This window comes from Moschus berezovskii, chromosome 10 (genome assembly GCF_049115385.1).
Source record: "Moschus berezovskii isolate FMDL1 chromosome 10, NW_MosBer_1.0, whole genome shotgun sequence".
NCBI classification, from domain to species: Eukaryota; Metazoa; Chordata; class Mammalia; order Artiodactyla; family Moschidae; genus Moschus; species Moschus berezovskii.
Genome location: NC_142469.1, coordinates 98,432,333 through 98,720,690, shown reverse-complemented (window position 1 = coordinate 98,720,690; position 288,358 = coordinate 98,432,333). Strand labels below are relative to the sequence as shown.

The following is a 288,358-nucleotide window of genomic DNA, read 5'->3' as shown; positions in this document are numbered from 1 at the left end:
CAGGGAAGGACATGCACTCATCTTCTCCTGCGAGAACACCAAAATCGCAACTAGCTGCTGAAAACCCATCAACAGGAGGATGCTAGAACCCTCCAAGAAAAAGATGCCCCACATCCAAGGACAGAGCAGAAGCCACAGTGAGGCGGTAGGAGGGGCAAGGTCACATTAAAATCAAAACACATACCCGCCGGGTGGGCGACCCTCAAACCAGAGAACAAGAATATCAAAGAAGTTCTCACACTGCTACAAACGTTCCAGGCCCCACATCAGACTTCTGAACCTGGGGATTCGGCAAAGGGACTGGGAATCCCAAGGGAATCTGACTCTGAAGGACAGCAGGATTGGATTACAGAACTTCCACAAGACTGGGGGAAACAGTCTCTCTCAGTCTGTCTATACTGTAAAAAGTGAGGACACTGAGGGAAGGTCAAGTCACCCTTTGATAAAGAGACTCTAGTATCGACCCTATCAAGACAGTGGAAGCACAACCTCAAAGACAATTCAGAGATCACCAGGACCTGTGACCAGCACAGCAGGGGCCCCAGGGGGGAGAGGAAAACATGGTCTCCTCCACCTATGGGGGCTTCCCAGGTGAAGCAATGGTAAAGAATTCACCTGCCAATGCAGGAGATGCAAAAGACATGAGTTCAATCCCTGTGTCGGGAAGATCCCCTGGAGGAGGAAATGGCAGCCAACTCCAGTATTCTTGCCTGGGAAATCCCATGGACAGAGGAGCCTGGTGGGATACAGACTGTGGGGTCACAGAGAGTCGGACACGACTGAGCACACATGCACCATATACGCCTGCACGGGTCTTCCCTGGTGGCTCAGACCGTAAAGCGTCTGCCTACAATGCCTACCATGTGGGAGACCCGGGTTCAATCCCTGGGTCGGGAAGATCTCCTGGAAAAGGAAATGGCAACCCACCCCAAGAGAACCTGCATTTTCTCTTGCCTGGAAAATCCCATGGATGGTGAAACCTGGTAGGCTAGTCCATGGGGTCACAAAGAGTCAGACACGACTGAGCGACTTCACTTTATATATCAAGGGACAGGGCTGACTGGAGCCATGGGGTAGCTAGCTCAGCCCAGGAGAGCTGTGGGCATGAGACTCCAGCCCAGGAGAGCCTTAGGGCCCCAGCAAAGAGCCACCTCAGAGGCAGAGAATCACCACAAGAGAGGGGCCCCAACAGACAGCCACTGCAGAGCCAACTTGCCAAACCAGAAATGGAAGGCAGAGCATCAAGTCAAAGAGGACTACTCCCCAGCCTTAAGGTTGAAAAGTTCTTATGACATGATGACATGGGACTTGTGACCCTTTTCTTCTTTCCTATTTCTTCTTTAGAACGGGAATGTCTACCCTTTGCCTGTGCCACCATTATGTCTGAAAAACACATAATTCATTTGGTTTCACAGGCTCACAGCTGAAGAGGAATTTGCCTCTGCATAAAATGGTACCTGAGTCTCACTCGTATCTGATTTACATGCTGTTTAGATGCGATTTTGAACTCGACTTTAAAGCTGATGCTGGAAAGACTGAAAACTTCAGGAAATGTTGGGATGAATGAGCATATTATGCAGACAAGAAGGACATGACTTTGGGGGAAGGAGCGAGGGCAAATTTATGAATGTTTGAGGGCCCCCCAACTCATATGTTGAAATCTTAACCCCAAGATGATGGTATTAGAAAGCGGGGCCTTTGACATGTGGATAGGCGATGAGGATGAAGCCCTTACAAATGGAATTAGTACACTTATAAAAGTCCAGAGAACTCTCACCCTCACGTGAGGACAGTGAGGAGACAGCTGTCCATGGACCAGGAAGCAGGCTCTCACCAGACTCGGAATCTGCTGGTGCTTTGATCTTCAACTTCCAGGCCTTTGGAGCTTTATGAAATAAATGTTTAGGTCACCTAGTTATGGCATCTTGGTCACAGCCCAAACTAAGACATCACCTACTATAGCTGCCTACAGCTCTTCATCTCATTCTTCCCAAGCCTTTCTCTAATGAACTGCACTGTCCTAAGCTCCATGCCCAGCCTGGACAACTTCCACCTGGGCTCACAGACAGTTGGAAAAGCCAAGAATGACCATTAGACCCACTTAGAAGCAGCATCATGAAGGGTTTTCCAGAAAACAGAAGGGAAATTTTAATAAAGCAAGACAGCTCAGGTATCAAAATCAAGGTTTTTTCATCAAAGCAAAGTAACTACACAACCTACAGAAATAGCAGTAACGGTGCTCTGTTCCAATCTCATCACAGTCCAGGGACAGAGGCACTTCTAATGAAGAGCAGGCCACACACAGCCCAGCAGGAAGTCCTCACCTTCAGGACCAGCCCAGGAGAGAACTGTAGCAGGAGGTGATAAAACAGACAACCTTCTCGTCACCTTATGCCCACTTCATGCTCTCCACCCCTTCTACGTGGGTCAGGGGGGTTCAGGAGAAGCAAATGTGAGCAGTGCCCCTGAGTCGTAGATGGGGTGACCTGGGGTGCACAGTGGCCTGGCTGCCTTTGGGCAGCCCAGGAGAACCTGCATCTAATTTCCCCCAGTCACCTATAGCCGAGAAACAGTGCTCACCCCCAAATCAACTGCAATCAAACTTCTAAGTATTTGCTGAGATAAAAAACTTACTGTTCTGGGTGCTACAGGGTATGAGAGTGATTTATGACATCTGCTTCCCATGAGTTTATATTTCAGATAGGAATATTATACATATATTGATATTATCTGCAGTAGATTATACATAATAGATTTTATATCACATATAATAGACCACACATCATATATAGGAGAACTAGATAATAGATTATATATTTAGATAATTGTAGAAAATTATATATGTAAAATGGGGTTTCCTCAGTGGTTCAACAGAAAAGGCAATGGCACCCCACTCCAGTACTCTTGCCTAGAAAATCCCATGGACGGAGGAGCCTGGTGGGCTGCAGTCCATGGGGTCGCTAAGAGTTGGACATGACTGAGTGACTTCACTTTTACTTTTCACTTTCATGCATTGGAGAAGGCAGTGGCAACCCACTCCAGTGTTCTTGCCTGGAGAATCCCAGGGACGGTGGAGCTTGGTGGGCTGCCGTCTATGGGGTCGCACAGAGTTGGACACGACTGAGCGACTTTACTTTCACTTTTCACGCATTGGAGAAGGAAATGGCAACCCACTCCAGTGTTCTTGCCTGGAGAATCCCAGGGATGGGGGAGCCTGGTGGGCTGTCGTCTATGGGGTCACATAGGGTCGGACACAACTGAAGCAACTTAGCAGCAGTAGCAGCAGTGGTTCAAACCATAAAGAATCTGCCTGCAATGCAGGAGACCAAAGTTCAGTCCCTGGGTTGAGAAGATGCCCTGGAGAAGGGACTAGAACCCACTCTGGTATGCTTGTCCTCCATGGACAGAGGAGCCTGGCAGGCTATAGTCCATGGGGTCACAAAGAGTTGGACATGAGGGAACAACTAACTGTACTTCTACTGCATATATGTAATATGTAACAAGATTATATGTAGTCTATACATAATTAAAGCTCTACATACTATAATAGATTATGGTATGGATTTATAGGGTTACATAACCCTATAAATACACATCCTTGTAAGTAGAACCTGTAAATGTTCACATACTACGACAGTATGTGAAACTGAAGTTTAAGGAGGGAGAAACAGCCTGGTCCTGCATGAGTGTCACCTTCTTTCCAGAGGAGCACAGTTTGAGAATCCATGCTCCAAATTCTACCTATCAAAATGAGTCAATTTTTTCAAAACTTGTTAAATACATGACAAATACAAAATACTTAGGAACCAAGACCCTCTATTCAGGTGAAGAACACTATGGTATAATAAAGACTGGAATTACATGAGAGTAAGCAGTTGGGAGCAGTTTTTTCTTCTCATTGGCTTCAGTAAGATCAGAATTAGAATCATATTCTTTTATACCCATACACTTCAAATCCGAGTGGTTCTGTGGTAAAGAATCCCACCTGCCAAGCAGGAGACAGGGGTTCGATCCCTGGGTCAGGAAGACTCCTTGGAGAAGGAAATGGCAACTCACTCTAGTATTCTTGCCTGGCCTGGAAAATTCTTGGAAATAGAAGCATGCCAGTCTATAGTCCATAGGTTTGCAAAAGAGGTGGACACAACTTAGCGACTCAACAACAACAAAGTATACCTCAATAAAATCGTGTGTGTGTTTTCTTTTAAAGTACAGCCATCTCTGAGCAAGTTCCAATATCAAACTGCAGATTTACACAAAGTAAGTCTCCACTTCATATCAAGATTTCTAAATAGAGACAGATTTCCTACATCATATGATTGTATGATTCTAATTGCCATCAACCATGCAAGTATACTTGGAAATGGGTCCTCTCCCAGCTGAACTCTGGCCAACAGACTTGAGCAAAAGCCTCCCAGAGACCCTGGGCTACAATGCCAGACTCACAGAAACTGTGAGAGTAACTAGCAATTTTCTACACAGCAATAGGAAACAATCAAAGAAAAAGAAAGAATTATTCCAGGAAAACATGTACTTCATTGACTACCCTATAGCCTTTGTGTGAATTAAAACAAAACGGAAAATTCTTTAAGAGACGGGAATACCAGACCACCTGACCTGCCTCTTGAGAAACCTGGATGGAGGTCAGGAAGCAACAGTTAGAACCAGGCATGGAACCAGACTGGTTCCAAATTGGGAAAGGAGTATGTCAAGACTGTACATTATCACTCTGCTTATTTAAGTTATATGCAAAGTACATCATGTGAAATGCCAGGCTGGATGAATCACAGGCTGGAATCAAGATTGCCAGGAGAAATATCAACAACCTCAGATATGCAGATATAGTACCACCCTAATGGTAGGAAGTGAAGAGGAACTAAACAGTCTCCTGATGAAAGTTAAAGAGTAGAGTGAAAAAACTGGCTTAAAACTCAACATTCAAAAAATGAAGATCACAGCATCTGGTCCCATCATTTCATGGCAAATAGATGGGAAAGCAATAGAAACAGTGACAGACTTTATTTTGTTGGGCTCCAAAACCACTGAAGATGGTGACTGCAGCCATGAAATTAAAAGATGCTTGCTCCTTGGAAGAAAAACTATGACAAATGTAGTGTATTAAAAAGCAGAGACATCATTTTGCCGATAAAGGTCTGAATAGTCTCAGGGCTATGGTTTTTCCAGTAGTCATGAATGGATGTGAGAACTGGACCATAAAGAAGGCTGACCACCAAAGAACTGGAAGCTTTTGAATCACGGTGTTGGAGGAGACTCTTGAGAGTCCCTGGGACTGCAAGGAGATCAAACTAGTCCATCCCAAAGGAAATCATTCCTGAATATTCATTGGAAGTCCTGAATATTCACTGATGCTGAACTCCAATACTTTGGCCACACCTGATGCAAGAAGTCAGCTCATTAGAAGAGATCCTGATGCTGGGAAAGATTGAAGTAAGGAGAAGGGGACAACAGAGGATGAGGTGGTTGGATGGTAACACTGATTCAATGAACATGAGTTTGAGCAAACTCTGGGAGATAGTAAAGGACAGGGAAGCCCGGCATGGGAAGTCCATGGGATTGCAAATAGTGGGACAGGACTTGGTGACTGAACAACAACAATAATAGTTGTCCTTTTAAAAAATTATCAAAATACAAGGCTCAGATTTCTTTCAGTGTGCAAATTTACATTTCTGACTTTGAAATACTCTTTATCTTGTGGAACTGAATAGCTAACTTATGTTGTGCGAATGTTGCAGACAAAGAACTGAATTTAATAAAATTTGATTCAAAGGGAAAAAAAGAGAGAAACGAGATCAGGATACCCAGACACACACCAGGCTGCGCCCATACAGAGGGAGGACCATGTGAGGCTGGAGCAAACCAGGGAGAGCCTCAGATGAAGCCGGCCCCGCCAGCTCCTTGATCTTAGAATTTCAGCCTCCAAAACAGAGAAAACATATTTATGTTGTCAACACCAACAACGAAAACAAAACTGACTTCCAACAGGCCACACTTTAGGATACAAAATGCGATAAGGTCCCTGAAAACAGATCTGATCATCTAGCCACGGCAGAAGCAGCTTGTTTTGGCTTTGAGACCAAGATCACAACCTAGGCGGCCCGGGGACAAACCGCGGGAGGAGGCCCGGCAGCACCAGGGTCAGGCCTCCTGAAGGTGGACGGAGGCGGGCACCGAGACCCACGCCACCGCTCCCAACTCACAGCAGCAAGTGAGGCGGGGTCACTGGAGCCGCAGTTTGCCATCCGGTTCCTGAGTCAGTGCCCTGGCGGCAGAGACGAGCATGCACCTTGCTCACCGTTTGTAAGGGGGTCAGGGTGGTGTTTGGTGCAGAAGTAGCACAGCACTCAGCATGACCCACTACCCTCCACCAGGGCAGTTGGAGAATCCATGTTTTTTCCCTAAATGCAACATACAAACTTAATTTAACAAAAGTAATGAGTCAAATCAAAAAGGCTTACATTTCTTCTAGTTACTTACATTAAGAGAAAAACAGACCAAATTTTTATCTTCAACACCTTCCAGGAAGCTACTTACAACTGCCTTTCCCTAAGCTCTGCTGCTGTGAAAATGCAGCTCACACAGAGGGATGGATGGATGGAAGAACCATTGGTACATTTCTAAGTAGTCACAGAACACGATGTACACATATTAACTTTGAAACAGATTTTATTGATGCACCCCACACCTACCCGATCCTGGCAGCCTGTTTACGTTTCCCAGCTTTGTTTTCCACCTCTAGCTGCCTTCTCTAAATCTTTACTTTCTCAAAACCGACTTTACTTCCAATAATGCAAAACCTCCCCATACCTCCCTACCTTTACTACCTTCGGGAAGGGTGGGTGGTGGTGGGAGCTCTGAAAACTAGAACAAACAGAATATAAACAAGATCCTTCTCCTCCAGTGCCCCAAGCAACACTAGAGACAAGGAGGTCTGGAAGTCAAAGAGAAGGCAGAGAAGATGCGAGGTCAACGCTCACATGGAAATTCTCCCAGAAGTCTAAGAGCCCACTCTAGCAAACAGCACTGTGCAATTTATAAAGTCCTTCATAAATAACATCTCAAGTAGTCTCAACAATCCTCTTTTTGAAGTCCTGCAACTGCGAAGTAGGGAAACTAGGATGTAAACTCATACTTTAGTCTGAAAATATTTAGCACATCACTTTTGAAAGATCTGCAATCCATACCAGAATGCCCGAATAATCCATTTCTTCTTATTAAATGAATGGCAGTTAAAAAAAAAAGTACTGGTATCTGTAATCATATTTAGAAAACCACCTAAAAATCAAAGAATGAAAATTAGAAGGTCAACTCCAACCTTTGCTGGTGGCTACTATGGACACACACCCCCATCCATCCAGGAGAGAGCTAAAAAAAAATCTGTGACTCTTCATTCCAGTATCTCAGAGCCCCTCTCAGGCAGCTCCTCATAATATAACCTAGATCCCTCTGCCCTTAGTCCATTTCCTTCTGACCTCTGCACACAGAGACCAGATGACCCTACTCCCTCCATTCACAACACTTCCATTTACTCTACATTTCTGAAGTCTTAAGTTTAGGCTTTTTTAATCTTACTCATGAAAAGCATGTTGTTGCTTTTTTTTCTTCACACTAGCTTCTTACTTTCACACTGCCATGTTACTCATCTTCAATGCTGTATTGAACAGAGAAGAAAGCAAAGGAAACAGGCAGTCAGCCAGGGTTTCACTCAGCATTGTCTCTGCCTTGTGCATCGCATCTCCAGTTGGCTACAAGGGAAGACTGTTTAAGGCAAAGTGGAAGCGCAGCGTTCTGTCTCTCCCTTTCTGCCATCTACTCAAAGGCAGGCGGCAGTAAGAACAAAGAGCCTGTCTCTTAAACGCCAAACTTCTCATCTTCGGGACAAAGGAGAGAGGGCAGGGCAGGCAAAACCCGGTCCACACAGAACCAGCTGGCAGATGCGTGTCAGAGGGCATCAGGGGGCCGAAATGCTTCTCACAACAGGTGGGTAGTCTGAAGGATGAGGAGGGGAAGAAGGCTTAATGTAGCTCAGAACAGTTTGAGACTTCTCTGAAACTTACCAGGATCCCTATTACACAGCCATGTTCACTTCAGGAAAATGCACCAAGCTCCCCACTACGATGTGTGCCCTTTACATTTGAAGAGAAAGTTTTCCCTGTGCCCTTTCCTTAGTCATTCAGCAAGAGAGAACATTCTCCAAACCAAGCTTCTCTTTTCTCCTATGACTGGAGAAAAAGACTGCCTCTTTTGTTCCTAAAAGTAAAAATGGAGAAATCAAGAATTCCTTTGGGCCGGCTAGGCATCATAAAAAACAGGATAGATGATAAAGACCCAGCCAACCACAGCTTCAGATAAAGATGCAGAACCCTAATGGATACAGAAGGACTCGGAAACAAATCCTGAAGAACACAAAGAAAACTATTCCTTCGTGCCAACCTACCACATCAGGGGAAAAGAATATTTAGCTGAGGGTAACAAGAGTGAGCTGAAATTTTTTTTAGGACAATAGAGACCCAGAGAAGTTAAAGTTTTAATCACTGGAAAAACATAATTGCAGTTATTTGACTAAGGGGAAAGCAAAGATGGTTAATATTCAATTTACTTAGGACCCAATATATGCCACGTATAGTGCCACGCTCATCATTTAAGGCTCATGATATTTGAGGTATGTGTTTTATTGCCCCTGTTTTAGACATGAGAAAAGTGAGCGATATTTACAATAAACAGTGAATGGAGAAAAACTATAGATAACAATTAGATCAAGTAGGAATGGAAAGGGTTATAGCAAAGTCTTGCTTAAGGATGAAAACAAATCTCTTGGAATAAAGCCCTGAACAACTAATAATTTCTTATTTCAGAACTCAAAGAATTTTAGGGCTAAGAGGGACCAACTCATTTTTGGTGGGAACAAAAAAGGATAGAATTATATATTTCAACACAAGTCATTCCCTCCCCACCCGCCAACACATTTTTTTCATTCAGCATTGTGTGAACAAAAGTTTGCTGAGTATACTCTAGAGCATCTTTAAAATTCTAATTAATCATCTCCCTTAACTTTCCACCTAAAAGACCTAAATAATGCACACTCTGTAGACAGTTATTCTTTCACCTGCCCAGACAAATTTACAAGAACAAATAATAATAAAAATCAACAATTTAAGAAACACTGAACATAAGCTCCAAGTTCTAGGAAAACTACAATTCTAACTACAAAAATGTTCTTATTTTTACAAAGTACATTCTTGTTACCATCATAGACTTCCAAAGGTCACCTACACCAGTCAAGCACGGTCTGTGTATATGACCTTGTCCCAGAATTAACCACGGTCCACTGAATGGTCGTTTGTATTAACAAGATTCATGTTTTAACATATGATTCTGATAAGGACAAGAACTTTCAGGCTGTTCTAGAGGCCTCTTTTGGGACTAAATCCTATTTAATTTTCCTAATAATGCAAAAAGGGAGCTGAATTAAACTCCATAATTCTCAGATATTACAATTCCAGCGATGCTCTTTATACATGCACACAGGAATAACACAGTATTTGCAACATTCCAAAATTATTCTGTCTCTCCTGATTTATTTAAATTATGAGCAGAAAGATTTAATGCCAAGAATAAAATGTTAGCCAAATTAAATTTGCATCATTTGCACACCCATTCAGCAAACGAAGGATTAGCACCTACAATTACAGGCTTATTTCTTCCAAACCACATTTTATCTTTTTTCCTTCATTGGTGACAGTTTCTTTGACCCCTGCCAGTTTCACTGAAACATAATTTTAAACTTCCTTAAATTTCCTTCCAGTGGATTTTGGCTTTGTTCTTGTCAGTGGAGATTCTCTAAATATTAAAAATATTGATTTATAATTAGCTAATAAAAATGTTTTTAAATTTATTTTTTAAAAGTCTTTATAATGAAGAGCATATACAAAACCATTTACAGATAACATCACACTTAATGGTGAAAACTGAATGCTTTCTACCCAAGAACAGGAACAAGGCAACATTATCTTCTTGGAGGTGCTAGCCAATATGATAAGGGAGGAAAAATTGGTTAACTAACTTAGCCAAAATTCACACTTGGGACTTTCAGACTCCATTACGCTCTGAAGCAGAAGCTCCATGAAAAGAAAGAACTCTGAGAGAAAAAAAGGCTTTTTTTTTTGACACACTGAGTTGTAGGAGTGTAAAAGAAAGTGAAAAGTGAACGTGTTAGTTGCTCCATCATGTCTGACTCTTTGCGACCCCATGGACTATAGCCTCTATCCATGGAATTCTCCAGACAAGAATACTAGAGTGGGTTGTCATTCCCTTCTCCAAGGGATCTTCCTGACCCAGGGATCGAACCCCGGTCTCCCACATTGCAGGCAGATTGTTTACTGTCTGAGCCGCCAGGGAAGCGTAGGAATGTAGCAAACATTCAAATAATGATATCCAGCTGGAAACTAAAATCACTGAACCCAGAAGAGAAGTCTTAACTAGAGGTGCATTAACCCGGCAGTAATGATCTGCATAAATGGTGGTTGAAGTTTGGCAAAAACATGAATATTCACTGAAGAGGATCCGGGATGGTTCCCGACGGAGAACATCAATTTGACAGTAGGAACTGGAAGGAGAAACTGAAGGCAGCAGGAAAGGACTGAAGAGCAAAAACAGAAGAAAGCCAGGAGAAAGGCCCTGAAGCCAAAGGCAGAAGATGCTTCAAGGAGAAGAAAAGAGGTGGCGGCCCTGGTGGTTTAGTGGTAAAGAATCTGCCTGCCAATGCAGGAGACACGGGTTCAATCCCTCATCTGGGAAGACCCAGCATGCCACACAGCATCTAAGCCCGCGCGCCACAACCATTGAGCCAGTGCTCTAGAACCCGGGAGCTGCAACTAGTGAAACCTTGCCCATGCTCTGCAACAAGAGGAGCCACCGCAATGAGAAGCCCTCCTGGAGAGCAGCCCCCGCTCACTGCAACTAGAGAAAAACCTGCATGCAATGAAGACCCAGCACGCTCAAAAGTAAATAAAGTTAAAAACAAAAAAGGAGCAGAAAAGAGATGAGTATTCAAAGAAGCAGACAGAGCTGCTCTGAGAAAGGTGCATGGGAACAAACTTCTGCATAAAATGTCTTGTTCTAACTCATATCTGGCACAGTTTTGAATAAAAAGCTAAGGCTTTCTAGCTTTAACTTGTTATCTTTAAACTTGAAGCACTTGCTGGGCTTCTATTTTGGATTTCAGAACCAAGGGGCTAAGGAAATTACAGGATTAGGGAGTCTCCCACAATAAAATGGATATTTTAAGCCGCAGATACTAGAGGCCCCAGATAAGGTTGTTCAGAAACACAAGGCTACATTTTATCTTTTTAACTATTGCTTGGAAGAGAGAAGCCAGTTGCCCTGAGGGAATTAGTAGTATTAGAAAGTGAAGTGAAGTCGCTCAGTCTTGTCTGACCCTTTGCAACCCCGTGGACTGTAGCCTACCAGGCTCCTCTGTCCATGGGATTCTCCAGGCAAGAATACTGAAGTGGGTTACCGTTTCCTTCTCCAGGGGATCTTCCCGACCCAGGGATCGAACCCGGGTCTCCCGCATTGGAGGCAGACGCTTTAACCTCTGAGCCACCAGGGAAGCCCAGTATTAGAAAACTTAGCCACAATTCCTGAAAGATCACAGAAGTGGTACAGTGGTAACAACACAATATTTGGTCTCTTGGGGCTGCATTCAAGTAGGGCTCAGGCAGTGCCAGATGCCCTGAGGCCACCAATGTGGCAGTGAATGCACGTGTACTCAAAAGGGCACCCAGTTGCACTAGCCCATTCCCAGTAAGGGAACCAAAAGACCTGGGAACAACGAAAATCAAAACTGGCTTGACCAAATGTGTGTTTAAGACACAATGAAACAGCCACAGGGGGAAGACGCCAACATGACCAACACAAAGAGGGAAGGCAAATAAACCACAGTCCTGGAGTCGCAAACGACAACAACTTAGCACACAGCTTTCTTAAATGCAAAGACAGAAAATGTCAGGGGAAATGATTCTCTTATATGGCAAAAATTTCTTCAGTCCATATATAACACAGATTAAAAAATAAAATCTCCTGCACCCCAAAGAGATAAAGAAATGCAGAGATGAAGGAAAAAAAATTTTCATACTCAAAGAATTCTCCCTAAATTATTTTGGCCAATGCCCCAAAATACTCCATTTTATCTCACTTCTGTGTAAACAAAGATTTAGTGACTAACACCACTCATGACATAGATTACTGTCAGCATCTGCGTTTTTCTGATGGCAACGCACGGAGTGGTCCATTTGATGGACCACATACATGGTGAGGGGGTGGTGAAGAAAGGCTCACAGTGTAATCTTTCCAAGCTTTAATTCCTATCCACAGAAAAGCAGGTTCACACAGGTTTAAGACACACGTGTACAAGGAGAAAACACCCAGGAACTGGAAAACATTTTGGCAAAATGGCTTAGATTGTTCTACCTGAACGTAACTTCCTTTCTCACATTAGCAAAACTTCACTGATTCACACATTTCCCCCCACCCCATGGATCATCTATGGCTATAAAGTATATTTCATATTCTATAAAATATATTCTATGTTTTGAGAGATACTTCTCTCTTCTCCAGGATTTACAAGAGCAGTGAACTTTCCATCTGCATTAATATAGCCCCTGATCTCCCCCATATACTTTTAAAATATGAATTAAAATAAATTTTCATAGATCACTAACATTATTAATAAATATGTATTGATATTTACTCGTAGGAACTTTCCTTCTCTCAGCTCCACCAAAAGAAAAGTGAATTTGAGAGAATTCAAATTAATATTGTTTTGTAATTTTTAAGTCTATGACACAGAAATCTGAAACATTTAGTTTTTATTTAAATATATGCTATGCAGTTTCTTACTTTTAAAAGGCTAGAGTCACAATCATATCCAGATGAACCATCTCTTTATCTTCAAAAACAAAAACTCTTTTGTAACTTGAGACAATGAATTAAAAATTGGAGATAAATTGTAAGAAAAAATGATTCAACATATCAGCAGCAATGATTAGATTATTTACAAGGATGCAGTTGGATTTGACTTGACTAATTCTAATATATACCTAACACACGCAGATGTACATATGCATTTAAAAACAAAGAAATCTACAGAGCAATCAAGTACCACCTTTAGTCAGCTAACTTAGTTAACAACAGGAAGTATTTATGAATGTGCAGTTTCACACTAGAATTTCCAGCACACTGCCAAAGGGTTAAATATGTAAGAAGAAGGTGTCCTGTGAATACAATTGTTTGGCATTTCATGAAAACTCTAGCATAGGAGGGACAGTTTAAGAGGGCGGGGACATTTGTATACCTATGGCTTATTCACATTGTCCAGGCAGAAACCAACACAACATTGTAAAGCAATTATCCTCCAATTAAAAAAAAAAACAAACAGGGCCTTAGAAGTAGCAAAGAAAAAAGTAAATAAAACTCTTAGTCACATATGAGAAGGAAATATCGGGGAGGGCAAAATCCTCATGGGAACTCACTTTACCAAAACCATGAATGCATTCTCAAATTTTAAATCTTATGGCAGTCCACTGCACATCATTACCAGGCCAGAGATGACTTATTTCCTGGGTCTTTTAACAAGAGACAGCACGGATCTCGATCCAAACACTGAAATGAGAGGTTTGATCTCATTATTTGGAAGTTTGGACTCTCCCCTGGTTGAGCCCTCAACTCAAAGCCACACTTAACAAAAACACTCATTGTGAATAGCGGAATCCAAAATCTAACGTTCCCCCCTTATAGAAACAGAGCTTTCTTCCAAGACTTACAAATGAGCATTATTCCACAGAAGTGAGGGCAAGTTAGCTAACAGATTTTTCCACAAGCGCATGATGAATCTGATGAAATCATGGTGAGCATGCCCAGCAGCGCCCAGCGCCCCCACAGACAGTCTCAGCAGTAGATCGACAGCACCCAGAGACCTGGGACTTGCAGGCAGGACGAAAGCAGAGATCATCAACTAAATCCTTCTCACAGCTGGCCAGGGTTACAGCCTTAGTTAGCACTCCTGCTCCAACTGAACTTCCAGGGGTCAGAGTAACAAAATCTGAGCCGTCATTGCAAGGCTTTTGAAAAATCAAGTTCTTACCTACAGAAGAAGGTTCAGTTCTAACTTTCACACCCTCGTGCTCTTTCTTGTTGTCTAGGAAAAACACCCTAAGATTCATCGCAAGTTGGCTGTGAGCAACTGAGGAATAAAGCAGATGTTATGTATTTCCTCCTCTATGTGGAATGACATTCAAAGAAGTTCGAGGGCCAGAAGGAGCTTGGATAGACAGGGGGGTGGGGGGTGAGGAGTGGGAACTGCGGGAGAGAGTGATGGTATGGTGAGGGGCGGGTCTTATGCCTGGACCATCTCTCTACTTGCATATTACAACCAGTCTCCCAAAGGATCCTTAGAAACAATTTTATCAGCTTCTCCCTCTGGATCAGAACCAGTCTCACATCCCGTCCCCAATCTTTCATCATCCCTCTCCAGCTACCAGCCCATCGCTTTCCTTTTCTCAAGCTCTAACTTTACAAAGTTATTATCAGTTCAGTTCAGTTGCTCAGTCATGACCGACTCTGCGACCCTATGAATCACAGCACGCCAGGCCTCCCTGTCCATCACCAACTCCCGGAGTTCACTCAAACTCATGTCCACAGAGTCAGTGATGCCATCCAGCCATCTCATTCTCTGTTGTCCCCTTCTCCTCCTGCCCCCAATCCTTCCCAGCATCAGAGTTTTTTCCAGTGAGTCAACTCGTCACATGAGGGGGGCCAAAGTATTGGAGTTTCATCTTCAGCATCAGTCCTTCCAATGAACACCCAGGATTGACCTCCTTTAGAATGGACTGGTTGGATCTCCTGGCAGTACAAGGGACTTTCAAGAGTCTTCTCCAACACCACAGTTCAAAAGCATCAATTCTTCGGTGCTCAGCTTTCTTCACAGTCCAACTCTCACATCCATACATGACCATGGGAAAAACCATAGCCTTGACTAGACGGACCTTGTTGGCAAAGTAATGTCTCTGCTTTTTAATATGCTACCTAGGTTGGTCATAACTTTCCTTCCAAGGAGTAAGTGTCTTTTAATTTCATGGCTTCACTCAGCATCCGCAGTGATTTTGGAGCCCCAAAAAATAAAGTCTGACACTATTTCCACTGTTTCCCCATCTATTTCCCATAAAGTGATGGGACCAGATGCCATGATCTTTGTTTTGTGAATGTTGAGCTTCAAGCCAGACGCGAGAGACGCCAGCGCCAGCAGCGCAACCGACCACACGCAGAAGTGTGGCAGAGAGGAGCTACCCCATGCCGGAGGTCAGGGGCGGCGGCCACGAGGAGCTACCCCACGTCCAAGAGGCAGTGGCTGTGTGGGCTCAGGACGGCCGAGAGGAGCTACTCCTTGTTCAAGGTCAGGAGGGGTGGCCTTGAGGAGATACCCCTCGTCCAAGGTAAGGTGTAGCGGCTGCGCTCTGCTGGAGCAGCCGTGAAGAGATACCCGACGACCAAGGTAAGAGAAACCCAAATAAGACAGTAGGTATTGCGAGGGGGCATCAAAGGACAGACACACTGAAATCATAATCACAGAAAACTGGTCGATCTGATCACATGGACCACAGCCCTGTCTAACTCAATGAAACTAAGCCATGCCGTGTGGGGCTACCCAAGACGGGCGGGTCATGGTGGAAAGGTCTGACAGAATGTGGTCCACTGGAGAAGGGAATGGCAAACTACTTCAGTATACTTGCCTTGAGAACCCCATGAACAGTATCAAAAGGCAAAATGATAGGATAATGAGTGAGGAATTCCCCAGATCAGTAGGTGCCCAGTATGCTGCTGGAGATCAGTGGAGAAATAACTCCAGAAAGAATCAAGGGATGGAGCCAAAGCAAAACCAATACCCAGCTGTGGATGTGACCGGTGATAGAAGCAAGGTCCGGTGCTGTAAAGAGCAATATTGCATAGGAACCTGGAATGTTAGGTCCATGAATCAAGGCAAATTGGAAGTGGTCAAACAGGAGATGACAAGAGTGAATGTAGACATTCTAGGAATCAGTGAACTAAAATGGACTGGAATGGGTGAATTTAACTCAGATGACCATTTTATCTACTACTGTGGGCAGGAATCCCTTAGAAGAAATGGAGTAGCCATCATGGTCAACAAAAGAAAGTTATTCTAAAGTAATACAAAAATCACTTCGACCCCATTTGCTTCTAATGGGCCATAAGGATGAAACTCTCAAAGAGCAGTTATGCTACATCCAGTTCCTGAGTATAGAAAAAGACAGAAAGGCTACCAATTCCTTTCATGAACCCACCAAGTTCCTCCATCCATGTGATTTTTCCAGGCAAGAATACTGGAGCGGGTTACTATTTCCTCCTCCAGGGGATCTGCCCATCCCAGGGATCAAACCCAGGTCTTCTGCATTGGAGGCACTCTTTACCGCCTGAGCCACCAGGGAAATGAGGAATGATTACTATTCCTACTTGAATGGATGATATGATAGTGTGGAAAATCAAAGATAGTCAGATGAAAATGTGTTGCAATTATTAACCAAGTTCAGTAAGAGGACTATACCGTGAACAGACAAATGAGTAGGCTTCTACATATGAGTAATAACCACTTAAAAGCCAAGAGGATCCCAAACTCCAGGCCCTTGTTATTAACCAAGGCCCAAGAAGTTTCTGTGTCTTGCTATTTACCTTCTTGGAATTTAAAGTTGAAGAGATTTAGAAATCACTGTGGCTCAGCTGGTGAAGAATCCACCCGCAATGCAGGAGACCTGGGTTCAATCCCTGGGTTGGAAACATCCCCTGGAGAAGGGAAAGGCTCTCGCTCCAGTATTCTGGGCTGGAGAATTCCATGAACTATATAGTCCATGGGGTCACAAAGAGTCAGACATGACTGAATGACTTTTACTCTCACTCATTTAAAACAATAATACCTAATAATAAAGTCATTAGGTGTTAAAAAAAAATGTGAGGGGAAAAATCCTTTTTCCATCACCAACAAAAATTACTGAATAATTGGAAATTAGTGACAATGCATAATATCTATAATAAAAACCTATTACATTTTTACTAAAGGGCACAAAGAAGACCTGAAAAATTCTGACAGTCTTGGTAGGAAGATTCAAATCACAAGAGCTCAAACTCTGAAATTATGATATATTCAGGGCAATCACAAATAGATTTTTAAAAGTTCATCCTAAAGTTCACCTGGATGACTAATTTTGTAAGGAACAGCCCAGAAAAATATTTTGAGAAAAAAAAAAACATGAGCGTATTGGCCCTATGAGACAGCACAATATTCTATTGATATAAATTTACCGTAATCTTAATAGCTTGCTACCAAACAGAAACATCCAAAGTCCAGAAATAGATACAAACTTGTATTGGGACTTAGAAACACGAGGTGGCATTTCAAGGCAACAGAGGAAAGATGGGCGCTAAAACAACCGACATTTAAACAACCAAGTTGTTTTCTTCCCAACTCTCTACTGAATTATATAGTTTCACTCGTGAAAACCCAGCAGCACACTGGTCTCTCCCAAAATACAAATGGAACCAAAGGTGCGTGTAAGCTTATTAGAAAGTGAAAAAGTGAAGTCGCTCCAACTCTCTGCGACCCCATGGACTGTAGCCTACCAAGCTCCTCTGTCCATGGGATTTTCCAGGCAAGAGTACTGGAGTGGGGTGCCATTTCCTTCTCCAGGGGGATCTTCCCGACCCAGGGATCGAACCCAGGTCTCCCATATTGTAGGCAGACACTTTTACCATCTAAGCCACCAGGGAAGTCCAAGAGCTTCTTACCAAGTCCCTAAGGTGAGATAAGCCCACACTTAAACCAAGCCAGCAGCACAGTCGTCCATTTTAACCTTTAGGTTCTCACGGGAGCAGCCAAGATACTGCCTCTCCACTGGCAGAGACTGGCACCGGGGCCAAGGGGCCACACAGGCTGCCATCTGAGTCACAGCTGAGTCAGGCCTGTGCAGCCTACCAGCTCTTCCTGGACGCCTCCACCTCCAGCAGGCAGCCTCTTTGATACAAAAACGCTTCAGGACTCTTTCAGCACTCATCTGCTCCCTTTCGAGTGTGATAGTTAACCACAGTGAATTCTGCAAGGAAAAGTCATATTCCACTCCGGGGGGGGGGGGGGGGGCGGGAATGGTGAGAAATACTCAATTCCCATCACAAAAGAATGATGGTCCTTAATGGGAACCTTGGGAAGAGCCTGGGGAAAGCAGGTCAGAGAGGGTGCCAAGATCATCTGCATTTGGAATAAATAAAGGTTTTTATTATCTGAAATGTGGAACATGTCCCCAAGGGAAAGACTTTTGTGATGTGACGGCTTCCCCCGGTCTTAAGTATTCCCCTCGTTAGAGGCTCTTTTTGATCTAGTACTGAGCCAAGGCCACGCAGCACCGTCAGAGGACAAAGCAAAATGCTGGCTATGAGCTATTTTATGTTCCCAGGTGGAAATCCAACCTACTGTTACCAGAGCTCTAACAGGGCTGCAAGGCACCTCTGTGGAGGAAAGTCCTATAAAAGAAGCCGGTTACATTCTCAGACGGGACCACTGAGAATGTACAGACCAGTTAATGCTCAATGTCCTTCGTTCTCACAACTGCCAAAGAGGCTGCCTTCCAAACCACCCAACAGCGAAAGGTCCAAGTACTTTTCAGAAGGCTCCCCAAGTCTTCCTTTTCCCTCCCTTTTGTTCTTTGGGATGCAAGGGGCCACATGCATTGCATACCTGCACTGAAAATAGATTTTTAAATGTGGTTGGTAAAATGCGCTGGGACCAGTCTAGCTCCAGTGGCTCAAGATGCACACCGTCCAAGAAATTAATTTTAATTTGATGAAAAAGTGTTACAATGTGTTTGAGACACATTAAATAAAAAATAGCCTTTTTAAAGAAAAAATAGTTTCTATGGGTGCTCGATAACTAAAATGACATTTAACAAAGTACAAGCCGAGTATCTGAGCCCTTCACCTTGCCCGATCCATCTCAATCTGTGGGGTGAGGGCCCACAAGGAAGCCCTCCAAAGTTCGACCACCTATAAAGGTCTAAGATCCTAATTCCGAAACATTTGTATTCTCTGCTCTGTCCCCACAGGACTCAGAGGGAAAAGAAAGGCAGGGCCACTGGCTTTAGTAAAATGAAATCCTGTCTTGGCTCTCCTATGATTTCACTTACTTTTTATAGCTTGGCTTTCCAACGTAGTAATTGCTTTCTTTTTTTAAAGGCATGGATTTACACCACATTTAATTTGAATGTCCCTATATATAGATTTCGGTCTACTATAATAGCAAATTTGTAAGATCCCACCCCTGAAGACCTAAATGTAACAGCAATTTAGGGATAGGATTTTTTCCTATAAAGCAAAAATATTAAAGTGATCAAACATAACATGTCCATCTGCAACCTAAAGACAATTCCTAAACCCAGCTTTTATGATACTCTAAAAAAAAAAAAAAATGTACAGTCTCTTCCAGGAAATTTGTGGTCTGAAAAATCTGAGATTAAAAAATTATATCATGTTGTTTTATGTCTGTGAGCTCTTATATTCTCTGGTTCAGATATTGGTACTTAAATCTGACAGTTAGAAAAGCAGTTATTCTAGATGTCTATCAATTCTCAGAAAACAGATATAGAATTCACTTTTCGTTCTTGACTTACTTACCTCGTAGTAAAGGAAAATAGTAATAACTTCTCTCCCGAGAACCGTGTAGTTGAAGGTCACAAAAGCCCATGTGCATGCTAAGTCACTTCAGTCACATCTGGAGTGTGTTGCCATGCCCTCCTCCAGGGGATCTTCCCAACCCAGGGATCGAACCCAGGTCTCCCACATTGTAGACAGTCGCTTTACCATCTGAGCCACCAGGGAAGCCCAAGAATACTGGAGTGGGTATCCTATCCCTTCTCCAGGGGAACTTTCCAACCCAGGAATCAAACTAGGGTGTCCTGCATTGCAGGCGGATTCTTTACCAGCTGAGCTACCCAGGAAACAAAAGCCTGGCGTGGTACAAAAAACACGTGCTCTGGAATTAGCCTGGGTCAAACCCCAGCTCCACTGCTGAATTCCTCACCCTCTCCAAGCTCATGTCCCCCTGGCAGGACTGAGGTGATAGCATCGCAGACTCCTACGAGTCAACAAGACGAGGATGTTGCTGATGATGAAGAGTCATGGAAATACCTTCTCCTATCATTTCACTTCTCAGATGAAGATAAGTGAGGACCAGAGAAATTACCACACAATCTAACAGTCTGCATCTCAGGAAGTGGTTTATGGAGGACAGTCTCAGGCTTCACTTAGGACTTTTAGATGTGATGAACAAAAGCACAAAACTATTCACGTTCATTAGGAGCTCTGCCTCCCAGGAAGGCTGGCCGAATCTCACTACTGCCAAGTGTATAGCAAAACAAGAACTTTCCCCGCAAAAAAGGCCTCCAAAGACTGATGGGTAACAGCTTCCTTTGTGCTGTGTGCTTAGTCGCTTAGTCGTGTCCGACTCTTTGCGACCCCGTGGACTGTAGCCCACCAGGCTCCTCTGTCCGTGGGATTCTCCAGGCAAGAATACCAGAGTGGGTTGCCATTTCCCTCTCCAACACCTGCCTTTATTGACTTCAAATATCTCTTCATCTTTGCTTGGCTGCTTATGACCATTCACTTCTAGTTGCTTTCAGGCTGGGAGGTCGCCCAACACATCGCACAGCAAGAGCAACAGAGGACACACAGACACGGTACCATTTCCACCTGCACGCGATCCCATGCACCGAGCAGGCAGTCTTGGATGGAAGCAGTTGAAAAGAACACAGGTTCATGATGGAAAAATAACTCTCAGTTACTCAAATGCAAATTTTCCTAAGAATTCTTTCACTTCTAAATCATAAAGGTCCCTCACATCGACCCCTCAACACTCTGCATCTTGGCAGAGTATGGCACCTCGGATCTCATTCCAGGCTAAGATTTGTCTTAAGGAGTGCCAGGTGCCAAGTACAGACAGCATCTCTATCTGAGACCCACCCCCAGGGCTCAGATTTTCCTCCAAAGTCCATTTCCTGCAGTAGCTGCAAGTAAATCCAAATCAAATTCAGACATCTTGAACAAAGAGGAAAAGAATGCAGATCTCAAAATAAATTTATATGGGGGGGGGGGGGAGGGGGGGCGAGGAGCAAAAACCGGATTCCTTTTTCTCTCTCAATCCCTTTGTTTGCAAAACCACTCCTTCAAAACAGAAGCCAGAAGTGAAGAAACCTAAGATGGATATGGAAATGAATTCACTTTATACATATCCACAGCTGTAGAGCCAAAACCAAACCCAGAACATGACACAAGTAAGCCCAGTAAGGCCTGAAAAAACCAGCTCAGTTCCAAGGTCACCGAGAGGAGCTTATACTTAAGCAGTAACCATACTCTACCATCAGAGTAAGCTTTAACTTCTCATAACTCAAGGAATTTGACAACAGAAAACATTGTATTGCTTCTGCAAGACAGCCCCAGGCGGTTTTCCCTGCACTAACTCAGTTCAGGCTTTGTGACTGTTTATGTCTGTCCTCAGCATTAAAGACTCCAGAGACGAGGTCAATGAGCTCTTCAAGAACTGGCCAGGCACACGCATCACACAGCATGCCTAACTGTTTAATCTTTTTTTTTTTTTTTGGTAGAAATTGTTTAAATATATTCTTAGACGATAAACACAACTAGAAAATAAAAAGTACAGGTTAATAACCTATGGGCTTCCCTGGTGGCTCAAATGGTAAAGCTTCTGCCTGCAAAGCGGTAGACCAGGGTTCATTCCCTGGGTTGGAAAGATCCCCTGGAGAAGGAAATGGGAACCCACTCCAGTACCCTTACCTGGAAAATCCCATGGACAGAGAAGCCCAAGAGGCTACAGTCCACGGGGTCACAAAGAGTCGGACATGACTGAGCAACTTCACTTTCTTTTTCTTTCTTAACACCTATGTTTATCCTGCTTTCTTTGCTTTTTTTTGGAAACATTTTATATTGGACTAGAAAGAAAAGTGTTAGTCGCTCAGTCATGTCCAACTCTTTGTGACCCCTTGGACTTACGGCCCACCAGGTTCCTCTGTCCATGGAATTCTCCAGGTAAGAATATTGGAGTGGGTTGCCATTCCCTCCTCCAGGGGATCTTCCCAACGTCTCCTATACTGCAGGCAGATTCTTTACCATCTGAACCCCCAGAGCCAGCTAATAATGTTGAGAGATATACACATGGATCTTATTTTCCTCAAGTCAGCAAATGCTTACCAATCAACCAGTGATCTGCAGTTGACCTCCATGGGCTTCTTCAGGCAGGAACAGGAAGTGAAGAAGTGAGTTGAGGGACTGGGGCAAGGCTGCTCAGCTGGGAGGTGGTACAGCCAATAAGGAAGACCCAGGCTGACTCCCGGCCATGTCTGCCCATCCACTTTGCTGTCTTTTCTAATCTGCCTGCCCTGCTCTGCAATCGAGGAAGCAGGGGCTCAGAATGGTTAAGTCAATTCCCCAAAATTCCACAGCTGGCCAGGGGGCTCAAGGCAAGAAGTCAGGCCAACCAGGTATCAGTCTAATGTTCTTTCCAATATATCAGAGAAAGCCATATTTGGGGAGAAAAAGTACCTCTGGAGCCCCAGAGCATATCCAAGGCAGTCCACCTCCATCATTTTCAACCTTCTCTCCAGGAAGGACTTTCATTTCATCATTTTCCATTTACTTTTGCTTACTTCATTTTCAACTTTATTTAAATCACTTGCTTACTCATTTTCTCATTCATTCAGTCTTCCCTGGTGGCTCAGAGGATAAAGCGTCTGCCTGCAATGTGGGAGACCCATGTTCGATCCCTGGGTCGGGAAGATCCCTGGAGAAGGAAATGGCAACCTACTCCAGTACTCTTGCCTGGAAAATCCCATGGACAGAGAAGCCTGGTAGGCTACAGTCCATGGGGTCACAAAGAGTTGGATATGACTGAGTGACTTCACTTTTCACTTTCATTCATTCAACAAATCATTTATAAGGACTTAATTTTTCTTTAAAACAATCACCTGGACACACATTCTCCCTTAAAGCAATCCATTCATTACTCTCAGTCATCTGCTAATTTGGATGCTATTAACATGTGTTTCCAGCAGAGAGAGAGGGATCCTCAACCATTGCCACTATTCAGAATTATCACAAAGCAGTCAAACAAAAACACCATCAGAACACAGATGATGCATGGCACCATAGGTAAGTTTTACCAGCTCAAGAGGAGAAAGTCCATGTAAATTCACCAGCAGCTTTCACCCGCAATTTCAACATTCCAAACAAGCTTTCCCAGTAACAGGGACTGTTACCACTGTCACCACTGAGCATTTACACAGCACAGCATTTGGACTTTTCTCAAAGCAACTCTATGAGATAAGTATCAGTGCCTCAATTACAAAGGATGCAAAGGTACAAAGAATTCAATAACTTGCGATGGTCAGAGAGCAAGAATGACCATTCTAGATTCAATCACAGGTCTATCTGAAAGTCAGTGGTGACTAAGAAATGGAAAACAGATGGCTGACTCATCTGGATTTAACAAGTCCATTTTGTTAAGACTGGTGGAAATAAAGATATGTTATTTACTCATTCAACAAAACGTTGAGCTCCTTACAGGGACAGAGCCCAAAAATAGAAACACAGGCAGAAGCAAGAAAAAACTACTCATATTTTAAAACCATGCTTATTTTATCAGTCCTGCTTGCAAGGGGATTACCGTCCAGTAAAGGCAATATCAATCTTATCTTCTAGATAAGAGATGCTTGCAAGCAGATTTCAAATAAAGATACAAAACTGGAAACCTGGGACATTCCCAACCTAAGCTAGAAATAACTGATAAGAGGTAAGACATTAAGTGTCACAGATGAGAAAGGAGGCTGAAGTTGCCCTTGAGACATGAAGATATGGAGAAGTGGATGACAACCAGGAAAGCCTCAACCTAGGGTAACCCTAGGACTTCTCTGGTGGCTCAGACGGTAAAGCGTCTGCCTACACTGCAGGAGACCCAGGTTCAATCCCTGGGTCAGTGAAGATCTCCTGGAGAAGGAAATGGCAACCCACTCCACTATTCTTGCCTGGAAAATCCCATGGATGGAGGAGGTGGTAGGCTACAGTCCATGGGGTCGCAAAGAGTCGGACATGACCAAGCGACTTCACTTTCACTTTTCAGGGTAACCCCACCCACCCATGTCTAGACCGGGTGACTCATGGAAATAAAATGTCATCTATGCATGTAAGTCAGCTATGCAGATGTCATCTATGCAAGTACATCATGAGGAACGCTGGGCTGGAAGAAGCACAAGCTGGAATCAAGATTGCCAGGAGAAATGGTAACCCACTCCAGTATTCTTGCCTGGAGAATCCCATGGACATAGAAGCCTGGTAGGCTACAGTCCACGGGGTCGCAAAGAGTCGGACACGACTGAGCGACGGAACGAAACGAAACGATAGCTCAGATATGCAGATGACACCACCCTTATGGCAGAAAGTGAAGAAGAACTAAAGAGCCTCTTGATGAAAGTGAAACAGGAGAGTGAAAAAGTTGGCTTAAAACTCAATATTCAGAAAACTAAAATCATGGCACCCGGTCTCATCACTTTATGGCAAATAGATGGGGAAACAATGGAAACAGTGAGAGACTTTATTTTGGGGGCTCCAAAATCACTGCAAATGGTGACTGCGGCCATGAAATTAAAAGACAGTTGCTCCTTGGAAGAAAAGTTATGACCAACCTAGACAGCATATTAAAAAGCAGAGACATTACTTTGCCAACAATGGTCTGTCTAGTCAGGCTGTGGTTTTCCCAGTAGTCATGTATGTATGTGAGAGCTGGACCATAAAGAAAGCTAAGCATCAAAGAATTGATGCTTTTGAACTGTGGTGTTGAAGAAGACTCTTGAGAGTCCCTTGGACTGCAAGGAGATCCAACCAGTCCATTCTAAAGGAATATTCAGTCCTGAATATTCATTGGAAGGACTGATGCTGAAGCTGAAACTTCAATGCTTTGGCCACCTGATGCAAAGAGCTGTCTCATTTGAAAAGACCCTGATGGTAGGAAAGATTAAAGGCGGGAGGAGAAGGGGATGACAGAGGATGAGATGGTTGGATGGCATCACCAACTCAATGGACATGAGTTTGAATAGGCTCCAGGAGTTGGTGATGAACAGGGAAGTCTGGCGTGCTGCAGTCCAGGGGGTCGCAAAGAGTTGGACACGACTGACCGACTGGACTGAACTGATGTGTGTAAGTAACTCTTCCAGTGACTACTTTGGGAAAGCAAGATACAGATGAGATTAATTTAAATAATGTATTGGAATCCAGCATACCCACATTATTGTCACAGTAACATGAAAATAACATAAAAGTTATCAATGAGCTTTTATTTGGGTTTGTTTGTGCAAAGGTCTCAAAACTCAGTGGGTGTGAATTTTGCACTTAACAGCATAGCTTAGCTGCACTGGCCACATATCCAGGGCTCAACAGCCAAGCAAGAAGACACACAAGCCTAGAGGCAAATCACCCAGGAGTGGGTTTGGGGGGGGTTTTTTGTTGTTTTTGGAAGGCAGTGACTAGACCAATGACGTCAAAGCAAGAACTTCAGGAGAAATCCTAAAGAGAGGGCTTAAACAGTCAGGCTGGGTTTGAATTCTATCTGTCCAGGAGTGAAAGGAAGATGGTGATGTTCTAGAACAGAGGACATGAAGTCTTGTACCAAACACTGAAGCTACCGCCCCACACCCAAGACCTCAGACTCTCGGGATCCACCCCCAACCTTCCTCACAAGGTCTCTCTCGCTCAGCCCCTTACTGAGGGCCCTGCTGACCACCTCTTCTCTATCACTTGGACACTATTCATTCCCAGTCATTTCCACGATGATGTCATTACAAACCGCAAGTCCTTTGGCCCCTTAATTTTCTTTGTTGTTGTTTTGCTGTTCAGTCGCTAACTTGACTGTGTACGACTCTTCATGACCCCACAGACTGTAGCATGCCAGGCTCCTCTGTCCTCCACTGTCTCCAGAGTTTGTTCAACAAATCCCAATGAGTCAGTGATGCCATCCAACCATCTCATCCTCTGCCACCCCCTTCTCCTCTTGCCCTCAATCTTTCCCAGCATCAAGGTCTTTTCCAGTGAGTTGGCTCTTCCCATCAGGTAGCCAAAGTAGTGGAGCTTCAGCATCCAATGAATAGTTAGGGTTGATTTCCTTCCATAGTGACCGGTTTGATCTCCTTGCAGTCCCAGGGACTCAACAAGAGTCTTCAGCATCACAATTCGAAAGCACCAATTCTTCGGTACTTAGCCTTTTTTATGGTCCAACTTACATCCATACACGACGACTGGAGAATCATAGCTTTGACTATATGGACTTTTGCTAGCAAAGTGATGTCTCTGCTTTTTAAAACGCTTTTCACCCCTGCTCCTGGTGGAGCCCCTGCAGACTGCCTTAAGTGTTACTGCATTGGAGGTTGGGGAGGGTCTACCTAGGAGTCCAGTTCTCTAACTTTACTACAGACCCCCTGTAGTTTTTCCCTCTTTGTACTGACATGTTATGAATTTTCTAGCATCTCCTACAGAGGCTGTTTCAAACTTCTGCATCTATCAAAGTATCCAAAACCGCCCTAAAAAGTTCTGATGCTAGCCAATAACCCTGCCTCCTGTATTTTAAAAACCCTTTCCCTCAACTTCCTTCCTCCAAAGCTCTCTCTTCACCCAGGCCTGCCTGCCAGTCAGCCCCAGAAGCCACGTCTTCACTGCCCCCCAGCCACCTGCTGGATCCTGGCCCGGATGAACCACAGTCCACGCCCGAGGGCATCTTCAGCTCAGCCCCTCCATTTCCACTGCACCTGCTTCCAAACTCACCTGCATTTCCCCTGCACTGGACTAGCCTCTCTCAGCACTGTCACCCTCTCAAGCTGCCATTTTTCTTTTTTGCCACCAAAAATTTTTTCCCCTTCAAAATTTCTTTAAAAAAAAAAAACACACCCATACTATCCCTACTTTGTCACTCCTCTTCACAGCAAGAAATGGGGCTTCCACTCTCAATTACTCTCAGAAAAGTTTCCAGCGATTTCTAAACTCTAAATTCCATGGCCTTTTCTCATTGATTTGCAACTAACATGAAGAAGTTATAAGGAAAAAAAGTAAAACAAAAAAAAAATCTCCACACCCTGAGATACTCACCTATAACATTCTGGTGACCATCCTTCCCCTGTCTATACATACACACAAGTGATGTTTCATGACGTTTCATCTTAGATATTTTGTAAGTAGTCCTGTTCTTTATTTTCTTCCCACCCACCTCCAAGTGGCATGGATTCTGGTCCCATCACTTTATGGCAAAGTGACAAGGAAAAAATGGGAACAGTGACAGACTTAATCTTCTTGGGCTCCAAAATCACTGCAGATGACAACTGCAGCCATGAAATTAAAAGACACTTGCTCCTCGAAAGAAAAGCTATGACAAACCTAGACAGCATATTAGAAAGCAGAGACATTATTTTGCCAACAAAGGTCCGTCTAGTCAAAGCTATGGTTTTTCCCGTGGTCATGTATGGATGTGAGAGCTGGACCATAAAGATGGCTGAGCACCAAAGAATTGATGCTTTTGAACTGTGCTGGAGAAGACTCTTGTGAGTCCCTTGGACAGCAAAGAAATCAAACCAGTCCATCCTAATGGAAATCAATCCTGAACATTCATTGGAAGGACTGATGCTGAAGCTGAAGCTTCAATACTTTGGCCGCCTGATGCAAAGGACTGACTCATTGACCCTGATGCTGGGAAAGATTGACAGCAGGAGGAGAAGGGGACGACAGAGGTTGGGTGGCATCACCGACTCAATGGACATGAGTTTGAGTAAACTGTGAGAGATAGTGAAGGACAGAGAAGCCTGGCGTCCTGCAGTCCATGGGGTTGCAAAGTGTTGGACACGAGTGAGCAACTGAACACCACCAGCGCCACCCACCTCCTCCCATAGTATCAACTTCTCTCTTCCCAAGCAGCGTTAACCTATATACAAGATTTTTAAAATCATTTTATAACCAACACAACCAGGATCCTATTATACATGGTGCTTTGCCTCTTCTTTTCTCATGGGAATCCTTCCAAGTAGTACAGAAACCCAAGGCATGGATGCGCCACATTTTATCCAACCACCCCTTGCTGAAAGCACCCACTTAGTTTCCAGTTCTTTGCCACTACAAACAATGCTGTAATAAATATTCTTGTACAAACAAATTACATACAGCTGCTTTTACTTCTATGGGAGGGAGTCCCAGGGGAAGCATTGCTGGGTCAAAGGCTGTGTGCATTTTACATTTTAAGAAACTCTGCCAGACTCTTTCCATAGTGGCTATTCCCACCAGCCATGCTGGAACACTGCCTTTCCCCAGCATGTCTGCCAGCAAGAGATAGTGTCACTTTAAAACTCTTTGCCAGTCTGACGATCTACTATACATAAAGTTGAGAAACTCTCCCTCACCACCCATCCTGCTCCATGGCATTCAGGAAATTAACTCCCCTCTCTGACAGCGTTTCTGAGCTACCTCTGTCTCCTAATCTTTTTCCCTCCGAAAATTAAACCCAAACAAGGCTGCATCCCTGTCATGTTCTCCTCTTTTCACGTGCGCTTGCCTGACAACCTCACTCTTGCACAGGGTTTAGCCATTATTTCTAGAAGCTGAATCCAGATCGACAAACCCACCCAAGACATCTCGCTAGAGCTCCAGATTTCTAACTCTTCGGAGGATATTTCTAACTGTTCACGGGACACAGTGCCTACTGACACTTCAAAACTCAAAAGTTTCAAAAATCAGGAAGACCATCTCCAAACTCTCCTTGACTTGCTCCCAACTTTCCCCCCATCCCTGCTGCTCTTAGCAGCACCATCTTCATCACAGGTACCTAGACCTGGACATCACAATTTACTCTGACACTGTGCCCGCATGTCCAGGCAGGTGCCCAGTTTGGGCAGTTCTCTGTTCTCTTATTCAGTGGGTACAGACTCTCCTCAGATCATCAGGACCCCAGTTCCAGCAGGGGTCCCTGACCCTGCCAACACCTCCCCAGCTGTTCACTACGTTGAGCTCAACCTTACCACACTCTCACGATCTTCTAAGCTCTGTTCCAATCTACTGTCCAGCCTTTCTGCTGGCAACCCTTTATACTACTCAACAGGAGCAAAGTCTGGTAGCCTTGAGGGACATCTTTTTCTGATAGGAGAAGAATTTGTGAGGAAGGGACAGGAACAGTCAACAGATGCTTACTGGAATTCCCTCTGCTGCCCTGGCACTGCCAAGGAAATGTCTCTCTCTCTCAGCTTTAAAGAGGAAAAATATTAGGAAAAGAAACTAAGTAAATGAAACATAATATAAACTGACAGAAACTAAAATAAGATGTATGTGTACACTCCAAAATGCCCAAAACTAAAGACAGAAGAGGCCTTCTCTGGCAGCTCAAACACTAAAGAATCCGCCTGCAAAGTGGAAGACCTGGGTTCAATCCCTGGGTTAGAAAGATCCCCTGGAGAAGGAAATGGCAACCCACTCCAGGATTCTTGCCTGGAGAATCCCATGGACAGAGAAGCCTGGCACGCTACAGTCCATGGGGTCACAAAGAGTTGGACACGACTGAGCGACTTTCACTTCAAAGACAGAACAGAAAAACCATCCACCATGTCAAGAGCATCCTACATTTATCCTAATACCATAGAATCGTTTTACAATCACATCTGTCTCATGATAGAATTTCGTGAATCTGATATTCATAAATGGCTGGCAATAAAACTCAGCAAGGGAGTAGAGTTCTATTATATTACACTACAGAAGAAAAAAACTCACTAGGGTGAACTAAATAAAACTTACTAAATGAAACTTGAAGAGACAAAACTCAAAGTATTTGGCATAATAATTCACGTTAAACTAGTCATTTGAAAAACAATGAAAATGACTACTTAATAAACCTTCAGCTGATGCTGATGAGTTACTTTGTCCTGAATAATTGAGGAAAGATTTTAAAAAACAGAGAGATAAGCTCAGTGACCTCAGAGAGTACAAACACTAAGGAGAGATGAAACATATTAATACATCTAGGAAATGAGATAAGAGATGAAGAAACAAATTTTCAAGGGCAAAAAAGTCAATACAAATGGAATATGAATATGAATAGCACGAGATTAGTGAAAAATGGATTTCCTGAACTCTGACACATGAAAAAAGATCCCCACATTCTTTGTGTCAAAGCGAACAGAATAATGATCTGCTCCACCTAAGTTGTTGAAAAAGTCTGCCTAACAGTATCTTCAGTGTTTTCCAGCCCAGCGAAAATGACTAGAATCCAAGTTTCAATAATACTTTTAGCACTTTGGAAAGATTCCGTGAGCACTGCTCCAGCAACCAGGACTCCAGCCTCTTCTGATGGGAACTGTCAACAATCAATCATACATGCTAATGTTGGATGCAGTGTCCCAGATAATTTAAACAGCTGTCAGAGCCGAGCGGCGCTTCAGAATTCCATATGGCTTGTAAAACGCACATGTGCGCTCGCCCTGCCCCCTTCCTAAGAGGGAACCAGGAGGAAAGGTATGAAGTCAGGCAGGCTGGGACCCACTCCCAGCTCTATGCCTTCTTCACCTCTACAACATGGATTTCCAATAGCCTTTCCACATAGTCGTGGGGAGCATGAATTTTTAAAAGCCCAAGCACAGTGCTCAACACAAGATTTGCAGGAAATGTTAGCAACCAGGGCTTTCTTCTCTTCCCTTAGCTCCTCCCACCTCTCATGGCATGCCATGTGCAGAACACAGAGCTCTCTCGGGCACACATTCTAAAGCAAAAGAGAGAAAACTCTGTGCCAATGGGGAATTTGTAGAGGTTTTTTAGGACCTGCTTTGTGGCTTACCTATGGCACGCACACACCTTTGGCGGCGCAGAACAAAGGGACAAAGTAGGTGATTAAATAGCTAATCCCACTAGGGGATCCTAAGTAAAAAAAAAAGTATGGGAGACCCCTGTGGATTAATGGTCACTCAAGAAAGCAGGCTTTCTTAATCACAAAATCATGCAACAGAAAGAAGTATGAGACATGCCCCCCAACAAGAAAACCATGATGGCACGAAACCCACATCCTGCTCAGCGAGCAGTGAATGAATGGTTTCTAGGACACGCTCCTCTGCATACACTAAAAGCAAAAATATAAGGAAAGGTGACATTATACTAAAACCTGAGATGACTTACCATTTTTAGCATATGTTACCCCCTTTTGGCTCATTTTTATTGCACTATGACAATCCCAGCTTGACCACGTAGGGACAAAATCTCCCCGGCCCCACATGGAGGAGGAACGATGATGGAAGCGTGATGTCTATTCAAGGATGAGCAAGATGGTGGTCTCTTCCCCCCTCTCCACTTTTCCTTTGATTAGAAAACCTTTTTTTCCCTAACTGAATCACCTTGCTGTGTCCCTGAAACTCTGTAAGTCAAGTATGCTGTGTTGAGTCGCTCAGTGGTGTCCAACTCTTTACGACCCCACAGACTGCAGCTCGCCTGGCTCCTCCGTTCCTGGGGATTCTCCAGGCAAGAATACTGGCGTGGGTTGCCTATTCCTTCGCCAGGGGAACTTTCCGACTCCAGGGATCAAACCAGGGTCTCCTGCATTGCAGGTGGATTCTATACCAGCTGAGCTACCAGGGAAGCCCATAAGTCAACTACACGTCAATAAAATATATATATTAAGGAAAAAATAATCCAAAGACACTGTCCTTTCCGATCGATGGTAGTTTCAAAATATCTATGATTCTGCCATGCATGCGTGTGTGCTAAGTCACTTCAGTGGTGTCCAACTCTTGTAACCCTATGGACCATAGTCCACCAGGCTCCTCCGTCCACAGGATTCTCCAGGCAAGAATTCTGGAGTGGGTTGCCATGCCTTCCTCCAGGGGATCTTCCCAACCAAGGATCAGATCCAAATCTCTTATGTCTCCTGGATGGATGTTTAATTTGTCTTAAAAAGATAAAACTGTAGCCTAAGTTCTCAGAGAGCAGCACTCTCACGCATGTCCACTAATAAGCCTCACAAGTGTCCTATGCTATAAGTCACTTTTTACCTCTCATTTTGCCTCTTGCCGAATTTTTTCTGCACAGAAACAAAGAACTGAAGCTCCTCAGTCTCTCTAGAATGCCAGCCACCTAGCCATTTCAAAACCATCTTAACTGTCTGCCGATCTGCAAACCCCAGCTGCACTAGGGGAATGGGAGAGGTATCTTATGCACAGAGAAAGCCTAGGGCCACCAGCACAAAACGGGGAGTACCAAGGCTGAGTGCAACTCAGAAGCCCTGGAGGGCTGTCCACACTCACCTGGTGGGAGAAGCTGGGCAGGGAGCTTACCTCTCTCCTCTCCATCTACCTGATTCGGAACTCATTCAAAGATCTCTCCTGTTATTTTAAGATTTGAATAGATCAGCGACTCCAGTGCTGTCGTGTGAGATTTTAAGGTGGGGTGTGTGTGTGTTAGTTGCTCAGTCATGTCCAACTCAGCAAACCCATGGACTGTAGGCTCCTCTGTCCATGAGATTCTCCAGGCAAGAATACTGGAATGGGTTCCCATGCCCGTTTCCAGGGGATCTTCCCGATCCAGGGATCGAATCTGGGTCTCCTGCATTGCATGCAGATTCTTGACTATCTGAGCCACCAGGGAAGCTCTTTAGCGTTGGGGGCGGGGGGGTTGTATATATTTTTATGACAGCTTTGCAAACTGACCTGTGGTGAATTCTGTGAAATATCACTGTGTGTATCATATATTAATATCATAGAAGCACAATTTAGAAGGTTTTGGTTGATGAGTATGCTTTTGTTTTTAACATCCCCCACTAACCTAACATGGGCTTCCCTGGTGACTCAGATGGTAAAGAATCCGCCTGCAAGTGGGGAGACCTGAGTTAGATTCCTGGGTTGGGAAGATCCCCTGGAAAAAGGGAACAGCTACCCACTCCAGTATTGTTGCCTGGAGAATTCCATGGACAGAGGAGCCTGGCAGGCTACAGTCCATGGGGTCACAAAGAGTCGGACACGACTGAGAGACTTTCATATCACTTCATACTCACCTAACAAAAGGGCAGAAAAAATGTGTGTGTGTGAGTGTTAGGGGGGAAAAATCAAAATAGAATTATCCTTTTCTTCCTGTTCTATGAACTTCCCCTTCGTCAGTGAACTCTCATAATAAAGAGCAGGGTAAGAAGTGAGGGATGTGGGGAGGAAGAAACAGGACTTGAACATAAACGTTTGCAATAAACTGGCCGGAAGAAAAGATGATCTCTGAATTTGCAGGCTCTATTCAAGCACTATATATTATTTATTAACCACTCCTTTTTTTTTTTCTTTGTATAAAGAAATTCAGTACAGTATCAGCTTTGATAAATTTACAATATCCCTCTTGGAGAAAGTCCAGAGTCTACATTTGGTTTTAAAAGAAGGTTCTTCCTGCATAGAAGCTATCTCAAAAAGCCAAAACACACATTCAGAAAAGCTGAGCCTCTTGTTAACATTTCCCAAGCACACGGTAGCTATGCACCATTTGGTACCCACCAGAACGTCTCCGAAAATATCACAAGGCTGCCAGTTTCTCCATGAATTTATGAGACTAATCTTGAAGAAGTGTCTGTTTGCAGAAGAATTCCATTTTTACTGGTATGCCCATCAAAAATTTACTGTCTCCCCAAGGGGAGTTCACTAGTTTTAGCGATTTGGCCAAATATCAAAATAGCTTGTAATTAAATGGATTTCTGAGAGCCAGATAAGGTATTAAAAACTGAGGGTGACCCCAAAGGAACGAAGCTTATGCATAGCACATGTTTAAATAATATACTCATCATAAGGCAAACCACTGTCAGACACACCTCTGAGGAGATAGATCAAGTGACCGAACGAAGTTTGCTCTGAAGATAGGCCATTTCAGTCCAGTCCTGGGAGTGACTGACGATCATCCACGCTTTTTCAAAATAAACATTTCATACCCAGTCATTTTACTATAAGAACATCTGAAAAGTCATACGATCTCTATTCTGTTCCTCCGAATTTCAGGTTGACACTCAGAATGCATCCGTCTTATCTATGATCAAGGCAGAGAGCACAGACTAAACGATCACCTGTCCAAAAGGTTTTCTAACAAACGTCAGTTCCACAAGGACACTCTCACCCCTTAACGACAGCCGTGTCTTACAGATCGAGTGGTTCCTGCAGTATCTAAGGATGTCATGAAGTGCGGTCCCAACAGAAACATGACCTGAAAAGAACTGCTCCCAAATTAATTTTTTTAACCTCCTTCCCAGACTTAAGAAAATGAAAAACCTGTCGATTTATGTCTATTACCATCTCTCCCAGACCCCATCTTTAGGGAAACTCCATCTAGAACAAAGCCGGTCACCTGTGTGTGATTCAAAGGGTACGTCTATAGCATTTCACAAGATTTGTTACAGTAACACAATAGTAAAATTTTAAGGGGAGTGACAGGCTTACAGAAACCTTAGGCATTACCATCACATACACAGTTGAGCCTTGGACAGCGCAGGGGTGAAGGGTACCAAACCCAACACAGTCACACTTCCCGTGTAACTTTACAGTCAGCCCTCTGCCTGTGGTTCTGCATCCAGTCAGCCAACCATGGAGAGTGTAGTACCGCAGTACACGTCGATTGAAAAACAATCTGCAGAGACGTGGACCTGTGCAGTTCAAATCCATGCTATTCAAGGGTCAACTGTATTGTCTGTCACTTAGTAGAAACATTACCGGGGAGGTAAAGTGTGGAGGGTAGGTAAAGCGGCCCGTGTTTCTATACGGTGAAGAGCAAAGCAAACATCAGCAGGAGCATCAGGTACCCTGGCTGGCTACACAAGCTCCTGAGATCTCAGGGACCTCAGTCCAGAGCCCCCAAGAGCTCATCGCCTCCCAGCTGACTGCTGACGCCGAGAAATCCACTTTCAGAGCACCAGTCTTTTCTTTGCCTTCAGTCCAGACTTTTTCAAAAACAGGTTGTTGTTTCCCATCTTCCCTCCCCTCCACCATTTTAGAATTTATTCTTAAAGGAGAAGCAGGGCGAGGTAGCAGCACAAACATACTCGTTATAGAAAAACTCCCCAGATGGTGAAAAAGACTCCTTCCCTGACTCAAAACCTCTGCTTCAGAGATATTCTAGGGGTATCTAGCTATTCATCCATCTCTATCTATCTACCTAATTTATCTACCAACCTTTCTAGGAATATCAAGAGACAGGAAGAGAGAGATCCCTAGAATGGATACACTTGAATGCACACACACACATGCACACCTGTACGGGGTGTGTGTACATGTGTTTATAGAGACCTATACACACACACGTGTGTGTTTAACTTTGATAAGTAAGACATTTTGCCTTGTGACTTAGTTATATCTACGTGATGGTTAATTTTGCCAACTTGGAAGGTGTTTGGGAATGAGACTAACATTTAAATCAGTGAACTGTGAATAAAACAAATCGCTCGCCATAATATGGGTGGGCCTCATCCAATCAGTTGAGGACTTGACTAGAACAGAAAGACCAGTCAGAGCAAGAGGGAATTCTCCAGGAGACTGCTTTCAGACTCTGAACCATCACTCCTCCTCAGGCTCCAGGCTGTCTGCCCACATGAAGCTTTTGGATTTGCTGGCCTCCATAATCACATGAGCCACTTCATTCCTACAAAACTCTTTCTGCATATATACACCTCCTATTGATTTTGTGTTTCTGAAGAAGTTTAACTAATACTATATGTATAATATATACCATATATATTCCTATCTTTCTACCTGTCTATATCACACGATATTGCTACATATCCTGCTGCTGCTGCTGCTGCTGAGTCACTTCAGTCGTGTCCGACTCTGTGTGACCCCATAGACGGCAGCCCATCAGGCTCCCCCGTCCCTGGGATTCTCCAGGCAAGAACACTGGAGTGGGTTGCCATTTCCTTCTCCAATGTGTGAAAGTGACAAGTGAAAGTGAAGTCGCTCAGTCATGTCTGACTCGTAGTGACCGCATGGACTGCAGCCCACCAGGCTCCTCCGTCCATGGGATTTTCTAGGCAAGAGTACTGGAGTGGCTTGCCATTGCCTTCTCCGCTACATATCCTACATACATCTAAAGTGTGTATGTATATACAGGCCTATATTAAACTCAAAAGTTTCAAGAAACAGAATCCTTACTACATGCAGTATATTGAGATACTTTCTATTCCGTGTTACGCTATGTCATTCCATGTCATGTGTGTCTGAATATGGGCCTTAGTAAAGAAAAGAAAAAGTCAGAAAGCTATTGGAATCTTTTAAAAAGTCTATCACTAGAATTGAAAACAAATCAACCACTAAATGGAGGTCACCACCTGTGAGTCATCGTCTGAAAAACACTTTCCTTCAAAAGGCCGAGCACTTCTACAGTGTCTGCACCTGGATTTCTCACTTAATAAACCACAGAGATTGTTCCATACTTATGGACATTTTGCTTCTTTTTATGAATATTTAGATCTTTTCTTATAAGGAGGATGAGCCAAAGAAGAAGAGAGCAAATAAAGGTTTGAAGAAACCCAGAACAGGGACTCATTGAGTACCAAAGTCAAGTTTAAACTAATTCATAATTTCGCTTAAGGCGGGTTTCAGGGCTTCCATAAAGTGGCTGACAAAACGAACCAAGAGCAATAGGCAGACATCTTCTCTGGACATTTGTGATGTCTGAGATGTTTCATTCTTTTATAAAAAGTTGGTACTGCTGTTCTCCTTTTTATCTATTTTCCAGGAAAGATTCCAGTAAAGATTCAGTTCAGTTCAGTTGCTCAGTCGTGTCCGACTCTCCGCGACCCCATGAATCACAGCACGCCAGGCCTCCCTGTCCATCACCAACTCCCGGAGCTCACTCAAACTCATGTCCACAGAGTCGGTGATGCCATCCAGCCATCTCATTCTCTGTCGTCCCCTTCTCCTCCCGCCCCGGAAATCCAATTTTAGGCTTGACCACCAGGCTTACAAGAACAGCCTTTCAACTCAGTTACACACACCTGCTGAAACCAAAGGCAGGAAGACATGTCCCCGACCCTCCACCCCTTTCCTTTCCCATTAGAATTTCCCCATTTCTTGCCTGAAATGAATTGTTCATTTTTTTTATATTACCATGAGAATTGAGTGGTAATATAAATTCCTATTTATATAGACTAAACACAGTCTCTTACAGGCACAATCTTACAGTAAGTCTCTGGATCAGATCTGTTCAACTATTTAATTAATATTCTCCACAGTTTCAAGCGCATGCAGAATCAAAGGGAAAATGACAAATGCCAGAAGCCTTAGAAATCACCTCTTCCATCGGATTTATCACTGTTTTAGGTTCTTCAGAGAGACCCAAGGGCTGTCCCCCTCTCCACTCCAGAGGAATAAGACAAAAAGATACACAGAATACACAAATCCTTTTATTCTCTACCTCTGCTGTCATTAACATAATTCCAGTTTCTCTCTCTTGCATTTTGGAGTTTCACACAATATGTAGTTTGGAACAAAAGACTCCTCTGGTTTCAAATACTTGAAAACCACAAGTATTGTACCATTTCTCAGATTTAGGAAAACAGAGCCCCTGAGAAGCTGACTGGTATCCACAGAGCTACATCCCCATTCACTGAACCTCCAGGGCAGCTGTTCTCCAAATGTGGTCCAGGATCAACAGAAGCATCATCCCCTGGGAACTTCTTAGAAATGAAAATTCTCTGGCTGATCCCAGATCTACTGAACCAGCAACCACAAGGGGGTACTGAGCAATCTGTGTTTTAACAAGCCCTCCAGGTTATATTCATGCCCTGAGTTTGAGAACCCTGGAGCGGTCCCAATATTTTCCCATTATTCTCTTCCTCTTCTAGTCCAACATCCTTACTGCAGTAAACATTCAGCCACTGCCCCAGAAACACTGAATCAACTGGAGAGTCGCCCAGTGAAAAAGTCACGATACTATGAGAAAGTATTTACTCACTGCTGGTGTAGTCTATACCTTTTCTTTTCCCACTGTAAGAAGACACACATCCAGAGTCAAATAAAAGTCTTAATGTTTTCAAAGAATAATTCAAGAAGGCAGAATTTACCAGTATTTCAGAAATTAAACCTCAAAAGGACGGAGCAGCGCCAAGAAACTTATTTCCAGAAAACCAGGATCATGGTGCCCTGGGCTGTCAGTGACCAATATCCACTGAAAAGAGGACTGAAGAGACAGAGTGACCAAACCTGGGAAGATTATTCAACTACGAGGCAGCTCTTTCCAGGAAAACCTGGTCTGGATCCCTTCAAACAAGCAGGAATAAGACTATTGCTCAGAGGACTTCCGCGATGGTCCAGTGATTAAGATGAGCTCCCAGTGCAGGGGCCCCAGCCTTTGACAATTGGTTTCACCTCGTTCTCTGTATGGTTCATGGCCCAGGTCAGCCAACTCCACGGGTGAACTCGCTGACCTTCGACAAAGCAACCAGGGAAGGGGTGCCATGCTGGCTAGCTGTCAGTTATAAGCCACATCTCAATTTAATGCTGTTTTAACAATTTTCAAGGATCCCAAATAAGAAACTACATGAAGCTTCAGTATCAAAAACTGAGACACTGTGAGAATTAGCCTATTGAACCCGCTACTTGGATTTCCTTTAGGACCTAAAATCGTTTCAAATAGTTCCTACTAAGCACTCACTAGATGAACCTTCATCTTGAAAAGTAAGGATACACTAACGTGAAGAGGCTTGCAGGGTGGGGACGGGGGTGGTCCATGAGGGAGAAGGGGTTTTTGGCTAATTTCTTGAATAATATGAACAGTGTGATTGGCTAAAAAAGAACATAGACAGTGCCACATCCTCTCTTTATTTGGATTAACAGGATATCTTGCAATAATGAGGGACTTTCCTGTAGTTCAAATGGTAAAGAATCTACCTGCAGTGCAGGCAACTGTTTGATCCTTGGGTCAGGAAGATCCTCTGGAGAAGGGAATGGCAATCCACTCCAGTATTCTTGCTTGGAGAATCCCACAGACAGAGAAGCCTGGCGGGCTACAGTTCATGGGGTTGCAAAGAGTCGGACACAACTGAGCGACTAACACACACACACACTTGCAATAAAGACGCTGTAATATGTAGAATCTTCTGCATCTCTTAGCAGCATCTCCCTACTCCCACTCCACCCAAGGTCCTACCTGTTCACATAAATCTATCTATACTTGCCAAAGCTTACATACAAATTCAGTAAAGACACAGACTTGAAAACCAGACTTCAGACCACAATTTAACCATGCTTTCTATCTGACCAAACAGTGAGTTTTGGACTTCCCTGGTGGTCCAGAGGTGAAGAATCTGATGCCCGCCAATATATGGCGTGGTCTAGGAAGATTCCACATGTCGCTGGGCAACTAAGCCCATACTCATAGAGTCCATGCTCTGCAACAAGAAAAGGCACCACTGGAAGAAGCCTGCACACCGCAACTAGAGAAAACCAGCCTGAAGCAACGAAGACCCAGCAAGGTCAAAAGTAAATGATTAAACTGATCAAAAACGGACAATGCTTACACTGGAAGATAAATTTATTAAAAAAGAAACAGTAAGTTTTCTTTTCTTGGGTTTACCTGGTGGCTCAGCTGGTAAAGAATCTGCCTGCAATGCAGGAGACCTGGATTCGATCCCTGGGTTGGGAAGATCCCCTGGAGAAGGGAAAGGCTACCCACTCCAGTATTGCAGCCTGGAGAATTCCATGGACTGTATATAGTCCGTAGGGTTGCAAAGACTGAGCAAGTTTCACTTTCACTTTTTCTTTTCTTGGATGCTGTCATCGCAAGGCTGCCCTTGCAATTGAGGGTGTGTCCGGGAGCATGGCCCACTGTCTCCCAACAGATAATCAGTCAGAGGCCCCAAACTACCATCTTTATAGACGCATTACTAACCTCTTCCATTAGTCTGGGTATAATCAAAACCAAAAAGTACTTTGAATTTCACGGACATGTGCTTTATAATTATTTGGCTTACAATACAAGTTCATAGATTTGAAAGATGTTATTTCATTTTAAAACAATTATTAACAAAAATATCATAGTCATTCATAACATGGGCTTCCCTGGTGGTTCAGCTGATAAAGAATCCACCTGCAATGCGGGAGACCTGGTTTTGATCCCTGGCTTGGGAACATCACCTAGGAGAAGGGAACAGCTACCCACTCCAGTATTCTAGCCTGGAAAATTCCATAATCCATGGGGTTGTAAAGAGTCAGACATTTCACTATTTATAACAGAGAGGCAGGACATAAAGGAGTAAGCTAAAATTCCTTTGAACTCAAATAATGTATACAGTACTACCCTCAAATCTCCCACTCATTAGGAAAAGCCCTATTTATCTTTGTGCAGATGACACAATCTGCTGTAACCCACAAAATAAGCCTGAGTTGTAGGCTGTCCTCTCCATGTACAATGTAAAGTTGTACATTCCTTTCAGTAGGCTCTAGATTGTCAGGAGAAATATCAACAACCTCAGATATGCAGATGATACCACTCCAATGGCAAAAAGTGAAGAGGAACTGAAGAGTCTCATGATGAGGGTGAAAGAGGAGAATGAAAATGCTGGCTTAAAACGCAACATTCAAAAACTAATATCATGGCATTCAGTCCCATCATATAATGGCAACTAAATGGGGGAAAAATAGAAGCAGTGCCAAATTTTCTTTTCTTAGGCTCCAAAATCACCATGGATGGTGACTGCAACCATGAAATTAAAAGACGCTTGCTCCTTGGGAGGAAAGCTATGACCAACCTAGACAGTGTAATAAAAAGCAGAGACATCATTTTGCCAGCAAAGGTCCATGTGGTCAAAGCTCTGGTTCTTCCAGTGGTCATCATATGGATGTGAGTTGGACCATAAAAAAGATTGGGCACCAACGAATAGATGCTTTCAAACAGTGGCACTGGAGAAGACTCTTGGGAGTCTCTTGGACTGCAAGGAGATCAAACCAGTCAATGCTAAAGGAAAATCAACCCTGAATGTTCACTGGAAGGACCGGTGCTGAAACGGAAGCTCCAGTACTCTGGCCACGGGATGTGAAGAACCAACTCTTTGAAGACGACCCTGATGCAGGCAAAGACTGAAGGCAAAGGGAGAAGAGGGTGAGGTGGTTCGATAGGATCACTGCCTCAATGGACAAGAACTTGAGCAAACTGCGAGCAACAGTGCAGGACAGGGAAGCCTGGCGTGCTGCAGCCCATGAGGTCGCAGAGTGGGGACAGAAGTTAGCGACTCAACAACTGCAACAAAACACACAGGCTCAGAAGCCGTCACTGCCTTTGCCGATTCCAACAATTCAGAGGTTTAGTTTCCTTTCTCACGGAAAATCTAAAACATTTCCTGACTTTTTGATGCAGTCTTCCTAGCAGGCCCATCTAATTTTTAAGCACAGAGAAAAAGGTCTAAAGAATCTGGGAGGTAAACCTTGCTCTGCCTGCCATTAATTCCTATGATGGGGAATTAAAGCAGGTCATTTACCTTTCCCAAAACATCAAGCTTCTCTTCTGAAACATGGGTTGAACTAGATTTCTAAAGGTTATTCTGTTCTAGAATGCTTACTGATATACAACAACTATTAAAGGAACGAAGCACAATTTGTGATACGGGACCACAACATTCTGAACGTGCATATGTAACTATAATCCTCACGTCTGTATCACTACTATTTACATAGTCTTTTAAAGTTCGTCATCTCTTCTATTCCACACAAACATAAACGTACTTTTACATTTTGAAATTATTCAAGAAATTTTAATGCACTCTATAAATGTTTAATGGAGAAGGAAATGGCAACCCACTCCAGTACTCTTGCCTGAAGAATCCCAAGGACCAAGAAGCCTGGTGGGCTACAGTCCAAGAGATCGCAAAAATTCAGACATGACTGAAGCAACTTAGCACATAAATGTTTAAAGGTTTTTCTTTAGATAACAGGAAAATTGTATGGGTTGTTATTTAATGTTGACAATAAAATACAAATGTGCCCATCTATTTTCAGAATTACTCATTAATTGATTTGCTGAAAATTCCAAGTGCTGGCTGCCAGCTATGTATATATCATTCAAGTTTTAGTGAATTTTCTAACTAATGAGATTTATCAAGCCATCAAAATTTAGCTTCTGTGACAGACAATTTTTCAGAAAATGCCATATTGCAATGACATTCTCCTCTCAACACACACCAATACTCCAGTAATACTGACATCCTTCTGGACTCAATTTCCTCACATATTTAGACTAACGGCCAAGGTAGAACTTATTACAGTTGGATTTAGTGACATTTTGAAATTTCTAAAGACAGGTCATCTGAAAATTCCAATTACATAGAAAACCGAAATGGAATTAAGCAAAACACTGCCTAGTAGTATTTCTTGGAAAATGGCTTACTGAAAATGTAAAAATGCTTCCTTGTTCATAGTTACTACAAAATATTCAGATGGGTCTATGTAGACTGAAATTTTCCCTACTGCCTTTCATTATTAATATCTTATAATTAACACACTATTAATATGCTTATAATTAATATATTAACAATTTTTTTCTTTAGAGCCCTTGAGTTCCTTTCTAAAAATTTGTTTCCCTTGTTTAGTCATATCATGTCCAACTCTTTTGCAACCCTATGGACTGTAGCCCACCAGACTCCTCCTTTACATGGGATTTTCCAGGCAAGAATACTGGAGTAGGTTGCCATTTCCTCCTCCAGGGGATCCATCTTCCTGACCCAGGGATCGAACCTGCAACTCCTGCACTGGCAGACGGGTCCTTAACCACTGAGCCACCAGCATGCCTGGCAAACCACACATCATGGATCAATCTGAAATAAGTAAAACTGTACTGCGTTTCTCTGTGAATAACCTCCAAATCTCTTGCCCAACCTTGGCAAACATTAACCAACATGGTTAGGTATGCACAGCCTTATACAAGTCGTGTTGTATGAGAATCCCGCAGCAGAAAGATGTAGGGAAGGAAGACCTGGGTTCAGCTCTCCATGCTCACTTTCCAAGTCAACTGTCCTAAGAGTCCAAGTCTCCCCTGAAGGGCAGAGTTTGTCAAGGTACAAAGAGCCACCAGCCCCAACTTGATGTGCTTCAATAACTGCACCTTCAATGTCCAGAAACATCATCTCAGAGTGACTTTCAGGAACCTGCACTCCCGAAGGGATATTTATACAGATTCAAGCTTGCGAACTCCTGCCACTGTCTTTCTCCATCTGGAAGAGACAGAAACAAGACTTGACTGTCCTCTCTCAAGTCTCTTCTGGCTTCTCTCCACAGTCTGTCCTATTAGACTCAGCAGTGCCATCATTTATCAACATTCTCATATAGCTTTACCTTGACCCCACGTGTGAACCTTCTAGGCACATTCTACCTGGGGCCTTTGTGCTGCATCCATTCCGCATGGCGACTGTTTATATATATTCTGGATGGTGACTCTGTTTATATATATGCTGGATGGCGACTCTGTTTATATACATGCTGGATGGCGACTCTGTGCTACATATATTCTGTATGGGTACTTGGTTCACCTATAATCTATGTGGCTACTCTGTTTATTCTATGCAGCTATTTTGCACCACATATATTCCATGTGGCTACTTTGCTCTGCCTCTGTTCTACAAGGCTACTCTGTTTATATACATTCTGCATGGCTGTCCTGTGCTGCCTGTATTCTCCATGGCGGTTGTGCTCACACACATTCCATGCCTGCCCTGCTCTCCGCGTCTTTGTCCTCAATGCCTCCCTCACAGCACTGATCTCCATTTTGCATTCATTCTGCAACACTGAATCCCCCTCCATCCAATTCCAGAGGCTTTGAAATCCATATTATCCACAGCCCCCAGATCACAGGCAATTACCTCCTCAGTCAGCCAGTTCAGTCGCTCAGTCGTGACCGACTCTTTGCGACCCCATGAATCACAGCACACCAGGCCTCCCTGTCCATCACCAACTCCCAGAGTTCACTCAAACTCATGTCCATCGAGTCGGTGATGCCATCCAGCCATCTCATTCTCTGTCGTCGCCTTCTCCTCCCGCCCCCAATCCTTCCCAGCATCACAGCCTTTTCCAGTGAGTCAACTCTTCCCATGAGGTGGCCAAAGGATTGGCGTTTCAGCTTCACCATCAAGTCCTTCCAATGAACACCCAGGACTGATCTCCTTTAGGATGGACTAGTTGGATCTACTTGCAGTCCAAGGGACTCTCAAGAGTCTTCTCCAGCACCACAGTTCAAACGCATCAATTCTTCGGCGATCAGCTTTCTTCACAGTCCAACTCTCACATCCATACATGACTACTGGAAAAACCAAAGACTTGACTAGATGGACCTTTGTTGGCAAAGTAATGTCTCTGCTTTTTCATATACTATCTAGGTTGGTCATAACTTTCCTTCCAAGGAGTAAGCGTCTTTTAATTTCATGGCTGCAATCAGCATCCGCAGTAACAGTGTCTAATTACACATTCTGATATACCAAGACCCAACAAGTTCTCAGATCCTGCCTTCCTTGCCAGTGCTGGGTGATGGTTACCTGTCATCTACAAAGGCTCAAATGCTAGTGAGCATAATAGCATAACATAAGTACTATTTTAAAATTTTTATACATTTTGCTTCTGCTTTCTTATATCCTATCGCAGCACAGAATCATTGAGTTTTGTAGCTGAAAGGATCTCAAAAAGTCATTTAATCCAATGTGACTTCCCTGGCCATCAAAGTTGCAAATTAGGAAACAGAAACCCAGAGAGAATGTCCTGTTTTGTTCAAGATCACACAGCTATTTTTGGCAAAACTACCCAAAATGCAGAGCTCTTAAATCTATCCAAAACCCAGAACTCCAGTTTTTTTTTTCAATATAGCATGATTATTACCTCTGACTCGACAATATAAGAATCATTCAAATAAACACATACAAGTATCTTTCAAACAGTTAATTCCTTGTTGCTTATCAGAATGGAGAAAAGAGAAGGCACTGATAAAAGTCATGTATGTTGCAGAACACTTCAAAAAGTAAACCTTATGGATTGATCACTTTTACATTATTAATAAGGATTCCAACTGAGAAGGGATTAAAGATGCAGATACACATACAACCACTGTTTGGCAACACAGCCATTCGGAAGATGAATTCCAAAAATGGTGAGGACGGAGTGGTAATGCTTCAGGAAAAGATGAGGTATTAGGAAAAGACCAGGGAGAGCCTCAGAAGGATAACATGTGAGGTGAGCCTGGGGCCTGGAGGAAACTGGTGCTGCCTAGTTATAACAACAAAATTCTGATACAGAAGACACTTCTTTTTTTAAGTGAGCTGCTCTCGGGGGCTGGGCGTATATATAATGAATGGATCCATTCGGTGGCATTCCTCATCCTCCACATATTATGTACAGTGAAGTTATTTCCCCACATGACATGCAGTGTACTTCCCGACGAGAAGTTCAACAGACAGTCATGAAGGGAGAATTACAACCGATGACTATAGTTCCATAGAACGATTAGGATCTTCTAGAGGGAAAGTTCAAAATGGACCCATTTAATGAGTAAATATTTCGGTTTCTGGTTTGGCTAACATTCATCAAGGTTTCATGCCTTCATGTGGTAGGTACTGATACCACAAGTTCAAGGGCCACCAACACACTTGACAACTTAATTCATTTCAGTGTATTCCAGATACGGTCCTCCTTGGTTTCTGTTTATATGTATAAATGCTCTCTTCTGAGACCATCAGTTCAGTTCAGTCACTCAGTCGTGTCTGACTTTTTGCGACCGCATGAATCACAGCACACCAGGCCTCCCTGTCCATCACCAACTGCCGGAGTTCACTCAAATTCACCTCCATCGAGTCGGTGATGCCATCCAGCCATCTAAAATCCATTTTAAACCAGTCTCAAGGCCATCCAGAGTGGTAAGGGTAAATATGACTATTATTCTATCAACCATCATCCTAGCACTTCCTCCTTAAAAGTTCATGAGAGGAATTTGACACCTCAGCTGATAGAAGTCACTGGCAATCATTAGAGAAAAATTTTATTTTCTCCTTGAAGAATCTAAGACCCTCCAATATTTAGCCAAGTTGCAAAATGAGTAAAAAGTGTATTCCAGACCAGAGTCTAGATTAATACACAGTATAATAATGTTGTTACTATTCCACACTTAAGATGGAGAAAACTACTATTTTTTAGCACTTTATTATTGATAAAGTCCACTTAAAGAGTCAAATACTTGGCAAAGGATCACTCAACTTCATAATCATGGAACAATCTCAAACATGAAGAGATATGAAAACAATTTTAATGGACACTTCATGCATTCTATCAACCACCATTTAAGAATGGCCTTTAAGGCACCACGTTGCCCTGGAAGAGGTACAAAAAGAAAGCAAGCCCTCCCCATGTGATGGAGAAGTCACCCACAACTAAATATCCCACAATGAACGCCTCAACTGATACAGACCATATACAGACAAAGTGCCTGAAAGCACAAGACAGAGTACATCATGCTCCGAGAAAAGGCTTTGCTGAGTCTCAATGAATGATGAGGAATAGTTGGCCAAACAGGGAAGAACCATCAGAGGGAAGGGCAGAGAGAGGAAAACCAGTGGAAACGAGTGGACTGTGAGCTCCACTTTGCAGCCCAACTCACAGCTCCATGCTCACCATCCTTGTTTTACATCATTTGATAAAGCTGATCCCATCCACAGGGAAGGAAGAACTAACGCTTCCTGAACTCGCGTCCTGGAAGGCAGGGTTCTAAGCACCCTATGTTAATTTCTTCATTAATTTCTCAATTCTCCAAATAATCTTCTATGAAGAAAGCACTGCTGTCACCTTCCTTGTAGATGAAAACCCTAACACAGAGAACACTTCTCACAAGACAAAAAGCTATCTTGAATTTAAAAAACAACAAAATGTTGCACAAAAATTCATCCCTATAAAGACCCTTTAAAGGATTTTGGAAATCCTTAACTTTTACCACTTTGAGAAGCTTTCCAAGCTTATTTACTATGCCATTGCCCAAACTATGGATGCCAGAATCCAAAATTCTAGTTTCTCACCCTATCCCCAATGCAAAAAGTCACTTAGTAGAGGGAACTCTTGAAGAGCCATGTCCAAGAGACACGCTCAGAAATGTAACCAGTGGATTTAAAAGAAACCTTGTAACCCAACACCAGTGACAACACAATGAACGCTGCAGCCCAGATTCTGTTCCTCAATCTGCAAACCTAACTGGAAACAAAGCAGACCCATTTCCAGCTGGACAGGACTCCCGGAGAGGAGTGGGCTGGATCCCAGACCAGACCAAGTCCAAGATAGGAAATGCATTAGACGCTCCTGGCAAGGAAACTTCTCGGGCACCAGCCTGTTGGGAGGGCTTCAGATAGGGCACTTTTTGTTCTTTCTTAAAATTCTGAACTCATAAAAGCTTTCGGATTCTACACTGTTTTTATGAAAAATCATCGATTCCTTTCCAATTTCAGGCACGTGAACAGTTGAGAGAGGATGGAACACATCAGTCAGTTCAGTCACTCAGTCGTGTCCGACTCTCCGCGACCCCATGAATCACAGCACGCCAGGCCTCCCTGTCCATCACCAACAAGGACAGGCTCAAATCTCAGTGGGGTGACTTCCTGTGCGAACCTGGGTGAGGGGTCCCCCGCAGGCCCCCAACCTCTTCCTCCTGCATTGCTGAGGTTGTGATGTGAGGTCTGTAATCGCTCTTAGCTGAATCCACTGCCCCCTGCGCTCTTACCTACCAAGTCCACCCCACCCCCCTTCAAATCTCAGGACTCTGTCCCCTTGTGTGTTTCCACCACCTTATTCACACTGCCTGTAACCATTCGCCCAATTAGGACTGATCATTTTTCTGCCGGTCTGGTTTTCTTAAATCCACTCTCCACGCTTGCTTTGACATCACCTGCCTTTCTATGTGCAGTTCTCCTACTCACCTTCCGAGACTAAAATACGCAATACATGTTGTGCTTGTGTTAGCTGCTCAGTCATGTTCAACTCTTCGCGACCCCCACGAACTCTAGCCTGCCAGGCTCCTCTGTCCAGGGAATTTTCCAGGCAAGAATACTGGGGTGGGTGGCCATTCCCTTCTCCAGGAGGTCTTCCTGACCCAGGGATTGAACCCAGGTCTTCTGCGTGGCAGGCAGATTCTTGACTGTCTGAGCCACCAGGGAATCCTACACCCAAAGGAACCATTACTGTGTGCATCAGGGCTAAGTCGTTTCTGACTCTCTGCAACCCCACTGACTGTAGCCCACCAGGCTCCTCTTTCCGTGGGGCTCTGGGCCAGAATACTGGGCGGGGTTGCCATGCCCTCCTCCAAGGGATCTTCCCAACTCAGGGATTGGACTCACATCTCTTATATCTCCCACATGGACAGCCTGGTTCTTTACCACTAGCGCCACCTGGGAAGCATTTCAGTTCAGTTCAGTCGCTCAGTCGTGTCCGACTCTTTGCAACCCCATGAATCACAGCTCGCCAGGCCTCCCTGTCCATCACCATTTCAGGGGTCACCAAATACTTATCCCATGTGGAAGGGTAGTAGGATAGCTGTTTAGGCTTCGGTTTCCTCCTCATTCCACAAGAGCCCTGCTGTTCTACTCGGAGGAATAAACTGGCTGCTGAACACAGAGAGCTCAGCACAGTGCCTGGGAAGCACTTCATGCCACAGATTCCAACTCTTCTTACTCCTCCGTGTTCTAAAGTTTGCAAAGTGCTTTCATACGTGTGAGCTCACTTGCCCCTGCTACCAACTCTGAGACTCAGGAGGTTCCAGAAAGAAACTGAGGTTGGTGATGTCCAAGGTTATCAGAAAGAAGGCTAGTTGGTGGACAGACCTACTGACTCCAAACCCTTAATTCTTCTACTGATGCCTCTTGGGTCAGGAGTTCTGGCTTCTTTTATAGAAAGCAATTCCTACCCATCTCCTCCATCAAGTTTATCCAACACTGTTACTGAATTTAAGAAACACAAAAACATGGGCCAAATTCCACTATAATGGACTGCAAAGGACTTCGGTCTGTGCTATATCAAATAATGACTTTAAATAAGTAAGCTTTCAACTAGCTGGTCCATTCATCATCCAGCAAACATTTATCACCTGCCTACTTCAACAAGGCATTGTGTTTGGGGATGGGAATCCTCCCTTTCCCTGAGATATTATAATTAGTCCATGCCTTTAAGATTTCCCAACTGAAGCCAATACTGGAAGATACAGAAGCTCGAATACAAAGAGCACTTGAATCAATAAAGCAATGAACTACGAGCCAGAAAATCTGAGCTCCTGTCTTGGCTGTGCCCCCGAGCTGAGCTCTGTGACCTGGGCCAGGTTCCTAGTACTAACTTTCCTAACCTATAAAATGGGGAAATTGATCCATATTATCTTTAAAGTTCTATGTGATGAATTCTAGAGATTCCAGGATTCTATATGATTATCAAGTTATTTTGATATGTAATGGTATATGATTTTATACAATTTTATAAATGTTGGTGAGATGATCCACATATTGACTTTAGCTTGAAAAACATCTCCAGATTGCCCACAAATGGTTAGAAGTTTTTAACAACATACAAATTTGGAGCATTTTTAAGACTCTTACAACCGAGTTTGCAGATTGCCCCACATAAAAACTGGATTTTTTCACATGTAAATTGCAATCCTAAATGCTAATCTCATTTGAAGAATCTAAATCTGATTCAAAGCCTTTTTTCTTCCTTCTTTCAATTCTGTGATATGTCACTTTAAGATGACTTTAGTGCTTATGTGCAACATGGCACTTCATCCAATGTACTAACACATGTTCGTGTGAGCAAAACTCTTAATGGCCCTACCCTTAAGAGTCCTGTACTCTCTCTCAGCACGTCATGATTAGATGTGCCTTGGCGTGCCTGGAAAGGCAGTCAGCTGAGGAGGCCCACCATGTGTTGGCACACATCTTTGATGCCCACCTGTGAATTCATACCCCCAGATTCTCCCCTGTAATCAAGAAGACATCTAAGAATCACTTGAACAGCCAGACATAAGAGCAAACCAAAGCCCATTCCTATATCCTGACTTATAGGACAAATCTGCCCCCTAACTCCCGCTTCCTAGATGTCTGTGGAGATGCTTTCTTTTCTCTCATTTAAGGACACTTAACTGAGCTCCTGGCCAGTCAGTCTCCATGGTGGGTGCTGAGTCTAGTAGCGGGGAGAGGGTGAAGCAGGGCCACAACTAGCCCACACTTGACCTTCAGGTAAATTAGAGAAGGTGGCTCCTTCCAGTGGAGAGGCAGGCACCAGAGGCTTGGGAAGTGGAGTGCAAATTGGATTTCAGCCTCCACTTGCCCATTGGACAGGATGACCTTGTACAGTGAACAACTCACACAATTTCACAAGGTCGCTTCCCTGTTGGCTCAGATGGCAAAGAATCTGCCTGCAATGCAAAACTGGATTCGATCCCTGGGTCAGGAAGATCCGCTAAAATGGCAACCCACTCCAGTACTCTTACCTGGAGAATTCCATGGACAGAGGAGCCTGGGAGGCTACAGTTAATGAGGCCGCAAAGAGTCAGATATAACTGAGCAACTAACATGCATGCACACATGCATGGCCAGAGGTGTTACAAAAAACAAACTGTTCTAATAGAGATACTGACTACTAGAGAAGAAAGAGCTTAACTGCCCAGCAATGAGGAGGAGGACAGCCTGCTTGAGAAGGGATGTGACTGACACATGACGGACGTGTGGGTAATCAACAGATGGATGAATGGAGCAAGAACAGTATAAACAGAGTGTTCATTCATTCCAGACAGTGGTCTGGAAATGACAACTTGGAAGGCGTCTGATGAGTCTGTGTGTGGGTGTAAGGGGAGAGGGAGGGAGAGACGTGTGTGTGTAAGCGGGTAGGGAGAGACTTGGGGGAGAGTCAGGACAGGAAGCTGGAAAGGCAGGCAGGGGCAGGTGATGAAGCATCTTATACATAGGCAAATTAGGGTGCTGAAATTGATTCTGACACCATTAGGGGCTCCTTTTGCACTGTACATAATAAACTCTTCAATTATACCTTGCCCTGTTTTTAACATTTACCAATCACAAGGTAATAAGGGACTCTGATTCTAAAGCAAGAAGTTTCATCCTATAAACTGAACAGGTAAAAGTCAATGGAAAAGAAGTTTGCTTTTTAGAACTGCACCAATCTTAATACTACATTTTTAGAACATAAAAAACCTCAAAGAACACCAATGTTTTGTAAGTGTGTATGTACACAACATCTATTAGTTATGCTCAAATGATAAGACCAGAAATTTGAAACTTTATTTAGAGCCTAAGGCTGAAATATCTATAGCATATGGTCTGCACCTGTAAGACCAGAAAGACTTGAGGACTTATTAGCCACCCTCCAGCTTAAATCTATCTGAGAGGGATTGGAGACAACCAGGTGCTGTCGGTTAAAACAATTTTGTCAGCGGCCTTTGAGGAAGGGGAGGTAGAACGGATGAATAAGCAGGAGACGAGAACCCCAAGACCTTGGCCACGTGGTGAATAAAGGTCTTATCGCGACCCAAGGCTGCGCAGATTACAACTGTCACCAGGCAGCCTCTCCGGGGCCTCCGCAGAGGCAACGCGGAGGGAATGATCTTCAGGACCAAGCCGACTCCCCTCCCCCCAGTTAAGTAAAGTTACCCCATTTTGCTATTTTAAAAAGTTAGGAGGCACAGGGAAGCTCAACATATTAAGTTTCACCGCGTCTTAAAGAGAAACTACCCCAGTGCAATCGTACCCCCCTCACCTTTGCGGCGGCGGCCCGGCCGTCAATTGTTGGAAGAATGGCCTCTTTTCTTTCCAAACTGTTTTGGTAAATATGATCCGTTTGCGACACGACGTGTCGGTTTTCCCAGAAACTTGGCACCTGGGCCCCTAGTAGCAGAGCCGGGCTGGGGCGCGGCGCCGGGACTCCAGCCTTTCCGCCCGGCGGCGCCGGGGCTCGGGGGACCCTGAGTTCGGAGATCCGAGCCGCGGGCGCGGGGCCGCTCTGCCAGGACCTTCCCGGCGCTGGGCCGCCCTACCGCGGGGTCGGGAAAGCGTCTCCTCCGCGCCGCCAGCCTGCGCGGGGTCCCGGGCGCGCCAGGGCGCCCCTCCGGCGCTCCGGGCACCCCGGCTGGGCGACCGCAGCCGCCACCCTGGGCTCCCTGCCCGGGGCAGGCGGAGGAGAGCGCGGGGAACAAAGCCGAGGCGGTGGGCCGGCCGCCCGAGCCCCGGGCCGGGTGGTCTGGACTGGCCCCCAGCCCACCCCTCCCCATCGCCCCCCTTACCTGGGTGGAGAGCCCGACACCCGCCCGGCAACACGGCCGTCCCCCCGGGGTCCCGGGAGCGCGCCGGGCGGCGCCTGCCGAGTTGGAGAAGTTGCCGGGGTCACTTCGTCCACGCGCGGGCGCTCAGCCTCCGGCGGCCGCGACCGCCCCTCGCCCCGCGCGCAGCGCCTTTGGCGGCGAGAGGAGCCGCACCTTCCCCGCGGCCGCTGGGCCCGCCTCCTCCCCGCCCCCGCCGCCCAGCCCAGCGCAGCCCAGCGCAGCCCACCCGCCGCCAGCTCCCAGCCTCCACTCCCCCCACCACCAAAGGCCCCCACCTCCGCCCCAGGCCGGCGCGCGTCCGCAGCCGCGCCCACCGAACCAGCCCCCCGACCCTCCCTCACCGGCTCCCACCCCGGTACCCCGCGATCGCCCACTGCCCTTTCCTTCTAGGACGTCCCCAACTACCAACAGCGAGAACTCCGCGAGCCTTCCTGTGAACTCGGTGCTCTGCCTGCCATCCAGGATGCGAAGCGTTGAGATCCAGTCCCTTCCCCATAGAGCCAAGAGAGGGAAGACGCTAACCTGGGTACCACGGAGGGCAGAAGCAGGCGGTATCTGAAGCCCCGTGCAGACAGGAGAGACTGCTGGTCTCCTAACCTTCCCAGAAGAGCGAGAGGGAGGAGACGGGGGTAGGGGTGGGGGGGTTGGTGGGGTGTTTCGGGAGAATTCGGACCTTCCAGGTGAGAGCTGTAGCGTTTATTAGAGAAACCTGAGGAATCCAGAGGGGTCTGAATGATGGCGAGGGAGTAGGATGCTCGGGAGAACCAGGAATGAAGGCTGCGTTGCCATGATCGGTGCCTCTGCCTTTACAAAGGCTCCCCGGGAGAGAAAAGGAAGGGGGAAGATATAGTCCTCGTCCTAGTGTGGGTCCTTCAAAAAGCAGGCACCAAGGCAGGAGTAGATACGGAAGGATTTTCTTAGGGGAGATGGCGGTGGGATGAAATGTGAAGGGATCCCAGAGAGGCAGGCGTCCTGCAAGTCTGACTCCAATTAAAGGGACGGAAGCAACCGTCCTGACCTCCTGGCAGCCTCAGGAAGATCGTGGGAGAGTCCTACGTCCAAAGTGACCCATCCCAGGGGGCCCAGTTCTCCTTGGCACCCACCTGCCTTAGCACCCGTGTCTCTACCAGTCGTTAGCTGGGAGCAGGCAGACAAGAAGTGTGGCCGTGGGCACAAACCCAGACATGAATTTCAGGGCACACCAGCCAGTTAAACTCCAGAAAGCTAGAGAGGGTCCGAGATCTTCCAGGAAGCTTCTGCCAGCTGGCGCCAGGCTAAAAGACACATGGACACAACCTTCCCACACACAGCTACAACTTTTAAATGAGGTCCCAAGGATTTGCTGCTCTCAGACACACCTCGCTGTCCATTTTCAACTGCCATAGGCTCTGCTCACACTGCCCCTCTTCCCTGCATAGACCCTCCCTGGTCCTGTCTCCACTGGGGCTCACGTGACTCTGCCTGGGGAAACATTTCCCACCCCACTCACTCTCCAGTTCCCGACTCAATCACCTTAGCACAGACCTACCACCCTGGGATCTTTACATGCTTTTCACCCTGTCTTCTTTTGTCATGTTTTTTCACACTTTTTCCAAAAAAATTTTTTTTCTGATTATTGCAGACTTGGGAAAGTACATGTAACCGAAATGTCTCCAACTCCCCCACCAACCCTCCTTCAACAGACACCTTCCCAGGATAATCAGAGTCTGACCCCCAACCTATGTGTTCCAACCTGGGTCTAATCAGGAAAGAACAATCACACAGTAATTAAGCAGTAAAAGGTTAAAGAATTAATGGGACTTCCATGGTGGTCCGGTGGCTAAGACTCTGTATTCTCAGTGAAGGGGGCCCAGGTTCGATCCCCCATCAGGAAACTAGATCCCACATGCCACAACGAAACATTCACATGTCACAACTAAAGGTCCCGTGCCAGCAAATAAATAATAGGAAAAGCAAATTATTAAGTATATGACAGGATTTGGAGCAATGAAGAGTTGACTAGTTAGAAGTAAAGAGAACTCAGAAGAGAATAGGGACAGCAGATATAAATATTTTCTTAGGCAGCCACAACCCATGGGACTGTGATAGAGCCTTCTTCTATCCCAGCCTGAGACCAGACCCTGTTGGAGAGAAGGTGGCTCTGGCTCACCAAGTGCAGGGAAATCACTGTGGTCTTATGCCAGTGGAACTTGCTGGAAATCCACCCTCTAAAACTTACTGAATATCAACCCCCTTGGGTGTGGGGAAGCTGTTCAAAAGGAAGTGTCTTATGGAAAAGCACTTCCCTGCAAAAACTACCCAAAAGAGGTCCCAGAAGGAGCCGGTGGTCACTGGATGCCACCTGGCAAAGCAGAACCCTGGTATTGAAGAAACAGTGCAGGAACCAGTCAAGAGAGGTCACAGCAAACAGCAGGCAGAGTTGTGCCCTCTCACAAGTTCTCCCGGATGCCCTGCGCCGATAACGCTAAACCACAAACCAGCTGGCAAAGAAAACTACACAAAAGGCCCAGACTCCTTTTTACAAAGAAGGCAAATAGGGTGAATGTCTGGTTTCCCCTCCCCAAACATGCCTGCACGTTCCAGGTGACCACTGTTATCTCTCCGAATCTCACCCTACTACCCTTTCTCCCCTCCACCTGCTGTTTTGTTCCTGACTCCCACTCCCTCCGCTGCAAGTTGTCTCAGCATTTTCTCCTATGGCTTTCCAAGGGGGAGGCCAGCTTCCTCATCCAGCTTCTCACACCACAGCTGTGACCCTGCTGAGACGATCAACAACATTGAACAGACATCTTGGGGCAACAGAAAGGGAATTACAGAAGGGGAAAATAAAAGAGCTGAAACCAACTAATGATCCCAAAGATGTGAAACCATCCAGAGCATCTCTCTCCTGAGCCCAAACCCCGCAACAGGACCCCAGCAGAATCCAGGCTGCAATGCTATCAGGATCTAGTGAAGAGGCCTCAATCTTAGTCCCACTCCATTCAGTCAAAAAAATATTCAATCTGCAGAGATGAAGCTCTGTCTGTAGTAAAGGTGAGCATTCACATCGTTAGGGAGAGAAATTCACCCTCCAGGACTAAAAGTTGCCCAGTTATTACTCCATTTATGGAGACTTTTAATCCATTTATGGACACTTTACTCAGCACTTGGCCCTGTAGCCGGTCGTGGGTATATAATCAATGTCATCCTTACAATGTGAGGGAGATGCATAGTAAATAAATCTACTAACACTGCTTTTTGTGTCTCTGCTAAAATGCAGAGCATATAATAATGAGTTAATCCAGCTCTAAGGGATGAGAGTTGGCTCCATCAATCCAGGTGAAGGGAGCAGTTAATTTGAAGCTCTGTGGTGGGACAGAGCTGAGCCCGTCTGAAAGGAAGGGAGTAAGGACAGAACCAGGGAGGAGGCCAAAGAAGAGCCAGTCACGCATGCTCTTGTAGGCATGTTAGGAATTTTGGATTTTATCCTTAGAACAATGAGAACCTTCTGAAGGTTTTAAGCACCAGTGTAGCTGGAAGGTGGAGGGCAGGGCGGGGGGTGGAGAAGAAATTGGAGGAAGGGCATGTGGAGACTATATGAGACTAGTGTTCAGAACAGTTTGGACCTGGAGACAAAGACAGAGAAATAACTGGCCGCGAGAAAGAAGGTCTAACCCAGGGCCTGGCTGAGATTCCGCTGGGAAAGCCTGGGCAGAGACAGGACTGTCATGAGATAAAGTACAATCAGCAAAGAATGCTGCGGGGAAAGAGCCAGGGGCCCGGGAGAAGTTATCATCTTCAATAAGAAGCAAGATCACTTCCCTTTAGAAATACCAAAGTGAAAGTCAAGTTGCTCAGTCGTGTCCGACTCTTTGCAACCCCATGGACTGTAGCCTACCAGGCTCCTCAGTCCATGGAATTTTCCAGACAAGAGTACTGGAGTGGGTTGCCGTTGCCTTCTCCTAAAGCAAGTCTACCTATTCCCAAAGCGAAAGAAAGTGAAAGTGAAGTCACTCAGTCATGTCCGACTCTTTGCGGCCCCATAGACTGTAGCCCACCAGGCTCCTCCATCCATGAGATTCTCCAGGCAAGAGTACTGGAGTGGGTTGCCATTTCCTTCTCCAGGGGATCTTCCCAACCCAGGGACTGAACTCGGGTCTCCCATGTTGTAGGTAGATGCCACCAGGGAACTCCCAAAGATATATTCAGACTGAATCCCTGCAAAGACTGGAACAGCCTGTTTTTTAAAAAAAGGCAAGCCCCACTGTTCTCACTGTCCACTCACATCATCGCCACCAAGATGCTCCAGTTATAGCATCCTAGTATTTACTAGAAAGTTAAAAATAGTATTAGCTATAACCCCACTCCCTAGGAAAAAATGAAAAAACTGTTGTCATATTCTTTTGCAGACTTTTCATACTTAAATTACTCAAATCTAATTTTCTTGAAGGTATCAACCCAATTCATCTTTTTACCCCCAGTGATTTTGTATGTTTTCTAGCACCTAAAAGGTGTCTAGCAATGTTCGCAGAATTGAAATTTGTTGCCAGAATCTTGCATTGGACTTTCTGGTAGCAGGACAGAGTCGACGGCTCCAACAAACAAGTCGTCCTTCCTGTTCTATGTCAGAAAGAGTTTTCTTAAATCACCTTTCTAGTTTTTTGGAACTTTTCTGTGTGTTTTGGAAGTTGCGGGTTTTTGTTCTCTTTTCTCTTTCCCAGAACCTAAGGGAAGAGAGTCTTCTTTGCCAAGTAAACTCTCTGCCTCAGCCTGGGCCCCGCTGGTTACAGAAATGACATTAGACACACACGCAATGGTAACACCACTCAAGAACGGCTGCATTTAATACCCATCTCCACTGAGCTCAAATTCACTTTTATGGCCTGTTTGTGGGCGAGGAGGAGGATTCAAGCGATGGTTACTTCCTCTAAGAGCTTTTCTATTATTTCATGCCCCCAACAGGCTCCATGCAGCCTCCCTCCCAGCGCCCCAGGATCCAGGAAACAGACACAGACCACACTGACTCCAGCCCAGCGTCTCCCGGCACTGCAGGCAGTGTTGCCAGCAGGTCAGGCTAAGTTTAGAAAAGTCGAGATTTCCCGGGGCTGGGGCGCGGGGGCGGGGGTCGGGTAGCCTCTTCAAGGGAGGCTGCAGCCTTGCTTTCTGAAGATCACTGGCCCAATGCAGATAGTTTCTTGCAGCTGTTCCAGGAGCTTGCACGAGCCACTTCACAGCACTTTTCCAACTGCTGAAAGAAAGAAGGCATCAGGCGTGATTACAATCCCCAAAAGCTGTGTATACCCTGATACTCTGGTTCCACCCTGCACTACCTGCAAACCAGCTGCAGGTGTGTCTGATGTGGAGTGGGGTGGGGCGGCACACCTGCTCACACAGGTGATGGACTTTTCTTTCTCTTGGATTCATCTGATCCATTTTTTCCTTCCCACTGACAAGTAACTATAGACTGGAACTAATTTATTCTTGAAAGAAAAAAATGGTAATATTAATTTGTTAAAAAACAAAAGGTAAGATTACTGCCCTATAATAAAAGGTCTATGCTTGTTTAGAAGGTTGCTCAAGATTCCAGGTCTAAAAAAACACATTTAATCCTGCAGAGAATCTGTCCTGGCCAGGGCTGACGCTGTCTCTGCTCCAGCCCTGAGATGGAAAGCATCTCCCCGCATCTCCAAAGAGGAAACAGATGTCCTCAATGCTCCCTGAAAAGCATGCTACTCCTACATTTGTGAGTGAGCTTTGAGCGAATCAGCCCAAGTTACCAAGGCCCTGGTCTGGCTTCTGTGTAACTCACATGCGGATAACCTCCAAGAGCAGTGAAAGACTTTTAATCTCGGGCTTCACCCTCAAAAGACATACCCTTGAAAAAAACAATGCCTGTGATATTGACTGTTTTTGTTGATGTTGTTGTTTTGGGTTTTGTTTTGTTCTCTTGGTCCAGTGGTTCAGCATGCAGGATCTTAGTTCCCTGACCAGGGATCAAACCCATGCCATCTGCAGTGGAAGGATGGAACTGCAACCACCGGACCACCAGGGAATTCCCTGATTGTTCTACGTTCATAAAACTCTTGTTATTGTAAGTTTGTTTCATTTTCCATAACTTATGAAATCTGATAAGCATACCTGAAAATGTAGAAGTCTTTTCTCAATCAACATAAAATATCAATTTTAATGCTTATATACCTTAAAGATGTCCAGTCAATTCTTATTTGACAGCTGGTTATGTAGCCAGCCTTTATTTTCACTGGAGCCCTCAGCCAAGGAAATGTGTTTGCTGAACCCATAAACTTTCCATGAAATGCTGCTGCTGCTGCTGCTGCTAAGTCACTTCAGTCGTGTCCGACTCTGTGTGACCCCATAGACGGCCTCCCCCATCCCTGGGATTCTCCAGGCAAGAACACTGTGCAAGACGCACAAAACAGCACGCCTTTTGTCTCAAGTTCCCCTTTGTGGCCCTGAGTTCCATGTTTTCAATTCCCTCGTCCCATTAAACTTGTTCTTGGACTTCGTTGCAGGATCTCTAGTTGGACTCTTCCTGAATTCCTTGTACTTCCTCCCAGCCCTATTCGTCATGTTGGGTCATTTCCATTTGCCCCTCAACAGCACAGTCTTTCTAACTTTCTGTTATATAAGTGCTGCTTATTATTATTATTATTGAAAGTATTAGGGGTTTGGAGTTTGGATGTCACAGTTCTAAGTGAGTCGGAAGGGAGAAAAAACAGATCAACTTCGTTCATGGATTAAGACAATTTAAGCCACATCTGAAGTTGAGGGTTGTTGGCATCGAGTCATCTGGTATATGGACAAGATCTTCACATGGGAAGTGAGTTATGAACTTAAACTACGTAGAGAATGGATTTCCACCATTATATCAGAACTAGCAGCTTTCTCCTCATAAGTGGAGCTATGAAATCCATTTAGGTATACAGGTGTGGTGGTGGTATTTGTTGTTTAGTTACTAAGTCATATCTGACACTTTTGCAACCCCATGGACTGTAGCCCACCAGGCTCCTCTGTCCATGAGATTTCCCAGGCAAGAATACTGGAGTGGATTGCCATTCCCTTCTCCAGGGGATCTTCCTGACTCAGGGATCAAACCCAGGTCTCCTGCACTGACAGATAGGTTCTTTACCACTTGAGCCTGGGAAGCCCATACCTGTGAATAGTGAGAATAAATCACATTAACTGTTACCTTACTAAAAGTTACTATTTGATGATGATATATAATTTGTTACTAAAAGTTACTATTTGATGATGATATATAATTTGTGGGTTTCAGTTTCAAAGCTAGGGTATTAAATGAGCTAAAATCTGACCTTGAGCTCAGATTTACATGTTTGCCAACTTCTCCTTGGTCCAATATATCTCAAAAGGAAGAAAATGTAAGTCTTAGGGTATCCTATAACAACTATAGTAAATGTTTATCAAATGCACCCTATACATTGCATATTTACATATATATGAAATAAACATATGTGCATGTCAATACATATAGACAACTTGATTCTTTTAAACAGCTTCATTCCAATGCATTTTTTAAAAGAAATTTACAAACTTTAGTAATGGAATGAGGAAATCATGTCACACAGGAAAAAAATCTGCCTTTTAAACTTTGTGTCTAGCACTTTACATAAAATTAAAGTGTATTAAATTAACAGATACATAAATTAATAAATATTTATTATTTAATTGGGACAATAATACCCTGACTTCATGGCTACTGTTTGGTTTTTCACCCAAACTTTCTCATTAGAAAGGTTAAATAAGCCATAAGCTTTAAAATCCACACACCAGGCTTTTAAATCAGATATAGCTTTTGATAGCACTATGTGTAAACCTTTCTATACGAAGTTAGGTCTGTATCTTTATACTTAGCAGCAACTGTAAAGAATACATCTCCATAAAAATAATTTTTTAAAATCATTTTGGCATTGCAGTGTTCTCTTCTAGATTTTATTTATTTATTTTTTAAATCTATTTCAGAAGGTTTTTTGCAAGTTGCTTTATTTACAATGCTAATTTTAAAAGTCACTGAACTAAAATTAACTGGACAATACACTAGGCAGAAATTGCTTTACAAAAAGGAAAAGCCCAAAATGCCACTTTCTATAGGGAACCCACAGTTCAATTTTATTCAGAGCAAAGAAAAGAAACTTTCAATCATACTAGAAGAAACTGGGCCTTAAGTTTGGGAACTGTACTGAAACTACACATGCAATGAGGACAACATTCTGCTAATACTGTTGACTTGCTGCTGCGTTTGTTGACTGCTTTTCTAATATTAACAATTATAAACAAAGCAGTGCAACTAGTATTTGGAATAATCCTTACAGTGTTACAGCGTCAGACACGAAATTTCACTTCTCCTTACACCACTGGTTCTCTTTGCGTACCTGGGCTTCCTCTTCTTCAGTAAAATCATTTCTGATATAAAACTACCACCACCATCTGTGGTGGTTCCCCAAAGTGACAGGATTAATGAAGTCTTTTCCCTGCTATTGGGTTAAGAGTTTTAAAAACATTCCTATTTTACCTTTTTTTTTTATAAAAGAAGAAAGAAGATAAAGAATTTTGTTGTTGTCTGCTCTTCATGCTTCTTGAATACCCTGCTCACTCACACCTTCCTTCCCCCTCTCCCAAGAAGGGATGGGAACTCTGTTTGCATATTTTATTATTATTTCACGTCATTGGAATGAGAGTCTCAGCAAACACACTTTCTTCTGTGGAATTCCCTAATAAAAACAGACAGCTTGTTTTGAACAAGCAGCCTCTGGAACAGGAGAAGCAGCAAAAGCTAGTGCAGGAGCTGATTGGGTTTTTCCTCTTGCCTCACAGCCGTCTTTATCATCTGAATATACATTCCTAGCCCCCAGGGCCATGAGAGGACTTATAAAGCAAGTGTTCAAAACAATTTATTTTTTATTTATTTGGCTACGCTGGGTCTTAGTTGTGGCATGTGGGATCTAGTTCCCTGACCAGGGGTCGAACCCTAGTCTCCTGCATTGGGAGCATGGAGTCTTAGCCACAGGACCACTAGGGAAGTCCCTATAAAGTAATTTAGGATACTTTGAAATAGAGGGACTTAATTTGTCACATGGTTTTGACAATTTCTTGCTTCAAGTACCATTTCCTACAACAGGATAGAATCAATTTGTGCAGAGTCCTACATGGGCCTGAAATTTAACTGACAAAGGCACCCAGTCCTGACAACTCTTGTTAACCAGCAGTGTTCTCACGGCTACCAGCTCACACAGAGACCCAAGGACATGCCAGATTTACCTCCTGCAGGAGGAAGTGGTTGAGAAATCCATCTTCTTTTCACTATGATGAGGTAATGAGAAACACTCCTGAAGAAGTACTAGAGGGACTTTTGTGTCTCCCCAGCATCATCCCAAGGGCAAGGTGAACACAGCAGAGATTGACGGGCAGTGGTAGAGACCTGCTGTTAGCTTATCTGTCTACCAGCTCCTGTGAAAACAAGCCAAAGAACAAGCCATAAGTCTATGAGTCATTCATGAACTCCTTTCTACTTTGAAAATGTAGTTCATGCTTTCTAATTGTCATTATTATGACATGGATGAGGCTTCCTTCAGAGCTCAGTCGGTAAAGAATCTGCCCGCAGTGCAGAGACCCGGGTTCGATTCCTGGGTCGGGAAGATCCCCTGGAGAAGGAAATGGCAGCCCACTCCAGTATTCTTGCCTGGAGAATCCCATAGACAGAGGAGTCTGGCAGGCTACAGTCCATGGGGTCACAGAGTCGGACACGACTTAGCGACTAAACCACCAACCATGACATGAATGCTCATTGAATATTGGCTCTTGATGATTACAATGACCTTGTCCTTGGGCAAATTGGAAGCTGGACATGGCCTTCCTCGTTCCATCCTCATCTCTTCCCAATCCCAGGACAGAAATCATACAATGAACAATGGTCATCTGTTGCTAAGAACTTAAGCTGTGAACTTCCTCGGGAGATATTTGTACTTTAACTGTAAACCTAATGATGCCTTCGAGAAGCAGAGGAATGATGCTACCTGACGGATCTCAGACACTCATAGAAGCAAGGAGGCAATCTGACTGAGGAGACCTCCCTGGAGCTCTTCAATGCCCCCAACAGGTCCACCCTGATGGAACACACTGATGTGAGGAAACACTGTTCAGTTCAGTTCAGTTGCTCAGTCGTGTACGACTCTTTGCGACCCCATGAATCACAGCACGCCAGGCCTCCCTGTCCATCACCAACTCATGTCCACCCAAACTCATGTCCATTGAGTCGGTGATGCCATCCAACCATCTTATCCTCTATTGTCCCCTTCTCCTCCTGCCCCCAATCCCTCCCAGCATCAGACTCTTTTCCAGTGAGTCAACTTGTCGCATGAGGTGGCCAAAGTATTGGAGCTTCAGCTTCAGCATCAGTCCTTCCAATGAACACCCAGGACTGACCTCCTTTAGGATGGACTGATTAAGAGGAAACGCTGCTACTGTCACTAATTCCTTTCCTGGTGAGACTTTGACCGGAGCTGTTTTTTGTTTTTAACTGCAAAGTACACTTGGTGGTAAACTGTATCTATTTCCTCAGTTGCTGTAAATTCTGACTCAAGCCAGTTCAGGCTAGCTTAATGAAACAAGACCCAGGAAAGCAAAAGCTTTCCGGCAGTTGCCTTCTGTACTGATGTACAGAGCCAGGGCCTCCCTTGTGGCTCAGCTGGTAAAGAATCCACCTGCAATGCAGGAGACCCGGGTTTGATCCCTGGGTTGGGAAGATCCCCTGGAGAAGGGAAAGGCTACCAACTCCAGTATTCTGGCCTGGAGAATTCAGTCCATGGGGTCCCAAAGAGACACCCACGACTGAGCGACTTTCACTTTCAGAGAAGGCAACTGATGCAATATGAACTCAGGGAATTCCCACATGGAGAGAAGCAGATGAGGGCCACCCAGATGCAAAGGGAACATGAAAGGTAACCTTGAAAGGAATATAATATGAGCTCAATGCCTGAGTTCCATAAAAATGCGTAGACATGTACAGAAATCTAACGTCTTTCCTTTTCCATACTGGACTCAACTTGGTTTACCAGCCCCCATTTCCAGTTTGCAGTTGTATTCGTTCCCGAGGGGAAAATGTCCACACACTGGGTGGCTTTAAAAAAAATAGAAATTTATCGTCCCATAGTTCTAGAGGCCAGAAGCCTGAAATGAGTGTCCACAGGGCCAGGCCTCTGTGAAGGCTCAAGGAGAGAGTCTCTTTCACACTGGTAGCTTCTGGTGTTTCCAGAAATCCCCAGTTGCTTGGCCCATCTCTGCCTCTGTCGTCACATGGCATCTCTTATTGAGTCTCTGTCTCTGTTCTCCTGTATTTTTTTTTTTTTTTGCCCCACTGTATTCAGGCTTCCCAGGTGGCTGAGTGAGTGGTAAAGAGTCTGCCTTCTAATGCAGGAGACAAGTGTTCGATTCCTGGGTCAGGAAGATCCCCTGGAGTAGGAAATGGCAACCCACTCCAGTGTTCTTGCCTGGAAAATTTCATGGACAGAGGAGCCTGGCGGGCTACAATCCATGGGGCTGCAGAGAGTGAGTGGCTAAGCACAGCATGCAGGGATGGAAGCTGTGTCCTCTGCAGTGGGAACACCGAGTCCCAACCCCCGGACCACCAGAGAATCCCCCTCTTCTCCTCTTCTCAAGGAGACACCAGTCATATTGGATTAGGGCCGCCTCTAATGACCTCATCTCGGCTTGACTACCTCTGCAAAGACTCTCTTTCCAATAAGGGCACATTCATAGGTACCAGCCCTTCAACATATCTTTTGAGGAGACGTGATTCAATCCAGAACAGTCATGGAAAAGGAAATCTCACCCCTCCCAAGAAATGTAGGCCCTTCCAGTTTAAAAAACCTTCACATATTTTGTCTGTTTCAGGGTTTTCCCCAGTTCCCCGATCCCTTTTTTCTTCTCTCTGGAGGAGGCTGGGCATGGGTCGGGCCAGGTGAGAAGCAGGTCAGAGCCCGCCTGGGTAGGGCACACTGGCCCCAGTCTTCCTCAGGTCCCTCTTGCCTGGACCTAGGCGGGGACCTTGGTCTTTGTTGCAAATGCTGCCATCCCCTGTCCCACCCTGGGCCCGCGTTGTTAGGACTCCACAGGCTGTGTCCTCCGTCTCTCAACTGGGAAACCTCCTCCTGTCTCTGGGGCTGTTTTCAGCCTGGCTCTAAGCCTTGTAGATACAAGAGGAACAGACAGGTTTGGGAAGGTTCCCCCCTCACCCCCCACTGCGCTTGGAGCCTCTGGGGCGCATGGGACTGAAGAGCTGACCTCTGACTGTCAGTCTAGCACTGGCCTTCATTTATTTTTGGTTCACTGTTCCACTCACTGGCAGGGGGCTTCCAAAAGTTTCTGTGGGCTGAACTGGAGGGACACACTTTGAGATCCCCAAGCTCTTATCCCTGTCTCCAGGGACATGGCCCAAGGGTCTGAGGGCAGAACCCCACCCAGCACTGCTCATCCTCCCTTCATCCCAGCTCACCCCACCTCAGCCCAGGAAAGGCTGTCTCTGCTCAGTGCTTGGGGCCAGCCCTCAGGACACCAGACATGCTTCTCATTCTACAGTTTCCCTCGGAACTGCCCCCAAATCAACAGTCTCATCCTTGACTTAGGCTTCTGAATATAAAGGAACGGCTTATACTAGACCAGCACTTCTGATGCAAAAAAAAAAAAAAGCTAGCAGGAAATCCAAATGAAACTTCATGCACACACACTCATATGCTTGGGAGTCATCAAAGAGCTGCTCAGACCCTGAATTCTTAAACCAAAATCCCTGAGAAAAGGGGATTCTGGAGAGAGGAGCCCAGCGTTTGAAATCCTCTTCCCTTTGAGGTGTTTCCCAACCATCATTTTGACTGCCAAAACAGTCAAAGAGAAGGTATCTGTGATAATGGACCCCATAAAGGTCTGGTACCCAGAAAAAATCTGAGGAATCAATTCAAAAAAACCCTCATTGCAATTTAAAAATAGGCAAAAGACTGAAGTGTTACTATATGAAAGAAGATGTTCCAAAAGCTAATAAACATTTAGAAAAGCCGTTACACCTCAGTCATCAGGGAAATAATAATAATAATAAAATAATATATAAGACCACAAACAGACCCCACCATGTACCCTCCAAATGGCTAAAACAAAAAAGACGACAACATCATGTTAACAAGGATATGTATGAATCTCATAAATTGCCTGTGGGAGCGTAAATTCATATAGACATTTTGGAAAAACTTTTTGACAGTAACCACAAAAACTGAACAGATGCCGTGACCCAAGAATTCTCCCCCAGGGTACACACTCAATGGAAGTGCACTTGAATGTGAGCACCACTGGTGTACAAACGTTTCTGGAATCATTATTTGAAACAGCCCAAAGGACAAACAACTCAAACGTCCCTCAACAGAAGAAAGGCTACATCAAGTTTAGCATATTCATATTATAGGATTACTATAATTATGACTATACAGCACAGTAAGGGAATCAATTTCTACAAGAATCTTACAAGCACACCATTATGAGAAAGACAGCAGAAATAAATGATTAGGTACTATGTGGTTCCATTTATATAAAGTTCACAAATGTGTGTGTATGGCTCAGTCACTCAGCCATGTCCGACTCTGTGTAACCCCATGAACTGTAGTCCACCAGATTCTCCAGGCAAGAATGCTAGAGTGAGCTGCCATTTCCTCCTCGAAGGGATCTTCCTGACCCAGGGATTGAACCTGTGTCTCCCGCACTGGCTGGCTAGCGGTCACTTGTGGCGACTATGTCGGGGGTGGGGAGGTGGGGGGAGGGCAGCAGGGAGGGAAATTATAGTTATGTTCTGTTTCTTAAAGAGGTGTGTTTACACAGGTGTGTTTATTTGAGTAAACCCACAAAACTGTCACATATGTTCGGTGCATTTTTCTGTATTTATGCAATTGTAATAAAAATATCATTAAAACAAACATTTCTCAGACTCCTGACACTGAAATTTAGAGCTATCACTCCTAGTACATTTCATCTTTGTGTTAAATGGGATATTCAGTTCAGTTCAGTCGCTCAGTCGTGTCCGACTCTTTGCAACCCCATGAATCACAGCACGCCAGGCCTCCCTGTCCATCACCAAATCCCGGAGTTCACTCAAACTCATGTCCACAGAGTCGGTGATGCCATCCAGCCATCTCATTCTCTGTTGTCCCCTTCTCCTCCTGCCCCCAATCCTTCCCAGCATCAGACTCTTTTCCAGTGAGTCAGCTTGTAGCATGAAATGGGATATAAACTTTATTAAAATCGGAATTGCTTTTTAGGTCTAATAATTTGACTAGGTAATATTTGCCTTCAGGCAAGGTCTGCTCAAGTTGATCACTCAAATCACGCCACCTAGTTGAGCTCAGCTCCAGACTTTGCTTGTTTTAATTAGGTCAGTCAGTTCAGTCGCTCAGTCGTGTCCAACTCTTTGCGACCCCATGGACTGCAACACACCAGGCTTCCCTGGCCATCACCAATTCCCGGAGTTTACTCAAACTCATGTCCATCATATCGGTGATGCCATCCAACCATCTCATCCTCTGTCATCCCCTTCTCCTCCCACCTTCAATCTTTCCCAGCATCAGGGTCTTTTCCAATGAGTTGGTTCTTCGCATCAGGTGCCCAAAGTATTGGAGTTTCAGCTTCAGCATCAGTCCTTCCAATGAATAATTGATTTCCTTTAGGATCTCCTTGCAGTCCAAGGGACTCTCAAGAGTCTTCTCCAACACCACAGTTCAAAAGCATCGATTCTTCAGGGCTCAGCTTTCTTTATGGCTAACTCTCACATCCATACATGACTACTGGAAAAACCATAGCTTTAACTAGATGGACCTTTGTTGGTAAAATAACATCTCTGTTTTTTAATATGCTGTCTAGGTTGGGCATAGCTTTTCTTCCAAGGAGCAAGAATTTCATGGCTGCAGTCACCATCTGCACTGATTTTGGAGCCCAAGAAAATAGAGTCTCTCACTGTTTCCATTGTTTCCCCATCTATTTCACATGAAGTGATGGGACTGGATGCCATGACCTTAGTTTTCTGAATGTTGAGTTTTAAGTCAAGTTTTTCACTCTCCTCTTTCACTTTCATCAAGAGGCTCTTTAGTTCTTCTTCACTTTCTGCCATAAGGGTGGTGTCACCTGCATATCTGAGGTTACTGATACTTCTCCTGGCAATCTTGATTCCAGCTTGTGCTTCATCCAGCCCAGCATTTCTCATGATGTACTCTGCATATAAGTTAAATAAGCAGGGTGACAACATGCAGCCTTGATGTGCTCCTTTCCCAATTTGGGACTGGTCTGTTGTTCCATGTCCAGTTCTAATTGTTGCTTCTTGACCTGCATGCAGATTTCTCAGGAAGAAAGTAAGGTGGTCTGGTATTCCCATCTCTTTAAGAATTTTTCACAATTTCTAGGTTAGCTGAATATAAGAACTTGTTACACTCCATGGAAATAACCTAAGTGTCCATCAACAGAAGAATGGATAAAGAAGTTGTGATATACATACACAATAGAATACTACTCAGCTATTTAAAAAAAGAATGAAATAATGCCATTTGCAGCAACATGAATGGACCTAGAGATTATCATACTAGGTGGAGTACGTCAGAGAGAGAAAGACAAATATCATATAAAATTACTTAATTGTGAAATCTTTGAAAAGGATACAGGGATTTCCCTAGGGGTCCAGTGGCTCCGACTCTGAGCTCTCAATGCAGGGGACCAGGATTTGGTCCCTGACCAGGGAACTAGATTCCACATGCCACAGCTAAAAATCCCACATGCAGCAACCAAGACCAGATGTAGCCAAATACATAAATAAAAACATATTTTTTTAAATGACACAAATAAACTTATTTACAACCCAGAAACAGACTCACAGATAGAGAAAAGAAACTGATGGTTACCGAACAGGAAGAAGAGGAAGGATAGATTAGGTGTAGGGATTAATAAATGCACATAAAATAGATAAACAACAAGGATTTATTGTCTACCACAGGGGATTATATTTTCTATCTTGTAATAAACTATAATGGGCTTCCCTGATGGCTCAGATAGTAAAGACTCTTCCTGCAGTGCCGGAGACCTGGGTTCAATCCCTGGGTTGGGAAGATCCCCTGGAGAAGGAAATGGCAACCCACTCCAGTATTCTTGTCTGGAGAATCCCATGGACAGAGAAGCCTGGTGGTCTACAGTCCATGGGGTCACAAAGAGTCAGGCACGACTGAGCGACTAACAATAAACTATAATGGAAAAGCATAGAGAAACTACAGGTTCATACACATGTAAATGGATAGCTGAATCATGGTGCTGGACACCTGAAACTAACACAGGATTGTGAATCAACAATACTTCAGTATAAATAAATGCACAAAATTTTAAAAAGAAAAGAACTTGTCACAATCAAGAGACTGAAGGCTTCCAGACACAAACCTGTTGGCACAACACACTGACTCCCTGACAAGGAAATGTGGCAGAGCTGGGTGACGCTGCGGTGGGGCTGCAGTCCCGGGGCAGGTGGGGTGCCAGAAGGGTACTGGCACCCGCAGCGATGCTTGTTGTGGAGCTTGTCTAGGGAGTCCAGGCTCAGGAGTTGGGGTGCACGGGCTTAGCTGCTCTGTGGCATGGGGGGGCTGGATCTTCCCAGACCAGAGATCGAACTTGTGTCCCCTGCACTGTACTATCACCTGTGCTACGGGGGAAGACCAGGAGGTGACTTTTCAATGTAGAAAGAAGTTGGCCCACCCCAGGTTTTGAGAGGGCAGGGAGCTGGGGGCCCTGAGCTTCTCTGTGTCTTCCAGAACCTGAGTGCTCACCTGTCTGCCGCACACGCGTGTTGGTCCTCTCTCCAGCAGTCCAGTTTTAGTCCCTTTGGGAAAAGCTCCCTCAAGTCCATGAAATGAGCTCTTTACCACAAAGGAAGAAAGCATCAGAAAAGACCACTCAGGATTCCCATTTCACAGAAAGCTTTCTGAAAGGCCTGAAGTCAGGGACAGGGAACAGCTGTGATGTTGGGCACCGGGAGCACCGTGGGCCCGGGTGCCGCCCACCCAGCATCTTGGGGCCCAGAGAGGCTGAAAGCTGTGCCATTTCGTCCTCCAAGACACATCAGCTTGTCTCCTAAAGCTGCCATGAGTTCAGGTTTCTGCCGACCTTCTGGGGAAAATGCTACAGGAGACTTGCCCCTCCGTCTCGCAGTCACACGGGCGGTTGCAGTTCAGTTCAGTTCAGTCGTGTCCGACTCTTTGCGACCCCATGAACCGCAGCACCCCAGGCCTCCCTGTCCATCACCAACTCCTGGAGTCTACCCAAACCCATGTCCATTAAGTCGGTGATGCCATCCAACCATCTCATCCTCTGTCGTCCCCTTCTCCTCCTGCCCTCAATCTTTCCCAGCAACAGGGTCTTTTCAAATGAGTCAGCTGTTCGAATCAGGCGGCAAAAGTACTGGAGTTTCAGCTTCAACATCAGTCCTTCCAGTGAACACCCAGGACTGATCTCCTTTAGGACGTGCAGTTTAGCACACCTCAAACTCTCCCTGCAAGGTCTTGGGGTGCGACTTGATGCAAAGAAGCCAAAACGATTGTTCCGGTTATTTTCATTTAGTCCTCAGGACAGATGAGAACAGGGCGCTTCTCTGATGGCTCAGTGGTAAAGGATCCACTTGCCAATGCAGGAGACACGGGTTTAATCCCTGATCCGGGAAGATCCCACATGCGGTGGGGCAGTTAAGCCGTGTGTATCACAACGGTGTGATGAGCCTGTGTTCTAGAGCCCGTGAGCTGCAACCACTAAGCCCACTGAAGCCTGTGTGCCCTGGAGCCCGCGCTCCCCAACAAGGGAAGTCACCACAATGAGAAGCCCACACGCTGCAACTAGAGAAAAAGCCCACACAGCAACAAAGGCCCAGGACAACCAAAAATGAAAGAAAGTAATACATAAAATTATATATTAAAAAAAAGCCAGATGAGACCAGTCCTACTGGGCTTCATCTGCTCTCATGTCTCGAGGATGGGCTGCAGGCTGGTTGCTTAATAAATCTTGCCTGCTTTAAAAAGAACAATAAAGACAGGTGAGCATCTCAGTGATGGGGAAGTCAAGAAGGATCTTTCCAAACTGAGGATGAGGAACGGCAGAGAAGGCCCCTCTCAGACCTGAGGTCAGGGGAGAGGGCCTTACGACACTCGTGGCCTCTTCACACAAGACAAGGGAAGCATCCTTCGATGGCTTCTCCAGGGGCAGGAGCCGGGGGAGAAAATTTGCATCATTTTTATGGTGACTCACCTATAAACCTTAATTAAAAATCTGTTCATAATACAATACTGTCAACCAACTCTACTTGAATAAGATACATTTTTTTGAAATCTCTTCAAATTGCGTGAAATAGCCAACAGTTGAGGAAAGCAACCTCATGACAGAGTCCTCTCCTGAATATAAAATAGATCACAAAGATAAATGCAAATACTGTTTTTCCCCTTAAATCCAAGATGTAGGTAGAAGCTCATAAATCCAGGTACCCTCTTAGTTGAAGGGCTTCCCTAGGGGCTCAGATGATAAAGAATCCACCTGTAATACAGATGACACAGGTCTGATCCCTGGGTTCAGAAGATCTTCTGGAGAAGGAAAGGACTACCCACTCCAGTATTCCTGCCTGGAAAATCCCATGGATGGAGGAGCCTGGTGGGCTACAGTCCATGGGGTTGCAAAGAGTCAGATATAACTAAGTGACTAACTCTTAATTTAAACATTTAAATCATACCTATGGAGTGAGGAGAATTTCTGAAATCCAATGACCCACTCCCGAATTCTTGCCTGTAGAATTGCATGGACAGAGGAGCCTGGCAGGCTACAGACCATGGGGTTGAAAAGAGTCGGACATGACTGAGTGACTTTCACTTCAGTGACCCTTTCATGAATTTTATCATTAAAAGCCTTCCAATAAAATTAGGCGGAAATTAGTTGGAAATATTCTTTTGAAAGGAAGGTTCTTCATCTATCATCCTTAAAGATTTATTGCCATTCTCTGAAAGTTAACAAATATAGAAAACAAATCAGCATACAGTTATTATCTGGTATATAGGAGGTGTTATTAATATAAAATGAACATGAGCACCTCTGTCATGAAAGATTCAAAAACCTTCAAGAACCCATCTGTCTCCCCTTCTTCCCAGGGAACATCATTACAGATGATGGGACAGCACATACAATGACACAACCATGGGTTTTGTTTGTTTACTCACATGGACAGTAGTAATATATGACTGCAGAGGGTTGGTCTTTCAAAAATTTAGGTTTCAAATGTAAGCAGTTAGATATAGCTCAAAAAAAAAAAAAAACCCTTGCCTTTTTTTGTTTGGGGGCCATTTTTAACAATTTTTCTACATTATCCTTTCAGGAGAAGGAACTTAGGATTGAAAAGGTGTCAATGAACTATTTGGGTTCAAGTGTACCGATTTTAGTAGAGGGAAAACCATATGAGGTCAGACTGTTCATGTCCACATGCTCAACATACAGCCTTGTCCTGGAATATACTGGATGCTCCTTAAGTGTTACATAAGGGGATGAATGACTTAAAGATGATGAATTCAATCACCATATAACAGAAGAAAAAAGAATATTATTCAGTAGAAGAAGGAAGACAAGAGAAAACAATTAAAATTAGAGTCTGAACATATAATTTACTTGACCTGTTTCTGCTGTGCTAATCTTTTTCTTCTTTGTCTCCGCCTTTAATCTCCTGGTGACCAGTGTTTGCATCATACATGGGAGGGCTGCATGGACAGGAAAGGGTAAAAGTACTAGCCGCCACTGCAGGTACCTATTTTGTTGTTCAGTCACTCAGTCATGTCCGACTCTTTGTGACCCCATGGACTGCAGCACACCAGGCCTTCTTGTCCATCATCAACTACCAGAGTTCACTCAAACTCATGTCCATTGAGTCAGTGATGCCATCCAGCCATCTCATCCTCTGTCGTCCCCTTCTCCTCCTGCCTGCAATCTTTCCCAGCATCAGTTTTTTCCAATGAATCATTTCTTTACATCAGGTGGCCAAAGTATTGGAGTTTCAGCTTCAGGTACCTACTTAGTTTGTTGATATTAATAAAAAGGAAGAACAAAAATGTGCTTAAAGATCATGAAGACCAGCTTCTCATTTTGCAGATGAGGAAAGTAAGACATCAAATGACTTGACTACAGTCATAGGCATAGCCAGCTAAATGTAAGGAGTATCATTTTATTATTTATTGCTTTGGGGGAAGGGGCTATATGATGCTAAATAAACTTATCATAGACCTGCCTAATATCAGCTCCCCACCCCCAAATATTGGCTCGAGTTTCTTTGGTTTGACCAATCTACTGATTGTTTTTACGTTGATTTTGACAAGAATGTTAGGAAAATAATGTTCTTAAATTTTAACTTTGCACAAAAACGACTGGGGAGTGCCTGTTAGAAATGATCTTTCTAAAACTCACAGACTTAGAGAACGAACTTAATGGTTGCCAGGGGGAAGGCATAGATAGGGAGTTTGGGAAGGTCATGTACACACTGATATATTTAAAATGGATAACCAACAAAGACCTATTGTATAGCACATGGAACTCTGCTCAATGTTATGTGCCACCTGGATGGGAGCAGAGGTTTATGGGAAAATGGATACATGTATATGTATGGCTGAGTCCCTTCCCTGTTCACTTGAAACTATAACATTGTTAATTAGCTATGCTGCTACTGCTGCTGCTGCTAAGTCACTTTAGTTGTGTCCGACTCTGTGCGACCCCATAGACGGCAGCCCACCAGGCTCCCCCGTCCCCGGGATTCTCCAGGCAAGAATACTGGAGTGGGTTGCCACTGCTTTCTCCGTAATTAGCTATACCCCAATGCAAAATGTTTTTGGTGTTAAAAAAAAAACTAAAATTAAAAAAGAAAGAAAGAAACGCATCTTTCTGATCCTGAACTCCTGGGAGTCTAATTCTATGGATCTGGAGTGAGGCTAAAGAATCTGAATTTTAACAAACACATCCACGTGACTTGGATACAAAAAATTACTTTGAGAAACACTGTTCTCAAGAGTCTGAGGTCAGTGAAGACCTGCCTCTCAGCAACAGCCATGGAAAGCCCCTCTGATGGATTTACAGAGCTGCTGAAATGAAGTTTGACATGCGGGAGAAACGTGTATAAATCGTGCTTTGAAGAATACTGCTACGTCATCACTATTAGAGACATATATTCAGTTATATACAACTGTATGTTGGTGACAAGGTCTGTATTCAAAGTCATTTCTTTTTCTTAACTACTTGACACTTTGTGAATGTCAAGTGCACTTCTCAAGACCAAGCTAAATGCTATGCTCTTAACATAGGAAGACCAAGAGGCACCAAAAGCTTTAAGGAGCTCCATGAGGAAAGAGGCCAGGCTGGCCCAGCGTTGCTCAGAATTGTACCCCTTCCACCTCTTCTCTTGCTCTGCACATGATAGGTACATGATAAATATATATTTATAAATCAATCCAACAGAAGGGGAATGTGAAATAGTATGAATATTTGGATAATTCTTCTGCATAAGTGATTACTTGTGATAATACAATTGGTTAGTCTCTTGCTAGAAGAATAATTCATCGAGAGGAAGGGGATACACTGTATTCGTATGGCTGATTCACACTGTTGAACAGCAGAAACAAGCACAACATTGTAAAGCAATTATGGGGCCTCCCAGTTGGAGTTAGTGGTGAAGAACCCACCCGCCAATGCAGGAGACATGAAACTCGGGTTCCATCCCTGGGCTGGAAAGATCCCTGGAGGAGGGCGTGGCGACCACTCCAGTATTCTTGCCTGGAGAATCCCATGGACAGAGGAGCCCGCTGGGCTATGGTCCATAGGGTCGCAAAAGTCAGACATGACTAAAGTGACTTAGCACGCACACAAGTAAAGCAATTATACTCCAATTTAAAAATAAATTAAAAAAAAACTATTCACATGTTTTTTTTTTTAAAAAAAAAAAGAAAGAAAAATAATTCATATGTTTAAGAAGGCGTCAACTACAAGTCTGGGAGGAAATGGATGGCAAGAAACCCAAGGCTTGGGGAGAAAATCAGACCTTTCTTCCATGGATCAGTCTCTGTTTCTGATTCCCTAAAGTTTCCATTACTCCAAACCACAAGTTTTTTCAAGGCTCAGTGTATTTTAATTAAACCCCAGCGATGAACACAGACTTTCCAAACTCCGTCCTGGTTTGCACCGTCCGGCTTCAAAGTCGTGTTGAAAGAAAGCAGTGAGGGGACCTGATGCTCAACAAGATGTTAGAAGTGTGCGTTGCCCTTGCCCAGAACAGAGCCACAGAAGAACGGCAGGGACAATTCCCCCGAGTGTGCATAATGGCACTTAATGAGCATTTCCTTGCCTCCTGGGATTGGCGTTTGGTTCTTTATTCGCCTGGTCTGTGTTCACAGACTGAAACTCTCATCTGCGTGACTCAGGCCATGAAAATGCTTGCCTTGGCAACCCACGTGGGTATTCCCCACACGGGCCTCAGCCCAGGGCCCGGGGTAGGGAGAAAGCCGGCCCTCGCATCCCTCCCCAGTGCCATCTATGATGTCCCCGCAGCCCCTGCCAGCAGCCACAGTGGAGGGAGGCTGCGAGGGGAGGCTGTGTCCCGAGTTAAACTCTGCTCAGAGAGGCGGGTTCCCAAAACCACACGGGACCCACGGGGAGACTGCTTTCTCTCTCCCTTCTTTTCCTTTCTTCTTTTCTTGATCTTTCCCTTCCTCTCTCCCTTCCCGTGCCCTTCTTCTTTCTCTGCAGGTCTCTCTTTTTATTTTTAACTTTTTATTTGAAAGAAAAAAAATGTTTTTGGCCTCACCGCACAGTATGCAGGATCTTAGTTCCCCAACCTAGGATTGAACCCGGAGCTCTCAGTCACGGAAGAGCAAAGTCCTAACAACTGGATCGTCAGGGAAATCCCTCTCTGTGGGTCTCTTGTGAAAAGGAAAGGCTCAAAAATCTCAAAGAAATATTCATGTAGCAGGCATTTCTGTGGCCAGCACTGGCCTCTCCCAGGTCCGTCTCTCTCTCCAACTCAGACCTTTGCTTTCCACATCAGAGACACAGGTAGCTCTTATGCAAAAGGAAAAAGAAACCAAGAGGAAAATCCAACAATGAACCGTTAGAGGATAGCCACAACTACACTTTAATCTGAGCAACGTGGTCTGAAGGTTACCTGCATGCTCTCTGCAGATTAACTGGGTGTCACCCACAGCGCCAGTTAGTATCCTTGGCAACCAACTATCACTCAAAGAGGCTGGAGAGATAATCCTGGTTCAGGACCCTGAACAACCTCACACTTGAAACACATACAGTGCAATGACTTGTGGACTCTGAACACAATTATGACACACACTGAGTCTGCCAAGTTCATCTTGCAGATGAGGGGGGAAAAAATGCATAGTTTAAACCTTAAACAATTCAATTTGCACAGCAATCATACCCAAAAGGGGATCAGGAAACCAGTTTGCAGCCCAGCACATATTCATGGCACAGAGAAGAGTGAGTTTCAGCTAACAGGTCTCCAAGGCTGTTCATCCTAGTAATGGCATGGTCCCCAAATACATGTCTGAAAACTGGATTGCAGCCACGGGGCCATAAAGATAAAGTTCAGGAAGTGAGTTGGTATCTTCACTTTAGTGCACTGGTTTGAAATTCTCAGGTCAGCATGAGCTGGTGAGTTTTAAAGGGGAATTCGAGATCTGGAAATAGCTCCAGGCTTGCTGCCTTTTCAGAGTTCAAAGCCATTCTTTTCTTGAGTATTCATTGCCAGCATCCCAGCTCTGCCATCTGTGAATAGGTGCACTATTTATAGGTGACTTGTGGTAGGCGAATGCCAAGTGCTCAACCCAGGAAAATTGTTATCTGAATGATTTACACGCACGTCCTGAACCCCACTGGGCACTAAACAGAGGGATGCTTTCGTAATAAATCTTGCATTCGTCAACATTAATTTAAGGTAATCTGAGTCGGCAGTCAGGAGTCTGCTTTTCAATAAGCAGCCAACTTTTCTTCTATTAAATTTTTAGGAGACTATATTACCAAGTTCTGGGAAATACCATTGGCAAGAAGCTGAGCTGGAGTAGGTTTAGGAACTCAATCGTGTTAAGCTGTCTGCCCCAAACACATCTGGGCCACAAGCACACCCGCAATCACTAAGTCAGATGGTGTCACTGCTTCCAAGGCCTCCACGGTGGTCTCTGCCCAACCACCACCCCTGGAAGGGGGACAGAGAAGCACTGCAGCGACAGAGGATGAGCTCAGAGGCTGTGCTCAGTGGAGGACATAAAATGAAGCAGCAGCCTGCAAGAAGAAGCCTCCAAGAGCTCTTGGAGCCTGTAATCCATTCGAGGAGGAAAGATGGCGCCCGTGAATGGGGAAGTAACACTGCTGAGCCGCAGGGGCCCCTGAACCAGAGGATGGGATGGAGCTTCAGGGAGGGAGAGACGAACAGGTGGGAGTGAACGGAGAGCATGGCGAGGATGTGAGCCGGAGGTCCTGGGCCTGCAGAGGAGGAGGAAACGCGTTCCAAGGGAGGCGCTGAGAGGAACCACGGCTTGAAGCAGATGACGTGATGGGACGGGGAGGACCCTGAGGTTCAAGCTGGCAGTGGCCTGGCCTCTCCTGGGCAACCCAGGGCACCAGTGCTCTCAGAGGGAGGGGGGAAGAAGGAACCAGTGTTTCACAAAGGCTGATGCAGAGGCTGAGCCCAATGGGAAGACGGTGTGAAAGCCTGGCGTGGACTGAGCCATCAGGACACTGCAGGCATTGCCCAGGTCCGCGGTTTTGAACAGGGGGAGTGTACCCCAGGTACACTGAGGTGATGCCCTGGGATATGGGGAGAAAACAGCAGAGTCTGTATTTGTACTTGCTTTTTAAATTCTCATCTTGTTTTGAGTGTATTTTATATATTTTAAATGAACATACCAGTTTAACAGAAAATATATACACTACAGACTGACTTGTGCATCACCCCCAAATTTGTATGGTGAGGTCCTAAGCTCCAATGTGACTTGTAGTTGGAGATGGGGCCTTAAGGAGGTAATAAAGATTAATAGGGTCATAAGTGTTCACCCTGATTTTGATAGAAGAAAGAAGAGACACCAGGCCCTTCTCTCTCCTCTCTGCCCTCTCTCTCCTCTCTCTGTCATTCTTGGCTTCTCTGTCTCTCTCCGCAAACACAGAGGCCACGTGAGGACACAGGGAAGTGGCCGTCTACAAGACAGAAGAGTTTCATCAGAAACCAACCCTGATGGCACCTTAATCTTGGACTTCTGGCCTCAAGAACTGTGAGAAGATAAAATTATACTCTTTACGCTACCCAATCCAGCACATAATATGGAAACCATCAAAAACTGGAATTGTACAAACATATCTTGTTAATGCACAGGATCAAAAGAGTCTGGGCGACCGTGGTCCGGGTGCTGGGGCCCAACCAAGAAGGCAGTGAGTGCTAAGAGCTACTTCAGAGGAAAAGTAGGACCTCCGGGAGCCACTGGATATAGAAAACCAGAGGAAGAGAGGAAAGAACATGGTCTCTGGGTTTTCCAGTCTGGGAAACTATCTCTATCCCATGGGAGATAAGGGTTATTCTACAGGAGGTTCAGAGATGCTCAGGGACCACAGGAATGACAGATATCCTCCGAACAGGAAAGAGAAATGGCCAGAGAGGGGAAAGTAAAGTGGGGATCCCAGGGCCACAGAGGTCAAGAGAAAAGAGACTTCAGAGGAGGGCAGGGTGGGTAGCATTACCAGGGAGGTCAAGTGGAACGACCCCCAGAAATGCCTTGTGGAATTCCACGAGGAGGTCATTGAAGACTTTTAAAAAAGTGACTTCAGAGGATGGGAGAGGATGCAAGCTAGACTGTAGGGGGTTAAGAAGGGACAGATGGAGAGGAAATGAAGGCATCAGGTTTTCTTTAGCTTTTAACTGTTAAAATGTGTCAAAGTCAGAACCACAGGGGGTGGGAGGTAAGCTTTTCCCTTCATCTCCAACCCCAGAGGAATTCCCTGTTACTAGTTAAATGGTGTTAAGTGTTAACCGGAGCTGGAATGGTGGGCCATGGAGTGGGGGGCGGGGTGGATGGTAAGCCAACAGTAAAGTGGTCAATCTTGTCAAGTAAAATGGTCAATCTTGTCCCAGAACCTTCCAGACAGCTCTGCCTTTGTGTGTGAGTTTGTATAGGGGGACAGAACACAAGACAAAGCCAGACAGGAGACACCATTCTCAAACTCATATGCTGATTAGAAGTCGAGAAATTTCTTGCAGATTTCGTACCTTATTTGATAGTTGAATGTCAGAAGATCGGACATCAATGGCGGGAGGAGGTTGGAGTTCATTCGGGTATCTCAGCCGCCAGCAACAACTGGACCCCCAGGAGACGCCATCACAGTGGTCTGGCTTTGCCTGGGTTGTAACACTGTTTACAACCACTTCACAAGTGTGCAGGTGAATTCAGAGTTATGTGTGAGAACTAATGAATGCTTACAAAAGTCTTTGGGATCCACAGATGAAAGGGGCTGTTTGAGTGCAGGGCATTATCACTAACGATGGCGCACACTTGACGAATCAGATCATCCCAGAGAGTAAGCCACGTCCTGGGAATAAATTCACTAACTTTAAAAGCTGCTTTCAACATTTTAGGTGAAAAGCAATAATTATTGATAACTCTTCAGCAGGCTGTCTTTCCAGCTCTAGAATTATCTTACTAGCTCACGTCCTGGGATGTGTGTGGACCTCATGCAGAATTTCAACATCTGTTTTTATAGAATCAATGACCTGTTTTATAGAATCAACTTCTCAGGGCTGGAGAGGTCCAGCCCCTTTTGCTCTTTAAAATGCCCCCTGTGATATCTACAAAAATAGTGGCCTGCTGATGCTCAGTTTCTCCAGCCTGACACTTGTTAGCCCCTATTCTCTCTTCTTTTGGCTAGAGATAGTTTTAAAAGTCTTTCCTATTAATACCAGCTTCTGCATCTTTGCAAGTCAAAGCTCATTCAAGGCTTCTGCTGTCCTAAATCTCTCTTCACGTTCACCTTTGGTTACTCATCTTTCTATGCTTTTGTACATCTTTCAGAAATCTGATCTCGCTGGAGAGTCCCTGAATTTTCAGCAATGATGACTTAAAATTCTCTCCCTCCAGCAGGAGAGACAGAAAAGTAAAACTGTTAAATGGACATGAAGTGGTGAGTGTAGGTACGGAGGTGTGTGTGCAGGGGCCACGGGATAATGGAGAGGCCTGCCGCCCACTATGGGGGTAGGGGTCCTGGAAGGCTGCCCAGAGGGGCTGATCCCTGAGTTCGTCCTGCAATGCAGTCAGGGGAGGAGGAGGCTGGAGATAATGTCAGAGAGAACAGCCAAGAGCAAAGACACGGACCCAACAGGTCTAGAAGTGAGGGAGGGGCATCGCGAGATGAGGATGGGGATGGGTATCAGGCCACAGAATCTCGGAAGCCAGGCAGGGGGGCTAGGTTTAATCAGATAGGGGGCTGCTCAAAGCAGTGACAGGGTTGGACATGCATCTAATTTTAGGTGGAAAGTGGCAAAATTAGATAGGGCGTGGAGACTGAGCAGAAGGTTAACATAATCAGCCAAACAGGAGCAAAAAATGGAGAGCAAATGAGTCAGAAAAAGACTGCTTCTGACACCAACTCCTTTTTTTCTTCATATAAGAACTAATGTGCCACCACTCTGGTGCCCTGTGGAAGCTGACTCTGTTCATTTTGAAAACAACAAAGGTAACGGAGTCCTTTTTGACATTTTTGGTGAGGAGCTTAACTTTTCAAGCCGAGTCACTTATTATCTGATTTTCTTTTGCATCAGAGCCTTGGTTGGGGGGTACCTGGGAGGGCAGTACTGCGAAGAAACAAAAGAGAAGCTCTATATTAGGGAGCTGGTGGCATAGAACTGCGCTGCTAACTTCTCCACACTAAGCATTTCACTTCTAGACATCTGAAAAAATCTTGACTTCCATACTGATGCAGCGAAGGCGTTCCTAACCGCCCTGCTAACTTCAGGACAGCCTGCTCGTTAGGAACCGGGGAAGATGGGGAAGTACCAGCTGGTAGCAAAAGAAACTCACTACTGACCTTCTTCAATTTAAACCAGAAGAGGAAAGACTTCACATTCTGCGAGACTTCGAAGCTCCATTATCTTCAGAGTCATTCTGTCCTAGAAGAAAACAGCGAGCAGGCTCATTACATTACTCAAATGTGAATGATCAATTCACAATACATTAAATGAAGAGGTTACACTTCATGGACCAAGTAACGTACAATTTAATAATGAGCTCGTCCCACTCTTTATGGAGAAATGAGTCCCACTAGGGTATGGCAAAGGATTCCCAGGTGGCATTAGTGTTAAAGAACCCACCTGTCAATGCAGGAGACATAAGAGATGCGGGTTTGATCCCTGGGTTGGGAAAATCCCCTGAAGGAGGGAATAGCAACCCACTGCAATATTCTTGCCTGGAGAATTCAATGGACAGAGGAGCCTGGGGGGCTACAGTCCATGGGGTCACAAAGAGTCAGACACAACTGAAGCGACTGAGCACACACGCACAGGGTGTGGCAAAACCAACTCACCCCTGTGACCGTTCCTGTTTCCAGCCAAAGCCTGGCCTGTGCTAAACCCCAGAAGAAACTGCGTTCCCTGAAGGCTATCTGTCCCTGGCTTCATGGCATCTTGGAAAATCTCAGCATGCCCGAGTGGCTGAAGGCCTTAGGCTAACGGAATTCAAACATCTCATTATACTTAAAGTGCAGCACAGTTCTGATGGTCAGTTAAAGGGAGAGCCAGTTCTAGAAAGTCAGAGAGAAGCAAGTGTTAACTGAGCATCTGTTGGTACTAGGCCCTGTGTTCTATGCTTTAAATATATGATCTCATTCTGCTCTCACAACTGACCTCCAGGTATGCCTGGGCACCTGTTTCACAGATTTTACAAACAAGGCTGAGTCCTTTGGTGCAACTAATATTAACCTGAGCATCTGCTACCTGCCAGGCACCAAGGTGGATGCTCAGTATGTAAAGGAGAAATGGACAAGCTTCGCCTTCTGCCCACAGGGAGGTGAGAGTCTAGCAGGGATGGGGCCGGGGGTGTCAGGCACTTTAACCAGACCTGTGTGGTTCCAACAGCAACGTGTGACCCAAATAGACAGAATCATGAAATCAGTTTAATGGGTCTTGATCAGCACTCAGAATAAATAGATAGGGGCTTCCCTGGTGGTCCAGTGGTTAAGAATCTGCTGACCAATGCAGGGGACCCAGATTCGATCCCTGGTCTGGGAAGATCCCATGTGCAGAGGAGCAATGAAGTCTGTACCCCACACCTGCAGAGCCCACACTCTAGAGCCTGTGCTCTGCAACAGGCGAAGCCACCACAGTGAGAAGCCTGTATACTGTGATGAAGAGTAGCCCCCACTGGTTACAACCAGAGAAAGCCCACACACAGCAATGAAGACCCAGAGCAAACAAAAATAAACAAACAAAGAAAGAAGAACAGAATAACACAGAGTGGAAAATATCAGAGAGCGTGCAGTCAAGGTAAGGCAACTCACATGGATATATGTCTATATCTCCGTATTAATCATATATATATACACACACACATGTGTGTGTGCTGGTTTGCAATGGAAAATACATTTTCTTTTGTAGGTGATGGTGAGAAGAAATGTGAAAGCTCTCAAGTTATATGGCAAAGTGACAAGGGCTCTACTAGAAGGCTATACAGAACAGTAAGTGTGACAAGAGGGAGCGTCTGCCTGCAGGTTAATTTTCACTTAGTTCCAGAGTATGCTGGGGACAATTCTGGTTCCTCACGAGAGACACATCTCTTAAGGCTGGAATGCTCACATATAATGTTCAGAGGTAGGAAGAGCTTGAGAAGGGCTGGTGTGAATTTTCCAGGACTAGCCTGGAAAATCCCATGGACAGAGGAGCCTGGTAGGCTGAGGTCCACGGGGTCACTAAGAGTCGGACACGACTGAGCGACTTCACTTTCACTTTTCACTTTCATGCATTGGAGAAGGAAATGGCAACCCATCCAGTGTTCTTGCCTGGAGAATCCCAGGGACGGGGGAGCCTGGTGGGCTGCTGTCTATGGGGTCGCACAGAGTCGGACACGACTGAAGCGCCTTAGCAGCAGCAGCAGCAGCGAGGAAAACAGAGTGGGGTCCCCCTCTTTCATAGTCTGGGGAAGAAGATGGCACCCATGAAGACACAAAAGACCCAGTAACACCAACGGAGACAGAAGAGCGGATTAAACCTCAAGGAGATGGAACCCAAATCTAACCTGAATTGCTAGAACTGTGGGAACTGCCGGAAGGTCTCTTAACCCCCACCATCCCACTGTAAAGCGTACAGGAGAATTTCTGGAGTTTGGATGGTGAAAGCCAGGGAGCCAGACCTGGTTTCCTTTAAATGATCTTAATCTTCTCGAGAATAGTGTCTCCTTTGGGAGGACAGGCTACAGTGACCTTTCTGATCAGGATAGAACAGTGACTCAATTTTCTTTCTTTTTAATACAATTTCCTTCAGACATATCCTAGATACCATGCTTATAGATACAGGATTTGTGGCAATCCATCAGATGGCCTTGAGTATGGACTCAAGGCAAGAGAAAAATCATCTTCCTGTAGAGGAACCTGAGTGACTCATATTGTAAACCTCTCTCGTGTGGGTTTAAGTGACTATGCAATAAGACAGCTCAGGACGGCAGTTAAATTCTCGGTGTCATCCTGGTGACTTGGTTTTTACATATGTATTTGTTTTATGAAGCAATGCCATGAGATTATGTCAAGATTAATTATCCATTATCTAACTCATATTTTTCACAGTACAGACTTATGTGACGATTTTAAGAATTGGCTACTATACAAAATAAACAGCTCCAGAAATGTACAAAAAAATAATGACTAGATGTTTATAATTCATGTTTTTTCACTGAACACCTATGACTTTAATAAGTTCCTCTTCACTACCAGCTGAGGAGGAGAACACTAGCAAATGATGAAAGCAGAAGAGATGCTTTGTGTGGGATGGTTTTATTCTATAGAAACACAGATAGTTCATGAGTAAGAGCATCTCATGAACTAAAAGTTAGTCTGCAAGTCTTTGCCATTTCAGTTATTACTACCAACGCTAATAAACTATTATCAGGTAAAAATGCAAAATACTAGTATCCACAAGTAAATGAAATTATATTTGATGAACCCTGGGAGTATGTGTTTTTTCCACACCTTTTTATTTTTTACACCAAAGACTCAGATTTAACTAACATTTTCCAGAATGGAGATTAATAATAAGGTAGAGAGTTTAATAAATAATCATTTTTCATAACAAAAGTGTGGATGGACTGTGAGAATCAGGCACAGAGAGACGGTTGCCGTGCCCAGCATTCCACGGTGGCAGAACCAGAAGCGAAAGGCAGACCCCATCACTCTAACTTCTAAGCTTGCTCGTGATTTGGGTTTGGGGCTTTTCTTACAAAGCCATAGCTGCCTTTCTATTCTTTGCCTAGAATAGAGATGATCGTCTGTGACGTAGGGCTTCCCTGGTGGCTCAACTGGTAAAGAATCCGCCTGCAATGTGGGAGACCTGGGTTCGATCCCTGGGTTGGGGAGATCCCCTGGAGAAGGGAAAGGCTACCCACTCCAGTATTCTGGCCTGGAGAACTCCATGGACAGTCCATGGAGTCGCAAAGAGTCGGACACGACTGAGCAACTTTCACTTTCGCTATGTGACATAATGATTATATAAGCACATGCATGCATGCTAAGTCGCTTCAGTTGTGTCTGACTCTTTGAGACCCTCTGGACTGCAGCCCACCAGGTTCCTCTGTCCATGTGATTCTCCAGGCAAAAATACTGGAGTGGGTTGCCATGCTGTCCTCCAGGGGATCTTCCTGACCCAGGGATCAAACCTGCTTTTCTTATGTCTCCTGCATTGGCAGGTGGGTTCTTTACCACTAGCACCACCTGGAACCCTGTATATAAGCACATATCACAAGATCAATGGTAGCAGAGAATGAAAAGCTCCCCTTTAGCCAGATAACCTCAACCTTTCAACCACTAGTATAGATTCAAATGCAACTTTCTGGCTTCTTAGCATTTTAAATTATGTCTGTTTTTAGGTTTTACCACATTTCAATTAAAATTAGGTATTACCACTGTGTTTTCAAAAAAAAAGAAATCTCAAAATCATAGCTACACAAGGTAATTGAATGTGTTGCTAGTAGAATTTGGCTTAAATACTTAAAGGTCATTCAGTAGATAAATGTTAAGGAGTTAAAGGAAGCATCTGTAGTTTTTAAAAGAATTAAAAGTTACTTTAAATATTTCTAAACAGGCAAGATCAAGTTTTTGGATTTAGAAAAGGCAAAGGAACCAGAGATCAAATTGCCAACATCCACTGGATCATTGAAAAAGCCAGAGAGTTCCAGAAAAACATCTAGTTTTGCTTTATTGACTACACCAAAGCCTTTGTGTGGATCACAACAAACTGTGGAAAATTCTGAAAGAGATAGGAATACCAGACTATCTGACCTGCCTCCTGAGAAATCTGTATGCACGTCAAGAAGCAACAGTTAGAACTGGACTTGGAACAACAGACTGGTTCCAAATCGGGAAAGGAGTACGTCAAGGCTGTATATTGTTACCCTGCTTATTTAACTCATATGCAGAGTACATCATGAGAAATGCCAGGCTGGATGAAGCACAAGCTGGAATCAAGATTGCTGGGAGAAATATCAATAACCTTAGATATGCAGATGACACCACCCTTATGGCAAAAAGCGAAGAAGAACTAAAAAGCCTCTTTATGAAAGTGAAAGAGGAGAGTGAAAAAGTTGGCCTAAAACTCAACAATCAAAAAACTAAGATCATGGCATCCAGTTCCATCACTTCATGGCAAATAAATGGGGAAACAATGGAACAGTAAGAGACTTTATTTTTTTTGGCTCCAAAATCACTGCAGATGGTGACTGCAGCCATGAAATTAAAAGCTTACTCCTTGGAAGAAAAGCTATGACCAACCTAGATAGCATATTAAAAAGCAGAGACATTACTTTACCAAAAAAGGTCCATCTAGTCAAAGGTATGGTTTTTCCAGTAGTCATATATGGATGTGAGAGTTGGACCATAAAGAAAGCTGAGTGCCAAAGAACTGATGCTTTTGAACTGTGGTGTGGAGAAGACTCTTGAGAGTCCTTTGGACTGCAAGGATATCCAAACCGTCAATCCTAAAGGAAATCAGTCCTGAATATTCATTGAAAGGACTGATGCTGAAGCTCCAATATTTTGGCCACCTGATGCAAACAGCTGACTCACTGGAAAAGACTCTGATTATGGGAAAGATGAAGGCAGGAGGAGAAGGGGACGACAGAGGATGAGATGGTTGGATGGCATCACTGTCGCGATGGACATGAGTTTGAGTGGGCTCTGGCAGTTGGTGATGGACAGGGAAGCCTGGCGTGTTGCAGTTCATGGGGTCGCAAAGAGTCGGACATGACTGAGCAACTGAACTGAACTGAAACAGGCAAGATGAAATTTTTGAATCTAGAGATGATGCACAACTGAGTGATAATATTAAAAGTTAAACACAGGGACTTCCCTGGTGGTCCAGGGGTTAAGAATCTGCCTGCCAATGTAGGGCACATGGGTTCAATCCCTGGTTTGGGAACATCCCACATGCTATGGAGCAACTAAGCCCATGTGCCACAACTTACCGAAGCCTGCACTCTAGAGCTTGTGCTCCTAAATGAGAGAAGCCACCACAGTGATAAGCCCAAACACTGCAACTAGAGAGTAGCCCCTTCTTGCTCCAACCAGAGGATGCTCGTGTGCAGCAAGAAGACCCAATGAATAAAAATAAAATGTATGTATATAAAATAATTTTAATATAAAAATTTTATATAAAGTAATTTTTAAAAGTTAAACACACAGTCTGCTCCCAGGGGGCGGGCCAGGGCCACGTTCCTGAAACTCACATTTGCAGTGTGCACCATGGCTGGAGGAACTGGCAGGGGAGACCTGGGATCCGGTCTAGAGCAACATGTGGCCTTCGTAGCACACAGAGCACCCTTGGTGGAGGTGGTCAGGGTTGGAAAGTGCCCAGCAGATGGAGCCAGCTGCTTTCAAGGCTTTATACTCCTCTGAGAAGCCAAAGCCGGAAGACAATTTACTTCTGTCGGATGGGCAGGCGGGGCTTACAGGCCATGCGATTGGCCCGGAACCTTGGATACAAAGGGGCTCGGAACTATGAAGGGGCCTATAGAGAATGGTTCCAGAAAGGTTGGGTAGAAGATGGCTTACCGAATGCTGCCTCTCCCCGGCCCATGGCTGCCTTAACTAAGAGTGATGAAGGGGCTGACTTGTTGGGTTGGGGAGCTTCATATAGCGTTGGGTACCAAAAGCAACAAAGAAAGAGCATTTAATTAAAGAAATAAAGTTAGACACAGGAAAGCCATCACCATAGAAGTTCAGAAGAGAGGTTATTCCTGGGGGAGAAGAGGGTCTGAGATGGGGACTGCAGGGGGCAGGAGTAAAGTTTTATTTTTTGACCTCAGGAATTCATTAAACCATCCACTTGACTTGTGCTGGCTCTCTGTATTTGTGGAAGTCTTTTTCTTTTTAAAGTGATTTTCCTGAAGCGTGCACTGGCTTGAAATAGGGAACTACCTAACTAACAATAAACAGTCTTTTCCAGGTCTAGTAGGACAAGAAGAATGAAAATTTAAGCCTACGGTCCCTCAGACACAAAAGGCCGAGTTTTGAGGGGCTCTCATGCAGTGCGTGCTGTGTTAGTCACTGAGTGGTCTTAGGTTGTATGTGGCTCCTTCTAAGAATGTGTCCAGGGACTTCCTGGTGGTCCAGTGGTTAAGAATCTGCCTGCCAATGCAGGGGACATGCGTTCAATCCCTGGTCCGGGAAGATTCCACATGCCAAGGGGCAGCTACTGAAGCCCGTGCACCCTAGAGCTTGAACTCAGCAACACAAGAAGCCACTGCAGTGAGAGGTCCACTCACCGCAGCTAGGGAGTAGTCCCCATTCTCCGGAACTAGAGAAACCCTGCATGCAGGAACAAGTGCTGCCAAAAATAAATGAATAAAATGTTTTAAAAGATATATATATAAAAGGAATGTGTTCAAATGATTTTGATGGCAAATAAGTCTCATCAGTTGTACCAACAGCTGGAGGTTTTATGAGCTTTGGAATGAAATTTTAAAATATACGTGATCCAAAACTGCACAAATTCTTCAGCTTTATTTCTTGCGTTCAGGTTTTAATCAAGTTGAGAGCAGCTCCAAATTTCCTACCCCGCAACAGGAACAGTCAAGATAAGTCACAACAACCTTGGGCCGGCAGTCCGGTTTCCTGCCGAACACCTGGGTCTGGGCTCCCCGCCAGCGCCGGCCAGGGCCTCTACCATGCCTGCCGGCCTGGCTCCGTGGGCGAGGAAAACGCTCACTGCTGAGGACCCGAGCCTGCGGACCTCCCCTCCCACTTCGCCAGGCTCTCACTTCGCTCCTCTTTCTGTCGCTGAATAAAATACCTCGCCCTTTTCTGTTTATTTGCACAGAGGGCTGTTTAACCTAGGAGCACAAAGAGTGGGGTGAAAGCCACAACCACGTGGCCGAGAATGATTTCCAATCACAATAAACACGCCCAAAGAGGGAGGAAGATGGGAAGCGATCTGCTTCCTTTCTAACGTTCTTTAAAATAAATGCCGGGCCCTGGAGGAGGCAGCCTGACATGTTTCCATTAGATGAATAAGTGCAGGGAAGCAGGCACCGCTGTACACCCTACCTGCACTTGCCCAGGCCCTGGTCCAGAACTCAGTTTGACAACTGGGTCCCAAGGGCCAGAGCATCTGGAGATTGCGTACAATGCAGTCGTCTGGGCTGCTTTCCGGGAGCCCTAGGCGGTCTGACCTGTAAGAGGATGCTTTTCTCTGACATGTTCTACAGAGCCTCCTGCTGCTGCTGCTGCTAAGTCACTTCTGTCGTGTCCGACTCTGTGCGACCCCATAGACGGCAGCCTACCAGGCTCCCCCGTCCCTGGGATTCTCCAGGCAAGAACACTGGAGTGGGTTGCCATTTCCTTCTCCAATGTGTGAAAGTGAAAAGTGAAAGTGAAGTTGCTCAGTCATGTCCGACTCATAGCGATCCCATGGACTGCAGCCTACCAGGCTCCTCCATCCATGGGATTTTCTAGGCAAGAGTACTGGAGTGGCTTGCCATTGCCTTCTCCAACAGAGCCTCCTACTTCCCCCAAACTGAGTCTAGGCTGCTGAGAACCACTGTGATGGTTTAGAAACCCCAACCACAGCAGGCCAGGTCACAGCAGAGACAAGCCTAACCTACAGTCTGGTCTGTCACTGTTGGAAGCTATTTCCCCTGAAGCATGTGAGCAAAATCCACACCAATTTCAAAGCAACATTGGATTGTTGTGAAAGAATATGAAGGACTGTACTTCATCTGCTTCCATGAGTTTATCCCTTCTAAACGCTGAATCCACGTGTCACTTTGCACCATTCATTACGAACAAGATTCAGAAACACTTAGCACCATGGAGTGGGACGCATCACATACTATGAGGCTTTAAAACATCACCACATTCGAAAAGCTGGATTTTCCCACTGCTGTCAGAAGGCAAAATAAGAACACAGCTTAAGTCCTTTAAAAGGAGAAAAACTTCTCTCATTTAACACACATCTAACTAACTAATGACTCAGCTCTAGAAGGGCCTTCATCAGATGATTAAACCTTGCAAGTCTATCAAATTCCCACCTTAAACTTCTTCTTTTGTGGCTAAAAACACAGTCCCTGAATCTGTTGAGTTGAAGGCCAAGAAGGACATGACAGTAGCTTTGCAGGGTGACCGATTGCTATTATTGGTGCTGCTTCCTTGATTTGTGCAGTACACAACCTGTGAGACCACACATGGCAGTCCTGATTATATTTATGACATCAGAACACGCTCTTTACTTGTGTACTTGCACCTTATGTATGTTAAAAAACCAATACGTATATTACATATGCTATATAAATTGGTTCCTTCTCTACAATGTCTATGTAAATCTTATTGGTTAGTCAACTCTTAATTTCATTATTCTAAACCAATATCAATAAGCTAATTACATTTAGTGCCCAAGTATTAGGATATTCTTTTCCTTTTCATGTTTGAGTATAAATCGACTTGAAAGTCAGATTTAGTTTCTCCTGAGTCACAGCGATCTTCAGTGTTTCCCCCTCCCATTCCATTGGTCACCAAAAATTGGGGTTAGCTGTCAATGCTACCTTATAAATATCTCTCAAGTTTCCACCCTCCCAAACCTTCTAATATTTCCTCCAGATCATTACAGCAGTTTTATAACTGGCCTTCCAACATCCAGTCTCTCTCAATGAATCTGTCACATTATAGTCAGAATTACTTCATCAAACACAGATAGATTTAGATCATTCTTGTTTAATGGCTCTATATTCCCCAAGAGGTAAAGTCTAAACAAATTACTGTGATATATGACCAGCTCCTCAGCCTAGGCTAAAATAACTTCCAATATTACCCAGTATTCATTCAATGAAAATTCATGGGGCCCTTTTAAAAACACTGTCAGATTCAGGAAGACAGAAGAAAGTTAGTAAACCTACAATCATGTCACCATGAAAGTGCCCAACCTTGTCTGAAGAAAGTCAGTAAAACTTAATCCCTGATCTCAGGGCGCAGACACCTGAGCAGGAGTTACAGATATATATACAATTATAATCAACCATTTTGATGGCAATTTGATCCCAATCTGGTGCAACAGTCTCATATCCAGTGAATTCCCACTCACCCATTTTTCCTGTATTTTGACCACGTTGAACTTTTTGCTGTTTAGAAATGTGCCACGTTTTTGATACCTGCATATCTTTACTTTATCTGCAGAGCTTGGAATGCCCTCACTGAGACTCTACCAAGTGAACCCCTATTCATCCTTCAAGACCCTGTCCAACATGCCCTCCATAAAGCCTTCCCTGATACTCCCAGGCATAACTGTTAGGTTTTGTTTTTAGGGCTGTATCTTCTTAGTTTATAACTCAACTCTAGCAAAGTATTACAATGTACAAGCTGCAACCATCATTTAAACGTCTGTGCTTCCTACTACGTTGATGGCAGCCCCTATATTTCAAGGAGTTGTGGCTTTTCTAGCTCCTCCTCTACCACTGGGCACACAAGTGGATTAGGAACTAAATGCAGAGTGGCAAAGAGTCAGCCAGAGAATATCAGCCCCCATAGTGAAGGGCCTGAGCCAGACCCTAAAGAGGTCACGCCCTCTGTGCTGCCCAAGCCCCTGGCTCGCTCCTATAAGCTTGTCCACTTCCTAGTGGCGGGGAGGGGATGGTTTCTTTGTGGTTGAGCTCATCCAAGCACCAAGGGCTGTGGTCTCAACAGAGGATGGAGCGGGGCAGCAACGGGGAAAGGACTACATCACTCCAGGAACAAGATAGATTCTTTGGGCTGCCGAGCGCAGTAAAGATCCCCTGCAGCTAACCCTAGTATTTATGCTTCCTCTGATTTTGGTAACTAAGAATGGAAGTGACTTCAAGAAGCAGTAAACTTTATCTGGGGAGCCAACATTTTAAGGCCACTGAAGTAAACATCAAAGAAGAAATGAGGAATCAGTATTTGAAATTAAGTACAAATGACCTTCCTTCTTTTTTCTCCCCTTTCTTCCTTCCTAATCATGGAGAAACTAACTTATATGACTCTACATGTACTACAGATATCGTTTCTGTGTATCTGAACGCATTTAAATGGTCCATTAACAAAATCCATTTCAACGAAGTGAAATTAATTAATTTTAGAGTCATTCACTTGATCTTCATTTATCCCACAAAAGAGGGTAAGATGTGAAAGGTGCCCTCAAGAAATTCACAGTCTAGAGGTCAAGTCTAGTTCACTGGTAGCCCTGCCTTTTCTCCCCAGAGTGAGACATTTCAATCCGTAGATAGTTATTACCAAAGAACTTTAATTAGCTAATTAATTAATTAGCTCACAACTCCCTCTAGGCTAAAATCAGTGACTTTCCCAAGAAAAGTTACTGAACCAAAGCCCAAACAGTAGAAAACCAGAACTCAAGTGTGTATGTCTACAGATTAGTGTCTGTATACAAATATTCATAGATACAAAGAGAAGGGCCTGAAACATGACACGATCTTTTCCCATGGCTGCCGTGGCCACCATTCTGATCAGCCAAGGGGCTGGGAACACATGGAAATCACTGCTGCTCACAAGGCCAAAAGCAGTGCTAGGGGGGTGTGGTTTTGTCTCGAATAATAGGGATCCTGAAGTCCATCCCCCTCTCCCCATGACCTGGGGGTTCCCTTCATTCTGTCTCCTTCTTCATGGATATTAGGAGAGAAGACCTGTTCATGCCTGATTCAGGCCTCACCCTGCTCCTATAATAGGTTCGTTAGGGAACCACTGACCAAAACCGCTTGCCTTGGCCAGGCACAATGATAACCCCACGCACGAGTTGTCTCACAACAGGAGGTCCCCATAAGGAAAAAGGTGCTGCCACCAAAGACTGCTGCTAAGTCACTTCAGTCGTGTCCGACTCTGTGTGACCCCATAGACGGAAGCCCACCAGGCTCCCCCGTCCCTGGGATTCTCCAGGCAAGAACACTGGAGTGGGTTGCCATTTCCTTCTCCAATGTGTGAAAATAAAAAGTGAAAGTGAAGTCGCTCAGTCGTGTCCGACCCTTAGCGACCCCATGGACTACAGCCTACCAGGCTCCTCCATCCATGGGATTTTCTAGGCAATAGTACTGGAGTGGCTTGCCATTGCCTTCCAAAGACTAACCAGGAGAATTCAGGAGGAGCCAAGAGGAGGGAGGAGATGTCAGCCCATAGTACTGTCCTTCCAACGTCCCAGCATCCTTTGCGCTGGAATCCATCTTGGCTGAACAAGGTCTGCACTACCAGGAAGGACCCGAAGACCAAACAGATCAAGCAGGATGACTGGCCAGAGACAACCTGGAAACTAACCCCGTTACCATAAAACCTGAGCGTGCAAGCCACGTGGCAGAGCAGTTCCCCTGGGTTCCCTGACCCCGCTTCTCTCCGCCCGGCTGCCCCTTCCCAATCAAGCCTTTTGCTCTGTCAGCACATGTGTCTCCTCAGACAATCCACTTCCGAGTGTTAGACAAAAGCCCACTCTTGGGCCCTGGAAGGGGGCCCCCCGTCTTGCGATAGGTTCAATTCCTGGTACTCCCATCTCACCATCAAAGACACAGAAAACGGGTTTGCCCGTTCTTGGAATGGTCTGATATCATCCAAGAGGCTCCCAAAGAGTCAGGTGTCATTTTTAGCCCTTATTACACTAACTCCATCTTCTCTCTTCAGGGATGTCCAGCAGCCCTGTGGACAGGGTCTATGAGGGGCCAGGTTTTGGGTCCTGAAACCTCAGTAAGTTGGCTTTTGCAGGGTAGGGTGGGGCGGGGGGTGCACAGGGTGTATCTTCAATTCACAAAAGAGTAGCTGGAATTCAGAGCGGCTTACCCAAAAGATATTCAGTAAGTCCAAGCTCTTCTGGTAAGTTCTGAGGAAAACCAAAGCTAGGCTGTTCAAGTTTGAGGAAAGCACATTCCAAAGCCCGCGGTTTTCTCCTCTGCACAGCCAAGGCCTGGCTCGAGCAAAACTTGCCCCGTTTCTTTTCTTGAATGAGGTAAACAGCACCGCTTTTGAATTTGCTATGTCAAATTGACTTCAGAGAAACAAAGAACACAGCCCACGAAAGTACCATTAGGAAAGAAGGAAAAAAAAAAGTTTCAAAACTACTGATCTCTGCTGTATCCAACCCCAGAGTCTTTCAAGTTGAAGGTGATGTTTGCCCAGACAGTAATTTCTTTCTGCAGAGACAAACCCTGTCCCGGGGCAGGAAGACTGTGAGTAACAAGGAGCAAGCATTAGCGTTAAGTCCCGACTTCAAAAGGAGTATAATCACTGTTCTGTAAATTCTCTCCTTGCAGAAGAACCGGGTCCCCAGCTTGAAGACAAGTCATGTCCTGTCCCCAGAGACTGTCCCAGACCACACACTCCTCCTACCGTCCCCGGCGGTCATTTGCATACATTCTAACCTAAACCTGGGCCATTTATAAAAGGGCTTGTGTTTAACTTTATTCAATTCCAGTGCTTTCTTCCAGCTACCCAATCTGTATGTAATTAAAATCATATTGCGGTAAACGCTGAATGGTATGAAAAGTTTTACCATATGTATACAATTGACTAGCTGTAGCATTTGGCATGTCTGCAGTGATCCCATTAAGAGGGGCGAGCCTGGCTTATTTTGGAGTATACGTTATATGTTTTGGATCGGTCCTGTTTTCTGCTTCTACGGAGACTGTCTGTGATGCTTAACCCTTTGTCGACGCTCACCACAATGTGCTCCTGAATTTCAACAGGAGGACCACTGCACCATGGCTCAAAAACTGTTTGGCTCCTGGAGGTAGGCTCGTTTGAAACTGTTGTGTTTTCTGAACCCAAATTAGTTTTCTCTGTCTTGACAACAAAGGCTCAGCAGATACCATCAAAGCCTCCAGGATCGGGTGGAACTGAAGGGAGAAAATGCAGATGGAATCATCGCTTCCCAATCCTAAAGGCAGAGGGCACTCCTTAAAGCTTGAAAGAGGTAATTTTAGGACAAAAAGAGGAAGTACTGTGCTACTGTAGATAATAAAAATATGAAACTTGTGTCCCGAGAGATAGTAGATAAAATATAAAGGGATTCAAGAAGGAGCCAGCAAAGGTCATGCTGACAGATCCACCTTTGAAGAACATTCCAGACATTCTGAGACTGAGACCAGAGAAGGAAAACATATCTTTCCACCTTATCACATGGCCTACTCCAACTACCCTCCTGTACAACAATGAAAAGCTTGAGGCCTTTGTCAAAGAAGAATTCTAGTTGGCTTTGACTCTCTGGATCACTATACTCAGACTCCATGTAATTTGTAGTTAACATAGCTGTAAAGTTGCAATTTTGCTTTAAGACAGTCTTCAATATAGATTTCAGAATGAATTAAAGTCTCTCTTAACATGTGACATGAAGAAACACATGTTCTTAATCTGTGGGTTTAAAATTGTTTTAGAATTACATCAATGAGCCACGGCCTCAAAAGAAGAATCAGGCCACCACCCCTCAAACACTAGAGTGTAAGAGCAGTGTAGGATGAGACTGGTTTCCAGAATGTCTTACAACAAATCAGGTGCTAACATCCTTTGAAAAGAGACCTTCATCTGGAGCTAGAAAAAAAAAGGAGCTTTGGAATCCAGAGAGTATTAGTTTGTTGCTGGAGGCAGAAGTCCCGCTAAAGTAGGAAGAAGTCACAGGTACCCAGCGCCCCCAGGAAAAGGAGGGGGTAAGAAATGTCCTTAAGTCATTAGTTAGTCAAGTTCCCAAAGGAAAGTATACTGAAGTCGACTGCTCAGTCGTGTCTGACTCTGTGATCCCATGAACTGTAGCCCACTAGGCTTCTCCATCCATGGGATTCTCCAGGCAAGAATACTGGAGTGGGTTGCCGTTTCCTTCTCCAGGGGATCCTCCCAACCCACGGATCGAACCCGGGTATCCCACATTGCAGGCAGATGTTTTACCATCTGAGTCACCAGGGAAGCCCTAGTTCAGTTCAGTTCAGTTCAATCGCTCAGTCATGTCCACCCTAACCAGAGACCAAATCCTGGGTTCTCAGTACCAAACGCAAATCCACAGAATGTTAAGATTAGAAAACTGCAGAATAAATGTGGAGAATATATCCTTTTGCCGGTGGGGTAGGGGGCTGCTCTACGTGGCTTGCAGAATCTTAGTTCCCATACCAGGGATTGAACCCAGACCCCGGTCGTGGAAGCATGGAGTCCCAATTACTGGACAGCCAGGGAAGTCCCAAGAATTCATCCCTTAAAACAGGAAGGTGATTGGGAGGCTATTGTGAAATGTTTAAAGATAGTTTTGGAGACAAAAATTTCATATTTAAAGCTTGGTGACACTAAGACATTAACTTAAAAGATATATGCACCCCTCACTGTTCACAGCAGCATTGTTTACAGTGGCCAAGATACAGAAGCAACCTAAGAGTCCATCAGCAGATGACTCAATAAAGAAGATGCGGTGTACACACACACACACACACACAATGGGATATTAGTCACAAAAAAGGATGGCACTTTACCATTTGCAACAACACGGATGGATTTGGAGCACACTGTATGAAGTAAAATCAGACAGAGACAGACAAATAAGAAATAATATCCCTTATATGCAGAATCTGAAAGGTAAAACAAGCTAATGAATATAACAAAGTAGACTCATAGATATAAAGAACAAGCCAGTGGTTATTAGTAGCGAGAGGGAAGGGGAGGGGACAGCTAAGGACAGGGGATTAGGAGGTACAAACTACTTTGTATAAAATAAATAAGCTACAAGGATGTATTATAGAGCATAGGGAATACAGCCAATATTTTATAGTAACTATAAACGGAATATAACCTTTAAAAATTGTGAATCACTATGTTTTGGGCCTGAAACTTATATAGTATTGCAAATCAACTACCTATACTTCAATTTCTTAAATGATGATAAAATCAAATGAAGCTTGGTTAGTGATAAATAGTGAAAAACACAATAACTGATCTGCCAAAGTAAATAAAAGAAAGCAAAGTAGGAAGTAGCCATAGTAAGAATGATGGCCTGAAATTAGGCCAAAGAAAAATTAGCCAGGAGAAGGGATAACTAAGTGGATAGATTATAATGAAAACTCGTAAATCAGGCTTGTCTGACCATCCATGAGGCCTCTCATTGTATCAGCCTCTACCATGTGCATCCCACGCCCTCCCATCCAGAGACAAGGAGACAGACTCAGAAGGGAATTGCATGCCCAAGGGCACAGAATTAAATTAATAACTGGTGACGTACTTGACTCAAGTCCTATGCTCTTTTTCCATTAAAGTGCTCAAAGGAAAAAGTAAAAGGAGTTTGTCACCTTTTTCCCCTTTCCTACATCTATTACATAAAAATAAATGGACTCCAAATGTCTTGCTCCTCTTTGGAAGATGCAATTAAACCATTAGAAGAAAAGTAACTAGTTTAGACGGAGAAGGCAATGGCAAGCCACTCCAGTGCTATTGCCTAGAAAATCCCATGGATCGAGGAGCCTGGTAGGCTGCAGTCCGTGGGGTCGCTAAGGGTCGGACACGACTGAACGACTTCACTTTCACTTTTCACTTTCACACATTGGAGAAGGAAATGGCAACCCACTCCAGTGTTCTTGCCTGGAGAATCCCAGGGACGGGGGAGCCTGGTGGGCTTCCGTCTATGGGGTCACACAGAGTCGGACACGACAGAAGTGACTTAGCAGCAGCAGCAGCAGCAACTAGTTTAGATGATTTGTCAGAATATTTCTAAAACAATACCATTAACTACCCCATCCTACCCCCTTATTATCCAAACGACAATAAAAGTTTGGAGGAAATGGTAGGGCCTTTTAAGAGACTGGAGTGAAAAGCCTTTCTTTCATGTCCTGTTTCTTTCACTAAAGACAAAATGGAAAAAAATGCCATTTTCTATTTGGGGACCCACCACCCGGACCAACCAGGACTGAAGGAGCACTCAAAGGCTTTCTTTGGCATCAGGTAGAGTTACTAAGCCATCTGAGGAAACCAGATAGAAGGAACAATGCATGCAAAATGTACTGTACAAAAGAAACACATATTGCATTGACCACAATCTTGATTCTAAAAATAAAAGAATTGACTTGGGAACCCAAGCGTCTCAGGGCAAAGGGATTGAATGATTCATAGACTAGGCTGAATACTCAGTCTTATCTCTTTTCCATGGATTAATCCCTAATGTCTTTCTGACTTTTTCCTGCTCTGGGTGAGACTGTATGTAATGTATGTTATTGGTCTACAGATGAAAACCCATTGGAAACCAGTTCCCTATTTATTAAACACATTTTAGGACGACTTTCCTTTGCCTGACAAAATTGTTTTTTATTGACTGGACTCTAACTGCTTTACAGTGTTTGTTGGTCTCTGCTGTACAATGAAGGGAATCAGCTCCATGTATACACATACCTCCCCTTCCTCTTGGGCCTCCCTTCCAACGCCACCCCCATCCCGCCCCCCTAGGTCATCCCAGGGCACTGAGCTGAGGTCCATGCCCTCTACAGCAGCTTTCCACTAGCTGCCTGTCTTGCACATGGCAATAATGTATACATGTCCCTAGGTCCGGAGAAGGCAATGGCAAGCCACTCCAGTACTCTTGCCTAAAAAATCCCATGGATGGAGGAGCCTGGTAGGCTGCAGTCCATGGGGTCACTATGGGTCGGACACGACTGAGCGATTTCACTTTCACTTTTCACTTTCACACATTGGAGAAGGAAATGGCAACCCACTCCAGTGTTCTTGCCTGGAGAATCCCAGGGACGGGGCAGCCTGGTGGGCTTCCGTCTATGGGGTCACACAGAGTCGGACACGACTGAAGTGACTTAGCAGTAGCAGCAGCAGTCCCTAGGTCATCCCAGGGCACTGAGCTGAGGTCCATGCCCTCTACAGCAGCTTCCCACTAGCTGTCTATCTTACGCACGGTAATAATGTATGCATGTCAATGCTACTCTCCCAGTTCGTCCCACCCTCCCCTTCCCGCTCAGTGTCCATATATTCATTCTCTATGTCTGAGTCTCTATTCTTGCCCTGTAAACAGGTTCATCTGAACCATTTTTCCTGACAAAATTCTGATCTAGGATATTTTCTGCCTACCACCAAACATGTATACTTTCATTTGGCTTCTTAGTTCAACTTAAGGTTGAACGCACTTATTACCACCATAGAGCTGGATGACAGATCTAGTCACTGTGTTAGTTGCTTAGTCGTGTCCGACTCTTTGTGACCCTGTGGACTGTTACCCGCCAGGCTCCTCTGTCCATTGGATTTTCCAGGCAAGAATACTGGAGTGGGTTGCCCTGCCCTTCTCCAGGGGATCTTCCTGACCCAGGAATCGACCCCTGGTCTCCTGTATTGGCAGGCAGATTCTTTACTGTCTGAGCCATCAAGGAAGCTGCTGTTGCTGCTGCTGTGTCACTTCAGTCGTGTCCAACTCTGTGCAACCCATATAAGACAGCCCAGCAGGCTCCGCCGTCCCTGGGATGCTCCAGGCAAGAACACTGGAGTGGGTTGCCATTCCCTTCTCCAATGCATGAAAGTGAAAAGTGAAAATGAAGTCGCTCAGTCGTGTCCGGCTCTTAGTGACCCCATGGACTGCAGCCCACCAGGCTCCTCGGTCCATGGGATTTTCCAGGCAAGAGTACTGGAGTGGGGTGCCACTGCCTTCTCCAATCAAGGAAGCTAACTCCCCTTAATTTAGAAAATAAGGAAAGAAAGCTTAAGTTGAACTCAGAAAACTTAAGTTCGAAATAAGAATTACTTTCAGACCAGTCCAGGTAACCTAGTACTTACAACCACAGATATCTTAAGTGGTCCAGGAATACAAGATGCTTTAACCTAAATAACTCCTCTGTATTATCCTGATTGCATGTCCACAGCTTTCAATCCATTTAGTTCGATCACTGCAGGAAATTGAAAATTTCTGTTCTTAAGAGACAGCTAGGCTGAGAACTGCTAAGTGATAGGGTGAGACAGGGATCGGCCTGGAGCCCTGACAGCACGACTGCTCCTTGTCCTGCAATAATCCTATTAAGCAGCTCCCAGCACAACACAGTCTGGGCTTGAAGTGGCTGTAAGATAATGAATGAGTCTTAAAGTGTCACTTAGCTGTCGAGGTAAAACTCCAATCCCAAACTCATCAGCATAATCAAACATGGAACACGAGGACCCTTGATGGCGCCCGCTTCCCTGATAGCCTGGTATTGGAGCAGTTACAAAATGCTCCTTAGAGAAAAGGGGCCTCACCTTATTTGGGCAGAAGTAATTTGCTCTGTTCACGAGAAATGCATCCTGTCTAGACTACAGGGTTGCTTTCCAGTGTATAAGTGACGAGGGAATCCTCGGGAGTCCACTTGCCAAGGGGAAGACCTCTGGTTCACACTCACAGCAATTGCAATCCATCTCGAGACGTCCTCTGGGCAGCAGAGGATGCAGAAACAGCTGCTTCTTCATTAGCCGAGGAAATTAAATAAGAACCTATCGTGAGAAGAGCACCCATTAGCTGACACCAGCTCAGTCCCTGTTGGATGGCCAATCTAGATGAATGGAAATGCTTTTTTTTGTTGAATTCTTCTATCAATTACTGACAGAGATGCTAAAGCTGTGATTATAGTTGTGTCTATTACTCCCTTAAATTCTGTCAATATTTGTTTCATATATCTTAAGCTCTATTACTAGATGTTCACAGAAGTATGATTGTTATGTGTTCCTGGAGAATCTACCCGTTTATCTCAGGCAATATACATCATCCTTAAATCTATTCTATCTTATATTAATATGGCCGCTCCAGTTTTCTAAAGCATACTGCTTGTAAGACATACTAACTCCATCTTTTCACGTTTGATCTACTTATATTTATACTTAAAGACAGCACATCCTTGGGTCTTTCTTTTCTCCAGTTTAATAAGCTCTGCCTTTAAATTAGGGCATTTAGTCCAGTCACATTTACTATTGATAACTGATGTGACTAGATTAAAGTCTGCTAGTCTGATTTATTTTCTGTTGGTCCCATCTGGGTGTTTGTTTTTTTTTTTTTAATTCCGCAACCCCTCTTTATTTTTTTTCTGGAATAATTAAATTTTTTTTTTTTAGATTTCCATTCTCATTTACTTTGTCTTTTAATTATGCCTCACTATATTTCCTTTGGAAGTGCTAATACAACTTTATAGAGAATAAAACCAAATCCTCTGATGGGATTTACCCTGTGGTACAGTGGCTAAGAATCTATGCTCCCAATCCAGGGAGCTCTAGTTCGATTCCTAGTTAGGGAAGCAGATCCCGCATGCCACAACTAAGACCCAGGAGAGCCAAATAAATAAATATACTTTTTAAAAACGCCTTGATGCCCTCTGACTCAGGATATTATATCAGTACATGAAACTACATTATTGGTTACTGATGAGAGTTGAGAATCTTGCCCCCCACCATCCCCTCACCCCCAAGTCCTTTTCAACAGGGAAAGACAATTCTCCCTGTCTTCTTAGATCCCTTCTAGTGCTATGATTCTACATTCTGAAAGACTGTAGAAGTTTTTAATTTCTCTTGATATAATTTTTATAAAATTTAAATCTCTGGATCTTCATTGCTACCTACCTAGAAATTCCAGTTCCTGAACTTCTGTTTTGTGTTTTTTTTTTTTTAGTCTCTTCCATAAATTTTCTCTCTATTTATACAGGATTGCAATTCATTCTCTGAAAATATGTTTTAAAATCAAGCTTCAGGCCTGAGAGAACTGAATAAATCAAAGGCTTGCTAGGAGCGCCCTCTGGAGATCGCCTTGATAAAGATGTTGAAAACTTTGCCTTTGCATTAATTGGTGGCGGTTTCAGCTTCAGGAGTTAATAAAATTAATCCAGAAGATATGTCAGCTAAATTATGGAAGCAAATATCTTATTGTAAGTAATTCTATCTCCTAAAACACCATATAACCTCCAGCAGAAAAATAAACACCATGCCTCACTAAATGCATGCCCTAAATATAAAGTACACTAGCAATCAGAAAGATAAACATGGTTCCCGGGTTCTGGTGTTAGTTGTTGGTTTTAGATATTATTCCTTGTCTTGTGGAAAGGAAAGCTTTCTCCAGAGAGAGGGGTGCTGGGTGTGGGTTTGGGTGCGTCTGCTGAGTCAGAGAGACCAGGGTACAGAGCAGCTACTCAGACTCGGCTACTCAGCAGCTGTGTGAGTCTGGGGGAAGTTTTTAAAGCCATCTGTGTGGCATTGGAGAAGACTCTTGAGAGTCCCCTGGACAGCAAGGAGATCAAACCAGTCAGTCCTAAAGGAAATCAACCCTGAATTGGAAGGATTGATGCTGAAACTGAAGCTCCAATACTTTGGCCATCTGATGCGAAGAGCAGACTCATTAGAAAAGACCCTGATGCTGGGAAAGATCGAGGGCAAAAGGAGAAGGGGGCGACAGAGGATGAGATGGTTGGACGGCATCACTGACTCAACGGACATGAGTTTGAGTAAACTCTGGGAGATAGTGAAGGATCGGGAACTGCTGCAGTTCACAGGATCACAAAGAGTCGGACAGGACTTGTTGACTGAACAACAAGCCATCTGCAAAATGAGAGTGATAAAAGAATCTACCCCAGGAGGTGTGAAGGGAGTGAAGCAGGGGGCAGCAGGAGGGCCCTTAGCACAGGAAAGGCGTGGGTGCTGAGCATCCCTGTTATCTACGTTTATAAGACCCTCAGATGAAGGGCAGGATACCATTTAAAACTCACCAGGATGCTTCTTGCATTCCTGATTATCATGCCTTTCCTATTTTAGCTAAGAAAAACAGTTTTTTTCCCTAGGTTTTTTATCATTTGGGGCATGATCTCCTGACTTCAAACAATAATGACTAAACTTCTTTAAGGTGGTGTACATAGGATTCTTGGACAGTCAGTTCAATGGAAGTTAAGTCACTTGCCTGATTTTCACGGTTCAACTAAACCTATTGATTGACAAGGGCATTGTACTGTATCTCCTCCTGAAGCTGCAATGAACTTCCTGACATGATGCTGGAGACGGAGAAGGAACAGACTCTATCTGCAGTCTCTGAAGCTCCTCAAACTCCCTCCGCCTCCCAACCTGGCATCAGAACAGAGATCATGCATGCTGCTGCTGCTGCTAAGTCACTTCAGTCATGTCCGACTCTGTGTGACCCCACAGACGGAAGCCTACCAGGCTCCCCCGTCCCTGGGATTCTCCAGGCAAGAACACTGGAGTGGGTTGCCATTTCCTTCTCCAACGTGTGAAAGTGAAAAGTGAAAGTGAAGTCGCTCAGTCGTGTCCGACCCTTGGCGACCCCATGGGCTGCAGCCTACCAGGCTCCTCCATCCATGGGATTTTCTAGGCCAGAGTACTGGAGTGGCTTGCCATTGCATACTCTTCTGCAAATGTAGCAGGCAATGAAATACTCTTGGGAACTTACTTATTGGTCTCCTACTTATTTTTGTTTATTTTTTTCTGTTTTTGGTCTCCCCCTCTGCCCATATATATTCCAAAAGTAAACAAAGCTAGGAAGCTGGCAAGAAAGTCCATAAGATCTGAACAGGCTCAGGAAAATAAGAAAGAAAAGGACCTGGAGGAGACCTCCATTTCCAACAGAGTAAACGGAGAGTGTGGGGGAATGTCATTGCTGGAGAAAGATTGAGGGAGAAAACAAGATCCTGGAGTTAGGAATCAGGGAGGTCCAGGGGACGGTATAGACACAACTCTGTAAGCAGCCCGGCCTCCTTGTCCCCACAGGACAGACCCCCCACTGGGGGGCTGGGGGCCACAGCTCAGCAGTGCAAACAGGGGCAGTCAGGGCACCCTGAGCCCTAGGACAAGTAGGAACACTCAAGTAGAACCTTAATTTTATTTCAAGACCAAGGGGAGGGGCAGTTGGAGAGTCAGGTGGTTTGACACAGTACAAACCATGACTTGTCTATTTAATCAAACTTACATGTCAGAATACAGTACAGAATCAGCACGTTTTTATGGTCACCCAGGAGTTTTGTGATAAAACAAGCTGTTTCAATGCCTGTGACAATCACTGCTGTGTCCTTGGCCCCCGGGGGATGCGGATTTGCTTTTTCCCCTTTGCCATTAACTGGATGAGAAAGAACATGACGTACTATCCAAAGAACATCTGGAAAAGGCCTGCATCGCCGGTTGAGTTTTGTGAAACCTCTTTTTAAGCCGCCTGGCTGGCCGTGCAAAGTGCCTCCAAGTGGCAGTCTTCACTTAGGGACCAGGTGTACAAGGAAGATGCTCAGAACCTTCCAGCGGCACCAGATGGGGCCCACGTGGGACACCCTGACTGCCCTGATGCCCTCCCTACAGAGCAGGCACCAACTCCTCTACCCAACCCGGCTCCAGGGGTCTTGGGGAGCAGGGCCCAGGGGCAGACCGGGCTTCCTGCCTGGTGAAGGATGGGCTGGGACTGGGGGCAGGCTGTGCACTTTCCCACCTGCCTCCTGACCCAGGAAGGCTGGGAAGTTCCCCCAAAGTGACAACAGAAGCCACGCATCGCATTTCCTAATTTCCCCACTGTGACATCTTTTCAGGTCTTAATTTGTCCTCGGGGGAAAACTGAGAAAGGAAGGTGATAAGCGGGCAGCTTGTAAAATCAGGAACACACACCTAAAAGCTGGCGGCTCCGGCCTTTGTTTCTGTGAGTTCATAGCCGCTTTGCGCCATTTTCATTAGGATGGTTAGTGAACCTTGTGGAGATGTGCGTGGTCTCATGAGAAGGGGTGAGAGTGTGTGGTCACATGAAAGTGAAGGTGCTCAGTTGTGTCTGACTCTTTGCGACCCCAGGAACCCGCCAGGTTCCTCCGGCCACGGGGTTTTTCCGGGCAAGACTACCTGAGTGGGTTGCCATTTCCTCCTCCAGGAGATCTTCCCAACCCAGGGATCGAACCCAGGTCTCCCGCACTGCAGGCAGACCCTTTACCATCTGAGCTGACACACTCAGCTGAGTTTAAAAGCATCTGTCAGGAAGCTTCAAGTTCTGTTTTTTAAAACATTAGCTTTCCATGATTGCAGCTCAGCTCCCGTGAAACAAGTAAACAGAATTACCCTCAATTTCTGATTAAGAAGACAGGCACTGCTGAGCCCTAATACCAACCCTTGGCACACAGGACCCTGCCGCCTCGCCCTTGTCCTCTCTTGGCTTCTACAAGGGACCTGGCCTGTTCCTAGTGAAATAATAGCTCCTGAGTCATCATGATGCTCCCAGCGCTATGCTGATGGCTTTATCTAACTTACCGCATTTGAATAACCCTCCCACGAACTCCAATCCCTGCTTTTCAAGCACATCACCCCTGACTAGTGGCCCCTCAGTGCTCCCCAGCTTCTCATCCCCCTGGCTCTCCAAGACTCCATACAGCCACCCCAGGGCCCCTTTGCTTAGATGGCTACTTTTCCCATCTAGAAAAATGGCACCACGTCTATGCAGACCTTTTGCCCCCCTATCCCCACCACGCGCTCTCATCCCCAGCCCACTAGGAAGTACTACTGTGGCTGTCTCCAAAAATACAGACCTCCTTCTCTCATTTCTCCTTTTCTCATCTTCCTGCAGTCTCCCTGACCTCAGGGAGAGCCTTGGGACTGGTCTCTAAGCCAACACACTGGGTCCTCTTCCACCTTTTCCTCAAAGGGCAGCTGAAGTGATTGTCAGCACTTTATATTCCCTCTCACCCTGCCCCCTAAACTCTCTCCCTCAGACTCTGACTTTCAACATTGCACGTGTTGCAACTGAAACGATCTCAGCCACTTCTTTGTGGCTTTCTGTCTTAGAACATGCAGACCATGCACATAGCTCATGCATCAGAATCTACATCCTACGTGAGAAGGGTGCTTGTTTGTTCACAACTGTATCCCAGGGCCTTGATAAGTATTTGTTAAAGGTTGAATGCAGTTCCCTGATGGTTCAGAGGGTAAAGAAAGAATCTACCTGCCAATACAGGAGACCAGGGATCGATTCCTGGATCCGGAAAATCCCCTGGAAGAGGAAATGACAATTCACTCCAGTGTTCTTGCCTGGAGAATTCCATGGACCCTGGTGGGCTACACTCCATGGGGTCACAAAGAGTCAGACAAGACTGAGCGACTAACACACACGCACGCGCGCGCGCGCACACGCACACACACACACACACACACACACAAAGACTGAATAATCAACCTGCTGGGTACTTGAATTTTGTCCTGCCCCTTCCCTGCCCCCCCCCCAGTAACTCGTTTAACTCTCCACTTTTCAGCTGGTTTGGTGTTAGTGAAACATTCCCCCAGTAGCCTTCCTGCCAGAGGAAGGAGATCAGACGTCCCACTGGAGACCTTTACTTCCTGTTCCCACTTCCCTGAGCACCGCCCTCAAGAACTGCTGTGTCTAAAGCTGGAGGTGGAATTCCTGGGTTACGTTTCTGTCTGCCCAAGGCAGCTTCAAGAGACGAGTTACCAGCAATCCTGAAATAGGAGGCCCCAGAATGATAAAGAGCTTCCTATGATTCATGGGGCTTGAACTTTTTTTTTTAAACCAATAGCACATTCTTCATTTTCTTTACCAGGTTGCTGAAATATATGGCTGAAGAATCTCAGAAGAGGAAGCAGGTTAATCCTGGCTGGGAACTCACCCGAGTGCATGAAAGCCCTGTTCCTCTCCACCCGACTCCTGGTCTACTGGGGCGTTGAGCAGGGAAATGACACCTCCACTTATTTTTCTCGGTCTGTCTGGGCGATCCTGGTGGGTGAGGGGCGCAGGTAGATAGGTAGGGAGGCAGACACGGTGAGTTACCTTATCTTTCTAAATGCTGTCACACACAGAGAGAATATTTGCTAGATGAGCTGTGAGAATTAAGGGAGAAAACGTATCTAAAGGGCTTGGGGTGGGGCCTGGCACACAGAAGTTACTCTACAAACAAGAGCTGTTCCTTGTGTGTGTCATTAGCCAGGTATGTGTGAGGGGTGGGAGGGGAGATGGATGCATTCTTTCACTGGAAGACCCCGACCCTGGGGACCTCCACCCTGAGCCTACAACTGCAGGAGGCTGATCTCTATCAGGGTCAGCCACCCCAAGAGGCCCCACAGTCCCCTCTGGCTGGCCACTTGCCTGTCCTTTCCTTCAGGGGGGAGAGGGAGGGGAATGATTTCAATGTGACCAACCACCTGGCATTTATCCTATGGAATTTCATTCTGGGTGAGCATTTCATAAACTAGTAGAGGTCATCTGGATTTTTAGTGAGGTCTCCTGAAGGGTCTCGCTGAGTCAAGGTCCTCGGGAATTTGACGAGCGTGCCTGACTCAGTGTCCCCAGAACACTGGGGATGATTTTCGTTGGTAACCTCTCCAGCGCTTTGGCTTCATAGAAGACTAACACTGAATCGCTATGCGTCTTTATTTACATTCTGTTACTGGAACGTAACATGCTGATTCTCTAAAGACGGTGGAACTCCCTAAATCAAAGTTGACAGGAGGCCAATGCACGACAGTCCAGTGACTGTGAAAAGAAAACGTCACCCAGCCTGGCTGTGGCTCACACGGCCAACCCTGATTGCTCCAAGATTCTGAGCAAGGGCCGCTTATATCCATCCCCCTTGGTCCGCCAACCTCCTACTTCCTAAACATTTCTCTATGTACTGGGATGAGTAGATGAAAATGTGAAATCTAAAAAAAGTTAAAAAAAATTTTTTTTTGATGTTGACTCAAAGCAAGGTTTTCAACCTCCCCTTAAGATGGCTCAGACTATAGAGAATCTGCCTGCAATGCAGGCCACCCGGGTTCAATCCCTGGGTCAGAAAGATTCCCTGGGAGAAGGGAATGGCAACCCACTCTGGTATTCTTGCTTGGAGAATCCCATGGACAGAGGAGCCTGGCGGGCTACAGTGCAAGTCCATAGGGTCTCAAAGAGTCGGATACGACTAAGAGATGACCACTTTCGATCAGAGACACCCGTGTTCTCCCACAGTCCCTACCTACCCACAGGCTTTGTTCAGTCCAAGGAGCGGAATGATCGTGGCTTTTCTGACAAAGAGGAGCTGCTGACACCTCAAATACATACTTCGTGTGCACTCGCTTCTGAACAGTTGTGCTGAGACAGGGAAACACGCTGCAGGCATGGTGAGAGGAAGAAAAAGAGCTGCCTTCACCTGACATTTCATCTAAGCACTCTGGTGGCTGGTTCACAAACAAGCGCTGTTTCTCCCACCGCATGTCAGAGTCTTGTCACAGCCCTGGTAACACATGGCTGAGAGTGACCCGGCTTGCATGAGGTCTCGACTCCTCTTGACTGGCCTGATCCTAAGTCACCCCCACAAGGGCAGGAAACAGTCGGTCTGCCCACAGGAGGCACTCTCAAGGCCTGGCCTGTCTGTGCCATCAGGTCCCCCTCCCTGCCCTGCTTTCAGGCCAGGGGTCCGGGTAACCGTAGGCAGCATGTCTCCCCTGATGCCCAATGCCAGAGTTGGGCCCAGAGGCTCTAAAAGTTATCATCATAACACAGGTGGAGCTCCCAAGCCACCCTCATCTAAGGATCTCAAAGGAAAGGGCCCTTTACGTGGAAGTTTAAAAACTCTTAGTGGTTGTTCAAAAATTCTAAGGTTAGTGCTTCTGCCTCAAACACTCCCAGCCAGACCAGTGGCAAAGGCGGGGGACCGAGGCCGTGAACTGGACAGAGGCAGCGTGTCTCTTGCCTCCTTCTTCTGCCACACGGTGTATTTTGTAATATGCTCGGCATGTTTTACCACTAAAATCCAGAGCTCAGCTCAGTTCAGTTCAGCTGCTCAGTCGTGTCCGACTCTTTGCGACCCCATGGACCGCAGCACGCCAGGCCTCCCTGTCCTTCACCATCTCCTGCAGTTTACTCAAACTCATGTCCATCAAGTTGGTGGCGCCATCCAACCATCTCATCCTCTGTCGTCCCATTCTCCTCCCACCTTCAATCCTTCCCAGCAAAAAACTGATTATCCTTAATTCTTATTTCTTTTTAATGCTACTTTCATTGCATTAAGGAGAGTAACATTTAAAAATGCTACTCATTTGAAAGCAATGATGAAAAATCATTTGAAAGCAATGGTGAAAAATTTAGGGAAACAGAGTTGATAAAAAAAGAAATTCATTTCCCCTGCTGGATAACGTTCTCCACTATGGTCCTTTCTTGGTTAAATTATAGCCAATAATTCACTTCTCCTTCAAATAGTTATTTAGCTTTGACTGTGTGTCAAGAGCATTATTGGAATACAAAGTTCAGGCTCATATTTTGTCCTCATCAGGACCCCCGGTTGCTCAAGGAAAAGGGGCCATAGATCAACCACGGGGATATAAGTAACTTCTGGACACAAACACAACAGGGGCGACCCCTGCTTTGGGCACTACCCTCAGTGGACAGATGCTGCCGTGGTTACTGACCAACATTTATTGGAAACGGCTTTTATCACAGCTGAGTGCTCTGTATGTATGGATCTTATTTATCTCCATTTTAGAGAAACAGGTTCATGAAGGTTAAATCACATGTCCCTGGTCGCAGAGCTAGTCGGTGGCCGAGATGGAATTGAGACCATGTCTGCATGCATGCAAGCTAACTTCCTTCAGGCATGTCTGACTCTTTGCAACCCTATGGACTGTGGCCCTCCAGGCTCCTCTGTCCATGGGACTCTCCAGGCAAGAATACTGGAGTGGGTTGCTATTTCCTCCTCCAAGGGGTCTGGGTGACTCCAAAGCTAGAACTCTTACAACTTACAGTCAAACACTCAGGACAGCAACAGACTTCCCAGAAATGCACATAACTCATAACTGCTCCCCTTCTTCCAAAGCTGAACTCTCAGTGAGGTATTTAAGATATTCTTGGGGCAACGGGAAAAGAAACCCATCATCCATGGAAACTGACTCAACTGTGTCAAATATCTGACTTAACCCATTTTCTCATTAATTTTTTTCAGTGAGTCAACCATAGCTTGCTTCCTACATCCTTCTGACCACTGCACGTAAAGTGTTAGCCATGCCCCCCTTTCTATTCTACCCCCCTTACCCCAATTCGTCTCCGCGCAACAACCCAAGACATTATATTAATGTCGCCCATCTCTTTTTACTAGATTAAAAGAGCTATGAAATCAGGGACTTTGTTCTGGACATTTATTTCTGGTTCTAGACAGCGCCTGGTCCATATCAGATGTGACTTATTAAACAAGTGAATACATTTGTTGAAACCTAAAGATGAACAAAATATGCCCTACAGGCGAAGACAGCAGATGTGGGGTTGCTTGGTGCAGCGTTCCCGACCCTCCAGGCCCAGACCATCAGCTCCCATTACACACATCCATGCACAGACTCCACCCTCCACCAGAGAGCTAATCACTGCCTTTACTCTTGGGTTTCCTTACCTCGGAACCCCACTCCACCTCCACCTGCAAGCCAAAGCTCAGCTTAGAGGCCAGCTCGTCCCTAAACCCCTCTCCACCCGTCCTCTGCCTTCAGGATAATCACTCTCTGCAGCACAGTACTTCTTGCTCCTCTGTCCAATCACTGAATATTCACTGGAAGGACTGGTGCTGAAACCCCTATACTTTGGCCACCTGATGCAAAGAACTGACTCATCGGAAAAGACCCTGATGCTGGGGAAGATTGAAGGCGGGAGGAGAAGGGGACAACAGAGGATGAGATGGCTGGATGGCGTCACCGACTCAATGGACATGAATTTGAGTAAACTCTGGGAGTTGGTGATGGACAGGGAGGCCTGCCGTGCTGCGGTCCATGGGGTCGCAAAGAGTTGGATGCGACTGAGGGACTGACTGAACAACATTCAATCACTGACCTCATCTTGCTGTCAGAAGCTCTCTGCTGCTCTTCCCAACATCCCCAGAACAAGATCACTCTCACCAGGGGAACATGTGGAGAGATTTTTGTTTGTTTTTACATTTATATAGTTCCCACTGCTTGACCTGTAACTAACACTTGGGCCATGGTTTTAAAGACTATTTACATAGCCCCACCATAATACAGAGCCTTTTTAATATTGAAAAATAAAAAAGAACTTTCCATGACCAGGCTATATAAATTTGACCATCTAAACTTACAAACCCTGATTAAATTACAAGCAATCATTGGCTTCTTTCAGTGTTTTATTCTCTTTCATGGCAAGTGGAGCTCTTAACTTAGTTTACTTAGTAGGAACTGGGTAAATGAGACGCAGAGAACACGTGGAGGCAGTTTCTATAAGGGGAGGACCAGCGTGCCGGGCCCAGAAGGACCCCAGGAAGATGCTCTCAGTGGAACTCTCAACGTTCAATGAGATGAAATGGTTACATAGCATCACTTACAGAACCTGGCTTTTTTTCTAGAAACAGTCAAAATGAGCAGTCAGTTTGGCTGATGATTGACCATGTTTCACAGGGTTAGAATCCAGATTACAAATGGGAAGTTCTACTGGCTTTCTAAGGCCCTTGGCATGTATTTGGGCCACACAGAGGCCAAGGTACCAAGTGATGTCAGTGTGTTTGGGACTAAGTATCAGGCACCCCCTGACTAAACCGACATTCACGCACTCTCAGTATGAACTGCCCAAGAGCACCGACAGCCGCAAAGGTCTATAGGCTCGCCATGCTCCAGGTCCAGAGAAGTCCTCCCCAGATAGCACACGGCTCGTGCCTCACAAGTCACTATGTAGAGGGCACGTCCCTTCCACACCCTGCCTCTCGGGATGACTCACAGGAGACGACTGATGGGGATGAAGGAGAATTCTGTAATATAGCCAGTCCCAGGCTTGGGATACAGGCTGACGGTAACGAATCTGCCATGACCAGGGACCTGTGCTATCTTTGCAGAAGTGTCCATGTTCAGACAGTTGAGACTGAATAAATCTCTAGATCACACATCTCCCTGGTTGGAACTTTCAAGCTGCGTGACCTTAGGGGCTTCCCAGGTGGCGCTAGGGGTGAAGAACCTGCTTGCCAGTGTGGATTCGATCCCTCGTTAAGAGACGCAGGAAGATCCCCTGGAGGAGGGCATGGCAACCCGCTCCAGTATTCTTGCCTGGAGAATCCCAAGGACAGAGGAGCCTGGGGGGCTACAGTCCATGGGGCCACAGAGTCAACTGAGCAACTGAGCACACACACAGGATCATTTTAAGTCACTCCAGAGGATAACGAATAACGTCAGATTCTCTTCTAATGTAACACAAGGGCAAGAGGGATGTTCAGATTGTGGTCAGTAAGGAGAAGAATGCTAACAATTTTTTTGAGTCGCCACCATTCGAGGTAGGTGCTGGGTGGGATGGGGACAGGCCAGCCATGACCTTTGACCTGTGGCACTCACTGTCTGTCTACTAGAAAGACACTCTGAAGAGCAGGTCACACAGATAGTCCTGAAATTAAAGTGTGAGGTGTGCTCTGCAGGAACGTGACTCTATGCTATGAGATGATGCGACAGGGGAGAACTGACCCAGAAGGAGGGTCAGGACGGCTCCCTGCAGGCAAGTAACATTTACAGCGAGATCTGAAGATGGAGCAGAAGTTCGCCAGGCCAGGGTTAGAGAAAGGGGTGAGGCCTGAAATAATATACTGTCCCCCCAAATATGTGAGGAAAACTACAAAGTTGACGTTTCTGTTTAATAAAATGCAAATGAAACAAAGCACTCTGTCAACTGCCTTAGGGCCTAGTGTGTGTATTTGGAAAACAATGTGCAGGTTTAGATGCTCTTGCTTGATCAGATTCCCCAAGCAGGTGGAAGATGACTGAGAAATTCGACGCACCCAAAGGAGTCATTCAGAATCCAATCATTTCAAGATTACTTGAAATATGAAAACCTTTAAAATATTTTTTGCACCCCAAAATATTCAATGTGGTACGTGGGTGCATTTCAATGTTTGATAGGATATAAGCTGGGCGCCTTCAAAATAAAAATGCGAGCCTCCAAGCCTCAACACAGTGCCTGGCGTACAGCATCTTCGCGGGCCAGGGAACATCAGTGCAGCTTAAGCTCGGGGTTGGGGTTGGGGGTGGAAGGAGGCCAGTGCAGGGCAGGGCAGGGATCTGGGCTTTATTCTTAAGAGTAATGGGAACAGGCATGCGGGTTGTCTCCATGTGTGATGTGTGTGTGTTTGCACAGTCAGACTGACATTTTGGAAGGATCACTACTTTGACAGTGGTGTAGAGGGAAATTGAAGGAGGCGAACCTGGAGGCAGGAAGCCTGTTAGGAAGGTACTGTAGCAACTCAGGTAACAGACGGAGGTCGTCTGGATTAGGAACCAGGATGGAAAACAACAGATTGAAGGTTTTCCTTAAACCAGCTTCTTGGGCCTGAGCTTAGACCCTCCCCTTCTATGGAATTCTATTCCACAGTCAATGTGTCCTGGCACTGCTCAAGCGATATTCTAGAATATTTCATATTCTACCCAGTGCAGGGGTCAAGGCAGTGGCCGACCTAAGGAAAATACAAGAAATACTTTAGGACAGGCTTGGGATCATGGTTGCTGTGGGTTGAATGGTAGCTCCCAAAAGACACATCCAAGTCCTAACCTCTGAAACCCTTCAATGGGACCTTAAGCATTTTTGCAGCTGTGGGAAGCTAAGGGTCTCTAGATAGGATCATCCTGGATTATCTGGGTGGACTTTAAATCTAAAGACGAGTGTCCTCATAAGAGACAGAGGGGAGACGACACAGAGAGAAGAGGAGGGGGCACTGAAGACAGAGGCAGCCTGGGAGGCTGGCAGCTGGTGTACCCCGAACAAGATGCTGAGAAGGCTGCTCTGGGCGGGGCAGGGACCCAAACTCTGCTCCTTGTCTTCACTTACTCGTCACATCCCAGAGGGCCGCCAGCACGAGGCTGGGCATCAGGAAGCTGAGACCAGTGTTCCCCTCTGCTGGGCTCCAGACAAGCCTCTCCCGCCCCCACCCGTGGAAGGGGTGGCCGTTCGCAGCCAAGGTCAAGATCCCAGGGCGCAGGGACTTCGAATGAGGAGGGGAGGAGGGCCTGGACGCACGAAGAAAGTGCAAGTGCAGCTGGGAAGGCGGGGACAGAGGCTGTGAATGTCCACAGAGCCCTGGAGAAGCTCTCTGGATTCTGGACAGGAAGATCCACAACCTCTCCATCTTTCCAGCACCTTCTCGGAAATGACTGAACTCTTGCCTCTCTCCTGGGGCTGCTGAGCACAGTTGCTCACGCTGCACACTGCACAAGAGCACCTGTGCCGGGGTGAGCAAGGACTGAAACCCAGCTCCGTCCCCTGTCACTGTGCTGTGCATCCTCAGGGCAATGGGGCTCACTTCTGTATCTGCACAAGGCTCAGGTCATGCTAGGAGCAGCCCAGCCCTCTCTGGGGGCAGCCTGGCCTTGGTCCGCACCACCACACTGCCAGTCGGCTCCTACTGTCTCCAGCGACCTGACACCAAACTCTCTGCCTCCATGAGGATGCTCCATGCCCCAGAGCTTTCTGCATCTCCCCGCTCCTTCCTTCCACATCCCGACTGGGGCACGGGTCTTCCTTTCCCGTCAAAGTCCGCTTCCTGTGCTCAACACAGCTGGAGCAGCTATGACACTTTCTAAAGCAGGAAGTAATCCTGTCGATATACTACTTCCTGGAGTGCAAAACTCCTCAAACGTGTCACAAGGAAACCATGATATGAGGCTAGGTTGGGAGGCAAGCGTAAAAACGATGCACATCAAAGATATTTTCTAGGCTTTTCCACACGGAGGGCTGGGCTGGACCAGTCTACCTAGAAAGTTTATGAGTAGCTGTTTTAGAAAAATATGGACTAGTCATCTTTGTCTCTATAAAGTTCTGCACTGGTTAGAATCATTTTTAACGAGAATATATTCTTTCCTGACTTGGGAAAATAAGAAACAAATTAGGAAAAGTTTGAGAGCCTTCTCTGGTGGTCCAGTGGCTAACACTCCATGTTCCCACTGTAGGGGCCTTGGGTTTGATCCCTGATCGGGGAACTAGATCCCACATGCCGCATCTAAGAACCAGTGTAGCCAAATAGATAAATATATTAAAAAGAAAGAAAAATAAGTTTGAGGTTAATCATATGACACAGCAGCTGATATAAGAGGTAAATAGGAGGCGGTCATTCAAGATTCTCCTATTTTCATCATCAACTTGGAACTTGAATGATCAGACCTGATTCCTTCCCAGTGCAGTTAGAAACGTTCATTTTTAAGATAATTTGAAAGTGACAATATAATCTCACAATGCAGAATACATTCAACAAAATAAACAGACGGGATCTGTCAGGCCCAGAATCCACTTTCAATCATTTTCCCATTTCATCCTCAAGATAGCCCCGTTAAGCAGGCACAGTTGTCCCCATTTGACAGACGGGCAAAGGCCCACAGGAAGATGAGGTTAAATGTGTGCATGTTGGAGCTGGGATTTATAACCTGCGCAAAATCGACTTCGGAGCCTGCGTCCTAACCACTAGGCTGTACTCTCTCCTGGCGGGCACAGGGTCTCCTCAAAGCCTTTCCCACAAGGCACTCTGGGTCCCATGAAATCCTCCCACCTACAGCTCAGACCACAAGAAGGGAACACTGACTGTGTGCTCACATTTTCTAACTACAGTCTTACTATAACCTGGTTTTCCTGCTGGTATCTGGTCTAACAGAACCCCACAGAGAGCTGTCAGACTGCTCCACCCTGAAACCTGTGCGACTAAGGAGCACTTGTGAAAACAAAACTACACAAAAAAAGAAAAAAGAAACACAAAACACCCTTTTCTTGTAGGCCTTTGCCTACTGCGATTGACCACATGTTTGGAACCCCTCCCAAATTCATAAATTAAAGACCTAAGCCCCTCTGATGCTGGGAAAGATTGGGGGCAGGAGGAGACGGGGACGACAGAGAATGAGATGGCTGGATGGCATCACCGACTCGATGGACATGAGTTTGAGTGAACTCCGGGAGTTGGTGATGGACAGGGAGGCCTGGCGTGCTGTGATTCATGGGGTCGCGGAGTCGGACACGACTGAGCGACTGAACTGAACTGAACTGAGGGGAAGGAGAGGGTGGACGAATTGAGAGAGTAGCATTGAAACATACACACTACCATATGTAAAACAGATATTATTATATATATTTTACATTACATCAATTATGTGTTAGTATATTATATTAATAGCTGGTGGGAATTTGCTGTATGACGCAGGGAGCTCAAACCCGGTGCTCTGTGACAACCTGGAGGGGTGGGATGGGGTGGGATGCGGTAGGGAGATTCAAGATGGAGGAGACACATGAGACATAAGAGGGGTTGGGGGGAATGTTTCAGCCACAGGTTCTGCTTGTTCTCCATTTCGTACAGCCCGAGCCAGCACCAACATGCTACACAATGAAGTTCCCCCTTTCCTGTAACTAGGGACATTGTGTCCCAAACGCACTTATGGTTGAGCCATGTTGATGTATGGCAGAAACCAACATAATACTATAAAGCAATGACCTTCCAACTGGGGCTACTCTGGTGGCTCAGGCGGTAAAGAATCCACCTGCAATGCAGGAGACGCAGGTTTGGTCCCTGGGTCAGAAAGATCCCCTGGAGAAGAGAATGACAACCCCCTCCAGTATTCTTGCCTGAGGAATTCCATGGACAGGAGAGCTAGACAGACTATAGTCCATGGGGTTGCAAAGAGTTGGACATGACTGAGTGACTAACACACACACACATCTTCCAAAATAATTAAAAAATAAGTTCACCTTTATGTCTATTAAAATGATACTGGCATTTTAAAAAACAAACCTAATCCCCATTGTGATGGAGGCCCTTTGGGAGGTGATGAGGTTGTGAGCAGGGAGCCCTTACAAATGAACAAGAAACCCCAGAGAGCTGCCTTTTCCCTTTTCCCACATGAGGGCTCAGCGAGAAGATGACCCTGATCAAACGCCAAACCTGCCACCACCTTGATCTTGGACTCCCCAGCCTCCTGAACGGTTAGAAATACATTTCTGCTGTTGAGAATTCTCTAGTCGATGGTATTATTTTACCCACAGGAGCCGGACAGACTAAGACACCTACTTCCCCCAATTTGTGGGCTGAATTCCTTTAGGCCTGATTCCTGCTAAAATTCTGAGCCAGACCGAATCTTTCCTGCAGGTTAAAACGATAGGGATCTTCAGCAGCTCCAACAGCTCTGACTTCTTCCTTCAGTGCGTTTGGGACACAATGTCCCTAGTTATAGGAAAGGGGGAACTTCATTGTGTATCATGTTGGTGCTGGCTCGGGATGTATTAAATGGGGAAAAAGCAGAACCTGTGGCTGAAACATTCTCCCCAACCCCTCACACACACACACACACACACCCGATGATGCTTAAAACCTGCTGTGAAACCTAGGAGCGGAGCTGGGGGAGAAGCGTGGCCACCTGCGTCCTCTGCCCACTGTGATGGCCTGGGAGCTTTGAACAGCTTCCTTTGAAAATTGGTTCACACTGGAGGGTTACCAAGCTCTTTGCAAATCTGCTGAAAAGCCATGGCCCCCATCAAAGACACATTTCCATCTGCCTATGATGCCGGGTATACTTTCAGAGTGCTCCCAGTTAGGGACCCCTGGGGTTCGGGTGATTGTTCAGGCTCCTTTGGGCTCTGACATTCGATCTTCCTCTGATTTTTATCTTGGGGGAATGCACACCACTCACCTCCCTTCCCTCCACAAAGACCACCTCCCCAGGGCACCCGATGCAAAATAAGACAGACTTTCTCTCCCAGCTCCCGTCCCGGCCTCTGGGGTCTGCGCGCAGGAACCTCGTTCATCTCAATAGGCATTGTGTTTGTGGTTCTTTTTTTTTTTGTAAATTAAGAAGTGAATAAAGATTGGAGGAGTGGAAGAGCGAGTTCTTAGATTAAAAATTACAATCAGGGGTGAGAATCTAACTCGCTGAGGACCGAGGAGCTGACAGGCACGGTGTGGGGACATAATGACAGACCCACCCCCTTACTTCCCCGACGTCGGGGCCAGCTCTAATCAGTGAATGTGCCCACCCAACGCAGGGAGTCCAGCTGGCCTTTCCAAAAACATTCACTTCCCAGTTTCTCTCGGACTGATCTGCTGGGCAGATCCCAGTCACAAAACTCTAGGGACACTCACCCCATCCTGGGAAAACAGACGAACACAATGGCCTTATCTCTGAGTATACGGTTGTATCATTCTTTCCAACAAGCTAGCAACAGATGAACAATTCAATTGTGGGGGGTGGGGGGGTGTTAAAAAAAAAAAAAGGCAAGTGTGAGGGCAGCGAGCCTGTCACCCTACCTATTTTCACTTTCATTAAGCCAACCTCACTTAATCATCCACAGGGCGTTTCATTGTCTTTCAAATGAACTAAAGGTTATTTTACCCTCGGGAGAGATGACGCCAGCTCCTATTTCCTATGCCAAACACAGCACGCACATTGTCACTGATCGTGTAATGTACATATTTTCACTACACAGATGAGAAAATCACCAGCATGATTATCTCCACTCTGCAGACGAGGAAGTCAGGGCTGGGCAAGGTTAGGTAACTCACCCAACTCGCACAACAGACAGGAGTCAGGGCTCGGATTCAGGCTCCAGCTCATCAATCGTTTCCTTCCTTCCCTGTAGCGCAGCAGTTCCCAAACGTGTCTGTATAGTAGGAACCTCTGGGGATCTTTTTTAAAACTCCCAGTGCCCAGGGTACACCCTACAAATCAGATCTCGGGAATGGCTGCGGGCCTCAGCTAATTTTTTTAAGCTCCCCAGGTGATTGTAAAGTGCAGATACGTTTCGGAACTGCCGTGTTAGCACCTGGAGGGCACCTTCAGCTACGTGAAAATCAAGCAACGACTGAGATGGAGCAAACTGAAGACTGAACTGAGGGTAGCTGAGGAGACACAAAATAAGGACACACACAATCTTCTCTGCAGGCAAAGGAAGAGATTCGATAAGAGGATTAACTTCCTTAATGCAAGCACGGCTAACTCCAATGGGATGCTGGTGTTTAGTGACTCCATGTTTAAGGGCTGAACAAAAATGCACTAAGTAAAACTCTCCTTTTAAGGGGGGGTCCTCTTTGCTTTTAGGAGAGTGACTGTTTTGTTATTTTCTATTTATGTTAGAAGCTGTATACCAGGCCGTATACCAGGCTCTGTGGCTGGCAGCACTGGTAAGGTGAGCCCTCTGCTGGCCATTTGCAACAGCAAAGACAGTAGAGTTATAGCCGGTAGGGCATTTGTGTGAAGGAGTCCTGAATTCCATCCCTGAGTCAGTAAGATCCCCTGGAGGAGGGCATGGCAACCCACTCCAGTATTCTTGGATGGAGAATGCCCAAGGACACAGAAGCCCGGCAGGCTATAGTCTATGGGGTCACAAAGAGTTGGACATGACTGAGCAACTAAGCACAGCCCATTTAAGAAATATTCAAATTCCTTAAAAACAGGAGGTTCATTGGAAAAGCCTCAATCCCCTACTGTGCTAGGAAATGAGAGCTTACTGTGATACCATCTTGCAGAACCTCAGTTTGAAAATTTTGACGGCCCAGTTAAGCATCCTGAGGAATTTTAGTCGGACTGTAAGAAGGGGGCGGCAGAGGGCGCCTGGTGGGCTTCAGTCCCTGGGGTCGCAAAGCGGCGGAGGTGACTGCGTGACTAACACTTGCACTTTTCTGCCTCAGATAGACATGAGCTAATGATGGATGGCATCCAGAATTCACCGATTTTCTATCAGCTTTGTTTTTCTCTTTGGCATTTAATAATGATATCTTCTTAAGCACGCCATCACTAGACTGAGAACTTTGAGTCAACTTACTCCCATGTGTCTGCTGACTGTGACAAGGACCCGGGAAAACCAGGCATGTTGTTTGTGTACCGCTCAGATGGCCCAGGAAAACCAAACCCCCTGCAGGGAAAATGTGGGTGAAGAATAACGCCACGATTCCACCCACCCTCTCATCATCGTCTGTCCTCCTTTCATTAAATGTATATATATTTGGGGAAATAGAGATCTCTCAAGAAACTCTGAACTTGAATGTAGAAGTAGTAGAAATAGCTTCTCGTGTTCTATTTATAGTTTCTCAAGGTCAGTGTTGTCACTTTGTAAAGCCAAAGTCACTGAGAGTAGTTTGAGTTTTTCGCTCCGTCTACTGACAGCTGAAACCTGCCACTTCTTGGGTCAAATTTAGTGACCACATTCGTGGATGGTGGCACTTTTCTTTGCTAAAGTTTAAGGATTTTTGAAAAAGAATGATTGTGTTTGCAGGATCTGTTGTGAGGAGTGTCCAGCTGGAGAACCTATTTGTGAAATCTCAATCTCAAACCAAAATCTCAACCTTTGCTGGCAGACCACAGAAATCAGGTAAGTCCTTAGAAACACTATATTTCTGACTAGGCATGGCTCACTGTAATAAGCAAATATAAACCCAAGATTCTCAAAACCAAATAATAAGCTTATCACTGGCTAGAAAACAGCAAAAGATAAATTGGAAGAACTGTTTTCTTTCTTCTTCAGTGCCAAGACGAGCTAACAAAAAAAGTGGTCATTTTTAGGGAAAGTCTTGGCTGAAACCCACCCACGTGGGCCTCCTTTTCATTCAGCTTCTGTTTAACAGACAATGCACACCTGCTTTCCTTCCTAACTGGCAGATCTGAGTGATGGGCGGCAGCATCATTTTCAGTCATCCCTCCACCTCTGATCACTAACCAGTTCTGTGAGCACTGAATAAATACACGTTGGATCACAAAGGAGTATTCGTATTTGGAGACAAGTGTATAACATTCTGGGCTTCCCAGGTGGCTCGGTGGTAAAGAATCTGCCTGCCAATGCAGGAGATGCAGGTTCGATCTCTGGGTCAGGAAGATCCCCTGGAGAAGGAAATGGCAACCCGCTCCAGTATTCTTGCCTGGGAAATCCCATGGACAGAGGAACGTGGTGGGCTACCGTTCATGGGGTTGCAAAAGAGTTGGGCGTGACTGAGCAACTGAGCACGCACACACGTATAACATTCTAGTAAAAAGCCAACTTAGCTGGAGTCAGCGTGAAGGAGGTACAGCTTCAGCTGCAGTTTGGCTGAAGCACACAAGTGAGGGCCTCCATCTCTGGAGCTGCTGGTCACTTTCTAGGGAGACATCTCCCCATCAGCTCTCGTGGCAGGACCCTAGCTTGTCTCCTCATTGCCCGGGGCCTCCTGAACTTGCCCTGCCAGGCCTCCTCTTGGCAAGTTTAGCTTCTCTGTGGCCTCGGTGAATCCAGTTCTCTCTGCCCTGCCCTCCAGGCCCATGAAGTGTGTACACATGCTTACGTCCACACAGGCACAGCAAAACTCTTGGTAACATGGACATTTTCTGGCAAAAACGACTTCCTCTTCCTTCTGAGCTTGTTTTTTTTTTTTCCTGTCTGTAATGGAAGGACAGGAATGATGTGGTGGGAAGGAGGGAGGTGCCACCACTGACTGTCTTATTTGCTGTGGCTTTTCATTTGCTTGATGTTTTGGGGGGACTTTTAAATATTAATGCAACTCTTCAGGAAGGATCCTTTAAGATGACATAAAATAAGAATTTGGCTCAGTCTTCATATAATTTTTTAGAAAATCTTTGGAATGGCAATTGCTTCTACTCAGTAATAATCTTCCCACCCATGATTATCCAAGCAAAATTCTAAAAGGCATTATCAGTTTCTTTCCCAGACACACAAGCTGTTAGACTCAGCCACATTTACCTCTAGATTGTGGATCATACAATGGATCTAAAAATTTGTATTCATATTATCTTTTTAAAAAGTATAACTATTATACTTAGGCCTGTATATAAAGAGTTTAGATAATTAAATGTATATGTGTATATATATATTCTAGTTTACAATTTTCTTTCCTAAACTGTTTATATTTGATTTGTATATGTTTGGATTAAAAAATACATAATTTATTTCTGCAATACCACCAGAATGTGAAAATGAGCTTCATTTTTTTTTTTTTTTTTTTACTGCACTGTACAGTTTGTAGGGTCTTAGTTCTCTAACCAGAGATTGAACCTGCGCCCTCGCAGTGAAAGGTCAGAGTCCTAATCACTGGACCTTTAGGGAAGTCCCTCATTTTATTTCCTGATAGCCCACGGGTAGAGCCTTTTGCTATCGTATTTTAAAAACTGTTTGAAAGAGATGTAGACCTCAGAAGAAATTAAAGAAGTAAACATAACATTTCTAGATACTAGAAGGTGCAGTGAGAACCCAGAAAACAATGAGTATGCCCAGTCTAAACACTGCACCAGGCTCTCTTCCTGGTCATAGAGAAGCGGTCCCCCGAGGGAAACTCCAGCCGTAAAAATGATGTGATTTGATGCCATCCACAGTAGTGTGGCATATTCCCCAATTTTAACAAATGGATGCAGAAATAGATTTAGGAAAATCACTAAAATGACCAGAAAGAGGCTTTCTTCTAAAGCATCAAACTCAACTGCTTTTTCTTAACTACTTGTGTTCTAATTTAAAACACAGATTGCTTTGAAAATAAGTAATCATCTACGTGTTATTCCTATGCAGGGAACCATTCTGAAACAGACGCTTGGATTTTTTTTTCCCCTCTCTGAAGAACTTATTAACCACAAAGACATTGCTTAAGACCACCCGTCTCATTTGAACGAGATCTCAGTATTAGAATTCATGAGAAGCCAGCATCTACTGATAAAACTAAACAACCCACATCAAGGATTCTAATTGTGTAAACACAGAATAGCTTCAGTTTGTCAAAGTCACCTAACACTGTCTTTAAAACCAGCTCAAAATGTCTTAGGTCCCTAGAGAATAGTGACTTTTGAAATCTTCCCTTTGCCGCTGACTGAAGGCAGGGATGCAGTGTGGACTGGTAAATATTCACGCTGATTCACAAAGAGAGATGCAGGTCCAGAAGCTCAGAAGAGAGAGGGCAGTAGAGGCTTCGGAAAAGGGAATTCATCCATAGGACAAAAGCATCAACCTCTGAGCTCATTATGGTGCCTTGGGACTTTAGAAAAGATGACTCTTCTAACAGCTGGGTCCTGGATGGACGCCTGATCACAGAAATGCTCCTCCAGCTAAGTGCGAACGCTGCACACAACTCAGTCTAAAGGAATGACCCTATTTTTAAGTTGGTTCACTATTCCACTCTTTCTCTTGCCACCCACCCACTGAAAAGAACCCAGAACCTCCTGTTAGGTTTCCCTTCCCCTAACTGAAGAGTTCCAACACCATTCGCTCAAATACGCACTAGAACGTCCACGTTTATCTCCCAATCCATGCTTTTCCTTTTTGGGGGAATGATGGTAGGTCGGAGACAGATGAATGGCATATGTGCCAATTGCAGGTTTAGTTACAAAAGAAGGAAAGGGATCTTTTCTCCTTATTTCCACATCAAAAGGCGTAAAAGTGCCAAGCGGGGTCTAAGTCTTCTACACAGGCTCACGTGTTTGGGTTTCATTGGAGCTTCTTAATTTCTTACTATAATATTATCGAATACATAAAAATATACTCTAACACACAACACATGGGGCAGAACCAAACCAAAAAGATGTGACTGAAAAGCCCACAGCTGGACTGCCCACAGCCTTCTCCAATTATCTACTTATTTAACAGAAAATAGAAAAATATATTATAATGCATTTAATAGAAAATGCGGTATAATCAGAAACTGAAGAAAGCTAAGAGTCCTAAAGAATTATCTTTAATCTGTGTTGTAGAATGCATAATCTAAAAGCCCTTAGCATTCAAAAATAGACCAGCCTTTCAACAAAGAGAGAGTGATTGTTAAAATACAGAAAACAACAGTGATTTGATGGAGACTGAAAGGCCTTAACTATGTATGCACATCTGTCAAGGTATACGGCCACACAAAGTGCTAGGATGATAGGCAGAGACGAACCACGAAAGATGCGCTAAGCTACAAAGCAAATAAACGACTACCAACGAAAATCCGTTTCAATTTTTATTATGAATGTCCAAAGTGACAGCATACTGTGACAGTGTCAGGTTCTCATTGATTAAACGTCAAGAGACCACAGATACAGCATTCCAAGCACTTTAATTTGTGACAGAGCCAAAACAAATAAAAGAATGATAAAAATATTCTTTTAAGTGTAAAGAGTGCTCATATTCGAGTTTTTGGGTTTTTTTCACCCCCACCCCCACCCATTGCAGGTATTGTGAACACTGATAATTTCCAAAACCCAGCACCTGGTCTGAATACTTGCAACAAACTTTTATAATCTCTGCCTGAATAAGAAGTGATTAAAAATTGTACTTATAAAGTATGTTTAAGATACAATGGGATGACACCCGTCCTTCCTCTCTCCCTAGGCTTCTCCCCTGCCACCAGGTACCTGCTCTTCGTAAGATCAGGCCACGCAAGCTGGGGTGAGATGCCTGGAAGACTACATTGAACCCGGATTTTCTCAAAGCTGCATCTCTTTTCCTTTTTAATAAAAATTGAAGACGTTCAACGTTTGCGTGTCCAAGGAGATGACTAATAACGATGGATGAAAGCCACCAGTCAAGAACCACAGTTTTTGCACGTTGTGTTTAAGCAAAAAAGCCTTAGTTTACTACAGCTATGGTTCCAGAAATCTGTAGTTCCAACACAACACGACATTTTCTCCCTGAACAGTTTCCTTGCAATCTGTCCTTCTCATTACTGGTAAGGGATGATGCTACAGCTGGAGCATCATTTGTTGCCATTTATATTCCAAAAACAAAAAAATTCTGGTCCTGTGGAAGTGCATATCTCTTACAGATGCAATACTGTTCATCTGAGTGGATCCTCAAAAAGAACAATTACGGACTAGAAACTCATAGAGTTTGTGTTTAAAATTTATAAAATTAAACCTGCTCCAACAGGTAATACAGGGAGGCATGCTTGCAACCTCTGGATTCAATCAGAAACAATGTCTGAGAGCACAGAGCCTTCAATAGGTAACGGCGGGTTCCTTTTAACGCTTCCTTAAACAAGATCCGATGTGGTGCACATTGGAACTTTGAAGCACGTCTCACTTATGTCTACAAGGCCTGGGACACTGGAAGCTGCCAGAACTTCATTCATCATCTTGCCTGTTGACAAAAGGAACAATAACTGGTCATCACTGGTCAATGGAATAACTTTTTCTATTTTTTTTTCCCCAAGATAATTCCTAAAGAAGAGATGGAGTGAATAAAACAGCAAATGTTTCAATGTTTGATGAATTTCTGTGCTCCAAAATGCCATGTCTTTCTCCAGTGGCGCAGGAAGAACCAGGGTGTTCAGCTCTCCCCTTGTGGGGTATGGTTTAGGAGAGACCCCTGTGTCGGAGGTCAGTATTCCCAAAGCTCCAGACGGGATTCTGCCAGTAACTAACAACGTCACCTAACCTTGCTGGGCCTTAGTTTCGTCACATGTAGACTAAGAGGACGTCAATGGATGAAGTCCAAGAAGAAAGCCACCAACTAGCTTTTAGTGGCCACGTGGTCTTGACCTCATAGGTCCTTGAACAGCAGAACCAGGTAGAACTATTTCAGTCTGTGGGCAATGGGTAGGCTCCAAAATATCTATACCTGGGGTGCCTACCATCCTGGTTTAGATTAGTGATGAGAACCTGATGAACTACCAGGGAATTTTTCCAGCATATATGTTACCATCTGCAGTCAGCTAAAATCTTCCTAAATGGTGATGTGATGGGTATAAACTTCTGGAAATATACATTTCCACATCTTTTACTGTCTTAAAATCTAACAAGTGTCTTTTTTTTTTTTTTTGGTACCTATTGGTTTTCTTAAATTAAGAAATAGCTATGTAAAAGTTGAAAAGTACATTAATAAATATAACAACATGGGTGCATTCTGTAAGAGCACAGCTGTCACTGTTGCAGTTGTTCAGTCATGTCTGACTCTTGGCGGCCCCATGGACTGTAACCTGCCAGGCTCCTCTGTCCATGGGACTTCCCAGGCAAGAATACTGGAGTGGGACTCCCTTGGCGGACCAGTGGTGGGGAATCCTCCTTGCACTACAGGTGACACAGGTTCGATCCCTGTGCTAGGAAGATTCCACATGCTGCAGGGCAATTAAGCCCGAGTGCCATCACTAAGACTTGAAGCAGCTAAATAAATAAATATTAAAAAAAAAAAAAAAGAAGACAAGAATACTGGACTGGGATCTTTCCAACGTGTCTCCTGTGTCTCCTACATTGGCAGGCAGGTTCTTTACCACTGAGCCACCAGGGAAGCTCAGAAGCATAGTCAGTCAGTCAGTCAGTTCAGTCGCTCAGCCGTGTCCGACCCTTTGCGACCCCATGAATCACAGCACGCCAGGCCTCCCTGTCCATCACTAACTCCCGGAGTTCACTCAAACTCATGTCCAGCAAGTCGGTGATGCCATCCAGCCATCTCATTCTCTGTCGTCCCCTTCTCCTCCCGCCCCCAATCCTTCCCAGCATCAGAGTCTTTTCCAGTGAGTCAACTCGTGGAAAAAAATCCAACTAGTTGGGCTAGTTAAGTAAATATGTCAAATAAGTTTACTGGTGAGCAGACATGGGACCCAGACACAGAAAGTCGGACCCTACAACTGATGCTTTTAACCACCATGCAAATCACCTTACTGTGCCTTGTTAAAACAATAGTGAATTGGGGCTGGAGAGTTTACTGTGACTTTCACAGCTGTCCTAAGTTCAACCAAAAATTAGCTTCAGTATTTGGAAATTTAAGGCTATTAGTAACAGAACAAAAAGCTTCAATAACTGAAAAACTGTATTCAGCAATTTTGATTTGATCTTTGTGTCTCTGTGTCTGGCAAAACTTAGATGATGCTGAAACAACTGTTTATATCATTTCATACTATTATTGTACTAGTATGCTGCTACTGCTACTGCTGCTAAGTCACTTCAGTCGTGTCCGACTCTGTGTGACCCCATAGACGGAAGCCCACCAGGCTCCCCCGTCCCTGGGATTCTCCAGGCAAGAACACTGGAGTGGGTTGCCATTTCCTTCTCCAATGTGTGAAAATGAAAAGTGAAAGTGAAGTCGCTCAGTCGTGTCCGACCCTTAGCGACCCCACAGACTGCAGCCTACCAGGCTCCTCCATCCATGGTCTTCTTCTTCTCTATTATTACCTATAATAGTACTATTATAGTCATTATTACATTATAAATATATATGTGTTAATATATATATTAATATATATAAATATAAAATATATGTAGCTCAATTTTTTTTCATCTTTCTGCTGTGGCTTTGGCATAAGAGGAGATACAATTTTGTGAAATGTGTGAATGATTCACACAAAACTGGCATCGAGATAACATCTATCGGATTATTCCAAGTATTTTGCTAATGAGTTTATCCTTCAAACGCTGACTTAAAAGCTACTCAAGAAAGAAAAACGACAATGAAAATAAGCTACAGTGCTAAAGGGACAGAGCCGCTTTCTTAAATCTGGGTAAGATTTGCCAGATTGTAACACAACAGGGTTGTTGTCCGGAGCAAATCAGCATTTGGAGAATAAAAGGCAGAGAGACCCACAATGGGAAGCAAAAGGGAAAAAGACACAAAGTTACTCCAATCGTCCAGCAGGGACCCATGAGAATGATCTAGTAACACACACACACACATCTACACAGACTACATTTCTGGGTTTCTTCGTTGCCAAGTAAGAGAAATAAATATTTCTGTCTTAACAAACAAACTTGAAGTAAACAAACAGTGAGTGAAATTTATTATGGTGTTCTGGCTAGTATTTTCACAACCGTGGATTTCTGGGATGTGTTAGCATAGATCCTAAGCGTCTGATAGAAGCGCTGAAAGAGCCTGTAACCGGATCCATCCACTGGTGAAGGTGGAGATGAAAAGGGAAACATGAAGGAACGGTACAGAGAGACCAGACGATGGCCACAGAGCTCATGTTTGGAGAGCGCTTTAGTTTTCAAAGCCCCTCCACGTGGTGGGGAGCCCTGCTGACACGAGAGGTGGCGACGCTTTGACGGTTAGGAGCCGGCTTGGCGTGACACGGGTACGTGAGCCACCAAGTCACGGGGAGGAGGCCCAGCCCTTTCTCCTCCACATGCTGCCTCTGGCTGGTAACGCTGACATGGATGAACGCACTACTATTGTTCATCTCTTCTGCTCCTACAGTTACGCCTCATAGACTGTCTCATAAAGAATGCCCTACAAACTAGATCTAAGCACCTCTACAAAGCAGCTGGGTTGGGAGAAATGGGTTGCCCAGTGTCATTTACAAAGCAGCCAGCAAACAGCAGAGCCAGAATTCAGAGCCTTGGCATCTGCGGTTCCCCAGTTTCCTGCTCATTTTCCGGCCACACCGCTGCGGTACCTGCTGGACCACCGGGCAGAAGTGTCTATGTATGCGATGCAGCCCCATCTTTACAGGTAGAATCCAAAATGAGCTCCTGCATCTAAAACCTAGTCACATAGATAGACACCAGCCACTCCAGAGACCTGACACAAAGAGACACTGAGGGCAGGTGGGCTTACTCTGAATTCCTTAAATAGGGAGTTTTTGTGAAGAGCATTTTTGCTCGTTCAGGGATCACTCTTTACAGTTACCAGTGGGCTGCATGATCGCCCTCAACACTGGCTATAATTTCATAGAGTAGGAGGCCAAGCACTGTAGTTTTCAATGAGAATATGGTACAAAGATTTTTTTAAGTAAACTGAGAGACAGCAGTGCCTGGAGGTGTAAGTTATACCTGGAAGGTCACTATAAAATTCCTAGTAGTGTTAGCCACTTAGTCATGTCTGACTCTTTGTGACCCCACGGACTGTAGCCTGCCAGGGTCCTCTGTCCATGGGATTCTCCAGGCAAGAGAACTGGAGTGGGTTTCCTCCTCCAGGGGATCTTCCCAACCCAGGGACCGAACCCGGGTCTCCTACATTGCAGGCAGATTCTTTACCGTCTGAGCTTCTGTAGCTCAAGCTGCCATAAATGATGCATTCGCTGCAACTGTCCTTAATTTTGAAATTTTATAAACTGGGCACAATGAAGGTGAGCTGACCGGGAGGCGACCCTCACCCAGCAGGAACTCACTGGGGGTCCACGGGTTCCAGGTCACTCACATAGGCAAGTGAGGTCTTGCGTATGTGAGTCCAGGTCTTGGATATGTGAGTCCAAGTCCAGGTCTCAATCTGTGCAAACAGCCTGGCAAACTCACTAATGCCACACTGCATACGAGCAAATGAAGTTCAAGGAGGTGAAATAACCTCGCAAAGACGACACAGCTACATAGTGGCCAAGACTGACTCAAATTACGTGTGCCTTGCCCCCAAATTACCTGCCTTTCCTCTCATACCTTATACAGGCTGTTTCCCTCACATACCTGAGCTCCACACAGTGAATGGCCACCCCGTATCAGGGCCCGTGGGTCATGAGGCTGCCGAGGGACCAGCCCTGCAGGGAGGCCCAGGGCTCCCAAAGCAGCTACGCCCTTTCTTACTCATGGAAACCTGGCTCTGGAACTAGGGGCCAAGCTTCCAGGAATGTAGGGCCGCAGAATGAGGCGGGGACGGCACGGAGAAACAGGAATTAGGTCAACTTCAATGTCGAGGCGGCATCTGTTCTATTTCCCATGTTTTCCTCCTTAAGTAAATGTGATCTGTGCTCCTAGTGGTAAAGAACCCACCTGCCAACGCGGGAGACTTTAAGAGATGCCAGTTCGATCCCTGGGTCGGGAAGATCCCCTGGAGAAGGAAATGGCAACCCAATCCGGTGTTCTTGCCTACAGAATCCCGTGGACAGAGAATCCTGGAGGGCTGCAGCCCATAGGATTGCAAAAGAGTTGGACACGACTGAAGTGACTTAGCACACAGGATTCCAAATGACCTATTAACAGCAGCAAGCTGAAACCTGCCTACAGCCCGAAGAATCACTTCTCTATAAATTACCGTCGAGAAAGAGCGTCTATAACAGAGGCTCTGAGCCCTTCATTTCTTCCCCCAGTAAAGCTCTCATCAGAGCAGCTCAGTGATGAGCCAAGCTGGCGCACTGGAATCCACTGTCCTGTCTGCTGTTCCCCGCAAAAGGAGGAGGCACGTGACTGTGAAACCACGGGACAGAAAACCTACCCAGGAAGTGCTCTGTCCTGGCACTGATGCTCATGGATTAACCACCAGTGGGCTAAATTAGGAGGCGATGGAGCAATACCAAGAAAACCAGGCCCTTTGAAAAGACTCTCAGATCCAGGCCTCAGCCAGCCTGCCCTGCCACGCTGAAGGGAAGGTGCCAGAGTTATTCAGGGATGCCAGGCCCCCATCTGCCTCGTCCAGCTGATCCACTTGGTCAGCCCATATGGGAGCAGGATGGCTGGCACAGATCTAAAAGGAGTAGTGTGTGCAGACATGTTCTAACATAATTTGCTAAATGTTTTATTGTTCTGTAGTTAAAAACCTACTAAAAATGTGTGGAGCCGCACACGTCCTACTAGGTTAGAACAGTATGAAGTCAGGTCTTCCCAAAAACCAAGCATAAGAATAATTAAAGTAAAAAATAAAAAGACTTCCTCCTATTTGGGAAGTTCATTCCTACGATGGGGGATATGCAGGGCTCCTCTCTTAAACTGAGATCACATTTTGTTTCATGTGTCATGCCCACACATGTGCCATGCATACACATTTTTTGGATTCCCCAAAGAAGCTTCTTAATTCCAATGTGATGGAAAGAAGGATCATATGTATCAAATTAGCGCTAAAACAGACCCTGGGAAAGGCAGGGCACAAGATTCTTGAACATTAGAAATCTGAAGCGCAGGGGTTTCACACTGGCCCATGGGCACACAAAGGCTGGGAATCTAGACAGTGCTCAGATTTCCTGTCCTTCCATACCCTGTATACCACACAATGTCTCTCATTCATGTAAATCAAGTCTCTCAGATACTAAATCCTGAAAAATATAACACAGACTTTTGAATGATCCAAATATAACAGAGACTTCTGCACCATCACAGACAGACTGAACGGTTGCAAACAGTGCTGAAATCCAACTTCCTGGGAGCTGGCGGGTGGGAGGCACAGGGTCCCCGGGCCCAGGGTCTGGCAGAACCCTCCAGCGAGCTCATTTATGGCAAGGCGGTTCAGAATTCTGGTTTAAAGTGTGCCCTTTGGAACCCGACACTTGGCCTGGAAGCTCTGAAGCCGCTCCCCACTGAATATGCAATCCCTGGGCAAGTTCCTTAGCTACTGCGAGTTTCAACTGTAAAACGGAGATTCCTGCCCACCAGCCAGGCTGACCATGGGGAGGACGTGCGGGAGTGCGTTGGAAGTGCCCATTGCAGAGGGGGCAGGAAGGGCATGGAGTCTCCCTTCTGCCAGCTGCGTTCTCAGGGAAGCCCAGGGACATAAACGGAGAGCAGAGATGTGTGCTGATGCTCAGGCGTTGGGAACCAGGCTGCCGTCTGCCATCCCCTCTGTGTGGAATGCTCTTCACTCTTCTCCACCTGACGGTGCTTAGGCAGCCAATGAAAACACTCCACTTGACGGCTGCCTCCCTGGAAGGTTCTCCATTGGCTGAGGCCCCCCGGGTCCACAACCCTTGCAGAGCCTTGGTTTAATCGTCTTCTCCCTCCTTGTCTGGACTATGAGCACCTCTGTGATTGACTGAAAACGTGAATGAAGAAGGCCTTACTACCTTTCGCCTTGCTTGTGGAGGCAGCAGTGATTCTCCCACGCGCTCCGCGCTACTCTGGCCACTACAGAGTCAGGACCCTTTCCTTCTCCACCTGCTCCCAACAGCCAAACTATTAATTAACCTCCTTTTTCCTCCACCTCCCAACGTTCTCCCCATCACACCTTTCTCTCTCCCTGGGCCACTCCTCAAACAGAGAATCACCACAAGCCAACAAGGAATCGATATGTATTCTGCTTCACTTTGCTGTCCAGCAGAAACGAACACATTATAAAGCTACTATACTCCAGTAAAAATTAATTAAAAACAACAAGGAACCAGTTCTTCTATATATTTAAAGTCAAAGCTGATGCCCTTGCTGAGCTACAAGAAAAACAAAAACAAATTCTGTTAACAACTCACATGTGACAAGTCTGCACTCTGACCCCCTGAGCTTTGGGACAGTGGGTAGGAAAGACAGCAAGCAGAGGAAGGGGAAAGAGGAAAAGAAAGGGCTGTCAACGGTGCCAGGTGCGCTGCCAGGTGTACGGGCTCCAGGCGAGCAGGGCCAAGGCCTGTCTTTGCTGCTGTGAAATCTCGACTCCTAGGCTCGGGGCTTCTCAAGGGACGTTCAACGTTGAATGAAGGACTGCATGAACACAAGGGAAAGAACTCCACACAGTCATCCTGGAAGTACACTGTCTACCAGCTAAACCTTTAATCATTCCAGACAGCTTATATAAAACTGTCCTATGACACTCATTCCATTGGCAGTGGAATCAGCTTAACTGCCTGGAAGCCCTTAGGCTGGGGGCTGATGCTAAATGCTTATGAATTTTACACAACAGCTTGCTCAACACGTCGCTCCTGCTAGCTTAAAGGTTAAAAGGTTTTGACATTTTTTTCCCCAAGAACAGATACTGTGAGATTAATAAGCAGCAGGTCCCATGATGCAACTGCCCTCACTGTTAACTTTTTCATCTTCAAACTAGTATGATGTATTCTTCCCCTCCCCCAGTCCAGAGCACAAACTATTGACATGTATATATCTACTACCAAAACTGAACCCATCAGATAAAAAATTTTACTAATTGAAAAAGTTAATTTTAAAAGACTTTCAACATTTTTTACCAGCATGCCAGCTTTATGTATAACATATGCTCCAGAAAGATGGGACCTTAATTACAACTTATTTTCAGAGTACTGGAAGAAGCTGCTGTTCAAAGAAATCCTCCTGTTCATCTTTTATAGGGCAAAGGAACTTTTGAAAAGTGAACAATCATTCATTTTAGAAATTTTCAAGTTTCACATATCCAGTTTGCTTGAAGCAAATTCAATCTGGTGCCCTCAGCTGTCTGACAATTGGACAGAGTAGATGGCCACCCAGTTGAGCAGATGCTTTTCTTCATTTTAATTTGCAAACTGGATTAGTGGAAGCGAATTGACGTGACTTAGTCAACGACATGATGAGCCCCTCGCTTTCCTTGGATGATGGAACATACGAACCCAGGAAAGGTGACCATGGAGATTCTCAGGACAGGAATACCCAACTCCCAGCCCCAAGGATGGAGGGGAGAGACAGCTGGAAAGAACACGCCCAGGACCCTGCCTGGCCTCCTACATAGGCTGCCCCTCTGAGTGGGCTCAGCTGCCCTCCCTGAGGTCTTTACTTTGCATGCATGCATATGCTTTATCTGGAGAAGGCAATGGCTACCCACTCCAGTACTCTTGCCTGGAAAATCCCATGGATGGAGGAGCCTGGTAGACTAGAGTCCATGGGGTTGCAAAGAGTCAGACATGACTGAGTGACTTCACTTCACTTTCTATATGCTTTATCTCCTTACCCAGAATTAACATTTAAAATAAGGAATTGGCTGTTTCAAAGCATCACCAGGAAAAGTGAAATAAAATTAAAGAAAGAAGAAAAGACTTTTACTCCTCATGTGCATTTGGAGGGGCATAACTAGAAACTCGCCTGCAGGAGGGCATGCAACCCACTCCAGTATTCTTGCCTGGAGAATCCCATGGACAGAGGAGCCGGGTGGCTACAGTCCATAGGGTCTCAATGAATCAGACATGACTGAAGCGACTTAGCATGCGTGCATGCAACTAGAAACTAGGGCTTCCCTGGTGGCTCAGCAGTGAAGAATTCACCTGCCAATGCAGGAGACACGGGTTCAATCCTTGGGCTGGGAAATCCTCCTGGAGAAGAAAATAGCTATCCACTCCAGTATTCTTGCCTGGAGAATCCCATGGACAGAGGAGCTTGGTGGGCTACAGTCCTTGGGGTCATAAAGAGTCGGACACAACTTAGCAACTAGACAACAACTAGAAACTGCTTTCATGCCTATTTTGATAGGTTACCTCAGTTACATCCATCTGTCTTCATTTCAATCTCTCTCTTACGAGCTCTTAAAATAAGATTAAGACAGGAAGTGGGGCTCCACAGCCATAGAGGAGGCAGGAAAGGCAACAACTCGGGTTACACTTCAACCCCCAGAGCAGCGAGGACCCACTGAGACCCCCACCAAGTCGTCCACACCCAATCCACACCAACCTGGGCCTGGGGTCCCCTCAGCGCCTCAACTAACGACTGAGGTCAGGGAGAAACACGACACTTGAATTGCATGTCGGTTCTTTCGGTTTGTTTGTAACAGAATAGCAGTTTTCAGGAAGGCACAGTGTCTTATTTTAACAAGCTCACAGAGATTTTCAAACAGGACCCAAGATAATGAGCCACTAATAGACATTCTTTGTCTACAAACACAGCACGGTCTCAGGAACGTTTGTCTTGGCCTGGGCAGATCTGAAAGCAAAGAAGAGAAAGGGAGGTGATTGTTTTTTATAAAAGTTGCATGGCTTTCCGTAATCATACACCTCAGAAGTCCCCAGAATCTGGGATAAGAACATCCCTTGACCTGCAGTGCTTGAGAGCTGACGTGTACCCCACCAGAGACCCCGCGTGTGCTCACCAGGGGGTGTGACATGGACCCTCTCAGGACATGTCTCACAGTATGCAACCCATGGCATCCACATTCCATCCAGTTGTCCAGAGTCCTGGGCCTTTTCACAGAAGACCTCAGACATTGGTGACGGCACATTTCAGCAAACCCCCAAATTACAAGTCTCATGATCGTATGTAATTTTACCCCTAAGGCAGGTACACAGTGATGAGTAGAAATAGGCTGAATGGGGAAACGGTGACTGCAATCCCCAGAGCCCACTCACCACACGGCCACCCACCTGCCTTGCGGTCAAGGCTGTTCACACCCGTGTCTTAGCAAAACAACATATTATAACATGCTATAAGTCGGCCTGGAACAGCCAAAATCAGACATGGTAGAGCCAAGGAACCCCGGAGTTAGCTTGTAACTCATCTCCTATTTTTCAAGCTGTGAGAGTCCATCGAGTGAGATGGACTAGTAGAAACCAGTACTAGTAGAAAATCGAATAGAAGTCAGGTTTCGCCATCCCCGAGGGGACCCTGCAGACCTCTGCCCCATGGACAGTCTGAAAAGACACAGACCTAATGTATACAGCTTTTGTTTGGAAAGCCTTGTGCTGAAATGATTTTAAGCACTACCAATGAGTCAGGCTAAATGAGGGGCGCTCCAGATACCACCTGCTCTGGATCCACACGAGAACTCCCTGGAAAGAAACTCCCTAAAGTGAACCGCACTGCCTGTCAACTCAGGGGCCATCTTCCTGATTGACGTCTAAGGCCCTTCGAGATTTCTTAAGACCTTTGAAGAGCCAGATTCTTGTCAACATCAAGCATCACATTCTGGGAAACTGAAATGTTGCCCTGGGAACGGATCCCTCCCTGAAATTACAATGGGTGTTGAATGAAAGCTTGATCTGCACTACAAATAATAATTCAAGATGAAATAACCTCTTCCATCCAGTGTTAGCCATGATACAAGTATCAGGGTTTACACAAGCTGATCCTAAATCACCTCTTTAAGTATCTCCCTCCTTTCCCCCAGTCACACTTACACTGAGAAAGAGGTCCCTGAAAACTTCCAAGTTGTAGGTACATTTATCATTTGTATACAATGGGTAAAGGAACTACGAAAGTAAATGAACTCTTGTGGCCCCTGAGGAACAATGGCACTTGGCCAGCCCTGTTGACAATGATGGATACAAAGCAGGGTAAACCTGATTCAAAGTTAGGACAGGGCTCAGTGTTCTTCGCCTAAGTGGCCTGGCTGGGAGACAGAAGAACTAAAAACCAAACTCTAACAGGTCCCAGGACAATCTGAGCAGAGTCCTGACTATCGACTATTTATAAGGAAGTATTTACACAACAAGAAAATGATGTCCGTTTTGAGATGGCCAATTTTATGAGTTTGCTATTCAGTTGTCTCTTTACATCTTCAAAAGAAATTACTACTTACTTTTCAAACCACTCGCCATGAAACACATCCAAACACCTGCATCTTCTCTGGCAATTTCCGAGAAAATATTCCTGCCTCTTTGGAACAACCTTGCCCTAATTATTCTTTTCTTTCAATGACTGCTTGAACTTGGAGAGCCTTTGTAAACCCTGGCAAGGGAGCCAACATGGGTTTGTAAACCCTTCTCATGGCAGCAAGGAGGGGAGGAAATGTGGGTCTGTGTCACCTGTGCCCAAGGCCAGGGCGTCCCAGGTGGCTCGGTGGTAAAGAACCCACCTGCCAACGCAGGAGGAGCAAGAGACACAGGTTCGATCCCCAGGTCGGGAGGATGCCCTGGAGAAGGAAATGGCAACTGGCTTTGCCTGGGAAATCCCATGGACAGAGGAGCCTCAAGGGCTACAGTTCACGGGGTCGCAAGAGTCAGACACGACTGAGCATGCACGCACATGCCAGGTGCCAGGTGTGAGGTGGGGGGCTGGACCTTGGTCCTTCTCTTGATCTTCCAGCAGCTGTCATGGACCTAACGATCAGCTCCTAGAGACCATCAGCTCCTCAGCTAGTGTTGCTACTGTGAGGTGGAGCCCACCCTTAATAAGTCCAGTCTCTTCCCTGGGATGTTTCGTCCACAGAGGACTGCATTTCAGCCCAACAAGGGACTGTGTGGTGGCTGATGCTTTAAGTACAGGTCAAGTGCCGGGAACTTCTGCCGGGCTGTCAGATGAACCCAGCCTGACAAAGCCTTTCTTTGCACTGATGACCCACGGTTGGGTTTGTGATGCCAGTGAGGCACATGTGAGCCAATCATCTGAAGAAGATCTGCTTGCCAAAAATTTTGTCAAAATTTCTGGCTTTCCTTCTTTCTGGAGCTAGGACAAATTTTGATTTTTTTTTAATTTCTATAATCCACTCCTTGGAATGTCTCCGAGGATGCTTAACAGAATATTACTCTAGAGAAGTGGTCCAAGGTTTACAGAGTAGTAGCTGGACTTAAACCAACACATCACAACAGGGTCACGACACAGGGGACAAGGACGTAAAATCAGGACGTCCCAGGTAACACGACGGGCGTTCACACGCCACTGTTTCGTTTGTCTTAGTCAGAGTAACCATGCTTCGGGGATCTCAGCGTTGCTAACAACAGGGCCTTCCCTGGTGGCTCAGGGGTGAAGAATTCGCTTGCCAGGGCAGGAGGCACAGGTTTGATTCCGCATCTGGGAAGATCCCACATGCCTTGGAGCAACTGAGCCCACGCACCGCAACTACGGAAGCCAGTGAGACCTAGAGTCTGTGCTCTGCAACAAGAGAAGTCTCCGCAACAAAAAGTAACCCCTGCTTGAGGCAACTAGAGAAAAGCCCATGCAGCAATGAAGACCCAGCACAGCCAAAGATAAATAAATTACATAAAGAGTGCTAATGACAGATACGTGACTGTAACCAAAGGACCCAAATAAATGTCTATTCACTTATCTCCTTAGAATTAGAAATGAAGCTGAGCAACATCTTGATAGTTTGTAAAAAAAAAAAAAAATAAGTATATCAGAGGTTTTACTTTTTTTTTTAAATTCACATCAATAGTCGATTACATTCTGAAAAACTACTTTAAATTACATTTAAAAACTATCCCAAGGGCACTAAAGCATATTCTCTGTTTTTGGTTTATTTCAACTGTGCCTCGGGCCGCGGATAAATCTCTGCTGTTTCTTAAATTACTCAAGCAATTTTTAGAGTTAAGTAACAAGTGAACATTTGCTGGTGACTATAAACTGAGAAAAGATATTATCATTTCTCATTTATGTGGCCCTCTGTGTTTTCAAAAAGCTTTTCATTCAGCTAATTCTGTGGCCCTGCCAGTGGGCTTAGATGGAGTCCTATTTTGTCTTGTTAGATGTAAAAAGGAAGCTGTCGACTCAGTATCAAGGACATCCATCCTAGCAGTTAGGTGGGCTTTTACTGAGCCATCTCTCGCTCTTCAGAAAGGTCCTCTTTGAGTCCAAGGTTTTTTTTTTTCCTTTCAAAGAAAATAAACTCAATCCTCTTTTTTAACACGAAATTCTAGCCCACTCATCCTTAACCCCACAGTAAATCTGCAGTCAGCTAAGAGAGGTACCTACGTCATTTCTTAGGTGGAGTTACAATAATTAAGTTCAAATCTGCAAGTTACTTGTCTTAATAAATCAGAAAGGACTCAAAGTTATCCCCACTAACAGTCCGTATCATTTATATTCAGTAAGATTTTTAGAGTGGGGGGGAAGAGGAGAAGTTGGTGGGGGTGGGTTGCATACATGAGTATCACTCTTCATGCGTATTTCAGTCAAAGATTCTGAATGAACCAGGGCCCCATCACTGGCACTCCATCCCCAGGGGCAAGCTGACACTAGAGACGATTTCTTTTAGGAAAACTGTAAAGAATATGGAAACAGCCTGACTTACGGCAAATCAATGCATATCAGGGAATGAGGGGGTCGGGTTGTCAAACGAGCAAATGAAAATACACAAGAAGTAATGTTCAGTATACATACGTTCCAAATATTTCACAGAATGTATTTATACTAAAATTTCGTGTGTACCCAAAATTCAGTTTAATGGGGCATCCTGCTTCTTATCTAGCATCCTACCAGGGAGTGGAGTGAGGGTGGGGACCTCAGAGACGCTGAGCTGACATAACAGGTTGTTTCAGCTCCACAGCAAGGTGGGCACCCTAGCACTGCATGTCTGTCAGGATGGTGAGAATATTCCCCTTACAAGTTCTCTCCTTTGTCTCCCTCAGAGAATTACTGTGAGCTTCCCATGTGCCTTGGATGCTCTAGGAACTGGAGATGAGGCGGTGAATAAAGCACAGCCTCCCTCTTCAGGGAGCCTGCATATCCAGAGAGGGAGATTAAAAAAAAAAAAAACACTTATATTTGGCTACACCAGGTCTTAGCTGCAGCACTCTGGATCTTTAGTTGCAGAGTGTAGGATCCAGTTCCCTGACCAGGGATCGAACCCAGGCCCCCTGCATTGGGAGCGGGGAGTCTTAGCCACTGGACCACCAGGGAAGTCCCCAAGAAGAACTGAATGACAAGTGAACAGACGTGTGCTGTTAAAGCAAGCGGGGTAGGAAGAAAGAGAGTCGCGGGGCCTAGGGATGGGCAGTTTCAGACAGGATGCTCTTCTGGCCATCTCTACATCAGGACAGAGAGAAATGTGTGTTTTAGAGAAGATGTGGAGTGTGGACAAGTGAGAGAGAGGGTGTGTGGCAGGGGAGAAAAACAGAGACGTGATCATCTGACATTCCCAGAGCAAAGCACTCCGCAGCCACTCAGTGCAGAAAAGCAAGTGCCTTCGGGGCAAACCTACGTTATGGAGGAGACAGCGCCTCCTCTGTTTAAGGAACTCCAGGAGTTGGTGATGGACAGGGAGGCCTGGCGTGCTGTGATTCATGGGGTCGCAAAGAGTTGGACACGACTGAGCGACTGAACTGAACTGAGCATCTACAGTGTATTTGGGGGAAGTCAACAGCTAACCTTGATGACAGACTGTGCTAAGAAAGCGCATCTGTTATCAGTGTGTAAAACTAGCAAGGCGATACTTTAACGCCCTGCTGGTTTATGCCTTCTTATGCTTTGGGTTTTTATGTTTTATTATACTTTGTTAACGGAGAAGGCAATGGCACGCCACTCCAGTACTCTTGCCTGGAGAATCGCATGGACGGGGGAGCCTGGTGGGCTGCAGTCCATGGGGTCGCTACTAGTCGGACACGACTGAGCGACTTCACTTTCACACATTGGAGAAGGAAATGGCAACCCACTCCAGTGTTCTTGCCTGGAGAATCCCAGGGATGGGGGAGCCTGGTGGGCTTCCGTCTATGGGGTCGCACAGATTCGGACACGACTGAAGTGAATTAGCAGCAGCAGCATACTTTGTTAAAAAGAAAAACTTGCCTGGTTTTAGAATGTTTTTATGAGTAAATCTAATGTACTGAAAATAAAAAATATTTAAAAATGCATCTGTGACCAGGAAAACAACTCCCTCGTTTTCGAAGGGCATGTCCATTTTGGGTGGGGAGGAATGTATAAACAGGAAGAAGGTCGCTAATGGGACCAACACTCCGCATCGGAGCAACTGGCGGATTGTTGTCTCTACCTGGGAACACGCTGGAGACAAGGTCCCCATGGCTTTGGAATCCCTTCCCCTGTTCAAAAGGACAGGGACACATAGCACAGTCCAGAATTAGGAACCTGGCCATCAGAGTTAATGACACTGGGCTTCTGGCTTGTACCCAAAGTTCTAAGGAAGGCCTTCCTTTTACATTTATAATAAATCATTTTTTTTAAAAAATTCAAAATACATGAACATATATCTTCTTAACAACTTGCTTAAAAATGAAGGGAAAAACTGCAGCCCCCTTCACCCTGTAAGCGCCGCTCCGCTCTCTGGCACTGAAAAGCACAGATATGAGGCCCTGCAGTGTCACTGCGCCTCCGACTTTCGATCGAGTTCCCCCGCCCTGAAGGTGACAGTGGGTCTCGTGAAATGGACCAGATTGAAACTGATGCCCTTTCCATACAAGACAACCCAGACTTCTCAGCTTTGAGCCATACTCCTAAAAAGGAGGAGGCAATCTAGAAGAGCACAGGTTTGACAGCAACCATTCGAAACAGGCACACACAACTCTGGGTGACCACAACTACAAGGAAGGTACAAAAAAACCAGAAGCACAGACTCTCAGGCCTGAGGGTCTTCCATGTCATCAGATGGATGTCCACTGGGACCCTTGAACTAACGTCTCTGAAAGTGGCCTGTGTCCAGCAGCCTCCTCAGTGGCTGGGCCTCTCTCCTGACGTTTCTGCTTCTTCTTGGACATCTCCAAGGGCAGGAAGCCCAGGTTTGTGCCAAGGGATAGTTAATCCTCCAACTGCGCTTCGCTTAAGCCAGTGGCCATACAACCAACGAAATGTTCTCCAGGACAAGCCCATTAACTCTCATCTGACATATACCCCGCCCCTCGAATCTGGGTCACTCTCCAAGAGACACGTTCAAAATGTGTCCCTCAATGCGTGGAAACCAGAACTGAATTTAAAACTTCAGACGCGGTGAGATTTGTGTTGGGCAGAAGGACTCCGCCCAGGGTGATCACATATCTCAGCCCGAACCACATTCTCCTGCTGCAGACGCCGAGGCTTCGCTCTCCACCTCCCCTGGTCCAGCGAGGCTCTGTTGCTGGCTTCCTTGGAGCTCCCATTCTGAGGTCACTGGCTGTGTGTTGAGAAGTGGAGTCTAACTCCCAAAAGCCTTCTGTTTACTTCCCCCACACTTTTCAACGTCTGCACGGGGGCAAGCAGGACTCACCCAGATGGGTAGAGAGTGGACCTGAGCTCCTACGCCCTAGTAACTTCATTAACTAACTAATGCAAATCCTTGGGAGTTTTCCTAAATATAGCCCAACAACATATATCGATTATAGGCGCATTATACGGATCACAAGTACACAAACCAGAAGCGAGGACTTAAAGGAATCTGGAAATTTTGTAGACGTGCTGAGAAATCTACACAAGGTTAAATACACAGTTACTGTCAGAGTCAAGGACTAGAACCTCAGCTCTAATTTTTAAAACCTGAATTTAATCTAAGTTATTTTTAGATAAACTTCTGAGTTAATTTCAACAGCTTAATCCTAGTGAAGGCGAGGCAGTTTGGGAATCAGATGTTTACAGTTTAAAGAGGAAGCCTTTTTCTCAGTTGAACAGTTATGGAGATTTAGACGCATATTTCATAGCTTAAGAAAGCTATATAGATCAATGGTTTGGCAGCTGGCTGAAATAATTCCATATTTTAAAAATCTGTAGGGTGCATCTGTTCGCAGTTTTGAGTTTCTACCGCAGACTAACAATTTGGTGATAGCAAGCTGTCTTCCAATTAATGTTCCAGAAAACATTTTTATTTCAAGATTTTTAGAACCAGAGCCAAGATTTGTCTGGGATTTGGTTATACGAAGCATCACTGTAGTTTTTGCCTTTTATAAATCTTTCACATCTAAAAGGTTAATAAGCAGAATGTCTTGAAAAACGTTTCGTCTGCATTTCTAAAAAAGCTTAACTGAGACTCTATAATAGGTGACCTGCCTTTAATCTTTCCTAACCTATTGGATAAAGTCATATAAACACTTAAAACCACATCACATATTTACATCATTCCCTTTTTCAGAATTACGCAATTTCCCTTGTGTTCTGCTCCTGGCAAACTTGGAATCAGACTTCACAAACACCCTCCTAAAGCGGTTCACGTGGTTTTCAGAGGCTGGCTTCCTTGTCCCCAGCCACCCATCTATCTGTAAAATTGCAGCCCCTGCCCGTGTCAAAACTCCTGAGGTGACCGGTCCTTACGACCCCTTTCAGATAAACCCCTCTTAGCCATCAGACCTGGATCCCGTTTAGTCACATGAGACACACAGGTTACATATTTGGTTTCTGTCCTTTCCTGCCTCCTGTTACGTCTACACTCAGAGCCTCTAAAAGGACGACAGGGCCTGGCCTCCCAGTTATCTGTTGGGTGAATAAAAAAGTAAACAAAACCTAGAGCCAAACTGATGACTAATACGTACTCATTCTTCATAGTTAACTCTCCTTTTCCTGTACTAGTTTGAACAATAACATAGACCATCTGAAAGTTTTTTCTTTTTGAAAACTGAAAATATGATGGAAAAAAGTCTCACACTCTGGCACTGGCTTTCTACCTTGCCCTAGAGATTTTGGCTTAGAAATCATCAGCTCTATGGGGCTATCCATTTTGTGGATATGGGACTAAGGTCTTATTCAACCTTGTATCAACTTTAAGGCCAGTATATTGCCATGCATGAGGTCTCAGTAATTATTTGGGGGAATGCCTAGAAGGCTGGGCAGGATGTTCTTGGCTTTTCTTGGATGGGAAAGAGAGCACAGAGAAGAAAACAAAGGGAATATGTGTATACACAAGAGACTACGACACAATTAGCACAAGTACAAGCAGTGAAAGACGAGGGAATGGGAAGCACGGTGTGTGTGTTAACCTCTTGGAAAGAAAAACCAGGAAGTGAGGAGTATCTCTTTTACACGCTGATCCAGGCCACTGTGGACAGCACAGTGGCTTTAGAGAGGGGTGGGATGGGCAGATTTTGTAGGTCACTGGTCAGGTGGTCTTCGGGACAATCGACAGTCACATGCCTATAGCTCTCAGCATGACACAGCTACTGTAGGAGCCCAGATATACACAGGCAGCTGAAAGCCGTAATCATTTTGGTCAGTTTTGCTGCAGCTGAAGTTGCTCTCTAACACCATCCGCAGCAGCACAGAACAGATGTGAGGTCTCCTTCACTGTTTCTGAACTCCAAGATGGGATGTGCCTTTGCACCATTACAGGAGCACGCATGTCTGCTGAAACGCTGCAGTGTGAGGCGGGGACTCAGTGTCGAGGTGCTGAGTGATGGTTTCGTGCCAAGTCCTTAACCCTGAGGATGCTCTCTGCCCGCTTCAGCTGGCCATGATGGAAGCCTCCCTAAGCTCTACAGCCGCAGACACTCGCCCTGTCCTTGTGACACCAATCAGACAAAGCACAGGGTTAATGCTGACACGCTGGCCACACGGAAGATTACCTGGGTGATGATGGTCTCATCACAGGCGGCATCACTGAGGGAACACTAGCAGAGCGCAGGCCAGGCCCGTCTCCAGCACAAGGCCTCCTGTGAGCCTCACGGATTTCCAGGGCAGGTGTGAAGGCGGCCTCGTGGAGGAGAACAGTCTCGGGTGTAGTAACAGCGTAAGGCGGGTTCTCAGAGCCAGGATTCAAACCCTGACCTTCCGACACTCCTTCCCCTCTATCCCAGTTACCTGTTCATCTGCCCACCTCTGCCTGGCAGGAAACTACTAATTAAAATTACACACTGACTCCTTCACCCAAACTAGAGGCATATGGCTAAAAAGTACTATCACTTGAAAAGCAGGCAGAGTAACGAGAATTCTGTCACTTCATCACCAACCTCCCGCTGAAAGGCTCCTTCCCGCTAGAACAGAAAGCCAACACTGCCGCATCTAAGTCTCCTGGCTGATGCTGAACACATCCATAGCCTATGCGCCCTTCACTCTTCCAGCCCTGCCCCCAAGGCTTACTGTCCTGCGGGCTCCCAATGACCCCCTGATGGCCACCTGTATCCACTTCCGGCGACCGGTCCCACCTCTGCTGTGAGGGGGACCGCGGGTCCGGGCCACCTTCCAGCGGCAGTCCTCCCCATACTCTCCCGGCTCCACCTACATCACCTGCCCTGGGTTCCTACCCCCAGGGGGACCTGCTCCCTGCTCCACTGGGCCCGTGTTTGCATTCCACATGGGAGGTGCAACATCACATGAGCAGGGGAGACAGACATTCCCACCCCAAACTCGAACGTGCACAGTGCCACCAGCTTCCCTCCCATAGTCGAGTGGAAGGGCGGAGTCTGCATAAATACAGTCAAGGCTAAGTTTTAACGCACATAAATATTCAACCTAATTGAGCACTTAGGATGATAGGTGATAAATATTTTCAGCTAAGTATAACGAAGAGTGGCCATTCTGAACAGAATTTCCTTGGGGAATATAAGCAACGTTCAGGGCTTTCCAAAAATGTGTCTTTAATAAACTGCTTTCTGCCCAGGGCTCTCCCTGCTAAGGGTGGGTGGTGCTGATCCCTAAGAGCCTGCTGGGGCGAGGGGGGGCGTCGGCAGGACCAGAGCTATGTAGACTTTGGAAACAAGCCAGCATGCAACCCACACCCATTTCCCGTTTAGATTCTTGAAGGACCATCAGATCCAATAAATACAAGATGCCTTCTGTTGGCGCCTCAGACAGAAATACATACAACGTACGTATACACACTCTAAAGCTGCCATAAAATGAAAAATGAAATATCCACCCAAATAACTGTTAGTCAGAGAGCTATATAAGACCTAAGAGTGTGTATGGCGGGGGTGGGAGTCAGCGTGGGGGGCGGGGAACGATTGCTTCCAGATAGAATTACTGAAGGTCAGAAGTGATTTTTCTAGGGAAAACTCAAGTTTGCTTCAGTGTTTTTCATCCTTCAGAGGAAAAAACCAAGCTCTTCCTTGACTAGGTAATCAAATGCACATTTTCCCTGTCACCCACTGAACTCTCCCGAATATCCCACAGCTTTCCCTGTGGCCCAGATCCCCACGTCCAAAGGCATCACAGTGATGCTCTACTTCCTGCCCTTCCTCAAGTCAGGGTCAGTCGTGACTTGGCAACAGCGGTATTCCTGCAGGCACACACTGCCTGCTATCTAAAGGGATTTTTTAAGTCTATATTTGAATTTGAGCAAACTCTAAGAGATAGTGGAGGACTGAGAAGCCTGGCGTGCTGCAGTCCACAGGGCAGTCCAAGAGTCAGTCACGGGCTTAGCTAGTGAACAACAAAGCATACAGGAGCCTTCGAAAGAAACATCTAAATATAAGAATAAGTCATGAGTACTGAGTGGCTTACTCAGTACTTAGCACAGTGCTAAGACTTGACATATATTATGTCCTACAATTCCCAAAGGGCTCCCCAAGGAGGGCACCATCACTAGCACACCTGTTCCGCACACGGGAAGCGGGGCTTGGAGAAGCCACGTGTCTTCCCCGCCGTCTCAGCGCCGTTCCTGCAAGATACTGGCTTCGAGTCAGATCAACACTCAAAAGCAGCCTTGCTTTTAAAATGACATAATCCTGCAGGTTTTACACAGGACAACCTTTGCACTTAGATTCAAGTAAAAGCAGGCTTGCTACTGTTTTTATTCAACAATTAAAACTTTCTTCATTACACTGGAAGAACTTCAATGTGTTTTTAAATGAAAACGACAAAGCAGCGTACATTCAGAAAGCCATTTGGGGCTGAGAGGAAAAAGAATGATCCTCAGTGTTCTACATATGCAAGAAAAATTCAAGGCCATAGCTGCACCCTTCATATGCCTAAAATTAAAAAAAAAAAAAAAACGAAAGCTGGTCCCTTGAAAATCAACCAGAAAAAAAAAAAAAAAACCAAAAACAATACCCGCCACCCCAGACTTCAGATTAAATGTGAATTTATGGATGTGCAGACATAAGAACTTGGAGGGAAAACAGATGATGTGCCTACAATAAACACTAAATCTCAGTTATCTACAGTGTTGAGATATTCTACACAAGGTATTTTTCCAGAACTATAATTGCACATGAAACATAAATTCGCAGACTCAGTCTGCGGTGGCATATTTGGATACAGGGCATGACCTTTGGCTGGTTTTTGCTCTTCATTAAATGTTCTCTGCCTTATCTCACAATGTAAGAGCTACCAGCTGCCACTGCCTGCTGCTGTCAGCTCTACACCAGAGGCTGGTCTCGTTGCTGGACTAGGGCGGAATTTCTTCATCTACCAGGACACCTGTCAGCCTCACCTCTGTAATCACTGTGGAGCAGAGAACCAGAGGATGGAGATTCTTATAGCTGTGAATTAGATATGAACCTGAATTCACTCCAAGACGCCACACAAGGGCTTCACAGGCACGTTGTCTGCACTCAAGCAGACCACAGCTGGTCTGGACCCGCAGGCCCTGCCCTTCAACCTGCCTACAAACATACACCCGATTTGCAGGAGGCCTGATGCCCCCTAAATGAAGACTTGGCTGACCACACTCACCTTGACTGCCTGCCCAAGTCACACATGCCAGCCGACCCCTTCCAGATCTACGTAATCCTCCAAAACAGACCTTGTCTCAAGAGCCTGGGCCACTCAGGGGCCCCTACGCCTCACTTCCTGGTTTTTAGTGGCTGGGTTTAGGAACAGTGGAAGGTACTGCATAAGAGACTTATAAAAGTCAGGATTTTTAAAGAAGTACTTGATTTGAATGGTTCTGGAAGTAAAATCATCAGTTAGTTTCGTTCTCAGGGTTTCTCACCATGGACGTTCCGACCGTCTCTCTGAAGGAACTGTTATGATACTAGCACCCCAAGCATCAGGCACTGAAGGTACAGAAGTGACCCAGAGATCCCGAGTTCCTACAGGGGTTTCTCCACACAGAAGCGCCACACTGCATGTCTGAGCCAATAAAAGAGCATGGTGAGGCCGCAAGGCTGGAATATCATGAAGTCTGCAGACTATACACACACAGCCTACGTCTGTGGTTTACAAAGTGAAAGCGGAGTTCTGTGGTGACCTGTTTACGTGGGCTGGACAGGACCTAAAAGGGCAATTCCTGGCAGCCCCTTGAGGATAAGCCAGGTCTCTCATATTCCCAAGGATCCCTGTGGCACCGGGCACACAGCAGGGACTCAATCAACGTTTGGTGACACCAACATTTAACTCAAGATTAGAAGCCAGTCTGGGGCCTCAGCCATCCAGCATCAATCCTCCTCAAACACATCTGAAAGTGGCTATTCCTTCCATTTCAGACATGGGAGATTAACGGGCCAAACTCTGACAAGTCCCACTCTGCCTTGTAAATCTTTCAGAATTCATGTGCTGCTGTGTGACTTGTGACGAACGCATTGTATTCACTCGAGATCTCAGTTAAAAAGCATTTACTAGTGTTACTTTTCACTTTTCCATGGAAGATAAATTCTAAATTCATCATGGAGAACCTCAATGCAGGAGACCGGGGTTCAGTTCCTGGGTTGGGAAGACCTCCTGGAGAAGGAAAGGGCAACCCACTCCAGTACTCTTGCCTAGAAAATTACATGGACGGAGGAGCTTGGTAGACTACAGTCCATGGGGTCGCAAAGAGTCGGACACGACTGAGCGACTTCACTTTCAATTCCGTTTTACAGGCATAACTCTTAGGAGAAAAAAAATTCTAGCAAAAACTCATTATGCCTCAAATTTTTATTTTTTACTCATTTATTTAAATTTTTCAAAAATGGGATTTCTCCTATTTAAAAAATACAATGAAACAAGTGGAATACAGTGGACAAGTCTGCAAGATGACTTTTAGCTAATATTTGGATGAACAAAGCTGTATTGTTAGTCATAAAGTTTTACTGTTATGTGTGACTTAGGTGCCCAGTCATAGAATAGAAATGTTAACTGTTACGGGGTCCAAAAATACCACCTGAAGGAATTTTCAAATATGAAGCTAATGCTATTGTATGATTCCTGCTTTTAAGAGCAAGTTTTTAAAATCTGAGATATAGTTTATATACAAGAGCAAACTTTTAACCACAGGAAGTTTTGCCTTCTGAGCAGAATATTTACCATTATACTATATAAAGCTACCTAGAGCACTCTATCCTACGTGTTTTGGGAAACCAGAAAAAAAAATGGGTAAACAATGCAAAAGATATTGATGAAAATAAACATATATATATATATATATGGAGAGGGGCTTCCCTAGTGGCTCACTGGTAAAGAATCCATCTGTCATTTCCTCCTCCAGAGGATCAAAGCCCAAAGACAACAGAGGAACACTGAACACTGTGAAATTTACTTTAACATCCACACGCAGCTCCCTGCCCCCCGCTGTAACTGATTACCATTTAAGTTTAACTCCAGTCAGTCTGGTGTTCCCTTTTTCAGAGTTCTCAGGTAGCTAGTTACTTTTCTGTATTAGTCTGTAGGGTTTACTTATGACAGTTGGTTACTCTGTTTTGACTAACTCCTGTGTACTATTTTAACTTAAACTTTCTGTTTTGTACTGGAGTATAGCCAATTGACAGTATTGTGATAGTTTCAGGTGAACAGTGGAGGGACTCAGCCATACATACGCATGTACCCACGCTCCCCCAAACTCCCCTCCCATCCAGGCTGCCACAGAACATTGAGCAAAGTTCCGTGTACTATATGGTAGGTCCTTGTTGGTTATCCATTTTAAACACAGCAGTGTATATATATGTCCGTTGGGCTTCCCTGGTGGCTCAGTGGTAAAGAATCCACCTGTCAATGGAGACCTGGGTTCGATCCCTGGGTCAGGAAGATCCCCTGGAGGAGGAAATGGCAACCCACTCCAGTATTCTTGCCCAGAAAATCCCATAGACATAGAATCCTAGTAGGTTACAATCAGTGGGGTCACAAAAGAATTGGACGTGACTTAGCAACTAAGCAACAACACATACAAAGAGGTGAGTATATTTAAAAGCTTTTTGAGAGAAATAAAATAATATTTTATTTTAAAAATACAAATAATTTTGTTATTTATAATATTTCGAAAAATGTTACCTGTCTTGGTTGTTCACTAAAACATTTTAGAACCTCAAATTTTCTGTTTCCATATTCCTTAACAATAAGGGGAATATGTAAAGTGAAATAAATAAAGGAATTTTTCTATTTCCCTGTTAAAAGTAATAAATATGAACACCCCAGCCAGGCAATTTAATTTCAACTCAACAAATATTTACCAAGAGCTAGGCATGGCCTGGCATTTTGCTAAGTACCAGAGATAAAAAGCTGCATACCAGTAGTATCATATGTTTAAATAAAATCAGCTCAAGGATATCAATAACACCAAACTCAAAAAAGCTGGCTCCATAATTTCCCAGATTGATAATATAGTAATCAGTGGAAATTACCTAACAAATAATCAGTAGACAGATATTATCCAGCAAAGTGATTACAGGCAAATACCTCTGCTTGTGACAAACACTGTGACTAACAATTACCAACATACTCCTGTGATGGGATTCCTACACTTGTTCCACTGTCAACGTTTTGCAAAATCTCTCTCCTGATCATTTCTGTCACATGAATGATTACTATTTAACATAATTCTACTTAACAATCCACATATAAACGGGTTCTGCTAGCCTGTTGTGTGTTCCCCCTTTGCCTGGCAAAGAAATCAAGCCACTCCTTCCTTCTCTCCATTTAAAAAAAAAAGGGTTCTGCAAAAGTGATATCAAACATACATCCTAACTTAAAATGTTTTAACTAGATTTCAAAATTAAACGAATTCCAATTTACAGCTATTAATGGTTACATTTTGAGTTTCTACTGGAGTACTGTATGAATTCAGTGAATCTGAATATTTTTCATGTCCCTTAGCCTAAAATGTTACTGAAATATACTTAACAAAATTGGATCCTTTTTATTACTGTTTATTCACTCCATTTCTTATTTTAAAAATTTTGAACGCAAATGCCTTCAACTTAAAATATAACATGTGGTTCAGTTCAGTTCAGTCGCTCAGTCGTGTCTGACTCTTTGCGACCCCATGAATCACAGCACGCCAGGCCTCCCTGTCCATCACCAACTCCCGGAGTTCACTCAAACTCATGCCCATTGAGTCGGTGATGCCATCCAGCCATCTCATTCTTTGTCGTCCCCTTCTTCTCCCGCCCCTAATCCTTCCCAGCATCAGAGTCTTTTCCAGTGAGTCAACTCGTCGCATGATAAAACTCAAAAGCAATTACGAAAGCAATTCCCCAAACGTCACACACAGCGGTCAAAGGTGGGTTAAAAAGTGCGAATGATGACAAGAGACAAGTCTTTCCAGGACACAGCACACAGGTAAGAGTCAAGCTATCCAGGGAACAGTAGGCCCACAGGTGAAAGCCGGTCAGGCTGCAAGTGAGATTTATTCCTGTAACTAAAATCTCCTGACATTCACTTAGGTCAAAACTTAATCTTTATTCACTAGAAAAATGGAAACTTTGCTAGATTAGAAGAACTCACTGGGCAGGTACTAATCATGAAAATGAACGGAACATTAGTTTGTCATACTTAAATCAATGATTGTGAATACAAATAGATTCTACATTTCATAGTCAACCAACTGCCGTGTTTCTAAAATCTCTGTCGCCGAGAACACGGCAGAAGTGAAATCAGATGGAGAAGAGGGCTGTGTGAGAGCTGAAGGAAAATAAAAATACCTTAAAACATAATTTGATTGATAAAATATTTTTCAACAGTGGATTTCCATTCTTTAACAGGATGGAACTCATTTAGAAGCTGTGTAGGGCGAATCGATAAAATGCTGACCACAGACCCACGTGCCGCTGTAGGCCCCTGCATGCCTTTCTCCAGGTTGTCACGTGTGATGCCTGCCATGAATTCATTTATCTCATGCTGATCTCTACAGATGTGAGGACAGAACCCAAACATTCCTGCGGGGATCAAAGTGTGCTCATTTAATTAGCAAGATAAAACACTATTTTAGGCAAACAGAGTGAACAAAGTCTAAACGTAAAAAGACAAATGACAGAGCATGGACTCTGAGCACACAGGACACGGTTCTGAAGAGAAATTCACACCAGAGACAGTGGAGGAAAACAAAAAGAGCTCTTGGTAAATTTCTGGCCGAGATTTGGCCATGAATCATTCTGACCCAAAGGACACAGAGAGGATGTGAAGAACACAGGATTTATCATCACATGCCGCTGGGTTTAGCACCCAACTTCTGCCCAAGTTAGCTGCATAACTTGGGCTGAATTGCTTGTTTAATCTGCGAAGTGAAATAATATTCTCGCAGAATAAATCATTTATGTAAAAGGTCTAAAACACCAGGGTTTCACTATAGGAAAATCATTATTATTAGTGACTGAACTGAACTGAACCTGCCTACCAACACAGGAGACATAAGAGATGCAGGTTCAATCCCTGGGTGGGGAAGATGCCCTGGAGGAGGGCATGGCAACCCACTCCAGCATTCTTCCTGGGGAATCCCATGGACAGAGGGGCCTGGAGGGCTACAGTCCATGGGGTCACCAACAGTTGGACACAATGAAGTGACTGAGCACACAGCACATTCTATTCTAACACTGACAAGCACACGTTGCTCAATAATGCGGTCAAGGTGTTCCTCTGAACACTCCCCATCTGGGGACGAGGAGGAAGCTGGAAGAAGCAAGGAAGTGAGACATTCTTTCCAGGAATCTAGAAAAATCCAAGGAGACTAAGACCACCAGTGAAATCCCCACACATCCCAGGACATCAAGCTTGCAGCCAGGGTCTTGGCTCTGCTGTGATTTTAAATATCTAATTAATTAGGGATGCAACAAAGAATACAGGATGCCCAGTTAAGTTTGAATTTCAGACACACTGCACCTATCCTAAAATAAAAAAAAAAAAATCATTCACTGTTTACCTGAAATTCAAATTCAACTGGGTTTCCTGTATTTTTATTTGCAAAACCTGGCAATTCTATTTCTACTGCCTCTTTTACTTAAGGGGAGGCTTTATCTTCAATTCCCAGAGACTTGAGAAGATGGTTTCTAGCAGGGCAACAGACAGCATCGTTCATATACAAAAGTTTTTCTAAGTTTCCCCAAGCTTCCGAGGAATTCTGACTGGGATGTCACTGGATGCTCATTCTAAACACCTGGTGCCTGCACTCTGCTTTGTGGATGAAAAACCACATTAAGAGTCAGGGCTGTCACCCCAGGCCCACCCTAACCCTTGGCGCATCATCAGACTCTACGGATCTTCCCTCGGTTGAGAGTATTTGAAAACGTTTGCATTAGGAAACAAGGCAGGTGAAACATGCTTTCCCAGCTCCCTCCTGTTCTCCCCAATTTGACACACCCAAATGCTCACTCACGGACTAGCTCATCTCTAATTTTCTCTGATCTATGACCCGTGAAATTGCCAGGTCCCAAGGTCCGTTTAAGAATCTCAAACGGAATTTGTACCTCCACACGCTGCATCATCACAGCCCGCAAGACAAGCTCCACTGCACTGAAGGAAAGCCAGGTTCCCATGGAGCCTGCCAGAACCTTTCACTGCAGCCGAGCGGCATGTCACCTGCAGTCAGCTTCAGACTCCAGGTTCCCTGCAGGGGCAGGTGAAGCTCTGGCTCATCATTTCCTTCCCCATCACCTGTCTCCCTAGAGCCAGTTCTCTGAAGACCATGTGGCTTCCCTCTGCACACAGCACCCTCCCTTCCCTCTGCAGACACGGGTCTCCACCTTGGCCTTTGCAGGCAGAGTAAAAAAAGAGTGCACGAACTTCAAGAGTAATACTCTCAAAGAGTATTCTTAACCACTATGCCCATTGAGGTCTGGTTGCTGGGTTATTTCTTAAATGGCCGCCTTTTACCTCCCTTCTTTCCTACATCTTATGAACAATCATGCTATCCATTTTTGAATAAATAAGACAAGATGGCAGAGGCTAGAGCTTTCATTGGCCTTATCTCATGTCCAGCACATTATCACACACGTCCTGTTAAAAGGTATGCTTTTCTGAAAGCGACGTGCTGCTTAAACATACCCTTGCCCCATTTCACTTCCATATATTTTACAGGAAACTTTCTCTTAAGAATGAATATGAGCGAAGAGGGCCTGGTACTCCCACTGTCTGTAGTCTTAAAATCTTTTTCTCAAAAAAAAAGAAAAGAAAAAAACCCTTTTCTCTAGAATCTGGCTAACAATGAAAATAAGAGCTGCACGGATGCCCCAGGTGCCGGTCCCACTCTAAACGCCATGTGCGCTGTGAAGTGCCGTCATAAACCCTCTGACACAGGTGAGAAAGGGGAGCAATTGCGTAACCTGCTCAGTGTCACATAACTTAGGGAAAAAGAGAAGCTGGCTCCAAAGTTACGTTCTTCACCCATGCATCGTCCTGATGCCCTAATTTAAAATTCCTGAGCTGAACTTTTACATGGATGATAGGTCTGGATAGAAGCAAAAGAGTATGGTGAGGAGAAAAATAATGATGATGAAAAGTGACCCAAATAGTATTCTTGGCTATTTCTTGAGTTTCCACAAAAGAATAGTTGACGAAACAAACGTTGATACCATGTCATTCTGGAATTCCTAACAGAAATTAGGAAACTGAAATTTTATCTATAATAGTCTTATGGATTAAACTCACGCATGAAAAGGTTAAAAAAGGAATGATTACTTTTACTTAAAAAAAAAAAAAAAAGGCTTGTAACTGAACAAAATAGAGCATATTATCTTCAGGTAAAGGTTCCCTCTGTCTCCTACCATTAAATTAATTCAACATGCTGAGTTCATCACACACAACAGATGCTAATATCACTGGGAGAAACATAAGGAAAGAAGGCTGCCTCCTCCTCCAGTGGCTGACTGTGTGTTTGTGTACTCTGTGGTGTCCAAGTCGTTGCAACCCCATGGACTATAACGCTCTAGCCCCTCTGTCCATAGAATTCTCCAGGCAGGAATACTGGAGTGGGTTGCCATTTCTTTCTCCAGGGGATCTTCCCCATCTAGGGACTGAATCCGTGTCTCCTGCGTGTCCTGCACTGACAGGAGGATTCTTGACCGCTAAGCCACCTGGAAAGCTCAAAAACACAGACGGTTCCTGGGTTAATGGAGAAAGTCTAGTTACGGCCTTCTATCTACTCGAGGGAATTCCTTCCACTCCTCCCCTACAGTAACGCCAGGTTTACTGGTCTCACCTTTTAAGATCAAAAATCTATACCTGTAAAAATCTATTTATTTATGTGCCAGATACTGGTTTCCTCACTCAGAACTGATATGTGGGTAGATATAAGAATTTGAAAGTTAATAGAGATTTATCTGAACAGATAAATGGTCAGATCACAGTTCTAAAAGTTTTAATATATTGATTGAATACAAATGCCTCATAAACAACATAATGGATTTTGACAAAAACATTCTGTAAACATTTGAATGTTACAAAGAAATCCTGTTTAAAGGAAACATGTCTTATGATTTTCAGGAAATTAGGACATTTAAATATTTAAAAAGTCAAGCTCTGAATCATTAAAACAGCAACTGAAATGTGACTATATATACCAAAAGAAAAATTCCAGAGCAAAATACTGGATCAAAAGAAGGAAACTTCATTGAATTAATATGAGAAAAACTTTAAAGAAAAAAAAAAGGAGAAAGCTTAAGTCATTAAAAATTATATAGATGGCTAGTTCCTTGATATAGATGCCATTAACTGAGGGTTCAAGCTCAGGTGGTAAAGAATCCATCTGCAATGCAGAAGACCCTGGTTCGACCCTGACCCTGGGTCAGGAAGATCTGCTGGAGAAGGGATAGGCTACCCACTCCTGTATTCTTGGGTTTCCCTTGTGGCTCAGCTGGTAAAGAATCTGCCTACAATGTGGGTCGACCTGAGTTTGATCCCTGAGTTGGGAAGATCCCCTGGAGAAGGGAAAGGCTATTCACTCCAGTATTCTGGCCTGGAGAATTCCATGGCCTGTTTAGCCCATGGGGTCGCAGAGTTGGACGTGAAGGAGCGACTTTCATTTTCAGTTAGAGAAAACACAGAATAAATTCTATTTTGAGCCTCAGGGAGCAGTCAAGAACGAGTACGGTCCGAGAATTCAGTTCTCATATTACAGCACGGGTTCTCTGAAGAAACACTGAGCACATCAGCAGTTACTATGCTCCACGTCCTCACTATTCTAAGCACTTTACACCGATTAACCTAATAACTACATACTGCAGGTGCTATCAAAAGAAGCCCACTTTACAGATGAGGAAACTGAGGGGCGGCGAGGGTAACTACACGATAACCTAAGAACTGGCAAGTGGCAGAGTCAGGAAAGGTGATCACCCTCCAGGATCCACTGCAGTATACACTGACCACAAACAACTAGAATGTTAGCACTAAAGGAACCTGTAAAAGCATCTAGAACAATATTCTCACATCCTATAAACTGAGGCCCCATCGCACGGGCCTATGAAGTGATCCTTGATTCCTACCCGCTCGCTCCTTTCACAAGACTCCTTATCACCTGCCATGACCACCTTCACAGTGACTTGGATCAGTATACAGGTTAAAGGTGTTCTCTGTCTGATAACCAGTTGTTTTTTTTTTAATTGTTTAATTCTCCTCTGTTGTAATGAGCAGACACATCTGTGGAGATAATATTAAGAACAATATTCCCCTATGAAATAATCTGTTTATATACTCAGGGAATGAAACACTATGTAATAAGAACATCAAAATGGCGTAAAGGTATGCTAAGTCACTTCAGTCATATCCGACTCTGTGTGACCCCATAGGCGGAAGCCCACCAGGCTCCCCCGTCCCTGGGATTCTCCAGGCAAGAACACTGGAATGGGTTGCCATTTCCTTCTCCAATGTGTGAAAGTGAAAAGTGAAAGTGAAGTCGCTCAGTTGTGTCCAACCCTTAGCGACCCCACGGACTGCAGCCTACCAGGCTCCTCCATCCATGGGATTTTCCAGGCAAGAGTACTGGAGTGGCTTGCCATTGCCTTCTCCAGCGTAAAGGTATAAGCAGTTTTAATAAGTAAAATTCCATACTACTGACTAGCAGATGACTGTAACCGAAAATAATTGTTTTGAGGCTATTTTCAACTAGCAAATTAAATGTTAAAATAGATGCTGCGTCTGATGAATACTAAAGTTCCTTTAAACTCAGAGATGTCATGATTTTGTGAAATCATTCTTTCCGGTGCTTTAGTGGATGTTGTACCTAAGCATCTGATAGGAAGGTGTGTCAGGACTCCACTAAACACCATCAGGATATGTTCCCTTTATGGGGAAAACGAGGGATAACAGGCAAGTGACTTCAAGGGGAAAGGAGGAATGCGCTTAGGTTCCCAGAAATGCCAACTGATAAATCCTAGTTCTAAGATGACCAGCTCATCACCAGAATACAGCACTGCATTTCCTTTCATGGGTGCACAGTGACCTCTACTGGTGTAAATGTGGAAACTTGAAATGCAATTTTCTCCATAAATTTTCAGAGGCACAATTAAGAATACTTATCCTTTGGGAACCTTTTAAAATTTTTAATTAAAAAAGAAATTTCCTTCTCTACTAGTATTAAACATTCCAATTAAAACAGACCACATATACAATATCACAGAACAGAAAGAACTAAACAGTATTTTCATTAAAAAATTAACCCTGCTGGTGATAGCAATACAATTAAGTGTCATGATATCAAAGCTCTTATAAAAAAAATAACTTCTTGGAAATACCTCTAATAAATCCAAAAGTTATCAAAGGCACCAATTACAGGGTAAGAAATGGAAACTTTCAGCTGTCAAATATTATGTGGCCCACATTCCCATGACTATTTTGCTTTGTTGTTTCCAAAATAATACTTAAAGCTTTTTTTTTCTTTTAAGTCTCAAGGATTATCAGAAATAAAATTAATTATAGATCAGGCTTATTAAGTTTATAAAAACTTACAATGAGAAAATTTTACTACATGTGAAAAAATGTCAAATAATATAGTTGATCCTTGAACAATACAGGTTTGAACTGGAAAGGTTCAGTTAATACACGGAATTTTCACACATTCTTTTCAAGAGTAAATACTACAGAACTACACAATCCAAGGGTGACTGAATCCTAGACATAGAGCCTCGGCCAACTAGGAGCAGCTGAAAGTTACACGTGGGGAGGGTAGGCATCCCCAAGCTCCATGCTGTTCAAGGGTCAGTTGTACTTGACCTTAAAGGCAGCCTTACTATGGTTTGTTACGTAACAGGCACACACGTGCAATTATGATGGAAATACTGCACACAACTTTGTAGAAAAGTACAAATTTTAAAAAACCAATATGAACACTTTTAATTCTTGGAGGCTGAAACAATTTCCTTCAAACTTCATTTCCATACATTTCCAATGCAGAAAATGAAGGAGGAAAAAAATTCAAAAGGGTACTTTTCGGTCACGAATTCGCAAACCAAATTTTATTCCAAAGACAGGGAAATACAACTTCTCTAGTCTTGCTCGTATTCTTTCTTTTTAACCGAGCACAATGGAAACGGGTGAGGGCTGGCGAGTAAGCTGGGCTTTACACAACACATGTACAACAGATTAAATGGAGACCTGTTTTTAAAGAAATGTTGTTTATTGTTTAAAGGAGAGCAATGAATGGTGAGGAAAAAATGAGATTTCTACTTAACTTGGATAAATAGGACTTAAATATTTCCACACTGTGTTTCCTTTTCATTGTTTCTACTTATTAACTGATCAGTCAGTATTTACTGTACTCCATGCAAGGCACAGTCAAGAATGAAAAGGTGAATATGGCACTATTTGGGCTTCCCTGGCGGCTCAGATGGTCAAGAATCTGCCTGCAATGCAGGAGACCCGGGTTTGACCCCTGGGTCGGGAAGATCCACTGGAGAAAGGAACGACAACCCACTCCAGTGTTCTTTCCTGGAGAATTCCATGGACAGAGGAGCCCGGTGGGCTATAGTCCATGGGGTTACAAACAGTCTGACACAACTGAGGGACTAACACACTCATGGCACTATTCTTGCTTTAAGGAACTAGCTGTTAGTAGGAAAATAGGATTGCTATATACAATTACAAAGACATAAAGCTGTCTAAGATTTTTGTAGAACTCCACACCCCCACCACGTACAGCAGTACCTGCAGCCACTTGAAAGGGCTACTTCTGCAGCCTCTCTTTTTTGGGGGATTAGATGAGGAAAATTATGCTTCTGGACCAGCATCTGTCCATACACACAGTTGTTCAAGCAATTCCTACCATGTAATTCTCCTCCTATTCAACCAATCATACCCATAAAATATGCCCTGGAATCAAATACCGAATGGATGCCTGGAATCCAGACTGAACAGACCCGTCATTTTGAGTAGAGAAAGACTAAGCAGGAAGTGAAAACCCATCATGAGTCTCTGGCTCTCAGGTACAGGACGATGCTGACTCACATCAGGATAGCAAACAGCACTACAGAAAGCAGTTTCCTAAAAGGCAGCTCTAACTCACTGAAAGAACTCATGGTTTTCAAAATCATCAACATTACGTCACAAAATTCTATGTAAACACTCAAGTCTTGACAGTACTCTAAAACAGCATGTCCCCAAAAGCAATATAGTCATTTAGAACTCTACCAAAATCGTGTGTAAAAGAAACAAGAAACAACTGAAATATTCCTCAGTAGAGGACTGAAAGGTCATTGAAAACTCTGCTGAGACTAACAGAAAAACAGGAGAAGGCTGCAACGCTCCCCAGAAGACTGGTTAATTAAGTTACAGGTAACTAAACTGGAGTATTACGGATGTATTAAAGAGAATGATATGCTTTTCTGCACTGAAGTGTCTGGAAGGATATGTACAACTGGCTGGCTGACTAATCTTTTATTTTTCATTTAATATGCTTTAGTACTTGCTGAATTTTTCATGATAAAGATGCAGTATTCAAAAAATAGAAAAAAATAATAAATACTAGTTTGAATGACAAAAGCCCAACCACAGTTCTGTGAGGAGTGGAATGAAAACATAACTTTTTTGTCAAATGAATACTCTGATAAATTCATTCATCTATATAAACTAATGTCAAATTAAAAACAAAAAAACTAATAACCCAATTGGGTAACATACCAGTATTCCTAAAAGGAAATAAACCTTTACATGAGAGTTACTGAGTGTGGGAGTGTTATAATGGTTTATAAAATACTTCCTATTTCCGCAGTTATCCTCACAAGCTTTTCTTGTTTGTTTGCTTTATTCAGCACTTTGCTCCAAATGTTAACACTCCAAGAATCAGCTGTGAGCAGTGCTCCAAACTCCTCACCCTGAGGAAGCTTTTGCTGCAAACACTTCAGAACAATAAACAACACAGTAACACAGCATGAAGAACTGGTATAAGTGCCTGTGATAAATTAAGTGACAAATTCTACCCCTGGGACAGAATTCTCTATGGGGACTAAGAAGGCAGTAAAAATGGTTTTGAAATGACCAAAATTCAGAAACACCAAACACTGCTTTTAAATGTAGATCAAATTTGAAGGCTCCAAGATGTCATTTCCTCCTTCGCTTTCTGAAAATGTTGTTGAAGAAAAAAAAAAACAAAAAACCAAGCAACAACAAAAGCAACTATGTTACCTAGTATGAAATTTCACAATATAAATTTTTAATTTACTGACTAGTATAGGTAGAGGTTGAGCTTCCCTGATGGCTCCACGGGTAGAGAATCTGCGGTCAATGCAGTACATACAGGAAACGCCGGTTTGATCCCTGGGTCAGGAAGATCCCTGTGAGGAGGAAATGCAACCCACTCCAGTACTCTTGCCTGGAAAATCCCATGGACAGAGGAGCCTGGTGGGCTACAGCCCATGGGGTCGCAAAGAGTCAGACACGACTGAGCGAACACACACAACAGGTAGAGATTAACTGGAGAAAGCAACCGGGAGGAAGAAAACAAAACTTGGGTAGACTTATGGCTAAAAGATCCTTTATGCTCCCTTGTCTGTGCGCGAAGGGAGAATGAAGCAGGTCTGTTGATCACCAGCAATTGCTCTTTGAACTTGTTAGTTGCTGATCGATCATTCATTAGTTATTCATTTTAGTCAAGAGGGATTTGCTCTGTATAAAAATGTGCTTGTGACACTGACAATTCACTGGGGGGCGTGAAGAGTAACTTTTTTTTTTTAAATTTCTGAAAGGTTCAGGGTTAGATTAAATTAAAAATCGACAGAGGAAAGCAAAAAAAAAAGAAAGCTAGAAAAAGGCAAACTTCACTGATTTTACAACATCACCTGAGGCTAACTATGTATTTAACAGATTAAATTCCCAAAGTGTCTGTGTGTATGTGTGTGCATGCCCCTTAGCAGCTGCATGAAAATCATGTGTGCAATGAAAACAAAAGCAAACCTGTCACTGAGTCCTTACTGACCTTAAAAAAGTAGTCAATTTTGTCAGCCTGAGAGTCAGTCTACAGTGCAGGTGTTTTTGTGGCTCTGATTCTGGGAGTCAATTCACTTGCCCACTTTCAGATTTACTATCTCAGGAGACAGAAACAGTAACATTCTTCATCTGGCAAAGCTTATCACCAGATGATTAAAAAATCTGCCCCTCATGAGTATTTATTAGAGTCAAAATTCAACATCAGTTCATCTGGCAATGGCAAAATTCTGCTGAAGCTTACAAAATGAGAGGAATGTTAATAACTCTCCAAACTAAGTCCTCTCAAATTTAAAAAAAAAAAAAAATCAACTTTAAATTAGAAACGATGGTATGACCCAAAGGGGTATACCAGCACCATATAAACAGTCAAATGATCTTTTAAAGAGTTTAAAATATTCTATATTCAGCTAGGAGCTCTCATGCTCTAGTACCAAACTGAAATGGAGACATCTTCATTTCTGAGCAGGGAATAGTTCCTCTATCTTAATAACTAATAGCACAACATAACCTCACAGCAGATTTAAAAATCAAAAGATCTTTGGAAAAACTGAAAATTAATTTTTGCTAAGGCAATGACTTTTTTTTTACTGTACAGTAACGCTGTGTCATGAGCACTTTTTTTTTGACAACTGATTGGAATTTCAAAATCCTCCCTTCTGGTTGAAACTGACTGTGTGTGTTAGTCGCTCAGTTGCGTTCAACTCTTTGCGACCCCATGGGGTGTAGCCCACCAGGCTCCTCTGTCCATGGGATTCTCCAGGCAAGACTACTGGCGTGGGTTGCCATTTCCTTCTCCAGGAAAACTGACTGACTAGCCCTTTAATGGAGAGGCTCTAACATTCACTTTCATGGACCTGGTTAGCTTCTTACTCTTTATTTAAATACACGACTAAGCTGCAAACTACAACACTGTACTAGCTGCAAACTACAACACTGTCTCTACTATGAAGTGTGATGTATAATACCATGAATCTGTGTTATGACGGACTTCCAAAACACTTAACTACAAAACCCCTTTTCCTACTTTTAAAAACAGATATTTTTAGGCTAGCAGAAAACAATCCAAATTAAAAATTATTATAGGAGACATAGAGAAGAAAAGGTGTGTGTGTGGGTGGGGCTGGGGGGCAGTCAGGGACAAATCTGCCTTGTGAAAATGCTTTCCTCAGGAAAAAAGACAGGATGCATGCTGGCATTGTAGATGATAACTGATCCACCCAAAATGCAAAGTGTGTGATTGCTATATTTAAGAAGATATATCTATCTTCTTAAAATACTGCTCTCAGACTTTGCAGGTTAATTAGAATATAAGTAAACAAATTGCTTCCTTCCTTCTCACACTATAAATAAGGGGTTCCAGTATAAGGATGACTATCAGCCTGGACACATTATAAAGAAATATTTTAGTTCCAATGTTACCAGAAACCAAAATGGAAAATAACATGCTATGTGTTACATTTATGGGGAACAAACAAACATCTCTGGTTCCAAACCTAAACCCACCTAAAAATGAATATAAAGAAATCCATTTATCTTAGCAGTATGTCTCAAGTAGTGTTTAATTTGCTTTTCAGTCAAGTAAGTAATAAAATGGTAATAGTTTGCATTTATTCACACTTATAGTAAACAGAGGTCAATAAGGGTAAAGAGGAGCCAGGTGCAATAAAAAGGTCAACTGTGGATATTTTTACCAGCAAACAGCAGGCTAATTTCAGTTACTCCTGTAACTTCTGAGGCAATGTTTTGGAATTCCTGCTTTAACCTTTTTTTTCAGCGGTTACTATAACACACTCTAAGTTGGAACCTAATAATTACAGAGGATGGGTTTGATCTCTGGGTCAGGAAGATACCCTGGAGAAGGGAATGGCTACCCACTCTAGTACTGTTGCCTGGAGAATCTCATGGACAGAGGAACCTGGTGGGCTACAGTCCATGGGATCACAAATAGTCGGACCCAACTGAGAGACTAACACTTTCACTTTTTCACTTTTGAAATAAACAGTCCAACAGTTAGAATAGGAATCATTAAACTCTGGACATTGGTAACACTGACATTATTATAGAAAAGGAATTTGATTTAACCAGCTTTGACAAACCAGACACAAGAAACACCAGACAGTGTTGCTAGTAGTCAATCCTTCCAAGGGGGAACTGCTTGCTTTACTACACAACAAAAACTTACTTACACTCTAGGAAAAACTGCAAAACTGTGTCCCCCAAATTAGATTATTTAATGTTCCTTTAGCTTCCAGCTGAGAGTAAGATGCCACACATAACTTGGTCTACTGAGAAATGTTCCATTAAGACAGAAACTGATCTGAAGGAAATGAAATCTAAGAAGACTACCTGCTAGAATAATTCCATAAAAAGTTACAATTCTTTAATCTGTGGTTCTCAAAGTTTAGTACTTTAGTACACCTGGATTGCTAGTTAAAAAGGCAAGTTTCCTCTACCTGTTCCCAAAGCTTTTAGCTCCACCAAGTCTTGGGAGGAGCTAGTTTGCATTTTGAACAAGCCTTGTGGTATTCTAATTCAGGTTACCCTTGGTCCACATTTTGAGAAGCACTGACCTTAAAAAGTGACATGTGGTCCCTTCTTTACTGTGACTCCACTGAGCAGTGTGCCCTGTCCAAAAGTATGAATTCCCTACCATTTTATCATTAGCCTTGTCCAATGAAAATTAGACAAAGAAAGCTCTGTTTATAAAATTCACTTACTAAATTTTTTTTTTAATTACAAACTTAATGAATAACAGCAAATTGTCATGAAAGGAAAAAGTGAAAAAAAGAAAGGTGGCAAACCACTTAAAATTCTGCTGGGACCAGATTTCTGTGTCACAAAGAAGTGACCACTACCCACACGAGGCACTGCAGAGTGACTCTTCAGGTCTGTCCACTACCATTTGCCTTCGCTACATGCAAAACTACTGAAATCAACCTAAAACACCACTTCATCAAACCATGTTTCAGTTTGAGAACCTATACTAAGCGGTTCCCCAAATATGATCATCTCAGCTCCTGAAGCTAACGATTCTGTGTAACGCAGTCTCACTTAAGCAACCAAACCATATGGGGTGATCCTACATCTTATCAACCTCTGACCGGTTGACTACCATGACTTCAGTCTCCACTGCATCCCTTTTCTGATTAGCTGCAGCATTTCAAACACCTTCACCAAATAGTAAAGCATCTGAATATATTCAACCTCACCTTTTACTACAACCGCTCTGTAGAGTTCCACACCCTTCCATCTCCTAATAACTTTCCAAGTTCCTTGAACGCAGTAACACTGAAAGAACTTCTATCTCCATCCCAACCCGCTCAACTCCCACTCAAACAAAATACTAGTCATATAATCGACCGGATAATAGTTACCACAATTTCATGTTTCTATTTATGATAAAATTATACTTGAAGGAACACCTGCAAATCATCACACAGTCACCTGAGTGACTATTTCAAGCACTATTTGCAGGCACTACAGCTTCACTCAGTAACTTGTCTGTCCTCAATTCCTTCTTAGGTGAATCTTTTAAAACAAGAACGATTTTTTTCCCATTTTTTGCATTACATGAAGTTTTACAGTATTGCTACTTGTAAAAGTTGCTGACACTATAAGATGAGAAGTTAAGGCATTATACGCAACCCTCCCCCCCCCGCCCAAGACCAAAAGCATTGAATCTTTTTTTTTTTTTTTCAATCATACTAACACTTTGAGATGAATTTAAGGTAAGGACTTTATTTCCTGTGTACCCTATTCAGTACCTGGCATATATGATCATGAGATGTTAGCTGTTAACGATTTTGGTTTTACAGTTTCAAAACTGAGGATACATACCATCTGTCATCATTAAAGATTTCTATCTCTATGATTATCTTTTTCTGAATTAATAAAAAGAATAGGTCTATAAACATGGCAAGTGGAGACTAAGGATAAAAAATCATTATTAGGCTTGGTATTTATCATCTTTTAAATTGCGGTAAAATAGAATATTAAATTTTACCATTTTAATGACATTTATTTTTATACTAAGAAAACCGCTGAAATACTGACTAAAATGTGGAATTTTTTCCTGTTGTTACAACATCTGAATTTGGAATCTAGTGTTAGCAAAAACCTCTTTCACATTATACATACTATTAACTGCTGACAAAAAAAAATTCAAATACACTCTTGATGATTAAGTCACCTATAAATGTTTCAGGAGTAAAATAAAATACTACATGTTATACTTCCTAGATTTCCTGCACTGTCTTCAAATTCACAAATGGTTCCTAATAACAGTAGCAGATAAGTCTTTAGAGAGAGTTTACTATGTTTCAGGTACCTGCTAATATGTGCTTTACATGCATTACAGATTTTTGTTTTCTTCAGTTCAGTTCAGTCGCTCAGTCGTGTCCAACTCTCCGCGACCCCATGAATCACAGCACGCCAGGCCTTTGTTTCCTTACTGAAGTATAATTCACAGACCATAAAACTCACCCTTTTAAGTGGGCAATTCAGTAGTCTGAAGCATATTCACAAAGTTGTGCAACCATCACCTCTAATTTTAGAACATTTTCATCATTCCAAAAATAAACTAGTACCCACCAGTAGTCACCCTCCGTTCCCCCTGAGCCACTAGCAACTACTAACCCACTTCCTGTTTCTACTCATTAGCCTGCTCTGGCCACTTCACATGAACAAATAATACACTATGTGGTCTTTTTCATCTGATCTCTTTCACTTAAGCATATTTTCCAAGGGGCTTCCCAGTTGGCTCAGTGGTAAAGAATCTGCCTGCCTATGAGGGAAATGCAAGAGATACAGGTTTTATCCCTAGGTTGGGAAGATCCCCTAGAGGAAGAAATGGCAACCCACTCCAGCATTCTTGCCTGGGAAATCCCACGGAGAGGAGCCGGGTGGACTACAGTCCGTCGGGTTGCAAAGAGTCAGATACAACTGAGCGACTGAGCACTCACAGGGTATTTTCCAGATTCAACCATACTGTGGCCTGTATTAGTACCAAGCATTCCATTTTAAGACCTCAAAGTAAACACCCGAGGCATATTCAATTGGCACTGTTTTACATAAAAGAACTTAGACTGAGAGACGAAATAACCTCCCCTGCTTGATTCACTTTGAACTCAAATAGTTTACTGCACTTTTGTGGAGATGTAGAAAGTATGAACACTATGAGAATTACATACAAACCTTTTATATGGAAGCAACTAGAGTTGACCCTTGAACTGCGTGGGTCTATTTACACACGGATTTCTTGCAATAATAGATAACTACAGTACTATGTGACCTGAGGTTGGTTGAATCCACCAATGTGGAACTGCAAATATCGGGGGCCTATGATAGGTTACACACAAATAATTGACTGTATGGAACCCCCTTTTTTTGTTCAAAGGTTAACGACACATGTATTTTTTTAAAAAACTGCCACTTCTGTCTGCTATCATGGGTAAAAGTCATAATCTTCTAAATTTTGCCATGTTTTAAAAATACAGCCAATGATCTTCATTCAAGCTGTTTTCAAACACATTAAGGGGCTTCCCTGGTGGCTCAGACAGTTAAGAATCTGCCTGCTAATGCAGGAGACAAGGGTTTCATCCCTGGGTCGGGGAAGAACCCCTGGAGAAGGAAACGGCAACCCACTTCAGTATTTTTGCCTGGAAAATCCCATGGACAGAGAAGCCTGGTGGGCTACAGTCCATAGGGTCACAGATAAGTCGGACATAACTTATCGACTAAACAACAACAGGGGATTATTTCTCTTCAATTCTTATCTGATTCCCAGTCTCTCAGAATAAGTCCTACAACTACATTTACTACTTACAGAAGCCATCTCTCCATATTCTAGAGAATATGGCTTCGCATCAGGAAATATACAGTCAACTAAATGGGGCAACAATAGTAACGGCAGATTTCATACTATGAAATGAACTCAGCATTTACTTACATACCTATAAATCCAATTTGTTTTTGTAGAAACAAATCAGCAAATAATAAATATCACTTCAGGGGCTCCAGAACTTTTTTTAAAAAGGAAGATCCTGATAAGCACTCATGTGGAAATTTCGGGAATGATTTATAGGTTGGTTCTTGGGAAACCAATCTGGAATGTTTACATAACTGACTACGTCTATTCACTGTAAATTTGCCAGAAGCACTCAGTAAACATTTTAGCCTTTTGTTGTTTTGGCTGATTTATTCAAAATCACAGCATATCCGTTGATGTGTCTGCCATAATAATAATGTAAAGGATATATGTGTGCATGCTCAGTTGTGTCCAAATCTTTGTGACCCATGGACTGCAGCCTGCCAGGCTCCTCTGTCTATGGGATTTCCCAAACAGGAATACTAGAGTGGGTTGTCATTTCCTTCTCCAGAGGATATTCCAGACCCAGGAATCAAACCCACATCTGCAGCACCTCCTACACTCACAGGTGGATTCTTTACCACTAGCATCACCTGGGAAGCCCTAGTTGCAGTATGAAAACTCTAAATGAATACTGAATATATTTAATGCAACATTGTTTTCTGTTACCAGAAATAGTATTTTAAAGATGTCTAAAAATTTTCTTTTAAAACTTCAAGGAAAAAAAACTTTAAAACTTTAAAATTGTTCAAGTATATAACTCTTTAATGGAAAATAACCAAAGGTAATAGGTGTTGGAGAAGGAAATGGCAACACACTACAGTGTTCTTGCCTGGAGAATCCCAGGGATGGGGGAGCCTCGTGGGAGGCCATCTATGGGGTCGCACAGAGTCAGACACGACTGAAGCGACTCAGCAGCAGCAATAGGTGTTCTTCTTCTCTTTTTTTAAATAATACAGTAGAGGGAAGAATACTATGAATAAAAAAATTGCTCAGGTAGAGTCCACTTTTGGGGTCCACTATGATCAGTAATCACCATTCTTTAGAATAGAGCTACAAAATAGAACTTTCTGGCTGTCCAATTTGGGAGCCGCAACCACACATGGTTACTGGGAATTTTAAGTGTGGGTGGTGTGACTGGTCAAGAGAATTTTGAATTTTTAGCAGTTTAAATAGCCACGTATGACTAAGCACTTCCTTGCTGGACAGTGCAGATGTTGAATGAGAGGCAACGTGCCATAAAAGGGCCACACCACTAATATTCTGGAAACTTTTAAAAAGTGAGACAGACTGGGGTTATTTATAATGAAGGAGGGGGACAGTGAAGGAAACTGAACTTCCAAAGAAATATACACTTGACTTCTAAAAATTTCACAGCGCCTCCTTCAAATCCACGGATGAGGGCTCTGAAGAGAATCAAATTTAAATCTTAGCATGTAAAGTTTTAAAATCAGTTTCAAAGAATCTGGGAAGGAAACTTGGAAATTTAGATGTCTGGTCAAAACATCTAACTTTGAGCCTTCATGGTGTTTCTTTTTAGAACCATTACTCAAAACTATCAGATTTCCCAAAACTTTTAGAAATTATGCTATAAAAAATTTAATACTACAACTGAAATTCTACTACACAAAAATTGTTTTATTTAACACCATTCACCTTTGTATGTTCATCTTCGAGCTGAGTCACACTGCTTACAATAATGTTTAAATAATAAAGCCTTGATAGTTTTCAATCTTTTCATCTCATTTACCAATGACTTTTCTTTTCTAAGCCTTTCATACTTTATTATATACATTCCTTATGGGGCACATTGCCAATACCTACAGGGTAAAGTGAGGCCAAGATAAACTTTGGGACCTCCCCCTCCACAGTCAGAAAGGGCCGAAAGGAATCCAGGAATTGATCCAAATCCATAGATCTATAGGCCCACCCTCATCCCAAGATTTATATATATATTATATATAATATATATATATATATATAGTCTTCCCTGGTGGCTCAGGTGGTAAAGAATCTGCCTCCAATGCAGGAGACCCAGGAACCCTGAGTCAGGAAAATCCCCTGGAGAAGGGAATGGCAATCCACTCCAGTATTCTTGCCTGGAGAATTCCATGGACAAAGGAGCCTGGTGGGCTACAGCCCATGGGGTTGCAAAGAGTCAGACAAGATTGAGCTCACACACAGACACATATATGTGTATATATATTCCATTTGAACATAGGAAATCCCACATTTGTTGGGGAAAAAATGACCTAGAATCCTATTTCTCAAATTTTATAATTACTACAAATCACCTGATGAAATGATGAGTAAGCAGGTCTGGGAGGGAATCGGCTGGTCAGTAGGGATTCTGAGTTTCTATCAAGCTTCCAAGAGTGTTGCTGCAGTTACAGGTCTAAGGCTTTGTATAGCTGAGAACTGATTTCACTATAGATTTCAGCGATCTTTTTGTTTTTTTGACTCTAACTTCTTTTCAACGTTCACTTATTCTTTCAACAAAGTTTTTACTGAATGTATATTATGAGGCAGGCAATTCACTAGGAGGATAAATAAGATCTGATCTCAGCTCTTACGGAAGAAAAGGGCTACTTTCCCAGGGGGAGCAGAAAAGGTTGAAGCTGTGGCACTTGTACAGAGCCTTGGAGATAAAAAGGAGTCTGCAGAGTGGAGAAGACAAGCATTCCTACTCAGGCAGAAGGAACAGCAAGACAGGCTGTAAAGCACTCTCGAGGAACTGTAGATTACATCAAACTGCCAAAACACATGGTGTTTATGGTAGACATCAGATAGGGGCCAGGGAAAGGTAAACAGATCAGGGAGCCCAACATGGCAACCCACTCACTCCAGTGTTCTTGCCTGGAGAATTCCATGGACAGAGGAGCCTGGCGGGCTGTAGTCCATGGGATTGCAAAGAGTTGGACATGACTGAGCAACCAACATTTTCACTTTCTGCACTTTTGAGGTCTCTATATGATGAGCTCTGATAATGGGTGTTAACATACGGAAAAGCCCATGCACTTCATCCAAAACCTGACTACAAATGGTACATAAGCCTACAGCCAAAAAAGTTTACTGGAGGCAAACATGTTCCTACAGCAATCAGTGTTATCTCTAAAGCTGTCAGATTATGTTTTTATTCCTCCAAAGACAAATGAAAAGTGCACATGATTTGGAAACATGCTGAGAGGTGTTAAGAATTGAGAAAGGCAATGTAAGTACAGTTAAAAAAACAGCCTGGATATAAATAACTCTATTTAACAAATCTAAGGGTTTCAATACCTGGCTCACAACTCAGCTATTGATGAAACAACAACCCTTATCATCTATTTACTGCTGCAAGCTACTGCATCAAATTATTTCAGGAGGAACATTAAGCAGATAAAACTTCAGTATATATGCCAATCGATTCAAGAGTCAATAATCTTATCTATAGCACTGTTTTTGTTGTAAGCTACTTAAAATTCAGGAACAGAACAGCTAATTGACTAAATGATACAAGATGTGACTGTATCTCAAATGAGGCACCAAACAGTAATATCTGAACAGCGTTCAATGGAAAGTAACATCATGTCATGTCACCTTAAGAACTAAAAACCGTACAGTTCAAACTGAGAGGTCACTGGGCTAACTATTCAAGTTAGGCACAAAGTTTTCAATGGTAAAATATGTCAGGGCCACAATGAAGTGGTTTCAGTTCTAACGCTAATAACTGTGAGCAGAGAGATGTGGAAAACTCACGGCTCAGCAGGAGAGACTCCCTGGATAGATTAACAGTATCTGTCATTGTTGTACCTGTAAAATATATGCATCTTTTGAGGAAAGAAGGAAAATGCTGGGACACTTTCCATACTCTTTAACCTTGTTCTAGATAAAAATTAGCGCACCAATACACGGTAAAAAATTCTGTCACCAATGAGGATTACAATGCTAACTTTCCCCAGACTCAAGGCTCTTTCTATTGTGCAAGTTATAGGAAAAAGGCACCCTAAAATACGTCAAGTCCTGCTCCTGGGGCTTCACAGATTTTCAATTAACAATGAAAGTTTTAAGATCAGAAGAATACAAGAAAGCCAGAAGCCAGAAGGCTGCTAAGGTCTCAGCAATCCCCTTAACAGAAGTGGATTCCAGATTTTAAATGCTTAAAGCAGAGGGGTGTGGGAAGAACCACTGAAAACAGTACCAATTCCCTTCTGCTAGGATAAGTTGTAATGTTAAAGAGGGCCCAAGGGTGTGGTGATGCTGGTGGTAAAGAACCCGCCTGCCAATGCAGGAGACGTAAGAGACGCGGGTTCAATCCCTGAATCAGGAAGCTTCCCGATGGAGGAGGGCATGGCAACCCACTCCAGTATTCTTGCCTGCAGAATCCCATGGACAGAGGAGCCTGGCGGGCTACAGCCCACAGGGTCGCAGAGTCGGAGACAACTGAAGCGACTCAGCACGCAAAGGGTGTACATCAGACTGTGCGCAGGAGCACCTATAAAGTTCTCTTTCCTGGGCTAAATTCTAAAACCATATAAATGTCTGGCGTTTTTGCATGTTTATCATCACCCCAAGAGGTCTGCTGCTTGGGTTTCAAATGTGAACTCTAAATACACGATGAGTCAAACATACTGTCCTTATTCCCATCAATCCATGCTATGCACCAATGGTCCAATGAAATAATGTATTTTACTCTGAATTTATCAGTCGGATAAAAAGGACTTCAGAATGATGGTTCACAAGTTACAATATCCAAAAGAAAAGCCATAAAACAGCCTTCAAGAAATTCACAAAAAATAAAAATAGAAGGTTTCTTTTTGTCAGAACAGTGAACATCAAACAGGTCAGAAGGCCAAGAAGGGGCACACGCGCCCACGGCTCTGTTCCTCTCACTCCTGTCTTCTCTCTGAAGTCGTTCAGTCTCAATTAACTTGTGGCATTGTTTGGAACCGGCTAGTTCAAAGAAGCTGGAGAAAATCCACAGTGAACCACAGTACTGATGGCATGGAGAGCAGCAGACAGTCCTGATGGTTTTAGAGAGCACCATCAGGTTATAATAAACCAGAAGATGAATCGTAACTCACAAATCATCTAAAGCTACTGCTTTTCCTTTTTAAGCCAGCTGTCACAAGTATTACTGCTTTAAAAATTAAAGGCAGCTTTCCTGTTCACTCTTGTTCTCTGAGAATACATGTAGTATTGAGTAAAATCCTAAGGACAGAGGAGCCTGGTGGGCTACAGTCCACGGGGTCCCAGAGTTGGACACGACTGAGTGACGAAGCACGCGCGCACACATACACACACGTATTAATTTCCTCTTCTTGGGGCATTTAAAGGAGTCATTTTTTTCAAGAGTGGGTTGAATCGGATGAGAATTTATCCAGCTTTAAAGATCTAATTCCTAAGAGCTACAAGTCTGATAAGCAGATGTGAGACTCAAAGCAGAAAAAAAGACTGGTTTTAAGTTGTCTGCTTCCTGAAAGAATATTCAAGTACCATTGTGAAGTCACTCAGTCGTGTCCGACTCTTTGCAACCCCATGGACTGTTGCCTACCAGGCTCCTCCGTCCGTGGGATTCTCCAGGCAAGAGTACTGGAGTGGGTTGCCATTTCCTTCTCCAGGGATCTTCCCAACCCAGGGATCGAACCTGGGTCTCCCGCATTGGAGGCAGACGCTTTAACCTCTGGGCCACCAGGGAAGCCTCAAGTACCATTACAAAGGATCAAAAGAAAATCTACAAGGCTTGCTAAAGGTTCTTTGAGAAGGTGTCTGGTATATACACATTTGCATGTGCGTATATTTACGTGTGTAAGCTGTATTAGATTATCAGAAACCATTTTCAAATGTTAAAAATGTAAACAGTCAGGACAGAAACAAAAACCAAGTAAGACTACTCATTGAGCAATGGAAAAAAAATTTACTATTAAAAATCAACTTGGCTCCGGCACGTCCAGCCAGAAGAGGAGCTTTGTTTAAGGTGCCAAAGTAGGTATCTGACAATAGTCCCAACAACAAGGAGTAAGTAGTCAATAACTCACTTTCTTTTTCTACCAGACCACCAACCACTAGAGCTACAGAAAGGGATACAGAGCTGTCTAAACTTTGAGGAGCAAAGGGAAGAGCAGCAAAGCATTCTACTGGAGAAACAGAAACTCACACTTTGCAAGGGCTCAATAACTCACCACAAAATGTCAGCCTTATTCAGCTCTCTCGACTTAGATGTCATGGCTGTTTTCAAGACCTGGTTATACTACTTCTGTATACTCTTAATTGGAGAAGAAAATGGCAGCCCACTCCAGTCCTCTTGCCTGGAGAATCCCATGGACAGAGGAGCCTGACAGGCTACAGTCCACGGGATCGCAAGTCGGACACAACTTAGTGACTAAACCACCACCATATACTCTTAAAACCATTTCCATCTGATATTTAGTATGTCAGAAACAGTCAAGGCCATACCCTAGTCTACAACCCTTGGAGAGTTAGAATAATCACACCTGGAGGTTCATGAGATCCAAAGGTTAGTCAGTGCCTTTATTCCCATAGCTTCTCAGCTGAATCCCCCATCCATCAGAATTCTTGCTTCATCCATAAACATTCCCACATACCCTACTTATACTATCAGTTAAATGAAAAATACTGGTGTGAGGGAAGCCCTTCTCTGGCCCTTTGAACACTGATACTAGTTGAGAAATCATTCTTCATCTACCATTAATTAAAACGTACACTACTGATTCTATTTGCTCAGAGTATGAAAGTCACGTTACGAAGAGAGTATTTAACACACAGCTCAAATTACAACAATGGCTTTGAACTGTGACCCTGGTGACAATTAAGACTTTGTCCTTAGACCTCTTCATTTTGAGTCCCAGCTCTGTATGTGTGTAGCGTGTGGCCAAGAAACAATACGGCTGTAACGCGGTGAAGGGGTTGCTGCATTCCAAGTTGAGCTTTCTATATGAAGGTAACAATTACATTTTACATTACCCTCTGAAGAATCTAGCTATTATTTTTCTAAAGCTCTGATGAGAAATTAAATTACTGCTTTACCTTTGGAAGTACAGGTAACTATGGTTATGGTGGCATTTCATGATTTCCAATGAAACCAAGATCCCTACTATGTCTTCCTAAACTGGTTGCTATGAATGACCAAAATAACCTCACTTCTTTCTCTCAAATAGATAATCTCTTTTGAGATCTCAAATTTTATTTGACAGACTTCATTTGGGATAAAATAACTCTAAACATGTTTTTCAAACTCTCAGTATTATACAAAGAGGTCTAATAGAAATGTTTTAAAATCATTTTTCTAAATGTGGTTTCCCCGTATAATGGATTGAGTCAGACACAACTGCTAAAAATTTATTTCCACAATTAACAACTTTTTTTTTTTGGTCGAATGGCTGAATGGTGTGGCTTATGGATCTTAGTTATCCAACCAGGGATCGAACCCTTGCCCTCAGCAGTGAAAGCACAGTCTTATCCACTGGACAGCCAAGGAATTCTCAACTTTTTTTTTTTTTAGTATGAATACATTCATGGGAAATGTGTAAATCTTTTTTTCCCCTTAATCGGCCTTTTTCAAGTCTCATGAAAAAATATCTACTCTTAACACCTGAGTACCTACTTCACTGAGTAAGAAAATCAGGAACACTTTTTAGCCACTGAATTGTTACTATCTGGACATAGGACCAACTGGCCTGGGCTCTACATGCTTGTGGGTAGCATACCACTGTTACCTTCTCCCACCTGGAAGGGGTTTCGGTATCCGCTGAATAGCTCGGAGACACTGTTGTGTGTACTGATGGGCAAACAGGACCTTGCCCGAGGCTGCTCTAGTCTATTTGTTTCTCCCTGGCCTCTGTATTCCTTCCCATATTTAGACAATCAACAAAAGAAAACGAAGCTTCAGTACTTTGGCCACCTGACGCAGAGTTGATTCACTGGAACAGACTTTGATGCTGGGAAAGATTCAAGGCAAAAGAGGGCAGCAGAGGATGAGATGGTTAGATACCATCACCGACTCAATGGACATGAATTTGAGCAAACTCTGGGATTTAGGGAAGGGCAGAGAAGCCTAGTGTGCCGCAGTCTGTGGGGTTGCAGAGTCGCACATGAACTTAGCAACTGAACAAGAACCAAAGAAAGGAAGCTTTCTAACTGTTCTTAGACCACTGCCATCCCTTCCTGATTGGTAAGCCAGGTGTGCCAGCAGGCTTGCCACTGGCCTAGCTAATCAGACTTCCTGTGTTTCAAGACTGGACCAGAAACACAAATACAGCTCGAATAACTAAGTAAGCTTTAGAGGCAGGAAAAGTTTGGAGCGTTAAAGCTCCCTGATATGGGGTTGTAATATAAAATCTGCATATATTATCCCTTAATTATCTGCAATTAACATATACCACTGATTTGCATGCCCCCAAAGTCACTATTTGGGCTTCTCAAGTGGCGCTGGTGGTAAACATCCTGCTTTCCAATGCAGGAGAGGTAAGAGACACAGATTCGGTTCCCTGGGTTGAGCGGATCCCCTGGAGGAGGAAATGGCAGCCCACTCCAGTATTCTTGTAATGAAGAATCCCACAGACAGAGGAGCCTGGCGGGCTACAGCCAGCCCACAGGGTTGCAGAGTCGGACATGACTGAAGCGACTTAACATGTACAAAGTCTCAGCCATCTTGGACAAGTATAACAACAGCAAACACCAGTGTAGTCTACAAGCCAGGCAGTGTTCTAAGTGCTTTGGAGCTCTTCAGATGAAAATCAGGAGAAGTGCCCGTTCAAATTTCCACAAGTCATAGGGAATACTGTTAAAAGACCTATTTGGTAAAGACCTATATAATCAGACCACTTGGATTCTGAAAAACAAAGCTGTTTTTCAAAGATTTTGCTAAATAATTGTATGGAAAAAAAGAGAAATATATTAAGGTTATACCACTAAATGAAAATAACAAATTGTTAACTTATTTGGTAAATGAGAAAGCTATTTCTAACAAACCACTGAAATAGCAAAACGATAGTCATTATCACTTGCTTAACAGAAAATCTGGACAAAACAAAAAATGCTAACATACTACAAAAAATAAACAGAAATGAAATACACTGCATATTTTCAGTGAGCTATATTTAATGAAGTCTAAAACCTTCATATTTAAAAGTCAGCATGAATCATTTTAAGTGCAAGAAAAAATTGCAGGAGACGCTTTGCTATATGTTACTATTATTGGATTTTCTTTGCAGATTTGTTAGTTCAAGTATGACTAAAAAACATAAAATTATGGGTATTACAAATTCACCTAAAAAGCTAGGCAGTGTCTATCATAATTAACAATGAAATCCTATACAGATGCGTTTCATCACTCTAAAATATGACTATTTTCCCTAAGTATGTTTTATTTTTTCCTAAGTATGTTTTAAACTATTCAATGTCTATTTGAAAGTGGAAGTGTCAGTCGCTCAGTTGCTCGTTTCCAACTCTTTGGGACATGAAGGGACTGTAGCCCGCCAGGCTCCTCTGTCCATGGAATTCTCCAAGCAAGAAAACTGAAGTAGGTAGCATTCCCTTCTCCAAGGGATCTTCCCAACCCAGGGGTCAAACCTGGGTTTCCTGCATTGCAGGCAGATGCTTTACGGTCTGAGCCACCAAGGTCTATTTGCTGCTGCTGCTAAGTCACTTCAGTTGTGTCCAACTCTGTGCGACCCCATAGACGGCAGCCGGCCAGGCTCCGCCATCCCTGGGATTCCTCAGGCAAGAACACTGGAGTGGGTTGCCATTTCCTTCTCCAATGTGTGAAAGTGAAAAGTGAAAGTGAAGTCGCTCAGTCGTGTCCGACTAGTAGCGACCCCATGGACTGCAGCCCACCAGGCTCTTCTGTCCATGTGATTTTCTAGGCAAGAGTACTGAAGTGGCTTGCCATTGCCTTCTCCAAAGGTCTATTTACTTAAATAGTTACAGAATTCAGCCATAGGCTGTTACGAAATGTGTCCTCCAAAAATGTGTAAGTTCCAACTTCCAGTAGCTCAGAATGGGACCTCATTTGGAAACAGTCATTATAAATATCATTAGTTAAGAAGAGGTCATGCTGGAGTAGGGTGGGCCCCTAATTCAATATAACTAGTATCTAATTTAAGAAGAAAATTTACCAACAGACATAAAAGGAAGGTGATACGAAGACACGTGATCGAAGAGCAACTTGACGCCAGAGGCAGAGACTGAAGTGATGTGTCTACAAGCCGAGAATAACAAGGACTGCTGAGAACTTCCACAAGTTGGGAAAAGACAAGAGAGGCTCTCCTCTAGTGTTCAGAGAGAGCATGGCCCTGCCAACAGCTCGATTTCAGATTTTAGCCTCTAGAACGGTAAGAGATTCTGTTTCTGTTGTTCTGAGTCACTCACTTTTTGGTATGTTGTTCCAGCAGCTCTATGGAATTATACAGACCACATGTTAAAATTAAAATCTGTGGCGCTAGTGCTAAAGAATCCACCTGCAACGCAGCAGATGTAACCTTGGTTTGATCCCTGGGTCGGGAAGGTCCTCCTGAGGAGGGCATGGCAACCCACTCCAGTATTCTTGCCTGGAGAATCTCACGGACAGAGGAGCCTGTGGGGGCTACAGTCCATAGTGTTGTGAAGACCTGGACACAACTTGAGTGAACTCCGGGAGTTGGTGATGGACAGGGAGGCCTGGCGTGCTATGATTCATGGGGTCGCAAAGAGTCGGACACGACTGAGCGACTGAACTAACTAACTAAAGCGACTTAGCATACGTCCAAGAGTATCTTTTAAAGTAAAGTACAGCTTTGCCTGGTCAGCAAAAACCTGGGTTCAAATACCTGTACAAATCAAAAGCTGTGTGACTGTGGACTTCAGTTTGCTTATTTGTAAAGAAGGGAAATGGCTCCTACAGAAAAGTATGTTTCTGAAGATAAATGATACAGAATGTCCATGACACAGAGGTTAAAATTTTTCTCTCTCCACTCTCAAACCCTTCTCCCTGTAATGAGAAGGAGCTTTAACATATGGTCAACAGACTATTTGGCTAACAATGCAGAAAGTAATATGATTTAAAAAAATAAAAAAGGCTGTGATTCATATATTGTTAAATACATTCTACAAAAAAACACTTTCCTAAATGAAGCCCCAACAGCTTCACTACTTAGAAATCTCTAAACCTTTACCGTGGGTATGACCACAGTGCTATATGATGTGATTATCTCAGAGTTTCATAAGATGGTAAATGCTACCCTCGCCTATATAAAAAATTCAAAGCAGTTTCAATCACCAGAGAAGGAAAGAACAATTCTTACGTAAGTTATCTTTCATACTTTCAAAGATTATTTTATTTTCAGTGCAAGTCTTCTGATTTTACTAATATCCTTACTAATGTGCAAACTGACCCGACTTCAGTAATAAACACAAGACTCATGTCACTAAAAATCAATTGTTCAAAAGCAAGAACTTTTTATTTCAAATAATAACAATAAGCAAAATAGTAATTAACTTTGGCAAGATTAGTAGAAATAGAAGAATAATTCACAGATATGGTAAGCATATTCCCCTGATGTGTGGATCAGGCAGTAATATGGCCACGATGTTTAGAATCACACGTGAAAAAAGACTTTGGAAAAGGTCACCAAAGACCAGCACCATGACATGCTGTGGATTAAACCTCAAAAGAATCTAAATTTAGTGACTTGAAGAAAACCTAGAATCAGGTTACATATTCTAAGAAAGTAAAATAACTGCAAATTATCCACTCCTACCAAAGACAACAGCTAACCTCTAGACTACGTGAATTCAAGTGGTGAATAAAAGACTTAACACTGAATGCTTACTATGTATGTGTAAAGCTAACTTTACATATTTCATTTATTTCAAGTCACAAAATATTCCTAATATAGGAGTTTTATACACAAGAAAACTAAGTACTAAGTTTTGGCTAAATATACAGTGTATAACTGGCACAGTTCAGAAAGGAGCTGCCAAAGCCACACCCTAAAATATAAATTTGCAACCTACCACTGGTGCTGCTTTACATTAAAACATTTTCAAGAATAAAAAAGCTTTGAAATTTTATTTAATTTGTGGGAAAAGGTGCTTTCAAAAAGAAATCTTAAGTATCAATGCAATACAAACCTGCCTCCGGAGTAGCAAGTTACTTAACAGTTAACAATATTATGCTATGCTACCACTTCAGGAAAAAACAAATCCTGAAAGCAGAATCTAAGCAAACGAAGCTGAAGTGAACATTCAGCCACTGGAAGAGAAGAAAGCCCCACAGACACTTGAACAGTGAAAATACCAGCTGAGCGTTTCACTGCAGCCTTTCCCTATTTAAGGATAAGCCTGGTAGGGGCTGTTCAAGTTTACATTCTTCTGCACCAAATTTATTTGCCTTTTCCAAAGAGAGCAGGAGAGGAACTAGTAGTTGGTGAGCCTCTGCTGCATGTGTCTGGCACTTTATTAAGTGGTAAGTTTTTAATCTGACAGACTTGGATTTCAATCTTTGCTGAAACATTTGCGAGCTGTGAGACCTTAGGATATTAAATCTGTGCCTGTCATTTGTAAGAGATATTAAAATAACAAATACCTCATAGGACTGTCAATGAGGATTACATTATGATGCTAATAAAATCACCCGGGTGTATGTCTATTAAATATTAGCTACTATTATCAACTAAAAAAAAAAAACAAGACAGCCTGCAGGCTAGCTGTTAAGAAATGATGCTGAGAGAGATGCAGTCACTTGGCCAAAGACAGACATCTAGAAACATTAAAGCCAGTTACAAAAACCTAAAGGTACTAAGAACTGTGTTCTCTTCAAAAGTGTTCCAATATTATTAGCCTTTCTCTCTGTCCAGCCTGCTTCCTCAGCTGCTCTTTTACAGAACACAAAACTTAAATGACCTTAGCAATCACTAAGCAAAGGAGCAGCAAACTGCTTTCAACAGACAAATCCAAACTGATGGTCTCTGCTTGGAATGATGGGTTAAAAAGGAGGATGGGAGGTGCTATGAGAACGATGAGAATTCTGAGAAAGGCAGAAAAAATTAGACGAAACAGTGATAGCTGCCCGTGGCGGGGGTAGGGGTGTGGTGTGTGTGTGAGATAGTGGTGCAAGGACAAACATCACAGGCCAACCAAGTTCCACATCCTGCCACTGCCGTGTAAGTTCAATACGCTCATGAAACGAACTCATCTGTTCTCACTAAACTAAGGGCCCAAGGTCACAAGTTCCAAGTGCGCACTCTACCACCTTCTGGGTTCTCGGCTTCCCTCATGACAGGTGATCATCCTACTGCCTGAAGCATCTAATGCTTCTCATACAATCTAAAGTTAGCCCATTAGCCCCATTTTACCCCTTTTGACACCCTACATGTATTTTTAATAAATTACTTGGAATATCTGTTCTCTATTTTGACTAGAGCAAGGCAGAGTGATTCTAAGTGTTCATATGAGGCAAAGAGCCTCCTGTTGAACTAAGGAGAGGGAACAAAAATGAGCAAAGCTCATGCCAGAACGAAGCACTGGATTGCATTAGTTTTTGATGTGCAACCACATCTAAGTAGTCCTACTAGTAACCTTTCTCCTAATCCCTGATAATACTTGCAGTTTTGTTCCAAAGGGGCACTTTCGATAATCAAAGCATTTAATTACATGGTATCTAGTAAATTTTTCTTTGAGGTATCCTATAACAAGGTTTCAGTTGAGTCAAAAATACTTCTTACAAAACCATCTCCTATACTTCCTTCCATCCCTTTCTTGCTGTAATAAATTCATTTTTAGATTAACTCGAATGTAAAACATCTGTGATGATGGACTTTTTTATTCATCCGCCAATACCAATTACAATTAAGTATATACTTTATTGAAACAGTAAAAACTCTGTATTACTAAAAAAAAAAAAAAAAAAACTTAAAAATCTCAAGTGTAGGGTACATTACATATTTACAGATTTTAACATATCTAAACTGGTAATGCATAGAAGGGATGTGTGTGTGTGGGTGTGTGTGTATAAATATGTATCTCCCCAGGAGATTCTGCATTAATAAGTCTGCAGTGACCACCCCCAACCCCATATTCTCTAAGAGCCCCACAGGTGACTCTGTCACACATCTCCTGGCTAAGAACCACAGAGAAAGTGCATTTCAAATAGCTTTCAATACCCATGCCCTCTATTTAATGCGCCCCAAAGAAAACAATCTGGGCCATTAATTTTAAATTCTAGTTCCAGAAAGTTTACATCAAGGTATCTTGTTTTTAAATCTCCCATTAAAAAATGTAGTAACCTGACTTTTCATTAGTAGAAAATAAATTTTGTAGAGCCTACTTATGGTTTAAAATGTTCCCTATAAAACCACAGCATCATCAATTAAGGAAACATAATTCTCTGCCACACTGTAGTATCTATGCTTACTTACATAATTTTATTTTGCCTATCTTAAAAATGAACATAAACGTGCTCTCCTCTTCTACATTTAAAGAGTAATATGCTAATGCTTTTCTTTGAAAGAGTTAAAAGCCCTTAAGACATTTTATTAACACAGCACCCAATAATAATGATGAAGGCACATAAGGTATAACAAAGTTATTTTTAATTGAATGTTAAATTTTTTTCACTAAATGTTGTGCCCATCTAAAATATATACAATGACAAAAAATAAAAAATTTTCCTAAATCATTAATGAATAAGGGAATATATATATGGAATATATATATACACACATATATATATTCCATATATATATATATATATATATATATATATACACACACATACCAAAGAAATACCATATTTCTTTGATTCTAAGACCCGTTCTACATTTTGACATTCCTGAATTACAAATGCATGTTATAATCACTGACATGTCATACTGGAAGCATTTTTTAATTTTTGAATGGTGCTTCTTACAATTAATGGCACCTTAGAGCTGATGAACTAGAGTTTATTTTAAAAATACTTTTTCAAACTAAAAGAGGTAACTTACTCTTTTAAAATGTAACGAAACTGTCCCATTCCCAAAAGAATCCCAAACGTGTCATTCCATAAAGCTGTATTTTGTATGAGTGAAAAATGGCCAATAAATTTGTGGAAGCAACTAAATTATCAGAACAAAGGAAACTGTCCTGGTAAGAACATATAGCTTAAATAATAACTGTATAAATTAAATATTATAGGAAGTCATTTCCAAAGTTTTAAACAAGCAATTTTATACTATTCCATCTTACAATGCTTTCCTAGTATTCTGTCCTCCCTATACAATGAAATAAAATTAAAGTAACATTTCACTGATGATACGCTGTAAAGACTACCCTGCTTTAAAAGAAGTTTCTATCTACAATACAGATGATCAAAGTGCAGTATACGCATTCATGCTAACAGAAGCCAATGTTCAATGAAATGTTTAAAGACAAAAAAAATTTAAAGATGAATGTCTACTAATGCTGCAATCTACTAACACCACAGGAAGCCACATCATTCTCTATCACAAATAAAAACTATGTGACCTCATGTCTGATGTAATTACTGCCTGCAGCAGTTCAATCTCTTTTATTGAAATATTTAGGTTACTCCTTGCACATTTCTAACTGCTCACATTCTAGTGACAGCAGTACTGTGACCAAAAGTGTCAAAAATGTGACAGGTCTTAAGTCAAATTTAGTCAAATTGTCAAAGTAAGACAATTAGCTTTTCTCTCCACCATCTAAAAAATAATAGTGTAAGTATCAGTTTGGGAAATTTGGTATCAGGATGAATAATATCCTTTCATTCAAACTTTACACAACAATAAAAGATAAAGTGAGCATAACTACACATAAGTGTTTCTCAGCTGTTTTAAGAGTGTTGCACACTTTCAAGGTGGTCTCGAGGATACAGTACTGACAGCTGATCAACAAACTTCCACCAGCAGAATCTTCAAGCCAGGGCAATACGTGTACACATTTTGTTTTCAAGTTTGCACATGAAAGCCCAAGGGTGGTAAAAAGCTTGGCATCAAAATTCACTGAAAAGTCTCACTTTTTTTTGTGGCTACTTAATACCAGGTAATGTCAATTTTAATAATGATAAATGCAACTAAAGTACTGAATAGCTTGAAAGAAATTCCAGTTAATATAATTTCCTTAAGGGCAAGGCAAATCTTCCCAGAACATTAAAACTTTGTACCAGTGTCACAGTTTTCCCCACTACCCCAAGGAAATGATATGAAACCAACTCAAATTACTGGACTGAATTCAATGACCTTAGAAATAAACACCGATTTCCATTCTCATCTACTTTTCCAAAAAAATAAATAAATAACATACTATTTCTATTTCAGAACATGTAAGAAGAAAAGAATATTTCTGGCGAGGAACCTTAAAGACCTCTAGATCACAAGAGGTAAGCAAAACCACCCAATTTTAAATGACTGGTGTATGGCTATCATTTCTGGGGGAAGCCTGACAAGCAAAACTGAAGAATTTTAGATAAATAGAACCAATGATGAATTATCAGAAGAGGAAACAAATGACTATTCACGGGACCAAATGAAAGCCTTCATTAGAAACAAAAAAAAACAAAACACCAATGGTTTTATATATGTGTGTATATATGTAAAATTCAAAGGAGAAACAATCAGCAAATAAATGAAATGCAAAAGCAAATAATAATAAATATAACCAGAAACTAATCCCCAATTTTTCTGCTACTCGGGTTTACTTTGGAGGCTAATCTGAAACAGTGTCACGCAGAGCCTACAAAACCCAGGACGGACACACTGTTTCTGGAATACAAATTAATGTTTTTAAATCCACCAACACCCAAAACTCTACATTTTGTGCAATTAAGGAATTCACTTTAGGCAAGTGACCAGTAAGTATCAGTAAGTACAAGCACTATCTATGCAGAATAGCAATTATAATGTGAAAGAAAGCAATGCAAGCATTTACGGGAAATTCGGCTCCATGCTAAATCTGACTTCATGCTTAACTGTACTAAAAAAGAACCGCCATACTGTCAGTGTATCTCTTTACAATATTTCATATTTTACCATCACAGAGGCTAGGAGCTGTAACTATGAGCAATGTCAATTAGTCAAATTTCTCTAATTTTCTACCTAGTTTTAAAGAATATTTTATTATCTGAACTATCAACTTTCTATTTTTCTCTGTATGTGCATGAAACAGACATACAGAGAAACAGAAAAATCTACATATGACTTACACAATAAATATGCACAGATATTACACATATACTAATGAGACTGCATGATTTTTTATATCAAAGTACATGCTTTTCCCACACACGGTTCTTTGTTGTTACTAAGAATAATAGAAAACTTCTGCAACAACTAAGCACATGCTGCTAATGATCCATGGTTTTAAGAATTTGTAGGTTAAAAAAATACAATTCCTAGAACACTGTTATCAAACAAAGAAGTTTTATTGGCATCTAAAAACAAAGTTCACCCAACATTGAAACGTACTTTAATATTGATGTTGTTTTCTTTTTTCTTTTGAACTCACTGCAGTATGAGGAACAAATCACAAACACTTACTTTGGAGAAACAGAGACCAGAGTGTAGATTTTACAAAATCACTTTTTAAAATCTCTGTATTGTGCTCCTCAAATAGTTAGAGCCAGTCTTTGCATAAAATATCACAGCTTTGTCTATTACCTTAAAATTCTGCAGCAGCCTGAAGATATGGATAAGATATACCATCACTTGCTATTCTGAAATATATCTATTACCATATCCAACCTAATGGTAGTATCTAAAAAAAATTCTTTCTTCCATAGGAAGTCTCTGACAAGCTGTTATTCGTTTCCTTGAAGTTAAAAGAATCAGGGGGCAACATTTATATTTTATCAGAAAAATAAAAAAATGTTTACCTACCATGTTCATATTAAGAACAATGTCTATACAAGTCAGTTGTACAATTATTTTAAGAGAAAGGTGAACATGAACATCAGATTAACTTAATTCTGGCAGACAAAAGTGAACAACTATGGTCCAGTCAGCCATTAACCTATTACAGAGAGATGACAACTTTACAAAATGTATCTTTTACCTACTGAGTGATGATTATGTCCCCTCAGTTTCTGTGCTTTCTACCACTGGTTCACTCTCTATATCAGCAACTGTGTCACTCTTCTCCTTGCTTATTTCACTTGAAGATGCCAGCTTTTCATACAGTTCAGGATCACTCTGCGCTGGTAAAGGTGGGGGCTGGGCATGTCTCTCAGTATTTTCACCATTAACCTGAGGCACGTTATCACCTTTTCGTTGAGAAGCGGCCCCTTCAAAAAACTCAAAAACCCGAGCATGAGGAGGGGGGATCCAGGTGTTTTGAATTCTATCACGTCCAAGACGATTCCCATTCATTTCTCTGCAGAAATCAAAATCTCTGTCATCCCTGTCCCTCTGCCTCTCCCAGGGTCTTCTGCGGTCATCAAAATCTCTGTGAACTTCTTGTCCGAATCCTCTGTTCCAAGGACCACTTCGAGGATCAAACCGGTAGTTTCCAGACCGAAATCTACCTCTTTCTTCATGTAAGCCTTTCGGACCGCCATAGACTGGTAGAACTCGATGCTCTCGCTCATCAAAATCTCTGTGCCCCCAGGGCTTCTCTGGATTAAAGCCAAAGTGGTCTCTTCGGCCAAGATGATCTATGCCTGGCCTCACAAGATTCTCCCTGATATCTACGGGAGGTCTTCCAAAATGATCTCTACCGTCTAGCGGAGGCCTTCCAGGTCCTTCTCGTGGATCAACAGGTCGTCCAACCACATCCCTAACATCCACCGGGGGAGGTCTACTGATGGCTTCCCTGGGTTCGATGGGAGGGAACCGGTAATCTCTGTCACCTTCCTGCTGGATGTTATCATTCCCAAGTGGTATCCTTTTTTCTGGGTTAGGAACATTTTCTACATTTTGTCTTCCAGGAACTAGAAAAGGTCTTTCAGGTGGACTAAAAATATCTCCTGGAGGAAAAGGACCACGGGGTGGTGGATGCAGAGCTGAATCAAGTACTACTGGGGGAGGGAGTCCCCGCTGGGGTGGAATTCCAGGCTGTATTAAAGGGAATCGTGGTCCAGGCGTCTGTGGTATCAGTCCTGGACGAATGTCTAACATTGGCATTGCAGGCATCCTTTGATTAGGAAGATTTAAAGGGGGTAAGTTTTGAGGCCCAGCTGGTGGTTGTGTTCCCAAAAGCCCAGAAGTACTTGGAACACCAGGTGGCTGTACTCCGAGAAGTCCGGAACTATTAGGCATATTTGGGGGGAGCACTCCCAAAAGTCCAGAACTACTTGACACATTTGGTGGCTGTAATCCCAAAATTCCAGAGTTACTTAGAATATTTGGTGGCTGGGCTCCAATAATCCCAGAACTACTGGAAACATTAGATGGCCGGACTCCAAGAATTTCATTATTACTGGATACGTTTGGTCTTTGGACTCCCAGAATTCCAGAATTGCTTGTCACATTTGGCGGCTGTCCTAAAATCGCAGGGCCACTTGAAATATCATTTGGAATCACTAAAATGGAAAGGGAAAAAATAACATAATCAATCACCCTGGTGTGAAAAAGAAACTACACAGTTAAGTCCCCTACATACGCACGTTCAAGCTGTGAACTTTCTAAGATGTCAACGTGTGCTCGCAGGCCCAGTCACTGAGTTCACGTGCATGTCTGGCCCCCATGGTCACCTGCACACACCCCCTGTGTACTTCACTGCCCAGCGCTGGACACAGAGCACAGCACTGTCCCACCACCCCCATCTCTTCCCCCTCCTCTAGGCAGAAACGCTTCCCGCCGGTCCACTCAAGCCAGCCCCTGAAGGCCAGCCCTTATGCTGTACTGCTGTACTTTTCAAGGGACTGTACTGTCAGATTAAAAACATTTTCAGTGTTTATTATTTATGTATTATTTGTGTGAAAAGTACTACAAACCTATTACAGTACAGTACAGCCAATGGTGTTGGTTGGGTACCTAGGCTAACTTTTGTTGGACTTACAAACGTGCTCTCAGAACAGAACTCATTCGTATACAGAGGACTTACTGTATTTATAATTATTAATGCTATAATTTCCAGTAGTTAGTCAGCTACTTGTATCTCCCTAAGAACCAAGGTATAACAAATATTAAATTAAAATTAAAGCTAAAATTATAAATACCACACATAGTAAAATTTAAATATGAAAACAAAGTGGAGCTCTTACCTAAAATCTTTATTAAAACATCAGGTTTTATACCGATTCTCCACCTTTATTTAACAAAAGCTTTTCTTTTAATGACAGTAGTGTCATTAAAAAAATTTAAAAAAGGACTTGATGCTTTCAAACAACACTTATCTTGTAGACCTAGCTGAATATCTGGTAGAAGCTAGACCTTATATTGGTTTGCTTTAATCTTTCTGCTGGTATACATATTTTGTGCAATCTTTTTTTGATAACAACACATTAAAAAAGTCCCAATAGGCCAAAAAAACAGGAGAAGTCTTAACGAAAAGGTGTCAAAAAATTTATACAATCACGAATAGAATGCCAAATTTGTTTTTAATAGAAATTTTAGGAGACAGTGATCTTTTTTTCCTTTTTATAAAAGCTGCAATATCCATGCACTGAATCGGTTACATATGCATGACACCTCAGAATTAAACACCAATACAGAGAAGTAGTACTTAGGATTTAACTATGTCTTTCTGGGAATTTCTTTTATTTGTTTTTCACCTGGTCTGGTGTTTTCTGCAGAAGAAATCTGGTGGTCAATAAGATGAGGTACTTTTTCTTCAGGCTCTGCTTGTTTCGTTGGAGGATTAAAAACATTTCCAGCTGGCAGAGTGGCAGTAGCAAGACTGCTGGCAACAGAACCACCTGGTAAAACAAGGCTACCAAATCCAACATCTTTCACAGTTTCTGGAGTCATAGATAATGGCGGCTGCACTAAAGCTGTTTAAAGAAGGAGAATATACAGTTCAGATTTAATTAGCTAATCAATTAATGTGCCAAGTTAAAATATTAAGTATGACCAACACTGGTCTTGCTGAAGTTTTAAATCACCTCCTAGCCTCTTCTCCCAATTATCTGGTGAGACCGCTCAGTTGACATGACATATGTGAATTCTCTTCTGGTCACTTTATTTCATTTATGATGAAAACTAACCTCTGGGAGCCCGAGTGTTTCATTTAACGGCATCTCTGTATCATTGGAAAAGAGCCTGATGCTGGGAAAGATTGAAGGCAGGAGGAAAAGGGGACGACAGAGGATGAGATGGTTGGATGGCATCACCGACTCAATGGACATGAGTTTGAGCGAGTTCTGGGAGTTGGTGATGGACAGGGAGGCCTGGCGCACTGCAGTCCGTGGTGTTGCAAAGAGTTGGACACAACTAAGTGACTGAATTGAACTGTATTACCCAGCACATTATAAATATAGTAACTGATACTCAAAATGATAAATGAGACATCATGAAGAGGCTAAATTATACTTAGAAACCTCTTTTTAAAATAGAGTAAAATAATTTTTAGAAATATTTAGTAGAGACAAGTTTGGTAAAATAAGGACCCACACTTAAAATCATAATTTTTCAAAGATGGGGCTTCCCTCGTGGCTCAAAGGTAAAGAATCCACCTGCCAACGCAGGAGACACTGGTTCCGTCCCTGACCCAGGAAGACCCCAAGGCCATGGAGCAACTAAGCCTGTGCACCACCACCTCTGAGCCTGAGCTCTGAACAAGAGGTGCCACTGCAGTGAGAGGTCCACCTACCGTGCCTAGAGAGTACTGCCCCAACTGGAGAAAAGCTCGTTCAGCAGCGAAGACCCAGCACAGCCAAAAGCCAATCAATAAAAACAAAACCTAGCAATGTTTCCAGGATGTCAATATGCGACTATCTAAGTATACAGAAATGATTGGTGTAAATACAAGGATCAACAAATGAGAGCGAAAACCTGCCCAATTCTCTAGAAATTCTACGTACTAGGGTCTTTTACATTCACTACTTTTTGTCAAATGAGGTTAGAAACTCATCAGATTAGAACTACAAATAAAAAGGTACAAAGATTTCATTTTAAAGACTGGGTAGAAATGTCCTGTATGTCATGTATATGTTAAAAACTAAGCTAGAGGAATATTAAAACCACAACTGAACCATTAGAAATTCTGGTCAAATTTATGTCACAACACTATTCAATCATGTACTCTGGGATTCTAAAAAGTGTTTTATCCTCACATTTAACTCCAGATGACCTAGACAAATCATTAACAAAGAACAAAGCTGTCAAACAGGATAAAATGACCTGAGATCCCATATGGGAACTGTGAGAATTAAATGAGACAGTGTGAACAATCAGGTGAGTATCTGGGACACAATGGTATTTCTCTTTTTCCTTTAATTGATCCCAGATTTTCCAAAATAATTAAAATAAGGAGAAATAAAATAGGGAGATGGGCTCGAAGTAAGTAGGATAAGTCTCTGTCAACAATGAATTCAGAAATGGCTTCTGAACATTTTTCTAATTTTCAGAAAAAATGAACAGTTCTTTCTAATTAATGTAAAATAAAAAGGATCCTCATGTTGTCCAACAGCAGCAGGAGAAAAAGGAGTATAAAAATATAAGAAAAATGAGTTATGATATCAAAAGGTAGGCTCTGTATCATATATACTCTCTTTACAATAAAGTCCTCTGGTCCAATATTATGCCAAAAAGCTAAGAAGTTCTCAAAAACTGGTAACAGTCATCCCAAAAGGATAGAGCAGTAACATGAAAGGTCTCACTGTACAAAGATGAACAAACTGAAGTTCAAAAAGAAAAGTGAATTTAACTTCTTGAAAGCTTAAATCCATTAATCCACACACGTTACTAAAAACGAAGGGGAAAAACGTAGAGGGAAGGGAGTAGAGAAGAAATAAGAGAAATTCTCCCCTACCTTCAGCCACTGGGTATCATGGATAATAGAACTCATTACTCTGAAAGATGGCACTTACAGTAAAGAATTTAGCACCTACCCTAGGTCTCCAGTCCTTCAAGGTAATGAAATATAATTTACAGAACAAATTCTTGCTAAGAAATGTGGAAGGGATCATAAAATTTGGAAGATCACTTTGCAACTAATAAAAGGTAGATTCCAGCAGTAATAATCAAAGGATGAAAGCATCAGACGACAATTTGAAAGGTGACTTAATGACCAGGTTCCACCATCTGAAAGCTCTGACTCATTCTGACATCATTAAAAGTGAACAAGAAGGCACTGCATGGCTCTTGATGTGAAGTAATATCAAGTCCACAGAACCCCACTTGGTAAGTTTTCTTACCAAAAGAGTTTAAACATGTTCTAAACAAGCCTATGGTGCTAAAAACTTTCTATCTGCAGGAGGTTCAAGAAGACAGAAAAACAAATTTGATACCACAAAAAAGCAAAAAACCCAAATCCATTATTTGGGATCCTATATAGAGTAGTGAGGGATTCCGAGATGCTGCTGGTGGTAAACAATCTGCCTGCCAATGTGGAGATGTAAGAGATGGGGTTCGATCCCTGGGTCAGGAAGATCCCCTGGAAGAGGGTATGGCAACCCACTCCAGTACTGCTGCCTGGAGAATCCCTGGGACAGAGGAGCCTGGTGGGCTACAGTTCATGGGGTTGCAAAGAGTTGGAAACGACTAAAGCAAGTTGGCACACACACAGATAAAAATGAACTACTTTTCAACAAGTCAAAGACATGAAGGACTTTTTAAAAAGGGAAAGTGGGTGGAGCTGCTCCAGATTAAGACATTTTTATACATAAAGCAGAAAAAACAAATATATGAGAACTTTTGATTAAAATAAAACAATTATAAAAAAATTTTGATACAATAGAGCAAATCTGAATATGGACTGTCATACAATACTGTTGATTTGTCAGAAACATTTAACCCAAAAAACAAAAAAATGCTTTTATCTGAAAACTTTCAGAATAAAAAAATTAACAATAATTCACAATGAGAATCAACACATAATTTTTAAAGTAGAAAACTCACATGTTGGTACTACTGGCGGGATAGTAGGTGGTGGTACAACAGGGGGTGGAACTGGAGGCGGCATGAAACCTGCATGGGAAAAAAAAGACCAAAAATAAAATAACAACAAAAAAGCTACTTTCTTTTAAATCAAAGATTTCAACAGGTATAAATGAAATTCTATATTCATTATATAATCATTACTACAACTTCATATGAATATATTTTCCATTTAAATAATTAATTTTATATACACAACCTTATTTGACACTGAGTAGGCTAAAAAGTAAAAGCACAGAGATCCCTGTCATGAACATATACTATTTGTTTACTCATTCGTCTAAATCCTATGGCACGCTCTATGATACTGTAAAATCAAACATTAATTCAAGCCAGGCAGCCTGTTTCTATGCTAGCTTGAATACTGCATGGGGAGTTAAGCATTGTATTTCAAGCTGCTGGTAATATTATATGCAATAATGTCACCTGTAAAATGTGCTACTGTGTTTCTCTGATATATATATACATATACTGTAACCACTAGACCAGAATATTTGCATTAATTTTGTGTGTTACTATAGTTTGTTTTGAGCACTGAAACAAACCTTAATAAATTAAATAGATTTATTGCTGGCAGTTTCATGATTTTAAACATCACATGATCCAACTATAAACCTGCTTCTCTTTATTTTTAAAATACAGGAAGGTGAAGTCGCTCAGTCATGTCCGACTCTTTGCGACCCCATGGACTGTAGCCCACCAGGCTCCTCTGTCCATGGGATTCTCCAGGCAAGAATATTGGAGTAGGTTGCCATTTCCTTCTCCAGGGAAATAGAGAGCTACCATTAAATTCCATTAGGAAAAGTGGTTAAAAATAATGGGGAAAAAATATGATTTTCAACAAATGAATGCAAACGTGTATATCATTTTTTAAATACCATGTATTTCTTCAGAGAAAAGAAATCTGAGAAATATCTTCTGAGAAAAGTTTAATTTTCAATGACAAATACAGAAGATATTTTATAAGTAATTCTCTAATATTTAAAGTATAAAAAGGTACAGTCCTTACTAAAATCTTCATTAACTTCAAATTCTATATTAAACTATAATTTAAAAATTTTACGTTACATGACAAATTACAACAGACAATAAGTTTAATTTTTGGTTTTGTTTCCAGTTTTTAGGAACTGTATTCAACAATGGCTAAGGATTTAAATTATAGAAATCAATTCAGTCATTCTTTTCATAATACACAAATAATTCATAAAGTTCAAAAAAACAGAAACAATTTTGAAAAACATCATGTATCATTTGATCCCTTATTCTTCTAAACCTCCCATGATCTAATAATAAAAAGCTCTAAGCTCTCTATATCTCTTACATATAAGCAATTAATTATATTTAATTGATATGTGTTTAAGTAATCCATAGTTTTTACATGGAAACAATGATTTAAGGACTTTTTTGTTTACCAATAATCAATTAGGTCAAAAGAAATACTACAAATTCAATTAGCACTTTAAGATATACTTTAATTTCTAATGTCAAACTGGAAATCTAATAATTTTAAGGATGGCTAATCTACATATTATTGGATCCAGAGTGGCTCAGATGGTAAAGAATCTGCCTGCAACGCAGGAGACCTGGGTTCAATCTCTGGGTAGGGAAGATGCCCTGGAGAACGGAATGGCCACCCACTCCAGTATACTTGCCTGGAGAATTCCACAGACAGAGGAGCCTAGCAGGCTAGAATCCATGGGGTCGCAGTTGCCCATGACTGAGCAACTAACACTTTCACTTTTTTCAATCTATATATATTTGATTCATTCTTTCTGATAAATGGGTGATAACTACAGACTTCTATATAAAAAACTTCAACATAAATTTTAAATTATTTTGAAGTATTTCAATGATTTTAAAAGATTCATTTCTTTTCTCTGTCAAATACTTCTTAAAAGTGTGGTCTGTGAACAACAAGCATCAGCTGGGAACTTATTAGAAATGCAACTATTCTGCCCCATCTCAGTTCCACTGATTCAGAAGGTGGCTGGGCCCAGCAATCTGTGCTTCAACACGCCCTACAGGTGATTAGGATGTAAGCTCTGGTTTGAGAATCACTGCTCTTATAGCATTTAAACTTCAAAAGACAACAATTTAAACGACAGAATTCTAAACAGAGTTCAAATACAAGAAGAATTCTTACCAGGCGGTGGTTGTGAAGGGTTGAAACTTGCTCGCAGAAAAGGAGGCGGAGGGATTGGACTGAAGCCGGGAGGAGGAACTGGCATTGACACAGGAAATGTTGGTGGTACTAAATTAACTGCAGGCACTGCTGGAGCTACTGGAATCTTGGGGGTAGAAAATAAAAAAGTCCATGCACCATGTTATCCATCTGCAATGATTACATCTTAGGACAACCAAAGGTAAATGATTTCTGTTTCACAGAAAGGTAACGAACATCATCATAGTAAGTTGCTTTATTTTTTTTCCTTTCTGTATTCTTACAAGTGAACCTACACAGTATTTTTCAAAAGTGTATGTGGAAATTGTGAAATCTACCTTATATTCAGGTGATGCAAAAATATGGGCACCTCCTTCAACAGTGAATATCATGCTCAATTTTCAACTGCCATCTCCCACTAAGTTTGTAACACCTATGTTATGCAATCTAATCACCATCAAGAAGCAAGTCACTCACTACCAGCTTTAAAACGGCTGCAATTTCTCATTAACTTGCCTTCTACTCTTAACCATAAATTCTTTTACTCATAATAGGTACAATAACTCCCAAATATTTATCTGCAGTTTGGCATGGCTGGCAGTACTTCTCTCATTAAGAACAGTGGAAGTCTCTCAGTCATATCTGACCCTTTGCGACCCCATGGACTATACAGTCCATGGAATTCTCCAGGCCAGAATACTGGAGTGGGTAGCCATTCCCTTCTCCAGGAGATCATCCAAACTCAGGGATCGAACCCAGGTCTCCCGCACTGCAGGTGGATTCTTTACCAGGTGAGCCACCGGGGCAGCCCACCTCGCTCCTGAAGTTCACATTATATCAATGGTCTATTCAACACCTCACTTTTGTTGTCCAGAAAGGCAGTTCAAACTTTCACATGCACAAAACTGAACTCCCTCTGTCCTTCCCAAAATCACACTTCCACAGTCTCGTTTTCTCAGGTAATGGTAACTCCATCTTTCCAATTTCTCAGACCAAAAACCTTGCCTCTGTTCTTTCTCACAACTCAAATCCAATTATGTGCACTGGTCATTCCATGACAATACACCTAGTGTCTGTCAGCTTCTTGTTGACGTCACTGCCATCAGTCTCGTCCAAGCCACCATCATCTCTTGTCTGACTTATTGCAATTGTCTCTTAACTTGTCTCTGCTTTTATCAGTGCCCACTATTCTATTCTCGAAGCAGTAGCCAGCGCAATCCTTTAAAGCCAGATGGAGTCACTTCTTTCTTCAAAATAATGGGCCCCCCATCTGAGAGTGAAACCAAAGTCCTCCAAGAAGTCTCACTTTGACTAAGCTGCCTCTTGCTCACTTGTTTTTCCTGGAACACACCCATAATGCCCCCAGCTGTGGCCTTTGCACTGGTTGTTCCTCTGCCTCCAGAGCTTTCTTGAGATAGCCACATGATTACTGCTTCAGCAACTTTAAGTGGTGCTCAAATGTCATTCTCAATAAAGTCCACCCTAGTTTAAATTTTAAACTCCTACCGAGGCACTCCTGACATCAGTTTTATACTACCTTCTCCCTTGCACAGTATCTTATAAACTTATTAATTTTCTAGTTTCTGTCTCTTGTAATGAGAACAAATGCTCCAGAAGGGCAGGGATTTATGTGTGTTTTCTTTCCCTGAGGTCTCCCCATCCCAGGTGACTAGAACAGTGAATATCACAGAGCAGGCACTCAATAAATTTGTTCAGTAAATAAACATTTAAATATGAATTACACTTCACCTAAATGAAAATTTTCAAAATACTTATATTTAATGTTAATCTATTTTGGACAATTTCTCCCAAATTTTATAAAATAAAAAAATGAGTAAAAACAGAAATGTACAACAACACATTGAACAGTAAAAAAAACCACCCAGCACTAACCTGTAACATAGCAACAGGTGGAGGGAAAACCTCTGCCTGGGTTGTGACCACTGTCTCCTTTTCAACTGGAGGTGGGCTCTGAGTCGTCTGGACTGTCTCTTTAACAGGTTCGGAGCTTTTCACCGTTTCCCACTCTAAACAAAATATTTGAAATTGATTTCCTCTGAATGGATGCAATTTTTCATTTTCTATTACTATGAATACATTTACTCCAGGTCCGAATGGTCTTCCTGCACCACAGCTCATCTGCCAGAAGAGTCCACAACTCTAGCTGTTGTGGACAAACTCTATTTGGTTCTGCTGAGATAAACCCGATTAGGATACTAAGGAGTTCAAAACAACATGAAACGAGGCACAAATCAAAGATGATAAAATATTCACTCTACAGAAACACACAAAAGGGACATAAGAGACATACCTCCAAGGCTGCCTGATCTAAGAGGAACCAACCTTATTCTATATTTTCTCACAAGGTACAAGGGGAGACTAACAAGGAAAGCATTAACCCAATATAGAAAAATCTTCCTGAAAATACTGAAAAGTGCAAAAGCAGAACAAAGAAGCTCCAACGGGTCCTCTAAAGGTTCATCTCCCTTACAGTACACCCATCAAAGTTACCAAAATGACCAGTAAGACTTCACATGACCTTGCCACTCTGTGCCTCTCTGACTTCATCTCCTACTACTCACTTCTCACTATACTCAAGCCATTCTGCTCCTGTGACCATTTAATAGACTTTGCATTTGCTGTTCTCTCTGTATGAACCACTCTTTTCCAGAAAGCTGCACATCTCACCTGTCTGAAAATCACCTGCTCCACTAGACCCTCTTCAACCACTTAAAACTGCAAAAGCACCAAAATCATGCTGCCTATCCCCTTGCTCCATTTTTTCTTTGGTCTTACCAACAGCAAAATACTATTAAGTTTATTTACTTTGTTTATTATCCATTTTTTCCCCACTAGAACATGGGTTGGCAAACACTTCTTACTGTAAGTATTCTAGACAGTGCGGGCCATGTGTTCTCCATTACAATGACTCAACTGTTGTTGAATTTTAACAGTCATATACAAGAGGTAAACACAACTGACCATGGCTACGTTTCAGTAGAACTTTATTTACAGAACAGGCAGCTAGTAAGGCTTGGACCGAGGACTGGTGTCCATCCCTGTACTACAGTGTGCTCTGAGAGGAAGGGTTTCTGTCCATCGCACTGCTATAATCACAGTTCCTAAAATTATGCCTGGCACACAGCAGGAACTGAAATATGCTTTGAATGAATAAATGTTCTGGAAGAACAGCCACCCAAGTGAGAGAGAGAAGGAAAAGGCAAGAATACAACAACTGAAAAAAAGTGTTTGAAAACATGTGCAATGGCCAGAGAACAAAACACTACTCTGAAAATTAAGCTAACTTTAGTAAAAGAGCTAAGATGTCAAGAAATGAAGTATATCATATTTCAATTCTTTCCCAAGTATCCATTATCCTGTGAATTTTTAAAAATAAAAAGACAAATTTTAAAAAAGAACAGGTCAGATTATCACTTGGTTATAAGCTTTCAAGAGCTCCATGAATCTGAACTACAGCTCTTTAAACCAAGATTCTATTCCTGCCATTCTCAACACAGATACTAATCAAAATATTGTAATCTAGGAGGTTTTTTTACAGAAACACCATCCTAAACCCCCAGTTCTCATTTAAACTCAAGTAAATAAAATAAGTCTAAAGATGCCTCCATATTCACAACTCTCTCAAAGACTGAAGCTCTAGAAAAAGGCATATATAAGAAATGCTATGTTTAGAGTTTTAGAACACTACACTGTGACGTTTATGAATAGATCCCAGTAAGCATATACATTGAACAAGGTAATGGTTCATTTTTTCCCCTTTTCTGTGCAAGGAGGAAAAATTCCAGGAAATAACACAATTCACCCCATCACGCAAAATGTTTAGCAGTTACAACCCTTTCAGCATACTTTTTAAACAATAAAACTCCCCGTAGGGTTCTTACCAGTATTTACAGTTTCCTGATCAATCATGCCTCCTTCTGCAAAACCTTCCAAGTCATCCACTTTAACTTTTTCCCACGGTATATACGTAACTCCAAGATCCACATCCCAGAACTGTTTGTATTCTGTTTTTACACCTTTGTTTAAAGCCCAAGCAATCTATAAGAGAAGAAAAAAAAAGTTCATTTCTACTATTAAAAAAAAAAAAAGGTAAAACACAAAATTATAAGCTAACGATGTAAATACAAATAAAATTATTTTCAAAAATCACTGCTGGAATAACAATAATCAAGGAATTTTTTTCCATGTATTTTCTGATTTTGTAAAATGAAACCTGCATTAGACAGAGATGGTGTCTGTAATATGGGGTTTATTTCCACTTTTTCATATGATCTTAAAAGAATACATTCCTAAAAATAATCCAAATCTACTTCTCACCATAAAAACCTCAACTTAATTAGATATAATTATTTAGATAAAATCTTATAATTAAGCAGTTAGATACTTAGATAATTAGCTAAACAAAATCTTGGTACTCCATGAAAGAAGAGGCCAGTGACACTTCAACTTACATAGAGAAACTCTCTGCCATAAAAGGAAAAAGCATGGGCATATTAACTCCTTTGAAAGGAATTTTAAATTTATTAATTCAGTTACAGAAATTGATAAAATAAATTATCTTCAAAATAGCAGAAATAAAATGTGAATTACAAGATGTTAAAAAGGAGACATCAACAGTATAATTATGGGGTAGGATTAGGAAACACTGGGAAGAAATGAATGAAAGACCAGCCTGATGAAGTTCTGCTCATAAAGTGGTGTCCTGGTTGACTCAAGAGTACTGTGCAGATGCAATTTCAAAGATCTGCTTGAATAAGGTTTTGTTTGGTTATTGTTTAACCTCAAGCTAATTCTATATTTTAATACTGAAATAATAAATTTCTGTCAAGGTTTACGCATAACGCTAAAAAAGAATTCAATACAGGAAACCGAATTCTAACGATACAGTAAAACAGGAGCATGTGTCCCCCAATCTCACCTTAATGACCTTGGATCCAATTTTATACGACCCGGAACTAAGTTTCTGAAGAGCTCGAAATGCATCTTGTCGATGAACCATGCAGACATAAGCACAGCCTCTGGGAGGAATCATCTGTTAAAAATTTTTTTTTCTTTAGAAATGCTTATATAAGAGGGCAAGTCATTTTTGGCATTTTATGGTTTTAATAGAAGAGAACATTGATCACTGAAATACTGAATCATTTTCCCCCTTTCTTCCTCTGGCTGTTTATTGGTACAATTCATATACAATTACTTAAAAAAAAAAAAGTTCAGAAGCGAGCTGGGACTCATTCTAAGCCGGATATACATGAAACCATGTCAATCAAAAGTTTCACAACACAATGATGAACTATTAAAACTAAATAATGCATAAAGACATGTGTATGATACCACCAGATAAACGGAAAGTAATACTGGATGGCCAACATACTTGAAGCATGTAATTTATTTACAGTAGTATTTATAATTTTCCAAATGTTATGTTGGTTATTGTGAGAAGGATTTTTGTTTGCCCGAAGTATTTTATCCTTAACAAAGTCCAAAATCTGTAACAAATAATAAAACGAAAGCTCTTCAATTTTATAAAATTTAACTTTGCCCAACTACTTCCAGACAAAGGTTTTAATATGAATAGGAAAATAGCCTCAGCATAAGGATCTCACTTTTTGTAGCATTTAACTACTCTGCTGCTGCTAAGTCGCTTCAGTCGTGTCCGACTCTGTGCAACCCCATAGACGGCAGCCTACCAGGCTCCCCCGTCCCTGGGATTCTCCAGGCAAGAAAACACTGGAATGGGCTGCCATTTCCTTCTCCAATGTGTGAAAGTGAAAAGTGAAAGTGAAGTCACTCAGTCATGTCCGACTCGTAGTGACCCCACGGACTGCAGCCTACCAGGCTCCTCCATCCATGGGATTTTCCAGGCAAGAGGACTGGAGTGGGGTGCCACTGCCTTCTCCTTAACTACTCTATAAACTACCAAATCGTAAAATTAACTTTAAAGTATTAATTCAGAAAAATACCTGGAGTATTTCACTTTATGAAAAACTTACAAGGTCTTCTACCACTTTATTAGTAGTCATTACATAAGCTCTAGCTGTGAAAATAACCTTTCCCTCAATCTTGCTAATATTTCAAGCTTTCAATTCTTAATTCCAAACTTCTCAAGAGAAGCTAATCTAACCCCTTACATAATTCTTCATCTTTCGCAATGTAGATCCAACCCCTCCCCAAACCACCAAAAATATTTTCAAGCTAATGACCTACTAAACTCTAAATCTAATGGGCTCTTCTCAGTCTTCAAATTCCCTCAAAACTAACTGAAAGGTTTATTAAGTCTTCCATCAATTTTTGAAATCCTGAATTTTAACACTAGCCATTTAGTACACTTCACTTCACAAAACAACTTAATGCCTGTTACTTGTAAATAATGCACTGTTATAAGGTAAAAGAGAAGAGGGAGACAAACTGATGTCCAAATGACTGTGGTACAAGAAAGACTAGACATTTCATATGCAATGTGAAATAAAAAACGCTACTTGGATTCAGGATCTGTTCAGAGCAAGGATTCCTGGTTTTGCATCAAATTCACCTGTGTAATTATGGCACTTTGATAAGAATCTAAAGATACTGATCATGGGCATTCATGTTTTTTCAAATGTCAGCCCAGCCCATGTCTGATATGCAGCTAGAGCTGAGAACCATTAAAGTAGTGCAAAATCAGAAAAAAATTTCAGAGGTTACACGATTACAAACTCTGAAAGATTACTTAAGTTCTGACAGGTGAAATTTAAAAAGACAAAAAGACAAGCCTTCAACACTTTTATGGTATAAAAAGAGGAATCTGAAATACCTAAGTTGAAACACTCCACCAATTATCTATTATTTATTAACTAATCAGTTATTTACTATCCATGTAACTCAGTCAAATCTTTTAGGTTCCTCCCTGGTAAAGTAACAATTTATGAATTACTTATTAACCAGCTTCCTGTGAGGCTCCAGTGAGGTCACACCCCATTGAAAGTAAAATACAAAATGGTCAAATTCAATTTAAATAAACACTGCTGTTACAAATACCAAAAAGCCAAACTTGGCCATATAAGGAATGGGGGTGGGAGGAGAAGGGGACGACAGAGAATGAGATGGTTGGATGGCATCACCGACCAGATGGACATGAGTTTGAGTGAACTCCGGGAGTTGGTGATGGACAGGGAGGCCTGGAGTGCTGTGATTCATAGGGTCGCAAAGAGTCGGACACGACTGAGCGACTGAACTGAACTGAAGGAATGTTGAGACTGTAAGGACTCTAAGACTAGAAAGGAAAAACCAGTCAATTTCCTGGTAAATAATGATGAAAAATGTCCAAAAGACATTACAGTAACAGTGAATAAAATCAGGGTTAAAGTCTCCTCAAACAAATGACTACAAAACATTTCATGGCTTAGTTTTAGCTCCAAGGAGAAACATTAGTCCTTCAGGAAGAAGAAAATATTCAAAGAAGGGGACTGGATGCAGGGAAAGAATCACACTGAGGAGTGAGGGAACTATGCTCAGGCCGCATAGGTTTTCTTGCCCCGGGGTTTGCTCTGAGAGGGCGAGGTGTGGAAAGGAAGGAAGGAGGCTAGCAGAAGACTGGGACCTCCCGTCCAGCTGTGTCTCCACCATCACCGAAGTGCTCAGGTGCAAATGACAATTCTAACTCAGTTTCTCCATTTTCATTAAAAAAGGGGAAAAGAGAATTAAACAAGATCATACATATGGTTCCTGCTAACTCATTTCATGATTTTAGGAATCAAGTACTACCACACTGCAGTAAGGCCCTAAGAATATTTTGTAAGAATTCCAGTAAAAAAAGAAAAATTAATTAAGGAGATAGCAGGAGAATAAACACAAAAATGATCAGAGTCAAATAATCCTCACAAAAATGTGATTTAAGGGCAGATACAAAGTGACTAAAAACTCCCTATATTTTTTCCAAACCTTACACTACTCTATTTAAGAACTGATACTTACATTAATGGACTCAATCTGTCCAAATTCTTCAAACAGGTTGGTTAAATCTTGCTGTGTTGCCTTCTTGTCCACCTGACCAACCCACAGAGTAGTGCTGCACACTGCCAAGACACAAGAGACCAATGACCTAAATCACATAGATAAGTTGCTTCTTTCAAGCAGCTAAGGAAAAGCACTAGCAACAGTAATAAATTAAAATTTAAGATAGCATATTTTAAACACTTATTAACTGATATTTTTATTTATTATGTTTAAAATCAACTAAAATGCCAGGTACCCTTTCACATCTATGCCAAGACAACATCTTGCATTATTATCACATATTCTCAAGCTTGACAGCACATGCTGGTGGATATCTGAGACGCACTCTAAAGATAATCCAAGATAAGTGGCACAGAAAACTGGGAATTGGGGTATTTTAAAAATTCTGCAGGTGATTCTAATGTGCAACAAAGTTTCAAAATCACTTTTCACTGTAATCCTATTTGGGAACCTTTTAAGTATCTTTCTGTGCTGGAATGAACAGTTAAATCTGAAAACAGTATCTTACCCTTAAGAAAAGAATAATTAGATTTAAAAAAATATAGAAAGGAAAAGGCTGATTTAGAACTCAACTTGTTACCATGAAAGACCCAGGGATACTAAAAGCAGGAAGCCACTTCCCTTTAATAAATAAATGCTACACATGAGACACATCTGGCCTATTTTTGGCTGCACCGTTCATGCCTTCAGAAACATCTCCTTTCCCTGAAAACATTTACTTTAAAAATACTTTTAGCTGATATATTTGTAGTTTTATTCTATTTGGATTTGTGTCAATGTTATTGGAAAAAAAGTTTCCAGCTTTTGGGTTACTGTTTTACTCTAAAGCTAATTCAGCCCCACATTAAAATGTGACCATTGCAAGATACCTACCAAATGTGGATTTCAATCAGGCCTCTCTACTCTGGCTAGTCAGAACGTGAATGTCTTCCAGACCTATGAGAACTTTGGGAATCATTCAGTTAATAGATCCCTGGAGATTGTTCTCTCCCTGCTATTTGTTCTGGGTCTCATGCAATTCACCTGTCCATTCAACCAAAGTCTCAAAGGGCAATGTATTAGTTTTCTTCTGCTACTGTAACAAAACACCACAAAATTAGTACCTCAAAACTCAAAAAGGTAGTCTTCTACACCTCTGGTGGTCTAAAATAGGTCAACAAGTTGCCCTCCTTCTGGAGGCCCTCAGAGCAAATCTGTTTCCTACCTTTCCTGGCTAGCTTCTACAAGTTATCTGCATTCCTCAGCTCATGATCCCAACCCCCATGCTTGAATCAGGGTTAGGAGTACCAATACTATTAATCATTTACTATTGGTTCTCGTAACCAGGCAAGATTCTGGAAAGACAGCCAAGGCTGGTTCAGATTGCTAGAATGTAATAAGAAGATGCTGTCACCTTTAATTACACGCCTGGGTTTCCAGGATGCTTCAGCAATGTAAGCTGCACCAGTGACCCATCTATCTCCATGGCAGAAAGAATTTATTTGGAGATCTTCAGAAATTAGATAACCTGATCAGTGTTCAGCTCTTGGCAAAGAATGACAATTTGCTCCATTTTATGTACTTCACCCATCTGCAACCTGTTCATTCACCCTAAAAGTCATAACCCACTAAGAATCGTTTAGGCAGAATCCCTCACTAAGTATGACTTATTTTCCTATACTTCACGTGCCTGTCAAGTCAATTCTCCTGGAGGTTTCTCCCAAAACAAACCCCCACTACTACTAAATTTGGCCTAATCATACATTATAGATTAACTATAAAGGAGAGAAAGTTTCTACAACAGAACTCTCTCTTTCAGTACTGATCAAGTTTATATTAGCTTTAAATTGGCATGCTTCCCATAATAATTACTCCTATAGAATTGGTGTTCAAAATTGGTTAGGACACTACACATGGAAATCATGGTATCAGTGAAATATTATAGATACAAGCCTATTCTACTTTGTAAATCATTAGTCAAGTCATACTTTTTAACTAGTATCAAAAAAAAAAAAATCAACTCTCATTGACTAGTATTTGAGTAGAAACCTATTTTCTTTCTCCTCTATAATATTACAAAAACCAAACCAGTTTTCAACTTCTCAGTCTGAAAAATCAGGTTGAGAGATTGTGTATTAACAGCAGCTAATTATTTTCTCAATGTTACTGAAACCAAAGCTTATAAAGTACATCACTTACCACTTAATGTTTTAGATCTAATTGGAGGTAATCCCTTCTTCTGTCGTTCTTTCTCCCTTTCTCTAGCTCTCCTTTCGCTTGAGTATGAACGTGATGATTTTCTTTTTCTTTCTCTAGAGCGGGAGCGTGATCGCTTTCTGTGCTTACGCTTTCGAGAACCAGATCGTGACCTAGACCTTCGTTTCCTTGGTGATCTAACCACAACAACAACAAAAAAAACCCTTATTTTACTAATGACAATGTTGAAGCATCAAACATGCACTTAAATCTCTATACTGCTATACTGCTTAGGTCCACATTAGACACAGATGTTTGTCTGCGATGGTTCTTACTGAGTCTGGGTGATACAAGAAGAGGAGGAAGAGAGTCTAGTGAGGCTCTCACTTTCTCTTAATGTGTTAATTTACAACGAGAGTCAAGAACAGGAATGAAAGATGGAAGAAAACAGATTCTTTAGGTGACAAAGATGCTACATTCTTAAAATTAGGAAAGTGTTTTCAACAGTAGACCACTAAGCAATTCTTTTTATAGGTTTTCATCTTCTAAAATCTCATGGTATATGACTTTACAATATAATCTGATACTGAAATATTGTTTCTTTTTTCCTATCAATCATATGCCACTGAACTCTACTCAAAATACTCCTGTGTTGCAAAGACAAAGAATTTGCTAAGACAAAGACATTTTCAGGACTAGCACTGTAATTCCCTGGAGAGAAGTCAGTTTAGAGAAATATGAACTGACAGGTTCTCACTTGCAAGGAAATTCTTGAAAATAAATTGCTGCAACTTCCAAGTAAATACAAGGAAGTTCTTAAAACACACAAGAAATGACTGAAAAAGCCATCAAAGATACTGTCCCTCTTCCAGAATTTACTGTTCAGACTTCCTGGGGCATTCGTGTGCCGAAAACACACCATAAAGATGTTACAGATTAATGACTTTAAGTTTTAAGACCATTTATAGCAAAGACAACATATATTTAAGACAGTTCAAAATCAAGAAAATTTACCAGGTTAAGAATGAAGTACCTTAACTCATATCTGATTGAGCACGTACATTAATCAGCCTTAACATGGCTAAGCCCATAGAGAAAACCATTTCTAGAATGTGTTTTTTGAGAGTCTGATATGCTTACTGTTAATAAAAACAATTTTTATAGTTTGATTTTCATAATCATTTTTGGTATTATGAGATAAAACAGAATGTAAAAAAAAAAATGGAATTTATAATACTATTCCTCTATTGTGAGATTTAACTGTTGTTCAGTGACAATTATGTCCTAAGCTGACTATCATCACAACATTAACTGCAACCATATATAACCCCAAATCTAAGTCTCACGATATCGCTGTGACTCATGTAAATAATTCAAATAAAAAGCCACAGACATGTCCAACTAAAAACAAAACCAATATTTTCTGTTTTTGAAGTTCTGAGTTACTTTCTCATGAGACAATATGGTACCCTCAAACATACTGAGAGTAACATTTTCTTTTCTCTCAAACATATTGAGAGAAACATTTCTTTTACCTTGATGCAAAGAAACAAAGGATTCCAAAAAAAAAGAAAGCCAACATTTAAAAACTTTGCACACAGCTATTTTTAAATAGTACTGCAGAACCTTGAACGAGATCGGGAGTGTGTTCTTGATCTTGAACGAACAGCCACTTTCTTTGCTTCCTGCTCAAAGACCTCCTCTTCCACTGCATCTTGCACTTCATCTATATCCATATCCTTCAAAGTCAAAGGAACACACACAAACAAAATGCCTGGTTGAGATTTAGTTGTTTACTGATTATTTCTGTATTCCAAAATATTCACCATAGTAACATTAATGCCTAATAGTAAAATGGTTACAATGCACAGCTTAACGTGGAGGAAAAAACATTCAGGTTTGTATTATTTTACATAAAATAAAAAGTATTACCATATTTTAAGATTTTTTTCTGAAATCAATTTTAGAACTTTATGACCCAGGAAAACATTTACTTTTTACCTGTTGCTGAATATCTATGGAATCATCCAAATTTGCTTCAGGTTCAAGGAAATGCTGCTGACTGCTCCCTTGTGACGGTGATGCAGAATGTTCTGACCCAAATGTTCCTTCTTGACTATCCTGAGGAGTTGCCTGTTGAGAATGTACACAAACACACAAGCATTGGGAAATAATGAATAATATTATGAATGAAAATTTAGATGCAAACATCACAATCAAATTTTTAAAAAGAAACCCAATACCAAAAGAATCCTGTTACATCTTTAATGATCAATCTAAAACGGCACTTTTGTATAAATACAAGTTTACTTGAAAGCACAGAATACCTCCATTAAGGTGGATACTGTAACACTAGAAGAGACTGGCAAGATTAAGAAAACTCTCCAAACAAAATTTTTCATTGTGGAAAAGATAAACTATCACGAATAAAGGGGCTGTATTATGAGTGATATATAAAGAAAAGTCACCCACTATATATACATAAGCAAACACCAAGCTCAAACCTGAATATCAAAATCACTGATCCAGTACGAATTCAGAAAACAATATCAGGAAGTACTCAGATATGTAAAACATTTCAGAAAGACTAAACAAAAGTTAGGCAATGAAGCCTAACTATAGGAAAAAAACAAATTTAAACCTCCCTCCAAACCTGGGACTATAATTAAAGCAACTTGATACAGGGACTCTGCTTATATGATGCTAGTCAGCGTGAATTTGCTTGCTGCTGCTGCTGCTAAGTCACTTCAGTCGTGTCCGACTCTGCGTGACCCCATAGACGGAAGCCCACCAGGCTCCCCCGTCCCTGGGACTCTCCAGGCAAGAACACTGGAGTGGGTTGCCATTAGCAATTGCATAATACTATGATGTTAACTGAAATGGGAAAACTGATTATTATGAAAAAACTGACTCCCTAATTAAACATCCTAAAACATGATCTCATAGGTGCTAAAGATGAATAAAAAGAGTCCCTGGTAGTACACAAGTTGGGAATTATTGAATATCATAATTAACAGAAAAGAGTAACTCAAACTACTGTCTCCTTCCTACTAACTAACTCCTACTAACTCCTACTATTTCCTTCCTAACTAAGAAGAAAGCTAATCTCGCTGTGAATTTGTCTCTGTGTGTAAAAGGAATACAATACAGTGATTATAGAGAATACTGTATTATAAATTTCAAAGTTGCTAAGAGACTAAATCTTAATTGTTCTCACCACAAAAAAGAAGTAATTATTTGTCATGATAGAGGTGTTAGCTAACAACAGAGGCAATCATATCTCAATATATAATATCAAATCAATAATGTTGTATACCTTAAACTGACACAATGTTATGTCAATTATATCTCAATAAAAAAATATTTTAATTACTCTTATTCTAACGACATTTAAACTAAACGAAAAGCAAGCAGTAGAAAAACTGAGTCCAAAAAGCATAAAAGAACCATTCCAATGTATTAATTTATGAAGGAACAGGCTCCCCAAAGACAAGTAACATTTTCAAGGTTTAGAAATAAATTGAAGCTTAAAAACTTGTTAATTAAATGCCTGCTTTATTCCACACAATTGACCAAAAGCTGGTAAATAAGTATACTTTTGAGAACAAATCAAAATGTGTTTTAAGCACAGTCCCAGCTAATGCCTTCAAAGTGGTACAATAAAAATAAAATTCGTAACAACACAGCAAGATAATATTCCATTTTATCCCGAGCCTTACTGTCTGGCCCTAGGTCAGTACTGCTACGTCCTTCACGTCGCGTATTTCTTAGCTCGCCACCCACCTGGAGCATTCCGTCCACCATCCACCCCACCTGTCTTTCATCTCGGATTTTCTGTGTAACAGTCTGCCTGGTATAACCAGCGGAATCCACTGCAACCAATGTTAGATTCTGAGGTTCTTTTTGAGCAGTTTCACCTATTTGAAAAGGCTGTGGTTCATGACACTTTATTTTTTCTTTGAGATCTTATGAAGAACAAAGAAAAAATTTACTTTTAAAATTCAACTACAGGGCTTCCCAGGTGGCTCAGTGGTAAGAATCTGCCTGCCAATGCAGGAGACACAAGTTAGATCCCTGATTTAGGAAGATCCCACGTGCCACAGAGCAACTAAGCCTGTGCGCCACAACTATTTAGCCCGCGTTCTAGAGCCCGGAAGTTGCAACTTCTGAGCCCATGTGCTGCAACTAGTGAAGCTCGCATGTCCTAGAGCCTGTGCTCCGCAACAAGGGAAGCCACTGCAATGAGAAGCTGCTGCTGCTAAGCCGCTTCAGTCGTGTCCGACTCTGTGCAACCCCATAGACGGAAGCCCACCAGGCTCCCCCGTCCCTGGGGTTCTCCAGGCAAGAACACTGGAGCTGGTTGCCATTTCCTTCTCCAGTGCATGAAATAGAAAAGTGAAAGTGAAGGCGCTCAGTCGTGTCCGACTCTTCCCGACCCCATGGACTGCAGTCTACCAAGCTCCTCCGTCCGTGGGATTTTCCAGGCAAGAGTACTGGAGTGGGGTGCCATTGCCTTCTCCGGCAATGAGAAGCTAGCTCATCCCAACTAGAGAAAAGTCCAAGCAGCAGGGAAGCCCCAGGACAGCCAAAAAATAAAACTGTATTTAAAAATTATGATAAAATTCAACTACAATTTATTTTATGACCTTGCAATTAGCATTAGGTCGACTGGACCCGTAACTGCATCTAAGGTCTAAGCTATGTTATGGGACCTTAGAGGTGTTTTTCTCCTATATATTGAAACATTTTGCTATTTCATCATCCTAAGAATTATTCCACTATTACTCATCAATTATTCCCAACTGTGGAAAAAAACCTAAAATAATAATTTAAAAAGTAGGGGATTGTTGAGAAGGGCGATTCAACTGTGAAATAAACCTTCCTTCGGTTTTACTGTATCACCAAAAGTACTGCATTATATTTCAAGAAGGTATAAATAAAAACTGGATCACAGAAAAAGCAAAAAAAAAAAAAAAAAACAACAAAAACATTTATTTCTGCCTCACTGACTATGCTAAAGCTTTTGACTATGTAGATCACAACAAACTGTGGAAAATTCTAGATGGGAATACTAGACCAACTTATCTGTCTCCTGGGAAACCTATATGCAGGTCAAAAAGCAACAAGTTGGAACCAGACATGGAACACCGAAATTGTTCAAAATTGAAAAAGGAGTACATCAAAGCAGTATATTGTCACCCTGCTTATTTACCTTACATGCAGAGTACATCATGCGAAATGCTGGATGAAGCACAAGCTGGAATAAAAATTTCTGGGAGAAATATCAATAACCTCAGATATGCAGATGATACCACCCTTATGACAGGAAGTGAAGAAGAGCTAAAGAGGTTCTTGATGAGGGTTAAAGAACAGAGTGAAAAGGCTGGATTAAAATTCAACACTTAAAAACTAAGATCATAGTATCTGGTCCCATCGCTATGGCAAATAGATGGGAGAAAAAGTAGAAACAGTGACAGATTTTTATTTTCCAGGGCTCCAAAATCACTGCTGCTGCTAAGTCACCTCAGTCGTGTCCGACTCTGTGTGACCCCATAGACGGCAGCCCGCCAGGCTCCCCCGTCCCTGGGATTCTCCAGGCAAGAACACTGGAGTGGATTGCCATTTCCTTCTCCAATGCATGAAAGTGAAAAGTGAAAGTGAAGTCGCTCAGTCGTGTCCGACTCTGCAACCCCATGAACTGCAGCCTATGAGACTCCTCCGTCCATGGGATTTTCCAGGCAAAGAGTACTGGAGTGGGGTGCCATTGGCTTCTCCCCAAAATCACTGCAGATGGTGACAAATCTAGACAGTGTGTTAAAGAACAGACACATCACTTGGCTGACAAAGGTCCGCCTAGTCAAAGCTATGCTTTTTCCAGTAGTCATGTATGGATGTGCCAGTTGGACCATAAAAAAAGCAGAAAGCCGAAGAATGTATACTTTCAAACTGTGGTGCTGGAGAAGATTCTTGGAAGTCCCTTGGACAGTCAATCCTAAAGGAATTCAACCCTGAATATTCACTGGAAGGATTGATGCTGAAGCTCCAATACTATGGCCACCTGATGCGACTGGAAAAGACCCTGATGCTGGGAAAGACTGACAGCAAGAGGAGAAGCAGGCGACAGAAGATTAGATGGTTAGATAATATCACTGACTCAACTGACATGAATCTGAGCAAACTCCGGGAGACAGTGAAGGACAAGGAAGCCTGGTGTGCTGCACACCATGGGGTCGCAAAGTGTTGGACAAGACTTAACGACCAAATAACAACAATAAAAAACTACTGAAGCAAAGTACGTCACATATTGCTGATATCCCACTGATAGCTCCTTATTATTAATGGGGCTGAATCTTCTCTGATCTTTTTATTTCTAACACTTTGTTTAAAGTTATTTTATTAGTCTTATCACTTTCATTATAAGCATTTCATTCTGAGTTATATGACATCTTTTGGATATCTGATAAAACAATTATCAAAAGCACAACTCCAACTTACTCAAGACAACAGAAATCATTCCTTTTATGACATGATTGTTAGTTCCTCATGATTCAACCATTTTCAGAAAGTTCTCCTGTTTTCCACCAGCTTTCCATCATTAGACAAAAAACCTCAAACCCTTACCCAAGTGTGGTCAGGGCTGCAAGAAACAGAGCAGCACTAGCAATCCTAATCCTCCTCTTTAAGACTCCATGATAGCTTTTAGGTAGCCACACTAAGCTTAGTGGTGAATAGAAACACTTAATTTTTCTGCATATTCCACCCCATCTTAAATAAAAACATATTTAAATAAAAACACTTCATCTTAAACATAACTGGTTTGGTAGAGCCAATCTCACAACTGATTGAATTTAACTGTTCTCTGTCGATACTTACTCTTCAATTTTAAATTTATGATAGGTTTTAAACACTATTCATCTTACACCTAACAAAAGTTGCTTTTTTTCTTCAGCCATTTTTGAACAAGAAAGCTTTTAAGAACATCTACTCCTTTCAAAGAAATCCTATTACTATACCTTCTACAATTGTGGAGATGATTTATAAAGCAATCAACTAAGACCAGAATTCTTTTTTTTCTCTTTCTGTTAAACCTTCATTTTATTGTTTCTGCTAAAACTTCTGAAACAAAGTTAGAACTAAGGAAATTCAAAACTGTCACATTTATAGGTGAGTAAATCTGCTTAGATAAACTTTCATCACTACTACCTCTTGGCTCTGTAACAGCTCTTAAGTTTCCTTTATCACTGACAATGTTTCCTTTCCTTGAGTCACAACTTGTGTTTTTAAATAATATTCAAATGTTTGTTACTCTCCTTTGTCCTCAAGTTCCTAAATTCTCAAGCAGATATATATTTTATTTTCATGACATAAAATAATGCACCCACTTCTATCAGACTTATTTCTTCAAAACAAGGTATGGAATTTCATTCTCATGATTCCAGGTACAAGTTCCAACATACAAATATCAACAAAATCCATTACCATCTGCACTGAAAGGACAACATCAGACCCTAACAGTGTCTAAGGTTTGCTATCAAAACTAATCTTTCCTCTTCCATCCATATTCCCATAGTCCTTCACTCATACCTCTATTACAAAAACCAGTATTCTGCCTTGTAATTATACAGAGATACATACTCTACTAGAGAAGAGCTTACTTGAGGCAAAATGCTTCTTTGTTCTTCTCTGAATTTATCATCACTCTAACAATGCTCATACTTTAAAAACATTTATGGTATTGTATTAAATTCATTAGCGCCAAAAAGATTTGATTAGAAGAAGTATGAGATTCCCAGAAACTCATAATGTAAACAGTTTTACATCCATAACTATTTCTCAAATAGAGCAAAATCAGGCTTTGCAATGAATTTAACCTTGGCTTCACAATAATTTGACATATTTTATCCATTCTAAGGTACAACTTTACATTTCATCATGCCTGAAATTTAGAATATTCTTAAAGCTACATGGAATGTTACATGTAATTTCTGTGTGTGTGTTCATTCGCTCAGTTCTGTTTGACTCTTTGCAATCCCAGGGACTGTAGCTTGCCAGGCTTCTCTGTTCATGGAATTTTCCAGGCAAGCATTAAGCAGCAGTGAATCCTCCTGACTCAGAGACTGAACTTCCAATTCTTATGTCTCCTGAACTGGCAGGCAGACTCTTTACCACTGCGCAATCTGGTAAGCCTACATATACTTTAGAGGTATTTAAAAATTCTTGGGTCTATATAAAATAATGGGGAGTCTTAAGACGGATGGTATCTCATACCAGCAGTGCACTTTAACAGTGGATGCTTCATTTCACTAAGCTTCAATTTCCTACAGTGTAAATGAGACTCATGGAGAAGGCAATGGCAGGCCACTCCAGTACTCTTGCCTAGAAAATCCCATGGACAGAGGAGCCTGGTGGGCTGCAGTCCATGGGGTCGCTACTAGTCAGACACGACTGAGCGACTTCACTTTCACGCATTGGAGAAGGAAATGGCAACCCACTCCAGTGTTCTTGCCTGGAGATGGGGTCGCACAGAGTCAGACACGACTGAAGTGACTTAGCAGCAGCAGCAAATGAGACTCAAAATACCTATATCTCAGCATATAAAAGATGTGGTCAAAGAAACTATACCTTTTTAAAGAAAAGGATCAGATAAAAGATAAAAATGAACTGTAAAAAAACTATCTGATAAGCATTAACTGCAATCATGCCTAATAAACCTCTTGCCAGCTACCAAAAGTCTAATTAAAGATAGCAACCTACTTTGTCATCATCATCATCAACAATAGCAAGATCACCATGATCTTAACAGAGAACTGAGAGGAAAGAAAAGTTTCACACTGTAATATTGAAACACCATGTCTTCTGTCCTCTATAAATTCCTTCCAATATACTGAAAATAATTTCTATAATTTCTCAACAGATATATAAGCTGCCAGAACACATTTCAAGATTACAAAGAAAAAAAAACAGAACAAACAAAAACTGTAAAGGTCCTGAAAAGACTCATCTTCCTAGTAACAACCGGCTGAAGGAAAATCACCAAGTGACAGACTGTAGACAGCAGTAACAATAAAGACCACAAGATGGGGTTATAGACCTTTTGAGGCTGTTGCTGTTCCAGGAGTTGCTGTCTGAGATGTTCAAGATTTTGCTGCTGCAGTTGTTCTGCTATCTGATGAAAGATGGAATTGTTCACAGATTCCGAAACATGAGAACTACAAGGAAAAACAAGTGTAAATATATTTTAAAATCCAATAAAGGTAATATGAAAGTAACAAAATATTCAAAAACACCCCAAAATGCCAACAAATGGAATATACTCTACTGCAGTGTTTACTTTTAATATTAACATGGAAAATAGAGTAACTCGGAACATTAATATGTTGAAATAGAAATATACTCTTCAATAGTTTCAACAGATGGATTACATGTTAGACATATTCTGATGAAAATCTGCTATTATTGTCTATAAATTAGTACTTTTTTACATTAGAGCATTTTAAGAAAATCTTATGAAACACTTATAAACCATGACACAATGGGAAAAATGTTCCATCGATCAGTATATGTGCAATCTACAATCAAAACTGATCATACACTTAAAACTGATCTGCTTTCACATTATTAGGCATGTTAACAGAAAGAATGTTTAGATAACAGAAAATAATAATTTAACTATACTCTGGGAAATTCACACCTGGAAAACACCTGGAATTCTGGGTGCCACAAGGTAAGACATGAACAAGAAACAGGACACCCCAAAAGGGGCAATCAGGATGGTGAGAAGTCTTGAAACAGTTGGGAAAAAGTGTACTTCATCTGGAGCAGATAAACCTAAGGGGAAGAATGATCCCTATCTTCAACTACCGAATGGCTATGGCTCAATCGATTCTGAAGCAAATTTGCTTCCTTGCTTCAGAAAGCAAAATGATCACTGTGTAGAAAGCAAATTGCGCAGGATTCAGTAACAAAAGATCAAACCGTATTAACAACTACTTAACTCTATGTTATAGAAGGCATTAAAACAACGGATAAAAAACCTATCAGGACTATTACAGGAGTTTCTTACATTGCTCAGGACACTGATCTACATGATCTCAAATACTTCGTAGTCTAAAACATTAGTTCTTAATTTTTCAAATAGAATCTCTTTATCATAAGCATATAACTGCATTTATATATATTATATATTTTAATATATTATCACAATATAGAAAACTAATAACTGCTAAAATTAGACATCCAGAGGCTTTCCCCACTCATCATCCCTTTCCTATTCTCCCACCTTCCACCCTCCTCTCCAACATCCTCCTTCCCACTGGTCCTCTCCTGAACCCTCACAGAACCCAAGGCTCTGCACAATTGTTTGGGGTGAGGAAGTAGGGGAATCACTGATTTAAAGAAAAACTCACAATCTGTTTCTTTAACAAACAAAATCCCTACAACCCTGTTCCTTACTTCTAATTAGTCTGATACATTCCCAGAATTTACTATATACTTCCTAGAAGCAGCCACGGACACTAGAAGGAAACTTCTTTCTCCTGCTATTTCAACTGAGCTAAATAACCTAAAGCTTAATATCAACAGCAAATGTTACAAGCAAATTTATCAACACTTATCAATTTTCCAGTAAAGAATTTTGATAATATCCCAACTATCTGCAAAGTTCTTAGAGTCAAAACAATATAGGGAGGCAACAAACAGCAATTCCCCCATCTTCCTATGTGAGAGCCCAAGAACCTGAAACAATGCTTAAAGTATACTGAGTAGCTCAGATGTCAACGCTGATAAAGATAACAGAAAAAATTTATGGTTTATGAAGAAAAACATAACAACTCTTACAGTTGAGAAGCTGGAATTTCCTTTTTGGGTTCTTCACTATGCTCAGAATCTTCCCCAAAATCAAACCTATCCATCAACTTCTAAGTTGGGGGGAAAAAAAGAGGGAGAGAAAGAGAAAAATTTCAAAGTACTGTACACAAATACAAGTTACAAATGCTATTCTGAAGATCAATGACATTCCATTAATTTATCTCTATCATTTAAAATGTAACAATTTCTTTCATATAATTTTATTGTTTATTGTTATACTATAAAAAACATTTTGAGTGGACCTTTACTTCTCTTCAAAGAATTCTGACAGACGTCTTATGAAGCAGAACAATCATGACACATAGGATAATTACCAATACTTTACAGAAGAGAAGATTAGGATTTAATAATTGAGTGGCTTGTCAAGAGTACAACAGTTTTATAAAAAAAACATCGAGAACTGTAATCAACAGACCTATTACTAGTACAGTTCTCTCAGAATGCTCCACTGTCTTTTAAATGATCAATTTAAAGGCTTTTGGAAAGCTGTGAGCTAAACGAGCCTAAGTAATATAATCTAATAAATCAATATTTATATTTCTATAAAAATAACAGCAGAAATAAAAAGAATACAGATATCATTTCCAAGGGATAATATTCCTACAATCAGCAAGAATATTGAGGATATCACACAAGTTAAACATCCAAGATTTTCAACTTTGAAAACACTATTCTTTATAGTTATATCTCAATTTATCATATTATAGTATAGTAACAACTTGTAAAGAAGCTATCCTTTGAACTTTCACATACTTTCCAATTTTAATTTTAGCAGGTTAAAATTACAGGCTAGACACTATAATTAATTTATTTGTAACATCCATAAAAATTAGCTCAAAAATAACCATTTGTCTCAATAGTGAATATACAATTTTACTGACCAGTTTTCTTTAGTCGAAAGAAAATAAGTCTATCAAGTGGATTTATAAAATTACTTAAATTTCTTTCAGAAATTTGAATCTTCTGTAAAATGTATTTCTTAATAAACAGTAATATTTACTTAATAATTGTTAAGTTATTAAGTAATATTTACTTAATAACAGTACATGCACGTGTGCTAAGGCGCTTAAGTCATGTCTGACTCCTCGCAACCCTATGGACTGTAGCTCGCCAGGCTCCTCTATCCAGGGGACTCTCCAGGCAAGAATACTCAAGTGGTTGCCATGCCCTCCTCCAGGGGATCTTCCCAATTTAGGGAATGAACCTGCATCTCTTATGTCACCTGCATTGGCAGTCAGGTTCTTTACCACTAGCGCCATCTGGGAAGCCCCTTATACAGTGCTGTGTTTAGTCACTCCGTTGTGTCTGACCAACTCTTTACAACCTCGTGGCTCCTCTGCCCATGGGGATTCTCCAGGTAAGAATACTGGAGAGGGTTGCCATTTCCTTCTCCAAGGGATCTTCCCAACCCCCAGGGATTGAACCCAGGGCTCCCACATTGCAGGTGGGTTCTTTACAGTCTAAGCCACCAGGAAAACCCTTATAGAGTACAATGAATGCTAAACCATAAAACAGTTCTATGGTAAAGTGTAATTTATATAATTGCAATCTATATGATAGTACAGAAAATTCAGTTCTTCATATAGAACAGATCTGTTATCCTAATTTCTACCTTGTTAAAAGACACGCCCTGTTCTAAGGGATTAAGGGTGTTGGCTGCTGCGGCTGCTGCTGTAAGCTGTGCTGTAAGAGCCTGCAGCTGGACAACAAGACCAGCATCCAGGGCTTGCAGGATGGAGGGCTGAGGCTTCTGCTGCTGTATCTGTAAAGTCTGTATTAACTGCTGAAGCTGCAGGGGGGTGCGGGGAGAGAAAAGAAAATTGTTACAAACAGGTGTTGGGTTTTACCCATAAGAATGCTCATCTAAACTTTTAGTCAATAAAATTTATCATTCTACAGTCTAGAGACCAAGAAAAAATATATACTGACTCAAAACAATTCATTTTTAAAATAAGATTTGTGTGTGTGTGCCATATGTAACAGTTCTAAATAGGTTTGTCTTTACTTCTGCAAAGTCAAGAAACTTTAAACAAAATAAAATGACCATACCATGACAAACAACAAAATAAAAACTCATCACAAGCAGACTGATTTTTTTCACTAAGCTTTTCATTCCCTTCTTCAACGAACTCAACCTCTGAAAGGACAAGCACTTACAACAACTGCTTTTGCTACCACTCAAATTTACCATCTGACAACACATTCCTGAAAGGAGTTAAGAAAATAAGGACTCTTTCCCTTGGAGCAGTCTGAAACTAAGGAAATTAAAGACGAACAGTGTCAACAAAGAGTTGAAAGCAACCCCTGTCCCCCCTCTATTCACCTTCTCTCTTATAAAATAGAAATAATAATAAAATCCTAAAGATATTTAAGTAAACCCTACATATATATCCCAGAAGTAGTTACTTTTCTATTTAAGATGTAAACCAAAGTTAAATCTGAAAATTATCAGTTTGGAATAGAAAAATAAAAATAGCAAAGCTACTGCTAAACAAGACATTTGTATTCTTTAAGTAAAGTTCAATTTACAGTGAGAGAAGATAAAAATATGCACGATGACAGTAAGTGAAACAATCCCATGCCTATCACAAAAAGGAACACTGGAAAACAAACCAGTCTTCACCTATCAACAAACATTTACTACAAACTACTAATGTGATAGGAAACAAAGTACAAAAACACATGATAGCTGAGCTACTGCACTAAAGAAGCTCCAAAGCAGACAGGATGGATAACTAAAAGAAGGGAGTATTATAGGGAGGAACGAAGAAAGGAAGGAAACGTCCTCCGCACCTTTTATACTGCTTCTGGCCCTGCGTCACCACACCCCCCCACGCCCCAAGAGCAGTGCCGTCCTCTCGGTTGCCCAGGTTCAAAGTCTGCAGCGCCCTACTTCTTCCTCTCCTCTGACTTCGTATCTTAGGTGACCGTGTCTTCTTGATGCTCGGTACTATTCTTCTGGAATACCCACTCTCCTGCCAAAAGTACTTTTTAATAGATACCTTTTAAAATTAGATTTGCTTTATGGATTCTTTCCAAAATATCGTAATCACAGGAAGTTAGTAAATTCTACAATTTAATCTAATATTCAGTTTGGTTTCACAACTGTCCCCAAAAATACAGAAACGGGATCCAATCTAAGGCTAAAGAAATGAACTGGTTCCATTTTTTTAAAGATTGTCTTTTTAAAGAGTCCACAACTGTACTATTCCTCACACATGTACTACTGCCTTTCTATTATCATTGTTACCAACAAATCTACTCCTTATCTCTAGATTTCACCAACAAATATACTCCTTATCTCTAGATTTCTCTTTTTTCCCATCCATTCAAGTACTCTTCAGATCATGTGACTTCAACATGGACCTCTCTGGCAACGCCTTACGGCTTTGTACATGAATCCTTCTCAGCCCAGGCCTCACATTTAGGTTTACCACTGCAATGTCATGCCTAGTAACTTACATACGTAGACTATCTTATCTTCTAGAAAACTCAATTCTAAGATATATTCTCTATACCCCAACACTGTTATGCCTCTATACATCAGTCATTCGTTTCACAAAATATACTGAATACCTGCTATAACCAAGACACTGAAAATACAGCAGTGAGCAAAACAGAAAAACTCCTTGCCCTTGTACAGTATACATTCCAGTGCAAAGAGACAGTGAATGAAACAAATAAGGAAGTTACATGAGATATTAGGTGCTAAGGAAGAAAAGAAGGCAGGTGACAAAGGCAGCAGAGCAGAAGAAAGGCAGCATTTGCGGTTTTCAATAGCTGTCTGAAGGCCTTACTGAGCTAGCATTTAAACAAAGACAGGAGGCTGAAATGTGTGAACATGTGGGAAGGACAGCTCGCGGAGTTTTACTGTATAGATCACAATTAATCTGGTTTTAAAGGATAAGCTTAAAAAAAACACAGATGCTAAGGAAAAACAATCTCATATCTGTCATAACAGGTTCTTCAAATGTCACTTTGTCAAAGATGCTTTCTCTTGGCTACCCTAACTCTGACCCGTTCCTCCAAACCTAGTCACTCTAAAGATCTGCCCTGTTTTAATTCATATGTGCTAAGTCACTTCAGTAGTGTCCGACTCTGTGCAACCCTATGGACCGAAGCCTGCCAGGCTCCTCTGTCCATGTGATTCTCCAAGCAAGAACACTGGAGTGGGTTGCAGTTCCTATTCCCGGGGATCTTCCCAACCCGGGGATCAAACCCACGTCTCTTACATCTCCTGCATTGCAGGCAGGCAGGTTCCTTACTGCTAGCACCACCTGGAAGTCCCTTTAGGTCATATATCTCTATCGAAATAATGTTTTATATCTCTTTACTGTCTGTTTCCCCTAAAACAGATTGATATCTTCTCCAAGGCAGAAAGCTTCCCAGTCTCATTACTGGATTAACAATGAAAGTGAAAGTGAAGTCATTCAGTCGTGTCCGACTCTTTGCGACCCCCCATAGACTATAGCCTGCCAGGCTCCTCTGTCCATGGGATTTTCCAGGCAATAGTACTGGAGTGGATTGCCATTTCCTTCTCCAGCAGATCTTCCCAACCCAGGGTTCAAACCTGGGTCTCCCACACTGTAGACAGACGCTTTACCGTCTGAGCCACCAGGGAAGTCCTTAACAATAGCACCTAATAATGCTTGGCAAAACTATGTGCTAAATCAATTGTTTTGGTGTAGAATGAATTATTTATAAAATAATTTTTGATGATAAAAATGCACATGACGCATTATTAAATTTAAAAAGCAAGTTACAAAGTATTGTATGTAGTGTGGTCATTTTAAAAAAATTTTTAAAAACACTCTAGGTGGTACATAATGAACAATGCATTGAGAAAACAATGAGTTCTAAATCATGTTGACATAACAAAAAAAGCTGCTCACCTGTTGGCCTTGAGGACTTTGTAAGATCTGAGCTACTGCTGCAAGTGTATCTGTATTTGTTATCTGAGACACCCACGGATCAGGTAAACCTTGGACCACATTGGCTGGAGTAACAGGTGTCACAGGAGTTCCTTTTAGAAAGACAGCAAACCCATCCCCAATAAATAACGTCAGTAAATAAATAATACGTGGAAAATTAGATTTGTCCTGTCACTTTTATAAAATGTGTACAAATTTATATAATTTTACTGTCTTCATCTTTTAAAACCATTATAGAATTAGGTTCATTAAACAACAACAAAAAAATGGCAACAACAAAAATAACCAAAAAGAGCTTTTCATACTTATTCTCAATTAACTAAGCTACTATTTTAAAGGAGCCTACAATACTCGGAAATCATCAAATACCTTACTAAAGAAGAAAATTCAATGACATAAGGAAATATTCAACCTCTGATGAAAAATGTATTATAAAAGTGTACATAAAATTATTATTGTTCCAAAATGTATATGTACATACCCCAAAATAAACATATATCAAAATGATAACAAATGTAATTCTTAGACTATGGTTAAAAAAAAAAAATTCAAATGTCATTTAAATACCTCAAAAAATCTCCATAATTTTGAGATTATTACTCGTTCTTGGATCCATTAAATATTTTCAGGGTTCTCTTCATATATTAAGTACACTTAGCTCACTATGAATATCAAGTTGATATATATGCAAGTTTAAAAGATTACAGTCTAAATCAGGAAAAATTTAACTGACATACCAACTTCCCAAGCTGATTATGTATGTCTCTAAGAACTTTAAAAGCTTATTTAGCTTTTTAATTTTTTTGAAAAGAATGAAACACAAATATAATTTCTGATTTTATTTTTCCTTCAAATTAAGACTTCCTTTCATTTACCTAAAGCAAAACAAATTCTCTTGCACTGTCAAATTATTATTTCATATGTGAATAATCATATATGAAATGCATGAGTAGAACACTCAGAAAATCTCTCTCAAAGCAACATACCTGGAGTATTGCTCATAGCAGCAGTAGTACTGGCCAGAACAGGTGTGACAACTGGAGGAGGAATCCCTGCTGCCATATCCAGAAGAGGCTGAATAATCTCACTCTTAAATACATTATTCTTCTGCCATAAGTTTAATACTCTCACTATTTTACTCTAGAGGAAAAGAGAAAAATGATTAGAACAGTCATATCATAGAGGCTCCTCATGCCACAGACAGGAAGGATGGATTAAAATACTTCTTGGACACTTAATGGAGTTCAGGCCTGAGATTACAGTATCAGTATAATCTTTCCTACTATGATTACCAAAAAATCCCTATATACTAAACTTCCATTATAAATAACAAATATTAATATGAAGTCTACAAATTCAAGACTGACTTATTCATTGTAACTGACACAAATCCAAGTTCAAACTAGTGAAATTCCTAAATCAAAGTGTCTACGTTACTTAAAAAATGTTTATATAAAATCTCAAATGAGTTATTTTAGGTGGCGTTCTCAGGTATTTAAGACTCAATTATGATGGATCACATTAAAACTGGAAGCATTCTTTCTGCCTGCAAAGAATTATCAATGTACCAAGGTTAATTAGAAGAAAAAAAATCTGACTCAGGAGGCATATCCAAGAACAGTTTACAACTAATGACACGATAATAATTTTCTCCATATCTATCCACTATAACAAGACTTTTTTCTGATTCAAGACTGTATAACAGTTATTAAAAATAAAAACTACCTAATCTTATTGTACTTGAGAGGAGGTAAAAGATTTGTGGTAAGCTTTTAAGTCTGGTTGCTCTTCTTTAAGTCTTCACCTGTTCTTACTTTTCCTACAAAATCAACACTGCAATCAAGTCTGTCAGAATAAGGACACTAAATTTCCAAGTCAGCATCCAAGAAATGTAACTTTCTACTATCCTGTTTTCCAGCACTAAGAAAATGCTTCCATAACAGGAATTTTGATATGCAGTTATTGTCTACTAATTACTTGGTAAATTCATTTTCCACAGACAACTAAGTAGGTAAATATCAGCTCATGTCAAATGACCAAAATTATGAATTGGCTGTGCATGTAAATAAATAAGATTTTAGGATAATTACAAATGTTTATTAGAGCCAGTTTCTTTAACACCAATGGCTTTAATAAATTAAGAAGAAGCAAAATCAACTATATCTTTCATTCTGTTTAAGAAAAGTCTAATAAAAAAATGGACAGTGCAATAACTATTCAAATTTAGGATAACAAATAAATGATAATATAAAGTGACAAATTATGATAATGTAAAGTCTTATTAAGACCAAAAAGGTAATTACTACACCGACTTAAAAAAAAGGGCAGCATACCTTGTCATCTCCAGGGCAACGGTATAAATTCTGGAAAGTACTAATGATGTTATTACTAAATCTGGGTGCAAACACATCCTTTTCTTGACCAAACTGATGTCGAGATTGTCGTACAATAGAGTCAATAACATAAAGTCCAGGTACCTTATATTCTGGTTTACACTGATGAAAAAAGAAGAGTGGGAAAGGAAGCAAATGAGAAGGTCAAAATTCTCAACAGACAAATGTCACCATAAGTCTATAAAAACACAAACACACTGCTCACGCTGAGGTGATGAACATTCAAAGGTTGACCATTCCCACACCATCTGTCTCTGGAATGGCATCTGAAAGAATCTCCTTTGGCTACTCTACATATTCAGTTCAATTGCCAATCACCTAAGTTCCAAAATAGCCCCATGTAACTGTCTTGAACAATAAAAAACAAAAGGTGTGGTTAAAATTTAAAAAAAAAAAAAAAAAGTTTAATGATTTTTGAATTCAAGAAAGAAAAGCTCTGGTAAAAAAGTACTGCCAACAAGCTTTAGACTTCATCTGAAAAACACAGAGCAAAAGGATCTCTATACTAATGAAGGAAGCAATCAAATGGCAAATTACAACATTCTAAACACAATGAGCCTGAAGTTTTAAAACTTTTCACAAATGCAAACCTATATGAAAGATAAGACACTACCATTATGATTCTAAAAATCTGTCCTATGAAAACATGTTTCAGCTACTTCACTGATCAGTATTTCTTATCCTTCTTATAATCTGAAGAATATGAAAGTCTCCTGGGACCTTCCTAAGCACAATGAAGAATCCTTCACAATCAAGTTCACTGCTTGAAGACTAGATGATCCATCAGTTGTTCCTTCAAATCCCTTCTTCTTAAGGTCATTATTGAGAAAATGAAGAGACTGATAGCAGCAATTTATAAGTATCTACTGCAAGGTTCTGGCTGTTTAGTACTTGAAATATTTAATGAAAGGGCAGTAATGTTCATGTGTGGACATTAAAGTTTTAGGTTTAACCAACCAAAGGTTCAAAACTGTCTGCTCTGTTGAAAGTTATCGTTATAGAAGTCTGAAACAGTTTTCACTGATGTTCCCCCCAAATCTAGCATATTTGTTCCTCAGTTCATATATCTGACTTATTTTCCTTTGACTGCCATACATGCAAATAATTATCTACCTAGCCAGGCAAATAATACATCCACTAAAAAAATTGTTTAAATTTAATGAAAAGCCAAGACATTTCTTTGTTAAAAGTCATCTACTCCTCAATGCTGGAAAAATAGCCAAAATAATCTCATATTTAATGTATTATTTTATAGAAATGATTATCTTGAGAGTAAGGCTAAATAAAATTGCTAAGTTGCTGGTAAGAGTTTTTAAATACTGAGTGGTAAGTAATAAAAGTAATTAGTGTCGTGAGTTAAAAAAAAACAAATACACCTTTATCTCACAGTACGTAAGAATCATGAGTGCACAACACAATAAATGGGCCTTTCTCCCTACTGTGGAGACTCCAAAGCTTCCAAGATGTTAGGGGTTTTAGTATGAAGCTATAAAGATGAATACTTCTTTCACAACAACCTTAGAAACACCATAGTACGATGTTACAGTATGGAATTTCCTTCACTTGATAAGACTAGGTATTTTTATGTGCTGCCACATAAAAATGGCAAAAAAAAAAAAAAGCTATGTATGATTTAAATGTTGTAGAAAAGCTTTAAAACAACAGTATTTGGTAAACTTGGTTATGTTACCAACTAGAAACTTGGAGAGAAGAATTAAGACTAAAAAAATCTGAAATGTTTTTCAACTATTTCTTCAAGTTCTATCAGTAGCAAAAACAAGAATTCCTAAGCCTCCAATATCATGAGGGATTTTTTTTATACTTTGAATTAATTGTGGCTGCACTCACAAAGCACTAAATGATGCTGACAGCAGCATGTACGAAAAGAGGGCTGTCTCAGGACACAGTTATACCTGATACCAAACGAATTCTGAAAAGGAATACTGCACGCTTCCAACAGAAGGAGAGGAAAAGGAACCTTTCCAAGACAGCCAGAGCATTTAGGGCTTAACAAGGTCTAATCTCAGGGAAGCCTGGTGTGCTGCAGTCATAGGGTCACGAAGAGTTGGATACCATGAGAGAATGAACAACTCTCAGAAGAAACTTTTAACCAGAGCCTCATCTGCTTTGGTTTTACCAGAGTCTAAATGACCCACCCTCAGGGAATCAGAACCTGCATTTCAACAAGATCCCTAGGTAATTTGTGCAAGTTTCTTATGCACAAAAAAAAGTTCAAGACACACTGGTTTAAACATTTGAACCTTTTTAAAGTTTTATAACAAGGAAATTTTCTAACCACCACCATTTCTATCTTATAGTTAGATTTACCTTAAACATACAGCATACCTGTTATTTTACCCTATACCTTAAGCTTCAATTCACTAGTTGTTCATCTCAAAATGTTTTACCAATACTTTGTTTTGAGAAAACAAGATGTTAAGAGGGGAAAAAAGCTAGCTTTTTTAACTATAGTTTAGAGACGCAGTAATACTACTCTGATCCACGCACCCTCCTCCAGTAAACTATTTTCACTCAAGAAAAACACTGCAATTTATGTCCTTTGATTTACCTCTGATTCTCAAACTGGTTCTGCTTACATCTGGGCAAGTGAACAAAGGGCAGAATACAAAACCTCAATTCAATGACAGATTTCCTACAGTATCATTTTACAAATCGTAAGTCTTATGGTACTCCTGCCCAAAAAAAGGCAGCACAGATTAGGCACTGATCAAAAAGGGGCAAAGAAATATAACCTAGTCACCTTGGGCTCTGGTTATAAAAAAAATGACTAAATGTATGCAAAAACAGCTGTTTTCAACTTCGTCTCCCTCTGCTTACCCTGGAAAATGGAACTTCAGGTCTAATAATAAGATGCAGAGATGCATACTGCCTTAATGGATGAGACAAAATGAATAAGCAGAAGAAAAGTGGCTAGCATTTTTACTACATTTTACTACATCTTATCTACAAGGAAGACTGCTCTCTAGGCATTAAGCTTAAAATGAATAAGGAGAATTTCTCTAAAGGCTATATAAAAAGCAATGAATCTAAAATTTCATTTAAAAAATCATATTGAAATATTTTCTTCACAGAACAGATGCTCACTATAGCAATGCAAATTAACAAACACATCTACCTGAAAGCTTTCGTTTTTAGAATTATTTGAAAGGCAGTTTCAGTTTATTTCTTAATTAGAAATTAAAACAAATGGAATCACTTTGATCAAAAGTGATTCTGATCAAAAGTCATCGAAACAATTTAAAGTTGGGTATTTGACTGAAAAGAGAATAGCACAGGGTGTTATGTCTATAGTTACAGAACATTTAGCATATACAGGGAAACTATATACTTACTTTCTGAATGAATTTCTCAACACTCTGTACCACATGTTTATAGAACTAAAAGAAAAAAAGAATTCTGGTTTTAAATGTTTGATTAGAACTTTCCTGCTAAACATATGGTTAACAAAGCTTCAAAGGTCTATCAACAAAGCAATGAATTTTAATCATGAATTCTGAGATGAACATAACATAAACAAACAAACATGAGCACTAGCTATAGTCAGTAAAGGCTCCTGAAGTAGGTGTATGGTCAATACACCCAAAGTGTGTTACATGCAAAATACTGGTGGTAGGCCACTGGTAGATGCACATCCTTCCTTCCTGGAAGGAAAAGTAAAGCTCTCCTACAGTAACATTTTATTGGCTAAATTAGGTCAGTACTGCTGCTGCTGCTGGGTCGCATCAGTTGTGTCCAACTGTGCGACCCCATAGACGGCAGCCCACCAGGCTCCGCCTCCCTGGGATCCTTCAGGCACGAATACTGGAGTGGGTTGCCATAGAAAAATCAATAACTGAAAATAAAGAACATTAATAAATGCATGCAAGGGAGTTGTTTTCAACTTCATTATCTTCTGCTTCTCCTAGAAAATGAAACTAGCAAGTATATATAACAAAATATAGAGATGTACAATGTTTGAATGGATCAGCCAAAATGCATTCAGCAGAAGAGAAGGGAGCACATGGATTAAAAATCAGAAATAAGCTTTTATCAATTATGAGAAAACCCTTTACATTTAATTTTTATAAAACAACAATATGAATAAACTTGAAAATGAATAAAATGAAAATTACAGGTTAAACAAACACTATCTGGAATTTGCACCTAATAGCTCAATGGCAATTGCATAATCAACATATTTCTGTTTAAAAAACTAGCCTCAATTGTACTTCGTTTTATATTTGTAATCCCATAATTTATGCTTTTAAGGAACACTTAGACTGAGATACAAGAACATTCAACTGCAGCATGAAATCCAACATTTATAAACAATAAAGGAAACCCTCATTGATCATATTCACCAAATCAAAATCTACAATAGTTTGCTTACTGCAAAGTAACAGTCTACTCAACAGTTTAAGTTATTTAAGCCAAAAAAAAAAAAAACAACCAAAACAACTACTTAAAAGTTAATAGGCACTTTTTAAATACCTAATATTTTAAATCAATATATAAAATACCATTTACACACTGAGTGGTTTTTATTAAATAATAGTTCTTCTGGAAAACATCTTGCCAGAGCTTTTTACTTCTAGTTACTTTATGTACGATTTGTAATTCTGAGTAAAACAGCTTACTAAACGTCAATTCAAAGATTTTCAATTCACATAGGTCTTTTTCCATAACAGGTTATCAGAGGTTTTGTTGATGGTGTGCAACGGTAACAAACACCCATCAAAAAAAAAAAAAAAAAAACACCCATCAAAATAATCATCTCTTAACACTGAAAAAAAGCCAATGACTTATCTTAGTATAAAACACAGTATCATTTAACTGAAAAAGCAGTTCAAATATCAATTTATATATGTATCAAATGCAGTTTAAAGTAACACAGTACTGCAAAACAGTTGGTCTAAACTCTTCAAAAATGTCAATGAAAAAACAAAAACGAAGCAAAAGTTTGGGTAAAAGGACAAATACATGACAGGATCTTGACTGGATCCCGAAAATGTACAAGTGCAGGGATTAGCTACTAAGGTTAGTATTGAGACAACTGATAAATGAAAGTGTAGATTATATTAGATAATAATGTTGCATCAATAAAATTTCATGCATGGGATGTGTTTTGTTGATCTATGAAATCTCTTTGCTTTAGGACATTAAAATTCTAGTATTTAAGGGATTATGTGCTATTCTAAATGAATTCTGAAATGAGTTCTCAAATGACTCAGTCAAAAAAACCTGACAAAGTGTGTCTGTGTGTCCACGCAGAGAACTAACCAAATATACTGGCCAAGATGCCAATACTTGGCAATTCTAAGTGGTTATGTATTGCTCATTGTATTTTGCAACATGCTTTTATTTTTTCAAAATTAAAACTAAGTACCAGTAAATCAAAATAGTACAGTAAACCATGTTTAGACTGTAAACCATCTTTTCTCTGAGAGAAAAATTAAAATCTAGCTATTTTTATTCTGACTGTTGCAAATTAATTTTCTTAGATCCTTCCAACATCTGAAAAATGTAAACAATGTTAAAGGTCTTCAATTAAAAAGTATTCTGTCCAACAAAAGGTTTATTAAAATGCATCAACCATTTCACAGAACAAAAATGATAATATGTATGTTGCACACTCTCAGGATCACGATCATAAAAATCAGACCACAATGAAGGAGAACAAAAAGAAAGCACAAGAAACTATTCCTCTATATTGAACTTATTAGAGTCGCTGAAAAATCACTTCCCTGAAGAAAATTCTCTAGGTTAAACGTGTTTACTGCTCACTCTCCTTCTCTTTCATATTCTACATGTAAATACAGAGATTTGAACTCTAACACTGTTTAGACATTGATTACAAGTATGAAAACTAAGGTTTGGACGTTAGAACGCTGCAAAATCAATGATCTAAATTTTCTCCTAATAGAGACTCTCTGTGAAGAATCATCTGTAAAATCTAACAGATAATGCTATTATTCAAAGACAACTTATCCAGGGAATTCCCTGGCAGTTCAGTGGGTAGGACTTGGCACTTTCACTGCTGGGAGCCCAGGGCTTGATCCCTGGCTGAGGAACTAAAATTCCAAAAGCCCCTCAGTGAGACCAAAAACACAAACAAAAACAAAACAAAACAAAAAAGATAACTTATAAATAATGGTGCCTCTGGTTATGGCCGATGTTCTTACTCAGAGTAGAAAAACATATCACTGAAAATCTACAGCAGGTCTACTTAATTAAAAATAACCACTCACTCATACTCAATTTTAACAACCGGACTAGAATACAGTCTTAGCTTTGGGGACAAGGACATTTTGGAGAGGTGTCTGGCTGAGCTTCAGAAGATCCCTAAAGCCAAGAAATTCTATTCAAAATTTTGTACATATGTGCATTTCTCTAGAAACAGTCCAACCTTCTGAAACACAATTTTGTACATGTGTGTATTTCTCTGGATAGCGCAATCTTCTGAGATTTTCAGAAGTATCCATAAGTCACAGAGAAGGCAATGGCACCCCACTCCAGTACTCTTGCCTGGAAAATCCCATGGACGGAGGAGCCTGGTAGGCTGCGGTACACGAGGTCACTAAGAGTCAGACACGACTGAGCAACTTCACTTTCACTTTTCACTTTCATGCATTGGAGAAGGAAATGGCAACCCACTCCAGTGTTTTTGCCTGGAGAATCCCAGGGACGGAGAAGCCTGGTGGGCTGCCGTCTATGGGGTCACACAGAGTCGAACACGACTGAAGTGACAAAGCAGCAGCAGTATTGATATGTCAACACAGGTTCAAAACTACTGTGTCAGAGCAACAGCTAAATACCTGTGGCCTCTTCCCAGAGTTTAAATGTCCTATGTACAATGTAATCCAATTATTTTCCATAAAGATCCATTTTCAAATCCATAGTATAATCAGTAAGATAAAAAAACCAACATACTAATTTTTATTTAGAAAACTTTTCTTAACTAGTATTTCAAGATTCTATAAAGTCAGTGTGACAAATAACAGTATTAAATACATTCTCCACAATGTGCCTGTATCCAAAATCTTACCTATGAAAAGGGAAAATGACTGCTTCAAAGTTTATGAAAGAATATATATAAAAATATTAAGTGTTTATCTCTAGTTGGGAGGTTTGCAGGTGACAGATTTTCATTTTTGTGTTTTTCCAACCTTGGAACATGTACTAACTTTGAAAAGATGAAGAAAATATATAATCTGTAAAAATTATCCCTCCTCCAAAATATTAGTGGAGTATTTCCTTTTGAAAACAGAAGAGTAAAAAGTGTTACTCACCTTTATAGCTTTGATGGCTGCCTTAGTAATTTGGGTCATTTTCGCTTTAGAAATGGGTGGCTTGTAGTCATTCAGGGAATACAACTGATGAAAACAAGAACAAATTTTAAACACAGTAAAACTAATGGTCTCTATGCAATTACAGGAAGTTACTAAACATTTCTATTTTTACATCCTCAGTGAAATTAAAGTGCTGCTTTTCATTTAACAGTCAAGTTCAGCATCATTAGCCATCAAGCAAAGACAAATTAAAACCACTATGAGATTATCACTTTACAGTCACTTGCTTATAATCAGAGACAGACAAGTGTCAGCAAGAATGTAGAGAAAAACTAGAACCCTGACATATCCCTAACGGAATGCAAAATGGTACAGCAGCTTTGGAAAACAGTTTGACAGTTCTTCAAAAAATTAAACATAATAATATGCAGTATGAGCCAACAATTCCACTCCCAGGTATATACCCAACATATGTGAAAATATATGTTCCCATAAAAAGTTGTACAGTCACTGCAGCATTATTCATAAAAAATTCATTTAAAAATTGGAAACCCGCTAAATGTCCATCAGATGAGGAATGAATAAACGAAATGTGTTCTACCCAATTAATAAAATATTAACCATGAAAATGGAATGAGGTACTGATGCATGCTACAGCACAGATGAACCGTGAAAACATGCTGTTTAAAAAGTCACATTTAAAAGACCACACGTTATAGAAATGCATTTATATGAAACGTCCAGAAAAAGAAATCTACTGGGGACTATCTACAGCTGGGCCAGCTGGGCAGAAATGAGGAGTGATAATTATGAGTACATAATTTCTTTTTCAGGTGATGAAATATTCTAAAACGGACTGAGGTGAAGACTGCACAACCATACCAAAACCCACTGAATTTCAATACACTTTCAATTGGTTAATTGTGTGGTTATGTGAAGGATGTCTCCATATAATTGCTTTCAGAAGTCAAGAGATCTAATGTTTAGCAACAATCCCACCGTTCCCCCCAAAATTTGTTTTAAAATTTCTCATGGAAGCAAAGGATAATAATACTGCTTAGAGAAAAAACAATTAAAGACAAGGTAGGCAAATTAAGCAAAAGACAACTAAGCTTAAACAAAAGCAGATGAAAAGTGGGTACTAGTTAATGGTAGGAATTTAACTACAACTAACTAGAAGTCGAGAGACTAAGCTTTGGCCATCGTGATCCTGAAGAAACAACTTGAACAGGGCTTCCCTGATGGCTCAGCGGTAGAGAATCTAACTGCCAAAGCAGGAGACACAGGTTCAATCCCTGTCTGAAAGATCTGACATGCCACCAAGCAGCTAAATCTGCCCGCCACAACTACTGAGCTTGCGCTCTAGAAGCCCAGGACCCACGACGACTGAGCCCCCGAGCCCAAACTACCGAAGCCCTCGTGCTCCCCAACAAGAGAAGCCACAGCAATGAGCAGCCTGCACGCTGCAACTAGAGCAGCCCCTACTCGCCAAACAAGAGAAAAGGCCTCGCCAACAAAGACCCAGCGCAGCCACACAAAACCTGAACAGACTATGAAAGCAACTCAAAATAGCTTTACCAACAAGGCAGTCCGCTAATGTATTTGCTCCAGCATCCCTTATAACCTATTTATCATTGAATTCTACTGATTTTTACCCAGTTTTCCCCATATTTGTCTCTTCTCCCTCCACCCACCACCATGACCCAAGTCCAAACTACCTTCATCTCTCACAAAAACTAATGTGATCAGGTGACTGATACTCACCCACTTCCTCTACCTTAAAAGCCCAATGATTTTCCACTCGGTACAGAAACAAAAATCTACGTAAACAACGCCCGTGCCTGGTCTAATTTCTGTCTCATCTCCTGCCATGCTCCCTTCCCCAGCTCTCTGCCCTAAGCACCACGGTCTTTTTTCAGTTCCTACCCCAGAGCCTTCCTCTATTTGGTATGGAACCAGGGTCTCCCCACTAGTTTTCCTAATGAGGAAAGCCTTCCCTACAGTGCCAATCAGAACTGTCTCCTTGATACCCTCACTGTACTGCGATTCACCTTTGAAACATTCGTCACAGTAATGTGACACTTGTATGATTATTTAACCAGTACCTGATTTTTAAAAGGACTAGTTCCAAAGGATTACAAAGACTGGCAGTCACGAGACAGAGGATCTAAGTTCCTTTAGAGCAGCTTAAGCAGTAAGAGGCGAACTGTACCCCAACAACTGCCCAAGCTGAAATGAGCCCTGGTAGAAATATAAACACCTTTCCCTTTAAGTTCCCACAGAGGTACCCACTTGTTGATGTAACCCTAGCCAGGGTCACAATCTTATCAGACCCTTTAAGAAGCCACCTCTGTTAAACTCACACCAAATTTTAACATGCTCGTGGCCTCAATTCCTACTTGTCTGTTTTATAAAATCTAACTGCATGCAAGTCAACTCGCCAGGAGCAAAATAACCTGAACACGTTCTGCAGTATCTACAGCAAGCTGGGTAAAGCAAAGTTCAACTTCCCAGAAGTTGTTGGCAGGTACAGACTGCAGCTCATCTGAGATCCAGACCTGCCCTCTCCTAAATGGTAAAGAATCCACCTGCAATGAGGGAGATCTGGGTTTAATCCCTGGGTTGGGAAGATCCCCTGGAGAAGGAGATGGCAACCCACTCCAGTACTCTTGCCTGGAGAACCCCGTGACAGTCAGGAGCCTGGTGACTACAGTGCACGCAGTCGCACAGAGTCGGACACGACTGAGCGACTAACACTCCACTTCCGCTACTCCTGCTCTGCTAGAGAACAAGCGCCCAGGTCTGAGACTGTCTTTTGTCTGACACCACTGCTTCCCTTTATCCACTCCGCCTCCTCAGTGTCTCACAGAGAGTAAGAATCTGTTAGGAATAAACTTAAGTGAACAAATACATGTAAGACACAGGACTGTACAAGCTTTGCACAGAAACACCTGAATTTGAATTCCAACTATGTTGCTGCTGCTGCTGCTGCTAAGTCGCTTCAGTTGTGTCCGACTCTGTGCAACCCCATAGACGGCAGCCGACCAGGCTCCACCGTCCCTGGGATTCTCCAGGCAAGAACACTGGAGTGGGTTGCCATTTCCTTCTCCATCCAACTGTGTTACAAGCTGCCAAACCTCTGAACCTTAGTTTTCTCATTTACAAAATAGAAGTAATATTCATTTCACAGAATCATTGCATATAAAGCTTTAAAACACACTTAAATCACTCAACAGGGTTAGCCATTATTAAAATTCTCTTTGGTAGGCATTTTCCATTTAAGTGAACAATATTCAAGTATGCTGCTGCTAAGTTATTTCAGTCATCTCCGACTCTGTGCAACCCCATAGACGGCAGCCCACCAGGCTCCCCCGTCCCTGGGATTCTCCAGGCAAGAACAATGGAGTAGGTTGCCATTTCCTTCTCCAATGCATAAAAGTAAAAAGTGAAAGTGAAGGCGCTCAGTCGTGGCCGACTCTTCGTGACCCCATGGACTGTAGCCAACCAGGCTCCTCCATCCATGGGATTTTCCAGGCAAGAGTACTGGAGTGGGGTGCCATCAAATACCTATTCACTCAGGTTTCTGAAGGGACATTCCATACTAACTTATATTACTAGAACAATGAAGACGCCTCAGGGTCTTCCCAGAGCTGACAATTCACTTCATTTTGTGTTGTAAAGCTCTAAAGTTTCAATCACCCTAAAGTTTCAATCAAACACTAGTCCATATTCTAGCAGATCAAAAGCTTCTTTCTTCTTTTTTAGGGGGAGGGAGGTGGGGGGTGGTGGTGGGAAGAACGAGGTAGGGGAAATGTAATTTAGATTTAGAAAACAGTTCAACAGTGCCAAAAGTCAGCTCTTATCAGAGACGCTCTTTTTAAAAATGTACCTACTGCAGAAAAGTAAAGTACGTTTCTGGAGAAATACGAAGCAATTAGTAAGTACTTTTCAAAGGTTCACTTAATACATATGCTTTCAACTAACTATCCAACAAGATTCTCTAAAATTTCACTTCTTCAAATCTAATCACCAGAGAAGAGGCATAGATCATGTCATCTAATTCTTCACAGAATGCCTTTACTCAAATTTAACAACGTCCCAGTACTGCCCTTCCTTTGGCTATTTAAGACTTACTGATTCACAGGAAAGATACTAAACAGCAGCCTGGGTTTTCAGTCCAATTCAGCCATTCTTTTGTTTTTCAACTCCCGTCAGGTACACTGAAGAATCAGTAACATATAAATTTTCTACTTTATCACTTGCAGGCACCATATGAAATGAGTATTTTTAGATCTGAAAATAACTTCAAATCAAATCAGTTTCTAATGACTTTAATCAAGGCCTGAGGAATCTTTAACCTAAACAGTTTCTTAGTTGCTGTCTGGCTACCCCACCAAAAAGCTTATTTCTAACAAAGACTTCTAAAGTTGTCCACTACTGATTACGCCAGGGTTCAGCACAGCACGTATTTTAGGCTTTGAAGGCTACACAGCTGCTATCACTCAACAGGCATCTCTCACTTCAGTGTGTTTTGCAGACACACTGAAGGTTGTGGCAACTCTGGGTTAGTTAGTGAAGAAGGCATGCTGATAAGCCTCCTGCACCAGTTAAGCTGTGAATGCAAAGGAAAAGTTCTGGAAGGACATTAAGTGCTACTCCAATGAACACACAAATGATGAGCCACCAAAGTGGCCTTACTGCAGATACAGAGAAAATTTTAGTGTCTGGAGAGAAGAGTTAACCAGCTGCCACATTCCGGAAAGCCAAAGCCAGAGCAAGTTTCTACTCTGCTCAGTTCTCTGAAGGCTGAGAGAGGTGAGGAAGCTGCAGAAGTGTGAAGCTAGCAGAGATGATTCACGAGATTTAAGGAAAGAAGCCATCTCAGCAACAAAAAATTGCAAGTGAAGCAGCAAATGCTGATAGAGAAGATGCAGCAAGTTATGCAGAGGATCTAGCTCCAATAATTAATGAAAGTATCTCCGTAAACAACAGATTTTCAATGTAAACAGAACAGCCTTAAGTTGGAAGAAGTCAGGGAGGACTTCCATAGCTAAAGAGGAGAATCAATGCCTGCCTTCAAAGTTTCAAAGGACAGGCTGACACTCTTGTAAGGGGCCAATGCAGCCGATGAACAGTAGAAGCCAATACTCATCTACCATGTGAAGATCCTACTGCCTTGAAGGATCACGCTCAATCTACTATGCCTGGGTTCTCTAAAAGGAACAACAAAACTTGGATGACAGCACGTCTATTTAAAACATGCTGCTGCTGCTAAGTCACTTCAGTCGTGTCCGACTTTGTGCAACCCTATAGACAGCAGCCCACCAGGCTCTGCCGTCCCTGGGATTCTCCAGGCAAGAACACTGGAGTGGGTTGCCATTTCCTTCTCCAATGCATGAAAGTGAAAAATGAAAGTGAAGTCGCTCAGTCGTGTCAGACTCTTCGTGACCCCATGGACTGCAGCCCACCAGGCTCGGCCGTCCATGGGATTTTCCAGGCAAGAGTACTGGAGTGGGATGCCATCGCCTTCTACAACATGGCTGACTGAAAATATTTTACAACATGGCTGACTGAAAATATTTTAAATCCATTGTTGAGATCTATGCTCAGGAAAAAAAATCCTTTCAAGATATTACTGCTCATCAACAACACACCTGATCAGTCAGAGCTCTGATGGAGATTAGCATTTGCATGGCTGCTAACACAACATTCATTCTGCAGCTCATGGATCAAGGATTCAACTTTTGACCAAGGATTCATTTCAACTTTCAAGTCTTAATAAGAAATATATTTGGTAAGGTTATAGCTGCAACAGATAGTGATTCCTCTAATGGTTCTAGGCAAAGTAAACTGAACACCTACTGGAAAGGATTCACTATTCTTGGTGCCACTGAGAGCACTCATGATCCACAGAAGGGGTCAACATAGCAATGTTAACAGGGGTCTGAGAGAAGCTGATTTCAACCCTCATGGTACTTGACTTTGAGGGGTTCAAGACTTCATGGAGGAAGCTAACTGTAGATGTGGTGGAAATGGCAAGAGAGCTAGAATTAGAAGTGAAGCACGAAGATGTGACTACACTGCTGCAATCTCATGATAAAATTTTCATGGATGAGGAGTTGCCCCTTTTGGATGAGCAAAAAGAGGACAGAATTCTATCCTGGTGAAGATGCTGTGAAGACTGTTGAAATGACAACAAATGATTTAAAATATTACATAAATGTAGTTGATAAGACAGGATTTGAGAGGATTGACTCTGACTTTGAAAGAATTTCTACTATGGAAACATGCTTTCAAGCGGCAATGCATGCTACAGAGAAATTGTTTGTAAAAGGAAGAATCAATCTGTGCACCAAACTTCACTGTTTTCTTATTTTAGGAAATTGGCACAGCCACCCCAACCTTCAGCAACCACCACCCTGATTAGTCAGAAGCCATCAACACTGAGCCAAGACCCTCCACCAGCAAAAAGATTACAAGATGATGGTTAGCATTTTTTAGCAATGAAGTTTTAAAATTAAGGTGTGTCCATTTTTCAGACTGAACGCTGCTGCACACTTACTAGACCACAGTGTAGTGTAAATGTAACTTTCATCTGCACTGCGAAAGCGGCTCACGTGACTCGCTTTATCGCGATACTCGCTTTACTGTGGCGGTCTGCAACCAAGCCCAAACACTCTCTCTCCCCTACATGCCGAAAAGTGTCCCCAGCAAACTATACGAACGGGCAAAGCAAGTCAACACTGATTTAGGGCAATTTTACTTCTTAATCTTACAAACACAGCTTCGTTCACTTGTTTACCTTTGAATAAACACAACAATCTCATGTCCTGCAAAGTGTATTCAGGCGCTCCCCCATCTACGTACGGAGTATCGCTCATTACCCAAAATTCAACAAAATGTTGTACTTCGTGCTCGCTATTTCAAGCAAACACTTCACTACAAAAAGTTTAGTGCCTTTCCCAATTTAAGCAATATTAAATGAAATCTACTATGACCCTGGAAAGAGTGCAACAAAAAACTTATGACATGAAAAATCCAAGAGAACCAGCAAATTAGGGTGACATCGTGCTCATTTACAGGTTAATCTTATGCCTTCAAGACTGTTGATTCTAGGTCTAATAGGAAGTAAACTTAAGTGTGAGCCTAAGATATTAATCAATCCAATTCATTTTTCCCAACAATGGTCCTTTAGGCCTTGAGGGTACTAGTCCGTCTAGTCAAATGGCCTTAGAAATCAGAAATCACAAAAGTTCCTGGAACCGACGCAATTTTAGTACTTTCGATCCAAGATAGCATGCTGACCACTTTTTCCTTTTCTTCCTCTTATTGGCAGGGCAAAAAAGGAATAATTTCTTACAGATGTTTAAAACTACATAAAAAGTAAAATGGGAAGGGGAAAAGGATAAGATGTCACCTACTTCCAGAAAATGGAAATGTGATAAGAGGACTGGTTAACTGATGAAACAAAGGGGAAACCACAAGCCACAATACACACAAGATACAGCCAAAGAGGGAAATAACTTGCCCTGCAAAAATCCAGAGTCTCGTCCATCAAAATCAAGGTACTCAGAGAGCACGAGCAGCACAATGAACTAACACCTCACCCACTGTTGCAAAACGTCGATAAACAATGTCTAAAATTGAACATTAAAGAAACACATATACAATTATTGGTTAGTGATATGAAGGTTATCAGAAGAACTGATGTGTTACGAATTAAAATAGTTCTTTTTGGAGATCCAGCACAGGGTGAGAAGGAAGAGATTCCAATAAAATCTCTCTTGTACTTAAAAAAAAATTACACATACATTATTCTGAAAAATATAACAATTATATTTAAATACAATACTGTTCTAATTTCACTTGCCAATCCTGGCCTTAAACAGTGTATCTGAACCCCAAAACTCGTATGTTGCAGTCCCAACTCCTAGTGTGATTGTGCAGTGACCACTGAACAACGTGAGTTATGGATGATGACGCTCCACATGGTCAAAAATCCACACACAACTTACAGTCAGTCCTTCCTACCTAAGGTCCTGCATCTATGGGTTCAAGCAACCACAGGCTGCACAGTACTGTACTATTTACTACTGAAAAATTTCCACATTTAAGTGAACCCTCACAGTTCAAACCTATGTTGTTAAAGGTCAACTGTATTTGTAAACAGCTTTTATGGAGGTGTGGGCTTCCCAGGCAATGCAGTGGCACAGAATCCGCCTGCCAATGCAGGAGATGCAGGTTCGATCCCTGGGTCGGGAGGAACTCCTGGAGAAGGAAATGACAACCCACTCCCATATTCTTCCCTGGAGATCCCGTGGATAGAGGAGCCTGGTGGGGTATAGTCCATGGGGTCACAGAGAGTCAGACACAACTCAGCGAGTAAGCAAGCACACATGCACACGGTCTTGAGAGTGAAGTCCTCATCCAGCAGAATTACTGTCCTGCTAAGAAGAGACTCCTGGGCTTCCTAGGTGGCTCCGGTGGTAAAGAACCCACCTGCCGACCCAGGAGACATAAGGGACACAGGTTTGATCCCTGGGTCACGAAGATCCCCTGGAGGAGGAAATGGCAACCCACTCCAGTATTCTTGCCTGGAGAATCCCATGGACAGAGAATACTGAAAGGCTACAGTCCATAAAGTCACACAGAGTCCACCACAACTGAAGCAGCTTAGCACACGCACACAGGAGACACCAGAGTACCAGCCCCTGTTACGGCCATGTGAACACCCACATGAGAAGGCCACATGGCAACCAGGACGTGAGCGTGGCTGCCGGGGACTCAGAGAGATCCCCCATCCTCACCCAGCAAATAAAACGCGGCCTCAATCCGTTTACAACGGTAAGAAACCGCATTCAGCCAACAATCTGAATAAACTGGGGGAGAGGAGATCACAAATCTTAAATGAGAGCACAACCTTGCTGATGCATTGACCTCGCCCTGCTGAGACCGTAAGCAGAGGATCCAGCTAACCAGTACCTGGTTCTGATCCATGGAAACTGTGAAATAAGCACGTGGTGCTCGAAGCCTCAAGCTAAATTTGTGGCAATGTGTTACATAGAAATAGAAGAAAGCTGTGAATAGTTTTTTCTAACTTAACTGTACAGACTTTTTACTCTACATAAATACTTTTGAAAAAAAAATGATTTTTAGAATTCAAAGAAACTATAACTTCAAAATAAAAAATTTCTCTGCCTTTTCCTAAATAACTTTAACAAATAGAAATTCATTATTCTGCATATAGGAATAAAAAGTTGAGTAACAGTCTAGTTTCACGGATAGTCATTTTAAAGAGCATAATATTCACCAACTTTAATACCTGAAAACCAATACACTTCATTACAAATTCTGCCTTAACAAATCAAAAATTATGTATTCTCTATATCCAAAATTTCTCACTCCCTAATATATGAGTTCTCCTTTCTTTATATAGCACAATCTTCCATATTAATTTTGGTTTGGAACACAACATAAAAATGTTTGATACTAGAAGCATGTAACAAAGTGACATATAAAATCAGATACACAGGACCTAACAAATGTGACCAGAGAACACTAACATTAGCTAACAGTAGTAGATTCAACATTGAGAAAATCATATTCTGAAAGAATAATGTGAACAATATTGACTGTTTCCTAAGGTTCTGAAAGCATATCTCTGTAAAAAGTAGAAGAAAACTCTCCAAAAACTTGGGTTAATTTCTACTGGAGGAGCAATATTCTTCAGAAATCAGAATGTTTTAAAGAGCAAAGGCTAAGTAAGACATATCACAGAGACTCTATGAGGACCATCATATCCATCAGGCTTTTTACCAAGGCAGCACTCCCAATTTTATACTGAATACTGTGACAGTATGAAAACTTCCCTGGTGGTTCAAATGATGAATAATCCTCTTGCGGTGTAGGAGACTCAGGTTTGATCCCAGACTTGAGAAGATCCCCTGGAAAAGGGAATGGTTACCCACCCCAGTATTCCTGCCTGGATAAGTCCATAGAGAAGACTGGTGGGCTACAGTCCACGGGGTCACAAAGAGTCGGACAGGACTGAACAACTAACATTAACACACTATGACAACTTCAGAACAAAGTTTCAAATGCATCTTAAGGGAAGAAAAAAAAGAAAAAAGGAATATAAATAATTGCAAACACCAAAGCACAAAGCCTGAAATGTGACATCTAAAAACCAGTGAGAAAACAAAGAAAATAATCTTTAAAAAAAAATCTTATAATCTTTTTTTCTGGTTATATAAATATTTCAGTATGGAAAAACTAAAAAATGCAAAAAAAAAAAGCATGTAGATGGCAAAATATGCAAATCCAACAATTTGTCACTCATTCCAAAGATACTCAATTAACGCCAGGCACTATGGGTCCAACAGAGCAAGTATACAGCCCCTTCTCACGAACTGATGGGCTGCTTCTGGAGATGGACAATGTTGCAATGAACAGACAGACACACCTTGCAGAGTACAGATAAGTTACACAATTAGGGTAACACTGTGTTATGGTGAAGAGCACTGTGTATCTTTCTCAGAATGTCAAAATCAGAGTCCTTTTAAATTATAAGATATTATAAAAAGGAAATGCCTATTTTAAAAATCTGAAATCTGAATTATGCAAAAATCTGTCCAGTAAGATCAACTCTATATACCAAGCTTTTGGACAGAGGGAGATATCCTCTAGTTTAAAAAATGGAGGTGGGGGAGCCAGAATTTGATTATATGTATAAAGGTGCCAACAAGAGTATTGTAACAAACACAAATGTTTATATCCTTCATAATAATTACCTTTAACTATCAGCTACAAGCAGTTTCACATAAATAATTAGCTTATTATTAAGCAGAATATCCCATTTCTCAAGCATGACAGACGTCTAAGGTTAATATTACAGTTCCGAACACTGTCAAAAAGGAACACTTAACACTGCATTAGTAACAAAGAAAAACTATCAACTCTCCCCCCAAAGGTTATCCTTTAAAAAACTAAATACAGGCTAAAAGAACTTATTTGCACGGTGCTTTCATTCAACATTCAAATTTACACAACCTTTCCAAGTGCCTGGAATAAATGGGGTTAAAAAATACTCTTAAAAAAAGAATCCCTTTTACGTGGAATCTAAAAAGAAATTATACAAATGAACTTACAAAACAGAAAAAGACTCAGACTTAGAGAAAGAACTAATGGTTTGCAGTGGCAGGGTGTGGGGAAGGGATGATTAGGGAGTTTATAATGGACATGTTATTTAGTTGCTAAGTCGCGTCTGCCTCTTTTGTGACCCCAAGAACTGTAGCCCACCAGGTTCCTCTCTGTCCATGGGATTTCCCGGGCAAGAATACTACAGTGGGTTGCCATTTCTTCCGCCAGAGGATCTTCCTGACCCAGGGATTGAACCCAGGTCTCTTGCAAGGCAGGTGGATTCATTACCACTGAGCCACCAGGGAAGCCCAATGAACATATACATACACTGCTATGTTTAAATGGATAACCAACAAGGACCTACCGTATAGTACACGGAACTCTGCTCAATGTTCTGTGGCAGCCTGGATGGGAGGGGAGTTTGGGGGAGCATGGGTACATGCGTATGTATGGCTGAGTCACTCCACTGTTCACCTGAAACTATCACAATACTGTCAATTGGCTATATTCCAGTACAAAATAAAAAGTTTAAATTAAAAAAGTACACAGGAGTTAGTCGAAATAGAGTAACCAACTGTGGCATCTCTCCCCCACTGTCACAAGTAAACCCTACAGACTAATATAGAAAAGTAACTAGCTACCTGCTGCTGCTGCTGCTGCTAAGTCACTTCAGTCATGTCCCATTCTGTGCGACCCCATAGACGGAAGCCCACCAGGCTCCCCTGACCCTGGGATTCTCCAAGCAAGAACACTGGAGTGGGTTGCCATTTCCTTCTCCATTGTGTGAAAGTGAAAAGTGAAAGTGAAGTCGCTCAGTCGTGTCCAACCCCTAGCGACCCCACGGACTGCAGCCCACCAGGCTCCTCCATCCATGGGATCCTCTAGGCAAGAGTACTGGCTACCTGAGAACTCTGAAAAAGGCAACACCAGACTGACTGGAGTTAAATTTGAATAATAACCAGTTACAGCGGGGGAGGGAGCTGCGTGTGGATGTTAAAGTAAATTTCACAGTGTTCTGTGTTTCTCTGTTGTCTCTGGCTTTGATCCCAGAGCTGGTGTTATCAAATGGTGCAGCCAATACTACAATCAAAAAGTGAAGTCGCTCAGTCATGTCCGACTCTGTGCGATCCCACGGACTGTAGCCTACCAAGCTCCACCATCCATGGGATTTTCCAGGCAAAAGCACTGGAGTGGGTTGCCACTGCCTTCTCCACAGGATCTTCCCGACCCAGGGTCTCCCACATTGCAGGCAGAGGCTTTACCCTCTGAGCCACCAGAGAAGCCCATACTACAATCAAAGGCACTAGGGAAAATCCCTTCAGCCACCCAGAAGACTAGGTAAAGGGAATCTTCCCTGCTACTAGGGGGAGGCTGGGTGAGGGAAGAAAAACTCCTGCTCCCCCTGATCTTCCCAGGCCCTGTTAGGGTTAAAGGTCAGTCACTGTTGCCACTGCAGCACCAAAAACCCAAGAGAAAAGCCATCTCCAGAGAGGAAAAAAGACCCCTACTATCCGAAAAACACCATTTTCTTTTTCTTGGCACTTCTCTCCGAAGGCTAACCTTCTGGCCAGAGAACAGGGAAAAGGATGTACTGGGATCTGGAAAGAGAACGGGAATCCCAGAGAGAACTAGAGAAGGGGAGCCCCTGAATTTGTGCGCCAACTGAAGTCTGGGACTCATCCGAAATGCGCCTGCGAGAAACAGACCCAAACAAGCCCCGCAAAGGCTTTGAGAACTAATACCTATGTAAACCATGACCCAGGACCTTGACAACTGAGTGGCACAAATGCTGAGCACATCCAAACAGAAAAAGAAATGCTTTGAAAACTGCACTGACATTAGATCATTGAAAAAGCAAGAGAGTTCCAGAAAAACATCTATTTCTGCTTTATTGACTAGGCCAAAGCCTTTGACTGTGTGGATCACAATAAACTGGAAAATTCTGAAAGAGATGGGAATACCAGACTACCTAACCTGCCTCTTGAGAAACCTGTATGCAGGTCAGGAAGCAAGAGTTAGAACTGGACATGGAACAACAAACTGGTTCCAAATAGGAAAAAGAGTACGTCAAGACTGTATATTGTCACCCTGCTTATTTAACTTATATGCAGAGTACAACATGGGAAATGCTGGGCTGGGTGAAGCACAAGCGGGAACCAAGATTGTCGGGAGAAATATCAATAACCTCAGATATGCAGATGACACCACCCTTATGGCAGAAAGCTATGAAGAACTAAAGAGCCTCTTGATGAAAGTGAAAGAGGAGAGTGAAAAAGTTGGCTTAAAGCTCAACACTTAGAAAACTAAGATGATGGCATCCGGTCCCATTCAGTTCAGTTCAGTTTAGTCGCTCAGTCGTGTCCGACTCTCTGCGACCACATGAATCACAGCACGCCAGGCCTCCCTGTCCATCACAAACTCCCGGAGTTCACTCAAACTCATGTCCACAGAGTCGGTGATGCCATCCAGCCATCTCATTCTCTGTCGTCCCCTTCTCCTCCTGCCCCCAACCTTTCCAAGCGTCAGACCCTTTTCCAGTGAGTCAACTCGTCGCACGAGGTAGCCAAAGATTGCAGTTTCAGCTTTAGCATCAGTCCTTCCAATGAACACCCAGGATTGATCTCCTTTAGAATGGACTGGTTGGATCTCCTTGCAGTCCAAGGGACTCTCAAGAGTCTTCTTCAGCACCACAGTTCAAAAGCATCAATTCTTCGGCAATCAGCTTTCTTCACAGTCCAACTCTCACATCCATACACGACCACGGGAAAAACTATAGCCTTGACTAGACGGACCTTTGTTGGCAAAGTAATGTCTCTGCTTTTTAATATACTATCAAGGTTGGTCACAACTTTCCTTCCAAGGAGTAAGCGTCTTTTAATTTCATGGCTGCAATCAGCATCCGCAGTGATTCTGGAGCCAAAAAAAATAAAGTCTGACACTGTTTCCACTGTTTTTCCATCTATTTCCCATGAAGTGATGGGACCAGATGCCATGATCTTTGTTTTCTGAATGTTGAGCTTCAAGCCAACCTTTTCACTCTCCTCTCTCACTTTCATCAAGAGGCTTGAGTTCCTCTTCACTCTCTGCCATAAGGGAGGTGTCATCTGCATATCTGAGATTATTGATATTTCTCCCAGCAATCTTGATTCCAGCTTGTGCTTCTTCCAGCCCAGCGTTCCTCATGATGTACTCTGCATAGAAGTTAAATAAGCAGGGTGACAATATACAGCCTCGACGTACTCCTTTTCCTATTTGAAACCAGTCTGTTGTTCCAGGTACAGTTCTGACTGTTGCTTCCTGACCTGCATACAGGTTCCTCAAGAGGCAGGTCAGGTGGTCTGGGATTCCCATCTCTTTCAGAATGTTCCACAGTTTATTGTGATCCACACAGTCAAAGGCTTTGGCATAGTCAATGAAGCAGAAATAGATGGTTTTCTGGAACTCTCTTGCTTTCTCCATGATCCAGCGGATGTTGGCAATTTGATCTCTGGTGCCTCTGCCTTTTCTAAAACCTTCTTGAACATCTGGAAGTTCACGGTTCACATATTGCTGAAGCCTGGCTTGGAGAATTTTGAGCATGACTTTACTAGTGTGTGAGATGAGTGCAATTGTGCGGTAGTTTGAGCATTCTTTGGCATTGCCTTTCTTTGGGATTGGAATGAAGACTGACCTTTTCCAGTCCTGTGGCCACTGCTGAGTTTTCCAAATTTGCTGGCATATTGAGTGCAGCACTTTCACAGCATCATCTTTCAGGATTTGAAATAGCTCAATTGGAATTTCATCACCTCCACTAGCTTTGTTCGTAGTGATGCTTTCTAAGGCCCACTTGACTTCACATTCCAAGATGTCTGGCTCTAGGTCAGTGATCATGTTATCGTGACTATCTTGCTCGTGAAGATCTTTTTTGTACAGTTCTTCTGTGTATTCTTGCCACCTCTTCTTAATATCTTCTGCTTCTGTTAGGTCCATACCATTTCTGTCCTTTATCAAGCCCATCTTTGCATGAAACGTTCCCTTGGAATCTCTAATTTTCTTGAAGAGATCTCTTGTTTTTCCTATTCTGTTGTTTTCCTCTATTTCTTTGCACTGATCGCTGAGGAAGGCTTTCTTATCTCTCCTTGCTATTCTTTGGAACTCTGCATTCAGATGCTTATATCTTTCCTTTTCTCCTTTGCCTTTCGCTTCTCTTCTTTTCACAGCTATTTGTAAGGCCTCCTCTGACAGCCATTTTGCTTTTTTGCATTTCTTTTCCGTGGGGATGGTCTTGGTCCCTGTCTCCTGTACAATGTCACGAACCTCCGTCCAGAGTTCATCAGGCACTCTATCAGATCTAGTCCCTTAAATCTATTTCTCACTACCACTGTATAATCATAAGGGATTTGATTTAGGTCATATCTGAATGGCCTAGTGGTTTTCCCTACTTTCTTCAATTTACGTCTGAATTTGGCAATAAGGAGTTCATGATCTGAGCCACAGTCAGCTCCTGGTCTTGTTTTTGCTAACTGTATACAGCTTCTCCATCTTTGGCTGCAAAGAATATAATCAATCTGATTTCGGTGTTGACCATCTGGTGATGTCCATGTGTAGAGTCTTCTCTTGTGTTGTTGGAAGAGGGTGTTTGCTATGACCAGTGCGTTCTCTTGACAAAACTCTATTAGCCTTTGCCCTGCTTCATTCCGTGCTCCAAGGCCAAATTTGCCTGTTAAGGTGTTTCTTGACTTCCTATTTTTGCATTCCAGTCCCCTATAATGAAAAGGACATCTTTTTTGGCTATTAGTTCTAAAAGGTCTTGTAGGTCTTCATAGAACCGTTCAACTTCGGCTTCTTCAGCGTTACTGGTTGGGGCATAGGCCTGGATTACTGTAATATTGAATGGTCCCATTACTTCATGGCAAATAGATGGGGAAACAGTGACAGACTTTATTTGGGGGGGCTCCAAAATCACCACAGATAGTGATTGCAGCCATGAAATTAAAAGACGCTTACTCCTTGAGAAGGAAAGTTATGACCAACCTAGACAGCTTATTAAAAATCAGAGACATTACTTTGCAAACAAAGGTCTGTCTTGTCAAGGCTATGGATTTTCCAGTGGTCATGTATGGATGTGAGAGTTGGACTGTGAAGAAAGCTGAGTGCAGAAGAATTGATGCTTTTGAACTGTGGTGTTGGAGAAGACTCTTGAGAATCCATTGGGACTGCAAGGAGAGCCAACCAGTCCATCCGAAAGGAAATCAGTCCTGAATGTTCACTGGAAGGCCAGATGTTGAAGCTGAACCTCCAATACTTTGGCCACCTGATGCGAAGAGTTGACTCATCTGAAAAGACCCTGATGCCGGGAAAGACTGAAGGCAGGAGAAGGGGATGACAGGATGAGATGGTTGGATGGCATTACCGACTCAATGGACATGAGTTTGAGTGAACTCTGGGAGTTGGTGATGGACAGGGAGGCCTGGCATGCTGCAGTCCATGGGACCGCAAAGAGTCGGACACGACTGAGGGACTGAACTGAACTGAAAAAGGCAACACAGAGCTTGCATGCTGAATCAAACTAAATGTCTGCTAAACAAAAATCAACATTTTTCAGAGAATAAAGTACCACGATATTGAAAATATCCAGTAGATGAGCCAAACTTATCTGACATACCAACACACACACACACACACACACACAGCCTCTGTCTCCCTCCCTTGCTCTCACTCACTCACCCATTCACTCACCCGCTCTCCCAGAAAATCTGTCCACACTGATCAAGAGAAAAATAACGAACAGATGCTAACAAGATAATGCTTCTGTTGCAATTATCACTAAGAACTTTAAAGAAGTATAATCATTATGAATAAGGTAAAGGAGAAAAGTCTGCAAATAAATGCTACGTTTTCAGCACAGAACGAGAAACTGCAAACAAGAACCAGATGAAAAGGTCAGAACCGAAAACACAGTATCTTGAGGGAGGCAACGGTGCACCACTAACCACTATGTACAAGAACTGTAGAATCTCACTAGTGACTTTCCAGGATTACAGCTTCATAAATAAAAGAAGTGCAAAATCAAGACCAGGAAAAATGCCAGAAAAATGTCTAAAACTAAATATGATTTATTAGGCATAGATGATTTTTTAAATTAAAGCCTTATCACACGTTTCTTTTTCCATTTCACACCATTCCTTCTACCATAGAATAAATCTTTTCTTCATCTTTTATTTTACTTCAAATCATAACTTAACCTACTAAATGAAAAGCTTCTCAAGGTAATTCTAGTCCAATTCAAACAAAACAGAACAAAATGGAAAATAATAAAGCATAATGACTAATCCCTGATGAGATTTTTTTCCCTGTTATATATTTATATATGTAACTACTGGCTCATGATACAAACTATATCTCTTACAGTGGGCTGCAGCAAAAAAAAAAATTTGAGAAGCACTGCTCTAGCTCACACTTGTAGGTAAAAAGTAATACTAAAATTAATTATACAGAAAATAAAACATGATTAACTTCTCTCTGGATAATTCAGCTTGCCAAAAGACAGGCTTGAAGGGCAATCTTTGCTTTGTTTCTTTTTTAAAAGATTAGCAAGGATCTAAAGATGCAAGACACACGTATAAAATGCAGAGTTATTTTTCTTAGTTGCAATCAGAAGAACGGGAATGGGAGAAATTTTCATATGTAAAATCATACCCTAAAAAATAAATAAAATAAAACCATACCCTGCTACCAGTGGTATGTATGGATGTATATATGTGTACAGATAAAATAGACACAGATCCTTCTCCTCCTGTAACTGTTATACACCCTGCTTACTATCTTCATGGCAACTTAATCACAATGTAAAATTGTTTTGCTCATTATCTGTTTCCTGTTTGGTCCATTTCCCAATATCTCCACTCATTCATCCACTTCAGAAAACAATGACATTACATACTACAAATTCTCAATAAACAGTTACCAGTATCAGTCTTTTTTAATATCTTTGTGATGTCTAAAACAGTTCCTTGCACACATCAGTCAAATACAAACTGATTTAAACAATGAATTAGCTTACTAGGTTCTAAAGATAATCATGTAAACAAATTCCAGCTAGAAAAATAAATTTATCCAGCTTCTTCATATCTAAATGCACCTGAATGCAATAGATCTATTTTGCTCAAAGGAGCAGAATGCCAAGGCCAGACTGATGATGTACATTTCTTACCTCGCCATGCCCCCAAACTTTACTTTTAATAATCTTTGCAACCCTGTATCTACAATCCTATGCCAGTATCCATGGAAATAAAGAATTATTTCAAAGGAGCAGAATGTCTCTGAAACAATCTCCAACATAATTTATGACTGATGTACCATAATCACCCTTGTATACTTATTTTCAAATTTACTTTGAGAGTTAATCATAAGCACTCACAAAATAGTGATCACTAAGTTTTATTTTCTGGGTAAAACGAACTAAAACAAAGAACTGAGAAATACGAAGCCAAACTGAACCAATTAACAGGTCAAAGCTAATCAGTGACTCAAATCAATATCCACTGATAAGCTCCTGTAGATACACACAATACTAAGCTCTTCAGGGGATAAAAGGTAACATGAAAACCTTCACCCCAACTCTCTAACAATCTACTACAGTGGAAAGGGAGGGTAATAGACACACAATTACCGTAGTATTATACGACACCATCCTTACGGCAGAAAGCAAAGAGTTAAAGAGCCTCTTGATGAAAGTGAAAGAGAAGAGTGAAAAAGCTGGCTTAAAACTCAACATTTAAAAAACTAAGATTATAGCATCCAGTCCCATCACTTCTTGGCAAATAGATGAAGAAACAATGGAATCAGTAACAGACTTCATTTTCTTGGGCTCCAAAAAAACTAGATGGTGACTGCACCCATGAAATTAAAAGACACTTCCTCCTTGGAAGAAAAGTTACGACAAACCTAGACAGCATATTAAAAAGTAGAGACATTACTTCGCCTACAAATGTCCGTCTAGTCAAAGCTACTGTTTTTTCCGTATTCATGTATGGATGTGAGAACTGGACAATAAAAAAGGGTGCACACTGCACTGAAGAACTGGTGCTTTCGAACTGTGGTGGCTGGAGAAGACTCTTGAAGAGTCCCTTGGGCAGCTGGACAGCAGGGAGATCAAACCAGTCCATCCTAAAGGAAATCAGTCCTGAATATTCATTGGAAGGACTGATGCTGAAGCTGAAACTCCAACACTCTGGCGACCTTATGCCAAGAGCTGACTCAATGGAAAAGACCCTGATGCTGGGAAAGACTGAGGGCAGGAGGAGAAGGCGGCGACTGAGGATGAGATGGTTGGATGGTATCAGCAACTCAATGGACATGAGTCTGAGCAGACTCCAAGAGACAGTGAAAAGACAGGGAAGCCTGGCGTGCTGCAGTCCATGGGGCCACAAAGGGTCAGACACAACTGAGTGATTGAACAACAGATTCTCAGCATTCAGAGCTCTACCACTGTCGGCTCTGATCATTTCAAAGGCCTCTGAAATGTGGTGGTGACGTTCAGCTGCTCAGTTGTGTCTGACTCACAGGTAATTTTTTGGAGACACTAATTTGAAATGTGTATATTAAAAAGCTGTGTATGGTCAACAATTAGTGCCTGAGCACCTTTGTTTTTTCCCCTCTCACGTTCCCATATGCATTTTAAAAAAGAGTAACTTACCAAAATAGTATTTAGAAACTGGGGGATCCATGAGAACCTTAAGACTTTGCCTCATGAAAACAAGAATACTGGGAATATAATTCAGTGCCAAAATAAAAAATGCTACTGGGGAGGACATTCAGATAAATGAAATGTAATTAGAAATAACAAAAGGTTTAATAAAGAAAATGGAAGTGAAATGGACTGACTGGAAAAGAGAACATGCCTGTTACAGCTAAGATTCTGCTTCTACACGGTTTATATATAGAGCATATTCATCAACAAACATCTCCTGAGAAGCAGTAATGTTCACAAAGGACTGAAGAAGTGGCTACTTTCTAATGGGAATGCATTAACAGACTGCGTGCTTTCCCACTGGAGGATCACTAAGTGCCAAAAATAAGACACAAGGATGGGAATATATACTGCATAGCTCTGCATATAGTAAATCTTCCCATTTCACACAATTTGCAAATATGCATTGTATATGATAAGTATGCTGCTATTGCTGCTGCTAAGTCGTTTCAGTCGTGTCCGACTCTGTGTGACCCCACAGACGGCAGCCCACCAGGCTCCTCTGTCCCTGGGATTCTCCAGGCAAGAACACTGGAGTGGGTTGCCATTTCCTTCTCCAATGCATGAGAGTGAAAAGTGAAAGTGAAGCCACTCAGTCGTGTCCAACTCTTCGCGACTCCATGGACTGCAGCCCACTAGGCTCCTCCGTCCATGGGATTTTCCAGGCAAGAGTACTGGAGTGGGGTGCCACTGCCTTCTCCTTTATAAGGGTCTTATAAAAAGCCTTTGTCAGCTACAAATTGGTACTTACCAATTACACTGCCAACAACTGAACAAGGGTACTTGCCATCTGCCTCTACAGAGATTGAACCCTGTGCTACCACAGCTGTTGACCTTCTACACCCGCTGAGGGAGTTCAGGGTGGAGTGATGCACTATGTCTTAGGTTTCTAGGAACATTATAATCTCAATCCTTTCGGCCCCTCCTATCTAGAAAAGCACTAAACCCCTTCATGGTAATATCTGATCCTCTGGAACTAGCAGAAAACTTTTGTAAAATGAGTGCTTAATGGTACTGAACTCCACCTTCACCAAAACCTCATGTATTGACCTTCCTCCCACTGCCTCTTTGGAGCAGTCTCTCAGAGCTATCTGATGTGCTGCCTCCCTGGCTGCAATCAATCATTTTGCCCCAAATAAACTTAACTCACAACTCTCAAATTGTGCTCTTTTCAGTGGACACCTTAAATCCACAGTTAAAAACCTGTACAAGTTCTGGTTCACGATGGCGGAGTAGAAGGACGTGCACTCATCTCCTCTGACAGCACCAAAATTCCAACTAGCTGTTGAACGACCATCAACAGGACAACATGGGAAACCCCCAAAGACACCCCAGGTCCAAAGACAAAGAAGAAACAGCAGTGAGATGGTAGGAGGCGCACAACCACGATAAAATCAAATCCCATACCCACTGGGTGGGTGACCCACACACTGGAGAACAATAATACAAAAGAAGTTCTGGCATTGTTCTGAAGGTTCTGAATTCCAGTCTTCCAGGCCTGGGGATTCAAAAAAGGGACTGGGCCTCCACAGGGAACCTGACCTTGAAGGCCAGCGGGGTTTGATTACAGGACTTCCAAAGGACTGGGGGGAAGAGACTCCAGTCTTGGAGGCCACAAACGAAGCTTTGCACGCACCAAGACCCTGAGGAGAGGGACAGTGAGCCCACGGGGACCGACCCAGAACCGCTGCTGCGGCGGAGGGCCTCCCGCAGAGGCACGGGCCAGCAGGCGCCACCACAGGGACACAGGCACAGGCAGCATCAGGCCAGAAAGGTCCCTCTCTGCCTAAAGCCTCTTGGAGTTCCGAACCCTACCACAGTCTGGGTCACCTTGGGACAAACAACTACCAGGGAGGCTGCTGCTGCTATGTCACTCCAGTCGTGTCCGACTCTGTGCGACCCCATAGACAGAAGCCCCCCAGGCTCCCCCATCCCTGGGATTCTCCAGGCAAGAACACTGGAGTGGGTTGCCATTTCCTTCTCCAATGTGTGAAAGTGAAAAGTGAAAGTGAAGGCGCTCAGTCGTGTCCGACCCTTAGCGACCCCACAGACTGCAGCCTACCAGGCTCCTCCGTCCATGCGATTTTCTAGGCAAGAGGACTGGAGTGGCTTGCCGGAGGCAGTGCAACCCAACCCATCAGCAGATAACTGAACTGAAGTTTTACTGAGCAAGGCCCTGCCCACCAGAGCAAAAAATAGTTTTTCCCATCACCAGTCCCTCCCGTCAACAAGCTCACACAAGCTGCTTAGCCTCACCCATCAGAAGGCAGGCAGAAGAAACTGCACAGCCTCACAGAGGCTAAAACAAAAACCATATTACAGAAAGTTATCATGATGTAAAAGCAGAAAGTTATGTTCCAGATGAAGGGACAAGATAAAACCCCAGAAAAACAACTAAATGAAGTGGAGACAGGCAAACTTCCAGAAAAAGAATTCAGGATAATGATAGTGAAGATAATTCTGGGTCTCAGAAAAAGAATGGAGGCAAAGATTGAGAAGATGCAAGAAATGTTCACTAAAGACCTACAAGAATTAAAAAGTCAAATAGAGATGAATAATAAAGACAAATAATACACTAGAAGGAATCAACAGCAGAATAACTGAGGCAGAAGAACAGATAAATGACCTGGAGGATAGAATGATACAAATCACTGCCACAGAACAGAATATAGAAAAAAGAATGAAAAGAAACAAAGACAGCCTAAGAGACCTCTCTGAGACAACTTTAAACACGCCAACATTTGCATTATGGGGTCCCAGAAAGAGAAGAGAGAAAGGACCTGAGAAAATATTTGAAGAGTTAATAGCTGAAAACTTCCCTAACATGGGAAAGGAAATACTCAACGAAATCCAGGAAGCAGAGTCTCCCAGGAAGGATAAACCAAAAGAGGAACATACCAAGATACATAGTAATCAAACTGACAAAAATTAAAGACAGAGATAAAATATTAAAAGCAACAAGGGAAAAATTACAAATAATGGACAAGTGGAACAAAAGGGAAAGGGGCAGAGCACAACTTTTGAAAGACTGACACAGTCCAAGGACACAACATAAACTGATTAGAATCGGATGGGACCAAGATGCAGACTGAAGCTCCAATCCTTTGGCCACCTGATGCGAAGAACTGACTCACTGGAAAAGACCCTGATGCTGGGAAAGATGGAAGGCGGGAGGAGAAGGGGATGAAAAGAGGATGAGATGGTTGGATGGCATCACTGACTCGATGGACATGAGTTTGAGCAAGCTCTGGGAGACAGTGAAGGACAGGGAAGCATGGGGTGCTGCAGTCCATGGGGTCGCAAAGAGTCAGACACGACTGAGCTGAAGACAGCAGACAAAACTAGACCTTGGTCCTCAATCAGCGAGTGAAATGCACACCCAGAGGTGCCGAGACAGTCCCAAGGCATTGTCAAAAGACCAAGGAGTGGGCGGTGGCCAAATCCTGGAAATCGCCGCCCCTTCCCAAAGACAGTTGGAATATTCCTCCCACTCATTAGTATGAAATTACTCAGCCTATAAAAACTAACCATGCCACATTCTGTGGCCACCCTCTGAGATAGCCCACACTGTCTGTGGAGTGTGCTCTCTTAATCTGAAAAAATCCAGTTCTCACCTTTCACTTTCTCTCTCATTTAATTGTTTCTGTGGTGAGATATTAAGAACCTGAGCCTCATTAGGTCCTGAAACCAAGTACTGTGGGTTTTGGCTGGGTTCAAGTTCCAGCACACGGGTTCAAGTTCCAGCACACGGGTTCAAGTCCCAATCCCTGGTAAATGGTTTCACAAGGAGACTTCACTCAGGCTATCAGCTGATTCCTCAACAGAAACTCTACAAGCCAGAAGGGAATGACATAATATATTTAAAGTGATGGAAGGGAATAACCTAAAACCAAGAATACTCAAGACTTTCCTTCAGATTTGATGAAGAAAGCAAAAGCTTTCCAGACAAGGAAAATTTAAGAGAATTCAGTACCACCAAACCAGCTTTACAACAAATGCTAAAGGAACTACTCTAGGTAGAAAAACAGGAGAAGGAAAATACCTACCTACAAAAAATAAACCCAAAACAATTAAGAAAACAGGATATATATCAATAAAACGGTTCAAAATCGGGAAAGGAATACGTCAAGATTGTATATTGTCACACTGCTTATTTAACTTATATGCAGTGCATCATACAAAATTCCAGGCTGGATGAAGCACAACCTGGAATCAACACTGCCAGGAGAAATATCAATAACCTCAGATATGCAGATGACACCACCCTTGCGGCAGAAAGCCAAGAGGAACTAAAAAGCCTCTCAATTAAAGTGAAAGTGAAAAAGCTGGCTTAAAACTCAACGTTCAAAAAACTAAAATCATGGCATCCGGTCCCATCACTTCATGACAAATAGATGGGAAAAAAAGGAAACAGTGACAGACTTTATTTTCTTGAGCTCCAAAATCACTACAGATAGCAACACCAGCCATGAAATGAAAGATGCTCCTTGAAAGAAAAGCTATGGCCAACCTAGACAGCATATTAAAAAGCAGGGACATTACTTTGCAGAATAGTCCATCTAGTCAAAGCTGTGGTTTTTGCCCGTAATTATGTATGGATGTGAGAGCTGTACCATAAAGAAAGCTGAGTGCCAAAGAATTGATGCTTTTGAACTGTGGTGTTGGAGAAGACTCTTGAGAGTCCACTGGACCGAAAGGAGATCAAACCAGTCAATCCTAAATGAAATCAGTCCTGAATATTCATTGGAAGAACTGATGTCGAGGCTGAGGCCGAAGCTCCAATACTTTGGCCACCTGTTGCTAAGAGCCAATTCACTGGAAAAGACCCTGATGCCAGGAAAGAGTGAAGGTAGAAGGGGATAACCAGAGAAGGCAATGGCAAGCCATTCCAGTACTCTTGCCTAGAAAATCCCATGGATGGAGGAGCCTGGTAGGCTGCAGTCCATGGGGTCGCTAAGGGTTGGACACAACTGAGCAACTTCACTTTCACTTTTCACTTTCACACATTGGAGAAGGAAATGGCAACCCACTCCAGTGTTCTTGCTTGGAGAACCCCAGGGACGGGGGAGCCTGGTGGGCTTCCGTCTATGGGGTCACACAGAGTCGGACATGACTGAAGTGACTTAGCAGCAGCAGCAGAAGGGGTAACAGGACAAGATGGTTGGATGGCATCACCAACTCAATGCACACTGAGTTTTAGCAAGTTCTGGGAGATGGTAAAGAACAGGGAAGGTTGGCGTGCTGCAGTCCGTGGGGTCCCAAAGAGTAGAACATGACTGAGTGACTGAACAACAAAAACAACAAATCAATAATTAAAGGTAAATGGATTAAATGCACCAACCAAAAGAGGTAGACCAGCTGGGTGGATGAAAAATATGCACGCATGTACTTTCCACCGGCTTCCCTGGTGGCTCAGACGGTAAAGAGAATCTGACTGCAGTGTGGGAGACCTGGGTTTGATCCCTGGGTTGGGCAGATCCCCTGGAGGGCATGGCAATCCACACCAGTATTCTTGCCTGCAGGAGGAGCTTGGCAAGCTACAGTCCATGGAGTCGCAAAGAGTCAGACACCACCGAGCATCTAAGCACAGCACAAGCTCTTCCACTTATCCCATCACTCTGTTTGACCCCCCCTCAAACTGGATGCAATTATTTTACACTGTTAAGTTAATCATGTTCCCGTTATGGCTTGTAATTGTCTTTTTTGTCTGGCTCTGATTGTGAAAACTGATAAATTTTTAAAACTGAAAAATCTTTTACTATTGTGATTATATAACTATTACTTAAAACTATTGTATCATGACTGGTCAATAGAAAAATTATCTATTATCACAAAAACTATGATTTACTAGAAAAACCTGTAATCACTTTTTAAAATCCAAATGCATACCAGAATTATCTTGAAATTTGTTGAAAAATACAAATGCCCAGGAATTACTTTCTCCAGAGCTCCAGATGTTTCTAATAAGCAGTCACGTTTAAAAACAACTAGACTGTATGATGATCTTTTATCGCATTTCACTTTTTCTATTTCATATTCAGTGCTCCCATTTCATTAAGTTTTCCAATTTTTTCCATTATTTTCCAACTCCTTCTTTTGTGATGTTTTTTTCAAGCCTTCATCAAGTGTAGTAGAAAAGCTTTTGTATACGGATATATAAATATGTGTAATATATGTATTTTAGAAAACATGAATTTTTGCCTAACTAAAAAAACTATGACATTTTGATTCTACTTGTTTGACTCAGTATGAGAAGAATGCTAGATTTTTATTTTTTAACATGCAACAAGCAACAAAAGTTTACTGCATAAAACAGGGAAATATAGTTAATATCTTATAATAACCTATGACGGAAAATAATTTTAAAAATAATGTATGTGTATTTGAATAACTGAATCACCTTGCTATGCACCTGAAACACTGTAAACCAACTACACTTCAGTAAAATAAATATATTAAGAAAACAAAATCTGTACACTTGAAGGCAAAGGAACCTGGAAGGTTTCTCAAAATAGAAGGTGACTGCAAGTTAAGTTGTTTGATGAGATTTAGTAATCTAAAAAAATGTACTTCTACTGTATGAACTGAAGACAACAGAGAATAATAAATTAAAAACCAATTAAACTCAGCAGGGAGCACTGAGGACCTGGACTGAAGTATTCGGACTAAGAATAAAAAGGAAGGGAAGGATAGAAAACATACTTTTAAAAATAATTCATAGAATTTTACAACTGAAAAGATACAAATCAAAGAGAGGCACCTATGAAAAATCCAAGTTTTCAGGTCTGAGTGTCAGGAATACATTTTTACTACTAACATAAACAGGAGATCTAAAAGTAAGTTTTAGAAGAAAGACAAGTTTAGATTCGGGGATAACAATATCATTTTATGTACACACAGTACTGAGAAGATATGGGACTGAATTCCACAAGAGAAAGCAAAAAACAGTCTTTCCTAAAGAGCTGAGAGTTGAAGCGATGGAGAATAAATCATGAAAATTAAGTATCAGAAAAAGAATAAGTAGATTAAAAGCATACTAGGCCTTAGAGTAAAATCATTTCAGAAATATGAGCAACAAAGTCTGAAAAAGAGAGACAGGTAGCAGCATAATAAGGAAGATAGTAATCACTTTTCACTTCTGTGGCACGCTGTCAACTCTTAAGCATGATCATATATACCGTATCACTTTTAGCTTCAGAATGGCCCAGTAAGATTAGTATTCATTATTCTCATTTTGTCACTTTATAGATATAAAAACTTATGGTAACTGACCTAACTAAATTCAAACTGGTATTGAGCTTCAGGAGCATGTCTCAAACCCAATTATTCTGGCTAACCCAACATTCAGTTTCCAAAATAAAGCAAAGTCCACCAGGTAGCAACCAACTAACTATACACCACTGAGTCACTAAGTTGGGGGCAGACAACTGTGGAGACAACCATGTAACAGCATCAACCTAACTGGTAACCAAGAAGATCTGAAGACAACACGGCATGAAGCTTGACAACACAGCATGAAGCCTGTATGTCTACTCATCAAATAACAGCTAAATTTTAAGTCTTCCAACCCTTAACAAGGAAGCTCACTTTCTCTAAAAGATTTAATTCAATTAACATTATCACAGACCAACTCCATCTTTCTCACCAAAGCTAAGACACATGATATTTTGGGTTTGAAGGCAATATTACAAAATTTATATGGCAATAAATGTGGAATGTGAAAAATTCCAAACATCAAACTCTCACATTCACTGCACCCTATCCACCTACTTCTCTCTTAAGAAGTAACCACTGCTAAAGCCTGACAGACTGCTTACCAGAATTTTCTATAGGCATCTATGTATGTATGTATGTGTGTGTGTATAAACGTAAATATATACATGTACATATGTGACATACATACTTTAAATACAATCTGGTGCAAAATTAGACTATTAACTACTTAAAAATTGATTCTCTTAAAAGCCTTGCTGATTTAGTACAACACTGAAATTCTTATAAACAAGACCAATAACACTGGTCCAAAATACATCACGGTCTGTATTTTGTTAGCATCTGACATTCAAAAGTTTTGTTCAAGTATTTCTCCAACTTGGAAAATATGCTGAATATAATCTAGCTCTTTATAGCTCATATTTTCCTAAACTTTTATTCATTATCAAAATATTACAATATTAAAATACTTTCCAGGGCCACAAAGACATCCACAATGACACTAAATGTTCCCAGATGAGTTTCTTTTAAAAAAAAAAAAGGCAGTTTTCTTGCTAGGCTGAGCTGCTTCAGTCCTGTATGCTTTACTTTGAAAACAGCTATCATTAATGTTGTAATACTGTCATGCTTTAAAATACCTGTACCAGGAGCTTTCTGAACAGTAGCATATGAAAAATTAAAGAAAGAAGTTAGAGTAGCCACCATTATTAAAATCATAAACATGCTACCAATACAGGCTTACAGAGTAACTGTATCCTTCTCCTACAAGGAAGGTACACGGTATGTTACTCAAAGGGTGTTTTTTTCACTTCTCTGCAGAGGGCACTGTGTGTTGTTGTATAATACATCTTTGAAAAGGAATGCAGGTTTCCCATGGCATCTTATTCTATGAGCAGGAAAGTAGCAGCCCAGGAGTTTGTTCCTCATTCTGGTCCAAGTTCAGCATAACGTGATAATAATTTACTACCAATCACCAATTCCCATTCTGCTCCACCTACAACATACAGAAAAATCTCACTCAAACAGTCATACTGAAAAAGTGAAAACAATGAACCAAGACAGAGAGCAGAAACTTCTAATTTGGCTGCTAACTATGTGCCTCTCATAAGCTGTGACTCAACAAATTTCATCATCTTTGGGTCTTGATTCTTCATCCATCTATTAAATGATACACTATCACAAGTGTTTCCAGTCTAAAACTTCTAATTTCTGGAAATCAAGCTGAAGCATTAACAAGGAAGTAAACAAGGAACCCAATCATAGAACTGATAACTACAAATGTGTAACATGAGTGTAAGGGTCTCTGCTGGGTGCTGTGCTCAGTCCCGTCTGACTCTTTGCAACCCTGTGGACTGTATCCCACCAGGCTTCTCTGTCCATGGAATTTTCCAAACAAGAATACTGGAGGGGATTGTCATTTCCTCCTCCAGGGGATCTTCCCGATCCAGGGATCGAACCCGAGTCTTCTGCATTGGCAGGCAAATTCTTTACCACTGCACCACCTGGGAAGCCAAGGGTCTCTAGCTACATCATTCTAAAATCAAAGAGAACAGGACTTTCCTAGTGGTACAGTTGATAAGACCTGCCACTGCAGGGGATGTAGGTTCTATCCCAGATCTAGGAAGATTCCACATGTTGTCGAGCAACCAAATCCATACAACACAATTACCGAGCCCATACTCAAGAGCGCACACTGCAACTACTGAAGCTCACATGCCCTAGAGCCCATGCTCCACAAAAGAAGTCACCACAATGAGAAGCCCTTGCAGTGGAAGGAAGAGTAGTAGCCTCCACTTGCTTCAACTAGAGAAAGACTGAGCACAGCCAAAAATAAATACAATTTATTTTTAAAAATCAAAGAGAATAAAAATAATTCTCCCTGGGAGAAAACAAAATGTATAAACACACACATACATATATAAAAATAACTTCAGTTTACTAGGTTCTATTTCTAATAATACAACATTTAAATTCACAATTCCATGCTCACAATAAATTGGTTATTGTAGACAGGGTTAAAATAAAAAAACTACATAACCAAGAGGAGCTAATGAAATGCTAGATGATATGAGTAGGCTCAATGTTAAGGAATTCTAACAAAATTTCATTGAACAAAATTTAAATCTTTACTTCTAGCTCATACAATTCACTACTTAACTTTTAATTATATATAAGAACCAGATGCTTGGATAAACAGAATTTAAAATCAAGCAATACCAGGCAGAGTTGCTTTAAGATGTCCTTATATTCACAAACACAAGATGATAGAAAAGGTCAAGCCTAAAAAGCAAACAAACAAAAACTGACTAAAAGATTCTACAACATTTTGCCTTAAGCCTTTTTCTCTTCATTATCTCCCCCTAATCTCCATCTCTAGCCTATTCTTTAAGTACTTGACCTTTATCCATCTGCACCCTCATGACATCAAAGTGTTCAGGTGTGTGGAACTACTATTGTATTTAACAAACCAGCAGTCTTTGGGCGGTTGAGATACATGGGTGATTTCAACTCTCCCCTCCCCAACTCTTTTATTCTAGGTGGGAAAAAATGCCACCCCATCTGACCCATCCTGCCAAATTACCTTCCTCCTCAAATGTTTTGCTCCTCCTGATTTACCCTAATTGTAACTGGACCACATCATCTTATCTATCCTGTAACTCAAAGCCCTGGCACCACACTCTTCATTAAAACCCTTTGGAATCTCCATTCTCTTTTGATTAAAAAGGAAATCTTGGGCATAGTATATACAAAGACCCTTCATCAGAAGATCCTTACCCATTTCCCTGGAAAAGATCCTTTCCCTTTGCCTTATACATGTCACATACTCTGTACAACATTATATACAGAGAATATTATACACATACCACAAACTGTCTACACCCCTACTCTTTGTATCACAGAATTCATATTATCTTTATTCTTTGTGATAATCCATTCACAACTCCAACCCTTTTAAAACATGAGCTCAGATAAAGGATGTAATTAACCTGGTAACCACTCTGCAATGCCTGATAGATGGCAAATAGCCATAAATAACAAAGCTCAAAGGACCAGCAACTACTTTCTAGTATTCCTTCCAACCACTAGTTGCTGTTACATTAGAACCTTAATGGGTTATTACTGTATTCTAGCAATTTGAAAACTTCATTATAATTAAAATAGAATGAAAAAATAGTCTGACAACCCTGTTGTTCTGTCGCTCAGTCATATCCGACTCTGCAACCCCATGGACTGCAGCATGTCAGGCTTCCCTGTCCTTCACTATCTCCTGGAGTTTACTCAAACTCATGTCTATTCAATGAATGATGCCATCCAACCATCTCATCCTCTGTCGCCCCATTCTACTCCAATCTTGAAGGACTAGCAAAACAAAGTAAGCACTCATAGAATTATTTGGAATTACTCTGTGCTTAACAGCTCTAAGAGGTCTGAGATAGCTAATCCTTTGATTTTGCAAAGGATCAAATCAACCAAAGTACGGGAAATTTTGTACTAGCAACGGTGTGGTAGCCTCCTTTAGGGCAACTCCTTTAGAATATTAATCTTCTTCAGCTAAGTTGGTCGCAACCCTTTTTCCTGTAATCACTACCAAAGCCTTTTCGTACTGTTTATGGGGTTCTCAAGGCAGGAATACCGAAGCATTCCTCAATGATCTGTGCAAAGAAATAGAGGAAAACAACAGAATGGGAAAGACTCTAGAGATCTCTTCAAGAAAATTAGAGATACCAAGAGAATATTTCATGCAAAGATGGGCTCAATAAAGGACAGAAATGGTATGGAACTAACAGAAGCAGAAGAGGTGACAAGAATACACAGAAGAACTGTATAAAAAAGATCTTCATGATCCAGATATCCTGGAATGTGAAGTCAAGTGGGCCTTAGGAGCATCACTATGAAGAAAGCTAGTGGAGGTGATGGAATTTCAGTTGAGCTATTTCAAATCCTAAAAGATGATGCTGTGAAAGTGCTGCACTCAATATACCAGCAAATTTGGAAAACTCAGCAGCGGCCACAGGACTGGAAAAGGTCAGTTTTTATTCCAATCCCTAAGAAAGGCAAGGTCAAAGAATGCCCAAACTACCACACAACTGCACTCATCTTACACGCTAGTAAAGTAATGCTCAAAATTCTCCAAGCAAGACTTCAACAATATGTGAACCGTGAACTTCCAGATGTTCAAGCTGGTTTTAGAAAAGGCAGAGGAACCAGAGATCAAATTGCCAACATCTGTTGGATCATTGAAAAAGCAAGAGAGTTCCAGAAAAACATCTATTTCTGCTTTACTGACTATGCCAAAGCCTTTGTGTGGATCACAATAAACTGTGGAAACTTCTTCAAGAGATGTGAATACCAGACCACCTGACCTGTCTCTTCAGAAATATGTATGCAGGTCAGGAAGCAACAGTTAGAACTGGACATGAAACAACAGACTGGTTCCAAATAGGAAAAGGAGTACGTCAAGGCTGTATATTGTCACCCTGCTTATTTAACTTATATGCAGAGTACATCATGAGAAACGGTGGGCTGGAGGAAGCACAAGCTGGAATCAAGATTGCCAGGAGAAATATCAATAACCTCAGATATGCAGATGACACCACCCTTATGGCAGAAAGTGAAGAACTAAAGAGCCTCTTAATGAAAGAGGAGAGTGAAAAAGTTGGCTTAAACAAAGATCATGGAATCCAGTCCCATCACTTCATGGCAAATAGATAGGGAAACAGTGGCTGACTATTTTGGGGGCTCCAAAATCACTTCAGATGCTGACTGCAGCCATGAAATTAAAAGACGCTTACTCCTTGGAAGAAAAGTTATGACTAACCTAGACAGCACATTAAAAAGCAGAGACATTACTTTGCAAACAAAGATCCATCTAGTCAAGGCTATGGTTTCTCCAGTAGTCACGTATGGCTGTGAGAGTTGGACTATGAAGAAAACTGAGTGCCCAAGAATTGATGCTTTTAAACTGTGGTGTTGGAGAAGAGTCTTGAGAGTCCCTTGGACTGCAAGGAGATCCAACCAGTCCATCCTAAAGGAAATTAGTCCTGAATGTTCACTGGAAGGACTGATGTTGAACCTGAAGCTCCAATACTTATGCAAAGAGCTGACTCAATGGAAAAGATCCTGAAGCTGGGAAAGAATAAGGGCAGGAGGAGAAGGGGACGACAGAGGATGAGATAGTTGGATGGCATCACCGACTCAATGGACATGGGTTTAGGTAAACTCCGGGAGTTGGTGATGGACTGGGAGGCCTGGCGTGCTGCAGTCCATGGGGTCGCAAAGAGTTGGACTCAGGGACTGAACTGAACTATCTGAACTACCAAAGCAGAGATAGATCTCTATGAGAGGTTCTGAGTGCTCTGACAGAACGAGAACAAGAATTGGGAAACTTCTGCCCAAAAAACGGAATTGTTATAAAAATATAAATCACTTTCCTTGGCATATTAAAAGAAAAGCCAAATATGCTAAGGATCCTTACAAAAGCAGTCACCACCACAGCTCAATAATCTTCCCTAGTGGCTCAGACAGTAAAGAGCCTGCCTGCAATGTGGGAGACCCAGATTAGATCCCGGAGTCTGAAAGACCCCCTGGAGAAGGAAATGGCAACCCACTCCAGTATTCTTGCCTGGGAAATCCCACAGACGGAGGAGCCTGGCAGGGCCCCAATCCATGGCGTTGCAAAGAGTCAGGCATGATTAAGAGACTAACACACAAACCTCAATAAAACATTTAAAAGGTGGAGGGCACTTAGTGGCTTGTTAAATGCTTATAGAAAAACTACTCAGAGAAAGAAGTCATTTCAGCAACTAACATGCAAAATGGAAAAACACTCACTTTGGTGATTTTTATTCAAAGGGGTTGATATTTAGCCAGGCACAAGATAAATAACCTGCATATAGTTTTTAAGCTTTTATTAGGTAAATGTACATTAGCATTATCAGGAAACTTCCTCCCTGTTTCAAGAAAACTACACAAGGCAACTGCTTTCACAGAGTCCTTCAACTGTGGGTAATAATTTAAACAGTATTTTCTTAAAGAGTCCATCATACGTGTTTGCATGAATGCTCAGTCGCTCAGTCATGTCCAACTCTTTGCAATCCCACGGACTGCAGTCCACGAGGCTCCTCTGTCCATAAGATTTCCCAGGCAAGAATACTGGAGTGGGTTGCCATTCCCTCCTCCAGGGGATCTTCCTGACCTCGGGATTGAACCTGCATCTCCTGCACTGGCAGACGGATTCTCTACCACTGAGCCAAGGAGAATACATGTGTACTTGTCACTAAACGAGGTCTGCGTTCTGTGCCCAGTTAATGAGGTTTCTTTTCTCTTCCTTTAATGAGTCAGGATAGCCACGTAATGAAAGCATCATAAACGGGAGACAGGAAGAAAGGAACCAAGATTTTTAAATTTTTATTTTATATTATACTATATTTTATTTACAGTGTTGTGTTTGTTTCAGGTGTATAGCAAAGTGATAGTCATATACACACGAATTAACAAAAGCAGTTCCCGTCTTTTGATGGGGAGCTCGTGGTTTATAATATAAATGGCATTAATTTGAAAGAAGGATAACTTAGGTATGGCATTGGGTATTTTTTTTTCTTTTTGCAGCTTGAGGCAGTTGTAAAATAACTTAATGGAGCTTTTTGCAACTGTGTATTCTATAGTATTTTTTTCATTTGGTGAAATTTTAACTGTTAATGTTTTTGGCACTGTGCTTTGTACCATTTATTAAATAAAAATATTTTAAAAAAAGAAAGTTTGCTCCCTTTGTTGCATTTTTTGTCAGTTAATATGAAAAAAAATTCAGTTGCTCAATGTCACTACGTGCGGAAAAATAAGAAACACGCATTTCCAGTACACACCCACACACAAACACTTGGTACAAATCCCACGAGGGCGGAGGCCTCTTTATTGGGGGGTCTGTTTGTACACGTACATCACTAGAGCCTAGAGTAAGTGTCTGCACATGTGCACAGGGTGGCAGATGTTCAAAAAACCACACTGAGTAAGTATTTTCACTAAGGCAGCTTTTAAAAGTATTTTGTTTCTGTTTTTGATGTCAAAATAAGGCTTATAAAGCTCAATTATAATTCTGATTTGCAAACAGCATACTATTAACCAAGTTCTCAGGTTTCAGATTAAAGCAGGGTCATAAAAAGTATGGCCCGTGGCCCATTTCTGTATGCCCTCAGGCCAAGACTCGTTTTATATTTTAAAAGAATTGTGAAAAAAACCAAGATTATGCAAAAGAGACCTTAAGCATCCCATTAAACCTAATTTTTACCATCTGACCCTCTACAGAATGTCTACTGACCCTGTGAATTGAGATTTCATTCAAAAGAAAACCAAAGTTGGGACTTTCCTGACAGTCCAGTGATTAAGATTCCACGCTTCCCCTGCAGGGGGCAAGGGTTCAAACCCTGGTTGGGGAGCTAAGATTCTGCATGTCAGGCAGTGCAGCAAAAAATTTTTAAAAAGAGAGAAAGAATGAAAGCTTTAACTTACTTTCACCTATGAACTGAAAATCTGTGTTACTAGAAACATCTTTCACTTAAGACCTCCATTATTTAAATCTCTAAATTTTAGCTTATTTGAAGAATGCCAAAGAAATGGCTATTTCTTTTTTTTTTAACCAGAGCATAAGTGGTCATAATGCCGAAGCTAATAAGCAAAGAAGGATTACAGTTGATTTACACTGAATATTTTACATACTAGAACATAATGGATGGAGAAAAAACAAAATGGAATACAAACAGAAAAAGAAAAAAAAAGAAGCCAAACTGTATTTCAAAGGAATACATTAAGACGTCTACATTGAGGGAAAAAACTAACCAAGCAACATTTGAACAGAGCATTTTGACTCTATACCCTCAGACTAAAAAAGATGAACAAATACTCAAATCTAGTTAATAGGCTTGTTTTGAGATACATGGCTTAGCAACTCTGAAACTATTTACTATTTTAGGATTGATCAAACAATACATAAATATACTGTGGACAACAGAATCAAGTGTTTTCTCACTACAGAGAAAGGAGTTACAAATTTGCAAAGGAGAAAGACTAGAATGAACCAGTGAACAGTGTTGACTGTTACTGGAGACAGGATGAATTCACAGCACTTTAGAGAGGCAGATGGACAAAAAAAAAATTTGCTTCTATATTGATATAATACATAAGCATGTTCAGACAAATACACAATTTCTAGCTCAATAACCACCAAAAGAAACTAAGGTTCCTCAGAGAAATGGCTGATTCTAGTTGGGGTGGGAATATTTTATTATACAAGAAAGTGAATACCCAAAAACTGACGAGCACATGTTGAAGACACAGGAGCCAGCTTGAAGGAGCTCTGACATCAAAAGACCCCAATGAATAAAAAATAATCCTTGAATTAATACTGATATGCATATATACATAAATGGGGAAAAGGAAAAGCTCTTGTGGGAGGCGGATAATAAAACAATAGACTCAGAAAATGACCACCTGAGTGCTGATTCAGGCAAGAACTGGATACTTAAAAAAAAATAAAGGGTGAAAGTTTGATGAGTAACAAGCTCTTTGTATAGTTTCAAAAATGACTTCCCATAAGATATTTGTTTCAGGTAATTCCCTAACAGTTCAGTGGTTAGAACTCCACATTTCCACTGCAGGGAGCACAGGTTCAATCCCTGGTCAGGGAATTAAGATCCTGCAAGCCGTGCAGTATGGCCAAAAACAAATCCATTTTTTAAAGAAGTATTTGTTACAAAAGGAAAAAGACATTTTACAATAGAAAAACCTTGCAGAAAAAAGTTAACATCCTTATTAATGGGATACACATCATGTGCTTCCTGAGGACACATTATCACTCTTGGATTACTCCTGCCAAAAATGCCTAACCTGAAACTAATCATGAAGCATCAGAAGACAATTCCATATTGAGGGAATTCTAAAAATAACTGGCCTATTCTCATCAATCATCAAAGGTCATAAAAGACAAAGTAATAACCAACTGCTCCAGATTAAAGGACACTAGAGAGACAAGTCGGAGAAGGCAATGGCAAGCCACTCCAGTACTATTGCCTAGAAAATCCCATGGATGGAGGAGCCTGGTTGGCTGTAGTCTGTGGGGTCGCTAAGGGTCGGACACGATTGAGCAACTTCACTTTCACTTTTCACTTCCACACATTGGAGAAGGAAATGGCAACCCACTCCAGTGTTCATGCCTGGAGAATCCCAGGGATGGGGGAGCCTGGTGGGCTTCCGTCTATGGGGTCGCACAGAGTCGGACACGACTGAAGTGACTTAGCAGCAGAGAGACAAGTGTGATGTGATTTAGATTTCCTTTCTACTCAAGACTTAACTGATACAATGAGTGAAATCTGAAGGAGGTCTGCAGACAACTGCATTATATCAACTTCCTGATTTTGATACCTGTACTGTTGTTGTTTTCAGAAAATACAGTTAATATTTAGAAGTAAAAGGCATTAATTGCAATTTACTCTCCAAATGTTCAGAAACAAGGTTTACAAGTCATTCATGTGCGTTGCAAACAGAACAAGACAGCAAATATGATTACATGTACTAGATAATGAAATCAGGATGAAGTGTATATAAAAATTCTTTATCATTCCTGCAACTCTTCTGTAAATCTCAAGTTATACAAATAAAGTTTAAAAAGTGGGGCAGAATCGTTAATTTATATTTGGACATCATACCAACAAAAAGAACTGTGAAAAATTGAGTGATGGTTCCCCTGTACACAGCTGGCTGTCCTTTACATCTCGACCAGGAGCTGAGTGAGACCTGGTCCTTCCAGTCTCAGCTCTAACACAAGCGGCAGGCACTTCCTTGGTAAAGTCACACTGGCAGGCCTCAGATTCCTTGTTTGTGAAATGAGGACAGCACCTATCCTACCTTTCTCACAAGTTCATCATAAGATCAACTGAAACATAATAATGGCTGGGGAAAATAAGCATATATAAAAAACACCATATATCATAAAGTGGTTTGTTTTTTAAAATGTTTGGTAAATAAAAAGCACTTTAAAATTACCCAAGCCAGACATTTTTTTTTTCATCACAGCAAGCAGTTGTTTTAGAAACTAGACATTTGCTATGTGTTTTGGTTTAGAAAAATTTTAACTTATCCAACATTCTTATTACCATTTCAATAAATTCAAATACCTCTACCTTTTTTAAACCATAAAAGTTTACAGTATCAAAACATTACTAAATAAAGTAACTAACCAAGGCATTATCAACCTTTTAAAAAAAATAAGATAGTTGACATAAAACTTATATTAGTTTCAAGGGTACTTGTCAATCTTTTAGATATTGTGACTCAAAATAAAAAGACCATTATATCATTTCCCAAGTTTCCAAAATCATAAAATACATAATCCAAACTTTCATCCTGAACTCACAAGCTACTCAAATGAGCCCCAATCAGTCAAATCAAATTCAGAAAACAGTGTTCATAAAAGAGAGACACCAAATTTTTTTCATATAAATAAAGGAAAAGTTTGTTTTATAAATAAAAATAATCCTTCCAAATTCATAAAGGTTTGATCACTTAAAATTATTTTTTTTTATTTGCACACAGAGACTAATTGATATATCATGACAAAATATCCCTAAAGCTATATCTTCTAAGAACAGTTATGATTCCAAAATACCAAATGGAGATTTAATAGGATAGGCAAATTAGTATAAAATCAAACAGTGTTGCTTGTCTTACTTTCCAATTGTTGAAAAGATCAGATCACATTCAGGTAGACAAGCAACCTGGACTCTGTAAAAGTGAAATGTTGAGAGTAGACCAGGCAGAACTGAGCTTAGAGAGAAGTGCTGCAACCACCCAGGCCCTAGCAAAGAAATAAGCCCGGAGTCAGTAATGCCTGCGCAGCCGCACGAGCTCTGCAGCAAAGGCACTGCGCTCAAAGCTGATGAGGTGAAAGAGAAAGGATTACAAGTGCATAAGCTCCAAGATGCTGTGCTTTTTGCCAGTCTTGTTTACAACTGTACCCCAGCATATAGAAAAGTGCCTGGTAAACAGCAAGTATTCATTAAGTACTGGTTAAATGAATAAACAAATGAATCAAATCCCAGGTCTTTCAAGCCAGCCTCTACAAATTACACTAAATTGAAGAATTATTTTAATGAATTTAACATACATTGAATTAAAAGCCATAAACTTTTTTAACATAAACAAATCATCTCTATTCCCCATTCTGACTAAATACAGCAATGTCAAAGTTCTAACATATCTCCTGACTTACAATAGATAGCATATTTACATACTCTTCCTTGAGTTTAAAATATAGTATATCAGAAACTGGTGCAGCAGAAATAGAAAGATGAAATAAATGCATAAAGTCAAAATCAGAGAGACCAAACGCATCGTGTTTACCACCACACTTAAAGAGAACTAACTCAGACAAGGAATCAGAAGCCATGGTAACATTTCTCACGGGCATTTATTTCTTATAATAGTACCTCTAACAAAATCTGCTCCTCTATAATTAGAAAATCCAAAATTTGACTTAGTCTTGTGTCTCCAATACTACAGAGTATCTATCTGCCAGTGATCTGTTACCATCTTATAGTTTGAGGAACTTCCTCAAACTATAAGATGTATTTCATTTCCAACCATCAAATTCAGAAATTTTGCAATTTACTCATCTCACATAAGTAATATTTCTTTTACAAAAAATTACGTGGAGCAGAACGCAAGTAAATGCACAAGAGTTTAGATATGATTGATGCTCACTACTAAGCACAACTTTTTTTTCACTTCACCTAATTTTTGTTTTTTTTTTAAGAAATTCAACTCATTTCCTACATATTTGCTTTAAGCTTACCAATATATTCTAAGTGACAACTTCATTCTGCTTCCCAAGCACTTTCCATACAATCAAGACATCATTTCACTACCAATTTAAACCTAATTATTTTCCAAAGGGCCTGCCTTATGTGGGTTATAATCATCTTACTATGCTTCTTGTGTCCATGCTGCTGGAAAGCAGTCTGTACAAGCAGGAGTAGAGAGGCACAATCCTGAGAGAAAGGAGTAGAGAAAGATGTTGAGAAAACAAAACCAGATAAAATGAGCTCACTGAAGAGTTCAGGAGCCCAGCCAGTGTTCAAGGTCAAGGTTGATTACATTCTCTCATACCATTACGAGTTAGCAGTTGTCCAGTAACAGGAAAACTGGCCCTAGAAAGAAATATCTAAAATTTCATGTACAAGCAGAAGTATCAGCACTAATTCTATGCCAACTATACTTCTAAAAAAAGAGGAGCAAGTGATCATAAAATATTGACTATTTAGAAGACTGGGGAATACTAATGTCCCCTAAATGCCAATCAAAATTACTATAACAAACTCACTGCTAGCCTAAAATAAAAATGACTGAACTATATATATCTCATGAATTTCAATGTTGCCAAAAAAATTTTATACTTAATCCTGAAAACGACTAATACACTCTCAAATCATACAGCCCCCCAAATCATTATCAACCTCAATTATGCTTGTACTCTAACTTTATTCATTAAAAAAACTTTTACCATATGTTGTTTTAAAATGAAAAAACAAAGCATAAAGTGCTTGAAAATAGCATAATTACAATATAAAACTTAGGACTGATTCAGCCTAACTGGAACTTTCAATGAAACAGTGCCCCCCTCCCTGTTCTCCCCTTAGTAAGAAGAATCGTAAACAGTTTTTATTTTAAATTTTCCATCTAAACTACTATAAACCTACAATTCCATAAAATGACCCTCCAAACAATGCTTATACCTACTAAGTCCTCCAAAGTATTAATTTCATATTTAGTCAGTGAATCTTCCAACTAATAGGAAACTAAAAATCTCAAATCATTTATTTTACACCTGAGAAAAGCAAATGTTCAAAAACGTTAACTGCCTTGGTCCAAGTCATTCAGCTACCTACTATATCATCAAGCCACGCATTTGAGAAATCTTTATTTAGCATACACCAAGGCGTTATGCCATGTACCAAGGATATGAAGCAATGAAGTTACGTGGCCACTGTCCTCATGGAACTTACAATCTGGTGGGAAAAATTACTCCTAATTACTTAAAACTGTAGTCATCATTAGGAGGAAAAACAGTGTTTTAAGACAGTTTAACAGGGGTCCTAAATCAGTGATTCTCAACCATGGTCGATTCTGGCCCCCAAGGGACATCTGGTAATATCTGGAGACATTTCTGGTTGTCACAACAAGGGAATCTAGGGGGTAGAGACCAGGGCTGCTGCTGAACATCCTGCAGTACACAAGGCAGCTCCTCACAGCAAACAATTATCCAGCCCAAAATGTGAACAAAGCCCAGGCTGAGAATCCCTAACCTAAACACTGGGACAGGGAGAGGGCAGGGAAGGCTTCCTTTCTTTCTAACACTAAGACTGCTAATCTTTAAGAGATTTTTCACAAAGTAGAAACCAAAAAAATCTTCTAATTGTTATAATTAACCAAATCTCCCACTGGAAAGTTAAAACAGAAGAGAAAGACAGACATTCCCTGATACAAGAAAATCAAAGAAAAAGGCAATGTTCTATAGCTGCTTCACATAAATTCCCCTTCCTGAACTGCAAGGGGAAAATATAAAATCAAATTTCATTATTATTATTATTCCCATCACCTTTCCCACTGTCCTCTACCATCCCATGCCTACTACGAGATATTGGTGCAAAGATTATAAGTCCTCTAGTTAGGTAAATGAACACCCTGGATACAAGCTTGGAATAAAACAAAGAAGGGATTTCACTACTGGTGTAAAGACAGGGCAGAGAAGAGGAAAATATACTGGGTGTTAAAGTGACTCTAGAAAAGTCTACACCCTAAAACAGTTTAAAGAGTGAGCTATCCGACTAACCAAAGGATCCTAAGAACAAAAGACACTAACAATTTAGATATCCTACAGATGAGTAAAGAATTTAAGAACCAAGGTAAATCCAAAAATTAATCTGCAATAATACTGTTAAGGACACAGCATAACAGATTCTTATATTCTTAATATAGAATTCTTTTATTTTCCACATATTAAGAATTCCTATATTACTAAAGTGCCCTTGCCAATTAAGTTATAATTTTCTAAGAAAAGGGTTATGAACTGCTTTTGTATTTTCCTTCTTAAAAAAAAAAACAAAAAAACCTACAATGACCTCCATACAGAAGCATTCTTAAGGACTGAGTACAGATATGCAACTCACGTAAAACTGCTGCATTCCAGTAATCAATTGTGGTCCTAACATGAATCCACAGATTTAAACAGATGAACAGGAGACCCTTCCAACTGAGGTGAGGTCTCTAAAGATCATAACAAGTAAATGCCACCATCTCTGAGCAGCAGCAACTACAATACCTTATAATGATGATAACTCTTCTGGAATTAACTGCTCGGGTCAAGCACTGACCCTTAGGGAATCCTATATTCCAATCTGGACAATATTCTTTCATCATTTCAGAACTGACATTAGTGGTCATGGGATTAAACTTTAATCATGATGATGCTTAACTGGAAATTAAACTTTTCCCACAAAACCAGCACAGAGGGCACTTAAATATCAATTTCTGAGCCTCAATCTCATTTAACTGATGATAATTAAGAGGAATTTATCACACACAAAAAAGAGCCTCCGACAGTGAATGTGAAAGTGGGGTGGGGAGGCCATAAAGCCCCTTTGAAAAAAGGGGAGGGAAGGCTGGCAGGCAGGAAGACATGCCAATCATGACTACTTCCTAGCCTTATGCGTAAGATCAGATTTTCAGACCAAAATTTATCCACAACTTTCAGATTAAAGACCTACATCCTTAACTTTAAAAATCCCTGGCACATTTTTGTTTTCAAGCCAATGTTCACTTGTTTTTTAAGCAAGTCATAAAAGCTAAGCATTTCATATTCTGAACATTATGCTTATAGTTATGGAGAAGGCAATGGCAAGCCACTCCAGTACTCTTGCCTGGAAAATCCCATGGATGGAGGAGCCTGGTGGGCTGCAGTCCATGGGGTCGCTAAGGGTCAGACACGACTGAGTGACTTCACTTTCACTTTTCACTTTCACACATTGGAAAAGGAAATGGCAACCCACTCCAGTGTTCTTGCCTGGAGAATCCCAGGGACAGGGGAGCCTGGTGGGCTTCCGTCTATGGGGTCACACAGATTCGGACACGACTGTAGTGACTTAGCAGCAGCAGCAGCTTATAATTAAATTGTGTTGCCTTATAAAGTATGCGGCATTTGACAATTCAATGCTTCAAAGATAACTTTAAATTTGCGAGAGAAAGTTTTGTTGGGTTCAGCCCTAGGATAAATGCCTTTAAACGTCAAATTAATTTTAAGGAAACATTCTAAAATATCCTTGTCTCCTAATCCTGTAATTCAAATTCCTTTTTTATTTTTGCACTTTGTAACACATGATTTAATGGAAAAATATTACTGCACTACTTCCCACTATATACTTAACTTTCAACAACAAATTTTTACTATACTAGCAAGCATAGATATTCAGAAACTTTTTTTCAAAAATCAGGAAAAAAAAAAGATTAGAGTTTAAACCCCCTTAAAAAGTACATTCTTCTGAATCTTCTTCAAAGTATATTTCCCTTCCTCAATTCTATAACTACACTGTGCGCCAACCCCATTTTCAGAAGTGTGAGCATAATACTAGTAAACAAGAGAGTTAAAAGATGTTTTAAGTTCTTTGAAAATACATAAGGGGAAAAATAAATACATACAGGGAAAGAAGACAGTTTTACATAAACTAAAGTGGGAATGCCACTACAAATCTCAAGTTCTTGTGAAGATGAGATGAGAAAAGAGCCGAAACATCAAGCTAGCCATGTAAATGTTAGGCGCCTTATCCTTAATGTCAATAGTAAAATTTTAAAAACCAACTGCAACATTTCTACTCCTCCCTGCTCCGTTGCGATCAACCACAGTGTCCTAACCACTTGTTTGTATCTATCACATGGCAGGGAAGGCTGGGAATGGAGGGGACATATTAGGAACCCCCAAGATAAACAGGAGACACCCATCAAAAAGGTCTAGGATAAATCAAGTAATTGCAAGGAAATACGAGAAACCTTTTTTATATAATCTAAATGAAGACCACTGCTTAGTGCTGCAGCACTACATTAGCAAATAAAAAAGCTACACAGACCTGTTTTTCCCCGTCCCCTGCAGAGCTGTGAAATTATCAACAATAAATTGGAACATATAGTATCCTTATTTTTTATTTCAGATTTTAAGGACAAGGAGTGAAAGCAAATTTTATAATTTGATCCAAATTATCAGCTATAAATTCATAAAATGGAAAAGATTCGGAAATCTACTACTCTAATCTGTATCAAAAAGCAGTAAAGAAAACCTTATATTCAAATGAAAATCAAAGGCTTTCTTTCATATAACTGCTATCTGCTTTAATACGGAAAATCTAATTCACATGATTGTTAGATCTCTTAGCCTCTTCTAAGTTTCTCAAATACTAATTCTCCAAAGAAGGAAGGAAGGATGGAAGGGAGGAGGGAAGAAAAAAAGGAAAATTGTTTAGACTATCACTGTTTGACTATACTGAACAGAGTATTAGCGCCTCCACATGAAAAGTTCATAAGATTGATGCAAATCTAATACACTAAAAATATTTGTATCTAAGGCATACAAATACGGATAAGCTGTGTAGACATCTTGTTAAATGTTTAATATAATAAAGTCTATTCACATTAGAGTGTTTAAAGGTTTTAAAATATTTTAGGGCTTCCCTGGTGGCTCAGACAGTAAAAGAAACTGCCTGCAATGCAGGAGACCCGGGTTTGATCCCTGGGTGGGGAAGATCCCAGTAATCTTGACTGGAGAATTCTATGGACAGAGGAGCCTGGCGGGCTACATACAGCCCATATGGATCGCAGAGTCGGACACGACTATTTTTATCGAAACGTGTCTCCCTTCAGACTAGCAAACTCAATCAAATTGTGAAAACTGGACAGCTGCTTATTTAATATCTAGCCTTATATATGACACATGAAGGAGCCCGTGGAAAATGCCTCTCCCGCATTTTCCTCTCGGCATGCACAGCTCTCCTGCTTTATGTCGTGATGATGAGAAGAGTTGGGGGTGGGGGGAATAAGGACAAGGGAAATTTGCAGAATAACCTCGCCTCCCGACCAACCATCCCCTTAAGCTTAAGTCCCCGGTTGGCAGGTTACCTAGCCAACAATATCTCGGTTATAAACAAACACTGCTTGCAATGTGACCACAGACGATCATCCCAGGAGGTGCTCTTCCAGCACTTCCCACCCCCAACCCCCTCCATCAGTGCCTGCCTGATTAAGGACCGGGGGAAGGCCTGAAGCGGGGAGGCCTGGCCTCCTCCGAGTTAAAAATCCCGCAGGCCCAGGAAAAGAGGTGGGCGGGCCAGGCCTCGGCGGAACTGACCCGCAGAGAGACCTGTCGGGAGCCTCCGGGGGAGGGCCCATCCGCCCCCGCCCCCGCCGCCACCCGGGAGTAGGTGCCGGGGACACCGGAACCTCCCCCGCCCCCACCAGCGCCCCGGCCCGGGGGAGGGGCGCCGGGACGGAGGACTCCCCTCCCCCACGGCGCGGCCGCCCGCCGCGCGCCCCGCCCGGAGGCGGCCCCGCGGGCCCGGCCCTGCCGCGGCGGGCCTCGTCCCGGCCGGGGGGTCGGGGGTCGCGGTGGGGAGCGGGGGCGGAGGGGGGCGAAGGCTGCGATACCAACCTCGCTGTTGAAGGTTTTCACCGCCTCCATGGCGTCGGTGCGGAGGCCCGGCGCCCGGCGGCGGAAGAGGCGGCGGCCCCGGCACCGGGGGGAAGAGCGAGACGGGGGCGGCGGCGGCGCCGCGAGGAGGGCGGGGGCCGGGAGGGGGCCGGGCCGCGGCGGCCCCCGGGCCTAAGGGGGGCGGCGAGGCCGGCGGCGGCGGGGACGGGCTTTCCCTCAGGGGCGGCAGGGCCCCGGCATGGCCGCTGGGGCGGGCGGAGCGCCGGGCAGGGAGCAGAGGCGCTGCCGGGGCGGGCCGGCGGGGGAGGGGCCGGGCCGCGGCGCCCGCTCTTCTCCGCCCCGCTCGGCCTCGGGCTTCCACCCTCTAGCCCCGGTCCCCGACTTCTCTCCGCCCCCGCCTTCCTCTTTCCTCCGGCGGGCTCCCGCGTCGCCTCCCCGCCGCTCGGGGCCCGTAAGAACCAGCGGCGCGCCGCGAAGACGGAGGAGGAAGCGCTGGCAGCGGCGGCTGCGGCATCCAATATGGCGGACGCGAGTCGCGCCGCGCAGCTCGGGGATCCGCGGCGCCGGCCAGCGCGCCCCCTGGCGTCGGGACCGCGCGGGCCCGGGCCGCCGCGCGGAACCATCGAGCGCGCGCTCGCGCGCGGGCCAGAGCGTCGCCGCCGGGAGGCCGCGCTCAGCTCTGCCCACCGTCCCAGCCCCCGCCCGGTCCCCCTGCACGCCACCTCCTCGCCGCTGCGGGAGTGCGGGCTGCAGCCCCTTGGAGCGCCCTTGCGGGGGAAGGGGGCCACTGCAAAGCGTTGATCTTAAGAAAAACCCAAATCCCGCCCCCACCCCCTCCGGCCAAGTTTTGGCGATAATATCCGCGTTTCCGTTGTTTCCATAGGGACTGGCCTCTTTACACGAGGTTTAGTTGATTTTTTTTCAAAACTTTACTGGACGTTGGCCTCGAGGTTAACAGCCAGAAAACTTCCTAGTCGGTCACTTATCTGGGAACGGTGTGCCGAAGCATTTTTAATAGAGTCGGGAGAAAACCTTTAGAAACAAAAGCTTGGGATTCGGGCGGGGGCAGGGGAACCAGGGAAGCACGCTTGCAGCCAGCTTCTCGGTGCAGGAAATGCACGCTGCATAAAATCCGGGGCGGGGGTGGGGGTACTGGCGTGGTGCAGACAATGAGTGCATTTGTCTGCGCGGCGGGAAGCGGTGCCCAGAACGCACGAGATTTGCACAGGCGAAAGGGCCCCGGTCCTCTATAAACGATGAATTATTCTAAAGGAATTTTGCCCCAGGTTGCTGAGAATCAGATGGTGAATAGTTTTTCTAGATGAAGTAGGAGATGCTGCTAGCAAAATGCCTCCTCTGTCACTTGATGCGAAGTAAGATAACTGATGCCAAATTAAAAGTGAGCATTTAAATGAAAAGTTAGGTGTGTATCAGTGAACCCCAAACACCACTGTCGTTTTGCTGGGAGTCGTTTTTCAGCAGTTGCTGCTCATCAAAGGAAAGGGAGATAGATGACTGCGGGATTTTTCTGTATAGCATTATTGGAATCAAGGTAAGAGCTGAGCCCAGAGCCCTGTGAAACAGGAAAACAGACCCTTCTTGACTTGGTAGGGCCTAGTAATTTTTATGAGTCTTCTTCATTGACAATTTTAATATGGCCGCTGGCTACTTAGAAGGTAAAATGGAAAACTTCGTAAGAGCTTTTATTTCCACCTTGAAAAATCTCAGATACTTCCCAGAGCTCCTTTTGCCTCCCATCCTCATAGGCTAAGCCGTTGTGATTTCTTGCCAACAATTGCAGTAGCCTCCTAGACTTGTCCCAATCCTTCCTTCTCCTGACTAGCCAGAATGGGTTTTTTAAGACACAAATCAGATCAGCTCACTCCCTTTTTGAAATCTTTTTTCAGACTTTTCCATTGCACTTCAGGTTTTATCTTAACCGGTTACCTTGGCCCAAACGCCCTACCTATCAGCTCACACTGCTTTTCCCCCTGCTTTCTTTACTCTGGCCACTCTGGTGTCCTTTGTTCCTTGACCACACTAAGCGCTTTCCTACCTAGGACACGGGGGTGTGCCTTTGCCCTCTGGGGTGCTGATGCTCTGTTCTTTCCTAGCTGACTCCTCATCCTCTTTCCTCCTGCCAGAGGAGGTTTCTCCTAATCAGTTCATCTGCAGTAGCCTGCTAGGACTTGCGGAGGTACCTACTCAATTTTGGTCCTGCAGGATCCTAACACTCACCATTTGCTGCTCTGGCCTATGAGGGATTATTGATTCAATCATTGATGAATGTTGACTGAATTACTTAGGCCTGAGAGATTAAGGTGCTATACAAACTGAAGAATTATATTTAAAAAAAAGATTTAAATCCATTGTTAACAGTAGTAGAGGACTTGATTTCCTAAAGCTTCCATAGCCAAAATTGCAGAAGGCATATTTTGATCAAGAGAAGGAAAAGAATTAAAAAAGAAAGCAGAGGACAACCTAAGCACACTTTTAGTGAGAAGGAGGTTAAAAGTAGGAAGAGGAGAAGTAGTCTGGGGGCCCAGTGTGATGACTTCATGCAGAGTTTGTGTACAACTACACACACCTCTGTGTTGTATGTCGATGCCTGTGTGTGTAGTATGTATGCATGTGCACTAGGGCTCTTGAGTCCCAGATAATAAGCCAGTTGGAGCTAGCTTAAGCATTAAAGAATTTACTGTCAGGATGCAGCCTTTTATCCTGTAATGCAAAGTTATGGATGGTGATGGGACTTAAGGAAGGATCCTGAACCCAGAATTTAGAAAGTCCAAAGCAGTTTAATCTCCGCTTACCTGCTTGAGCTTTCTTTCCATTGCTATATCCAGCTCAGTTTTACATAGTGGGATATTACTGTTTCTCCTAAATTTATGGTTCTAAACAGCTAGAGGACCACCTGACTGAAAATCTCTCCCAGTTCCAAATACCTTAAGGGAAAAGTAAGGAACTGGATTGACCCAGCTTGGATTAGGTGACCATCAGTAACAAACTTAAGACCAAGAATTCATATTCTGCAGAATACTTGACGTCGGAAACAGCAGGCAGGGGTAGTCTAGCCACTGGAAGAGATATTTCCAATGGTGAATTTTGAAACTCACATTCCAGAGTTTATGGTGTTCTCTTCCGAATGTTTTTATCATTGGCCTGTCTCCTCGGATTTAATCATTTGGGGGAGTAACTCATAGGCTCTAATTCAGCTGTAACAAAGTGGTCAGAGTCAGAAACAGTCTGGAGCAGCTCTCACCATAGAGCTTTCTGAGATCGTGGAAATGTTCTGGATCCGTGATGCCCAATTCAGTAGCACAAGCTCCTTGTGACTGTCATGCACTTGAAATATGTCAGGCGCAGCTGAGAAAATGAGTTTTTAATTTTATTTCACTCAAATCAAGTTTAAATATATGCTAGAGGCCCCCACATGGGAAAGCAGAAATCAACTAGATAGGATTTACTCCCATCAATGGGGCATGTCCTTGAAAAGGGGAGTCATTTTGAGGTGGCAGTAAGCAAAAACAGTTATCAGCTATCAGAGGTCATGTTACCAGAAGGTGGGAGCAGCTGCTTGCCACTCAAATGCCAATAAGCAGGCCAGGCTGGTAGAAAGATTTGCTTTATTTCAGATACTGGCAACCAGTAGGGAGGGCAGACATTTGTTCAAAGGCCAGCTCTCTCCACTGACAGTCAATTGCGCAAGAGCTCTTCTAGCCGGGGGTGGGGTGGGCTGCACGCAGAAACAGCACAGTCAGCTCTGACAGTCATCTTCAGATTGATCATTGATGGTCTCACCAGCCTCATCTTGATTTTACAGTTAATTCTTCAGTTCCAAGGTCAGTTTGTTTCCATGTCCTTGAGGCCAGTTCTTGGAACTGTGGCAGCTTATGTCTCAGGTACAGTCTGATCATCATGGAGTTAACTTCTTCACCCTTGCAGGGTGGGGACGGGGATCGCTTTTAAGACAGCTCACTGGATATGGCTCAGAATATTATTGATAGCACTTGAGAAGGAACTAAAGGTCTTTGACTATGCTTAAAGACCCTGATGCTGGGAAAGATTGAAGGTGGGAGGAGAAGGGGACGACAGAGGATGAGATGGTTGGATGGTATCACCGACTCAATGGGCATGAGTTTGAGTAAACTCCAGGAGTTGGTGATGGACAGGGAGTCCTGGCATGCTGCAGTCCATGGAGTCACAAAGAGTTAGACATGACTGAGCGACTGAATGAAATGACTCTGTTATTATTATTCGGTCTTTGATAGCTTTTCTATTTTTTTGATTTTGCATGTTCTCATTTCTCTGATCAAAAATATTCTTTGACTAAAGTTTCCACAGATGAAAGACAGGCAGAGGACACTGGGGGCTGGCGGGGGGGTGGGGGGTGAGAACCATAGAGTCCTGCTCATTTCAGTAATAACGTATGCAGATGAGTTATTTTTAAACTGGGGCAAAAAAATCTGAAGCATTGTCTAAGCCAGAACTAATTTCCATCCAACAGAGAAAATGAAAACTTGAGATTCCTCAAGAAACACTGCTAGAGTGGTTTAGTATTAGAGCATAGAAACAAAATGGAATATTATACAGCCAATAAAATGATTAGACTATGAGAAACAATAGGATGGTTCCTCAAAATTTTAATAGAATTAGCATATGCTCCACCTATTCCACTTCTGGTATTCATCCAAAAGTACTGAAAAAGGTGGCAGCACCCCAGGTGTCCATTGACAGATGTTGTTTAGTTGCTAAGTTGTGTCCAACTCTTTTGCAATGCCATAGACCATAGCCCACCAGTCTCCTCTCTTCATAGGCTTTTCCAGGCAAAAATACTGGAGTGTGTTGGCATTTCCTTCTCCAGGGGATCTTCCCAACCCAGGGATCAAACCCAAGTCTCCTGCATTGGCAGGTGGATTCTTTACTACTGAGCCACCAGGAAAGCCACTATTGACAGATACATTTATGTAAATACATACATTTATACAAACCAAGCAGACTAGGGTATATGCATACAATGTAATATCACTAAGCCTTAAAATGGAAGAAATATTGATGTATACTACAACATGAATGAAACTTGAAGACTATTCTAGGTACCCCATATAAGTTGGAAGCATACAATATTTGCCTCTGGCTTATTTCACTTAAAGGCAAATATTGTATGATTCCACTTACATGGGGTACCTAGAATAGTCACATTCATTAAGGCAGGAAGTAGAATGGTGGTTGCCAGGGGAGGAGAAATGGGGAGTTAGTATTCAATGGGCATAGAATTCATTTGGGGAAGATGATAAAGTTCTGGAAATGAATGGTGATGATGGTTGCATAAGAGTATGAAGTATTTATATTTAGTGTTACAGGACTGTACACTTAAAAATAGTTTAAATGGTAAGTACTATGTTATGTCTATTTAATTACAATTTTTAAAATATTTTAATGGCTAGAAAAAGATTAGAAATACAAGAAAGGATAAATACATATGTTAGACTATTAATACAAAGGAATGTGAATCAAATTGCTAATGTATTTTAGTTTTAATATATATGCAAAGATTGAAAAATAATACAAAAATAGTTATATTAGGGTGCTGAGTTTGCAAAGGTTTTTTAAAAAATATTTTTGCCCCATTTCATTTATTCAGTAATTTGTATCTTTTGGGTTTCCTTGGTGGCTCAGATGGTAAAGAATCTGTCTGCAATGCAAGAGAGCTGAGTTCGATCCCTGGATTGGGATGATCCTCTGGAGAAGGAAATGGAAATCCCATGGACAGAGGAGCCTGGTGGGCTACAGTCCATGGGGTCATAAAGAGCCAGAAATGACTGAGAGACTAACACACACATACATTTTATTTTTATTTTCTTCTTTTTGGCCGTGCCATGCATCTTGTGGAATCTTATTCCCAACCAGGGATTGAACCCAGACCCACACAGTGAAAGCGTGAAGTCCTAACCACTGGACCACCGGGAATTCCCAATCTTATTATTTTAAATGGACCCAAAATAACTCACCAAACTTGATACTGAAACCAAGTATATGTCCTGAAAGAATCATAAGATGTTAAAGGTACATGGTAAATATTTTACTTCTACCAGTTTCACTTTTAGAAATTTTGAGTTTGGCCAGTGTGTTTTATTGTCCGTTAAAGAAGTGGTTCTTCAAACAGCTAAAGGTAAAACATCACACCTTGTCAGTAATAGTGGTCAAAGATTTAAAAAAAACTCTAGATTTTCAAGCTTAACATTTGCTCCTCAATGAGCAAACTAACAGATCTGTGTCTTTCTTGTTCACGATGAATCTTTTCTTACACACACTCCTGACCCAATGGATTTGCCCAACCCACATACAGAACCTTCAGTGTTTCCCCAGACTTTCCAAATGGACACTACTTCAAGTTGCTGGTGAGAAGAAGCTGTTTTGCGTGCCTTAAAGTTTTATGCAGCTATTGTGAAATGACAGGAATTTTCTTTCATTTCAGATCATTGAAAAGGAGACCAAATTATTTTGTTGCAATAGAATAAGAGAAGACTCAGGGTGTGATGAAAGAGGTTATATCACCCAGAAGGCATTTCTTTACATTCCTAGACTCAGTTTAACTTCCTGGTACAAATAGCTGTTATAAATTGAGGGCATTATGACAAGTGGCATCAAGGTGGCTGTCCAAATAATGCTTCACATGGTGACAATATCTTGTGACCATTGTATTCCTCATATGATGATGGATTAGTAACCCAATTTAATTCATCCAGATTAGATCAGAGCCTCATGGACAAACCAGCAAAAACCAAACACAAGACACTGATGTATGCCCCCCAGAATGCAAGTGTATTAATTTGCTGTATCATTTATCTCATTCAAATGACTAGAATTCTCATGTCAGCTATTCACCTGGGAAACTAATAATCTGACAGTTGCTTTGAACTGTTAAGTTGTAAAAACTAAAATTTTAGTGACTAGAACTTTTATATCCTTCCCTCTGATTTATACCCCAGCTTCAGTTTTCCTTTTTCCTACACCATATTGAATAAACACTGCAAACATCTCCCTGATACCTCTTTTGTTTTTATGCTAATATCTTTTGTCTAAATTCAAAACCTATAATAAGACAAAACCATGGCTTTCTGAAGATTTGACTTTATTCCTTATATACTAATTTGTATAGATTTTAATCTAAATCCAAAAGTTTCAAGGCACTTTAAAAACAAATGTTCTAAGTTTATCTTGGCTGTGCTGAGTCTTCTTTGCTGCGTGGGCTTTTCTCTAGCCGCAAGCAGTGGGGCTACTCTCTCTTTGCAGTGTGTGGGCTTCTCATTGGGGTGGCTTCTCTTGCGGCAGAGCATGGGCTCTAGGTGAACAGGCTTCAGCAGTTGCAGCGTGTATGTTCAGTAGTTGAGATTCCTAGGCAAGCATAGACTCAATCGTTGTAGCACAATAGTTGTTCAGCAAGCACGTAGGATCTTCAGGGATCAAAGATTGAACCCATTTCTCCTGCACTGGCAGGCAGAGCCACAGGGGAAGCCCTTCAAAGCAGTTTTTAAAAATCAGTTTTGGGTGGTGTTATAAACTCCAATACTTTGGCCACCTCATGCGACGAGTTGACTCACTGGAAAAGAGTCTGATGCTAGGAGGGACTGGGGGCAGGAGGAGACGGGGACGACAGAGAATGAGATGGCTGGATGGCATCACCGACTCGATGGACATGAGTTTGAGTGAACTCCGGGAGTTGGTGATGGACAGGGAGGCCTGGCGTGCTGTGGTTCATGGGGTCGCAAAGAGTCGGACACGACTGAGCGACTGAACTGAACTGATACACTATATTGTGTCTCCCCAAAATCCATATGTGAAGCCCTAACCCCCAGTACTTCAGAGTGTGGCTGTATGTGGAAATAAGGTCTCTCCTGCACCCCAGCTTGAGACATGATTGACAAATTAAAATTACATATATTAAAGTTTCAAGGTGACGTTTAGATGTACATTGTGAAATGCGTACCACAATCAAGCTAATTAACATATCCATTACTTCCCACAGTAACCACTCTTTTGGGGAAATGGAAACACCTGAGATTTACTCTCAGCAAATTTCAAGTGTACATTACACTATTATTAACTTCAGTCATCATGCTATCTCCAGAACCTATTCACTTTCGTAACTGAAAGTTTGTATCCTTTGATCAATATCTCCCCTCTCCCCCAACCCCCAGCCTTTGGTAATAACCATTCTACTCTCTGTTACTGTGAGTTTAACTTTAAAAAACAAAAATTCCACAGATAAGTAAGATTGCATAATATTTGTTTGTATGTCTATGTTATTTCACTTCATAGTGTCCCCCAAGTTCATCCATGTTGTTGCAAATAGCAGGATTTCCTTTTTATTTTTTAATATTCTTTGCATGTATATATATATAAATTGTGAAATAGTTGATGTACTATATGTTTCAGACATAAAACATAGTGTGACCCATTGGTTGTTCAGTAGCATGTTGTTTAATCTCCACATACTTACGAATTTTCCAGTTTTCTTATTAACTTTTAGTTTCACACCATTGTAGTTAGAAAACAAACGAGTGCTGTAGAGAAAACGAACGAGTGCTGTAATGGTAGAACTCTGCCAATCCCTAGTGTCACTAAGCTTTGATTTTGGTAACTGTGCAGTTATAGGGAGGAGGAAAAAGCACAGACACTCCTGTATCTGTGTCAACAGGAATTGAGTAAAGAGAGGAAAATCCTTCCCCTGAGACTGGGTAACCTCAAGTCAAACTCCTTGCATGTTTGTGGTCTAACTCATAATACCTGGGTAATGTGAAAAACCTCAAGCAAAGGAATCGTTTTAAATTGGAACTCTGCTGGCCTGCCTCAAGGCAACTGAAAACACAACGGCAGTCCTTTTTTTCTGAAGGAAAGTGACATCAATGTAACCTTCAAAGAAGTTTGACAAAGGTTTATTGAGGATAAGAGTATAGGGACTTCTCTGATGGTCCAGTGGTCCAGAAGATTTCGCATTCCAATGCAGGGACTGCAGCTTTGATCCCTGGTTGGGAAGCTAAGATCCCACATACCTTGTATTGTAACCACAAAAATAAATAAAACCAAAATATAAAAATAGAAGCAATATTGTAACAAATTTAATAAAAGTTTTAAAATGAGATTATAATTAAAGGAACAAACGAACAGGAAAACAAAACATCATGAGTGGGAGCCAACAGAAATACAAGACAGCAAAATCAGACCAGCCAAAAGTTTAGATGGTGGAATTGACAGATTCAGAAGAAACAAAATTTTAACAGGTGCCCAGGAATATTTTGGACTAGATTATTCAGATCAGCCTCATTACTAAAAACCACAGTGAATGCTGGTTAAAAGAAAGATAAGTAAGAAAAACTTTGAAAGCACTGAAAACAGGATAAGGCTTAAAGAAAGAACCAGAGAGAACCTTGAAACTGCTTTTGCCTTGGGTGCATTTTCTATTCTGGGCAAACTTGAACTTTGGATTTTGACAGCCTTCTGGGGTAGAAGGGGCAAAAATCAAAGCCTAGTGGCCCCCAAGTTGAGAAGTCTAAGAGGAGGGTCTCTCTACACACTGAGCTGGACCCACAGAGAGTGACAACTCAGGATTAGGGTTAAACAGAAGTAAACTCACATCTCTCTCTCCACCCAGGGACTCTGAGAAATTTTTCCTTGTCTAACAGAGCAAGAAGAGAGGGGAGGGACTTCCCTAGTGGTCCAGTGGTTGAGACTCCATGCTTTCCATTCAGTGGGCATGGGTTCCATCCCTGGTTAGGGAACTAAGATCCTGAATGCCATATGGTGCAGCAAAAAAAGAGAAAATAGTGAAAAGTATAACATCGCCTAGGCTTTACGTGGACCTGCTGCTCAAAACATTATCTTAAGCCCTTAATGTAGTTCGAAGCATTCCCAGGCTAGTAGTGCCCCGAAACAACTAGGAAAAGGAAACACAAGTCCTCTATGAAAGATCGGTCCTTCCTCTAAGGCCTCAAGGAAATCCTTCAAATGAATTCATAAGGCAAATAAGTGTATTTGTTTCCCGTTGCTGCTGTGACAAGTTACTGCAAACTTGGTTGAGGCTTATAACAGCACAAATTTATTGTCTTATGGTTCCAGAGGTCAGGAGTCAACGATGGGTCTCACTGTGCTAAAATCAAGGTGTCTACAGCGAGTGTTATCGACTCAATGGACATGAGTTTGAGCGAGCTCCGGGAGTTGGTGATGGACAAGGAAACCGGGGTGCTGCAGTCCATGGAGTCGCAAAGTCGGACACAACTGAGCGACAGAACTAAACAGGGCTATGTTTCTTCTAGCTGGAGACTCTAGGGGCAACATTTGAAAATTATAGACCATGAATGAGAATCAGCAAAAAAGACAGATGAAACATACATGCATGCACATGTATTGATATATCATGAACCAGTTGGGTTTGTTGTAGGAATGGAGGGTTGGTTTAACATCAGAGAATCTCATTAGTGTAATTCACATTTTAAAAGATTAAAAAAGAAAAACTATATGCTTGTTTCAGTGGATTAAAAAAAATACCTTTGAGGTAGTTGAATGTGCTAAATGACTTCAGTTGTATCCGGTTCTTTGCAACCCTGTGGACTGTAGCCCACCAGGCTCCTCTGTCCATGGGATTCTCCAGGCAAAAATAATGGAGTGGGTTGCCATTTCCTACCCCAGGGGAATCTTCCCAACTCAGGGATCAAACCCATGTCTCTTACATCTCCTGCATTGGCAGGCAGATTCTTTACCACTAGGGCCATCTGGGAAGCCCGTGATTCAATATTACAATTAAATAAAAACAATATTAGATTCCAATGGCTCCTATAACAAATTACCCTGAATTTCATGGCTTAAAGCAATAATTCTCTCAGAGTTCTGAAGGCTGTAAATAAGAGACCTAAGTATCAGTAGCGAGAAGGCAATGGCACCCCACTCCAGTACTCTTGCCTGGAAAATCCCATGGACAGAGGAGCCTGGTAGGCTTCAGTCCATGGGGTCGCTAAGAGTCGGATATGACTGAGCGACTTCGCTTTCACTTTTTACTTTCATGCATTGGAGAAGGAAATGGCAACCCACTCCAGTGTTCTTGCCTGGAGAATCCCAGAGACGGCGGAGCCTGGTGGGCTGCTGTCTAGGGGGTTGCACAGAGTTGGACACGACTGAAGCATCTTAGCAGCAGCAGCAGCAAGCATCAGTAGGGTCAGGCTCCACTCAGGTTCTTGAGGAGGGTTGGTTCTTGCCTCTCACAAGTTTTGTCATTGATGGTGTTTTTTCACTAATGGTGACATCATTCTGACCTCAGCGTGTGTCTTCACGTGGACCTCTCCTCTGTATCTGTCTATAAAATTGCCCCCTCCCTCTTTCTTTTAAGGATACATGTGATTGCTTTTAGGGTCAACCCCGATAATTCAAGATAAATTTCAGTCAAGATCCTTAATCACATCTTTTGCCATATAAATTAATTTTCACTCTTGCTATGTTAGATGATATTCACATGGTCCAGCAATTAGGAAGTGAATATAACTTGGGGCGGGGACATTTTTTCAGCATACCTCAAAACAAACCACAAAGGAATTATAAAAGACAGCTTACTTAACTTGTATTTTAATCAGGATCTAAAAACAGTAGCTAAAGCTAATATTAATCATTCCTTTTAAAACCAGGAATAGGAATGGATGCCCCTTATTACCAGTTCTGTCCTACATTATCCCAGAAGCCCAAACCAACACAGCAAGATAAAGACATAAGAATTCTAAGAACTGAAAATAAAAACAAAAAGTATTATTTTAACATAACTATCTGAATGGAAAACTTTAAAAACATCTCCAGATAACTTATATAATTAATAATAGTTTAAGTCAATTGCATTTCTATATGTGCATATGTGGATTATATTAGCAACTGTAATAAGTTACAGAAATATATACCATGTAAACTAGCAACCCAAACAGAAGAGGGTGTTGTGCTTCCTGCCTTAATGGAATACTGGGACCACACTTGGCTTTTTATAGTAACAACTAAAGGATGTACAAAATATAAGCAACACTTGTTTTCAGACATTGGGCAATAAAGAAGGATAATAAAAATGTTATCCTGGACTTTCCTGATGGTCCAGTGTGTAAGACACTGCTCCCAAGGCAGGGGTCCTGGGTTCAATCCTTGGTCAGGGAACTAGGTCCTGCATGCCGCAACAGAGATCAAAGATCCCGACTGCTGCATCTAAGACCCAGCACAGCCAAATAAATAAATATATCTTAAAAATCTTTTTAAAATAATTATCCCAACAATACCTCTAGTTTCTTCCTGGTGGCTCTTTCTGAACCACAGTGTGGGGAGGAGGTGCCCAAACAGCATGAGAGTCTTACTGAGTTGAGGAGACGGAGTGCAGATTTTCAAAAGGCGGCTGGAGTTTGGAGGGCAGGATACTCGAGAGAGCTATGTGCAGAAAGGGCTCCAGAAATTCATCATAAAGGTCACCTTGAGTTTTGGCTGAATACAAAGCAGCATGTGTCTATCGAAAACACTACAAGGTCAGGCAAAGCAAAGCACTTGGGAGCTCAAAACTGAATAATTCTCAGAACTAGGAGATACTGAGTTCTCATCAACCAGAGCAGAGAAACCTTACTGAAAAGCTGGGAAGAACTATAGACACACAAATACACAGCCTCATACACACACAATGATAGTGTGTATCAAAATGACGCAGGAACCAACTGAAATTGTTCCCAGTGCCAAAGCAGGAACAGTTTACACAAAATAAAATACTTTTGAATTATAATCCAAGAGTGATAACCACATTCAAGGAGTGAAGGCAGTATTGTTAAGATACCAGTTCTCGAAATGTTTTAAATGTTCAATGCACTTTTCTAAAAAAGCAGGGTCTTTTTTCCCCTAGAAATAGACAGTCTGATTCCAAATATTGTATGAAGATGAAAAGGATTTAGCATACTACAACAGGTTTTAAGGAAAATTGGAAGGACTGCTACTACATGATCTAAAAAATAGAGGAAGGATATTTCCCTGAGAGTGGTTAGGCCTTGGAACTTTCACTGCTGTGGCCAGGTTCAATCCCTGCTTAGGGAACTAAGATCCCACAAGTCATCTGGTGTGGCCAAAATAAATAAATATTATTCTAAAGCTCCAGCTTCAAGGCAATGTGGTAGTGTAGTATAAATCTATATGTCAATATTTCACTAGGGGGGATTAGAAAATTTGGAAATAGATGTCATACATACATATTCCCACACATATACAGTTTATTCTTTTTTTTAGAGTTATTTATTTATTTTTGGCTGTCCCGGGTCTTCATTGCTGCATGGGCTTTTCTCTAGGTGTGGTGACCAGGGCTTCTCGTTGAGGTGGCTTCTCTAGTTGCGGAGCATGGGCTCCAGGGCACATGGGCTTCAGTAGTTGTGGCTCATGGGTTCTAGAGCTCGGGCTTAGTAGTTATGGTACTGGGCCTTAGTTGCTCTGCACCATGTGGGATCTCCCTGGATCAGGGATTGAACCTGTGTCTCCTGCATTGGCAGGCAGATTCTTATTCACTGTGCTACCAGGGAAGTCCAGTTTATTCATTTTCAACAAAGGTATCAAGGTAATTCATTGTCTTTCCAAGAAATAGCAGCGGAAAAAAGGGGTATCCATATGAGAGGAAATGTGCCTCAATATTAAAAATAGATAAAAATTAGGAGGAGGTGGAACAGTACATGGAGGGAGGACGGGATTGGGGAGAACTGGGAAGATCATTTCATGGAAGTCACAACAATGGCTACTTCTGGTTACTTCTCCAGTTTTACCATTTCCTCTGATTACTCTGTCTATAACTTCAGCTCCTTGAATGAGATATTCTATGGTCTGATTCTAGATAATGGCATGCTATTTCATTTTACTGAAATACTTTCTACACAATTACATTTATTCTTTATTTGGGTAACTCCTATATTTCTTCTCTTAGTTTTCTTTTGATTAATCGGCAAATACATACATTATTTATGGCTTCTCTGGTGGCTCAGATGGTAAAGAATCTGCCTGAAACCCAGAAGACCAGGATGCGATCCCTGGGTTGGGAAGATCTCCTAGAGAAGGGAATGGCCCACTCCAGTATTCTTGCCTGGAGAATTCCATGGACAGAAGAGCCTGGTGGGCTACAGTCCATGAAGTTGCAAAGAGTCAGACTAACTGACTAACCCTTTCACATTACAATATTTATAATATAGTAAAGAATTTTTTGGAAGAACACCTGTGTAACCCTCACTGAAAGAGATTTCTAAAATCAACCCTAGCTTTGGTATTAGCTAAGAGGGGTCGCAGAGAGTCGGACACGACTGAGCGACTGAACTGAACTGAACTGAACTGAAGAGAACTCACACACTCAGAATATGGTCATTTTCACAGTATGATTTATTACAATGTAGGGGGCTTCCCAGGTAACGCTAGTGGTCAGCAAAGTGAGAGTAGTAAAGAACCCACATGAAATTGCAGGAGATGCAACAGAGGTGGGTTTGATCCCTGGGTTGGGAAGATCCCCTGCCTGGAGGAGGTAATGGCAATCCACTCCAGTATTCTTGCCTGGGAATTCCCATGGACAGAGGAGCTTGGTAGGCTGCAGTCCATAGGGTCACAAAGGATTGGACATGACTGAGTGATTGAGCAAGGATAGAAAACAAAATCAGCAAAGGGAAGAGGCACAAGGAAGCCAGTTGCAAGCTTCTGAGAATCCACTCCCAGGGGAGTCTTATGATGTGATTAACTCTTCCAACAATGAGCTGTGACAACACACATAAAATGTTGCCTACCAGGGATGCTCTTTAGAGACTCAGTGCTGAGAGTTTTCCCTGGTAACTGGACATGCAGGCTCCCTCTGCCTGGCATATATTGAATACCAAAATTCAAGACTTCTGGATGGAAAGCAAGTGTCTGGGAGAAACCATATTGTCTAGGCACAGTGAGCCACTCTTATCAGGCAATGGTGGGAACCCCTCCACTCAAGATGAAATCTAACCTCCCAGACACCAGCCAAGGTCAAACTTGCAGGCAGGTCTTTCTAAGGATAGCATCTCAGGCCTGCTATTTATTCTGGTATGCGCTTTCTGTTATGCCCATTCCAAATCCTGAAATCTCCATCCCAACACTCACCCTCCATCCATCGAGTAACTACTCAGTTAATGAGTATTTACTGTGTCCTTGCTATATTCCCCCTACAGATTTATTACATATGTATGTATGCCTATGGACTTCTCTGGTGGCTCAGATGGTAAAGAATCTGCCTGCAATGCTGGAGACATGGGTTTGATCCCTGGGTTGGGAAGATCCCCTCAAGAAGGGAATGGCAACCCACTTCAGTATTCTTGCCCGGAGAATTCCATGGACAGAAGAGCCTGGTGGGCTGCAGTCCGTGGGATAGCAAAGAGTTGGATATGACTTGGCTACTGAACAACATAATACCATTCTAATATTTTAGACTTTTATATATCATTATATGGTATGTTGGTTCCACTTTATTGCTCTTCTGTTTAAAAGATTGTCTTATTTCTTGATTCTTTTTGTATATGTAACTGGAAATCATTTACCTACTCTCATACATATCCACAGATGTTTTTATTGGAATCCTATTAAATTTACAAATAAGTTCGAAAGGAATTGACATCCTTTTGAAATGCAGTCTTCTGTGTAGAGA

The 288,358-nt window shown here is 42.3% G+C and overlaps 1 protein-coding gene across 10 annotated transcripts; it reads right to left on the bottom strand.

Annotated features, from left to right (window-relative positions):
• Positions 1–57,260: 57,260 nt before the first annotated feature.
• SCAF8 (SR-related CTD associated factor 8) lies at positions 57,261–272,832 on the bottom strand. 10 transcript variants are annotated; one of them, XM_088840844.1, is made up of 25 exons: positions 272,671–272,733; positions 227,351–227,434; positions 223,415–223,459; positions 220,002–220,163; positions 218,655–218,808; positions 217,630–217,760; positions 214,350–214,526; positions 212,708–212,787; positions 210,963–211,080; positions 203,873–204,004; positions 203,498–203,610; positions 201,875–202,068; positions 199,655–199,755; positions 196,623–196,736; positions 195,586–195,742; positions 193,577–193,710; positions 191,666–191,810; positions 189,484–189,552; positions 186,198–186,416; positions 183,539–185,003; positions 80,614–80,695; positions 80,304–80,380; positions 78,803–79,122; positions 61,738–61,926; positions 57,261–57,691 (listed from the first exon to the last, which is right to left on the bottom strand). In XM_088840844.1, the coding sequence occupies exons 1-20, from the start codon at positions 272,698–272,700 to the stop codon at positions 183,553–183,555; spliced, it is 3,810 nt and encodes a 1,269-aa protein (XP_088696970.1). In that variant the 5' UTR covers positions 272,701–272,733; the 3' UTR covers positions 57,261–57,691; positions 61,738–61,926; positions 78,803–79,122; positions 80,304–80,380; positions 80,614–80,695; positions 183,539–183,552. The 10 variants fall into 10 exon arrangements, with proteins under 10 accessions (XP_088696970.1, XP_088696968.1, XP_088696971.1 ...); XM_088840842.1 differs by having other exon boundaries at positions 78,803–80,380; XM_088840845.1 differs by lacking the exon at positions 80,304–80,380.
• Between the last annotated feature and the right edge of the window lie 15,526 nt (positions 272,833–288,358).

Excerpts from the sequence above, each read along its gene's own strand:
- SCAF8 (XM_088840850.1), bottom strand. The coding sequence starts at position 272,700 with ATGGAGGCGGTGAAAACCTTCAACAGCGAG. Across the intron at positions 218,809-220,001 it reads GTTGCCCTGGAGATGACAAG|AGTAAAATAGTGAGAGTATT; the intron begins GTATGCTGCCCT and ends CTTTTCCTCTAG. Across the intron at positions 204,005-210,962 it reads AACAGCAACAGCCTCAAAAG|GCAACTCCTCAGGATAGTCA; the intron begins GTCTATAACCCC and ends CATTCTCAACAG.